At 47.9% G+C, this 240,553-nt stretch overlaps 2 protein-coding genes across 6 annotated transcripts; both read left to right on the top strand.

Moving 5' to 3' along the window:
* Nucleotides 1-15,527: 15,527 nt before the first annotated feature.
* sft2d2a (SFT2 domain containing 2a) lies at nt 15,528-22,036 on the top strand. Its single transcript, XM_021583490.2, has 8 exons — nt 15,528-15,947; nt 16,180-16,269; nt 17,694-17,779; nt 18,023-18,104; nt 18,260-18,295; nt 21,168-21,226; nt 21,343-21,372; nt 21,520-22,036. Exons 1-8 carry the CDS (start codon nt 15,882-15,884, stop codon nt 21,557-21,559), a joined length of 489 nt encoding a protein of 162 aa, XP_021439165.1. The 5' UTR covers nt 15,528-15,881; the 3' UTR covers nt 21,560-22,036.
* A 39,683-nt stretch (nt 22,037-61,719) lies between these two features.
* LOC110523811 (Nance-Horan syndrome protein) lies at nt 61,720-226,498 on the top strand. 5 transcript variants are annotated; one of them, XM_036976717.1, is made up of 10 exons: nt 61,720-62,203; nt 86,291-86,443; nt 91,408-91,544; nt 94,634-94,678; nt 95,025-95,093; nt 113,233-113,410; nt 121,970-122,101; nt 219,753-222,758; nt 223,463-223,583; nt 224,992-226,498. In XM_036976717.1, exons 1-10 carry the CDS (start codon nt 61,924-61,926, stop codon nt 225,530-225,532), a joined length of 4,662 nt encoding a protein of 1,553 aa, XP_036832612.1. In that variant the 5' UTR covers nt 61,720-61,923; the 3' UTR covers nt 225,533-226,498. The 5 variants fall into 5 exon arrangements, with proteins under 5 accessions (XP_036832612.1, XP_036832666.1, XP_036832705.1 ...); XM_036976771.1 differs by lacking the exon at nt 94,634-94,678; XM_036976810.1 differs by lacking the exon at nt 95,025-95,093.
* Nucleotides 226,499-240,553: the final 14,055 nt, after the last annotated feature.

Here is a 240,553-nt window from a genome sequence, read left to right as displayed (position 1 = left end):
GGGTTTGGGTGTAATATGCCATGTTATCTGAAGAGTTAAATTATATGACCAACCCATGTGGACCAGACAAACAAGGAGCTTTTGCCAAACAGTCTGTAAATCTCTGTGTAGCTACGCCATCCTGTGGTCAGATTGCACAACAACATGCATTGTACTGAATAATCATGAATACATCATTCACATAGATTAGTTTATGAAACATACTTGAAACAAACGTTCAGGTTAAGGAATGTTTTGGCAATATTTTGCCTTGAATCAGGTGTAATAGAATTTGTACTCTTGATAACACTTCATGGTGATGATCGTAGCCTCAGCTGTCAGGACCTAAATATATTAATAGTAATGCATCTCAGACAGCACAAGCCAACATCCCATCAGATGATCCCACTGCCTTAGTGTTTCCTCTGATCGTTCTGTACCTTCACCTTCAGTCTAGAGTTAGGCTGGATTGTGAACACGATAAACCAAATTGTCACTGAGAAAATAGGAAAAGGAAATCTGGAGTCTGTCATCTGCTCTGTGGGATTTAATTAGAATTTTAGCAGTATTAAATTCAATATATTTATGAAATATACTGTATATTACTTTGAGAGTTTTTGATTTCCATTTGCAGTTGAATCGAATACTGTTTTGTGAAACAGAATGTTGCATATGCATGTTTTTAAATTCAAATTGACATTAAATAAGCATTTTTAAAACACCTGTCTTATTGCCTGTCTCATTTCCAATGGTCACACACTTGATTCCAGTAGGCGTCACTATGGTGAGCGTCGTGACTATACCTGTCCACAGCCAATTGACAGGTGTACCCCATTTCATATCAGCCTAATTGTGCTCGGTTTTGGTTGCCTGTCTCTTTGGGCTAGGCTGAGATTTCTCTTTAGGTGTCATTCCATTGGTCATACATACACCTCCGCCCTCCTGGCATGCAGAGTGAGTTAAATCAAATGATCATGCGCGTATATAGGAATCCTGGTGACGTGTATACGCGTCCTCACAGATTGACGGAAATTGCCAAATTCGTTAGGTAGTAGTAGTATTTATTAGGATCCCCAATTAGCTGCTGCCAAGGCTACTCTTCCTGTGGTCCAAACAAGAAACAACACAACAAATAAAATACTTAATATACATACAGTACCAGTCAAAAGTTTGGACACCTCCTCATTCCAGGGTTGTTCTTTATTTTTACTATTTTTGACATTGTAGAATCATAGTGAAGACATCAAAAATATGAAATAACACACATGGAATCATAAAACAAAATATATTTTATATTTGAGAGTCTTCAAAGCAGCCACCCTTTGCTTTGATGACAGCTTTGCACACTCTTGACATTCTCTCAAACAGCTTCACCAGAAATGATTTTCCAACAGTCTTGAAGGAGTTCCCACATATGCTGAGCACTTGTTGGCTGTTTTTCCTTCATGGTCGAATTGCTGCAAAGAAACCACTACTAAAGGACACCCATAATAAGAAGAGACTTCACTTTAATAATGCCACTTTAATAATGTTTACATATCTTGCATTATTCATCTCATATGTATATACTGTATTTTATACCATCTATTGCATCTTGCCTATGCCGCTCTGTCATTGTTCATCCATATATTTAAATATTCTTATTCCATTCCTTTTCTTAAATTTGTGTGTATTAGGTAGTTGTTGTGGGATTGTTAGATTACTTAATAATGCTGCACTGTCGGAACTAGAAGCACAAGCATTTCGTAACACTCGCAATGACATCTGCTAACCATGTGTATGTGACCAGAACAATTTGATTTGAGACTTGCTTGGGACAAGAAACACGAGCAATGGTCTGATGAGTCCAGATTTGAGATGTTTGGTTCCAACCGCTGTCTCTTTGTGAGACGCAGAGTAGGTGAACGGATGATCTCTGCATGTGTGGTTCCCACCGTGAAGCATGGAGGAGGAGGTCTGATGGTGTGGGAATGCTTTACTGGTGACACTGTCAGTGATTTATTTAGAATTCAAGGCACACTTAACCAGCATGGGTACCACAGCATTCTGCAGTGATACGCCATCCCATCTGATTTGCGCTTAGTGGGACTATCATTTGTTTTTCAACAGGACAATGACCCAACATACCTCCAGGCTGTGTAAGGGCTATTTGACCAAGGAGAGTGATGGAGTGCTGCATCAGATGACATGGCCTCCAAAATCACCTGACCTCAACCCCATTGAGATGGTTTGGGATGAGTTAGACCGCAGAGTGAAGGAAAATCAGCCAACAAGTGCTCAGCATACGTGGGAACTCCTTCAAGACCATTAGAAAAGCATTCCTAATGAAGCTGGTTGAGGAAATGCCAAGAGTGTGGAAAGCTGTCAAGGCAAATGGTAGCTACTTTGAATAATATCTATTTTAATTTGTTTAACCCTTTTTTGGTTACTACATGATTCCATGTGTTATTTCATATTTTTGATGCCTTTACTAGTATTCTACAGTGTAGAAATTTTTGACTGGTACTTTATATGCACGAATTGAATGTGAGATAGTGTTGTGTGTTTCTTGGCCCAAGCAAGTCTCTTCTTATTTATGTCCTTCCGTAGTGTTTTCTTTGCAGCAATTCGACCATGAAGGCCTGATTCACGCAGTCTCCTCTGAACAGTTGATATTGAGATGTGTCTGTTACTTTAACTCTGGGAAGCATTTATTTGGGCTGCCATCTGGTGCAGGTAACTCTAGGTCTTCCTTTCCTGTGGCGGTCCTCATGAGAGCCAGTTTCATTATAGCGTTTGATTATTTTTGCAACTGCACTTGAAGAAACTTTCAAAGTTCTTGAAATGTTCTGGATTGACTGACCTTCATGTCTTAAAGTAATGATGGACTGTCATTTCTCTTTTCTTATTTGAGCTGTTCTTGCCATAATATGGACATGGTCTTTTACCAAATAGGGCTGTCTTCTGTATACCACCCCTACCTTTTCACAACACAACTGATTGGCGCAAACGCATTAAGAAGGAAAGAAATTCCACAAATCAACTTTGAAGAAGGCACACCTGTTAATTGAAATGCATTCCAGGTGACGACCTCAGGAAGCTGGTTGAGAGAATGCCCGTAATTTTGAGGGTGAGGCACATGGGCTGATAACAGCTTACTACACAACATCAAATCAAATGTTATTTGTCACATGCGCCTTAAAGTGAAATGCTTACTTACAAGGCATAACCAACAATGCAGTATAAAAACATATATATAATTACAATAAAATACCTTAAAAAAATAAGAATAAGAAATAAAAATAAATAATTAAAGAGCAGCAGTAAAATAACAATAGCGAGGCTATATACAGGGGGTAACGGTAAAGAGTCATTGTGCAGGGCACCGGTTAGTCGAGGTAATTGAGGTAATATGTACATTTAGGTTGAGTTATTAAAGTGACTGTGCATAGATAATAACAGAGTAGCAGCAGTGTAAAAGGGGGGGGGGGGAATTCAAATAGTCTGGGTAGCCATTTAGATATTCAAGAGTCTTATGGCTTGGGGGTAGAAGCTGTTTAGAAGCCTCTTGGACCTAGACTTGGTGCTCCAGTGCCGCTTGCCTTGCGGTAGCAGAGAGAACAGTCTATAAGTAGGGTGGCTGGAGTCTTTGACAATTGTAGAACCTTTTGAGGATCTGAGTACCCATACCAAATCTTTTCAGTCTCCTGAGGGGGAATAGGTTTTGTCGTGAACTCTTCACGACTGTCTTGGTGTGCTTGGACCATGTTAGATTGTTAGTGATGTGGACACCAAGGAACTTGAAGGAATCAACCTGCTCCACTACAGCCCCGTCGATGAGAATGGGGGTGAGCTCAGTCCTCCTTTTCCTGTAGTCCACAATCATCTCCTTTGTCTTGATCACGTTGAGGGAGAGGTTGTTGTCCTGGCACCACACAGCCAGGTCTCTGACCTCCTCCCTATAGCCTGTCTCAACGTTGTCGGTTGTGTCATCGGCAAACTTAATGATGATGTTGGAGTCGTGCCTGGGCGTGCAGTCATGAGTGAACATGGAGTACAGGAGGAGACTGAGCACGCAGCCATGAGGGGCCCCTGTGTTGAGGATCAGCGTGGCAGATGTGTTGCTACCTACCCTGACCACCTGGGGGTGGCCTGTCAGGAAGTCCAGGATCCAGTTGCAGAGGGAGGTGTTTAGTCACAGGGTCCTTAGCTTATGATGAGCTTTGAGGGCAGTATGGTGTTGAACGCTGAGCTGTAGTCAATGAATAGCATTCTCACATAGGTGTTCCTTTTGTTCAGGTGGGAAAGGGCAGCGTGGAGTGCAATGGAGATTGCATCATCTGTGGATCTGTTGGAGTGGTATGCAAATTGGAGTGGGTATAGGGTTTCTGGGATAATGGTGTTGATGTGAGCCATGACCAGCCTTTCAAAGCACTTCATGGCTACAGACGTGAGTTCTATGGGTCGGTAGTCATTGAGGCAGGATACCTTAGTGTTCTTGGAAAGAGGGACTATGGTAGTCTGCTTGAAACATGTTGGTATTACATACTCTATTACAGACGCTTTTACAGACTTTCAAACAGGGAGAGTTTGAAAATGTCATTGAAGACAGTTGCCAGTTTTTCAGGGCATGCTTGCAGTACACGTCCTGTTTATCCGTCTAGCCCTGCGGCCTTGTGAATGTTGACCTGTTTAAAGGTCTTACTCACATCGGCTACGGAGAGCGTGATCACACAGTCGTCCAGAACAGCTGATGCTCTCATGCATGTTTCAGTGTTACTTGCCTCGAAGTGAGCATAGAAGTAATTTAGCTTGTCGGGTAGGCTCGTGTCACTGGGCAGCTCTCGGCTGTGCTTCCCTTTGCAGTCTAATGGTTTGCAAGCCCTGCCACATCCGACGAGCGTCAGAGCCGGAGTATAACGATTCGATCTTAGTCCTTTATTGACGCTTTGCCTGTTTGATGGTTCGTCAGAGGGCATAGAGGGATTTCTTATAAGCTTCTGGGTTAGTCCCACTCCTTGAAAGCGGCTTGTAATCCATGGCTTCAGGTTGGGGTATGTACATACAGTCACTGTGGGGATGACATCATCGATGCACTTATTGATGAAGCCAGTGACTGATGTGGTGTACTCCTCAATGCCATAGGAAGAATTCCAGAACATATTCCAGTCTGTGTTAGCAAAACAGCCCTGTAGTTTAGCATCTGCTTTGTCTGACCACTTTTTTAAAGACAGAGTCACTGGTGCTTCCTGCTTTAATTTTTGCTTGTAAACTGGAATCAGGAGGATATAATTATGGTCAGATATGCCAAATGGAGGGCGAGGGAGAGCTCTGTATGCATCTCTGTGGGGGGGGGTAAATAGTTTAGAGTTTTTTCCCTCTGGTTGCACATTTAACATGCTGGTGAAAATTTGGTAAAACGGATTTAAGTTTGCCTGCATTAAAGTCCCCGGCCACTAGGAGCGCCGCCTCTGGATGAGCAGTTTATTGTTTGCTTATGATGGTATACAGCTCATTGAGTGCGTTCTTAGTGCCAGCATCGGTCTGTGGTCGTATGTAGACAGCTATGAAAAATACAGATGAGGCTGCTGTTCTATCCTGCCGATACAGTGTAAAACCCATCAGCTGTATGATGTTCATATCATCGTTCAGCCACGACTCAGTGAAACATAAGATATTACAGTTTTTTATGTCCTGTTGGTAGTTTAATCTTGCTCGTAGCTCATCAATTATATTTATTTTTGGTCATAAGAGACGGTAGCAGCAACATTATGTACAAAATAAGTTACAAACAACAACAAAAAACCGAACAAACACTTATTATTACTTTCTTAGCTACAGTATACGTATCTCCCTGGCATATTACATCACTTATGCAGCAGCATACAAGACATTTTTGGGCTCACCTTGTCGTGCTGTACCCACTTGGACAGAAAGGTGGCGCGGCGGCCCTTCCTGGGCACATTTTGTCATCAAAGTCTGGCAATCTCTTGATTTTGGTTGCATCTGTAAACAGCCCATCTATCTACCTACCTCATCCCCATACCGGTATTTATTTATTTATTTTGCTCCTTTGCACCCCAGTATCTCTCTTCTCGCACATTCATCTTCTGCCGATCTACCATTCCAGTGTTTAATTGCTATATTGTAATTACTTCGCCACCATGGCCTATTTATTTCCTTAACCTACCTCATTTGCACTCACTGTATATAGACTTTTTGTTTTCTTTTGTTCTACTGTATTATTGACTGTATGTTTTGTTTATTCGATGTGTAACTCTGTGTTGTTGTATGTGTCGAATTGCTACGCTTTATCTTGGCCAGGTCGCAGTTGTGAATGAGAACTTGTTGTCAACTAGCCTACCTGGTTAAATAAAGGTGTTCTCAACTAGCCTACCTGGTTAAATAAAGGTGTTCTCAACTAGCCTACCTGGTTAAATAAAGGTGTTCTCAACTAGCCTACCTGGTTAAATAAAGGTGTTCTCAACTAGCCTACCTGGTTAAATAAAGGTGTTCTCAACTGGCCTACCTGGTTAAATAAAGGTGTTCTCAACTAGCCTACCTGGTTAAATAAAGGTGTTCTCAACTAGCCTACCTGGTTAAATAAAGGTGTTCTCAACTAGCCTACCTGGTTAAATAAAGGTGATCTCAACTAGCCTACCTGGTTAAATAAAAGGTGAAATAAAAAATGTATTTAAAAAACTCACAGATTTCCCGGTTCAGAGTTAACAGTTGTTTTGAGCGCGGCAGAAAGCATGATGGATTGTTGAATGTTTATCATTTTAAGCTTGGAAAGAGACCCTTAAACCCAGACTTGGGACCACACAGCCACACCACTGAATAACAGGCTAGTGATTGCTTTGCAATGCTTGCAGTTAGCCACTATTTCCTTCCAAACCACTCATTGTTGAATTTGAGATTTCCCACTTGTTGTGTAATGTTTATATCCAATGGCCGATACATTTAATCTACAATTTCTCTTCATATGACAAGGATTAAAAAGCATTTCCCAGTAGATTGTCGACTTGATTCATGATGATGACTGCTAGCTTGCTAGCTAAGATTTTGAAAGTATGATGTTGACATGGTAAGTCCAATCAAAGCTACTGTAGATATAACGTGATTTGACAATTTTATCTGTGGCCAATGACCTTGAACCTTCTTAGATGAGCACTGTAACTCTATGGCAGCACCCAAGGAGCTTGAATTTTCAAGCTTAGATTTGGTGGTGAAGTAGTGTCCCCATGAGTGACAGACAGTGGTGTAAAATACCTAAGTAAAAATACTTTAAAGTACTACTTAAGTAGTTTTTGTGGGTGTCTGTACTTTACTTTACAATTTATATTTGTCCAACTTTTACTTTCACTTCACTACATTCCTAAAGAAAATAATGTACTTTTTACTCCATACATTTTCCCTGACACCCAAAAGTACTCGTTACATTTTGACAGGAAAATGGTCCAATTCACTTATCAAGAGAACTTCCCTGGTCATCCCTACTGCCTCTGATCTGGCGGACTCACTAAACACAAATGCTTAGTTTTTAAATTATGTCTGAGTGTGCCCCTGGCTATCCATAAAAAATGTACATATGTCACACCCTGACCATAGTTTGCTTGTATGTTTCTATGTTTTGTTTGGTCAGGGTGTGATCTGAGTGGGCATTCTATGTTGTGTGTCTAGTTTGTCTGTTTCTGTGTTTGGCCTGATATGGTTCTCAATCAGAGGCAGGTGTTAGTCATTGTCTCTGATTGGGAACCATATTTAGGTAGCCTGTTTGGTGTTGGGTTTTGTGGGTGATTGTTCCTGTCTCTGTGTTTGCACCAGATAGGGCTGTTTTGGTTTTTCACATTTCTTGGTTTTGTTAGTCTATTCATGTATAGTTTCTTTATTAAAGAACCATGAATAATAACCACGCTGCGTTTTGGTCCGCCTCTACTTACAATGTAATTGTCCCGTCTAGTTTGCTTAATAAGGAATTTGAAATGGCTTATACTTTTGATACTTAAGTACATTTTAGCAATTCCATTGACTTTTGATACTTAAGTATATTTAAAGGAAAAATAGTTTCTGATTTTTACTCAAGTAGTATTTTACTAGGTGACTTTACTTTTACTTGAGTCATTTTCTATTAACTTAAGGTTGTGTAACGACCCTGGGTTTATAAGCGCGGAAATCAACTCTGCCGCATGAGCATGCTTTTGCGGCACAGTCGATGTATGTAATAGCAGGGAGCAGGTCTCGAACCCTCGACTTTGGAGCCCGAGGTCTGGCGCGCTATCGGCAAAAGAATGCTCGTGCGGCAGAGCCGATTTCCGCGCTAATAAACCCAGGGTCGTTACACTATCTTTAATTTGAGTATGAAAATGTAGTACTTTTCCCACCACTTTTATGTAAGCATTCCACGGTAAAGTCTACCCTGTAGTATTTGGCGCATGTGACAAATACAATTTTATTTGGTGACAGAACACTGACCCAATCACGGCGCAACAAGAGAACAATACCAACCCCTTCACTCCATATTTTCCGCTGGCTGCCCCACCACCAGAGAAAGCACTGAGCTAGGCTGAAACACTTGCGAAAGCGATCAAATCAGTCGAATGAAGCACAGTGTAACGTTCTGAGTGTAGTGGGTGAGAAGTCAGGCGCAGGAAGCAGAGAGTTCAGGGGAGTGCTATTTTAATGCACCACAACGGCGAACATAAGCCAACCCCACGAAAACACAGGGCGTAATACAAAACAAACGCCCCAAACAGGGGGACTTAAACTGTCCAGAAAAGACCCACGAAATGGGAAAGCACGTAACTCACAGACGTGCCCACAAGTTTACACAACACAGAAGGTCACAATAATTAATCCCGCACAAGGAACCAGGCGGGCCGGCTGACTAAATAAAGCCTCACTAATTATACATAATTCAAAACAGGTGCACTCAATGAACACATAAGGAGGGGGAGGAAATAATCAGTGGCAGCTAGTAGGCCGGCGACGACGACCGCCGAGCGCCACCCGAACGGGAGCCACCTTCGGTCGGAGTCGTGACAGTACCCCCCCCTTGACGCGCGGCTCCCGCAGCGCGCCGACACCGGCCTCGAGGTCGACCCGGAGGACGAGGCGCAGGGCGCTCCGGATGGAGGCGATGGAAATCCCTCAACATTGACGGATCCAAAATGTCCCCCACCGGTACCCAGCACCTCTCCTCCGGACCGTACCCCTCCCAGTCCACGAGGTACTGCAGGCCCCTCACCCGGCGTCTCGAGTCCAGAATGGCCCGTATCGTATACGCCGGGGACCCCTCGATGTCCACAGCAAACCTCCCTCCTTTTTCCTCACAAAAAAGAAACTCGAGGAGACGGGTGAGATGGAGGACCGAATGTACCCCTGTCCCAGAGACTCCGTGATATATGTCGCCATAGCCAACGTCTCCTCTTGGGATAATGGGTACACGTGACTCTTGGGAAGCGCAGCGTCTACCTGGAGATCTATCGCACAATCCCTTCCCGGTCGATGTGGTGGTAATTTAGTCGCCTTCTTTTTACTGAAAGCGATTGCCAAATCGGCATACGCGGGGGGGAATGCACACCGTGGGACCCTGGTCTGGACTCTCCACCGACGTGGCACCGATGGAAACTCCCAGACACCTTCCAGAACACTCCTCTGACCACCCCTGGAGAACCCCCTGTCTCCACGAAATTTTAGGATTGTGCCGGGCCAGCCAGGGAATCCCTAGCACCACTGGAAACGCAGGCGCATCAATAATGTAGAGACTGATACGCTCCCTATGATTCCCCTGCGTTACCATGTCCAGTGGAACCGTGGTCTCCCTGACCACCCCTGACCCTAATGGCCGGCTATCTAGGGAGTGCACGGGAAAGGGAGAATCTATCGGCACAAGCGGAACACCTAATTTAGTAGCGAGTCCGCGATCCATAAAGTTCCCAGCTGCGCCTGAATCGACTAGCGCCCTATGCTGGGAAGAGGGGAAAAATTTAAGGAAAAAAATCAAGACAAACATGTGACCAACAGGGGGTTCTGGGTGAGTTTGGTGCTGACTCACCTGGGGTGATCGAGAAATGTTCCGCCTGCCATCTCGACTCCCAGACGGACCCCCCCAGCACTGATCGGCCGTGTGTCCTCTCCGACCACAGCTGGTGCAGAGGGAGCCTCCTCCTCCGGTACCCCTCGGCACAGTCCCTCCCAACTCCATCGGAACGGGAGAGGCGGTGCTGGGTGGTGGAACACACAGGACCCTCTCCGAACGCCCGCGGGCAGCCAGCAGATTGTCCAGTCGGATGGACATGTCAATTAGCTCATCCAGGGAAAGAGCGGTGTCTCGACACGCTAGCTCCCTGCGGACGTCCTCCCGGAGACTACACCGGTAGTGGTCGATAAGAGCCCTGTCGTTCCACCCAGATCCTGCTGCCAAGGTCCGGAACTCCAACGCGTAATCCTGGGCGCTCCTCTTCTCCTGCCGGAGATGGAATAGTCGCTCTCCCGCTGCTCGGCCATCTGGAGGGTGGTCAAACACTGCGCGGAAGCGGCGGGAAAACTCTGGGTAGTGCTCCTTCGCTGAGTCTGGGCCATTCCAGACTGTGTTCGCCCACTCCAGAGCACGACCCGTGAGACAGGAGATGAGGACACTCACCCTCTCCGTTCCCGAGGGAGTGGGTCTGACGGTGGCTAGGTACAGTTCCAGCTGGAGTAAGAACCCCTGGCACCCCGCCGCCGCTCCATCATAGACCCTCGGGAGCGTAAGACGGAGGGTGCTGGAGTCGGGAGATGGGGAGCCCTGAGGGGGGGGGAGCCGAAGGTGGAGAGAGGAGACCACTTCTCTCCCATCGGTCCATTCTCTCCATCACTTGATCCATAGCCGTTCCGATCCGATGGAGAACGGTGGTATGATGTAGAACCCTTTCCTCCATCGATGGGAGGGGATTGGCTGTTGCTCCTGCTGACTCCATTCCTCAGGGTGCGGGATTCTGTAACGTTCTGAGTGTAGTGGGTTAGAAGTCAGGCGCAGGAAGCAGAGAGTTCAGGGGAGTGCTATTTTAATGCACCACAACGGCGAACATAAGCCAACCCCACGAAAACACAGGGCGTAATAGAAAAAAAACGCCACCCGAACGGGAGCCACCTTCGGTCGGAGTCGTGACACACAGCAACTGGACGCAAACCATAGTTTTCAGTGCATCAGTACCCCTGTCATGAAGGACGTCAACTCAAGCACCGAAGTAACAACTGAGGAGTGGAACTCACCCAGCCTCCTAGACCTGCAGTCGAGAGGAGACTACCAGGGCACAGACCGTATGTGAAGTGGCCTGGCGCCAGTGACAAGAAGTTGTGGGAAACAGTGAATACTGACCTTACCTTGAGACTCGAGAAACTTCGAGGCACAGTGGAGAAGAAGTTGGAGAGGATGGGGGACATCATCTATGAGTACGCGGCAGAAAGCTTTGGAGTGCAAAAGGCAGGAGAAAGGTTCCAACCCCACCAGTTTCCAGGAGGCAACAAGAAATCAAGCGCCTCGTTCAAGAAAGGCGACAGCTTAAGAAACAGTGGAAGAAGGCCTCGGAAGGGGAAAAGGAGGGCATAGAGGCAGTTCAGGCTGACATCAAAACCCGGTTGGCATCCCTCCGTAGAGCAGAGAACCTACGGAAACGCAGAAGGAAGAAAGAACAAACTAGAACTTGATTCTATAAAGATCCCTTCAAGTTCCTTAAAAGTCTCTTCACAAAGGAAAAAAGTGGAGCTCTAAAAACAACAAAGAAAGACCTTACAGGAGCACCTGAGAACAACAAACTTTGACTCAAAGCGACATGAACATCTGGCCATCCCATCAGATATCCCACCCATTGAACCCCCGGAACATCATATTGAGACCAGCCCTCCGACATGGAAAGAGGTGGAAAACACAGTTCGACGGGCAAGAACAGCATCAGCCCCGGGGCCAAATGGAGTCCCGTACAAAGTGTATAAGAACGCACCAGACATCCTGAGGTTCCTCTGGAGGCTTATGAGAACCGCTTGGCAAAAGAAGATAATACCTAAAGTGTGGCGTAGGGCATCCCTAAGGAGAAGGATGCAGTGAACATCAGCCAATGCCGCCCAATCTCCTTACTGAATGTCCAGGGTAAAATTTTCTTTAGGGTCATTGCCCAGAGGATGGCCGAGTACCTGCAAAGGAATGCGTACGTCGATACATCTGTACAGAAGGCAGGAATATCAGGGTTCTCTGGCTGCTTGGAACATTCTAGCATGATCTGGCATCAGATCCAAATGGCCAAGGTGGAGAAAAGGGACCTCCATGTAGTCTTCCTCGACCTCGACCTGGCTCTGTGCCCCATGAACTCCTGTGGTCTGCCTTCAGATTTTTCCACATACCGGACACCATCACAACACTGGTGAAGTCGTACTTCCAGGATCTGCAGTTCTGCTTCACCACCTCAGAGTTCACCACCTAATGGCAGTGCCTGAATGTAGGTATAATGTCGGGATGTACCATTTCTCCGTTGGCATTCATAATGGCAATGGAGGTTATCATCAGATCCTCAAAATGGGTTGCTGGTGGACAGCGAGTCGACTCTGGTTTCCGCCTCCCTCCACTCAGAGCCTAAATGGACGATATTACAACATTGACCACCACTGTCCCATGCACCAGGAGACTGCTCAGAAAACTCGAGGAGAACATCAGCTGGGCCCGTATGAAGATTAAACCATCCAAGTCACGCAGCATCTCGATTGTGAAGGGAGTACTCTCTGACCTGAAGTTCTTCATCAGAGATGACCAAATCCCAACAGTATCTGAGCAGTCGGTAAACGCCTTGGAAGGTGGTATGATGCAAGCATGAAGGACAAAGACCAGGTGCAACAGCTGCGTAAAGACATCAGTAGTAGCCTACAGTCCATCGACAACACCCAGCTACCTGGAAAGTTAAAGGCCTGGTGTCTGCAGTTTGGTCTCCTACCCCGGGTGTTGTGGCCCCTAGCAGTGTATGAGGTTCCAATCTCAACAGTGGAGAAGATGGAAAGAGGAGTCACAGGCTACTTAAAGAAGTGGCTCGGAGTTCCACGATGCCTTACCACCATAGGCCTCTATGGAGATGGTGTCCTCAAGCTGCCCCTCACCAGTCTAACAGAGGAATTCAAGTGTGCAAAAACCAGGCTCCAGATGACACTGAATGAATCTCGAGACCCAGTGGTGAGCAACAACGCGCCGACCTTGGCAACTGGGCGCAAATGGAGGCCAGGAAAAGCAGTCCAGGAGGCAACAGCAGCCCTCAGACATGCTGACATTGTGGGTCTTGTTCAGCAAGGGAGAGGAGGCCTTGGGCTAACTAGCCGTGCTGCTTGGAATAAGGCCACTGCACCAGAGCGGCGGAAGATGGTAGTGCAGGAATTACGCCATCAGGAGGAGGCTGCAAGGTGGGCCAAGGCAGTCTCTCTTGCCAAACAGGGAAAGTGGACTCAATGGGACAGTGTGGAGAAGAGGAAGATCAGCTGGAAGGATCTGTGGGCCATGGAAGCGAGGCGGTTGAGCTTTTCCATCAGAGCAACATATGACGTCCTTCCAACACCAGTTAATCTTCACCAATGGTATGGTGAAGATCCGGACTGTGCCCTCTGTTACATGCCAGCCAACCTCAGGCACATTCTCACAGGGTGTAAAACAAGCCTCACCCAAGGACGCTACAGTTGGCGTCACAACCAAGTCCTTAAAAACCTTGCGTCCGCCCTGGAGGACAAGCGAGCTGTCACCAACTCCCTACCACCCCCAGCAGCATCACACCCCATACGGACAACCTTTGTCCGCGAAGGGGATAAACCATAGAAGAGCGGCTCTACACCATTAGAGTGAGACCAGCTGTGCTTGGCCCGCGACTGGAAAATGCTAGCTGACATTGGCCGGCAACTTGTGTTTCCTCCGGAGATCGCAACCACCACCCTAACACCTGACATGGTGCTCTGGTCCCGTTCGCTCAAGAAAGTCTTCATCATTGAGCTCACAATACCCTGGGAGGACTCAGTAGATGAGGCTTATGAGCGAAAACATCTGCGCTATGCCAATCTAGCTGCCGAAGCACGGCATCATGGCTGGAACACAGAAGTCCGACCAGTGGAGGTGGGCTTCAGAGGTTTTGTGGCAACATCTACAACCAGACTGCTTAGAGACCTGGGAATTTAGGGCCAGTGCCAGCGTTCGGCAATCAAAGCTGTATCGGAGGCGGCAGAAGGCAGCAGTCAATGGCTCTGGATGAAGAGGAAAGACCCCAGCTGGGCCCCGAAGTTAGAGGGCCAGGAGGTATGCGGTCAACAATGCTTGACTCAGGGAGGAGGACGCCCCTGCCATGCATAGTCCCATGGGATGTTGGCTATCAACAACAAGGCAACTCCTATGACTAATTGGGAATGGGACGCAAGCGTAGGATTGATCATCCTGTCGCTGGCCGCCTTTGGGGAGGGTGTATAGTGTGAAAGGCCGAAACACCCTAGGAACCAAAGGTACACTACTGAAGATGCGCTCCCCAAATTTCACCAGGCTCACTGTTCATGAACTCTTGGAAGTGCTTGCACAAAGGATAGTAACATCTCATCCTGTGTTCTTGGAATCTCACAGAATTAGCTATTCAAGTTAGCTAGTTAAGAGTCGATAGCTAGCTAGTTAGATACTGGCTAGCTAACTAGAGATGTTACAGCAACCCACAATCAGATTTATTTTCCTGTTGCACAAAATTTGCTTTTTGGTTGACATAAACAGCTTTTAACAGAATAGACAGCTTTTAAATTTAGCTAGGCCTTCAGACACTGTGGAAAACAGATAGCAAACTAGTTATCAGATTAGCTGGACAAAACATTCACATTGCCTAAAGTGAAATGTAGCCAGACCTTCATAGCAGTGATCCATGCAAGTTGTCCTGTTTCAACAAACCCTAACAAAACAGCAGTTGATCCTTAGCTTCCCCTAGTAGCTAAACATCTTCTTGCAGCGTTCCGGCAGACTAGAAGCTTAGTGGTTTGCAAAAATGAGCAGGTCCCAGAGCGCGTGAGTGATTTCCATTGTTTTTACTTCTGCGTGTGCATGTGACACAAGCTCGTCCATGTAACAGCATGAATATAAAACGTTAAGCACCTAGGCTGTGAGTGCTGGGGGAAAATAATCAGCCTCGAAGACAATTCATGGAAAAATCTTTTTTTTGGCACAAAGGTGATAACGAGGGTGTATTTTTAGCAAAGAATATGGACAACTCTACAGAGCCAGATCTTGCCCATTCAGATGTGTCAGGACACCATATTTAGTACGCTCCAAACCCATTAAATTGTTCCATGGTATATATACAAACACCCACACAGGACCTATTGAAGGTCAGAGCTGTCCATGTCTGAATTGAAAACAAAAAAGTAAAGGTGTATTATAATTGTTAATACTGTATGACTATTATTGTTGTTGTTCCACTTATAATAATGCATTCGTGCCTTAACCCCGATAGAGAAGTCAATTTTCCAAATGTGCTACAAAGACACTATTGGAATTGTCTTTCTGGGCTCGGCATCAGTTAAACTGCAGTACTGCAAGTCTCCTCTCGGTACATGGGATGGCGTGAAAACCGGAACCCTGGACCCTTGAAAGAATTCCTCAACTTCAAAACTTTGTTCTCTCCATAGCAAAGCTAGCTTAGTTTCTATGCTGTACTCACTACTGGCCTCGTTTGCTGTGATTGAACAGTAAAGACACACCCAATAAACACCCGCATCAAACCACACCCCCAAGACAACTCACTGTTTGCGTGGCTTTCGCTCTTTGAAATATGCTATCGAAACTTATTGTTTCTGCTTCGTGATTAAAATCATCACACCGGGAAGCAACATAAATCAAACATCCGATCATCACTCCTGACTTACTGCGCTCAACCAACGCGTTAAAAGTCATGGACAAACTTAAATCAGTTTTGAGCGGAACGGATGGACCCAATGAAAACGGCAACATCTTGCAGGTAAAAAAACGAATTGATCAAATGTAGTATAAATTGATATTATAGACTCATACTTAAACATTTAATCCACTGTCATTATTATATAAACATAATAATAATTTGATTTACCCAGTGTAAAATATGTGAAAGTAAACGAATCTAATTTAATGTAAGGTATATTCCTGAATCAATGCATCTTCTCTCTCATCATGTGAACCTGTGGATCCTCACTGAATGACTTGACTTGGTTCAGGCAGCGAATGAAGCATCTACTTTGGGTTGGGGTACACGAGTGAAGGGATTTATTATCTGTTTTGTGATTGGGGTCACCTGCTCAATCTTGGTAAGTGGATTTGAATATGTTGCTTTCCTATATACAATTATTTACAGTGTTACAATTTGTGCTTATTTGCGCACCACCCATTTCTGATCAGGAGACACCTGATCCAGAGAGATGTGGTGCTACAGGTTTATCCTGTGCTCAGGAATGTGCAACATCTCTTTTGTTTAATTGAGAGGCATTGTGTGCTCTTTTTTTCCAGGTGAAACTGGTCTCCTACGTGTGTCTGCCCCACATGACTTAAAGGGATACTTTTGCTTTTGGCAATTAAGCCCTTTATATCCCTTTATCTACCCCCCCCCCCCCCCCCCCATTTGTATGTCTCTGCATGCAGTTTGAAGGAAGTTGCTAACTAGTGTTAGCGCAATTGCTAACTAGTGTTAGCGCAATTGCTAACTAGTGTTAGCACAATTACTGGCAGTCTATGGGAACAGCTAGCATGCTAGTTGTTCCTGTAAACTTCCAGTCATTGTGCTTTCAGTTAGCTTTGGCTCAGGAAGCTACCTCTAACTTTCTTCATACTGGACACAGCGACATACAAATGGTATCCACAAGTTCATCTGACTCTGGGGAAGTAGGTAAAGGGCTTCGTTGCCAAAATCCCTTTAAAGGAAATGGTTCACTTGCAGCTTGTTTTACTGGGTACACCTGACAAACTGGCATTAGTCACTAATTTATGGTCTGGCATGAAATCTGGCATGGTTCTATAGGAGTCCTGTAGGAACTTGTCATGGCTCGTAGATACCTTACAGCCCCCATGCATCATCACTGTACGTCTAGATACCTTACAGCCCCCATGCATCATCACTGTACATCTAGATACCTTACAGCCCCCATACATCATCACTGTACGTCTAATAAATCACTGTTTATTTCATAAAAATAACTCCAAACATATTTTTTATCATTTATTTCCCTGAGCTTCCTTTTGCCATTGAAATTCTCAATCTGGGCATGTTGATACAAATTAAAATATATTTACATACACAGCCCTGCTTGGCAGATAGAATTATCTAGACCAGAGGTATTCAACCCTTACCCTACGAGGTCCGGTGCCTGTTGGTTTTCTGTTCTACCAGATAATGAATTCTACACACCTGGTGTCCCAGGTCTAAATCAGTCCCTGATTAGAGGGGAACAATGAAAAATGCAGTGGAACTGGCTTCGAGGTCCAGCGTTGAGTTTGAAGGGTCTAGACTCTCTAGAGCTTACTCTGCTTACCCCTTCATAGTAGGAGGATGCATGTGCAAATTAAACATGACTGGTCATTGGTCAGAATAATCTGATCAGATTGTGATGTCATGCTCTGGGACAAAAACTCCATTCCACATGAATCACATTTTTGACTGCACTGACCCTTTAAAAATGGTTATATTAATGACATCTTCAGTTTTGAGGTTGAAACTGATAAATGATCTGTCTTACAGGGAGTCTGTATGCTCTTCATCCCCAAAGTAGGAATCCTCCTCTTCATCATCTTTTATACCTTTGGAAACATCTGTTCACTCTGCAGGTGAGATTCAGCAGAATGCCCTCAACACCTGACGACTCAGGACCTTTTCAGTATGGCATTTCCTTCATGACACATATGATTCAGTTAACTGTCAATGCCCTGATATGTGATTCTGTCCTTAGAAACATGTCAACAATTTATAACAGAAGTTGATTGTGTCCTATGTGAGTGTTTCCTTAGCCGTCTCTAACTAAACCTAACCTGTCCTCAGCACCGTAGATAATAACAGTTCTGTCCTATCAGCACCATGTTCCTGATGGGACCAGTCAAACAGCTGAAGAGGATGTGTGACAAGACCAGAGCTCTGGCCACTACTATCATGTTGGTGAGTACCAGCTACTAATGTTAGGTTTAGAAAGGACTGCATTCCAATTGATGTAATTTTGTAGCACTATGTGAATATGAAAAGAATGAGAATCCTAGAAAGAAACCAAAGGTACATCAAGTTTGAATTAACTTATTTTCTGTTCTCTTTTCTAGACATGTCTTGTGTTGACTCTCTGTGCAGCCTTCTGGGTAAGCCTATAATTTGATGAATTTTGTGATGTCTTCAGCAAGTTTTTATTTGGCTGTTCGTGCGTACAAAAAAATATTCGGTAGCCGAAGCCTACACCCGCTAGTTAGTGATTGGTCAACAGTCCTACTCCTAGTAGGAGCAGGAACTATGGACAGGATTTCTTCAATTAAGTGTTTGTCATTCAATGAGAGATGACTAGTTTTAATGCACATTTTTTTACTTCAGAAATACTGCACAAAACATCTTAGCAAGACGTCTAAATGAATGATTTCTTGATTTATCTTAGATTAATTCTGATTTATTTTGAGGAAGTGTTATGGCAATGTTGCTACGGTGGATCACGAGGGACAAACAACAGTAATATTGCCAGGTCTTTAGGGAGTATGTGAGCATAGACCTTCACTTCGCCTAGCTGAGTTGTGCTAGGAGCAAATTGAACATATACACTACATGGCCAAAAGTACGTGCTCGTCGAACATCTCATTCCAAAAAACATGGGCATTAATATGGTGTTGATTTCCTACCCCTTTGCTGCTATAACAGCCTCCACTCTTCTGGGAAGGCTTTCCAATAGACGTTGAAACTCTGCTGCAGGGACTTGCTTCCATTCAGGCACAAGAGCATTAGTGACGTTATTTTTTTATTTATTTGACCTTTATTTAACTAGGCAAGTCAGTTAAGAACAAATTCTTATTTTCAATGATGGCCTAGGAACAGTGGGATAACTACCTGTTCAGCGGCAGAATGACAGGCTACCCTGCCGCCCCAGGGCATTGATGTTGGGCGATTAGGCCAGGCTCGCAATCAGCATTCCAATTCATGCCAAAGGTGTTTGATGGTTGAGTTTAGGGCACTGTGCAGGCCAGTCAAGTTCTTCCATAGCGATCTCAACAAAATATTTCTGTATGGACCTCGCTTTGTGCACGGGGGCATTGTCATGCTGAAACAGGAAAGGGCCTTCCCCATGCTGTTGCTATAAAGTTGGAAACACAGAATAGTATGCTGTAGTGTTAAGATTTCCCTTCACTGTAACTAAGGGGCCTAGCCCGAACCATGAAAAATAGCCCCAGACCATTATTCCTCCTCCACCAAACTTTACAGTTGTCACTATGCATTAGGGCAGGTAGCGTTCTCCTGGCATTCGCCAAACCGAGATTTGTCTGTCGGACTGCCTGATGGTGAAATGTGATTCATCACTCCAGATAACATGTTTCCAATGCTCCAGAGTCCAATGGTGGGGAGCTTTGCACCACTCCAGCCAACGCTTGGCATTACGCATGGTGATCTTAGGCTTGTGTGCGGCTGCTCTGCCATGGAAACCCATTTCATGAAGCTCCCGAGGAACAGTTATTGTTCTGACATTGCTTCTGTAACAGTATAACTTTAGACCGTCCCCTCGCCCATACCCGAGCGCGAACCAGGGACCCTCTGCACACATCAACAACAGTCACCCACGAAGCATCGTTACCCATCGCTCCACAAAAGCCACGGCCCTTGCAGAGCAAGGGGAACTACTACTTCAAGGTCTCAGAGCAAGTGACGTCACCGATTGAAACGCTATTTAGCGCGCACCGCTAACTAAGCTAGCCGTTTCACATCCGTTACACTTCCAGAGGCAGTTTGGAACTCGGTAGTGAGTGTTGCACCTGTAGTCAAAGATCAGCTCCTTTGTCTTGATCATGTTGAGGGAGAGGTTGTTGTTCTGGCACCACACTGTCAGGTCTCTGATCTCTTCCCTATAGGCTGTCTCATCGCTGTTGGTGATCAGGCCTACCACCGTTGTTGTCGGAAACTTAATTTTGGAGTAGTTTGGCCATGCAGTCGTGGGTGAACAGAGTACAGCAGGAGACGAAGCACCCCTGACGGGCCCCCGTGTTGAGGATCAGTGTGCCAGATGTGTTGTTGCCTACCCCATACCACCTGAGGTCGTCCCGTCTGGACGTCCAGGATCCAGTTGCAGAAGGTGTTTAATCCCTGGGTCCTTAGCTTAGTGATGAGCTTTGAGGGCACTATGGGGTGGGAAAGGGCAGTGTTGAGTGCAATAGATTGCGTCATCTGTGGATCTGTTGGTGCAGTATGCAAATTGGAGTTTGAGTGGGTCTAGGGTTTCTGGGATTATGGTGTTTGTGAGCCATGACCAGCCTTTCAAAGCACTTCATGGCTACTGGCGTAAATGCTACGGGTTGGTAGTCATTTAGGCAGGTTGCCTTGGTGTTCTTGGACACAGGGCTCGCAGCTCGTTGAGTCTTAGTGTCAGCATCTGTTTGTGGTGGTAAAATAGACAGCTACGAAAATATAGATTTTATTTTTCCTTTATTTAACTAGGCAAGTCAGTTAAGAACAAATTCTGATTTTCAATGATGGCCTAGTGGGTTAACTGCCTGTTAAGGGGCAGAATGACAGATTTGTACCTTGTCAGTTCAGGGATTTGAACTTGCAACCTTCCGGTTACTAGTCCAACGCTCTAACCACTAGGCTACCCTGCTACCCCAAAATAAACTATCTTGGTAAATAGTGTGGTAAATAGTGTGGTCTACAGATTCATATGAGATACTCTGCCTCAGGCGAGCAAAACCTTTATTCTTTAATATTAGATTTTGTTATATTAGATCACCAGCTGTTATTGACAAATCGACACATCCACTAATTTGAAGGGATGTCCACATACTTGTGTATATATAGTGTATGTTCTGATAGGAGCAAACTGAACATACAGTGCATTTGGAAAGTATTCAGACCCCTTTTTCCACATTTTGTGTTACAGCCTTATTCTAAAATTAATAAAATAAAATCCCCTCAATCTACACACAATACCCCATATGATAAATTTGATGATGATACATTTGATTTATTAACTGTGTTTTTTTCTAGTGGGTGAACTTTGGTCTCGCTTTGTTGTTTTGCATTTTGCAAGTCCTAGCATTTGCCTGGTGAGTTAGTTTTTGTTCCTATTATAATATGTGTTTTATATCTATGATAACAGTTTCAGGCTTTGATGGATGTGGAATGTGTTTTAATGGAATGATCTGTCTTCTCTTCTCTGCAGGTATGGCTTGTCATATATCCCTTTTATCAGGTTTGTTATCTTATCATTCATGAAGATAATTTTCTGTTTTAAAGACTACAGTTTTGGGTCTATGTTGGAATTTATCAGAACTGAACAGATATGTATTTTGACATTATACAGTAACACCTGGTTGTTCCCTTGTTGTTTTTACCCCAGAGATGCCATCCTGAAGATTATTACGATGTGTGTAAAGTGAAGACCCCAGACTGGCCTGTCAGCTTGAAGGAACAACTGTGCCTCGGTTACAAAGGATATCTTTCTGGTCTGAGCTTGATGGATATATGTTTGAAACGGAACGTTGTATTGTCCATAACTTTGACGCGCTGCTTGAGAAGGGGCCAACCATCTCCTTACAGTAAAATTGTACTACCTCTATACCCTTCCATTTAAAAAATGTTAATGGTATTTTTTTATCCTTTGTATTTCCACTATTAGGGAAGAATTGTGCTTTGGGTTTATTTAGATGTTTTGACCATTTCTAGTGGAAACATTTGTCTTTTTTACTATGTATATTTGTTTACTACTGTGGGGGAAATTGTTGGTGATGAGTAGTAAGAACATGTAATTATTTGATCCAATTGTTGAATTGTTTTTCATAAGGTCTCTGCATATGCTGTAAATATGTGAATGTATTATAAAGGTTTATAAATGAAGGACTTTATTCATTGGTAAATGGTTGTGATTCAGAAACCTTGATGTTTTGATTTATTCTTAGTATCTCCAGAGGTGGGTATACTTTAGCATAATGCGTTCCCATATCAAGCCAAAAACAGTAGAGGGAAGTCTACAAGGAAAGATGTTAGAAACACATTCACCACACCTAGGAAAGATGTTTTCCTAATGGAATGAAACCTGCGAGGAACCCACATTTAGGGATGGAAGAGGAAGCGAGACATCCCACTCCCAAATGTTTCTGTTTGAATAGGCTGGCTAGCTGAGAATGTCACACACGATGCGCATGCTTCAATGACAAGGAAGTTGTGTGCTGTGGTTTTGGATGGCCAGATAGCAACAATGACAAGAAACTGTCGCGGGGAATACTTTCAATTAGTTTCATATTGTTCTCGATACTGTGTTGTTTTGACTGTCATTGCTAATATGGCAATAATTCGCTAGCTAGCTAACCAACAACGGTAACAATGTTTTTGAAAGACAAGTGCTCATTGTGCAAATGTATGTTTTCAATAACCATTGTAGACAAAATCTAGTTTACATGTCAACAATCTAAACCAAGCCCGTCTGCTTTGCCACGTCGTTGCACATGCGTCGGTTTTGTTGCTAAACAACCATCTATGGCCGTGTTCGAGAGCATCAACACGACTGCAGGCGGCTGCCAACGGACAGATCTACAAATCACCTTGCATCATAAATAACGACTCATTATTATGTGTAGATCACTTTGCCCATGATACTTTGCGGGTTTGATCCTCTCGCACACGGCCAAAGAACAAAGAAGTCTCGTATCGCATGGAATAATGAGGAGGAGGAGCTCTGGACCCTTCGTGTCCGAAAGTAATTTAGTCATTCATTGTAGTCATGGCGCTTTGTAGAGTTGCTATTTTCTCATAATTTGTTGTCATTTAACTCGTTTCTGAATTCCTCATGATATTAGTAAAGTCTAATTTAACCAACAAATATGATAGTCAGTATAAAAAAAGGTTAAGTGTACAAGACTACATCACAGGAGGCTGCTGAGGGGAGGACGGCTCATAATAATGACTGGAACTTTGCTAATGGAATGGCTTCAAACACATGGAAACCATGTGTTGGATGTACACTATTTGATACCATTCCATTCTCCCCAAGGAAGGTGACACCAACAACCTGTTGTACACATATCTGGCTGTGTTGGTAAAATCACTACATATCCCATGGAGCCAAGCTGGGAGAGGATGCCCGTTGGCACAGTTCCAAGACCAGTCACAAATGACACTGGTGGTTCTTAAAACTGAACTTGGATCCGTGTTAAGTAGCAATGATAACCTTCCCCACTGTAGTCTTACACACACACACAACATGCACATACATTCCTACTGATGCCACACTTTTAACATTCACCACATACGCTGCTGCTACTGTTTATCTATCCTGTTGCCTAGTCACTTTACCTGCTCTCTGTGTACATAGCTACCTCATACCTGCAGTATTTATGAAGTTTGGCAATGAGGATGAAAACTAGCATAGTTCAGCTAGCCAGCTAGTTTAGCCAGGGAAAACGAGCTCGGACTTAGGCTAATTCAAATCAAATCAAATTGTATTTGTCACATGCGCCGAACACAACAGGTGTAGTAGACCTTATTGTGAAATGCTTAGTTACAAGCTCTTAACCAGCAATGCAGTTCAAGAAATAGATTAAAAAAGTTGTCGTTTTTAGGCCCTGATATCAGGAGGCTGTCAATAGTAAAACAAAGCTTAAAACAATGTTTGAGTGAGCCCTGAATCCACAAAATGCTTCCGAAAACACGGTAGACTCCTCCTCACCACTGGAGAGTACCAGTCTGTTCAGCTAACATTCCCCCTAACCTGAGTACCAGTCTGTTCAGCTAACATTCCCCCTAACCTGAGTACCAGTCTGTTCAGCTAACATTCCCCCTAACCTGAGTACCAGTCTGTTCAGCTAACATTCCCCCTAACCTGAGTACCAGTCTGTTCAGCTAACATTCCCCCTAACCTGAGTACCAGTCGGTTCAGCTAACATTCCCCCTAACCTGAGTACCAGTCTGTTCAGCTAACATTCCCCCTAACCTGAGTACCAGTCTGTTCAGCTAACATCCCCCCTAACCTGAGTACCAGTCTGTTCAGCTAACATTCCCCCTAACCTGAGTACCAGTCTGTTCAGCTAACATTCCCCCTAACCTGAGTACCAGTCTGTTCAGCTAACATTCCCCCTAACCTGAGGACCAGTCTGTTCAGCTAACATTCCCCCTAACCTGAGTACCAGTCTGTTCAGCTAACATTCCCCCTAACCTGAGGACCAGTCTGTTCAGCTAACATTCCCCCTAACCCGAGTACCAGTCTGTTCAGCTAACATTCCCCCTAACCTGAGTTCCAGTCTGTTCAGCTAACATTCCCCCTAACCTGAGTACCAGTCTGTTCAGCTAACATTCCCCCTAACCTGAGTACCAGTCTGTTCAGCTAACATTCCCCCTAACCTGAGGACCAGTCTGTTCAGCTAACATTCCCCCTAACCTGAGTACCAGTCTGTTCAGCTAACATTCCCCCTAACCTGAGGACCAGTCTGTTCAGCTAACATTCCCCCTAACCTGAGTACCAGTCTGTTCAGCTAACATTCCCCCTAACCTGAGTACCAGTCTGTTCAGCTAACATTCCCCCTAACCTGAGTTCCAGTCTGTTCAGCTAACATTCCCCCTAACCTGAGTACCAGTCTGTTCAGCTAACATTCCCCCTAACCTGAGTACCAGTCTGTTCAGCTAACATTCCCCCTAACCTGAGTACCAGTCTGTTCAGCTAACATTGCCCCTAACCTGAGTACCAGTCTGTTCAGCTAACATTCTCCCTAACCTGAGTACCAGTCTGTTCAGCTAACATTCCCCCTAACCTGAGTACCAGTCTGTTCAGCTAACATTCCCCCTAACCTGAGTTCCAGTCTGTTCAGCTAACATTCCCCCTAACCTGAGTTCCAGTCTGTTCAGCTAACATTTTTACAATGTTGGTATGCCTATTCCATTTATATTATTTGTCCCTCCTCTCTTATTAAGAGATGGAGTCTAGACGGGCTACTTCAGGAAACTATCTGAATGGACATAGAGAGAATTAGTGAACACACACACACACACACACACACACACACACACACACACACACACACACACACACACACACACACACACACACACACACACACACACACACACACACACACACACACACACACACACACACACCCTAAAAGGACCCATCAGTCAAAGCCACCAGCGCACCTTAGACACAAACAAATCACATTTATTCTTTCCTAAAACCGCAAGCTATTGAAAACCTCGGTTTACCTTCAATTATTGGCTCTAGTCCATCGGAAAGTAGGCCTAAGCTAAATTATAGCATAATTCTAAAATAATATTGCCTATAAAATTAATTGACAAGGAAAGTTTGAAGTGGGTAGAGAAAATTCATTTTTAACATATTTAAGTTATTTGTAAAATGTTTCCAACCAGACCATAACATTATCCTACCATAATTCTTATCATAACTGATATTTTAATAGCTTTAACATGTAAATACATTTTCAAACACACATACCTAAAGTATTGAAGCATTTATTGGTGATTCTGTAAAAGCATATTGTATAACTCAGCCTTCTTAACAACACTATCAACAAGGCAGGTCCTACAGGCCCTAGTTTCTACCTTCTTAATAACACTATCAACAAGGCAGGTCCTACAGGCCCTAGTTTCTACCTTCTTAATAACACTATCAACAAGGCAGGTCCTACAGGCCCTGGTTTCTACCTTCTTAATGACACTATCAACAAGGCAGGTCCTACAAGCCCTAGTTTCTACCTTCTTTACAGCACTATCAACAAGGCAGGTCCTACAAGCCCTAGTTTCTACCTTCTTAACAACACTATCAACAAGGCAGGTCCTACAGGCCCTAGTTTCTACCTTCTTAATAACACTATCAACAAGGAAGGTCCTACAGGCCCTAGTTTCTACCTTCTTAATAACACTATCAACAAGGCAGGTCCTACAGGCCCTAGTTTCTACCTTCTTAACAACACTATCAACAAGGCAGGTCCTACAGGCCCTGGTTTTGTCACACCTGGACTACTGTTCAGCCGGGTGGTCAGTTGCCACAAAGAGGGCCTTTACAATTGACTCAGAACAGTGCAGCACGGCTGGCCCATAAAAGTACACTGAAAGCTAACATTAATAATTTGCATGTCAATCTCTCCTGGCTCAAAGTGGAAGAGAGATTGACTACTTGTTTTTTAAGAAGTGTTTACATGCTGAATGCGCCGAGGTGTCTGTTTAAACTACTAGCACACAGCTCAGACACCCATGAATAACCAACAAGACATGCCACCAGAGGTCTCTTCACAGTCCCCAAGTCCAGAACAGACTATGGGAGGCGCACAGTACTACATAGAGCCATGACTACATGGAACTCTATTCCACAGTACTACATAGAGCCATGACTACATGGAACTCTATTCCACAGTACTACATAGAGCCATGACTACATGGAACTCTATTCCACAGTACTACATAGAGCCATGACTACATGGAACTCTATTCCACAGTACCACATAGAGCCATGACTACATGGAACTCTATTCCACAGTACTACATAGAGCCATGACTACATGGAACTCTATTCCACAGTACTACATAGAGCCATGACTACATGGAACTCTATTCCACATCAAGTAACTGATGCAAGCAGTAGAATCAGATTTTAAAAGCAGGTAAAACCACACCTTATGGAACAACAGGGACTGTGAAGAGACACACACACACCGGTACAGACACACATACGCACACAAACGCTAGCACACACACACACATTGTAATATTGTTGTATGGTGGTATTATACATTTTGTATTGTTGATATGTAGTGGTATAATAATATTATATGATGTACTCTTTTATCTTTTTTCATGTTTGATGTAAGTGCCTTAATGTGTTTGGATCCCAGGAAGAGTAGCTGCTGCTGTAACAGTATAACTTTAGACCGTCTCCTCGCCCATACCCGGGCGCAAACCAGGAACCCTCTGCACACATCAACAACAGTCACCCACGAAGCACCGTTACCCATCGCTCCACAAAAGCCACGGCCCTTGCAGAGCAAGGGGAACCACTACTTCAAGGTCTCAGAGCAAGTGACGTCACCGATTGAAACGCTATTTAGCGCGCACCACCGCTAACTAAGCTAGCCGTTTCACATCCGTTACACTGCCTTGACATCAACTAATGGGGATCCATAATAAACCCCAGGTAGTGTAGCTGCTGCCTTGGTGTCAACGAATGGGGATTCATAATAAACCCCAGTAAGACTAGCTGCTGCCTTGGTGTAACGGATGTGAAACGGCTAGGTTAGTTAGCGGTGGTGGCGCTAAATAGTGTTTCAATCGGTGACATCACTTGCTCTGAGACCTTGAAGTAGTCGCTGCAAGGGCCGCGGCATTTGTGGAGCGATGGGTAACAATGCTTTGTGGGTGTCAGTTGTTGATGTGTGCAGAGGCGCCCGGGTATGGGCGAGGGGACGGTCTAAAGTTATACTGTTACACTGGCATCAACTAATGGGGGTCCCTAATAAATACAAATACAAGCCAAGGTTATCTACTGACTCAAATTCTAAAGTAAAACATGAAAAACATTTATTGATTTCAAAATTTATTTAAATGTGTGTGCAAAGTGGTGTAATAAAACTGGGCAATGGTCACTAATGTCTTGGGCGAATACACCAGTAGAAACATACGTCTCTGGTGTCTTTGTTCAAATAAGATCAATCAGAGTTGACTTTGAAGGATCTTTAGGGTTGGGCCGTGTAGGCTTAGTCACCAGCTGGGTTAGGTTTAGATCATTACACATCTTATAGATCGTCTGAAGCCTGCATTTCTCAATCATAATTTAGGTCACCCAAGATAAGGACTTATGATTTGGTTAAAGAAGACAACAAACTAGTTAACTCCTCGAGTGCACAAAGGTTAGCCAAGGGAGGACGGTGGACTCTATAACAGTTATGGGTACATTTTTCCCCAGACAAAGGCTTAAAGATAGTAGCTAAAAATAATTGGCAAGGGAAATGGATTTCAGTAAAGAGACAGAAATGATCTTTAATAAGAATGTCCACTCCACCACCTCTACCATGTCGGTCAAGCAGAACGGGCCAATCAGACTATTGGTCGCATCTTACGCAGTCTTTCTTTTCGTAACCCTGCGTCTTGGTCAGAACAGCTCCCCTGGGCAGAATACGCCCACAACTCGCTTCCTTCGTCTGCGACCGGGCTATCTCCTTTTCAGAGTAGCCTCGGGTACCAGCCTCCGCTGTTCTCGTCTCAGTTCGCCGAGTCCAGCGTCCCCTCCGCTCAGGCTTTTGTCCAACGTTGCGAGCGCACCTGGAAGAGGGTCAGGTCTGCACTTTGCCTTTATAGGGCGCAGACTGTGAGAGCCGCTAATAAGCGTAGAACTAAGAGTCCTAGATATTGTCGCGGTCAGAGAGTTTGGCTTTCCACTCAGAACCTTCCCCTTAAGACAGCTTCTCGCAAGTTGACCCCGCGGTTCATTGGTCCGTTCCGTATTTCTCAGATCATTAATCCTGTCGCAGTGCGACTTCTTCTTCCGCGATATCTTCGTCGCGTCCACCCGGTCTTCCATGTCTCCTGTGTTAAGCCCATTCTTCGCGCCCCCGCTCGTCTCCCCCCCCCCCCCCATCCTTGTCGAGGGCGCACCTATCTACAGGGTCCGTAAGATTTTGGACATGCGTCCTCGGGGCCGTGGTCATCAGTACCTAGTGGATTGGGAGGGGTACGGTCCTGAGGAAAGGAGTTGGGTTCCCTCTCGGGACGTGCTGGACCGTTCGCTGATCGATGATTTCCTCCGTTGCCACCAGGTTTCCTCCTCGAGTGCGCCAGGAGGCGCTCGGTGAGTGGGGGGGTACTGTCATGTATTGTTCTGTTCTTTCTCTTCACTCCGTCTCCCTCTGCTGGTCGTATTAGGTTACCTTCTCTTCCTCTCCTTCCCCCAGCTGTTCCTCATCTTCTCTAACTACCTCGTTCACCCTTTTCCCACCTGTTCCCTTTTTCCCTCTGATTAGGTCTCTTTCTCTCTCTGTTCCTGCTTCTGTCTTTGTCAGATTCTCGTTTGAGTTTCTCATGCCAGAACCAAACTATCGTCTCGTTTGCTTCACCCTTGTCCTGTCCTGTCGGAATCTGCCTGTTCATCTGATGCTACGTGTGATCAGGTACCTCTGTCCTCTACGACCCGCGCCTACCCAGAGAGACCAGCAGTCTGTCGCCGCTAACCCAGCTATTCTCCTCTGCTGCTAAGAAGGGGACTCTAACCCAGCTATTCTCCTCTGCTGCTAAGAAGGGGGACTCTTCTGTAAATATCAGGACTTTATGATTCATTTGTCGCCCTCTCTGCGGGTTGTCTATTTTGCCATTATATACATCTGAAGAGGATCTATGTCTTCCCTGTGTTTTGACATTAAAGGACTCTGTTTTTGTTAAACCGCTTTTGGGTCCTCACTCACGTGCATAACACTGTTGGTCTGTGGTTTTTACTGAGGAGCCAAAAGACACTGCACTTAACACATTTATGAAATTGCTTATTCCAGTTGCTAATAAGCATGCACCCATTAAGAAAATTACTGTAAAAACTGTGAAATCCCTGTGGACTGATGAGGAATTAAAAAATGGTATTGTTGAGAGGGATGAGGCAAAAGGAATGGCAAATAAGTCTGGCTGCACAACTGACTGGCATAATTATTGCAATTGGAGAAATCATGTGACTAAACTGAATAAAAAGAAGAAGAAACTACACTATGAAACAAAGATAAAGAATGACAGTAAAAAGCTTTGGAGCACCTTAAATGAAATTCTGGGAAAAGCTCCATCATTTATTGAAACAGACATTCATCACAAAACCAACTACTTTAATGACTTTTTCATTGGCAAGATTAGCAAACTTCGGGATGACATCCCACAGCAACAAACGCTGACACTACACATCCAAGTATATCTGACCAAATTATGAAAGTCAAGCATTGTAATTTCTTAATTCCGTAAAGTTAGTGTGGAAGAGGTGAAATAATAATTGTTGTCAATTAACAATGAAAAGCCACAACTTGGATGGAAAATTACTGAGGATAATAGCGGACGAAATTGTCACTCCTATTTGCCATATCTTCAATTTAAGCCTAGTAGAAAGTGTGTGCCCTCAGGCTTGGAGGAAAGCAAAAGTCATTAAAGTGTTCTTTAATGGAAGCCTCTCCAACATAATCCAGGTAGTATCAGGAATTCCCCAGGGCAGCTGTCTAGGCCCCTTACTTTTTTCAATTTTTATTAAAATCATGCCACTGGCATTGAGGAAAGCCAGAGTGTCTATGTATGCGGATGACTCAACACTATACACGTCAGCTACTACAGTGACTGAAATTACTGCAACACTTAACAAAGAGTTGCAGTTAGTTTCAGAGTGGGTGGCAAGGATTAATTTAGTCCTAAATATGTATAAAACTAAAAGCATTGTATTTGGGACAAATCACTCACTAAACCCTAAACCTCAACTATTTGTTGTAATAAATTATGTGAAAATTGAGCAAGTTGAGGTGACTAAACTGCTTGGAGTTACCCTGGATTGTAAACTGGTCAAAACATATTGATGAAGTAGTAGCTCAGATGGGGAAAAGTCTGTCCATTATAAGGTGCTGTTCTACCTTCTTAACAACACTATCAACAAGGAAGGTCCTACAGGCCCTACTTTTGTTGCAAACTGGACTACTGTTCAGTCGTGTGGTCAGGCGGCATATCTAATACATAGTACTGCTCTCTGACATATCTACTATATAGTACTGTTCTCTGACATATCTAATACATAGCACTGTTCTCTGACATATCTAATACATAGTACTGCTCTCTGACATATCTAATACATAGTACTGCTCTCTGACATATCTAATACATAGTACTGCTCTCTGACATATCTAGTACATAGTACTGCTCTCTGATGTATCTAATACATAGTACTGCTCTCTGACATATCTAATACATAGTACTGCTCTCTGACATATCTAATACATAGTACTGCTCTCTGACATATCTAGTACATAGTACTGTTCTCTGACATATCTAATACATAGCACTCTTCTCTGACATATCTAATACATAGTACTGCTCTCTGACATATCTAGTACATAGTACTGTTCTCTGACATATCTAATACATAGTACTGTTCTCGGACGTATCTAGTACATAGTACTGCTCTCTGATGTATCTAATACATAGTACTGTTCTCTGACATATCTAATACATAGTACTGCTCTCTGACATATCTAGTACATAGTACTGCTCTCTGACATATCTAGTACATAGTACTGCTCTCTGACATATCTAGTACATAGTACTGCTCTCTGACATATCTAATACATAGTACTGCTCTCTGACATATCTAGTACATAGTACTGCTCTCTGACATATCTAATACATAGTACTGTTCTCGGACATATCTAGTACATTGTACTGTTCTCTGACATATCTAATACATAGTACTGCTCTCTGACATATCTAATACATAGTACTGCTCTCTGACATATCTAATACATAGTACTGCTCTCTGACATATCTAATACATAGTACTGCTCTCTGACATATCTAATACATAGTACTGCTCTCTGACATATCTAATACATAGTACTGCTCTCTGACATATCTAGTACATAGTACTGCTCTCTGACATATCTAGTACATAGTACTGCTCTCTGACATATCTAATACATAGTACTGCTCTCTGACATATCTGATACATAGTACTGTTCTCTGACATATCTAATACATAGTACTGTTCTCGGACATATCTAGTACATAGTACTGCTCTCTGATGTATCTAATACATAGTACTGCTCTCTGACGTATCTCACGCATACAGTAATACTGTTCTCACTAGCGTTAGGGCTAGACAGACAGACAGGGTTAGGGCAAGACAAACAGACAGACAGGGTTAGGGCAAGACAAACCGACAGACAGGGTTAGGGTTAGACAGACAGACAGGCAGGGTTAAGGTTAGACAGACAGACAGGGTTAGGGCCAGACAGACAGACAGACAGGCAGGGTTAGACAGACAGACAGACAGACAACTTGGTTATCTGCCAAACTTTTAGTTTTTTACTTTTAATAACCGTTTAATAAATCTGCATATAACACATAACCAATTTAACACATAACCAATTTAACACATAATCAATTTAACACATTTACCAACATCTTAATTTTGTCCTTGCTGGATTTTTTTCATTAAACTTTTTCACCTCGGACACTTTATCTGGACATGGTTCGTCAGGACCTCCAACAGCCGGAGCTAAGTAGTAACATTAACATGATGCCTTCTAATTGCAGTCGTTGTCCTCATAATATACAGGAGAACGATCGTTTACGGCGAGGATAGCTGTGCTGCAAGCCCAGCTTCAGACGCAATCGTTAGGGAACGGTAATTTCAGTGTAGGAAAGGATGAAACAGAGTCTGTGCCACCAGTAAGTACAGATAGCAGTATAACCCCCCCCCCCCCCCCCCCCCCCCCCCCTTCCCCCTCCCCGCACAGTCCCAGCAGCTGGACAATTTTCTCAGGCTTCTGGAAAGAAATGCTGTCGGCATACTCAACCGGTGTCAACTTTCAACCGGTTCTCCCCATTAATCAACGAGTCGGAGTCAAAGGCTGAGCCTTCTCAGGTCTCTCCACCCGTTATGGAGTCTGAGCTGCCAAAGGCTCCCACCATTAGCTCTGACAAATTGAAAACCCTAGTCATTGGCGACTCCATTAACCGCAGTATTAGACTTCAAATGAATCATCCAGCGATCATACACTGTTCACCAGGGGCAGAGCGACCGACGTTAAGGGTAATCTGAAGAGGGTACTGGCTAAGACTAAAACTGGCGAGTGTAGAGAGTATAGGGATATTGTTATTCACGTCGGCACCAACGATGTTAGGATGAAACAGTCAGGTCACCAAGCGCAACATAGCTTCAGCCTGTAAATCAGCTAGAAAGATGTGTTGGCATCAACTAATTGTCTTTGGCCTCCTCCCAGTTAGGGGGAGTGATGAGCTCTACAGCAAAGTCTCACAACTCAATAGCTGGTTGAAAACTGTTTCTGCCCCTCCCAAAAAAATAGAATTTGTAGACAATTGGCCCTCTTTCTGGGACTCACCCACAAACAGGACCAAGCCTGGCCTGTTGAAGAGTGATGGACTCCATCCTAGCTGGAGGGGTGCTCTCATCTTATCTACGAACATAGACAGGGTTCTAACTCCCCTAGCTCCTCAATGAAATAGGGTGCAGGCCAGGCAGCAGACTGTTAGCCAGCCTGCCAGCTTAGTGGAGTCTGCCACTAGCACAGTCGGTGTAGTCAGCTCAGCTATCCCCATTGTAACTGTGTCTGTGCCTCGTCGGGCAAAACTAAACATGGCAGTGTTCGCTTTAGCCATCTCACTGGAATAAAGGCCTCCTTCATTCCTGTCATTATTGAAAGAGATATTGATAACTCACATCTCAAAATAGGGTACTTAATGTTAGATCCCTCACTTCAAAGGCAGTTATAGTCAATGAACTAATCACTGATCATAATCTTGATGTGATTGGCCTGACTGAAACATGGCTCAAGCCTAATGAATTTACTGTGTTAAATGAGGCCTCACCTCCTGGTTACACTAGTGACCATATGCCCCGTGCATCCCGCAAAGGCGGAGGTGTTGATGATATCTATTAATTTTTTGTTTGAATTTACAACAACAACAACAAAAATTGCAATGTTTTTGTATTTTGAGCTTCTAGTCATTAAATCTATGCAGCCTACTCAATCACTTTTTATAGCTACTGTTAACAGACCTCCTGGGCCATATACAGTGTTCCTCACCGAATTCCCTGAATTTCTATCGGACCTTGTAGTCATGGCAGATAATATTGTAATTTTTGGTGACTTTAATATTCACACAGAAAATTCCACAGACCCACTCCAAAAGGCTTTTGGAGCCATCATCGACTCAGTGGGTTTTGTCCAACATGTCTCCGGACCTACTCACTGCCACAGTCACTGCCACAGTCATATCAGAGACAACGATACACAGCTGCCTCTGATTGGGAACCAATTCAGGCCACCATAGACCTACATTTACCTAGACATACATAAAAACCCATGGTTGTACAAAAGCCCTAGACAAGACAAAAAACACACATACCACCCTCGTCACACCCTGACCTAACCAAAATAATAAAGAAAACAAAGATAACTAAGGTCAGGGCATGACACCTATCCACCGGATGTGTACCAAACTCACTGAAAGTGGCAGTAATAAAGCCTCTCTTGAAAAAGCCAAAACCTTGACCCAGAAAATGTAAAAAACTATCGGCCTATATCGAATCTCAACAACAACAAAAAAAGCTGATGCACTGCCTCACTGCCTTCCTGAAGTCAAACAATATGAAACGCTCCAGTCTGGTTTTAGACCCCATCATAGCACTGAGACTGCACTTGTGAAGGTGGTAAATGGCCTTTTAAGCTCTGCATCTGTCCTCGTGCTCCTAGACCTTAGTGCTGCTTTTGACACCATTGATCACTACATTCTTTTGGAGAGATTGGAAACCCAAATTGGTCTACACAGACAAGTTCTGGCCTGGTTTAGATCTTATCTGTTGGAAAGATATCAGTTTGTCTCTGTAGATGGTTTGTCCTCTGACAAATCAATTGTAAGTTTTGGCATTTCTCAAGTTTCCGTTTTATGACAATTATTGTTTTCACTCTATATTCTTGGTGATGTCATTCGGAAACACAATGTCAACTTTCACTGCTATGCGGATGACACACAGCTGTACATTTCGATGAAACATGGTAAAGCCCCAAAATTGTCCTCCCTGGAAGCCTGTGTTTCAGACATAAGGAAGTGGATGGTGGCAAATGTTTTACTTTTAAACTCATACAAAACAGAGATGCTAGTTCTAGGTCCCAAGAAACGAAGAGACCTTCTGTTGGATCTGACAATTAATCTCGTCTCAAATAAAACTGTGAAGGACCTCGGCGTTACTTTGGACCCTGATCTCTCTTTTGACGAACATATCAATAATATTTCAAGTATAGCTTTTTTCCATCTTCGTAACATCGCAAAAATCCCCCCAAAATTTGCCCAAAAATGGTGCAGAAAAGCTCATCCATGCTTTTGTCACTTCTAGAATAGACTACTGCAATGATCTACTTTCCGGCTACCTGGATAAAGCACTAAATAAACAAGGTTTTACTGCTAACCTACAAAGCATTACATGGGCTTGCTCCTACCTATCTCTCTGATTTGGTCCTGCCGTACATACCTACACGTACACTACGGTCACAAGACGCAGGTCTCCTTTTGTCCCTAGAATTTCTAAGCAACTGGAGGAGGCAGGGCTTTCTCCTATAGAGCTCAATGTTTATGGGCAGGTCTGCCTATCCATATGAGAGACGCAATCTCTGTCTCAACATTTAAGTCTTTACTGAAGACTCATCTCTTCAGTAGGTCATATGATTGAGTGTAGTCTGGCCCATGAGTGTGAAGGTGAACTGCAAGGCACTGGAGCAACGAACCGCCCTTGCTGTCTCTGCCTGGTCGGCTCCCCTCTCTCCACTAGGATTCTCTGTCTCTGACCCTATTACGGGGGCTGAGTCACTGGCTTACTGGTGCTCTTTCATGCCGTCCCTGGGGCTTATTTTCCTGTCCGGTTTTGCATGCCCTCGGGCTCGTGCGATGGATGGATCTTCATGGGCTATACTCAGCCTTGTCTCAGGGTAGTAAGTTGGTAGTCTGTTGATTTCCCTCTAGTGGTGTGGGGGCTGTGCTTTGGCATAGTTGGTGGGGATATATCCTTCCTGGTTGTCCCTGTCCTCAAGCATTGTCAGATGGGGCTACAGTGTCTCCCAACCAACCCCTGTCTCCAGTATCTATGCTGCAATAGTCTATGTGCCGGGGGGCTAGGGTCAGTCTGTTTTATCTGGAGTACTTCTCCTGTCTTATCTGGTGTCCTGTGTGAATTTAAGTATGCTCCCTCTAATTCGGTCTTTCTCTCTCTCTCCCCTCCCGGAGGACCTGAGCCCTAGGATCATGCCTCAGGACTACCTGGCCTGATGACTCCTGGCTGTCCCCAGTCCACCTGGTCATGCTGCTGATCCTGTTTCAACTGTTCTGCCTGCGGCTAGGGAACCTTGACCTGTTCACCGGGCGTGCTACCTTGCCTGCTGGTCATCTATGAATGTTTGAACATCTTGAAGAACAATCTGGCCTTAAATGTCCATGCACTCTCATTATCTCCACCCGGCACAGCCGGAAGAGGACTGGCCACCCCTCGGAGCCTGGTTCCTCTCTAGGTTTTTCCTAGCTTCCTGCCTTTATACAAAGTTTTTCCTTGCCACCGTGCTTCTACACCTGCATTGCTTGCTGTTTGGGGTTTTAGGCTGAGTTTCTGTTCAGCACTTTGTGACATCTGCTTATGTAAAAAGGGCTTTATATAGGAATTAATTGGATTGACAGACAGGGTTGGGGTTAGACAGACAGACAGACAGACAGACAGACAGACAGACAGACAGACAGACAGAGTTAGGGCTAGACAGACAGAGTAAGAGTTAGTATGACAGAGAGATTAAGGCTTAGACAGTCAGACACACAGACAGCCCATACAGTGTAAACTATAGACAGACTGACAGACTGAAAGACTGACAGATGACAGACAGGGAGTTGTATTTCATTGAACTATAAATACCACATAACTCAGTTTGGTTAGCATTTCAACGTGGCAGGAGCACGTTATGAGGAAACTATATGTGTCGGTCTCCTCTAAATACACAGCAGTTTGAGGTAACTGCCATATTGCCAGTTATTATCATGTTCTACCTTGAGACATGCTATTATTATAATCTATCATATTATTATAAAGTGATTTGTCTAGCTGATAGTCAATCTCCATAGCTTCATGTCAAGGTAATATCACAAACATGGCATTACATTAGAATGGGACAAATGGCAATACTACAGGAAGAGAGGGTTAGGGTTAGGAGGGCAGGGACTATGAGAGAGTTAGGGTTAGGAGGACAGGGACTATGAGAGGGTTAGAAGGACAGGGACTATGAGAGAGCTAGGGTTAGGAGGACAGGGACTATGAGAGGGTTAGGAGGGCAGGGACTTTGAGAGAGTTAGGGTTAGGAGGACAGGGACTATGAGAGAGTTAGGGTTAGGAGGACAGGGACTATGAGAGAGTTAGGGTTAGGAGGACCGGGACTATGAGAGGGTTAAGGTTAGGAGGACAGGGACTATGAGAGGGTTAGGGTTAGCAGGGCAGGGACTATGAGAGAGTTAGGGTTAGGAGGGCAGGGACTATGAGAGGGTTAGGAGGACAGGGATTATGAGAGGGTTTTCAGGACAGGGACTATGAGAGGGTTAGGGTTAGGAGGGCAGGGACTATGAGAGAGCTAGGGTTAGGAGGACAGGGACTATGAGAGGGTTAGGAGGACAGGGACTATGAGAGAGCTAGGGTTAGGAGGACAGGGACTATGAGAGGGTTAGGAGGACAGGGACTATGAGAGAGCTAGGGTTAGGAGGGCAGAGACTATGAGGGGGTTAGGAGGACAGGGACTATGAGAGGGTTAGGAGGACAGGGACTATGAGGGGGTTAGGAGGACAGGGACTATGAGAGGGTTAGGAGGACAGGGACTATGAGAGGGTTAGGAGGACAGGGACTATGAGAGGGTTAGGAGGACAGGGACTATGAGAGGGTTAGGAGGACAGGGACTATGAGAGAGTTAGGGTTAGGAGGACCGGGACTATGAGAGGGTTAGGGTTAGGAGGACAGGGACTATGAGAGGGTTAGGGTTAGCAGGGCAGGGACTATGAGAGAGTTAGGGTTAGGAGGGCAGGGACTATGAGAGGGTTAGGAGGACAGGGACTATGAGAGGGTTACAGGAACTCAAATCCTTCTGTTCACCTGATTTAGAATTCCTCACAATCAAATGTAGACCGCATTATCTACCAAGAGAATTCTCTTCGATTATAATCACAGCCGTATATATCCCCCCCCAAGCAGACACATCGATGGCTCTGAACGAACTTTATTTAACTCTCTGCAAACTGGAAACAATTTATCCGGAGGCTGCATTCATTGTAGCTGGGGATTTTAACAAGGCTAATCTGAAAACAAGACTCCCCAAATTTTATCAGCATATCGATTGCGCAACCAGGGGAGGAAAGACCTTGGACCATTGTTACTCTAACTTCCGCGACGCATATAAGGCCCTGCCCCGCCCCCCTTTCGGAAAAGCTGACCACGACTCCATTTTGTTGATCCCTGCCTACAGACAGAAACTAAAACAAGAGGCTCCCACGCTGAGGTCTGTCCAACGCTGGTCCGACCAAGCTGACTCCACACTCCAAGACTGCTTCCATCACGTGGACTGGGAGATGTTTCGTATTGCGTCAGATAACAACATTGACGAATACGCTGATTCGGTGTGCGAGTTCATTAGAACGTGCGTTGAAGATGTCGTTCCCATAGCAACGATTAAAACATTCCCTAACCAGAAACCGTGGATTGATGGCAGCATTCGTGTGAAACTGAAAGCGCGAACCACTGCTTTTAATCAGGGCAAGGTGTCTGGTAACATGACCGAATACAAACAGTGCAGCTATTCCCTCCGCAAGGCTATCAAACAAGCTAAGCGCCAGTACAGAGACAAAGTAGAATCTCAATTCAACGGCTCAGACACAAGAGGCATGTGGCAGGGTCTACAGTCAATCACGGACTACAGGAAGAAACCCAGCCCAGTCACGGACCAGGATGTCTTGCTCCCAGGCAGACTAAATAACTTTTTTGCCCGCTTTGAGGACAATACAGTGCCACTGACACGGCCTGCAACGAAAACATGCGGTCTCTCCTTCACTGCAGCCGAGGTGAGTAAGACATTTAAACGTGTTAACCCTCGCAAGGCTGCAGGCCCAGATGGCATCCCCAGCCGCGCCCTCAGAGCATGCGCAGACCAGCTGGCCGGTGTGTTTACGGACATATTCAATCAATCCCTATACCAGTCTGCTGTTCCCACATGCTTCAAGAGGGCCACCATTGTTCCTGTTCCCAAGAAAGCTAAGGTAACTGAGCTAAATGACTACCGCCCCGTAGCACTCACATCCGTCATCATGAAGTGCTTTGAGAGACTAGTCAAGGACCATATCACCTCCACCCTACCTGACACCCTAGACCCACTCCAATTTGCTTACCGCCCAAATAGGTCCACAGACGATGCAATCTCAACCACACTGCACACTGCCCTAACCCATCTGGACAAGAGGAATACCTATGTGAGAATGCTGTTCATCGACTACAGCTCGGCATTCAACACCATAGTACCCTCCAAGCTCGTCATCAAGCTCGAGACCCTGGGTCTCGACCCCGCCCTGTGCAACTGGGTACTGGACTTCCTGACGGGCCGCCCCCAGGTGGTGAGGGTAGGCAACAACATCTCCTCCCCGCTGATACTCAACACTGGGGCCCCACAAGGTTGCGTTCTGAGCCCTCTCCTGTACTCCCTGTTCACCCACGACTGCGTGGCCACGCACGCCTCCAACTCAATCATCAAGTTTGCGGACGACACAACAGTGGTAGGCTTGATTACCAACAACGATGAGACGGCCTACAGGGAGGAGGTGAGGGCCCTCGGAGTGTGGTGTCAGGAAAACAACCTCACACTCAACGTCAACAAAACTAAGGAGATGATTGTGGACTTCAGGAAACAGCAGAGGGAACACCCCCCTATCCACATCGATGGAACAGTAGTGGAGAGGGTAGCAAGTTTTAAGTTCCTCGGCATACACATCACAGACAAACTGAATTGGTCCACTCACACAGACAGCATCGTGAAGAAGGCGCAGCAGCGCCTCTTCAACCTCAGGAGGCTGAAGAAATTCGGCTTGTCACCAAAAGCACTCACAAACTTCTACAGATGCACAATCGAGAGCATCCTGGCGGGCTGTATCACCGCCTGGTATGGCAACTGCACCGCCCTCAACCGTAAGGCTCTCCAGAGGGTAGTGAGGTCTGCACAACGCATCACCGGGGGCAAACTACCTGCCCTCCAGGACACCTACACCACCCGATGTCACAGGAAGGCCATAAAGATCATCAAGGACATCAACCACCCGAGCCACTGCCTGTTCACCCCGCTATCATCCAGAAGGCGAGGTCAGTACAGGTGCATCAAAGCTGGGACCGAGAGACTGAAAAACAGCTTCTATCTCAAGGCCATCAGACTGTTAAACAGCCACCACTAACACTGAGTGGCTGCTGCCAACACATTGACACTGACTCAACTCCAGCCACTTTAATAATGGGAATTGATGGGAAATGATGTAAATATATCACTAGCCACTTTAAACAATGCTACCTTATATAAATGTTACTTACCCTACATTATTCATCTCATATGCATACGTATATACTGTACTCTATATCATCGACGGTATCCTTATGTAATACATGTATCACTAGCCACTTTATACTATACTATGCCACTTTGTTTACATACTCATCTCATTTGTACATACTGTACCCGATACCATCTACTGTATCTTGCCTATACTGCTCTGTACCATCACTCATTCATATATCCTTATGTACATATTCTTTATCCCCTTACACTGTGTACAAGACAGTAGTTTTGGAATTGTTAGTTAGATTACTTGTTATTACTGCATTGTCGGAACTAGAAGCACAAGCATTTCGCTACACTCGCATTAACATCTGCTAACCATGTGTATGTGACAAATAAAATTTGATTTGATTTGATTTGGTTAGGAGGACAGGGACTATGAGAGAGTTAGGGTTAGGAGGACAGGGACTATGAGAGAGTTAGGGTTAGGAGGACCGGGACTATGAGAGGGTTAAGGTTAGGAGGACAGGGACTATGAGAGGGTTAGGGTTAGCAGGGCAGGGACTATGAGAGAGTTAGGGTTAGGAGGGCAGGGACTATGAGAGGGTTAGGAGGACAGGGATTATGAGAGGGTTTTCAGGACAGGGACTATGAGAGGGTTAGGGTTAGGAGGGCAGGGGCTATGAGAGAGCTAGGGTTAGGAGGACAGGGACTATGAGAGGGTTAGGAGGACAGGGACTATGAGAGAGCTAGGGTTAGGAGGACAGGGACTATGAGAGGGTTAGGAGGACAGGGACTATGAGAGAGCTAGGGTTAGGAGGGCAGAGACTATGAGAGGGTTAGGAGGACAGGGACTATGAGAGGGTTAGGGTTAGGAGGACAGGGACTATGAGAGGGTTAGGAGGACAGGGACTATGAGGGGGTTAGGAGGACAGGGACTATGAGAGGGTTAGGAGGACAGGGACTATGAGAGGGTTAGGAGGACAGGGACTATGAGAGGGTTAGGAGGACAGGGACTATGAGAGGGTTAGGGTTAGGAGGGCAGGGACTATGAGAGAGCTAGGGTTAGGAGGACAGGGAATATGAGAGGGTTAGGAGGACAGGGACTATGAGAGAGCTAGGGTTAGGAGGACAGGGACTATGAGAGGGTTAGGAGGGCAGGGACTGTGAGAGGGTTAGGAGGACAGGGACTATGAGAGGGTTAGGAGGACAGGGACTATGAGAGAGTTAGGGTTAGGAGGACAGGGACTATGAGAGGGTTAGGAGGGCAGGGACTATGAGAGAGCTAGGGTTAGGAGGGCAGGGACTATGAAAGAACTAGGGTTAGGAGGACAGGGACTATGAGAGAGTTGTGAGGACAGGGACTATGCGAGAGTTAGGAGGACAGGGACTATGAGAGGGTTAGGGTTAGGAGGGCAGGGACTATGAGAGAATTAGGGTTAGGACAGGAACTATGAGAGAGTTAGGAGGACAGGGACTATGAGAGGGTTAGGGTTAGGAGGACAGGGACTAAGAGAGTTAGGGTTAGGAGGACAGGGACTATGAGAGAGTTAGGAGGACAGGGACTATGAGAGAGTTAGGAGGACAGGGACTATGAGGGGGTTAGGGTTAGGAGGACAGGGACTATGAGAGGGTTAGGTGGACAGGGACTATGAGAGAGTTAGGGTTAGGAGGACAGGGACTATGAGAGAGTTAGGGTTAGGAGGACAGGGACTATAAGAGAGTTAGGAGGACAGGGACTATGAGGGGGTTAGGAGGACAGGGACTATGAGAGGGTTAGGAGGGCAAGGACTATGAGAGAGTTAGGGTTAGGAGGACAGGGACTATGAGAATGTTAGGAGGGCAGGGACTATGAGAGAGTTAGGAGGACAGGGACTATGAGAGGGTTAGGAGGGCAGGGACTATGAGAGGGTTAGGGTTAGGAGGACAGGGACTATGAGAGAGTTTGGAGGACAGGGACTATGAGAGAGTTAGGAGGACAGGGACTATGAGAGAGTTAGGAGGACAGGGACTATAAGAGAGTTAGGAGGACAGGGACTATGAGAGAGTTAGCAGGACAGGGACTATGAGAGGGTTAGGATTAGGAGGACAGGGACTATGAGAGAGTTAGGGTTATGAGGACAGGGATTATGAGAGAGTTAGGGTGAGGAGGGCAGGGACTATGAGAGAGTTAGGAGGTCAGGGACTATGAGAGGGTTAGGGTTAGGAGGGCAGGGACTATGAGAGAGTTAGGAGGACAGGGACTATGAGAGGATTAGGGTTAGGAGGACAGGGACTATGAGAGTTAGGAGGACAGGGACTATGAGAGGGTTAGGGTTAGGAGGGCAGGGACTATGAGAGAGTTAGGAGGTCAGGGACTATGAGAGGGTTAGGGTTAGGAGGGCAGGGACTATGAGAGAGTTAGGGTTAGGACAGGAACTATGAGAGAGTTAGGAGGACAGGGACTATGAGAGGGTTAGGGTTAGGAGGACAGGGACTAAGAGAGTTAGGGTTAGGAGGACAGGGACTATGAGAGAGTTAGGAGGACAGGGACTATGAGAGAGTTAGGAGGACAGGGACTATGAGGGGTTAGGGTTAGGAGGACAGGGACTATGAGAGGGTTAGGTGGACAGGGACTATGAGAGAGTTAGGGTTAGGAGGACAGGGACTATGAGAGAGTTAGGGTTAGGAGGACAGGGACTATAAGAGAGTTAGGAGGACAGGGACTATGAGGGGGTTAGGAGGACAGGGACTATGAGAGGGTTAGGAGGGCAAGGACTATGAGAGAGTTAGGGTTAGGAGGACAGGGACTATGAGAATGTTAGGAGGGCAGGGACTATGAGAGAGTTAGGAGGACAGGGACTATGAGAGGGTTAGGAGGGCAGGGACTATGAGAGGGTTAGGGTTAGGAGGACAGGGACTATGAGAGAGTTTGGAGGACAGGGACTATGAGAGAGTTAGGAGGACAGGGACTATGAGAGAGTTAGGAGGACAGGGACTATAAGAGAGTTAGGAGGACAGGGACTATGAGAGAGTTAGCAGGACAGGGACTATGAGAGGGTTAGGATTAGGAGGACAGGGACTATGAGAGAGTTAGGGTTACGAGGACAGGGATTATGAGAGAGTTAGGGTGAGGAGGGCAGGGACTATGAGAGAGTTAGGAGGTCAGGGACTATGAGAGGGTTAGGGTTAGGAGGGCAGGGACTATGAGAGAGTTAGGAGGACAGGGACTATGAGAGGATTAGGGTTAGGAGGACAGGGACTATGAGAGTTAGGAGGACAGGGACTATGAGAGGGTTAGGGTTAGGAGGGCAGGGACTATGAGAGAGTTAGGAGGTCAGGGACTATGAGAGGGTTAGGGTTAGGAGGGCAGGGACTATGAGAGAGTTAGGAGGACAGGGACTATGAGAGGATTAGGGTTAGGAGGACAGGGACTATGAGAGTTAGGAGGACAGGGACTATGTTAGGGTTAGGAGGGCAGGGACTATGAGAGAGTTAGGAGGACAGGGACTATGAGAGAGTTTTGAGGACAGGGGCTATGAGAGGATTAGGAGGACAGGGACTATGAGAGAGTTAGGAGGACAGGGACTATGAGAGGGTTAGGGTTAGGAGGACAGGGACTAAGAGCGAGTTAGGGTTAGGAGGACAGGGACTATGAGAGAGTTAGGAGGACAGGGACAATGAGAGAGTTAGGAGGGCAGGGACTATGAGAGAGGTAGGAGGACAGGGACTATGAGAGGATTAGGATGACAGGGACTATGAGAGAGTTAGGGTTAGGAGGACAGGGACTATGAGAGGTTTAGGAGGGCAGGGACTATGAGAGAGTTAGGGTTAGGAGGACAGGGACTATGAGAGAGTTAGGGTTAGGAGGACAGGGACTATAAGATAGTTAGGAGGACAGGGACTATGAGGGGGTTAGGGTTAGGAGGACAGGGACTATGAGAGAGTTAAGGTTAGGAGGACAGGGACTATGAGAGAGTTAGGGTTAGGATGACAGGGACTATGAGAGAGTTAGGAGGACAGGGACTTTGAGAGAGTTAGGAGGACAGGGACTATGAGACAGTTAGGAGGACAGGGACTATGAGAGAGTTAGGAGGACAGGGACTATGAGAGGGTTAGGAGGGCAAGGACTATGAGAGAGTTAGGGTTAGGAGGACAGGGACTATGAGAAGGTTAGGAGGGCAGGGACTATGAGAGAGTTAGGAGGACAGGGACTATGAGAGGGTTAGGAGGACAGGGACTATGAGAGGGTTAGGGTTAGGAGGACAGGGACTATGAGAGAGTTTGGAGGACAGGGACTATGAGAGAGTTAGGAGGACAGGGACTATGAGAGAGTTAGGGTTTGGAGGACAGGGACTATAAGAGAGTTAGGAGGACAGGGACTATGAGAGAGTTAGCAGGACAGGGACTATGAGAGGGTTAGGGTTAGGAGGACAGGGACTATGAGAGAGTTAGGGTTACGAGGACAGGGATTATGAGAGAGTTAGGGTGAGGAGGACAGGAACTATGAGACAGTAAGGAGGACAGGGACTATGAGAGAGTTAGGAGGGCAGGGACTATGAGAGAGTTAGGAGGTCAGGGACTATGAGAGGGTTAGTGTTAGGAGGGCAGGGACTATGAGAGAGTTAGGAGGACAGGGACTATGAGAGGATTAGGGTTAGGAGGACAGGGACTATGAGAGTTAGGAGGACAGGGACTATGAGAGAGTTTTGAGGACAGGGGCTATGAGAGGATTAGGAGGACAGGGACTATGAGAGAGTTAAGAGGACAGGGACTATGAGAGGGTTAGGGTTAGGCGGGCAGGGACTAAGAGCGAGTTAGGGTTAGGAGGACAGGGACTATGAGAGAGTTAGGAGGACAGGGACAATGAGAGAGTTAGGAGGGCAGGGACTATGAGAGAGGTAGGAGGACAGGGACTATGAGAGGGTTAGGATGACAGGGACTATGAGAGAGTTAGGGTTAGGAGGACAGGGACTATGAGAGGGTTAGGAGGGCAGGGACTATGAGAGAGTTAGGAGGACAGGGACTATGAGAGGGTTAGGGGAGGGTCTGAGTGGGCATCTACCCTCGGTGGCGGCTCTGGTTCTGGACGCCGACCCCCCCTCTTTATGCTGACCCCTCCGCCTTTGTAGAGCCGGACCGTGGATCATCGCCGGAGGCTCTGGACTGCGGATCATCATCATCGGATCATCATCGCCCCGGACTGGGAACCGTCTCTGTAGACCCCGGACTGGGGACCGTCGCTGGAGACCCCGGACTGGGGACCGTCGCTGGAGGTTCCGGACTGTGGCCCGTCGTTGGAGGTTCCGGACTGTGGCCCGTCGTTGGAGGGTCCCGGACTGTGAAATGTCGCCTGAGGTTCCGGACTGTGAAACGTCGCCGGAAGCTTCGGACTGTGAACTGTCACCGGAAGCTCCGGACTGTGAACTGTCGCCGGAAGCTCCGGACTGTGAACTGTCCCCGGAAGCTCCGGACTGTGAACTGTCGCCGGAAGCTCCGGAGTGTGAACTGTCGCCGGAAGCTCCTGACTGTGAACTGTCTCCGGAAGCTCCGGACTGGGAACTGTCGCCGGAAGCTTCGGACTGTGGAGGCGCACTGGAGGCCTGATGCTTGGGACCGGTACTGGTGGTACCGGGCTGGTGACACGCACCTCAGGGCGAGTGCGAGGAGCAGGAACAGGACGTACTGGACTGTGGAGGCGCACTGGAGATCTGATGCGTGGTGCCGGCACTGGTGGTACCGGGCTGGTGACATGCACCTCAGGACGAGTGCGGAGAGGAGGCATAGGACGTACTGGACTGTGGAGGCGCACTGGAGACCTGATGCATGGGGCCGGTAGAGGTGACTCCGGGCTGATGACACACCTCAGCACACCTGCTCTGCAGCGCTCTCAATGCTAGCACCTCTCTCCGGAATCTTGCGTCAAACTCCTCATCCGACTCCCTGACTGGCTCTGGTTCGCTCCTCGGCTCCACCGACTGCTCCATGTGCCTGCCCCCCCCCCCCCCAAAAAAAAAATTATTGGTGTTTCTGTGGCCTACCTCGTTGGTATAACTCCTCGTAACTTTGGCGTTCTGCTTTCACTGCCTCTATTTCCTCCTTTGGAAGGCGATAATCCCCAGCCTGCGTCCAGGGTCCTGCTCCATTCAGGATCTCCTCCCAGGTCCATTCCTCCTGAACACGCGGCTTGGTCCATTTTTGGTGGGATCTTCTGTCACGTTCGTTATACGAAGGAGATCAAGGTGCAGCGTGGTATACGTACATTTCTCTTTTATTAAAGAAAGAACACTGAACAAACTAACAAAACAACAAAACGAACGAAACGTGAAGCTGTACGAATGGTGCAGACAGGCAACTTAACATAGAATAAGATCCCACAAACACCAAAGGGAAATGGCTACCTAATTATGATCCCCAATCAGAGACAACGATAAACAGCTGCCTCTGATTGGGAACCATATCAGGCCACCATAAACATAAAAATCACCTAGACATACAAAAACCCTAGACAATACAAAACCCCTAGACAATATAAAAACTAGCGTAACCACCCTAGTCACGCCCTGACCTAACCAAAATATAAAGAAAACAGAGATATCTCAGCTCAGGGCGTGACAGTACTCTTTACTCCTTACATTTTCCCTGACCCCCAAAAGTACTCGTTACATTTTAAATGCTTAGTAGGACAGAAAAATGGTCTAATTCACACACTTATCAAGAGAACTTCCCTGGTCATCCCTACTGCCTCTGATCTGGCAGACTCACTAAACAGAAATGCTTCATTTGTAAATTATGTCTGAGTGTTGAAATGTGCCCCTGGCTTTCCGTAAATTTTAAAAACAAGAAAATCGTGTTGACTGATTTGCTTAATATAAGGAATTTTAAATGATTTATGCTTTTACTTTTGATACTTAAATACATTTAAAACCATATACTTTTACACTTTTACTCAAGTGGCATTTTACTGTGGGACTTTCACTTTTACTTAAGTCATTTTCTTTTAAGGTGTCTTTACTTTTACTCAAGTATGAAAATGGTGTATTTTTTCCACCACTGCTAATAAGTGCATCTGCCAGCAGTGGGGTTAGAGTTTAACCAGGGTGCTCAGAGCGTGTGACTAAACCTTCAGAAGGAACCAGATTAAACACTTATTCATGGACAGTTTCATTGTTTTAGTTTTGCGTTTTGGAATTGCTATTGAAATATACTGTATAATGTACGTACGTTGTAGTTCCGTCTCCCAGTAAAAGACATTACCGCAGGGGTTGGGGCTGGGGCTGTAGCACAACAGAAGACAAGCAAGTTGTCTCTTCATGGCACCACCAGTACTCCAGGGTGCCGCCATACAGACAGCATCTCTCTCCTCTCCTTTGTCACAGCCGGGCTTTGCAGTGGTTGCAGTTCTGCTGTGGATACTAGCTATAACACAGGAAGAGCTTAGAGTGTCAGCTCTTCTATCCCAGTCAGCTGGATATAAACTAAACACTCATTCAGCTGGGTGGGTCTGGGCTCTGGACTGGTCAGCCCTAACCCAGTCCAGCTTGGTGTGGAGGTGACAGCAGATTAAAGTACAGCCGTATGACGTAGCATCACAGGAATCTGCAACTCCGTCATTCATAAAGAACTGGCTGCTGTAAATGTCTCATGTATCTGTAGGCTGTATCTGATTAGAACCCTGTTAGATCATACTGTGTGACTCATTACCACAGGCTAGTTATAAAACTAATGCTGCTCCTGTCACGCCCTGACCATAGTTTTCTTTGTATGTTTCTATGTTTTGTTTGGTCAGGGTGTGATCTGAGTGGGCATTCTATGTTGTATGTCTAGTTTGTCTGTTTCTGTGTTTGGCCTGATATGGTTCTCAATCAGAGGCAGGTGTTAGTCATTGTCTCTGATTGGAAACCATATTTAGGTAGCCTGTTTTGTCATTGTGGGTTGTGGGTGATTGTCTATGTTAGTTGCTTGTGTCAGCACATTTCGTATATAGCTTCACCGTCGTTGTTCATTTATTGTTTTGTTCAGTTTACTTAGTGTTTTCGTCATCCATTAAAATGATGCATTCACACCACGCTGCGCTTTGGTCCGCTTCTTAGGACGATTGTGACAGTTCCATTGTTCTGTGATACTGTAGATTGTAGTATTTCGTTTTGCAGTATGTTTTAATTTACACTGTATCTGTCTGATAAATAAATAGCCACCACAATGGCATATTGTCAAATATAGTGTGTATGTCCACAGAGGTCTGTTATATGTTCTCCAGTAGCCTGTCACTGCACTGCATGTTTGGTTTATTACTTGTTACAACCAAGGACATACAGTAATACATTAATCAAGATTTTTCTTAAGGATGAATCATTGCCCTAAATCATTTTGTTCAGTCCAATCCATAATTGATCATTTTGAATTAACCATCACGCAACAGACGGCATCAGAGCGCGCAACAGATTAGTGTACTGTCTTCACTCGGTCTATTGTTTTATGAACTGGTTTTCATTAAATCATTTTTAATCAAGGCAACAACAACATCTTTAACCATTGGAAGTTCTGATAGCTAAGGATTCCGTGACAGGGTTATCTTTTTCAGCTGGGACCGCAAGTTTCTGTCCCGGATTCCTGCTAAAAAAACACAATAGTTAACGGCTAGCCATCGTGCTAACAGAGCAAGATAACACTAGCAGTGCTAGAGTCAAAACACCAGTGGTATTGTGTCTATGTCTGAGCTCAAATGCGTTAGGTGCGAGATATGTACGCAAGAGGAGGAAAATAAAAAATAAAAAATAAGGCGGAACTGATAAATTAACATAAATTCTTCTTCGGTTCCAATGTATCATTGTCAAGCAGCTTATAGGGAGGAGATTTTCCGGCTGCTAACTCATCTTTAGGAAAAACAAGATCTGGTTTCTAAGTACTATGATGAAGCCCAGGCACACAAAATTTCAGTCGATATGTCGGGCGGTACTGACCTGCTCCAATCTACTGGACAGATGGTTAGTTCAACTCCTTGGCCAGTGGGAGAATGGACACTGGCAAGGCGAACTAGGTCAGGCGGGAGGCAGGCTGGTCGGCCTCCAGATATCCTAGAAGATCAGATCAAGGGGCACCCTCTACAGCTCAGCTGGTCGCTGACCAAAGGAAACAAGGTCTTGGGGCTTCCTCCATCTCCCGAGGAATCCAACGCCATCCGCTGCTTCTGGTACTGGTGCAGTGAGTTGAAGCACACCTCATCCCCCCTGTCCAAGGCAGCCTGTTCCGTTCCCCCTCTTCCTTCCCCATAAGATTCCAACACGATCACGATCGTCGTGGGCAGCTCGATGGTGAGATATTTTGACCTGTCTACAGCCTGTGGGCAGACCATGGTCCACTGTTACCCAAGCACCCTTGTCTAAGACATGAACTCTCTCCTGACCACAATTCTAGCCAACTACTCTAATATTGGCACACCTCCATTTGGAAAATCTGACCAACATTATATCCTCCTGATTCCTGCTTACAAGCAAAAACTAAAGCAGGAAGCACCAGTGACTCTGTCAATAAAAAAGTGGGGATGAGGTAGTTGGATGGGCTGTTTACAGATGGGCTATGTACAGGTGCAGTGATCTGTGAGCTGCTCTGACAGCTGGTGCTTAAAGCTAGTGCGGGAGATATGGGTCTCCAGCTTCAGTAATTTTTGCCGTTTGTTCCAGTCATTGACAGCAGAGAACTGGAAGGAAAGGCAGCCAAATGAGGAATTGGCTTTGGGGGTGACCAGCGAGATATACCTGCTGGAGCGCGTGCTACGGGAGGGTGTTGTTGTCGTGACCAGTGAGCTGAGATAAGGCGGAGCTTTACCTAGCAGAGACTTGTAAGATGACCTGGAGCCAGTGGGTTTGGCGAGGAGTATGAAGCGATGGCCAGCCAACGAGAGCATACAGGTCGCAGTGGTAGGTAATACATGGGGCTTTGGTGACAAGATGGATGGCACTGTGATAGACTGCACCCAATTTGTTGAGTAGAGTGTTGAAGGCTATTTTATAGATGACATAGACGAAGTCAAGGATCGGTAGGATGGTCAGTTTTACGATTGTATGTTTGGCAGCATGAGTGAAGGATGCTTCGTTGCGATATAGGAAGCCGATTCTAGATTTAATTTTGGATTGGAGATACTTAATGTGAGTCTGGAAGGAGAGTTTACAGTCTAGCCAGACACCTAGGTATTTGCAGTTGTCCACATATTCTAAGTCAGAACCGTCCAGAGTAGTGATGCTGGACAGGCGGGCAGATGCGGGCAGCAATCGGTTGAAGAGCATGCATTTAGTTTTACTTGCATTTAAGAGCAGTTGGAGGCCACGGAAGGAGAGTTGTATGGCATTGAAGCTCGTCTGGAGGTTAGTTAACACAGTGTCCAAAGAAGGGCCAGAAGTATACAGAATGGTGTCGTCTGCGTAGAGGTGGATCAGAGACTCACCAGCAGCGAGAGCGACATTATTGATGTATACAGAGAAGAGAGTCGGCCCGAGAATTGAACCCTGTGGCACCCCCATAGAGACCACAAGAGGTCAGGACAACAGGCCCTCCGATTTGACACACTGAACTCTATCTGAGAAGTAGTTGGTGAACCAGGCGAGGCAATCATTTGAGAAACCAAGGCTGTTGAGTCTGCCAATAAGAATGTGGTGATTGACAGAGTCGAAAGCCTTGGCCAGGTTGATGAATACGGCTGCACAGTATTGTCTCTTATCGATGGCGGTTATGATATTGTTTAGGACCTTGAGCGTGGCTGAGGTGCACCCATGACGAGCTCTGAAACCAGATTGCATAATGGAGAAGGTACGGTGGGATTCAAAATGGTCGGTAATCTTTTTGTTGACTTGGCTTTCGAAGACCTTAGAAAGGCAGGGTAGGATAGATATAGGTCTGTAGCAGTTTGGGTCTAGAGTGTCACCCCCTTTGAAGAGGGGGATGATCGCGGCAGCTTTCCAGATTGTCTATCCCGGCTGATTTGTAGGGGTCCTGGTTTTGCAATTCTTTAAGAACATCAGCTATCTGAATTTGGGTGAAGGAGAAATGGGGGCGGCTTGGGTGAGTTACTGTGGGGAGTGCAGGGCTGTTGACCGGGGTAGGGGTAGCCAGGTGGAAAGCATGGCCAGCCGTAGAAAAATGCTTATTGAGATTCTCAATTATTGTGGAAAGTGGATTTATCGGTGTTTCCTAGCCTCAGTGCAGTGGGCAGCTGGGAGGAGGTGCTCTTATTCTCCATGGACTTTACAGTGTCCCAAAACCTTTTTGAGTTTGTGCTACAGGATGCACATTTCTGCTTGAAAAAGCTAGACTCAGCTTTCCTAACTGCCTGTGTATATTCGTTCCTAACTTCCTGAAAAGTTGCATATCATGGGGGCTATTAGATGCAAATGCAGAACGCCACAGGATGTTTTTGTGCAGGTCAAGGGTAGCCAGGTCTAGAGAGAACCAAGGGCTATATCTGTTCCTGGTTCTGAATCTTTTGAAAGGGGCATGTTTATTTAAGATGGTCAGGAAGGCACTTTTAAAGAATGGCCAGTCATCTTTGACTGACGGGATGAGGTCAATATCCTTTCAGGATACCCGGGCCAGGTTGATTAGGAGGGCCTGCTTGCTGAAGTGTTTTAGGGAGCATTTAATAGTGATGAGGGGTGGTTGTTTGACTGCAGACCTGTTACGGATGCAGGCAAGGAGGCAGTGATCGCTGAGATCTTGGTTGAAAATAGGAGAGGTATATTTGGAGGGCAAGTTGGTTAGGATGATATCTATGAGGGTGCCCGTGTTTAAGGCTTTGGGATTGTACCTGGTGGGTTCATTGATCATTTGTCAGAGATTGAGTGCATCAAGCTTAGATTGTAGGATGGCCGGGGTGTTAAGCATGTCCCAGTTTAGGTCACATAGCAGCATGAGCTCTGAAGATAGCTGGGGGGAAATCAGCTCACATATGGTGTCCAGGGCACAGCTGTGGGCAGAGGGTGGTCTATAGCAAGCGGCAATGGTGAGAGACTTGTTTCTGGAAAGGTTGATTTTTAAAAGTGGAAGCTCGAATTGTTTGGGTACAGACCTGGATAGTAAGACAGATCTCTGCAGGCTATCTCTGCAGTAGATTGCAACACCGCCCCCTTTGGCAGTTCTATCTTGTCTGAAAATGTTATAGTTAGGGATGGAAATTACAGGGTTTTTGGTGGTCTTCCTGAGCCAGGATTCAGACACGGCTAAGACATCATGGTTGGCAGTGTGCTAGGGCAGTGAATAAAACAAACTTAGGGAGAAGTCTTCTAATGTTAACATGTATGAAACCAATGCTTTTACAGTTACAGAAGTCAACAAATGAGAGCGCCTGGGGAATGGGAGTGGAGCTAGGCACTGCAGGGCCTGGATTAACCTCCACGTCACCAGAGGAACAGAGGAGGAGTAGGATAAGGGTATGGCTAAAGGATAAAAGAACTGGTCGTCTAGTACGTTCAGAACAGAGAGTAAAAGGAGCAGATTTCTGGGCACGGTAGAATAGATTCAAGGCATAATGTACAGACAAAGGTATGGTAGGATGTGGATACAGTGGGGGTAAAACTGCATAGAGTGACGATGAAAGAGATATTGTCCCAAGAAATATCATTTAAACCAGGTGATGTCACCGCATGTGTGTTCCGTGATTCTTCCTATGGCATTGAGGAGTTGTGACGACCCTCCCACTCTGTCTGCTGTATTCTGTCTTTGTTCTTGTTTCCTTATTAGGATGCCGGTGGGCGGAGTTGGGAGGGTCGTCAGCTTCATGGGAAACACCTGGGCCAGGTGTCTCCCAGGATAAATAGACCTCTTCCACATTCATGGAGGAGACTCTCTCCATGCAGACACCTTTGTAGATTGTGTTGTGGTTCTTGGTGGCCTTTTGTTTGTTTGCTTTGGCACCTTTCAACACCCTGCATTATCACATTCATGCACGCAAAACTCACTTACATTACTGATTACACACATCATTGTATATTTTCCTTAGTTGCTTTAGTTAATAAATATATATTTTGTTACTCCTTATCTCCACGTTGTCTCCCTTTGTTACGGGCTTTGAGCCGGTTCGTGACAAGTGGGGGCTCATCCGGGATATTTGAACTATTGGTTTGGGAGACTGTGGAGGTACGTGTTTGGTTTGCATATTGTGGTTGAGTTTAATAGGCCCAGTATTGGTTGCCTTTGTTGTTTGGATTGTGTGCTGCGTTGGAGAGAGTATAATGGATAGTTTCCAGGCCCTGCCTAGCCTGGAAACGTTTGTTCTACTTTCTGTTGGGACATCAGTCTGAGGAGGTGAGTAAATCGGCTGTGTACCTCGGTAGGAGATTTGTGTAGGGTAGTGGAACTTGCTACCTGGAGCTATAGCCTTTTCCCCTGATAGGCTTAGCGACGTGTTTCAATTTTGGACATGTTGGGCATGGTTAAATGTTTGTTATTTTTGTGTGGTGTCTGTGGACTGAGCAGTTGTCTCGGGGGCACATCCGTGGCTTGGTGGAATTTTCCAGCATGCCGGGAGTTCTATTTCCTTGCCAGCGGGCTACAGTGCGTAAATACCCACCGCAAATCTGCATGAAGACTAGGGTTGAGTTATTGTAGGTTTTGGGGAAGCTCCGTATCTCATCTCTCTTCTGTGGTGCTCAGTGTGATTGTCATTTCTCTGGTTGTGGTCTGATGTGCTCAGCAGAGGGGTTGAGCAAGATTATTTACTTATGACTATGGTGTCTCATGTAGACAAGTTCATTTGCTTTCATCAGAGGAACTGTTAGAATTAGGTACTAAAGAACAGCTGTTGAAGATCGCTGAACACTACAAGGTTAAATTATTGAAATTAGAGAAATTCTGTTTCGTTAGAAGTGACTATGAATCGTTGGAAGTGACTATGAATCGTTGGAAGTGACTATGAATCGTTGGAAGTGACTATGAATCGTTGGAAGTGACTATGAATCGTTGGAAGTGACTATGAATCGTTGGAAGTGACTATGAATCGTTGGACGTGACTAGGAATCGTTGGACGTGACTAGGAATCGTTGGACGTGACTAGGAATCGTTGGGAGTTGTAAAAAATTAAGAAGGACCCTGATGTTCTTTTCGTTGGAGTTTGTAGCTGTTGTGGTCTTTTGTACCATGTTCCTGAATGTTTACGTGACTGACCATTGGTTGGGGTTGTCATGTTCTATCTTTCCTCTGTTCCCTCCTGGTCTTGTGTTCTTCTTTCCTCTTAAATATTGCTTCCTATGCGCAAAGGTTGCTGAGGTCTGGGGAGGAGGAGGTTGGCTGGGGCAGGTGGAGGTGTGAACACATAACCCCTCACCAATTTGGGACGCAGAGGCTGTGTCAATTTGGGACGCGGAGGCTGTGTCAATTTGGGACGCGGAGGCTGTGTCAATTTGGGACGCGGAGGCTGTGTCAATTTGGGACGCGGAGGCTGTGTCAATTTGGGACGCAGAGGCTGTGTCAATTTGGGACGCAGAGGCTGTGTCAATTTGGGACGCAGAGGCTGTGTCAATTTGGGACGCAGAGGCTGGTATGTTGTTCCGGGGTCCTTGTTGGTCCCCGGTTTTATGGGGGGGAATGTGACGACCCTCCCACTCTGTCTGCTGTATTCTGTCTTTGTTCTTGTTTCCTTATTAGGATGCCGGTGGGCGGAGTTGGGAGGGTCGTCAGCTTCATGGGAAACACCTGGGCCAGGTGTCTCCCAGGATAAATAGACCTCTTCCACATTCATGGAGGAGACTCTCTCCATGCAGACACCTTTGTAGATTGTGTTGTGGTTCTTGGTGGCCTTTTGTTTGTTTGCTTTGGCACCTTTCAACACCCTGCATTATCACATTCATGCACGCAAAACTCACTTACATTACTGATTACACACATCATTGTATATTTTCCTTAGTTGCTTTAGTTAATAAATATATATTTTGTTACTCCTTATCTCCACGTTGTCTCCCTTTGTTACGGGCTTTGAGCCGGTTCGTGACAGAGTACACCACATCAGTCACTGGTGTCATGACGTTGGCCTGGGGGTAGGTTTATGACAGTCATAAATACCTCTTCCCCCCTTTTTCCCCTCTCTAACCTACTGATGTTACATTTGAAAACCCCTTGGTTAACATAGAGATTCTGGGAACATCAGAAGGTGGGGGGAAATGAACTATATTCTGGAAATCTGACCAATTGAACATATGCGGTGGTACTTAATGAATATGATGTCAGTTCGGATGTCAGTTCATCTGAGACATTCTCATCAATGATAAGATGACAAACTCTACAGTGGAAAGTCTACACATCAGAGTTATTGGAATCACATGGAATTGTTGTTCAATTTAAATGTTTGAATATGAAATGATTTGTGATGGGATGAAATGTAATTTTAGCTTCTAAGATGTGAGATTTGGGTTTTCATAAGGTTAGGGCTCTGCTCAATCAGTGGCCCGCCCTTGTGAAGGGACATGGGCTATAAAACTTTTCAAACACGCCCTCCTCTCCCTTCCTATATAAAGCATTGACGACAATATAACCTCCTGTTCCGAGGATGTGAGGACGACGGTCCAATGTCAGAATGGTTCAGATAATAACTACAGAACGAAGCCAACATCCGTGTGAGCTTTGGTTGCGAATGGTATGAACTTTGAACTCTTATTCACTACAGAAGTGATACCTCCTAGCCGTTGAGTTAGCAACAGCAGCTGCAAACGAGGGTTAGGAAGGAACAGACAGAGTATCCCGTCTGTCACACAACGACGTTACAACAACGTATCCAATTGACAAGCAGAGACATTCTTCAAAGGACAAAGGACTCGGTTTGGCAACACGGCCTTCCATCTACCACCAACCTACCAAAGCGCAGCTCAGAGTAAATATTTATTGCAATTTCCTTTTCCAAATGGGGGGTAATTTAGAATGCATAAGATACTGTATTTACGATAGCACAGCTTCTTCCTTTGTTACTTAGTCTTCCCGCTCTTTCACTCAAACCCAGCCCCTTTTCTTTTGTGTAACAAGCTGTCATATCTGTTCCGCCCGCTAGGGACATTTTCCTTTATGACGTAAATTGTAATCAAGTTATCATTAATTATGTGCATGTCTAATTCTGTGTGATTAGTTAGGTATTTAGTAAATAAATCGTTAAACCCAATTTTGTATTGCTGATTCAACTTGTTAGCCAGGGTTCGCGAAGATAACCAAGAATTTACAACTTTCAGATGAGACTGAATTAAGGTGACGATTAATATTGACTGCTGTTGCGATCTTAGGGGCAGTATTTTCATTTTTGGATAAAAAACGTTCCCGTTTTAGACAAGATATTTTGTCATGAAAAGATGCTCGACTATGCATATAATTGACAACTTTGGATAGAAAACACTCTGAAGTTTCCAAAACTGCAAAGATATTGTCTGTGAGTGCAACAGAACTGATGTTACAGGTGAAGCCCAGATAAAAATCCAATCAGGAAGTGCCGCATTTTTTGAAACCGCTTCATGCCAATGACTCCTTATATGGCTGTGGATGGGCTACGAATGAGCTTACGTTTTCTACGTATTCCCCAAGGTGTCTACAGCATTGTGAGGTCTTTTTACGCATTTATGTTGAAGAATAGCCATAAGGGACCACACTGAGCAAGTGGTCACATGATGGCTCCCGCAGAAAATTTCCAATCGCTTCTTATGAGAAACCAATTGTCTCGGTGGATATTTTATCGAATAGATATGTGAAAAACACCTTGAGGATTGATTCTAAACAACGTTTGCCATGTTTCTGTCGATATTATGGAGCTAATTTGGAAAAAAGTTTGGCGTTGTAGTGACTGCATTTTCCGGTCGATTTCTCAGCCAAACTTGAAGAACAAACGGAGCTATTTCGCCTACAAAAATAATATTTTTGGAAAAAAGGAACATTTGCTATCTAACTGGGAGTCTCCTGAGTGAAAGCATCTGAAGTTCTTCAAAGGTAAATTATTTAATTTGATTGCTTTTCTTATTTTCGTGAAAATGTTGCCTACTGGTAGCAGAGCCTAGCATAGCATTATGCCATGATAAACTTACACAAATGCTTGTCTAGCATTGGCTGTAAAGCATATTTTGAAAATCTGAGATGACAGTGTGATTAACAAAAGGCTAAGCTGTGTCTCAATATATTTCATTTGTGGTTTTCATGAATAGGAACATTTTCTAGGAAGATTTATGTCCGCTGCGTTATGCTAATTCGTTTGAGGCTATGGTTACGTTCCCGGATACGGGTTTGAGAGTCATGAGAAGTTAAGAGTTTATTCGGAAGAGCTCTATAAATATTATTTTGTGGTGCCCCGACTCTCTAGTTAATTACATTTACATGATTACCTCATTCAGGTAATATTAATTACGGAGAAAGGATTTTATAGAATAGCATGTCATATCACTTAATCCGGCATAGCTAAAGACACGACACTGGCTTCATCAATAAGTGCATCGATGACGTCGTCCCCACAGTGACTGTATGTGCATACCCCAACCAGAAGCAATGGATTACAAGAAACATCCGCACTGAGCTAAAGGGTAGAGCTGCAGCTTTCAAGGAGCGGGACTCTAACCCGGAAGCTTCTAAGAAATCCCTCTATGCCCTCCGACGAACCATCACGCAGGCAAAGCGTCAATACAGGACTAAGATGGAATCATACTACACCGGCTCCAACGCTCGTCAGATGTGGCAGGGCTTGCAGCTGTTACAGAGTACAAAGGGAAGCACAGCCATGAGCTGCCCAGTGACATGAGCCTACTAGACAAGGCAAGCAACACTGAAACATACATGATTGCATCAACTGTTCCGGATGACTATGTGATCACGCTCTCCGTAGCCTTTAAACAGATCAACATTTTCAAGGCAGCAGGGCCAGACGGATTACCTGGACGTGTACATGGAGCATGCGCTGACCAACTGGCAAGTGTCTTCACTGACATTTTCAACCTGTCCCTGACTGAGTCTTTAATACCAACATGTTTCAAGCAGACTACCATAGTCCCTGTGCCCAATAACACTAAGGTAATCTGTTTAAAAAAACTGAGAAATGGAGGCTATGTGTGACGTTTTAAATGTATGTATATCAGTCCTTGAATAATAATGTTCTGCACTATGTATTATATTATTTTGGGCTCCCAAGAGGTGCAGCAGTCTAAGGCACTCCCAGCTAGCACAGTGGATCTGGGGCGCAGCGGTCTAAGGCACTCCCAGCTAGCACAGTGGATCTGGGCCGATTCCGGCTGAGAGTCAGACTTGGCGATGTCATGTAGCCTGAGTCTGGGCCGCCTTCGGCAGTATTACTTATGGCTAAAACGTGGGGATTGAGCTAGATCCGATTCTGGTGTGAATTATCTGGCCCAAATGTATTACTTGGGGCTACTCTGGCAGATGATTACACAGGCTGCTTTATATAATTAACATTCCATTATTTATTTTAATCATATTTTCTCATTGTTTCTATGATGAAATTAACATACAATTAACATTTAAATGAAATTATTTTAGAGTCCTGTGCAGTATTTTAGTATTTTGATACTTGTTGCAAGGCATTTGATAAGCATTAAAAACTTTATGGCTGGAACCTCCTGAGTGGTGCAGCGGTCTAAGACGCTGCATCGCAGTGCAAACTGCGTTGCTACAGATTCCTTTTCGAGACCCATGCCAGCCGTGCCCGGGAGACCTACAGTGCCTTGCGAAAGTATTCGGCCCCCTTGAACTTTGCGACCTTTTGCCACATTTCAGGCTTCAAACATAAAGATATAAAACTGTATTTTTTTGTGAAGAATCAACAACAAGTGGGACACAATCATGAAGTGGAACGACATTTATTGGATATTTCAAACTTTTTTAACAAATCAAAAACTGAAAAATTGGCCGTGCAAAATTATTCAGCCCCCTTAAGTTAATACTTTGTAGCGCCAACTTTTGCTGCGATTACAGCTGTAAGTCGCTTGGGGTATGTCTCTATCAGTTTTGCACATCGAGAGACTGAAATTTTTTCCCATTCCGACTTGCAAAACAGCTCGAGCTCAGTGAGGTTGGATGGAGAGCATTTGTGAACAGCAGTTTTCAGTTCTTTCCACAGATTCTCGATTAGATTCAGGTCTGGACTTTGACTTGGCCATTCTAACACCTGGATATGTTTATTTTTGAACCATTCCATTGTAGATTTTGCTTTATGTTTTGGATCATTGTCTTGTTGGAAGACAAATCTCCGTCCCAGTCTCAGGTCTTTTGCAGACTCCATCAGGTTTTCTTCCAGAATGGTCCTGTATTTGGCTCCATCCATCTTCCCATCAATTTTAACCATCTTCCCTGTCCCTGCTGAAGAAAAGCAGGCCCAAACCATGATGCTGCCACCACCATGTTTGACAGTGGGGATGGTGTGTTCAGGGTGATGAGCTGTGTTGCTTTTACGCCAAACATAACGTTTTGCGTTGTTGCCAAAAAGTTCAATTTTGGTTTCATCTGACCAGAGCACCTTCTTCCACATGTTTGGTGTGTCTCCCAGGTGGCGTGTGGCAAACTTTAAACGACACTTTTTATGGATATCTTTAAGAAATGGCTTTCTTCTTGCCACTCTTCCATAAAGGCCAGATTTGTGCAATATACTACTGATTGTTGTCCTATGGACAGAGTCTCCCACCTCAGCTGTAGATCTCTGCAGTTCATCCAGAGTGATCATGGGCCTCTTGGCTGCATCTCTGATCAGTCTTCTCCTTGTATGAGCTGAAAGTTTAGAGGGACGGCCAGGTCTTGGTAGATTTGCAGTGGTCTGATACTCCTTCCATTTCAATATTATCGCTTGCACAGTGCTCCTTGGGATGTTTAAAGCTTGGGAAATCTTTTTGTATCCAAATCCGGCTTTAAACTTCTTCACAACAGTATCTCGGACCTGCATGGTGTGTTCCTTGTTCTTCATGATGCTCTCTGCGCTTTTAACGGACCTCTGAGACTATCACAGTGCAGGTGCATTTATACGGAGACTTGATTACACACAGGTGGATTGTATTTATCATCATTAGTCATTTAGGTCAACATTGGATCATTCAGAGATCCTCACTGAACTTCTGGAGAGAGTTTGCTGCACTGAAAGTAAAGGGGCTGAATAATTTTGCACGCTCAATTTTTCAGTTTTTAAATTTGTTAAAAAAGTTTGAAATATCCAATAAATGTCGTTCCACTTCATGATTGTGTCCCACTTGTTGTTGATTCTTCACAAAAAAATACAGTTTTATATCTTTATGTTTGAAGCCTGAAATGTGGCAAAAGGTCGCAAAGTTCAAGGGGGCCGAATACTTTCGCAAGGCACTGTATGAGGTGACGCACAATTTGCTCAGCGTAGTTTGAGTTAGAGGAGGGTTTGGCTGACCGGGATGTCCTTGTCCCATCGTGCTGTAGCGACTCCTGGGGTGTGTCAGGCGCATAAACACTGTGTATGGCGTTTCCTCCGACACAAAATGCTTTTTTTGTGGATGGGTATAATTTGTATGTATAAAATGTATAATAGTAATATTTAAAATGACTAAATCAGGTAATTCTGTATACATTTATATAAATTAGCATCGGGTCGCTTCTGGGGGGATTCTGGTAAGGTGCCGGCAAAGTCGGCTGAATTCTGGTAGACTGAAACGGCCCGATGTACTTGGGCTGACTCTGGGCAGTCATTCATTTTGATTCCGGGCTGAGTCCAACACCCGATTCCGGGCCGATTCAATTAGTTCCGTCCCCCCGCTTCTGGGCCGATTCCTCATTACTAGCTGGGCTGCATCTCAGTGCTAGAGGTGTCATTACAGACCCTGATTCGAATCCAGCTGTATCACAACTGGCCGTGATTGGGGTCACATAGGGTGTCGCACAACTGACCCAGCACCGTTATGGTTTGGCCGGGGTAGGCCTCATTAACTGACTTGCCTAGTTAAATAAATATATTGTTTCATGTCGGCCCCTGGAAGAGTAACTGATGCTTTTACACACAGAGAACAGTTTAATACACTCTAACACATAGGCTACAGTCATCTTATGACACTACAACTCTCTATGTATCAGTCTCTTATACAGCCGTTCAAAGTGATTATTATCATCGAGCAACTCTTCCACACCAAGAATCCTCTGTTGTGGTAATAGTGCAAGCGCTCAGTCTCGGCAGCGCGCTTGGAGGCTCCATGGACACAGACAGCTTCGCGCTTCGGTCCCAGTCCAGATCCGGGAAATGAGAGGATCCGCGCCAGGTTTTGGGGTGATCTTTTTTAAAAGCGCCTCACTTTTAAAGCTCTGAAAAACATAGGCTAGTACCTATGGATAGATAGGCAGCTGATGACCAGAGGAGCAGCGGGAGGCGACCACTCAGTCTGTAGAAAGTGAAATGATGCCTGAAGAACCGCTCAATCAGGGACAGTTGGATTAATGGGGGCAACTATTGTTTGGAAAATAATTTATTGGTTCAGATTTTTTTGTGGATTTCTAATCGGGTCCATGTCAAAATGCCATTTGCCAAACGGATCGTGGAACCCCAGTTACTGTGCAGGCATTCAGTTCCGAAAGAAGAGAGTTTGGTTTTCGAGGATCTGTGTACGGTCAACAATGTGGCTCTGTCCCGGACCCTACGACAGCTTTCCGACCTGGCCCGGCACGCCTGCTCTCTCTTCCAGGAGCTGGAGAGCGATATCGTGTTTACCAACCAACGGGTCCGGGGACTGCAGAGTAAAGTCGGTAAACTTCAGCAGTCTATCTCCGGGTTAGACGCCAAGCAGGAGGCAGTACGTGAGTACACCACTTTCTACTACAGCTCAACCTTTTCTCCTTTTAGCCACAGCGTGCCATGTGTTCTCTGCGGTTCTGCGTAGCCAGCACATGGTCTTCTAATAAAAGCTACAACTCAGTGGGAAACAGATTGGTGCTCCAAATATTGAATCTGTAGCATTGATACGGAATAGTAATCAATATGACACAGTTGGTTCCATCATGTTCATGTTGCGACTGTATTGGTTTATTAAAAGCTTGGGTCTACGATATGGTCTGTTTTTATGTGTTCATGTGTTTCAATTCTATTCTGAGCGCAATTGATCGCTAGATTGGCATGTTGACTGTTTCGCGGTGATCATCATTTTAGGCAATGGCACCAGTTTATTGATAGCTGGCGTGGTGTACTCGCCATTTCAATGTTTTCATAACCAGGCTCTATCCATACATACTATGCTTTCAATCTAAATACGACAATGAGGTTAGTTTGCTGTCCTGTATTGGGGTTAGGTCCATGGTAACATAATGAGGCCATGTGGAGGGTTAGAGGGCTGAATTAGGGTTAGGTCCATCGTAACATAATGAGGGTAAGAGGGCTGGAGCAGCAGATGGGTCTTTTTGTTTGTTGTGTCAGATGTATTTTTCAGTTTAATTAAAGATTAGATTAAATGTACATTACACTGTTTTGTCAGTAATTTCAGTCCCAATCTATTGCATTTTTTTTCAGACCTCATCAACATTTCAATGCAGGATGGAAAAGGGGTGTGAGGGAGTAACCAATCATTTCCTTGATACTGGCACAGCATGATGCTGTTGGCTTGTTAGTTTAATTTCTACACTCAAAAAAATCTGGGTTTGTTTGGATGACCCAACTGCTGGGATGTAGTAGGGTCATGCTTTCATTAAAAAGATCAAGGTTAGGGTGTTTTAATGCTGGGTTGTTCAGCTATGACGACTCCAACACCATTACGTCTGCAGATGACACAACAGTGGTAGGCCTGATCACAGACGACTACGAGAAAGCCTATAAGGAGGAGGTCGGAGACCTGGCCATGTGGTGCCAGAATAACAACCTATCCCTCAACACGATCAAGATGAGATTATTGTGGACTGCAGGAAAAGGAGGACCGAGCACGCCCCCATTCTCATCGATGGGGCTGTAGTGGAGCAGGTTGAGAGCTTCATGTTCCTTGGCGTCCACATCACCAACAAACTAACATCGTCCTTGCACACCAAGATAGTGGTGAAGAGGGCACAACAAAGCCTATCCCCCATCGGGAGACTGAAAAGATTCGGCATGGGTCCTCAGATCCTCAAAAAGTTCTACAGCTGCACCATCGAGAGCATGGTTGCATCACTGCCTGGTATGGCAACCGCTTGGCCTCCGACCGCAAGGCGCTACAGAGGGTAGTGTGTGCGACCCAGTACATCACTGGGGCCAAGCTTCCTGCCATCCAGGACCTCTATACCAGGCGATGTCAGAGGAAGGCCCTAAAAATGGTCAAAGACTCCAGCCACCCTAGTCATAGACTGTTCTCTCTGCTACTGCACGGCAAGCGGTACCGGAGTGCTAATTCTAGGTCCCAGACCTGAACAGCTTTTAAAATGGCTACCCAAACTATTTGCATAGTCACTTTAATAACTCTACCTACATGTACATATTACCTCAACTAACCGGTGCCCTGCACATTTACTCTGTACCGGTACCCCCTATATATATATATATATAGAGTACACAGAGGCAGAATACCTGACCACTGTGACGGACACAAAATTAAGGAAAGCTTTGACTATGTACATACCCCTCGAGCATGGACTATTGAGAGAAGCCGCCGTAGGTAGACCTGGCCTCACTGCCAATCCTGAAGTACACCATTAAAAGCTACAAAAGTGTCAGTGTTCAATCTTTACAAAACAACAGAACAGATTAACCGGAATGACATTTACTCATATATATATATATGAGTAAATGTCATTCCGGTTAATCTGTTCTGTTGTTTTGTAAAGATTGAACACTGACACTTTTGTAGCTTTTAATGGTGTACTTCAGGATTGGCAGTGAGGCCAGGTCTACCTACGGCGGCTTCTCTCAATAGTCCATGCTCGAGGGGTATGTACATAGTCAAAGCTTTCCTTAATTTTGTGTCCGTCACAGTGGTCAGGTATTCTGCCTCTGTGTACTCTCTGTTTAGGGCCAAATAGCATTCTAGTTTGCTCTGTTTCTTTGGTAAATTCTTTCCAATGTGTCAAAGTGATTATCGTTTTGTTTTCTCATGATTTGGTTGGGTCTAATTGTGTTGCTATCCTGGGGCTCTGTTTGTGAACAGAGCGTCAGGACCAGCTTGCTTAGGGGACTCTTCTCCAGGTTCATCTCTCTGTTGGTGATGGCTTTGTTATGGAAGGTTTGGGAATCACTTCCTTTTAGGTGGTTGTAGAATTTAACTGCTCTCTTCTGGATTTTGATAATTAGCGGGTATTGGCCTAAGTATGCTCTGCATTATTTGGTGTTTTACGTTGTACACGGAGGATATTTTTTCAGAATTCTGCATGCAGAGTCTCAATTTGGTGTTTCTCATTTGGTGAGCGGACCCCAGACCTCACAACCATAAAAGACAATGGGTTCTATAACTGATTCAAGTATTTTTTTTTTTTAGCCAGATCCTAATTGGTATGTTTAATTTTATGTTCGTTTTGATGGCATAGGAGGCCCTTCTTGCCTTGTCTCTCAGATGGTTCACAGCTTTGTGGAAGTTACCTGTGGCGCTGATGTTTAGGCCGAGGTATGTATAGTTTGTTGTGTGCTCCAGGGCAACGGTGTCCAGGTGGAATTTGTATTTGTTGTCTTGGCAGCTACCCTTTTATGGAACACCATTATTTTGTCTTAGAGATTTACTGTCAGGGCCCAGGTCTGTCAGGGCCCAGGTCTGTCAGGGCCCAGGTCTGTCAGGGCCCAGGTCTGTCAGGGCCCAGGTCTGACTGAATCTGTGCAGAAGATCTAGGTGCTGCTGTAGGCCCTCCTTGGTTGGTGACAGAAGCACCAGATCATCAGCAAGCAGTAGCCATTTGACTTCAGTAGGGTGAGGCTGGGTGCTGCAGACTTCTAGTGCCCTCGCCAATTCATTGATAAACAGTGCCGGAAAGTATTCAGACCCCTTGACTTTTTCTAAAATGTTGTTACATTACAGCCTCATTCTAAAAATGATTAAATCAGTCTACACACACACACACACACACAATACCCCGTGATGACAAGGCAAAATCAGCTTTTTAGAAATTTTAGCAAATGTCAAAAAAAAAAAGAAGCTGAAATACCACATTTACATTTAGTATTCAGACCCTTTAATCAGTACATTGTTGAAGAACCTTTTGGCAGCGATCACAGCCTTGAGTCTTCTTGGGTATGATGCTACAAGCCTAGCACACCTGTATTTGGGGAGTTTCTCCCATTCTTCTCTGCAGATGCTCTCAAGCTCTGTCAGGTTGGATCGGGAGCGTTGCTGTACAGCTATTTTCAGGTCTCTCCAGAGATGTTCGATCGGGTTCAAGTCTGGGCCCTGGCTGGGCCACTCAAGGACATTCAGAGACTTGTCCCGAAGCCACTCCTGCCTTGTTTAGGCTGTGTGCTTAGGGTCGGTGTCCCATTGGAAGGTCAACCTTCGCACTAGTCTGAGGTCCCGTGTGCTCTGGAGCCAAAATTGTATAATTTTCTCTACTTTATGCATATTGTTTTTATACTGAATTAGCAGATCTTCAACCAAAACCTAATTTTAGATGAAGGGAACTAGAAAATCGATCCAAGTCTGCTATCTTTAACTTGAAATATAAACATTATCTGGCTAATCTCTTGCATGTGGGCTTGAGCGATTGTTGAGACCTGTGTTCATGTTCTATAGCCTAATGCCTGCTACAGTAAGGTTGTCATTATTAGTGAATGTGCAGTATGCATGGTTCTAGTTAAATTTGTAACAAAGGTTATTTTCATAGGCTGTTCAGTGATTACTTCTCATGTTAAACTATTTTTATAAAATAATTAAGGTTAATGGTTGTTGAAGGCTTATATTTAGCCAAGGTATAATTTTACAAACTCGGAATTCATTAGATTATTGCTAACTGTTTGAAATGCAGTGTATTTGATCTTTTAATTGTACGAAGCTTATTTAGAGAGAACATAAACATTTTTTAGATATATTGTGAATCGCCCACAAGTAAAAAAAAAACAAACAAATGGAGATCTGATTTTAGACCATATCACCCAGCTGTACTGGGAGGCTTATTAGAGGTATACATGAAAGTGATTTTTATGTTTGAGCTGTTAGTGCAGGGTGAGCTGCACACAGCAGACTTCCTACTAGTGCACACCGCCTCAGTGCTAACAGTGTAACTCTGGTTCATAGGCACATGATTACTGCATACAATAGCTGTAGGATCAACAGAGGAATTCAGGGCAGCAGACGGGCAGTAGGGCCGGGGAGCAGGTGGGCAGGCAGCTAGGGGGGCAGGGGAGCAGGTGGGCAGGCAGCTAGGGGGGCAGAGTTAGGCAGGCAGTGTGGGTCAGGGTTAGGGAGGCAGGGGAACAGGATGGAGCAGGTAGGCTGCTCCCCTACCCCCCTAGCTGCCTGCCCACCTGCTCCCCTGCCTCCCTAACCCTGACCCACACTGCCTGCCTAACTCTGACCCATCCTGCCTCCCTAACCCTGCCTCCCTAACCCTGACCCATCCTGTTTCCCTGCCTCCCTGACCCTAACCGTTCCCCTGCTTCCCTGACCCATCCTGCCTCCCTATCCCTGACCCTAACCGTTCCCCTGCCTGCCTAACCCTGATCCACCCTGCCTGCCTAACTCTGACCCATCCTGCCTCCCTGACCCATCCTGCCTCCCTAACCCTGCCTCCCTAACCCTGACCCATCCTGTTTCCCTGCCTCCCTGACCCTAACCGTTCCCCTGCTTCCCTGACCCATCCTGCCTCCCTATCCCTGACCCTAACCGTTCCCCTGCCTGCCTAACCCTGATCCACCCTGCCTGCCTAACCCTGACCCATCCTGCCTCCCTGACCCATCCTGCCTCCCCATCCCTGCCTCCCTAACCCTGACCCTAACTGTTCCCCTGCCTCCCTGACCCTAACTGTTCCCCTGCCTCCCTAACCCTGACACTGCCTGCTCCTCTGGGATGATGCGGTACCCCACAGATACTCCCCACATGGGAGGGGAAGAGTAGAGAGGTCGGTGAGGTGGCAGGGCTTGTTTATGAAAGTGTTTAGTTTATATGTGTAAGGGTTTAGCTGGAGGACATGTTAGTCATTACTGCTACATTCCTGAGGCTCCTGGCAGACGGGTGAGCAGAGCAAGTGCTACTGCATGGTCCTCTCCTCCTAGAACCTGGTGTATATTTTCAGGACACAATCTGTAGCAAATAAATTATCAAATGAACATGTTTTGTCCAGCAGGTTATGGTACACCTCGTGTGTATATAACAGACATGACTGTTCCTAATGCATGTTGAAGACCTTCCAAACTATTACTTCATCTCTGTTTGTTCTGTCTCCATGGGGACTGGAACACCTATTTTGTTGTTGTTGATTGTTAGTTGGGGAGGGAGGGGCTGTTTGCGCTGATTTGAACTTCTTTGTCCATAATGTTTCCCCCATCGTTTCCTATGACTGAAAAGAGCTTCTGGACATCAGAACAGCGATCACTAACCATGATTTGGATGAGGAATTATACTTCAATGACTCAGCTGTGCAGGATATACTTCTCACCTGGGCCCTGATCCCGACACTCTGAAGAGACCGTGATATGGAGGCCGATGTGTGGGTACCCTGCTGAAACTACAGAGGAGAGTAAATAATCTACCCTCTGTTCAATTGGCCAATGTACTGGAGAACCAACTGGCCTTCTAGGCAGAGTTGCAAAGAAAGAGCCATATCTCAGACTGGACAATAAAAGATTAAGATGGGCAAAATAATACAGACACTGGACTTGAGGAGCTCTGCCTGGAAGGCCAGCATCCCAGGGTCGCATTTGTTCACTGTTGAGACTGGTGTTTTGCTGGTACTATTTAATGAAGCTGCAAGTTGAGGACTTGTGAAGCCTCTTTCTCAAACTAGACACTCTAATGTACTTGTCCTCATGCTCAGTTGTGCACCGGGGCCTCACACTACTCTTTCTATTCTGGTTAGAGCCAGTTTGCTCTGTTTTGTGAAGGGAGTAGTACACAGGGTTGTACGAGATCTTTAGTTTCTTGGCAATTTCTCGCATGGAATCGCCTTCATTTCTCAGAACAAGAATAGACTGACGAGTTTCAGGAGAAAGTTATTTGATTCTAGCAATTTTGAGCCTGTAATCGGACCCACAAATGCTGATGCTCCAGATACTCAACTAGTCTAAAGAAGGACAGTTTTATTGCTTCTTTAATCAGAACAACAGTTTTCAGCTGTGCTAGCATAATTGCAAAAGGGTTTTCTAATGATCAATTAGCCTTTCAAAATGATAAACTTGGATTAGCTAACACAACGTGCCATTGGAACACAGGAGTGATGGTTTCTGATAATGGGCCTCTGTACGCCTTTGTAGATATTCTATTTAAAAAAATCAGCTGTTTCCAGCAACAATAGTCATTTACAACATTAACAATGTCTACACTGTATTTCTGATCAATTTTATGATATTTTAATGGACAAAAAAATGTGCTTTTCTTTCAAAAACACTGACATTTTTAAGTGACCCTAAACTTTTGTGTGTGGAAAAAATATATTTTTACACACACACACCACTACATTGACACACTCACACACATTGACATACAATACATATTTTTTGTTTCACTTTTATTTAACCAGGTAGGCCAGTTGAACAAGTTCTCATTTACAACTGCGACCTGGCCAAGAATGGAAAGCACTGCGACAAAAACAACACAGTTACACTTGGGATAAACAAAAGTATAGTCAATAACACGATAGAAAATGTCTAAATACAGTGTGTGCAAATGTAGTAAGAGTAGGGAGGTAAGGCGATACATAGGCCATAGAGGCGAAATAATTACAATTTAGCATTAACACTGGAGTGATAGATGTGCACATGATGTGCAAGTAGAGATTCTGGGGAGCAAAAAATAAATAACAATATGGGGCTGAGGTAGTTGGGTGTGCCATTTACAGATGGGCTGTGTACAGGTACAGTGATCAGTGAGCTACTCTGACAGCTGACGCTTAAAGTTAGAGGGAGATTCAAGATGTAAATGTAAATTTTTAAAAATGTATTTTGCAATTCGTTTACATACACTCAATTAGTAATTGGTAGCATTGCCTTTAAACTGTTTAACTTGGGTCAAACATTTCAGGTAGCCTTCCACAAGCTTCCCACAATAAGTTGGGTGAATTTTGGCCCATTCCTCCTGACTAAGCTGGTGTAACTGAGTCAGGTTTGTAGGCCTCCTTGCTCGCACACGCCTTTTCAGTTTTGTCCCCACAAATTTTCTATAGGATTGAGGTCAGGGCTTTGTGATGGCCACTCCAATACCTTGACTTTGTTGTCCTTAAGCCATTTTGCCACAATTTTGGAAGTATGCTTTGGGTCATTGTCCATTTGGAAGAACCATTTACGACCAAGCTTTAACTTCCTGACTGATGTCTTCAGTTGTTGCTTCAATATATCCACATAATTTTCCTGCCTCATGATGCCATCTATTTTGTGAAGTGCACCAGTCCCTCCTGCCGCAAAGCACCCCCACAACATGATGCTGGCACCCCCGTGCTTCACGGTTGGGATGGTGTTATTCGGCTAGCAAGCCTCCCTCTTTTTCCTCCAAACATAACGATGGTCATTATGGCCAAACAGTTCTATTTGTGTTTCATCAGACCAGAGGACATTTCTCCAAAAAGTACGATCTTTGTCCCCATGTGCAGTTGCAAACCGTAGTCAGGCTTTTTTATGGCGGTTTTGGAGCAGTGGCATCTTCCTTGCTGAGCGGCCTTTTAGGTTATGTCGATATAGGACTCGTTTTACTGTGGATATAGATACTTTTGTACCTGTTTCCTCCAGCATCTTCACAAGGTCCTTTGCTGTTGTTCTGGGATTGATTTGCACTTTTCGCACCAAAATACGGTCATCTCTAGGATACAGAAGTCGTCTCCTTCCTGAGCGGTATAATTGCTGTGTGGTCCCATGGGGTTTATACTTGCGTGCTATTGTTTGTTCAAATGAACGTGGTACCTTCAGGCATTTGTAAATTGCTCCCAAGGATGAACCAGACTTGTGGCGGTTTACAATATTTTTTCTGAGGTCTTGGCTGATTTTCTTTTGATTTTCCCATGATGACAAGCAAAGAGGCACTGAGTTTGAAGGTAGGCCTTGAAATACATCCACAGGTACACCTCCAATTGACTCAAATCATGTAAATTAGCCTATCAGAAGCTGCTAAAGCCATGACACCATTTTCTGGCATTTTCCAAGCTGTTTAAAGGCACAGTCAACTTAGTGTATGTAATCTTCTGACCCACTGGAATTGTGATATAATTCACTGTAAGTGAAATAATCTGTCTGTAAACAATTGCTGGAAAATGACTTGTCATGCACAAAGTAGATGTCCTAACCGACTTGCCAAAACTATATTTTGTTAACAAGAAATTTGTGGAGTGGTTGATACACTTGGGTTGGCGTTATTAAAACTTGTTTATGTAAACTTCCGACTTCAACTGTAGGTCTGTAACAGTATGGGTATAATGTGTCTCCCCCTTTTAAGAGGGGGATGACCGCGGCAGCTTTCCAATCTTTGGGGATCTCAGACAATACAAAAGAGGTTGAACAGGCTATTAATAGGGGTTGCAACAATTTCGGCTGATAATTTTTAGAAAGAGAGGGTCCAGATTGTCGAGCCCAGCTGATTTGTAGGGATCCAGATTTTGTAGGGATCCAGATTTTGCATCTCTCTTTTAGAACATCAGCTGTCTGGATTTGGGTGAGGGGGGGGGGGGCTTGGGCCAGTTGCTGTGTGGGGGTGCAGAGCTGGGGATGGGGTAGCCAGGTGGAAAGCATGGCCAGCCGTAGAGAAATGCTTATTGAAATGCTAGATTATCGTAGATTTATCTGTGGTGACAGTGTTTCCTAGCCTCAGTGCAGTGGGCAGCTGGGAGGAGGTGCTCTTATTCTCCATGGACTTTAGTGTCCCAAAACTTTGTGGAATTAGTGCTACAGGAAGCAAATTTCTGTTTGAAAAAGCTAGCCTTTCCTAGCTGACTGTGTATATTGGTTCCTGCCTTCCTTGAAAAGTTGCATGTCACGAGGGCTATTCGATGCTAATGCAGAACGCCACAGGATATTTTTGTGCTGGTCAAGGGCAGTCAAGCCTGGGGTGAACCAAGGGCTATATCTGTTCTTAGTTCTACATTTTTTTGAATGGGGCATGCATATTTAAGATGGCGAGGAAAGCACTTTTGAAGAGCAACCAGGCATCCTCTACTTACGGGAAGAGGTCAGTATCCTTCCAGAATATCCGGGCCAGGTCGATTAGAAAGGCCTGCTCGCTGAAGTGTTTTAGGGAGCGTTTGACAGTGATGAGGGGTGGTCGTTTGATCACGGACGCAGGCAATGAGGCAGTGATCATGAGATCCTGGTTGAAGACAGCAGAAGTGTATTTAGAAGGCAAGTTGTTCAGGAGGATATCTGAGGGTGCCCATGGTTATGGATTTGGGTTGATGTTGCGCTGTGCAGACTGGCAGCTATTGACCGAGCTGAGGCTGGCTGGTGTCCCTCAGGAAGCCTATTCCCCCTCAGGACACTAAAGTTTTGGCAAGGGTCCTCAGATACTCAAAAGGTTCTACAGCTGCAACACAGAGAGCATCCTGACTTGTTTTTACCCCCAAGCCATAAGACTCCTGAACAGGTAATCAGATGGCATACTACCCCAATCAGCCTGAATAACTGGTGCCTGTACTTTATGTAGCCTCACTACTGTTGTTTTTTAATTCTTTACCTACCTACTGTTCACCTAATACCTTTTTTGCACTGTTGGTTACACCTGTTGTATTCGGCGCACGTGACAAATAAACATTGATTTGCTAGCCCCCCAGTTCCAACGCTGTGCCCTAGCCCCCCAGTCCCAACGCTGTGCCCTAGCCCCCCAGTCCCAACGCTGTGCCCTAGCCCCCCAGTCCCAACGCTGTGCCCTAGCCCCCCAGTCCCAACGCTGTGCCCTAGCCCCCCAGTCCCAAGTACCCTAGACTGTTAGGCCTGGGGCCATGAGCCCAGACTATAGCTGGATAAGCCTGGTTGTCCAGCCAACCTGACATCTTAGAGAGAGAGAGAGACCATTTTTAAAGTACAAGTTTTCAGTCATTAATATCACATTAGTACAACTGTTTTTTTTGTTCAATGAGCAAATAACTTAAGAGCCAAAACAATATTGCCTAAGACAGTGGTTGAGTTTACATCACTTAACAGCTGTACATAGTCTATCGGTTAACATCCCACCCATTTTTACCTACCTCATCCCCATACTGTTTTTATTTATTTACTTTTCTGCTCTTTTGCACACCAATATCTCTACCTGTACATGACCATCTGATCATTTATCACTCCAGTGTTAATCTGCAAAATTGTAATTATTCGCCTACCTCCTCATGCCTTTTGCACACAATGTATATAGACTCCCCTTTTTTTTCTACTGTGTTACTGACTTGTTAATTGTTTACTCCATGTGTAACTCTGTGTTGTCTGTTCACACTACTATGCTTTATCTTGGCCAGGTTGCAGTTGCAAATGAGAACTTGTTCTCAACTAGCCTACCTGGTTAAATAAAGGTGAAATAAAAAATAAAAAAAACATTATGTTACTAGTACTGTTTAGTAGAGACACAGTGGGACTAAGAAAAGTGGGACAATAAATGTTTGACTACAGGGTATTCTACCTGAGTGAACAGTACCTCAGTGATTCTTCTGTTACCTGATTCCTCTGTTGGAGGGACTGTTTCAAGATGGAGTGGCGATAGTCTGAGAACTTAGCGCTTGAAATTATGCCAGTATTGTACAGCTTATTCTCCAGAGTTATTTTGGCAAACAGTCAGACTTTGTGCACCAGTGAGTATCAGGGAAGAATGGTTAAATAACCCCGCTACTCAGCCTGGAGCTAGAACAGAGAACAGAGAAGAACAGAGGTGGGTTTTAATAGCCTGTGATGGCTCTGTCCTAGGTGGAGAACATAGCTGTATTGTTAAGATGAGCTGGACCTAAGACGGACCTTGATTGTTTTCATATACTTCGGGAAAAAATGATATGAACCAATGAGTGACTAGTTTTATAACAACTGATTTCCTGAATGTGTTGCTATATAATTTCTAACAGCAGTTCATATTGAGTTAGTGTGTTTTAGGTTTATTGCACATCAGAGAAGCATGAAATATAAAACTGAATGGAGACTGTATTTGCCTTCTAACCAGGACCATCTGTGAGGTGTAAGAGTTAAAGAACAGCCCTGATATTAGTCTTTTTGAACCACAGTCTTCTCTCAGTGCTTTTATAGAAAGCTTTCTACTATTCATTTCATGTTGTGAGATTTAGTGTTCTCTGGAGCTTTATTGGGGTTTCAGAGTCACCCAGGAGAATATGTTATTGGAAACGTTTGTTTCCTGATGTTGACTCATTTCTGGGAACTGTGGTACTGTTGACCTGTTGCGTCACAGGGCTGACAGAGGGGCCGGGCCAGGTCGGCTTTACTCTTATTCCAGAGAGAACTCCTGCAGTCAACCTCTGAAAAAGATGATAGTTGGATACAGGCTGCCTTGGAAAGTACCTGGGGGTGTGGTGTTGTGTAGTTAGAGCAACATGTTAGTTCCCCACGTGGGCCTCTGTGGAGAAACAGATAAACCTGGAAGATTTCCCAATATGGTGCTGTGTTCCACCAAAACAGAGCACTGAAATGCTAAAACACTGGGACTTTCATTTTGTTCCAGCCCTCCTTATTATCTCCACAATACCACTGAAGAAGAACGAGACCAGCCCTGTGTCTTTGTTATTATGGTCCTTATCCTCTGGCTACTGCTTGGCCAGACATCTTTATGATTTCATACTAGGTAAAAGGCCTGGATGTTTCAGCTATAGAGGTTGTGTCATGAAGATGACAATGGTTCCAAAATCTGCTCGCTGACTCAGACGTTTTTCGTTTTTCTCCATACATACTGTAGCAAACAAGTGTTAAATAGACTGAACAAAAATAGAAACACAACATGCAAACATTTCTAAGATTTACAGTTCATATAAGGACATCAGTCAATTGAAAGAAAATCATTAGGTCCTAATCTATGGATTCTCACGACTGGGAAAACATATCTATTTACTCACCAGCCTCAACCCATTTACTCACCAGCCTCAACCCATTTACTCACCAGCCTCAACCCATTTACTCACCAGCCTCAACCCATTTACTCACCAGCCTCAACCCATTTACTCACCAGCCTCAACCCATTTACTCACCAGCCTCAACCCATTTACTCACCAGCCTCAACCCATTTACTCACCAGCCTCAACCCATTTACTCACCAGCCTCAACCCATTTACTCACCAGCCTCAACCCATTTACTCACCAGCCTCAACCCATTTACTCACCAGCCTCAACCCATTTACTCACCAGCCTCAACCCATTTACTCACCAGCCTCAACCCATTTACTCACCAGCCTCAACCCATTTACTCACCAGCCTCAACCCATTTACTCACCAGCCTCAACCCATTTACTCACCAGCCTCAACCCATTTACTCACCATCCTCAACCCATTTACTCACCAGCCTCAACCCATTTACTCACCAGCCTCAACCCATTTACTCACCAGCCTCAACCCATTTACTCACCAGCCTCCTCAACCCATTTACTCACCAGCCTCCTCAACCCATTTACTCACCAGCCTCAACCCATTTACTCACCAGCCTCCTCAACCCATTTACTCACCAGCCTCCTCAACCCATTTACTCACCAGCCTCCTCAACCCATTTACTCACCAGCCTCCTCAACCCATTTACTCACCAGCCTCCTCAACCCATTTACTCACCAGCCTCCTCAACCCATTTACTCACCAGCCTCCTCAACCCATTTACTCACCAGCCTCCTCAACCCATTTACTCACCAGCCTCCTCAACCCATTTACTCACCAGCCTCCTCAACCCATTTACTCACCAGCCTCCTCAACCCATTTACTCACCAGCCTCCTCAACCCATTTACTCACCAGCCTCCTCAACCCATTTACTCACCAGCCTCCTCAACCCATTTACTCACCAGCCTCCTCAACCCATTTACTCACCAGCCTCCTCAACCCATTTACTCACCAGCCTCCTCAACCCATTTACTCACCAGCCTCCTCAACCCATTTACTCACCAGCCTCCTCAACCCATTTACTCACCAGCCTCCTCAACCCATTTACTCACCAGCCTCCTCAACCCATTTACTCACCAGCCTCCTCAACCCATTTACTCACCAGCCTCCTCAACCCATTTACTCACCAGCCTCCTCAACCCATTTACTCAAAAAGCATCCTCAACCCATTTACTCAAAAAGCATCCTCAACCCATTTACTCAAAAAGCATCCTCAACCCATTTACTCAAAAAGCATCCTCAACCCATTTACTCAAAAAGCATCCTCAACCTATTTATTTACCAGCCTCAACCCATTTAGCTTCACCAGGGAGAGATGGAGCCGACAGATGGGGCAGCTCTGCTTCTAGCTCTTAAGCAACTTTGCAGTGTTTTAATTAAATTTTTATTTCTTACATTATTAGCCCAGAAATGAGTTGTTATTTCATACAACTGGAAATAACTTTCGGATATCAGAGCAGCAGTAACTCACCAGAATTACAACCAGGAATACGACTTTCCCGAATTGGATCCTTTGTTCGTACCCTCCAGGGCATTTGAACTGATGCCAGAGGCTGATCCAAAACACTGCTGGAGGAGAAGAGGTATTCGGAGTGGACTCCTATTCCGACTCATGAGGCGCTCACTTCACCCACCGCTTCAGAGTATATTACTCGCTAATGTTCAGTCTATGGATAATAAAGTTGATGAACTCAGGGCGAGGATCTTCTTCCAGAGAGACATCAGGGATTATAACATGCTCTGTTTCACGGAAACATGGCTCTCTCGGGATATACTGTCCGTACAGCCAGTTGGGTTCTCAGTTTATCGCGCAGACAGGAATAAAGATCTCTCTGGGAAGAAGGGCCGGGGTGTATGCTTCATGATTTAACTACTCATGGTGTAACATACAGGAACTTAAGTCCCTTTGTTCACCCGACCTAGAATATCTCGCAATCAAGTGCTGACCGTATTACCTCCCAAGAGAATTATCTTCGGTTATAGTCACAGCCGTGTATATTCCCCCCTCAAGCCGATAGCATGACGGCCCTCAAGGAACTACACTTGACTATGCAAACCACACATCCTGAGGCAGCATTTATTGTAGCTGGGGATTTTAACAAAGCTAATCTGAGCAATACGCTACTGAAGTTCTACAAACACATTTACTTTAGCACTCGCTCTGAGCATGGGACCACTGCTACTCATCTTATTGAAATGCCTACAAGGCCCTCCCCTGCCCTCCCTTCAGAAAATTTGATCGACTCCATTTTGAAACCATGGATCCATCCATCCATTTTGAAACCATGGATCGATGTCAGCATTCACAAAACTGAAAGCACGAACCACTGCCATGGCTAAGGTGACTGGGAATATGGCCGAATACAAACGGTATAGTTATTCCCTCCGTACATCACAGGCAAAACGTCAGGACAAAGTGGAGTCGCAATTCAACGGCTCCGACACAAGACGTAGGTGCCAGGGACTTCAGATAATCACAACTACAAAGCGAAAACCAACCACGTTGCGGACAGTCTTGCTTCCGGATAAGCTAAACAACCTTTTGCCTGCTTTGAGGATAACACAATACCACCGACACGGCCAACTACAAAGGACCGTGGGCTCTCCTTATCTGTGGCCGACGCGAGTAAGACATTTTAAATGTGTTAACCCTCGCAAGGCTGCCCACCGAGACAGAATCCCTAGCCACATCCTCAGAGCACAGACCACCTGGCTGGAGTGTTTACGGATATATTCAATCTCTCCCTGTCCCAGTCTGCTGTCCCCACTTGTTTCAAGATGTCTACCATTGTTCCAGTACCCAAGAAAGCAAAGGTAACTGAACTAAATGACTATATCCCCGTAGCACTCACTTCTGTCATAAAGTGCTTTGAGAGACTAGTCAACAATCATATAACCTCCACCCTACCTGTCACCCTAGACCCACTTCAATTTGCTTACCACCCCAATAGATCCACAGACGGTGCCATCGCACTGCACACTACCCTATCACATCTGAACAAGAGGAATACATATGTTAGAATGCTGTTCATTGACTACAGCTCAGCATTCAACACCATAGTACCCTCCAAGCTCATCAAGCGGGAGGCCCTGGGTGTGAACCCCGCTCTGTGCAACTGGGTCCTGGACTTCTTGACGGGCCGCCCCCGGGGTGGAGGTAGGAAACAACACCTTTAGTGATCCTCAACACAAGGGCCCCACAAGGGTGTGTTCTGAGCCCTCTCCTGTCCTCCCTGTTCACCAATGACTGAGTGGCCATGCACGCCTCCAACTCAATCATCAAGTTTGCTGACGACACAATAGTAGTAGGCCTAATTACCAACAATGACGAGACAGCCTACAGGGAGGAGGTGAGGGCTCGGAGTGTGGTGCCAGGAAAATAATCTCTCACTCAACGTCAACAAAACAAAGGAGCTGATCATGGACTTCAGGAAACAGCAGAGGGAGCAACCCCCCTATCCACAGACGGGACCCCAGTGGAGAAGGTGGAAAGTTGGAAGTTCCTCAGCGTACACATCACTGACAAACACATAGTCCACCCACACAGACGGTATGGTGAAGGCGCAACAGCCCCTCTTCAACCTCAGGAGGCTGAAGAAATTTGGCTTGGCACCTAAAACTTTTACAGCTGCACAATAGTGAGCATCCTGTCGGGCTGTATCACCGCCTGGTACTGCACCGCTCGCAAATGCGGGGCTCTCCAGAGGGTGGTGCGGTCTGCCAAACGCTTCAACTACTTGCCCTCGAGGACACCTATAGCACCCGATGTCACAGGAAGGCCAAAAAGATCAAGGACAACAACCACCCGAATCATTGCCTGTTAACCCCGCTATCATCCATTAGGTGAGGTCAGTACAGGTAAATCAAAGCTGGGACCGAGAGACTGAAAAACAGCTTCTATCTCAAGGCCATCAGACTGTTAAATAGCCATCGCTAGCACCTTAGAGGCTTCTGCCCTATATACATAGACTTGAAATCACTGGCCACTTTAATAATATTTACATATGTTGCATTACTCAACTCGTGTATTTTGTATTCTGTTCTACTGTATTTTAGTCTATGCCGCTCCAACATTTCTCTTCCAAATATTTATATTCTTAATTAATTAAGAATGGGTTCTTAACTGACTTGTCTAGTTAAATGTAACATGTATTCCCTTACTTTGTATTTGTGTGTATTGTTAGATATTACTACACTGTTGGAGCCAGAAACAAGCATTTCGCTACACCATCCGCAACAACGTCTGCTGAACACGTGAACAATAACAATTTGATTTGACTAATCTCAACCTCAAGCCCTTTAGTTACAGACCCATTTAGTCAGCAGCCTCAACCTCCTCAACCCATTTAGCATGTATACAGTTGAGGTCGGACGTTTTACATACACCTTAGCCAAATACTTTTAAACTCAGTTCTTCACAATTCCTGACATTTAATCCTAGTAAGAATTCCCTGTTTTAGGTCAGTTAGGATCAACACTTTATTTTAAGGATGTGAAATGTCAGAATAATAGTAGAGAGAATTATTTATTTCAGCTTTCATTTCTTTCATCACATTCCCAGTGGGTCAAAAGTTTACATACACTCAATTAGTATTTGATAGCATTGCCTTTAAATGGTTTAACTTGGGTCAAACGTTTCGGGTATCCTTCCACAAGCTTCCCACAATAGGTTGGGTGAATTTTGGCCCATTCCTCCTGACAGAGCTGGTGTAACTGAGTCAGGTTTGTAGGCCTCTTTGCTCGCACACGCTTTTTCAGTTCTGCCCACAAATATTCTATAGGACTGAGGTCAGGGCTTTGTGATGGCCACTCCAATACCTTGACTTTGTTGTCCTTAACGTCTTAGTGACGGGGCAGTATTTTCACTTCCGGATGAAATGCATGCCCAAATTCAACTGCCTGCAACTCATCCCCAGAAGATAAGATATGCATATTATTAGTAGATTTGTATAGAAAACACTCGGAAGTTTCTAAAACTGATTGAATTATGCCTGTGAGTATAACAGAACTTATTTAGCAGGCGAAACCCAGAGGACAAACCATTGAGATTGACCTCAACAACAAAAACACTCAATGTGTTTTCAGTGGGAATCCAGATTTCTAAGGGACCTTCTTGCCGTTCCTATCGCTTCCACTGGATGTCAACAGTCTTTAGAAATTGGTTGTTTCTTCCGTTGTGTAATGAAGTATGGCAATCTTGAACGAGGGTCACTTGAAGTGTACTGTTAGATAGCGGCGCGTGACCAGAAAGCTAGCTACAGTTTTGTTTTCCTCCTGTATTGAACACAGATCATCCCGTCTTCAATTTATTGATTAATTACGTTAAATACCTACAGTTGTATTACAAAAGTAGTTTGAAATGTTTTGGCAAAATTTACAGGTAACTTTTGAGATATTTTGTTGTGCAAGTTGGAACCGGTGTTTTTCTGGATCAAACGCGCCAAATAAATGGAGATTTTATATATCGACGGAGTTAATCAAACAAATGGACCATTTGTGATGTTTATGGGACATATTGGAGTGCCAACAAAAGAAGCTCGTCAAAGGTAAGGCATGAATTGTATTTTTATTTCGGTGTTTTGTGTCGCTCCTGCAGGGTTGAACTATGCTTCTCTCTCTTTGTTTACTATGGTGTTATCCTCAGATAATAGCATTGTTTGCTTTCGCCGAAAAGCCTTTTTGTTTACTGGATTCACAACAAGTGTAGCTTTAATTTGCTATCTTGCATGTGTGATTTCATGAAAGTTTGATTTTTATAGGAATTATTTGCGTTTTCTCTGGCTTTTGGCGAGGTGGGACACTACCGTCCCACATATCCCAGAGATTAAGCCATTTTGCTACAGCTTTGGAAGTATACTTGGGGTCATTGTCCATTTTGAAGACATATAATTTTCCTCCCTCATGATGCCATCTATTTTCTGACTTGCACCAATCCCTCCTGCAGCAAAGCACCCCACAACATGATGCTGCCACCCCCGTGCTTCACGGTTGGGATGGTGTTCTTCGGCTTGCAAGCCTCCCCTTTGTCCTCCAAACATAACGATGGTCAAAAGGTTCTATTCATCAGACCAGAGGACATTTCTCCAAAAAAGTATGATCTTTGTCCCCATAAGCAGTTGCAAACTAATCTGACTTTTTTTATGGCGGTTTTGGAGCAGTGGCTTCTTCTTTGCTGGGTGGCCTTTCAGGCACTTTTCGCACCAAAATACGTTCATCTCTAGGAGACAGAATGCGTCTCCTTCCTGAGCGGTATCATGGCTGCGTGGTACCTTCAGGCATTTGGAAATTGCTTCCAAGGATGAACCAGACTTGTGGAGGTCAACAATTTTTTTTCCCTGAGGTCTTGTCTGATTTTTCTTTTGATTTTCCCATGACGTCAAGCAAAGAAGCATGGCGTTTGAAGGTAGGCCTTGAAATACATCCACAGGTACACCTCCAATTGACTCTAAAGCCTTGATATCATTTTCTGGAATTTTCCAAGTTGTTTAAAGGAACAGTCAATTTAGCGTATGTAAACTTCTGACCTACTGGAAATGTGATACAGTGAAATAATCTGTCTGTAAACAATTCTTGAAAAATTACTTGTCATGCACACAGATGTCTTAACCTACTTGCCAAAACTATAGTTTGTTAAAACCTCAAGGTATAGGGGGCAGCATTTTCACTTTTGGATAAATAGCGTGCCCAATTTCAACTTCCTGCTACTCATGCCAAGAATATAAGATATGCATATTATTCATAGATTTGGATAGAAAACTGAAGTTTCTAAAACTGTTTGAATCATGTCTGTGAGTATAACAGAACTTAGTCCTCGGTTTTGCCTGCTACATAAGTTATGTTATACTCAGACATGATTCAAACAGTTTTAGAAACTTCAGTTTTCTATCCAAATCTATGAATAATATGCATATCTTATATTCTTGGCATGAGTAGCAGGAAGTTGAAAGTGTGCTTGGTAACTTTCCCATGTTTTACTACAGTATTTATTGTAGACTACACAGTAGCCTAATAAACAAACACATTTCGTTAATAAAGTAATGATAAAAAAATATGCTTTCAAAATAGATGTTGATTTAGTTATGGATCCATAACGAATTACTATGGGAATAAATATCACTGATTTACAGAAATATTGGAACAAAGTTGTCTTAAGGCAAACAATTCAGAATCCTCCGATCCTGTAGCCTCCTCCCGACGTCACATTGTACAGCGCCATAGAAACTGTGAGTTTTGTTTTTCTCTGAATAGAAACACCATAATATTAATCAAATTTAATTAAGCTGAATTTATTGAAATCAATCTCAAACACTTATTACAAAAAGGTTTTCAATTCTCTGGTAATGCCAGTACAGAATACTATCAAATGCTTCTCAAAGATGCCCTCTGGCGGTCAAACTAGTAATAATGTGCAGTTACAGAAAGAATGGCTGAGAATTAAACAAAGTGCCACATAATGCCGAGGCAGCACGCAAGGTGTGCCGCAGTATGACACAATTTAAGGAGGGACCACTGTAGGCTCGCGTCTAGAGTCTGGGTTTCCCTTTCTAGTCCGTGATTGTTTTTAAGCCCTGCCACATCCGACGGGCGTCAGAGCCGGTGTAGTAGGATTAAATCTTAATCCTGTATTGACGCTTTGCTTGTTTGATGGTTCGTCTGAGGGCATAACACCATCAATATTGGATTTCTATTGGTCATATATTTTTCAACTGTGCTGTGATGTTTCACAGAAGTTATGAACTTTTTCTATTCTCATTTGTTTCTACAGTTTGTAAATGTAATACTTTTAGCCAAAAAGTTAATTTTATTATTCATCAATTTGAATTCAAATCACACAGTAGTGCTATTTGCAGAGTTGGCTCAAATAAAATAAAAATATTTAACCGATCACAATTTTCTTTAACCAATTCGTCTTTAATGCATGGCCGACAGACAAGTTCCTTACTTTCTTCCACTTGCCTCCCACTGAAGGCCTGTAGGTTCACCCCTGAAGGCCTGTAGGTTCACCCCTGAAGGCCTGTAGGTTCACCCCTGAAGGCCTGTAGGTTCACCCCTGAAGGCCTGTAGGTTCACCCCTGAAGGCCTGTAGGTTCACCCCTGAAGGCCTGTAGGTTCACCCCTGAAGGCCTGTAGGTTCTCCACTGTACTAACATGTCTATAATCGATCTAAAAGCTGTTAAGATACTGTATTCATGTTTCATGAAAGGAGTGTATATATGTGGTCTGGCGAAGCGGTTTAATGCACTGACTGAATGGACGCTGATCATTTTTTATTTTTTTACTCCGCTGGTCTAGGGATGAAATTACACCTAGGCAAGACCAAGTCCTCACTGTCCGACACCGAGTCAAGTCCGAGACGCTCAATTTGTAGGCTCCAGACCGGACTCGAGTACTACAACACCGGAATGGAGTCTAGCTCAGATGGATCTCTCTCCAGCTGGGCCAGCTCACCCTGTAGCCCACTCTGTCCTCTCAACCAGGGGAGTCATGCACCCATTCCTTTAGTGGAACAAAATATGTGCGGGTGGATGGCGAATTCAGTGTTCAGAAAAACAAACCCCTTTTCCTGCAATGTAGAGCCATAATCATTATGTACATTTAAAAAAATTATTTTCTACATAGGTTATCCAAGCACACTGTACCTTTCCTGTTCTATTGGCATTTTAATGAGGGTGTCATTCTGACTTCTCAATATACTGCACTAACATGCTTAGGACAATACATCCAAATTACAACACAGCACATGGGCTCATAACCAATGTTTTATATACACACTAGATTAAATTAAATGTAGGACTGCTTTTCTGAGGAGTGCCATTATGGCTGACCGGTGGCTTCCAAGCCTCCATGGGTAGAATATAGTATCGGCAATCCTGGGTTTCTAGTCGTACATCCTTGGATCATAACGCACATCATTGCAGGTCACTTCCAAAATAAAGGACACTCCAATATAAAGTGTCTTTAATAAAGTGTTGAGCCAGAACCGCTTCAATGCGCCTTGGCATAAATTCTACAAGGGTCTGGAACTCTATTGGAGGGATGCGACACGATTCTTCAACACGAAATTCCATCATTTGGTGTTTTGATGAAGGTGGTGGAAAATGCTGTCTCAGGCACCAGTCCAGAATCTCTCATAAGTTATTCAATTGGGTTGAGATATGGTGATTGACACCCTTTAAACTCCCTATGCTCCTTTTGAGACTCCTCTTTCAAAGTCACTGAGATCTGTTCTAGCCATGGAAGCCTAAATAATAGGCAACTGGGCATTTTTATACAGTACATGACCCTGAGCATGATGGGATGTTAATTGTTAAATTAACTTAGGAACCAAACCTGTGTGGAATCACCGGCTTTCAATATGATTTGTATCCCTCATTTACTCAAGTGTTTCCTTTATTTTGGCAATTACCTAAATAATAGCGCCATCACAAATATCCTGATATTATCATAAGGTGCCAGATTACATTTAAACCAATGGTTAGGGTTACATTGTAATATTTTTCTGCATATCTAAGCAGGACTCTTGCGCTGTCTGTATCATTGTGACTGGTTGGTTATTTTTTTTTAAATAAAATAAATATGCTTCTCTGCTAAAAGCCCAACCTGCCCTCTCCACCGCTAACCCTGCTAACCCTGCCCACCCTGTTTGTCCCGTAGCCCACCCTGTTTGTCCCGTAGCCCACCCTGTTTGTCCCGTAGCCCACCCTGTTTGTCCCGTAGCCCACCCTGTTTGTCCCGTAGCCCACCATGTTTGTCCCGTAGCCCACCCTGTTTGTCCCGTAGCCCACCCTGTTTGTCCCGTAGCCCACCCTGTTTGTCCCGTAGCCCACCCTGTTTGTCCCGTAGCCCACCCTGTTTGTCCCGTAGCCCACCCTGTTTGTCCCGTAGCCCACCCTGTTTGTCCCGTAGCCCACCCTGTTTGTCCCGTAGCCCACCCTGTTTGTCCCGTAGCCCACCCTGTTCCCTCTACTACTAATCTGCTGCTTTAGGGGATCTGCTGCTGGTGACACACTTCTGTCTATGGTGTCCCTTGGCTCTTCCCAGCCGGGGGGGGGTGGTGTATACGGTATTATTCAGTGTTAGCACCACCCCCAGTGCTTCTACATCTTTTGTATTCCAGGACAGTAACTGACCCTGGCCACCTGTCAAATTTGTTGTTATTCAAATATCTGCCTTGTCATGCCCGGCTACACTTAATAAGAAATATAGGTCATCTAAATTGAAGTAGAACCTCTTTCTAATTCTGTGAAATGCAGACTGTGGAGAAACGTCAATGATTCAGAGAAACAAAGCAAACAGCATGTTCTAGACATAAGGGCCAGTCATAATCTACATGGTCCCATTCTGGGTCAAATCCCTGGAATCAGAGGGGATTGAATTCAAACTGAAATCCCTGCCTGGCTTTAATCTGGCTGTGTATACAATAAAACAATAACACAATAGACAATACCTTGGACCAGTTACAATATGTGGTTGATTTCATGGCATCTTAATACCATGACTTTTTACAGATCCTATGTTTTGAAAGTCTTGTAACTGAACTTCATACTCCTGTAGGTGTATAATGTAACCTACTGTATCATCAATACCATAGCATGACCAGAATTATTACAGGAAGCTCAGTAACAGCACTGAGTAAGCATACATTATTCTTCTGGGCTTTTCTTGCTTGCTTAAGTGCGTGCATGACACACTTTTCATTTTATATTGTTGTACTTCCAAATCTCTGTAGCAGTAGCGTCAGGCTAGCCTGGTTATATACTGCTCTGTAGCTGTACCGTCAGGCTAGCCTGGTTATATACTGCTCTGTAGCAGTAGCGTCAGGCTAGCCTGGTTATATACCGCTCTGTAGCTGTAGTGTCAGGCTAGCCTGGTTATATACTGCTCTGTAGCAGTAGCGTCAGGCTAGCCTGGTTATATACTGCTCTGTAGCAGTAGCGTCAAGCTAGCCTGGTTATATACTGCTCTGTAGCAGTAGCGTCAAGCTAGCCTGGTTATATACCGCTCTGTAGCAGTAGCGTCAGGCTAGCCTGGTTATATACTGCTCTGTAGCAGTAGTGTCAGGCTAGCCTGGTTATATACTGCTCTGTAGCAGTAGCATCAGGCTAGCCTGGTTATATACTGCTCTGTAGCAGTAGCGTCAGGCTAGCCTGGTTATATACTGCTCTGTAGCAGTAGCGTCAGGCTAGCCTGGTTATATACTGCTCTGTAGCTGTAGCGTCAGGCTAGCCTGGTTATATACTGCTCTGTAGCTGTACCGTCAGGCTAGCCTGGTTATATACTGCTCTGTAGCGTCAGGCTAGCCTGGTTATATACTGCTCTGTAGCAGTCGCGTCAGGCTAGCCTGGTTATATACTGCTCTGTAGCAGTAGCATGGTTCTAAAGCCTAATAACTCCACTATTGTATGTAGGTTGAGATCGATTCGAGTTACTGTTGGAAACCAGTGGTAGACTAGGTCGTGTGGGTTAGCTGGTAGACTAGGTCGTGTGGGTTAGCTGGTAGACTAGGTCGTGTGGGTTAGCTGGTAGACTAGGTCGTGTGGGTGTGGATTAGCTGTTAGACCAGGTCGTGTCACGCAGAGTTCATTTTTTTTCTCTGGTAGTCCTTATGTTCACAGAACTCCATGGAGCGTTTCACCTCATTGGTTTCACACAGATCATTCGGAACCCTGCTCTGCCTAAACACCACCCATTCTCCTGTTCTCATGCGTCTCGCCTCCCCCACTCTGCCCCTCCACTCCCCCCCTCCACTCCACAGCGGTATCAGACCTGGATGTAGAGTGTAAGTTATCAGACCACTACGTGTCTCCATGGCTCCTCCAGAGGAATGTGTTCCTGCCCCCCACCAGACCACCATGTCTCCAGGAGCTGCATCGCACCGCACAGCAGGGCCTCAGGGCCAGCCACAGAGGTACACGCACGCACACACGATAACAGCAGTAGCACGCACCCGGGCACACGATAACAGCACTAGCACGCACACGATAACAGCACTAGCACGCACACGATAACAGCACTAGCACGCACCCGGGCACACGATAACAGCACTAGCGGGCACCCGGACACACGGTAACAGCACTAGCGGGCACCCGGACACACGGGAACAGCACTAGCGGGCACCCGGACACACGGGAACAGCACTAGCACGCACCCATTGCACAGAAGTTAGGTCTTAAGCAGCAAACATCGGTCAGTCAGTAGCAATTAACCAATCATCTAATATTACATGACATCTCTCTACACTCCTCCACTCTACATTTGTCTTTGCTTGTCTGTGAAATGTATTGTATTTTATTTTGAGTGTTTTCATGCGTGTCGTTTTGCGTCAGGCAGTAAAGGTCTGAATAATCCTGTTTGTAGGAAGTAACATACAAGTGCCATCTAGTGGATCAATAGAAACACCTCACTCCAGATAGATATAGTACAGTAGTATGGTGACAGTAGGTACAGTAGATGTAGTACAGTACAGTAGTATGGTGACAGTAGGTACAGTAGATGTAGTACAGTATTATGGTGACAGTAGATATAGTATGGTGACAGTAGATATAGTACAGTAGTGTGGTGACAGATACAGTATAGTACAGTAGTATGGTGACAGTAGGTATAGTACTATATATATATATATATATTACAGTAGTATGGTGACAGTAGAAATAGTACAGTATATGTAGTATGGTGACAGTAGATATAGTACAGTGTATATATAGTACAGTAGTATGGTGACAGTTGATATAGTACAGTATATGTAGTACAGTATGGTGACAGTTGATATAGTACAGTATATGTAGTACAGTAGTATGGTGACAGTTGATAGTACTTTTGTCTTTTGCTTGTCTGTGAAATGTATTGTATTTTATTTTGAGTGTTTTCATGCGTGTCGTTTTGCGTCAGGCAGTAAAGGTCTGAATCTCCTGTTTGTGGGAAGTAACTTACAAGTGCCATCTATTGGATCAATAGAAACACCTCACTCCAGATAGATATAGTACAGTAGATGTAGTACAGTAGATATAGTATGATGACATATAGTACAGTAGTATGGTGACAGATATGGTACAGTAGTGTGGTGACAGTAGATATAGTACAGTAATGTTATAGTAGATATAGTACAGTAGATGCAGTATGGTGACAGATTTAGTACAGTAGATTTAGTGCCGTAGTGTGGTGACAGTAGATATAGTACAGTAGATATAGTACAGTAGTATGGTGATGTTATAGTAGATATGGTACAGTAGTATGGTGAGTCGGTGTGGTGACAGTAGATATAGTACAGTAGTGTGGTGACAGTAGATATAGTACAGTAGTGTGGTGACAGTAGATATAGTACAGTAGTATGATGACAGTAGATATAGTACAGTAGTATGGTGACAGTAGATATAGCACAGTAGATAGTACAGTTATAGTAGTATGGTGATAGTAGATATAGTACAGCAGTACAGTAGTATGGTGATAGATATAGTATTGCAGTATGGTGACCGTTGATATAGCACAGTAGATATAGTATAGTTATAGTAGTATGGTGATAGTAGATATATTACAGTGTATATGGTACAGTAGTATGGTGACAGATATAGTACAGTAGTATGGTGACAGACAGTACAGATAGTACATTTGTCTTTGCTTGTCTGTGAAATGTATTGTATTTTATTTTGAGTGTTTTCATGCGTGTCGTTTTGCGTCAGGCAGTAAAGGTCTGAATCTCCTGTTTGTAGGAAGTAACATACAAGTGCCATCTAGTGGATCAATAGAAACACCTCACTCCAGATAGATATAGTACAGTAGTATGGTGACAGTAGGTACAGTAGATGTAGTATGGTGACAGATATAGTACAGTAGATGTAGTATGGTGATAGATATAGTACAGAGATATGGTGACAGTAGATATGGTACAGTAGTATGGTGACAGTAGATATAGTACAGTAGTCTGGTGACAGTAGATATAGTACAGTAGTCTGGTGACAGTAGATATAGTACAGTAGTATGGTGATGTTATAGTAGATATAGTACAGTAGATGCAGTATGGTGACAGTAGATTTAGTACAGTAGATTTAGTACAGTAGATTTAGTACAGTAGATTTAGTACAGTAGATTTAGTACAGTAGATTTAGTACAGTAGTATGGTGACAGATGTATTACAGTAGTATGGTGATGTTATAGTAGATATGGTGATAGTAGATATAGTACAGTAGATATAGTGCAGTAGTGTGGTGACAGTAGATATAGTACAGTAGATATAGCACAGTAGTATGGTGATGTTATAGTAGATATGGTGACAGTAGATATAGTATTGCAGTATGGTGACCGTAGATATAGTATAGTAGATATAGTATAGTAGATATAGTATAGTAGTATGGTGACAGGTATGGTGACAGATATAGTACAGTAGATATAGTATTGCAGTATGGTGACCGTAGATATAGTACAGTAGATATAGTATAGTTATAGTAGTATGGTTACAGTAGATATAGCACAGTAGTATGGTGACAGTATATATAGAACAGTAGATATAGTAGTATGGTGACAGTAGATATAGTACAGTAGATATAGTATGGTTACAGTAGATATAGTATAGTAGTATGGTTACAGTAGATATAGTACAGTAGATATAGTAGGTATAGTAGTATGGTGACAGTAGATATAGTACACTATGGTGAGATGTAGTACAGTAGATGTAGTACAGTAGATGTAGGTACAGTACAGTAGTGTGGTGACAGTAGATGTAGTATGGTGACAGTAGATATGGTGACAGATATAGTATAGTAGTATGGTGACAGATAGTATGGTGACAGTAGTATGGTGACAGTAGATATAGTACAGTAGTATGGTGACAGATATAGTACAGTAGTATGGTGACAGTAGATATAGTATAGTATGGTTGATATAGTATATAGTAGTATGGTGACAGATCTAGTACAGGAGATGTAGTATGGTGACAGATAGTAAAGTAGATATAGTATAGTAGTATGGTGACAGTAGATAAAGTACAGTAGATGTAGTATTATGGTGACAGTAGATATAGTATAGTAGTATGGTGACAGGTATGGTGACAGTAGATATAGTATTGCAGTATGGTGACCGTAGATATAGTACAGTAGATATAGTATTATGGTGACAGTAGATATAGTATAGTAGTATGGTGACAGGTATGGTGACAGTAGATATAGTATTGCAGTATGGTGACCGTAGATATAGTACAGTAGATATAGTATAGTTATAGTAGTATGGTTACAGTAGATATAGCACAGTAGTATGGTGACAGTATATATAGAACAGTAGATATAGTAGTATGGTGACAGTAGATATAGTACAGTAGATATAGTATAGTAGTATGGTTACAGTAGATATAGTATAGTAGTATGGTTACAGTAGATATAGTATAGTAGTATGGTTACAGTAGATATAGTACAGTAGATATAGTATAGTAGTATGGTGACAGTAGATATAGTACACTATGGTGAGATGTAGATGTAGTACAGTAGATGTAGGTACAGTACAGTAGTGTGGTGACAGTAGATGTAGTATGGTGACAGTAGATATGGTGACAGATATAGTATAGTAGTATGGTGACAGTAGATATAGTACAGTAGTATGGTGACAGATATAGTACAGTAGTATGGTGACAGTAGATATAGTATAGTAGTATGGTTGATATAGTATATAGTAGTATGGTGACAGATCTAGTATGGTGTCTACTTTACAGATAGTAAAGTAGATATAGTATAGTAGTATGGTGATATATATATATATATAGATAGATAGATAGATATAGTAGTATGGTGACAGTAGATAAAGTACAGTAGATATAGTATTATGGTGACAGTAGATAAAGTACAGTAGATATAGTATTGCAGTATGGTGACAGATATAGTACAGTAGATATAGTATTGCAGTATGGTGACAGATATAGTACAGTAGATATAGTATGGGGACAGTAGATATAGTAAGTAGTATGGTGACCGTAGATATAGTACAGTAGATGTAGTATGGTGACAGTAGATATAGTACAGTAGTGTGGTGACAGTAGATATTGTACAGTAGATATAGTATGGGGACAGTAGATATAGTAAGTAGTATGGTGACAGTATGGTGACCATAGATATAGTACAGTAGATATAGTATGGTGACAGTAGATATAGTACAGTAGTGTGGTGACAGTAGATATAGTACAGTAGATATAGTATGGGGACAGTAGATATAGTACAGTAGTGTGGTGACAGTAGATATAGTACAGTAGATATAGTATGGGGACAGTAGATATAGTAAGTAGTATGGTGACAGTATGGTGACCATAGATATAGTACAGTAGATATAGTATGGTGACAGTAGATATAGTACAGTAGTGTGGTGACAGTAGATATTGTTCAGTAGATATAGTATTGCAGTATGGTGACAGTATATATAGTAGATATAGTAGCATGGTGACAGTAGATATAGTATAGTAGCATGGTGACAGTAGATATAGTACAGTAGTATGGTGACAGTAGATATAGTATAGTAGCATGGTGACAGTAGATATAGTACAGTAGATATAGTACAGTATGGTGACAGTAGATATAGTATAGTAGCATGGTGACAGTAGATATAGTACAGTAGATATAGTATAGTACATAGTACAGTTGATAGTAGTACAGTTGATATAGTAGATATGGTACAGTAGATATGGTATGGTATAGTAGATCTAGTACAGTAGATCTAGTACAGTACATATAGTGCTATTTTACTTACACATGAAGGTACCTATAATTTCTGATGGGAAAAAAAACAAACTACCAAACACCAAACACCAAATATTGGTGGATATAGTGTTTTGGAAATTCTCTCCACATGTTTTGCTGTTTTCATTGTGTGTGTGTGTGTGTGTGTGTGTGTGTGTGTCAGATTACCAGCTGAGACAGCAAGCGAGCAGCAGAAGACGCAAAGTGACCATCGCTGTCTCTGTGGCACCCCCTATGCCCACGTACCCCTCACCACACTCTGCCAGGAGGAGACCGCAGAGGGGCTGGAGCCTGACTGCGGTAACACAACTTCCACTCATATCAACTACCAACTTATGGATAAGACATATACTTACAGACAATATCTATGATAAAGCCTCTAGGTGCCACAGCATTTTGAGTCATCTGTTTCCTAGTCTGATGACCAGGTTCCATCCTCACAGGGACTGCTGTCAAATCAAATTGTATTTGTCATAATGTGCCAAATGCAAAATTTCACCATACAGTGAAATACTTACAAGCCCATAACCAACAATGAAGGTGTTTGTGTGTGTGCGCATTGTACCCCCTCTTTCTCCCAAAATTTTGATCACGTCTCATTGCTGCAACTCCCCAACGGGCTCAGGAGAGGCAAATGTGGAGTCATTCCTTCCTCCTGGGCCAATTATGGGACTCCCTGGGAACAGCCTGGGAATGAACCCGGGTCTGTAGTAACATTCTATTGCACTGAGATGCAGTGCCTTAGACCTCTGAGCCACTTGGGAGGCCGCTGAGATGCAGTGCCTTAGACCTCTGAGCCACTTGGGAGGCCGCTGAGATGCAGTGCCTTAGACCTCTGAGCTACTTGGGAGGCCGCTGAGATGCAGTGCCTTAGACCTCTGAGCCACTTGGGAGGCCGCTGAGATGCAGTTCTAGGAAAAATAAGAGTTAAAATATATACACATTTTATGTAGTAACACAATAAAATAGTAATAACGACGCTATATACAGGGGGTGTCGGTACCGAGTCAATGTGCAGGGGTACAGGTCAGTCAAGGTAATATGTACATACATCACTTGAAGTTCTCTACTTTCTTTGGTTCTCCATCGACGTGTCTGTGGTAAGAACCTGTCAGTCTTGAGGTCACTTTCCAGTTTTATATTTTTTGTCGCTTTAAATTAAAAATGTTATATCGCGTTTACTTAAGTATTCAGACCCTTTACTCAGTACTATGTTGAAGCACCTTTGGCAGCGATTACAGCCTTGAGTCTTTTTGGGTATGACTCTACAGGCTTTGCACACCTGTAGATCCTCTCAAACTCCGTCAGGTTGGATGGAGAGCATCGTTGCACAGCTATTTTCAGGTCTCTCCAAAGATGTTCGATCAGGTTCAAGTCCGGCTTTGGCTGGGTGTTACGCACGCCTCTAGGAAGAGGGAACGCAACACCCTGCTACAACTCAACTCCCCGTGGAGTGAAAGCGGTATGGGACTGTAGGTGCGAGTAAGGATGACAAAAGGCAGAGAATTTACCGTTTACTAGGAATTTATTCCGTCACACGGTAATATGGGGAAAAGGGGCTGGACGGAACAAAAGCAAAGTAAGTATATATCAAAGCTGCTCCCATCTACAACTAACATAGTACATACCAACTGCCTGAGAAACAACCAACATATGCTATAACCATCCTCCATATGCTATAACCAGCCTCCTCTCTCAGCAATCATCTTTCTGCAATGACCTCCCAGCAGTGATCCCTCTCCTGAACAACAGAACACTGGCTTTTATAACTGGAGAAGGAGTCTAATGGGATACAGCTGTAACTTGACGAGTGGGCGGGGTCAGCTCCAATTAGCCGTGGAGTCGACCAATCAGCTGCTTGGGGGATGTCAGGAAGCCATCTCCTGAAACACACACTCAAATACACAAACTACAACACAGAAACTGGGGAACGTAACACTGGGCCACTCAAGGACATTCAATTACTTGTCCCGAAGCCACTCCTGCGTTGTCTTGGCTGTGTACTTAGGATTGTTGTCCTGTTGGAAGGTATACTTTCACCCCATTCTGAGGTCCTGAGTGCTCTGGACAAGTTATTTAAAAAAAATCAAGGATCTCTGTACTTTTCTCCATTCGTCTTTGCCTCGATCCTGACTAGTCTCCCAGTCCCTGCCGCTGAAAAACAGCATGATGCTGCCACCACCATGCTTCACTGTAGGGATGATGCTAGCATTCCTCCAGACGTGACGCTTGGCTTTCAGGCCAAAGAGTTCAATCTTGGTTTCATCAGACCAGATAATCTTGTTTGTCATGGTCTGAGAGTCCTTTAGGTGCCTTTTGGCAAACTCCAAGCGGACTGTCATGTGCCTTTTACTGAGGAGTTGCTTCCGTCTGACCGCTCTACCATGAAGGCCTGATTGGTGGAGTGCTGCAGAGATGTTTTTTATTCGGGAAGGTTCTCCCATCTCCACAGAAGAACTCTGGAGCTCCGTCAAGAGTTACCATCAAGTTCTTGGTCACCTCCTTGACCAAGGCCCTTCTCCCCGGATTGCTCATTTTGGCCGGGCGGCCAGCTCTAGGAAGAGTCTCGGTGGTGGAGGCCACTGTGCTCTTGGGGACCTATAACGCTGCAGAAATGTTTTGGTACCCTTCCCTAGATCTGTGCCTCGACACAATCCTGTCTTGGAGCTCTACGGACAATTACTTTGACCTGATGGCTTGGTTTTTGTTCTGACATGCATTGTCAACTGTAGGACCTTTTATATAGACGTATGTGAGCCTTTCCAAATAATGTCCAATCAATTGAATTTTACCACAGGTGGACTCCAATCAAGTTGTAGAAACATCTCAAGGATGATCAATGGAGACATGATGCACCTGAGTTCCATTTCGAGTCTCATAGCAAAGGGTCTGAATACTTGCGTAAATAAGGTATCTATTTTTTATTTTAAATAAATTTGCCAACATTTCTAAAAAAAAATATTTTTGCATTGTCATAATGGAGGAGTGGCTTCGGGACAAGTAATTGAATGTCCTTGAGTGGCCCAGTGTTACGTTCCCCAGTTTCTGTGTTGTAGTTAGATTGAGGGAAATGTTTGATTTAATCCATTTAGAATAAGGCTGTAACAAAACGTCGAAACAGTCAAGGGTGGAGAAATTTTCCGACTGCACTGTAATTGGGCGTTCCACTTTCATCAAGAAAATATATGTTTAACAAAACACAAAAAAGGTTGTGAATCAGTTTAATTTTTCCTTTCCAGATGCAGTGGTCTGCATGTGTGAAGTCACTATTTCATCCTGAAATGCAGCGCTTCTTTGTTCAGTTCTGTTGAGTGGATGCATGTGAATGACAACATATGAATGTATGTCTGTGCCATGCATATTTCTCCATGCATGTTTCTCCTCTCCAGCGGCAGGGGAAACCATTCGACGATCAGCAGCTAGAACAGACCCAGGTAACAGGAAAATAAGGGTTACTCATTTGTTCCATGGGTTTGAACTCTGCATCCTGTTCAGTTGCTCCTCAGTCATTCATGGGTCTGGGAAATGTCACAATCCTTCATCCTGATCAGAGGTTCTGGGTACCTGGGCGGTTCTGTAATGTAACTGATTTATTTAGCTCTCTTTCAGGACATAAACACCTGGTGACTGTCTCACCCTCTGTCTACATATCCGCTCCTCTCCGTCCTGAGATTTCCTTTGTCCCCAGTGTATTGTGGTTCAATAACCCTTCAAATGTCTGAGTCTGAATTCATTTATATTTCTTCATCATTCATTCACTTTGTCATCCTCATGTTGTAGTTTGACAGCCCCGCCCCCCGCTCCTCCTCCCTCACCGAATGTTGCCACTTCTCTCCCTGGAGCAGAAAGGTATTGGTCCATGTCTCCTCTCTCCTCCTTCTCTCCTCTCCTGTCTCCCTCTCTTCTCTGTGCCTGTTGTGATGTTCTAACTCTAGAATGCTTCTCAAACATTCTTTCAACATTCCTTTTCTATACTGTTTGTGTCCTCTAACCTGGTCAGAATCATAAACTGCCGTCTGTAAAAAATCAATCTCTGCTGAGTAATCCTTCTCTTTTACACAGTTGGACCAATTTAAATGTTCACAGAGCAGACTGTTGTTTTCCTAGTTCCTGTAAATTCAGATACAGGTTGTAGAATAATAGTCATTTGACATCTGAGCTGCAGTATGTTTGGAATGTGTGTGTCGCATACGAGGGTTCCAACCTGTTAGTCCCAGCAGCCTGGGGTTACATAATGACTGGGTTCCATAATGACTGCGTTCTCTCTGTGATTACCCATCATGCCTCAGTACTGCGGTTACCCAGAACCCCCCCCCCCCCCTACCAAAGAGTACCAAAGAAAACAAAACTTTTTCTTGTCTGCCTGTCTCTCGCTGTCTTGCGCTGTCTCACTGTCTCGCGCTGCCTCGCGCTGTCTCACTGTCTCGCGCTGTCTCACTGTCTCGCGCTGCCTCGCGCTGTCTCACTGTCTCGCGCTGCCTCGCGCTGTCTCACTGCCTCGCGCTGTCTCACTGTCTCGCGCTGCCTCGCGCTGTCTCACTGTCTCGCGCTGCCTCGCGCTGTCTCACTGCCTCGCGCTGTCTCACTGTCTCGCGCTGCCTCGCGCTGCCTCGCGCTGTCTCGCGCTGTCTCGCTGTCTCGCGCTCTCTCTCGCGCTGTCTCACTGTCTCTCGCTGTCTTCCGCTATCTCGCTCTCTAGCTCTGTCTCGCTGTGTCTCACTCGCTCTCTCTCTGCCCTTATTGTTGTAAAAACAAATCCACTGTAAATGTTCTCTTTGATTTGTTTTCCTATTTGGGGAATGTTTCCAAGGAGACGGTTCCTTTTGTGGCATTTTGTGGCCTCTTAAATCTGCTGGGAACTGACACCCAGAGGAGAGAGCTGCTTTAACTTGGACATGGGGGTAGTGGAGGGTAAGAATGAGAGGGTAGAGGAGGATGGGAACCAGTTGAACCCATGTGGACCTCTCTGTTAGGACCTGAAGGTAAGAGCTCTTTAACCAGATTAATTCATTCAGAAATAGTGTTTCTTTCAGCTTGGATGCCAGAAGAAAAGGGTTTGTTTTCAGCATTGCCAAGCTCCACGGAGAGAAGCAAAGAAAACATTTCTGACGTTTAGTTTAGTTACCATATTGAAGTTTGGGGAAGCAGAAAGCCAGAGAGTAGTCTGACCCAGAGAGTAGTCTGACCCAGAGAGTAGTCTGACCCAGAGAGTAGTCTGACCCAGAGAGTAGTCTGACCCAGAGAGTAGTCTGACCCAGAGAGTAGTCTGACCCAGAGAGTAGTCTGACCCAGAGAGTAGTCTGACCCAGTGTTTTTGGTCCAGCCCCAAACCTTTTGATGGTAAACATTTTTTATTCATTTACAAAAATGTAAAGTCTGTTTTGAGTTTCCATAACCACACTATGCAGTATTTAAAACAAATGTTTTACTGACACATTTGTATGACTAAAATAAACTAAAATAAACAATCCAATAAACTGTGCTAGGCAGTAGCAGGCACACTGCAAAATGCCCCTGGAGTGACATGGTACCTGATGTGATTGGAGGAGACGTCGTGGACCTCTCACGTCCCAGAAAGCTTTTCTGACTGAAGTGCCTCTCTTCTGACATCAGCACGGTGCCCCCTATGGAAGGAAGCTAGACTTTTCAACAACTTGATATTTAACCCTGTTTAAAATGGGCAGTGTTGAGGTGGTAGAACTGACTAAATGAATTGCCCCATAGAGGTCTTATAACCCGTTCTAGAGGTAAATATGCTTGGCTGTTATTTTCATAGGCTATGCAACTATTTGTCATTTAAAAAAAGCTGCCCATTATTAAATCTGTGAAATTAATTCATTGGGCTTTTATTTGCATTACTGTTTTTCACTCAGGTAAATATTTGTTATATTGTTGTTGCATTGTCAAGAGATTAATCTGCCAGTCAGCATTTCATTGCACTGTGTACATGACAAATTAACAAACTGGAACTTAGAAGGGAAGGTGAGGGCAGCCAGAAAGAGGGGAAACGAGTGGTATAGTATGGAGAGAGGAGAAGAGTGGTATAGTATGGAGAGTGGTATAGTATGGAGAGTGGTATAGTATGGAGAGTGGTATAGTATGGAGAGTGGTATAGTATGGAGAGTGGTATAGTATGGAGAGGGGAGGAGAGTGGTATAGTATGGCGAGGGGAGGAGAGTGGTATGGAGAGTGGTATGGAGAGGGGAGGAGAGTGGTATAGATAGGAGAGTGGTATAGTATGGAGAGGGGAGGAGAGTGGTATAGTATGGAGAGGGGAGGAGAGTGGTATAGAATGGGCAGGAGAGGAGAGTGGTATAGATTGGGGAGGGGAGGAGAGTGGTATGGGGAGGAGAGTGGTATAGTATGGAGAGGGGAGGAGAGTGGTATAGTATGGAGAGGGGAGGAGAAACCTAGAGAGGAACCAGGCTATGTGGGGTGGCCAGTCCTCTTCTGGCTGTGCCGGGTGGAGATTATAACAGAACATGGCCAAGATGTTCAAATGTTCATAAATGACCAGCATGGTCGAATAATATTAAGGCAGAACAGTTAACTGGAGCAGCAGCACGGTCAGGTGGACTGGGGACAGCAAGGAGTCATCATGTCAGGTAGTCCTGGGGCATGGTCCTAGGGCTCAGGTCAGTTGAAACTATAATTATAGTATGGAGAGGGGAGGAGAGTGGTATAGAATGGGGAGGAGAGGAGAGTGGTATAGAATGGGGAGGAGAGTGGTATAGTATGGAGAGGGGAGGAGAGTGGTATAGTATGGAGAGGGGAGGAGAGTGGTATAGTATGGAGAGGGGAGGAGAGTGGTATAGTATGGAGAGGGGAGGAGAGTGGTATAGTATGGGGAGGGGAGGAGAGTGGTATAGTATGGAGAGGGGAGGAGAGTGGTATAGTATGGAGAGGGGAGGAGAGTGGTATAGTATGGAGAGGGGAGGAGAGTGGTATAGTATGGAGAGGGGAGGAGAGTGGTATAGTATGGAGAGGGGAGGAGAGTGGTATAGTATGGAGAGGGGAGGAGAGTGGTATAGTATGGAGAGGGGAGGAGAGTGGTATAGTATGGAGAGGGGAGGAGAGTGGTATAGTATGGAGAGGGGAGGAGAGTGGTATAGTATGGAGAGGGGAGGAGAGTGGTATAGTATGGAGAGGGGAGGAGAGTGGTATAGTATGGAGAGGGGAGGAGAGTGGTATAGTATGGAGAGGGGAGGAGAGTGGTATAGTATGGAGAGGGGAGGAGAGTGGTATAGTATGGAGAGGGGAGGAGAGTGGTATAGTATGGAGAGGGGAGGAGAGTGGTATAGTATGGAGAGGGGAGGAGAGTGGTATAGTATGGAGAGGGGAGGAGAGTGGTATAGTATGGAGAGGGGAGGAGAGTGGTATAGTATGGAGAGGGGAGGAGAGTGGTATAGTATGGAGAGGGGAGGAGAGTGGTATAGTATGGAGAGGGGAGGAGAGTGGTATAGTATGGAGAGGGGAGGAGAGTGGTATAGTATGGAGAGGGGAGGAGAGTGGTATAGTATGGAGAGGGGAGGAGAGTGGTATAGTATGGAGAGGGGAGGAGAGTGGTATAGTATGGAGAGGGGAGGAGAGTGGTATAGTATGGAGAGGGGAGGAGAGTGGTATAGTATGGAGAGGGGAGGAGAGTGGTATAGTATGGAGAGGGGAGGAGAGTGGTATAGTATGGAGAGGGGAGGAGAGTGGTATAGTATGGAGAGGGGAGGAGAGTATGGAGAGTGGTATAGTATGGAGAGTGGTATAGTATGGAGAGTGGTATAGTATGGAGAGGGGAGGAGAGTGGTATAGTATGGAGAGGGGAGGAGAGTGGTATAGTATGGAGAGGGGAGGAGAGTGGTATAGTATGGAGAGGGGAGGAGAGTGGTATAGTATGGAGAGGGGAGGAGAGTGGTATAGTATGGAGAGGGGAGGAGAGTGGTATAGTATGGAGAGGGGAGGAGAGTATGGAGAGTGGTATAGTATGGAGAGTGGTATAGTATGGAGAGTGGTATAGTATGGAGAGGGGAGGAGAGTGGTATAGTATGGAGAGGGGAGGAGAGTGGTATAGTATGGAGAGGGGAGGAGAGTGGTATAGTATGGAGAGGGGAGGAGAGTGGTATAGTATGGAGAGGGGAGGAGAGTGGTATAGTTTGGAGAGGGGAGGAGAGTGGTATAGTATGGAGAGGGGAGGAGAGTGGTATAGTATGGAGAGTTTTATAGTATGGAGAGGGGAGGAGAGTGGTATAGAGAGGGGAGGCGAGTGGTATAGAGAGGGGAGGAGAGTGGTATAGTATGGAGAGGGGAGGAGAGTGGTATGGGGAGGAGAGTGGTATGGGGAGGAGAGTGGTATGGGGAGGAGAGTGGTATAGAGAGGGGAGGAGAGTGGTATGGGGAGGAGAGTGGTATAGAGAGGGGAGGAGAGTGGTATAGAGAGGGGAGGAGAGTGGTATAGAGAGGGGAGGAGAGTGGTATAGTATGGAGAGGGGAGGAGAGTGGTATAGTATGGAGAGGGGAGGAGAGTGGTATAGTATGGAGAGGGGTGGAGAGTGGTATAGTGTGGAGAGTGGTATAGTATGGAGAGGGGAGGAGAGTGGTATGGAGAGGGGAGGAGAGTGGTATGGAGAGGGGAGGAGAGTGGTATGGAGAGGGGAGGAGAGTGGTATGGAGAGGGGAGGAGAGTGGTATAGAGAGGGGAGGAGAGTGGTATGGGGAGGAGAGTGGTATAGAGAGGGGAGGAGAGTGGTATAGAGAGGGGAGGAGAGTGGTATAGAGAGGGGAGGAGAGTGGTATAGTATGGAGAGGGGAGGAGAGTGGTATAGTATGGAGAGGGGAGGAGAGTGGTATAGTATGGAGAGGGGTGGAGAGTGGTATAGTGTGGAGAGTGGTATAGTATGGAGAGGGGAGGAGAGTGGTATGGAGAGGGGAGGAGAGTGGTATGGAGAGGGGAGGAGAGTGGTATGGAGAGGGGAGGAGAGTGGTATGGAGAGGGGAGGAGAGTGGTATGGAGAGGGGAGGAGAGTGGTATGGAGAGGGGAGGAGAGTGGTATGGAGAGGGGAGGAGAGTGGTATAGTATGGAGAGGGGAGGAGAGTGGTATAGTATGGAGAGGGGAGGAGAGTGGTATAGTATGGAGAGGGGAGGAGAGTGGTATAGTATGGAGAGGGGAGGAGAGTGGTATAGTATGGAGAGGGGAGGAGAGTGGTATAGTATGGAGAGGGGAGGAGAGTGGTATAGTATGGAGAGGGGAGGAGAGTGGTATAGTATGGAGAGGGGAGGAGAGTGGTATAGTATGGAGAGTGGAGGAGAGTGGTATAGTATGGAGAGGGGAGGAGAGTGGTATAGAGAGGGGAGGAGAGTGGTATGGAGAGTGGTATGGAGAGGGGAGGAGAGTGGTATGGAGAGGGGAGGAGAGTGGTATGGAGAGGGGAGGAGAGTGGTATGGAGAGGGGAGGAGAGTGGTATGGAGAGGGGAGGAGAGTGGTATGGAGAGGGGAGGAGAGTGGTATGGAGAGGGGAGGAGAGTGGTATGGAGAGGGGAGGAGAGTGGTATGGAGAGGGGAGGAGAGTGGTATGGAGAGGGGAGGAGAGTGGTATGGAGAGGGGAGGAGAGTGGTATGGAGAGGGGAGGAGAGTGGTATGGAGAGGGGAGGAGAGTGGTATGGAGAGGGGAGGAGAGTGGTATGGAGAGGGGAGGAGAGTGGTATGGAGAGGGGAGGAGAGTGGTATGGAGAGGGGAGGAGAGTGGTATGGAGAGGGGAGGAGAGTGGTATGGAGAGGGGAGGAGAGTGGTATGGGGAGGAGAGTGGTATGGAGAGGAGAGTGGTATGGAGAGGAGAGTGGTATGGAGAGGAGAGTGGTATGGAGAGGAGAGTGGTATGGAGAGGAGAGTGGTATGGAGAGGAGAGTGGTATGGAGAGGAGAGTGGTATGGAGAGGAGAGTGGTATGGAGAGGAGAGTGGTATGGAGAGGAGAGTGGTATGGGGAGGAGAGTGGTATGGGGAGGAGAGTGGTATGGGGAGGAGAGTGGTATGGGGAGGAGAGTGGTATGGGGAGGAGAGTGGTATGGGGAGGAGAGTGGTATGGGGAGGAGAGTGGTATGGGGAGGAGAGTGGTATGGGGAGGAGAGTGGTATGGGGAGGAGAGTGGTATAGAGAGGGGAGGAGAGTGGTATAGAGCGGGGAGGAGAGTGGTATAGAGAGGGGAGGAGAGTGGTATAGAGAGGGGAGGAGAGTGGTATAGAGAGGGGAGGAGAGTGGTATAGTATGGAGAGGGGTGGAGAGTGGTATAGTATGGAGAGGGGTGGAGAGTGGTATAGTATGGAGAGGGGAGGAGAGTGGTATGGAGAGGGGAGGAGAGTGGTATGGAGAGGGGAGGAGAGTGGTATGGAGAGGGGAGGAGAGTGGTATGGAGAGGGGAGGAGAGTGGTATGGAGAGGGGAGGAGAGTGGTATGGAGAGGGGAGGAGAGTGGTATGGAGAGGGGAGGAGAGTGGTATGGGGAGGAGAGTGGTATAGTATGGAGAGGGGAGGAGAGTGGTATAGTATGGAGAGGGGAGGAGAGTGGTATAGTATGGAGAGGGGAGGAGAGTGGTATAGTATGGAGAGGGGAGGAGAGTGGTATAGTATGGAGAGTGGAGGAGAGTGGTATGGGGAGGAGAGTGGTATAGTATGGAGAGGGGAGGAGAGTGGTATAGAGAGGGAAGGAGAGTGGTATAGAGAGGGGAGGAGAGTGGTATAGAGAGGGGAGGAGAGTGGTATAGAGAGGGGAGGAGAGTGGTATGGAGAGGGGAGGAGAGTGGTATGGAGAGGGGAGGAGAGTGGTATGGAGAGGGGAGGAGAGTGGTATGGAGAGGGGAGGAGAGTGGTATGGAGAGGGGAGGAGAGTGGTATGGAGAGGGGAGGAGAGTGGTATGGAGAGGGGAGGAGAGTGGTATGGAGAGGGGAGGAGAGTGGTATGGAGAGGGGAGGAGAGTGGTATGGAGAGGGGAGGAGAGTGGTATGGAGAGGGGAGGAGAGTGGTATGGAGAGGGGAGGAGAGTGGTATGGAGAGGGGAGGAGAGTGGTATGGAGAGGGGAGGAGAGTGGTATGAGAGGGGAGGAGAGTGGTATGGAGAGGGGAGGAGAGTGGTATGGAGAGGGGAGGAGAGTGGTATGGAGAGGGGAGGAGAGTGGTATGGAGAGGGGAGGAGAGTGGTATGGAGAGGGGAGGAGAGTGGTATGGAGAGGGGAGGAGAGTGGTATGGAGAGGGGAGGAGAGGGGAGGAGAGTGGTATGGAGAGGGGAGGAGAGTGGTATGGAGAGGGGAGGTGAGGGGAGGAGAGTGGTATGGAGAGGGGAGGAGAGTGGTATGGGGAGGGGAGGAGAGTGGTATGGAGAGTGGTATGGAGAGTGGTATGGAGAGTGGTATGGAGAGTGGTATGGAGAGGGGAGGAGAGTGGTATGGAGAGTGGTATGGAGAGTGGTATGGAGAGGGGAGGAGAGTGGTATGGAGAGTGGTATGGAGAGGGGAGGAGAGTGGTATGGAGAGGGGAGGAGAGTGGAATGGAGAGGGGAGGAGAGTGGAATGGAGAGGGGAGGAGAGTGGAATGGAGAGGGGAGGAGAGTGGAATGGAGAGGGGAGGAGAGTGGAATGGAGAGGGGAGGAGAGTGGAATGGGGAGGAGAGTGGAATGGAGAGGGGTGGAGAGTGGAATGGAGAGGGGAGGAGAGTGGTATGGTATGGAGAGGGGAGGAGAGTGGTATGGTTTGGAGAGGGGAGGAGAGTGGTATGGTTTGGAGAGGGGAGGAGAGTGTTATGGAGAGGGGAGGAGAGTGGTATGGAGAGGGGAGGAGAGTGGTATGGAGAGGGGAGGAGAGTGGAATGGAGAGGGGAGCAGAGTGGAATGGAGAGGGGAGGAGAGTGGAATGGAGAGGGGAGGAGAGTGGAATGGAGAGGGGAGGAGAGTGGAATGGAGAGGGGAGGAGAGTGGAATGGAGAGGGGAGGAGAGTGGAATGGAGAGGGGAGGAGAGTGGAATGGAGAGGGGAGGAGAGTGGAATGGAGAGGGGAGGAGAGTGGAATGGAGAGGGGAGGAGAGTGGAATGGAGAGGGGAGGAGAGGGGAGGAGAGTGGTATGGTTTGGAGAGGGGAGGAGAGTGGTATGGTTTGGAGAGGGGAGGAGAGTGGTATGGAGAGGGGAGGTGAGGGGAGGAGAGTGGTATGGAGAGGGGAGGAGAGTGGTATGGGGAGGGGAGGAGAGTGGTATGGAGAGTGGTATGGAGAGTGGTATGGAGAGGGGAGGAGAGTGGTATGGAGAGTGGTATGGAGAGTGGTATGGAGAGGGGAGGAGAGTGGTATGGAGAGTGGTATGGAGAGGGGAGGAGAGTGGTATGGAGAGGGGAGGAGAGTGGTATGGAGAGGGGAGGAGAGTGGTATGGAGAGGGGAGGAGAGTGGAATGGAGAGGGGAGGAGAGTGGAATGGAGAGGGGAGGAGAGTGGAATGGAGAGGGGAGGAGAGTGGAATGGAGAGGGGAGGAGAGTGGAATGGAGAGGGGAGGAGAGTGGAATGGAGAGGGGAGGAGAGTGGAATGGAGAGGGGAGGAGAGTGGAATGGAGAGGGGAGGAGAGTGGAATGGAGAGGGGAGGAGAGTGGAATGGGGAGGAGAGTGGAATGGAGAGGGGAGGAGAGTGGAATGGAGAGGGGAGGAGAGTGGTATGGTATGGAGAGGGGAGGAGAGTGGTATGGTTTGGAGAGGGGAGGAGAGTGGTATGGTTTGGAGAGGGGAGGAGAGTGTTATGGAGAGGGGAGGAGAGTGGAATGGAGAGGGGAGCAGAGTGGAATGGAGAGGGGAGGAGAGTGGAATGGAGAGGGGAGGAGAGTGGAATGGAGAGGGGAGGAGAGTGGAATGGAGAGGGGAGGAGAGTGGAATGGAGAGGGGAGGAGAGTGGAATGGAGAGGGGAGGAGAGTGGAATGGAGAGGGGAGGAGAGTGGAATGGAGAGGGGAGGAGAGTGGAATGGAGAGGGGAGGAGAGTGGAATGGAGAGGGGAGGAGAGTGGAATGGAGAGGGGAGGAGAGTGGAATGGAGAGGGGAGGAGAGTGGAATGGAGAGGGGAGGAGAGGGGAGGAGAGTGGTATGGTTTGGAGAGGGGAGGAGAGTGGTTTGGAGAGGGGAGGAGAGTGGTTTGGAGAGGGGAGGAGAGTGGTATGGAGAGGGGAGGAGAGTGGAATGGAGAGGGGAGGAGAGTGGAATGGAGAGGGGAGGAGAGTGGAATGGAGAGGGGAGGAGAGTGGAATGGAGAGGGGAGGAGAGTGGAATGGAGAGGGGAGGAGAGTGGTATGGAGAGGGGAGGAGAGTGGTATGGAGAGGGGAGGAGAGTGGTATGGAGAGGGGAGGAGAGTGGTATGGAGAGGGGAGGAGAGTGGTATGGAGAGGGGAGGAGAGTGGTATGGGGAGGAGAGTGGTATGGAGAGTGGTATGGAGAGGGGAGGAGAGTGGTATGGAGAGGGGAGGAGAGTGGTGTGGTATGGAGAGGGGAGGAGAGTGGTGTGGTATGGAGAGGGGAGGAGAGTGGTATGGAGAGGGGAGGAGAGTGGTATGGAGAGGGGAGGAGAGTGGTATGGGGAGGAGAGTGGTATGGAGAGTGGTATGGAGAGGGGAGGAGAGTGGTATGGAGAGTGGTGTGGTATGGAGAGGGGAGGAGAGTGGTATGGAGAGGGGAGGAGAGTGGTATGGAGAGGGGAGGAGAGTGGTATGGAGAGGGGAGGAGAGTGGTATGGAGAGGGGAGGAGAGTGGTATGGAGAGGGGAGGAGAGTGGTTATAGTATGGAGAGGGGAGGAGAGTGGTATAGTATGGAGAGGGGAGGAGAGTGGTATGGAGAGGGGAGGGGAGGAGAGGAGAGTGGTATGGAGAGGGGAGGAGAGTAGAGTGGTATAGTATGGAGAGGAGAGGAGAGTGGTATAGTATGGAGAGGGGAGGAGAGTGGTATAGTATGGAGAGGGGAGGAGAGTGGTATAGTATGGAGAGGGGAGGAGAGTGGTATAGTATGGAGAGGGGAGGAGAGTGGTATAGTATGGAGAGGGGAGGAGAGTGGTATAGTATGGAGAGGGGAGGAGAGTGGTATAGTATGGAGAGGGGAGGAGAGTGGTATAGTATGGAGAGGGGAGGAGAGTGGTATAGTATGGAGAGGGGAGGAGAGTGGTATAGTATGTAGAGGGGAGGAGAGTGGTATAGTATGGAGAGGGGAGGAGAGTGGTATAGTATGGAGAGGGGAGGAGAGTGGTATAGTATGGAGAGGGGAGGAGAGTGGTATAGTATGGAGAGGGGAGGAGAGTGGTATGGAGAGGGGAGGACAGTGGTATGGAGAGGGGAGGAGAGTGGTATGGAGAGGGGAGGAGAGTGGTATGGAGAGGGGAGGAGAGGAGAGTGGTATAGTATGGAGAGGGGAGGTGAGTGGTATAGTATGGAGAGGGGAGGAGAGTGGTATAGTATGGAGAGGGGAGGAGAGTGGTATAGTATGGAGAGGGGAGGAGAGTGGTATAGTTTGGAGAGGGGAGGAGAGTGGTATAGTTTGGAGAGGGGAGGAGAGTGGTATAGTTTGGAGAGGGGAGGAGAGTGGTATAGTTTGGAGAGGGGAGGAGAGTGGTATAGTTTGGAGAGGGGAGGAGAGTGGTATAGTTTGGAGAGGGGAGGAGAGTGGTATAGTTTGGAGAGGGGAGGAGAGTGGTATAGTTTGGAGAGGGGAGGAGAGTGGTATAGAATGGGGAGGAGAGTGGTATAGAATGGGGAGGAGAGTGGTATGGAGAGGGGAGGAGAGTGGTATGGAGAGGGGAGGAGAGTGGTATGGAGAGGGGAGGTGAGGGGAGGAGAGTGGTATGGAGAGGGGAGGAGAGTGGTATGGAGAGGTGAGGAGAGTGGTATGGAGAGTTGTATGGAGAGGGGACGAGAGTGGTATGGAGAGTGGTATGGGGAGGAGAGTGGTATGGAGAGGGGAGGAGAGTGGTATGGAGAGGGGAGGAGAGTGGTATGGAGAGGGGAGGAGAGTGGTATGGAGAGGGGAGGAGAGTGGTATGGAGAGGGGAGGAGAGTGGTATGGAGAGGGGAGGAGAGTGGAATGGAGAGGGGAGGAGAGTGGAATGGAGAGGGGAGGAGAGTGGAATGGAGAGGGGAGGAGAGTGGAATGGAGAGGGGAGGAGAGTGGAATGGAGAGGGGAGGAGAGTGGAATGGAGAGTGGTATGGAGAGGGGAGGAGAGTGGTATAGAGAGGGGAGGAGAGTGGTATGGTTTGGAGAGGGGAGGAGAGTGGTATGGTTTGGAGAGGGGAGGAGAGTGTTATGGAGAGGGGAGGAGAGTGTTATGGAGAGGGGAGGAGAGTGGTATGGAGAGGGGAGGAGAGTGGAATGGAGAGGGGAGGAGAGTGGAATGGAGAGGGGAGGAGAGTGGAATGGAGAGGGGAGGAGAGTGGAATGGAGAGGGGAGGAGAGTGGAATGGGGAGGAGAGTGGAATGGAGAGGGGAGGAGAGTGGAATGGAGAGGGGAGGAGAGTGGAATGGAGAGGGGAGGAGAGTGGAATGGAGAGGGGAGGAGAGTGGAATGGAGAGGGGAGGAGAGTGGAATGGAGAGGGGAGGAGAGTGGAATGGAGAGGGGAGGAGAGTGGAATGGAGAGGGGAGGAGAGTGGTATGGAGAGGGGAGGAGAGGGGAGGAGAGTGGTATGGAGAGTGGTATAGTTTGGAGAGGGGAGGAGAGTGGTATGGTTTGTAGAGGGGAGGAGAGTGGTATGGTTTGGAGAGGGGAGGAGAGTGGTATGGAGAGGGGAGGAGAGTGGTATGGAGAGGGGAGGAGAGTGGAATGGAGAGGGGAGGAGAGTGGAATGGAGAGGGGAGGAGAGTGGAATGGAGAGGGGAGGAGAGTGGAATGGAGAGGGGAGGAGAGTGGAATGGAGAGGGGAGGAGAGTGGTATGGAGAGGGGAGGAGAGTGGTATGGAGAGGGGAGGAGAGTGGTATGGAGAGGGGAGGAGAGTGGTATGGAGAGGGGAGGAGAGTGGTGTGGTATGGAGAGGGGAGTAGAGTGGTGTGGTATGGAGAGGGGAGGAGAGTGGTATGGAGAGGGGAGGAGAGTGGTATGGAGAGGGGAGGAGAGTGGTGTGGTATGGAGAGGGGAGTAGAGTGGTGTGGTATGGAGAGGGGAGGAGAGTGGTATGGAGAGGGGAGGAGAGTGGTATGGAGAGGGGAGGAGAGTGGTATGGGGAGGAGAGTGGTATGGAGAGTGGTATGGAGAGGGGAGGAGAGTGGTATGGAGAGTGGTGTGGTATGGAGAGGGGAGGAGAGTGGTATGGAGAGGGGAGGAGAGTGGTATGGAGAGGGGAGGAGAGTGGTATGGAGAGGGGAGGAGAGTGGTATGGAGAGGGGAGGAGAGTGGTTATAGTATGGAGAGGGGAGGAGAGTGGTATAGTATGGAGAGGGGAGGAGAGTGGTATGGAGAGGGGAGGAGAGGAGAGTGGTATGGAGAGGGGAGGAGAGGAGAGTGGTATAGTATGGAGAGGAGAGGAGAGTGGTATAGTATGGAGAGGGGAGGAGATTGGTATAGTATGGAGAGGGGAGGAGAGTGGTATAGTTTGGAGAGGGGAGGAGAGTGGTATAGTTTGGAGAGGGGAGGAGAGTGGTATAGTTTGGAGAGGGGAGGAGAGTGGTATAGTATGGAGAGGGGAGGAGAGTGGTATAGTATGGAGAGGGGAGGAGAGTGGTATAGTATGGAGAGGGGAGGAGAGTGGTATAGTATGGAGAGGGGAGGAGAGTGGTATAGTATGGAGAGGGGAGGAGAGTGGTATAGTATGGAGAGGGGAGGAGAGTGGTATAGTATGGAGAGGGGAGGAGAGTGGTATAGTATGGAGAGGGGAGGAGAGTGGTATAGTATGGAGAGGGGAGGAGAGTGGTATAGTATGGAGAGGGGAGGAGAGTGGTATAGTATGGAGAGGGGAGGAGAGTGGTATAGTATGGAGAGGGGAGGAGAGTGGTATGGAGAGGGGAGGAGAGTGGTATGGAGAGGGGAGGAGAGTGGTATGGAGAGGGGAGGAGAGTGGTATGGAGAGGGGAGGAGAGGAGAGTGGTATAGTATGGAGAGGGGAGGTGAGTGGTATAGTATGGAGAGGGGAGGAGAGTGGTATAGTATGGAGAGGGGAGGAGAGTGGTATAGTATGGAGAGGGGAGGAGAGTGGTATAGTTTGGAGAGGGGAGGAGAGTGGTATAGTTTGGAGAGGGGAGGAGAGTGGTATAGTTTGGAGAGGGGAGGAGAGTGGTATAGTTTGGAGAGGGGAGGAGAGTGGTATAGTTTGGAGAGGGGAGGAGAGTGGTATAGTTTGGAGAGGGGAGGAGAGTGGTATAGTTTGGAGAGGGGAGGAGAGTGGTATAGAATGGGGAGGAGAGTGGTATGGAGAGGGGAGGAGAGTGGTATAGAATGGGGAGGAGAGGAGAGTGGTATGGAGAGTGGTATGGGGAGGAGAGGAGAGTGGTATAGAATGGGGAGGAGAGGAGAGTGGTATGGAGAGGGGAGGAGAGTGGTATAGTATGGAGAGGGGAAGAAAGTGGTTATAGTATGGAGAGGGGAGGAGAGTGGTATAGAATGGGGAGGAGAGGAGAGTGGTATAGAATGGAGAGTGTTATAGTATGGAGAGGGGAGGAGAGTGGTATAGAATGGAGAGGAGAGGAGAGTGGTATGGAGAGTGGTATGGGGAGGAGAGGAGAGTGGTATGGAGTGGGGAGGAGAGTGGTATAGTATGGAGAGGGGAGGAGAGTGGTATAGTATGGAGAGGGGAGGAGAGTGGTATAGAATGGGGAGGAGAGGAGAGTGGTATGGAGAGGGGAGGAGAGTGGTATAGTATGGAGAGGGGAGGAGAGTGGTTATAGTATGGAGAGTGGAAGAAAGTGGTTATAGTATGGAGAGGGGAGGAGAGTGGTATAGAATGGGGAGGAGAGGAGAGTGGTATAGAATGGAGAGTGTTATAGTATGGAGAGGGGAGGAGAGTGGTATAGTATGGAGAGGGGAGGAGAGTGGTATAGTATGGAGAGGAGAGGAGAGTGGTATGGAGAGGGGAGGAGAGTGGTATGGTATGGAGAGGGGAGGAGAGTGGTATGGTATGGAGAGGGGAGGAGAGTGGTATAGAATGGGGAGGAGAGGAGAGTGGTATGGAGAGTGGTATGGAGAGGGGAGGAGAGTGGTACGGTATGGAGAGGGGAGGAGAGTGGTATGGTATGGAAAGGGGAGGAGAGTGGTATAGTATGGAGAGGGGAGGAGAGTGGTATAGTATGGAGAGGGGAGGAGAGTGGTATAGTATGTAGAGGGGAGGAGAGTGGTTATAGTATGGAGATGGGAGGAGAGTGGTATAGTATGGAGAGGGGAGGAGATTGGTATAGTATGGAGAGGGGAGGAGAGTGGTATAGAATGGGGAGGAGAGGAGAGTGGTATGGAGAGGGGAGGAGAGTGGTATAGTATGGAGAGGGGAGGAGAGTGGTATAGAATGGGGAGGAGAGGAGAGTTGTATAGTATTGAGAGGGGAGGAGAGTGGTATAGAATGGGGAGGAGAGGAGAGTGGTATAGAGAGTGGTGTGGAGAGGGGAGGAAAGTGGTATAGTATGGAGAGGGGAGGAGAGTGGTATAGAATGGGGAGGAGAGTGGTATGGGGAGGAGAGTGGTTATAGTATGGAGATGGGAGGAGAGTGGTATAGTATGGAGAGGGGAGGAGAGTGGTATAGTATGGAGAGGGGAGGAGATTGGTATAGTATGGAGAGGGGAGGAGAGTGGTATAGAATGGGGAGGAGAGGAGAGTGGTATAGAATGGGGAGGAGAGTGGTATGGAGAGGGGAGGAGAGTGGTATAGAATGGGGAGGAGAGTGGTATGGAGAGGGGAGGAGAGTGGTATAGTATGGAGAGGGGAGGAGAGTGGTATAGAATGGGGAGGAGAGTGGTATAGAATGGGCAGGAGAGGAGAGTGGTATGGAGAGTGGTATGGAGTGGGGAGGAGAGTGGTATGGTATGGAGAGGGGAGGAGAGTGGTATGGTATGGAGAGGGGAGGAGAGTGGTATAGTATGGAGAGGGGAGGAGAGTGGTATAGTATGGAGAGGGGAGGAGAGTGGTATAGTATGTAGAGGGGAGGAGAGTGGTATAGAATGGGGAGGAGAGGAGAGTGGTATGGAGAGTGGTATGGAGAGAGGAGGAGAGTGGTATGGTATGGAGAGGGGAGGAGAGTGGTATGGTATGGAGAGGGGAGGAGAGTGGTATAGAATGGAGAGGAGAAGAGTGGTATAGTATGGAGAGGGGAGGAGAGTGGTATAGTATGGAGAGGGGAGGAGAGTGGTATAGTATGGAGAGGGGAGGAGAGTGGTATAGAATGGAGAGGAGAGTGGTATAGAATGGAGAGGAGAGTGGTATAGAATGGAGAGGGGAGGAGAGTGGTATAGTATGGAGAGGGGAGGAGAGTGGTATAGTATGGAGAGGGGAGGAGAGTGGTATAGAATGGGGAGGAGAGGAGAGTGGTATAGAATGGGGAGGAGAGGAGAGTGGTATAGAATGGGGAGGAGAGGAGAGTGGTATAGTATGGAGAGGGGAGGAGAGTGGTATGGAATGGGGAGAACGTAGTAGTGAGTGGGGCAGCACGTTACGGGGAGTGGAGCAGAGCGGGACGGAGTAGGGAGTAGTGGTACCAATTGGATGTCTCCATCCGCAACATTTCAAGCTAGCTGTGGCGTGACCTTACAAGACGTTCTTAACTCTGTTCCACTATTACATGATCACATATAAACATGTATGTCTGGGATTCCTCTGGTGACCCACCTACCCTCAGCACTACTCATTCATGTCTCCTCTCTCTCTCTCTTCGACCATGGTACTGTACTTGTACTTCAAATCAAAATAAAATTGTATTTGTCGCATACACATATTTAGCAGGTGTTATCGCAGGTGTAGCAAAATGCACCAACAGTGCAGTCATTTTTAAAAACTTTTTTTCTTTCTCATTATGGGGTGTTGTGTGTGGATTGTTGAGACATTTTTTTAAAATTAATTTTAGAATAATGCTGTAACGCAACAAAATGTGGAAAAAGTCTAGGTCTGAATACTTTCCGAGTGCACTGTATATACAGTACCAATCAAAAGTTTGGACACCTATTTATTTAAGTGTTTTTCTTTATTTTTACTGTTTCTACATTATAGAATACAAAACTGAAATAACACATAGTAACCAAAAAATGGTTAAACAAATCAAAATATATTTTAGATTGAAGAATCTACAAAGTTCGCCCTTTGCCTTGATGACAGTTTTGCATAGGCTTGGCATTCTCTCAACCAGCTTCACCTGGAATGCTTTTCCAACAATCTTGAAGTAGTTCCCACATATGCTAAGCACTTGTTGGCTGCTTTTCCTTCACTCTGCGGTCCAACTCATACAAACCATCTCATTTGGGTTGAGGTCAGGTGATTGGGGAGACCAGGTCATCTGATGCAGCACTCCATCACTCTCCTTCTTGGTCAAATAGCCCTTACACAGCCTGGAGGTGTGTTGGGGTCATTGTCCTGTTGAAAAACAATTGATAGTTCCTCTGAGTGCAAACCAGATGGGATGGAGTATCGCTGCAGAATGCTGTGGTAACCATGCTGGTTAAGTGTGCCTTGAATTCTAAATAAATCACAGCAAAGCACCATCACGCCACCCCCTCCATGCTTCACGGTGGGAACTACACATACGGAGATCATCCATTCAGCTACTCTGCTTCTCACAAAGACATGGCGGTTGGAACCAAACATCTCAAATTTGGACTCATCAGACCATCAGACAGATTTCCACCAGTCTAATGTCCATTGCTCGTGTTTCTTGGCCCAAGCATGTCTCTTCTTATTATTGGTGTCCTTTAGTAGTGGTTTCTTTGCAGCAATTCAACCATGAAGGCCTGATTTCATTCTCCTCTGAACAGTTGTTGAGATGTGTCTGTTACTTGAACTCTGAAGTATTTATTTGGGCTGCAATTTCTGAGGCTGGTAACTCTAATGAAGTTATCCTCTGCAGGAGAGGTAACTCTGGGTCTTCATTTCCTGTGGCAGTTGTTATGAGAGCGAGTTTCATCCTTGAGCTTGATGGTTTTTGTGACTGCACTTGAAGAAACGTTCTTTTACATTTTCCAGATTGACTGACCTTCATGTCTTAAAGTGATGATGGAATGTTGTTTCTCTTTTGCTTATTTGAGCTGTTCTTGCCATAATATGAACTTGGTCTTTTACCAAATAGGTCTATCTCTGTATACCACCCTTACCTTGCCATACCACCCCTACCTTGTCACAACACAACTGAATGCATTAAGAAGGAGAGAAATTCCACAAATATACACTTAAAAGCACACCTGTTTATTGAAATGCATTCCAGGTGACTACCTCATGAAGCTAGTTGAGAGAATGCCAAGAGTAAGCAGAGCTGTCATCAAGGCAAAGGGTGGCTACTTGGAAGTATCTAAAATATATTTTGATTTAACACTTTTTTGGTTACTAAATGATTCCATATGTGTAATTTCATAGTTTTGATGTCTAAACTATTATTTTACAATGTAGAAAATAGTAAAAAATAAAAACCCTTGAATGAGTAGGTGTGTCCAAACTTTTGACTGGTACTGCATATCAGTTACATACAGTACATGTCTCTCTATCTTCTATCCTATTGATTCTTGATCTGTAGTGTTCTGATTGTGGAAGAACTGTCTTCCAATGTGTTGTGATCAATAAATGTGTTTGTGTGTGATAGTTCTGTCTCAGGTTTTGGCCCTGCATGAAGTTTACTTTTTTTTTTATAGATAGTTTAAATGTTGTCTTTGTGCATGTTGTAGGATACTTCTAATTGTGATGTTTTTATTAAATCACGTATGGTTCAATGACAATAACCCTAACCATCTGCATGTAACTCTGCTGTAACCCAGCTCCATTAACCTGACCTTAACCATAACCCAACCCCTAACCTTTACCACCACTTACTGTTCCAGGCTGCTCCTCCCTCTGACAGTCTCGGCCAACGACCTCGGCACCCTGTTCCTAACGTTCCCTCCACGCTGGACAAGCAGACTAACTGGTCCAGAGTTCTCCCACTGCCCACACCTCAGGAGAGGATGAAGAGCGACTCACAAGTCATCACATCCTGCGTTATCCCAATTAACGTCACTGGTAAATACCATGCAGCTTCTTAACCCTTTGAATGCATCCAACATGGCACTCTATTGCTTATACACTACTTTTGACCATGGCCCACTTGACCAGTGTGTTTTCAGAGGTCTCCTCTGTCGCTGTACCACAGCAGCCCTCATTATTCTAACTGTCCGTCCCCACCTGTCCCTTATACTCGGGTGAAAGATGTTATTTATTTATTTATTTATTCCACCTTTGTTGGGTGGGGTGCTGAGCTGAGCTGTTGGCCGGGGTTTGGGTAGCCAGGAGGAAGGCATGGCCGTAGAGAAATGCTTATTGAAATTCTTATCAGTGGTGATGGTGTTTCCTAGCCTCAGTGCAGTGGACAGCTGGGAGGAGGTGCTCTTATTCTCCATGGACTTTACTGTCCCAAAACCTTTTAGAGTTAGAGCTACAGGATGCACATTTGTTTGAAAAAGCTAGCCTTTGCTTTCCTAACTGTCTGAGTATATTGGTTCCTGGCTTCCCTGAAAAGTTGCATGTTGCGAGGGCTATTCGATGCTAATGCAGAATGCCACAGGATGTTTTTGTGCTGGTCAAGGGCAGTCGGGTCTGGAGTGAACCAAGGTCTATATCTGTTCTTAGTTCTACATTTTTTGAATGGGGCATGCTTATTTAAGATGGTGAGGAAATTACTTTTTAAGAACGACCAGGCATCCTCGACTGACGGGAGGAGGTCAATATCCTTCCAGGATACCCAGGCCAGGTCGATTAGAAAGGCCTGCTTGCAGAAGTGTTTTAGGGAGCATTTGATAGTGATGAGGGGTGGTCGTTTGATTGCGGACCCATAGCGGATGAAAACAGCGGAGGTGTATTTGGAGGGCAAGTTGGGCAGGATAATATCTAAGAGTGTGCCCATGTTTACAGATTTGGGGTTGTACCTGTTGGGTTCCTTGATCATTTGTGTGAGATTGAGGGCATCTAGCTTAGATTGTAGGACTGCTGGGGTGTTAAGCATATCCCAGTGTAGGTCACCTAACAGAACAAACTCTGAAGATAGATGGGGGGCAATCAATTCAAATAACAGGCAGCAACAGTGAGGGACTTATTTCTGGAGAGATTCATTTTTAAAATTAGAAGCTCGAACTGTTTGGGCATAGACCTGGAAAGTATGACAGAACTCTGCAGGTGATCTCTGGAGTAGATTGCAACTCTTTCCCCTTTGGCAGTTATATCTTGACAGAAAATGTTGTAGTTGGGTATGGAAATCTCAGAATTTAGTGGACTTCCTAAGCCAGGATTCAGACACGGCAAGGACATCAGGGTTGGTGGAGTGTGCTAAAGCAGTGAGTAAAACAAAGGGAGGAGGCTTCTGATGTTAACATGCATGAAACCAAGGCTTTTTCGGTTACAGAAGTCAACAAATGAGAGTGCGTGGGGACACGCAGGTTAACCTCCACATCACCCGAGGAACAGAGGAGGAGTAGGATGAGGGTATGGCTGAAAGCTATCAGAACTGGTCATCTAGTGCGTTGGGGACAGAATAAAAGGAGCAGAATTCTGGGTGTGGTAGAATAGATTCAGGGCATAATGTACAGACGGGTATGGTAGGGTGCGGGTACAGTGGAGGTAAACCCAGGCACCGAGTGATGAGATTGCATCTCTGGACGGGCTACTTATGCTGGGTGAGGTCACTGCATGTGTGGGAGGTGGGACAAAGGAAGTATCTGAGGCATGTTGAGTGGGACTAGGGGCTCCGCAGTAAAATAAAACTATCCTAAACAACAGTGTACAAGGCATATTGGCATTTAAAAGAGACAGAAAGTGAGGCATAAAGCAATCACAGGTGTTGAGAGCTAGCTAAGACAACAACTGGTAAGATGGCGATGAATGGGCAGAGAGGGTCGGTTAACTACACACAGGGCCTGAGTTAGAGGCAGGGGCCAACAGATTAAAAAAATTGAGTACTGTGATTAGTGAACAGTCTAGCAGGCATCAGCTATGTAGCCAAGTGATTATAGGGTCCAGTGGACAGCAATAGATGGAACAGGGAAGCAGCTAGGTAGTCGTTACTATGCTAGCACGCAGGACACACAGTGTTTGAAGTTAGCAGTCCGGGGTAAGTAAAAGTGTCTGCGCCGACGTCCGTCAAAGGCCGGTTGAGGGCACAGCGGATGGAGTTACGTCGTCGGACCAGTCGTGGTGGTATGGCGGGGCGCCGTGTCAACAATGAGTCCAGGCCAGATGGCGAAAGAGGTGTTGTAGTAATTTCGTTTGCTAGCCGGGAGATGCACTTGGCTCGCGGCTAACTGGTGCTCGCTTCGGGGCAGGGGAGTTAGCCACTATAGCCACTCGGTAGCAGTTAGCTAGCAGCGATGATCCGATGCAAAGCTTACGGCAAGGATCCGGTGGAGTAGTGGATTCTAGCCGTGTTTGGGTGGAGTCCGGGAGGCATTGGCTGAGTTGCAGAGTGATCACAGAGTAGGCCAAGAGGTGGGCCTGGCTCAGGGCTAGCTTCGGTGCTGGGTCACTTAGTGGGAGCTGTGATGATCAGGAGTAATGGTCCAGGGTTTACGGCAGGAATCTGGCATTGTAGTGGAGAAAACAGTCCGATACTGGCAGGCTGGTATTATCCAGGCTAAAAAAACATCTGGTGTTTGTGCATTGCTAGCAGTGGCTAACAATGACTAACAATGACTAAATAGCTAATTAGCTGGTTAGCTTCTGATGGAGATTCTGGCTATAAGGTCTAAAAAATAGCAGATCCGTGTCACATTGTGTGAGGCGGGTTACCGGAAGGTATATTTAATTTAAAAATGGAAAAGAGATTGAAAATAAATTGCCGGGGGACGCCGTACCAGACGGTAATGCCTTATTTATATAAGGCATTTATTGTATATATACATACACACACACACACACACACACACACACACACACACACACACACACACACACACACACACAAAAATACTAAATACAAAAAGTAAACGAGAGGACGACAAACCACGTCTGCTCTGCTACGCCATCTTGGAAATAAGGCATTACCGTCTGGTACGGCGTCCCCCGGCAAAATAAATAGTGGGGGTACGCCGTACCAGTAAAACATGAGCCTATCACGATAATTAAAACAAAATGTAAAGAAATCTGTAGGCTATGTACACCGCTTTTTATTTATACCGCATGTCAGAGTCATGAATATGTAGCACATGGCAGGGCCTCCTGGCTGTCTGTTTAAGTTATGGTTAAAAGCTGGTCTGTTTGTGCCAGTGAGGGGAAGATACTGCTTCATGAATGCAAATTAGTCCCATTAGAATAGTTAAAAGGCCTGTTGAGATGTATTTACTGTGAGTTGCATAGAGTCTCAAAGATCTGGAGCCAACAGGGGCTGAGTCAGAAACTGAACATTGTGAGAAAAGAGCTGTAATAATGTGGAGCTGAAAGAAGTCTCTAGTCACATGATAGTAATGAAGTAGAGCGAGAAACACCACAACTAGAGACACGGAGGGAGACACAGAGACACGGAGAGAGACCCGGAGGTAGACTGGGAGACACGGAGAGAGACCCGGAGGTAGACTGGGAGACACGGAGAGAGACACGGAGGTAGACTGGGAGACACGGGGGGGGGGGGGGGGGGGGGGGGAGAGACACAGAGAGACCAAGATACGCAGAGAGCGGCAGCATAGTCAGTTAGGATCACAGATAGGATCACTAGGTACTGCATTCTATTCCAGAACTACTGCATTCTGTTCTGGAATTCTCTACATCAGTTTGTGTCCTCAGTTTGTAAACCTGCATGATACTGTAAAATGTGGATGGCAGCTTTGCTATAGATGGCAGTAACGTGAATCTTTTTTCAGGGTGACCTAAATATTGTCTAGCTTTCATCAAGCTGCCCACTCACGAAAAAGCTTCAAACTGTGACCACTACCTGCAACCTGGTTCAGGTTATCAGTCAACCTACCAGGGTAGTTAAAAAACAGCACAGGAATTAAATCATCAACATGTATTGATCACATCTTTACTAATGCTGCAGAACTCTGCTCTAAAGCAGTATCCAGATCCATCAGATGTAGTGATCACAATATAGTAGCCATAACCAGGAAAACCACAGTTCCAAAGGCTGGAACTAATATAGTGTATAAGAGGTCAGGCTGGAACTAATATAGTGTATAAGAGGTCAGGCTGGAACTAATATAGTGTATAAGAGGACAGGCTGGAACTAATATAGTGTATAAGAGGTCAGGCTGGAACTAATATAGTGTATAAGAGGTCAGGCTGGAACTAATATAGTGTATAAGAGGTCAGGCTGGAACTAATATAGTGTATAAGAGGTCAGGCTGGAACTAATATAGTGTATAAGAGGTCAGGCTGGAACTAATATAGTGTATAAGAGGTCAGGCTGGAACTAATATAGTGTATAAGAGGTCAGGCTGGAACTAATATAGTGTATAAGAGGTCAGGCTGGAACTAATATAGTGTATAAGAGGTCAGGCTGGAACTAATATAGTGTATAAGAGGTCAGGCTGGAACTAATATAGTGTATAAGAGGTCAGGCTGGAACTAATATAGTGTATAAGAGGTCAGGCTGGAACTAATATAGTGTATAAGAGGTCAGGCTGGAACTAATATAGTGTATAAGAGGTCAGGCTGGAACTAATATAGTGTATAAGAGGTCAGGCTGGAACTAATATAGTGTATAAGAGGTCAGGCTGGAACTAATATAGTGTATAAGAGGTCAGGCTGGAACTAATATAGTGTATAAGAGGTCAGGCTGGAACTAATATAGTGTATAAGAGGTCAGGCTGGAACTAATATAGTGTATAAGAGGTCAGGCTGGAACTAATATAGTGTATAAGAGGTCAGGCTGGAACTAATATAGTGTATAAGAGGTCAGGCTGGAACTAATATAGTGTATAAGAGGTCAGGCTGGAACTAATATAGTGTATAAGAGGTCAGGCTGGAACTAATATAGTGTATAAGAGGTCAGGCTGGAACTAATATAGTGTATAAGAGGTCAGGCTGGAACTAATATAGTGTATAAGAGGTCAGGCTGGAACTAATATAGTGTATAAGAGGTCAGGCTGGAACTAATATAGTGTATAAGAGGTCAGGCTGGAACTAATATAGTGTATAAGAGGTCAGGCTGGAACTAATATAGTGTATAAGAGGTCAGGCTGGAACTAATATAGTGTATAAGAGGTCAGGCTGGAACTAATATAGTGTATAAGAGGTCAGGCTGGAACTAATATAGTGTATAAGAGGTCAGGCTGGAACTAATATAGTGTATAAGAGGTCAGGCTGGAACTAATATAGTGTATAAGAGGTCAGGCTGGAACTAATATAGTGTATAAGAGGTCAGGCTGGAACTAATATAGTGTATAAGAGGTCAGGCTGGAACTAATATAGTGTATAAGAGGTCAGGCTGGAACTAATATAGTGTATAAGAGGTCAGGCTGGAACTAATATAGTGTATAAGAGGTCAGGCTGGAACTAATGTAGTGTATAAGAGGTCAGGCTGGAACTAATATAGTGTATAAGAGGTCAGGCTGGAACTAATATAGTGTATAAGAGGTCAGGCTGGAACTAATATAGTGTATAAGAGGTCAGGCTGGAACTAATATAGTGTATAAGAGGTCAGGCTGGAACTAATATAGTGTATAAGAGGTCAGGCTGGAACTAATATAGTGTATAAGAGGTCAGGCTGGAACTAATATAGTGTATAAGAGGTCAGGCTGGAACTAATATAGTGTATAAGAGGTCAGGCTGGAACTAATGTAGTGTATAAGAGGTCAGGCTGGAACTAATATAGTGTATAAGAGGTCAGGCTGGAACTAATATAGTGTATAAGAGGACAGGCTGGAACTAATATAGTGTATAAGAGGTCAGGCTGGAACTAATATAGTGTATAAGAGGTCAGGCTGGAACTAATGTAGTGTATAAGAGGTCATACAATACGTTTTGTAGTGATTCTTGTGTTGAAGATCTACAGTATTCTGACCACTTGACTTTTTCCCAATGTTGTTACGTTACAGGCTTATTCTAAAATTGATTGAATTGTTTTAAAGTTTTTGTTTTAAAGGGGAGTTTCTTCCGTTCTTCTCAGCAGATCTTCTCAAGCTCTGTCAGGTTGGATGGGAAGCGTTGCTGCACAGCTATTTTCTCCAGAGGTGTTCGATCGGGTTCAAGTCTGGGCTCTGGCTGGTCCACTCTGGCTGGTCCTGCGTCGTCTTGGCTGTGTGCTTAGGGTCATTGTCCTGTTGGAAGGTGAACCTTCGCCCCAGTCTGAGGTCCTGAAAATATAGATGGCAGGAGTGTGAATCTGGAGATGGCAGGAGCGTGAAACTTTGTGGATGGTGCTCTTGGGGTGATGAGAGGTGTTGGGTTTGCGCCAATCTGTAGATGGCAGGAGCGTGAATCTGGAGATGGCAGGAGCGTGAATCTGGAGATGGCAGGAGCGTGAAACTTTGTGGATGGTGCTCTCGGGGTGATGAGAGGTGTTGGGTTTGCGCCAATCTGTAGATGGCAGGAGCGTGAATCTGGAGATGGCAGGAGCGTGAAACTTTGTGGATGGTGCTCTCGGGGTGATGAGAGGTGTTGGGTTTGCGCCAGACATAGCGTTTTCCTTGATGGCCAAAAAGCTAAATTTTAGTCTCATCTGACCAGAGTACCTTCTTCCATATATTTGGGGAGTCACCCACCTGCCTTTTGGCGAACACCAAATGTGTTTGCTTATTTTTTCTTTAAGCAATGGCTTTTTTCTGGCCACTCTTCCATAAAGCCCAGCTCTGTGGAGTGTACGGCTTAAAGTGGTCCTATGGACAGATACTCCAATCTCCGCTGTGGAGCTTTGCAGCTCAGGGTTATCTTTGGTCTCTTTGTTGCCTCTCTGATTAATGCCCTCCTTGCCTGGTCTGTGAGTTTTGGTGGGCGGCCCTCTCTTGGCAGGTTTGTTAGCCCCATATTCTTTCCATCTTTTAATAATGGATTTAATGGTGCTCTGTGGGATGTTGAAAGTTTCAGATACTTCTTTATAACCCAACCCTGATCTGTACTTCTCCACAACTTTGTCCCTGACCTGTTTGGAGAGCTCCTTGGTATTCATGGTGCCACTTACTTGGTGGTTCCCCTTGCTTAGTGGTGTTGCAGACTCTGGCCTTTCAGAACAGGTATGCGTGTATATATAGTGAAATCATGTGACAGATCATGTGACACTTAGATTACACACAGGTGGACTTTATTTAAGTAATTATGTGACTTCTGAAGGTAATTGGTTGCCCCAGATCTTATTTAGGGGGTTCATAGCGAAGGGGGTGAATACATATGTACGCACCGTTTTACATTTTTAAATTTCACTTCACCAATTTGGACTATTTTGTGTTTGTCCTTTACATGAGATCCAAATAAAAATCTATTTAAATTACAAGTTGTAATTCAACAAAATGTAGCACGCGCTCCAGCAGGTATATCTCTCTGGTCACCCCCAAAACCAATTCTTTCTTTGGCCGCCTCTCCTTCCAGTTGCTGCCAATGACTGGAACGAACTACAAAAATCTCTGAAACTGGAAACACTTATCTCCCTCACTAGCTTTAAGCACCAGCTGTCAGAGCAGCTCACAGATTACTGCACCTGTACATAGCCCACCTATAATTTAGCCCAAACAACTACCTCTTTCCCAACTGTATTTATTTTATTTATTTATTTATTTTGCTCTTTTGCACCCCATTATTTTTATTTCTACTTTGCACATTCTTCCACTGCAAATCTACCATTCCAGTGTTTTACTTGCTATATTGTATTTACTTTGCCACCATGGCCTTTTTTTTGCCTTTACCTCCCTTATCTCACCTTATTTGCTCACATCGTATATAGACTTGTTTCTACTGTATTATTGACTGTATGTTTGTTTTACTCCATGTGTAACTCTGTGTTGTTGTATGTGTCGAACTGCTTTGCTTTATCTTGGCCAGGTCGCAATTGTAAATGAGAACTTGTTCGCAACTTGACTACCTGGTTAAATAAAGGTAAAATACATTTAAAAAATATATTTAAAAAAATAGGAAAAGCGCCAAGGGAGATGAATACTTTTGCAAGACACTGTAGATGGCAGTATCCTTAATCTATAGATGGCAGTAGTGTTAATCTATAGATGGCAGTAGCGTGAATCTGTATGTGGCAGTAGTGTGAATCTGTAGGTGGCAGTAGCGTGAATCTGTAGGTGGCAGTAGCGTGAATCTGTAGGTGGCAGTAGCGTGAATCTGTACGTGGCAGTAGCGTGAATCTGTACGTGGCAGTAGCGTGAATCTGTACGTGGCAGTAGTGTGAATCTGTACGTGGCAGTAACTTGAATCTATATTTTTCTGTTGATAGATACAGCTTGTATCCTCTGCTTGTCTGACCTTCCATCTTGTTCACTGTGGAAACATTAGTTAAGCTATAACTACTATAGCTTCTAGCTATAACTACTATAGCTTCTAGCTATAACTACAGCTGTTGATCTCTGCTTGCTTCAGTGTGAGAAAGAGAGGAGAGGGTTTTGCTGCTGTCACTAACATACAAAGGTTTCTCACACGTTTTGTGTCTGCACTGTTCTGCAGGGGTTCAGTTCCACAGAGACTCTAGTGTGCACTGCTCGCTGATCCACTCTCAGTCCGTACTTCAGAGGAGGAGGAAGCTGAGGAGACGGAAGACTGTCATCGGGATTCCTAGAAGTGTTCAGCAGGACCTAGGTATGTTTAACCTTAGACCTAACCTTGAACCCTATGACCTGTACTATTTATAGACCTAGATATGACTAATTGTAGTCCTAACCTTAAACCCAAACATTTGACATTTCAGTCATTTAGCAGATGCTGTTTTCCAGAACGACTTAGTACATTCATCTTAAGTAAGCTACATATCACAGTCATAGTAAGTACATTTTTCCTCAAAGTAGTTATCAGCAAAGTCTAGAAGGGCGGGGGGGTGTCAAGTGCGAGTGTTGGTTCAGGATTATTATTTTTTTTTATTTGGGGGGGTCGAGGTGAGGAGGGGAATTATTTCAGATACTGTTTGAAGAGATAGGGTTTCAGGTTCTTTAAGAAGATGGGCAGGGACTCTGCTGTCCTAGCTTCAGGGGGAAACTGGTTCCATCATTGGGGTTCCAGGACAGAGAAGAGCTTGGACTGGACTGAGCGGGAGCTGCCAAGAGGCCAGAGGTGGCAGAACGAAGTGCTCAGGTTGGGGTGTTGGGTTTGAGCATAGCCTGAAGGTAGGGAAGGGCAGGCCTTCCCCGGGAGGAAGAGCAGTTCCGTCTTGTTGAGCTTGAGGTGGTGGGCCGACATCAGAGCGGAGATACCTGCCAGGCACACAGAGATCCGTCAGAAGGAGAAAAGTAGTAGTACAAAATGAAATTCAGCCACATTACGGACACCGCCACACTTCCAGACAAACTAAACACCTTCTTTGCCCGCTTTAAGGATAATACAGCAACAACTTCTCCACTTCGCTGACCCACAACACTGGGGTCCCCCCCAAGGGTGTGTGCTCAGCCCCCTCCTGTATTCCCTGTTCACCCATGATTGCGTGGCCATGCACACCTCCAACTCAATCATCAAGTTTGCAGACGACGCACCAGTAGTGGGCTTGATCACCAACAACGACAAAACCGCCTACAAGGAGGAGGTGAGGGCACTCTGAGTGTGGCATCAGGAAAACAACCTCTCACTCAATGTCAACAAAACAAAGGAGATAATCGTGGACTTCAGGGAGCACCCCTCTATCCACATTGAAGGGACAGCAGTGGAGAAGGTGGAAAGTTGAAGTTCCTTGGCTTACACATCACAGACAAACTGAAATGGTCCACTCCCACAGACAGTGTGGTGAAGAAGGCACAACAGCGCCTCTTCAACCTCAGGAGGCTGAAGAAATTTGGCTTGTCACCCAAAACCCTCACAAGATTTCACAGATGCACAATCGAGAACATCCTGTCGGGCTGTAACAGCCTGGTACAGCAACTACACCGCCCTCAACCGCAAGGCTCTCCAGGGGGTGGTGTGGTCTGCAAAACTCCTCACGGGAAGCAAACTATCTGCCCTCCATGACACCTACACCACCCGATGTCACAGGAAGGCCAAAAAGATCATCAAAGGCATCAACCACCCGAGCCACTGCCTGTTCACACCGCTACCATCCAGAAGGCGAGGTCAGTACAGGTGCATCAAAGCTGCGACCGAGAGACTGAAAAACAGCTTCTAATCTCAAGGCCATCAGACTGCTAAACAGCAATCACTAACTCAGAGGCTGCTGCCTACATTGACACCCAATCACTGGCCACTTTAATAAATGGATCACAAGTTACTTTATACAATGCACTTTAATGCCACTTTAATAATGTTTATATATCTTACATTACCCATATCACATGTATATACTGTATTTTATACCATCTATTGCACCCACCATCGATTGCTGCTCGGCCATCGCTCATCCATAAATTTACATGCAAATATTCTCATTCATTCATTTTAGATTTGAGTGTATTAGGTAGTTGTTGGGGAATTGTTAGATATTACTGCGCTGTCGGAACTAGAAGCACAAGCATTTCGCTACACTCGCATAAACATCTGCTAACTATGTGTATGTGACAAATACAATTTTGATTTGAAGAAAGGAGTATCTGAGACTTTGCATATGGTTACCACCGTGTGCATTGAGGAGGAAGTGGTCATTAAGTTGATCTTGAAGAACATCAACCCTATACTAGCCAGTCAACTCCCCGCAAGATTCACCACTGTCGATGGACTGGTTCACCTGGGACAGCAGTTCGAGAAGGACAGAGAATTCCAACAGAAATATGAACAGAGAAAGAAACAGACACCCAAACAGTTACCCAAGCCAGACCATCAACAACAGCCAGAGTCACCAGCCAAGACCACTCCAATGTTCTGTTGAAGATGTAGCAAAAAGGGAACTTTTTCAGCTACATGTCCAAATCAGTATAAAGTAAACCCTTCCAGAAACTACAAATCACAAAAGGCCAACACCTAACTCTATTTGCAGGATTGACCATCCTACTCTGGATGTGGCCTCAGAGATGGGAAAGTCATTTTTGGGGGAGTCTCGACTACTAGACAGGACAGTAGCACATGTAAGATGAGGGCCAGCATTACCACCAGCAGGATCTCTGGATAAGGCATCTGGAACAGTGTTGTACTTTCCTCTTCTGTATTCTACTGCAAAGGTGAACTCTTGCAACCGTAGAGCCCATCTGATGAGTCTGGTGCTTGGATTGTTGGTCTTGAACACCCCCACAAGGGAGGAATGGTCAGTGACCACAGTGAAGTATCTTCCTTCCAGGTAGTACCTCCACTTTTCCAACGCTCAGACAACCGCAAGGCACTCTTGCTCGGTTGTGGAGTAGTTCCGTTCTGCTCCATTCAATGTCCGATTGGCGAATGCTAGCACTTCTTCAGTGCCAAGTCAAGTCTGTTGGACTAGGACAGCACCAAGTCAAACATCACTTGCATCAGTGTAAACAACAAAAGGGCCGTCAAAGTTGGGATGACCCAAAATGGGAGGTGTGACAAGGTGTCGTTTCAGGGTTTCAAAGGAGGTCTGGCACTCTGCCGTCCATTGGAATTTTGCTCCTTTTCGCTTCAATGTGTTGAGTGGTTCTGTCACTTGGGAGAAGTTTGACACAAACTGATGGTACCATCCCAAGGAACCGTTGAAGGGCCTTGAGGATGATTGGCACAGGGAAGTCTTGTACATCCTTGATCTTTTCAGGTTCCACATGAATGCTGTCAAAAGACAATATGGCCGAGGAACTTCAGGGAGGTTTGGCAAAAGTTGCTCTTCTTCATGACTAATGTCAGACAAGCTTCTTTTAGCTTATCCAACACTGCTTGAAGATCTTTAGTAGTGTTCTCTGGTGTGGGAGTAGATCATTATATTGTCCAGGTAGATAAAACGGAGCTTCCCTTTGAGCTCACCTAATGCAATCTCCATCAGTCTTTGGAAAGTGGCAGGTGCATTCTTTAATCCAAAAGGCATCACCTTAAAGGAAAACAAGCCCTCAGCACAGACAAAAGCAGTCTTGTCCTTGCTTTCCTGGTCCATCTCAACCTGCCAATAGCCACTATTGAGGTCAAGGGCAGTGAACACAACAGCGCCAGACAATGTCTCTAGGATCTCTTGAGTGTGTGAAGAGGATAGACATCAGTCTGGGAAACATTGTTGGTCTCCCTATAGTCCACACACAATCTAAGACTCCCAGTCATTTTTGGGACAAGGACAAGAGGAGCAGCCCAGGGAGAGGAGGAAAGTTAAATTATATCTTGTGTCAACATGTCATTAATGAGTCCCTTTTGGATGATTAGCTTCGCTGGGGACAAACGATATGGCTTCTGCTTGATTGGCATTTCCTGTGTAAGGAATATTTTGTGCTTTAGGAGCCCGGTGCGTCCTAGCTTTGAAGTACATACATCAGCATTATTCTGCAGCTGTTCCAACAGCCTTAACTCCTCTGGCTGTTCCAGCTGAGCTCTTCTTACAGCCTGTAAAATGAGATAATCAGAAGGATTACCAAGGGTTAGTGGTACTGGAGCAAAGGCAGAGGAGACTGCCACATTTGGACCCCAATCATGTAACTTTGTAGCTTCTGATTGGAAGAAATGCTTCTCGCTCTGATTGTGTGGAAACCAGTAGCAAAGTATTGAGAAACTTTTGTTATTGACCAAATACTTATTTTCCACCATAATTTGCAAATAAATTCATTAAAAATCCTACAATGTGATTCCCTCATTTTGTCTGTCATAGTTGAAGTGTACCTATGATGAAAATTCCATGCCTCTCATCTTTTTAAGTGGGAGAACTTGCACAATTGGTGGCTGACTAAATACTTTTTTGCCCGACTGCAGGAGCGGTTACACAGGTGGAACTCTACCTCACTCCATCCAAGTGGTCGTTTAGCCTCACCATCAGCCAGATGTAGTGGACCTTCTGTCCACGTCTTCAAGTTGTATTGTGGACTTTTAACCTCCTTCCATAGTTTCTCATTGAGCAGTGTGTAGGATGTCCCGGTGCCCAGGATGGTTCTTCCTGTCCAAGGGCCTATGGACAGGGGTAACACCAGTTGGTGTAGTATTGACTGAAAGGAAGGGGACGGCGATGGGAAAAGCAAACCATGCAATAATCTGAGACGGCGCTCAGAAAACACATTTTCCGCCATGTTGAAGTCAGAAATCAGAAATCACATTATAAATATTCCCTTACCTTTGATGATCTTCATCAGAATGCACTCCCAGGAATCACAATTCCACAATAAATGCTTGATTTGTTCGATAATGTCCATTATTTATGTCCAAGTAGCTATTTTTGTTAGGGTGTTAGGTACACATATCCAAACACTTGTGTAGGTCAGGCATAACGTCGGACAAAAACTTCAAAAAGTTATATTACAGGTCTTAGAAACATTTCAAACTAAGTATAGAATCAATATTTAGGATGTTTTTATCATAAATCTTCAATAAAGTTCCTACCAGAGAATTCCTTTGTGTGTAGAGGAGCCATGGAACTCAGGTCGATATCATGTGAAATGCGCGTGAACAGGAAATGGCTCTCTGCCAGTAACCTGACTCATTCCCCTCTCATTCAGCCCCACAACACAGTAGAAGCCTCATTCATGTTTCTAAAGATGGTTGACAATTTCATCCATATCCCACTGTGAATTCAATAGGGCCTGGGTTGAAAATCGACCAGCCTCAGATTTCTCACTTCCTGTTTGGATTTCTTCTCAGGTTTTTGCCTGCCATATGAGTTCTGTTATACTCACAGACATCATTCAAACTGTTTTAGAAACTTCAGTGTTTTCTATCAAATACTAATAATAATATGCATATATTAGCAACTGGGACTGAGGAACAGGCTGTTTACTCTGGGCACCTCTGGGCACATTTCATCCAAGCTACTCAATACTGCCCCTGCAGCCATAAGAAGTTAACTGGTATTTGGGCAGGTTCAAAACCTACAAGCGGTTGCAAGTATTACTTTACTGGCCACATCTGAGCATGGATGTGAAGTCACACATCTGAATCTGTCAGGTTTGTCAAAAGGCACAAACCAGAAGGCAGAAAGCCTGCTGGCAAGATGCAGCAAACTGTGGTTACCCGACCTTGGGAAATGTTAGTAGTGGATTTTGCGGGTCTATTTCCTAGAAGCTCTAATCAGAATGTGTACATGCTTGTTTTTGTTGAATACTATTCCAAGTGGGTGGAGCTGTTTGCGCTTCATCAGGCCACAGCGAGGACCGTCTCTTACATCCTCATGAAAGATATCCTGACTCGCTTGGGAGTGCCTGATTACATCCTGTCTGACTGAGGTTCCCAATTTGTCTCTGATCTCTTTGAGGAGACCTGCCAAAGATGGAACCTGAGACAGAAGTTGATCACGACCTATAACCTACAGACCAACTTCACCGAGAGGGTTAATCGAACAATGGTTGCTTCCTATGACCCAGCACAAACACTGGGACAAGCACCTTCATGAGTTTCGATTTGCCCTGAAATTCCGATTTGCCCTGAGTCGTCCCCTCCGAGGACCCTTGGATATGGTGCTACAAAACCGTCAGGTTACTCCAGACTTGGCATGCTATGACCAGGTAGTCCATTTCCACGACTTTAGAGCTCTTGTCTCAAAGAACATGATCCAGGCCCGACTCAAGCAGAAGAGAAATTATGATGAGAACAGACGAGACATGCAGTTCCAGCTTCGTGATCGGGTGTGGCTTCGCTCTCATCCTTACTCGAAAGCTGAACAATTCTTCTCGGCCAAGCCTAAATGGCAAGGACTATATAGGATTGTGGAGCAGATGGTCCCTCTGAACTACCAAGTGGTGAAAGAGGACACAGGTGAAGATATGCACGTTGTCCATGTCTCACGCCTTAAAACCTGTTTGGGCAAGGCGTTCCGCTAGCGACCCACCCCGACAACATCCGGTGAAATTGCAGAGCGCCAAATTCAAATGAGATAAATAGTAATAATAAACATTCAAGAAAATACAATTGTTATACATTGGTTAAAAGATTAACTTGTCAATCCAGCCGCTTTGTCAGATTTAAAAAAGGCTTTACGGTGAAAGCATAACAGCGCCCCACACACAAAAGCATACAAACATTTTCCAACCATGCAGAGGAGTCACGAAAGTCAGAAATGGCAATAAAATAATTAACTTAACTTTGAAGATCTTCACCTGGTTGCAATCACAAGGGTCCCAGCTATATAACAAATGGTCCTTTTGTACGATAAAGTCATTCTTTATATCCCAAAAACTCTGTTTTGTTGGCACATTTTGTTCAGTAATCCACTGGCTCAAAGGCGCTCAAAACATACATCCTAATAGTACCGGTAAAGTTCATTGAAACATGTCAAACGATGTTTATGACAAATCCTCAGGGTGTCAATTATCTAAATAATCTATATTTCAACCTGACAATTGCGTATTCAATAGAAAGGAAATAGACAGTCATGTGAACGTCACGCTCGCAAACCAGTACTGCATGATTCCATAGACCCCTGACCAAAAGGGATTTTTCTTCGTTGTTTTAGAAAACAAGCCTGAAACCATGTCTAAAGACTGACATCTAGTGGAAGCCATAGGAACTGTAATCTGGGCCCTAACCCATTACATAGTCAATAGGCTTTCAATAGAAAACCACTCGCATCACGCATCACTCGCATCAAAATAATCCCATTTCCTGGATGGATTTTCCTCAGGTTTTTGCCTGCCATATCAGTTCTGTTATACTCAGACATTATTTTAACAGTTTTTTAGAAACTTCAGAGTGTTTACTATTCAAATCCTAGCTTCTGGGCCTGAGTAACAGGCAGTTTACTTTGGGCACGCTTGTCATACAAACCTCAAAATACTGCCCCCTAGCAGGGGCCTGTTACCCCCCGGCTGAGGAATTGGAGGAGATTTAGCACCGCAACGTCCTGGATATCTTTGGAGTGATAAGACTTTTCTCGGATTCCCAGACCCAGAAGTCTAACGCCTTAAGGCCTGTTACCCCTCAGCTGAGGAGCGGAAGTGCCACAAAGTCCTGGCTTGGCCCTGAATCAATATTTTCTCTGGTAATGCAATTGAAGGCATCACACAGTGCATGTGGTGGACTATGTGAAGAGATGGGTGAAGTGACCTATCTGGCACCCCTAACAAACAATAACCTCAAAACCGTTACAGCTCCTTCGCTCAACCATTCCGATGGAGGGACACCGATCCCGTCCCGGTCATGCCTGCAGGCCTAGGCTACTAAGCGACTGCAAGTGAAGAGCAAAATAATCATTCTAACTTTTCTACAGCCTTTGGGTGTTTAATTAAACAATGTGATGCCTTCAATTGCATTAGCCTACTTTATTCCAATAGTAATTTGTTATGGATCCATCCAGATGTGGTTAGAAACCAGTGCATGTGGTGGGCTATGTGGAGCAATGGGTGAAGTGACATGCCTCGCAAACACCCATTAATACATTTAAAGTCCATAAACTAGGTGAAAGTCTATTGTCCTGCTGATAGCCCACCAAGGGTGGATGGCTTCTTTGTTGTATTCCAATTTATTGGAAAGGCTGCTAAAACAATCCACCTGGCCCACAGCCTTGTTACCTACTCAAATCAAATGTATTTATATAGACCTTCTTACATCAGGTGATATCTCAGTGCTGTACAGAGCCTAAAACCCCAAACAGCAAGCAATGCAGGTGTTGAAGCACCGACTTACAGAACAATGCACTTTCACTCCATTCTGCCTGACTCTCTGCCACTCCATTCTGTTACTCCATTCTGCCTGACTCTCTGCCACTCCATTCTGTTAATCCATTCTGCCTGACTCTCTGCCACTCCATTCTGCCTGACTCTCTGCCACTCCATTCTGCCTGACTCTCTGCCACTCCATTCTGTTACTCCATTCTGCCTGACTCTCTGCCACTCCATTCTGCCTGACTCTCTGCCACTCCATTCTGCCTGACTCTCTGCCACTCCATTCTGTTACTCCATTCTATCTGCCACTCCATTCTGTTACTCCTTTCTGCCTGACTCTCTGCCACTCCATTCTGTTACTCCATTCTGGCTGACTCTCTGCTACTCCATTCTGCCAGACTCTCTGCCACTCCATTCTGCCAGACTCTCTGCCACTCCATTCTGCCTGACTCTCTGCCACTCCATTCTGCCTGACTCTCTGCCACTCCATTCTGTTACTCCATTCTGCCTGACTCTCTGCCACTACATTCTGCCTGACTCTCTGCCACTCCATTCTGCCTGACTCTCTGCCACTCCATTCTGTTACTCCATTCTGTTACTCCATTCTGCCTGACTCTCTGCCACTCCATTCTGCCTGACTCTCTGCCACTCCATTCTGCCTGACTCTCTGCCACTACATTCTGCCTGACTCTCTGCCAATACATTCTGCCTGACTCTCTGCCACTACATTCTGCCTGACTCTCTGCCACTCCATTCTGCCTGACTCTCTGCCACTCCATTCTGCCTGACTCTCTGCCACTCCATTCTGCCTGACTCTCTGCCACTCCATTCTGCCTGACTCTCTGCCACTCCATTCTGCCTGACTCTCTGCCACTCCATTCTGTTACTCCATTCTGCCTGACTCTCTGCCACTCCATTCTGCCTGACTCTTTGCCGCTCCATTCTGCCTGACTCTCTGCCACTCCATTCTGTTACTCCATTCTGTTACTCCATTCTGCCTGACTCTCTGCCACTACATTCTGCCTGACTCTCTGCCACTCCATTCTGCCTGACTCTCTGCCACTCCATTCTGCCTGACTCTCTGCCACTCCATTCTGCCTGACTCTCTGCCACTCCATTCTGCCTGACTCTCTGCCACTCCATTCTGCCTGACTCTCTGCCACTCCATTCCGCCTGACTCTCTGCCACTCCATTCTGCCTGACTCTCTGCCACTACATTCTGCCTGACTCTCTGCCACTCCATTCTGCCTGACTCTCTACCACTCCACTCTGCCTGACTCTCTGCCACTCCATTCTGCCTGACTCTCTGCCACTACATTCTGCCTGACTCCCCGCCACTCCATTCTGTTACTCCATTCTGCCTGACTCTCTGCCACTCCATTCTGCCTGACTCTCTGCCACTCCATTCTGTTACTCCATTCAGCCTGCCACTCCATTCTGTTACTCCATTCTGCCTGACTCTCTGCCACTCAATTCTGCCTGACTCTCTGCCACTCCATTCTGTTACTCCATTCTGCCTGCCACTCCATTCTGTTACTCCTTTCTACCTGACTCTCTGCCACTCCATTCTGCCTGACTCTCTGCCACTCCATTCTGTTACTCCATTCTGCCTGACTCTCTGCTACTCCATTCTGCCAGACTCTCTGCCACTCCATTCTGCCAGACTCTCTGCCACTCCATTCTGCCTGACTCTCTGCCACTCCATTCTTTTACTCCATTCTGCCTGACTCTCTGCCACTCCATTCTGTTACTCCATTCTGCCTGACTCTCTGCCTCTCCATTCTGCCTGACTCTCTGCCACTACTTTCTGCCTGACTCTCTGCCACTCCATTCTGCCTGACTCTCTGCCACTCCATTCTGCCTGACTCTCTGCCACTCCATTCTGTTACTCCATTCTGTTACTCCATTCTGCCTGACTCTCTGCCACTCCATTCTGTTACTCCATTCTGCCTGACTCTCTGCCACTCCATTCTGCCTGACTCTCTGCCACTACTTTCTGCCTGACTCTCTGCCACTCCATTCTGCCTGACTCTCTGCCACTCCATTCTGCCTGACTCTCTGCCACTACATTCTGCCTGACTCTCTGCCACTCCATTCTGCCTGACTCTCTGCCACTACATTCTGCCTGACTCTCTGCCACTCCATTCTGCCTGACTCTCTGCCATTACATTCTGCCTGACTCTCTGCCATTACATTCTGCCTGACTCTCTGCCACTCCATTCTGCCTGACTCTCTGCCACTCCATTCTGCCTGACTCTCTGCCACTCCATTCTGCCTGACTCTCTGCCACTACAGTCTGCCTGACTCTCTGCCACTCCATTCTGTTACTCCATTCTGCCTGACTCTCTGCCACTCCATTCTGCCTGACTCTCTGCCACTCCATTCTGTTACTCCATTCTATCTGCCACTCCATTCTGTTACTCCTTTCTGCCTGACTCTCTGCCACTCCATTCTGTTACTCCATTCTGGCTGACTCTCTGCTACTCCATTCTGCCAGACTCTCTGCCACTCCATTCTGCCAGACTCTCTGCCACTCCATTCTGCCAGACTCTCTGCCACTCCATTCTGCCTGACTCTCTGCCACTCCATTCTGCCAGACTCTCTGCCACTCCATTCTGCCTGACTCTCTGCCACTCCATTCTGCCTGACTCTCTGCCACTCCATTCTGTTACTCCATTCTGTTACTCCATTCTGCCTGACTCTCTGCCACTCCATTCTGCCTGACTCTCTGCCACTACATTCTGCCTGACTCTCTGCCACTACATTCTGCCTGACTCTCTGCTACTCCATTCTGCCTGACTCTCTGCCACTCCATTCTGCCTGACTCTCTGCCACTCCATTCTGCCTGACTCTCTGCCACTCCATTCTGCCTGACTCTCTGCCACTCAATTCTGCCTGACTCTCTGCCACTCCATTCTGCCTGACTCTCTGCCACTCAATTCTGCCTGACTCTCTGCCACTCCATTCTGCCTGACTCTCTGCCACTCCATTCTGTTACTCCATTCTGTTACTCCATTCTGCCTGACTCTCTGCCACTACATTCTGCCTGACTCTCTGCCACTCCATTCTGCCTGACTCTCTGCCACTCCATTCTGCCTGACTCTCTGCCACTACATTCTGCCTGACTCTCTGCCACTCCATTCTGCCTGACTCTCTGCCACTCCATTCTGCCTGACTCTCTGCCACTCCATTCTGCCTGACTCTCTGCCACTCCATTCTGCCTGACTCTCTGCCACTCCATTCTGCCTGACTCTCTGCCACTCCATTCTGCCTGACTCTCTGCCACTCCACTCTGCCTGACTCTCTGCCACTCCATTCTGCCTGACTCTCTGCCACTACATTCTGCCTGACTCCCTGCCACTCCATTCTGTTACTCCATTCTGCCTGACTCTCTGCCACTCCATTCTGCCTGACTCTCTGCCACTCCATTCTGCCTGACTCTCTGCCACTCCATTCTGTTACTCCATTCAGCCTGCCACTCCATTCTGTTACTCCATTCTGCCTGACTCTCTGCCACTCAATTCTGCCTGACTCTCTGCCACTCCATTCTGTTACTCCATTCTGCCTGCCACTCCATTCTGTTACTCCTTTCTACCTGACTCTCTGCCACTCCATTCTGCCTGACTCTCTGCCACTCCATTCTGTTACTCCATTCTGCCTGACTCTCTGCTACTCCATTCTGCCAGACTCTCTGCCACTCCATTCTGCCTGACTCTCTGCCACTCCATTCTGTTACTCCATTCTGCCTGACTCTCTGCCACTCCATTCTGCCTGACTCTCTGCCACTACTTTCTGCCTGACTCTCTGCCACTCCATTCTGCCTGACTCTCTGCCACTCCATTCTGTTACTCCATTCTGTTACTCCATTCTGCCTGACTCTCTGCCACTCCATTCTGTTACTCCATTCTGCCTGACTCTCTGCCACTACATTCTGCCTGACTCTCTGCCACTACATTCTGCCTGACTCTCTGCCACTCCATTCTGCCTGACTCTCTGCCACTCCATTCTGCCTGACTCTCTGCCACTACATTCTGCCTGACTCTCTGCCACTACATTCTGCCTGACTCTCTGCCACTACATTCTGCCTGACTCTCTGCCACTCCATTCTGCCTGACTCTCTGCCACTCCATTCTGCCTGACTCTCTGCCACTCCATTCTGCCTGACTCTCTGCCACTCCATTCTGCCTGACTCTCTGCCACTCCATTCTGCCTGACTCTCTGCCACTCCACTCTGCCTGACTCTCTGCCACTCCATTCTGCCTGACTCTCTGCCACTACATTCTGCCTGACTCCCTGCCACTCCATTCTGTTACTCCATTCTGCCTGACTCTCTGCCACTCCATTCTGCCTGACTCTCTGCCACTCCATTCTGCCTGACTCTCTGCCACTCCATTCTGTTACTCCATTCAGCCTGCCACTCCATTCTGTTACTCCATTCTGCCTGACTCTCTGCCACTCAATTCTGCCTGACTCTCTGCCACTCCATTCTGTTACTCCATTCTGCCTGCCACTCCATTCTGTTACTCCTTTCTACCTGACTCTCTGCCACTCCATTCTGCCTGACTCTCTGCCACTCCATTCTGTTACTCCATTCTGCCTGACTCTCTGCTACTCCATTCTGCCAGACTCTCTGCCACTCCATTCTGCCAGACTCTCTGCCACTCCATTCTGCCTGACTCTCTGCCACTCCATTCTGTTACTCCATTCTGCCTGACTCTCTGCCACTCCATTCTGCCTGACTCTCTGCCACTACTTTCTGCCTGACTCTCTGCCACTCCATTCTGCCTGACTCTCTGCCACTCCATTCTGTTACTCCATTCTGTTACTCCATTCTGCCTGACTCTCTGCCACTCCATTCTGTTACTCCATTCTGCCTGACTCTCTGCCACTCCATTCTGCCTGACTCTCTGCCACTACTTTCTGCCTGACTCTCTGCCACTACTTTCTGCCTGACTCTCTGCCACTCCATTCTGCCTGACTCTCTGCCACTCCATTCTGCCTGACTCTCTGCCACTCCATTCTGCCTGACTCTCTGCCACTCCATTCTGCCTGACTCTCTGCCACTACATTCTGCCTGACTCTCTGCCACTACATTCTGCCTGACTCTCTGCCACTCCATTCTGCCTGACTCTCTGCCACTCCATTCTGCCTGACTCTCTGCCACTCCATTCTGCCTGACTCTCTGCCACTCCATTCTGCCTGACTCTCTGCCACTACAGTCTGCCTGACTCTCTGCCACTCCATTCTGTTACTCCATTCTGCCTGACTCTCTGCCACTCCATTCTGCCTGACTCTCTGCCACTCCATTCTGTTACTCCTTTCTGCCTGACTCTCTGCCACTCCATTCTGCCTGACTCTCTGCCACTACATTCTGCCTGACTCTCTGCCACTACATTCTGCCTGACTCTCTGCCACTCCATTCTGTTACTCCATTCTGCCTGACTCTCTGCCACTCCATTCTGCCTGACTCTCTGCCACTCCATTCTGCCTGACTCTCTGCCACTCCATTCTGCCTGACTCTCTGCCACTACATTCTGCCTGACTCTCTGCCACTCCATTCTGCCTGACTCTCTGCCACTCCATTCTGCCTGACTCTCTGCTACTCCATTCTGCCAGACTCTCTGCTACTCCATTCTGCCAGACTCTCTGCCACTCCTCCTTTCTGCCTGACTCTCTGCCACTCCATTCGGCCTGACTCTCTGCCACTCCATTCTGTTACTCCATTCTGCCTGACTTTCTGCCACTCCATTATTTTACTCCATTCTGCCTGACTCTCTGCCACTCCATTCTGTTACTCCATTCTGCTTGACTCTCTGCCACTCCATTCTGTTACCCCATTCTGCCTGACTCTCTGCCACTCCATTCAGCCTGACTCTCTGCCACTCCATTCTGTTACTCCATTCTGCCTGACCCTCTGCCACTCCATTCTGCCTGACTCTCTGCCACTCCATTCTGTTACTCCATTCTGCCTGACTCTCTGCCACTCCAGTCTGCCTGACTCTCTGCCACTCCATTCTGTTACTCCATTCTGCCTGACTCTCTGCCACTCCATTCTGTTACTCCATTCTGCCTGACTCTCTGCCACTCTATTCTGTTACGCCATTCTGCCTGACTCTCTGCCACTCCATTTTGTTACTCCATTCTGCCTGACTCTCTGCCACTCCAGTCTGCCTGACTCTCTGCCACTCCATTCTGTTACTCCATTCTGCCTGACTCTCTGCCACTCCATTCTGTTACTCCATTCTGCCTGACTCTCTGCCACTCCATTCTGCCAGACTCTCTGCTTCTCCATTCTGCCAGACTCTCTGCTTCTCCATTCTGCCAGACTCTTTGCTTCTCCATTCTGCCAGACTCTCTGCTTCTCCATTCTGCCAGACTCTCTGCTTCTCCATTCTGCCAGACTCTCTGCTTCTCCATTCTGCCAGACTCTCTGCTTCTCCATTCTGCCAGACTCTCTGCTTCTCCATTCTGCCAGACTCTCTGCTTCTCCATTCTGCCAGACTCTCTGCTTCTTCATTCTGCCAGACTCTCTGCTTCTCCATTCTGCCAGACTCACTGCTTCTCCATTCTGCCAGACTCTCTGCCACTCCATTCTGCCTGACTCTCTGCTTCTCCATTCTGCCAGACTCTCTGCCACTCCATTCTGTTACTCCATTCTGCCTGACTCTTTGCCTCTCCATTCTGTTACTCCATTCTGCCAGACTCTCTGCCACTCCATTCTGTAACTCCATTCTGCCAGACTCTCTGCCACTCCATTCTGCCAGACTCTCTGCCATTCGATTCTGCATGACTCTCTGCTACTCCATTCTGCCTGACTCTCTGCCACTCCATTCTGTTACTCCATTCTGCCAGACTCTCTGCCACTCCATTCTGCAAGACTCTCTGCCACTCCATTCTGCCAGACTCTCTGCCACTCCATTCTGCCTGACTCTCTGCCACTCCATTCTGCCTGACTCTCTGCCACTCCATTCTGCCTGACTCTCTGCTACTCCATTCTGCCAGACTCTCTGCTACTCCATTCTGCCAGACTCTCTGCCACTCCTCCATTCTGCCAGACTCTCTGCCACTCCTCCATTCTGCCAGACTCTCTGCCACTCCTCCATTCTGCCTGACTCTCTGCCACTCCATTCTGCCTGACTCTCTGCCACTCCATTCGGCCTGACTCTCTGCCACTCCATTCTGTTACTCCATTCTGCCTGACTCTCTGCCACTCCATTCTGTTACTCCATTCTGCTTGACTCTCTGCCACTCCATTCTGTTACCCCATTCTGCCTGACTCTCTGCCACTCCATTCTGCCTGACTCTCTGCCACTCCATTCTGTTACTCCATTCTGCCTGACTCTCTGCCACTCCATTCTGCCTGACTCTCTGCCACTACATTCTGCCTGACTCTCTGCCACTACATTCTGTTACTCCATTCTGCCTGACTCTCTGCCACTCCAGTCTGCCTGACTCTCTGCCACTCCATTCTGTTACTCCATTCTGCCTGACTCTCTGCCACTCCATTCTGCCTGACTCTCTGCCACTCCATTTTGTTACTCCATTCTGCCTGACTCTCTGCCACTCCAGTCTGCCTGACTCTTTGCCACTCCATTCTGTTACTCCATTCTGCCTGACTCTCTGCCACTCCATTCTGTTACTCCATTCTGCCTGACTCTCTGCCACTCCATTCTGCCAGACTCTCTGCTTCTCCATTCTGCCAGACTCTCTGCTTCTCCATTCTGCCAGACTCTTTGCTTCTCCATTCTGCCAGACTCTCTGCTTCTCCATTCTGCCAGACTCTGCTTCTCCATTCTGCCAGACTCTCTGCTTCTCCATTCTGCCAGACTCTCTGCTACTCCATTCTGCCAGACTCTCTGCCACTCCATTCTGCCTGACTCTCTGCCACTCCATTCTGGCAGACTCTCTGCCACTCCATTCTGTTACTCCATTCTGCCTGACTCTTTGCCACTCCATTCTGTTACTCCATTCTGCCTGACTCTCTGCCACTCTATTCTGTTACGCCATTCTGCCTGACTCTCTGCCACTCCAGTCTGCCTGACTCGCTGCCACTCCATTCTGTTACTCCATTCTGCCTGACTCTCTGCCACTCCATTCTGCCAGACTCTCTGCTTCTCCATTCTGCCAGACTCTCTGCTTCTCCATTCTGCCAGACTCTTTGCTTCTCCATTCTGCCAGACTCTCTGCTTCTCCATTCTGCCAGACTCTCTGCTTCTCCATTCTGCCAGACTCTCTGCTTCTCCATTCTGCCAGACTCTCTGCTTCTCCATTCTGCCAGACTCTCTGCTACTCAATTCTGCCAGACTCTCTGCCACTCCATTCTGCCCGACTCTCTGCCACTCCATTCTGCCAGACTCTCTGCCACTCCATTCTGTTACTCCATTCTGCCTGACTCTTTGCCACTCCATTCTGTTACTCCATTCTGCCTGACTCTCTGCCACTCCATTCTGTTACTCCATTCTGCCTGACTCTCTGCCATTCGATTCTGCATGACTCTCTGCCACTCCATTCTGCCTGACTCTCTGCCACTCCATTCTGCCTGACTCTCTGCCACTCCATTCTGCCAGACTCTCTGCTTCTCCATTCTGCCAGACTCTCTGCTTCTCCATTCTGCCAGACTCTCTGCTTCTCCATTCTGCCAGACTCTCTGCTTCTCCATTCTGCCAGACTCTCTGCTTCTCCATTCTGCCAGACTCTCTGCTTCTCCATTCTGCCAGACTCTCTGCTTCTCCATTCTGCCAGACTCTCTGCTTCTCCATTCTGCCAGACTCTCTGCTTCTCCATTCTGCCAGACTCTCTGCTTCTCCATTCTGCCAGACTCTCTGCTTCTCCATTCTGCCAGACTCTCTGCTTCTCCATTCTGCCAGACTCTCTGCTACTCCATTCTGCCAGACTCTCTGCCACTCCATTCTGCCAGACTCTCTGCCACTCCATTCTGCCTGACTCTCTGCCACTCCATTCTGCCAGACTCTCTGCCACTCCATTCTGTTGCTCCATTCTGCCTGACTCTTTGCCACTCCATTCTGTTACTCCATTCTGCCAGACTCTCTGCCACTCCATTCTGTTACTCCATTCTGCCAGACTCTCTGCCACTCCATTCTGCCAGACTCTCTGCCATTTGATTCTGCATGACTCTCTGCTACTCCATTCTGCCTGACTCTCTGCCACTCCATTCTGTTACTCCATTCTGCCAGACTCTCTGCCACTCCATTCTGCCAGACTCTCTGCCACTCCATTCTGCCAGACTCTCTGCCACTCCATTCTGCCTGACTCTCTGCCACTCCATTCTGCCTGACTCTCTGCCACTCCATTCTGCCTGACTCTCTGCTACTCCATTCTGCCAGACTCTCTGCTACTCCATTCTGCCAGACTCTCTGCCACTCCTCCATTCTGCCTGACTCTCTGCCACTCCATTCTGCCTGACTCTCTGCCACTCCATTCGGCCTGACTCTCTGCCACTCCATTCTGTTACTCCATTCTGCCTGACTCTCTGCCACTCCATTCTGTTACTCCATTCTGCTTGACTCTCTGCCACTCCATTCTGCCTGACTCTCTGCCACTCCATTCTGTTACTCCATTCTGCCTGACTCTCTGCCACTCCATTCTGCCTGACTCTCTGCCACTCCAGTCTGCCTGACTCTCTGCCACTCCATTCTGTTACTCCATTCGGCCTGACTCTCTGCCACTCCATACTGTTACTCCATTCTGCCTGACTCTCTGCCACTCCATTCTGCCTGACTCTCTGCCACTACATTCTGCCTGACTCTCTGCCACTACATTCTGTTACTCCATTCTGCCTGACTCTCTGCCACTCCATTCTGCCTGACTCTCTGCCACTACATTCTGCCTGACTCTCTGCCACTACATTCTGTTACTCCATTCTGCCTGACTCTCTGCCACTCCAGTCTGCCTGACTCTCTGCCACTCCATTCTGTTACTCCATTCTGCCTGACTCTCTGCCACTCCATTCTGTTACTCCATTCTGCCTGACTCTCTGCCACTCTATTCTGTTACTCCATTCTGCCTGACTCTCTGCCACTCCATTCTGTTACCCCATTCTGCCTGACTCTCTGCCACTCCATTCTGCCTGACTCTCTGCCACTCCATTCTGTTACTCCATTCTGCCTGACCCTCTGCCACTCCATTCTGCCTGACTCTCTGCCACTCCATTCTGTTACTCCATTCTGCCTGACTCTCTGCCACTCCAGTCTGCCTGACTCTCTGCCACTCCATTCTGTTACTCCATTCTGTTACTCCATTCTGCCTGACTCTCTGCCACTCCATTCGGCCTGACTCTCTGCCACTCCATTCTGTTACTCCATTCTGCCTGACTCTCTGCCACTCCATTCTGTTACTCCATTCTGCTTGACTCTCTGCCACTCCATTCTGTTACCCCATTCTGCCTGACTCTCTGCCACTCCATTCTGCCTGACTCTCTGCCACTCCATTCTGTTACTCCATTCTGCCTGACTCTCTGCCACTCCATTCTGCCTGACTCTCTGCCACTCCAGTCTGCCTGACTCTCTGCCACTCCATTCTGTTACTCCATTCTGCCTGACTCTCTGCCACTCCATTCGGCCTGACACTCTGCCACTCCATACTGTTACTCCATTCTTACTGACTCTCTGCCACGCCATTCTGCCTGACTCTCTGCCACTCCATTCGGCCTGACTCTCTGCCACTCCATTCTGTTACTCCATTCTGCCTGACTCTCTGCCACTCCATTCTGCCTGACTCTCTGCCACTACATTCTGCCTGACTCTCTGCCACTACATTCTGTTACTCCATTCTGCCTGACTCTCTGCCACTCCATTCTGCCTGACTCTCTGCCACTCCATTCTGTTACTCCATTCTGCCTGACTCTCTGCCACTCCAGTCTGCCTGACTCTCTGCCACTCCATTCTGTTACTCCATTCTGCCTGACTCTCTGCCACTCCATTCGGCCTGACTCTCTGCCACTCCATTCTGTTACTCCATTCTGCCTGACTCTCTGCCACTCCATTCTGTTACTCCATTCTGCTTGACTCTCTGCCACTCCATTCTGTTACCCCATTCTGCCTGACTCTCTGCCACTCCATTCTGCCTGACTCTCTGCCACTCCATTCTGTTACTCCATTCTGCCTGACTCTCTGCCACTCCATTCTGCCTGACTCTGCCACTCCAGTCTGCCTGACTCTCTGCCACTCCATTCTGTTACTCCATTCTGCCTGACTCTCTGCCACTCCATTCGGCCTGACACTCTGCCACTCCATACTGTTACTCCATTCTTACTGACTCTCTGCCACGCCATTCTGCCTGACTCTCTGCCACTCCATTCGGCCTGACTCTCTGCCACTCCATTCTGTTACTCCATTCTGCCTGACTCTCTGCCACTCCATTCTGCCTGACTCTCTGCCACTACATTCTGCCTGACTCTCTGCCACTACATTCTGTTACTCCATTCTGCCTGACTCTCTGCCACTCCAGTCTGCCTGACTCTCTGCCACTCCATTCTGTTACTCCATTCTGCCTGACTCTCTGCCACTCCATTCTGTTACTCCATTCTGCCTGACTCTCTGCCACTCTATTCTGTTACTCCATTCTGCCTGACTCTCTGCCACTCCATTCTGTTACCCCATTCTGCCTGACTCTCTGCCACTCCATTCTGCCTGACTCTCTGCCACTCCATTCTGTTACTCCATTCTGCCTGACCCTCTGCCACTCCATTCTGCCTGACTCTCTGCCACTCCATTCTGTTACTCCATTCTGCCTGACTCTCTGCCACTCCAGTCTGCCTGACTCTCTGCCACTCCATTCTGTTACTCCATTCTGCCTGACTCTCTGCCACTCCATTCTGTTACTCCATTCTGCCTGACTCTTTGCCACTCCATTCTGTTACTCCATTCTGCCTGACTCTCTGCCACTCCATTCTGTTACTCCATTCTGCCTGACTCTCTGCCACTCCATTCTGCCTGACTCTCTGCCACTCCATTCTGCCAGACTCTCTGCTTCTCCATTCTGCCAGACTCTCTGCTTCTCCATTCTGCCAGACTCTCTGCTTCTCCATTCTGCCAGACTCTCTGCTTCTCCATTCTGCCAGACTCTCTGCTTCTCCATTCTGCCAGACTCTCTGCTTCTCCATTCTGCCAGACTCTCTGCTTCTCCATTCTGCCAGACTCTCTGCTTCTCCATTCTGCCAGACTCTCTGCTTCTCCATTCTGCCAGACTCTCTGCTTCTCCATTCTGCCAGACTCTCTGCTTCTCCATTCTGCCAGACTCTCTGCTTCTCCATTCTGCCAGACTCTCTGCTTCTCCATTCTGCCAGACTCTCTGCTTCTCCATTCTGCCAGACTCTCTGCCACTCCATTCTGCCTGACTCTCTGCCACTACATTCTGCCTGACTCTCTGCCACTACATTCTGTTACTCCATTCTGCCTGACTCTCTGCCACTCCAGTCTGCCTGACTCTCTGCCACTCTATTCTGTTACTCCATTCTGCCTGACTCTCTGCCACTCCATTCTGTTACCCCATTCTGCCTGACTCTCTGCCACTCCATTCTGCCTGACTCTCTGCCACTCCATTCTGTTACTCCATTCTGCCTGACCCTCTGCCACTCCATTCTGCCTGACTCTCTGCCACTCCATTCTGTTACTCCATTCTGCCTGACTCTCTGCCACTCCAGTCTGCCTGACTCTCTGCCACTCCATTCTGTTACTCCATTCTGCCTGACTCTCTGCCACTCCATTCTGTTACTCCATTCTGCCTGACTCTTTGCCACTCCATTCTGTTACTCCATTCTGCCTGACTCTCTGCCACTCCATTCTGTTACTCCATTCTGCCTGACTCTCTGCGACTCCATTCTGTTACTCCATTCTGCCTGACTCTCTGCCATTCGATTCTGCATGACTTTCTGCTACTCCATTCTGCCTGACTCTCTGCCACTCCATTCTGCCTGACTCTCTGCCACTCCATTCTGCCAGACTCTCTGCTTCTCCATTCTGCCAGACTCTCTGCTTCTCCATTCTGCCAGACTCTCTGCTTCTCCATTCTGCCAGACTCTCTGCTTCTCCATTCTGCCAGACTCTCTGCTTCTCCATTCTGCCAGACTCTCTGCTTTTCCATTCTGCCAGACTCTCTGCTTTTCCATTCTGCCAGACTCTCTGCTTTTCCATTCTGCCAGACTCTCTGCTACTCCATTCTGCCAGACTCTCTGCTACTCCATTCTGCCAGACTCTCTGCCACTCCATTCTGCCAGACTCTCTGCCACTCCATTCTGCCAGACTCTCTGCCACTCCATTATGTTACTCCATTCTGCCAGACTCTCTGCCACTCCATTCTGTTACTCCATTCTGCCAGACTCTCTGCCACTCCATTCTGCCAGACTCTCTGCCATTCGATTCTGCATGACTCTCTGCTACTCCATTCTGCCTGACTCTCTGCCACTCCATTCTGCCTGACTCTCTGCCACTCCATTCTGCCAGACTCTCTGCTTCTCCATTCTGCCAGACTCTCTGCTTCTCCATTCTGCCAGACTCTCTGCTTCTCCATTCTGCCAGACTCTCTGCTTCTCCATTCTGCCAGACTCTCTGCTTCTCCATTCTGCCAGACTCTCTGCTTCTCCATTCTGCCAGACTCTCTGCTTCTCCATTCTGCCAGACTCTCTGCTTCTCCATTCTGCCAGACTCTCTGCTTCTCCATTCTGCCAGACTCTCTGCTTCTCCATTCTGCCAGACTCTCTGCTTCTCCATTCTGCCAGACTCTCTGCTTCTCCATTCTGCCAGACTCTCTGCTTCTCCATTCTGCCAGACTCTCTGCTTCTCCATTCTGCCAGACTCTCTGCTTCTCCATTCTGCCAGACTCTCTGCTTCTCCATTCTGCCAGACTCTCTGCTTCTCCATTCTGCCAGACTCTCTGCTTCTCCATTCTGCCAGACTCTCTGCCACTCCATTCTGCCTGACTCTCTGCCACTACATTCTGCCTGACTCTCTGCCACTACATTCTGTTACTCCATTCTGCCTGACTCTCTGCCACTCCATTCTGTTACCCCATTCTGCCTGACTCTCTGCCACTCCATTCTGCTTGACTCTCTGCCACTCCATTCTGTTACTCCATTCTGCCTGACCCTCTGCCACTCCATTCTGCCTGACTCTCTGCCACTCCATTCTGTTACTCCATTCTGCCTGACTCTCTGCCACTCCAGTCTGCCTGACTCTCTGCCACTCCATTCTGTTACTCCATTCTGCCTGACTCTCTGCCACTCCATTCTGTTACTCCATTCTGCCTGACTCTTTGCCACTCCATTCTGTTACTCCATTCTGCCTGACTCTCTGCCACTCCATTCTGTTACTCCATTCTGCCTGACTCTCTGCCATTCGATTCTGCATGACTTTCTGCTACTCCATTCTGCCTGACTCTCTGCCACTCCATTCTGCCTGACTCTCTGCCACTCCATTCTGCCAGACTCTCTGCTTCTCCATTCTGCCAGACTCTCTGCTTCTCCATTCTGCCAGACTCTCTGCTTCTCCATTCTGCCAGACTCTCTGCTTCTCCATTCTGCCAGACTCTCTGCTTTTCCATTCTGCCAGACTCTCTGCTACTCCATTCTGCCAGACTCTCTGCCACTCCATTCTGCCAGACTCTCTGCCACTCCATTCTGCCTGACTCTCTGCCACTCCATTCTGCCAGACTCTCTGCCACTCCATTCTGTTACTCCATTCTGCCTGACTCTTTGCCACTCCATTATGTTACTCCATTCTGCCAGACTCTCTGCCACTCCATTCTGTTACTCCATTCTGCCAGACTCTCTGCCACTCCATTCTGCCAGACTCTCTGCCATTCGATTCTGCATGACTCTCTGCTACTCCATTCTGCCTGACTCTCTGCCACTCCATTCTGTTACTCCATTCTGCCTGACTCTCTGCCACTCCAGTCTGCCTGACTCTCTGCCACTCCATTCTGTTACTCCATTCTGCCTGACTCTCTGCCACTCCATTCTGTTACTCCATTCTGCCTGACTCTTTGCCACTCCATTCTGTTACTCCATTCTGCCTGACTCTCTGCCACTCCATTCTGTTACTCCATTCTGCCTGACTCTCTGCCATTCGATTCTGCATGACTTTCTGCTACTCCATTCTGCCTGACTCTCTGCCACTCCATTCTGCCTGACTCTCTGCCACTCCATTCTGCCAGACTATCTGCTTCTCCATTCTGCCAGACTCTCTGCTTCTCCATTCTGCCAGACTCTCTGCTTCTCCATTCTGCCAGACTCTCTGCTTCTCCATTCTGCCAGACTCTCTGCTTTTCCATTCTGCCAGACTCTCTGCTACTCCATTCTGCCAGACTCTCTGCCACTCCATTCTGCCAGACTCTCTGCCACTCCATTCTGCCTGACTCTCTGCCACTCCATTCTGCCAGACTCTCTGCCACTCCATTCTGTTACTCCATTCTGCCTGACTCTTTGCCACTCCATTATGTTACTCCATTCTGCCAGAATCTCTGCCACTCCATTCTGTTACTCCATTCTGCCAGACTCTCTGCCACTCCATTCTGCCAGACTCTCTGCCATTCGATTCTGCATGACTCTCTGCTACTCCATTCTGCCTGACTCTCTGCCACTCCATTCTGTTACTCCATTCTGCCAGACTCTCTGCCACTCCATTCTGCCAGACTCTCTGCCACTCCATTCTGCCAGACTCTCTGCCACTCCATTCTGCCAGACTCTCTGCCACTCCATTCTGCCTGACTCTCTGCCACTCCATTCTGCCTGACTCTCTGCTACTCCATTCTGCCAGACTCTCTGCTACTCCATTCTGCCAGACTCTCTGCCACTCCTCCATTCTGCCTGACTCTCTGCCACTCCATTCTGCCTGACTCTCTGCCACTCCATTCGGCCTGACTCTCTGCCACTCCATTCGGCCTGACTCTCTGCCACTCCATTCGGCCTGACTCTCTGCCACTCCATTCTGTTACTCCATTCTGCTTTACTCTCTGCCACTCCATTCTGTTACCCCATTCTGCCTGACTCTCTGCCACTCCATTCTGCTTGACTCTCTGCCACTCCATTCTGTTACTCCATTCTGCCTGACTCTCTGCCACTCCATTCTGCCTGACTCTCTGCCACTCCATTCTGCCAGACTCTCTGCTTCTCCATTCTGCCAGACTCTCTGCTTCTCCATTCTGCCAGACTCTCTGCTTCTCCATTCTGCCAGACTCTCTGCTTCTCCATTCTGCCAGACTCTCTGCTTCTCCATTCTGCCAGACTCTCTGCTTCTCCATTCTGCCAGACTCTCTGCTTCTCCATTCTGCCAGACTCTATGCTTCTCCATTCTGCCAGACTCTCTGCTTCTCCATTCTGCCAGACTCTCTGCTTCTCCATTCTGCCAGACTCTCTGCTTCTCCATTCTGCCAGACTCTCTGCTTTTCCATTCTGCCAGACTCTCTGCTACTCCATTCTGCCAGACTCTCTGCCACTCCATTCTGCCAGACTCTCTGCTTTTCCATTCTGCCAGACTCTCTGCTACTCCATTCTGCCAGACTCTCTGCCACTCCATTCTGCCTGACTCTCTGCCACTCCATTCTGCCAGACTCTCTGCCACTCCATTCTGTTACTCCATTCTGCCTGACTCTTTGCCACTCCATTATGTTACTCCATTCTGCCAGACTCTCTGCCACTCCATTCTGTTACTCCATTCTGTCAGACTCTCTGCCACTCCATTCTGCCAGACTCTCTGCCATTCGATTCTGCATGACTCTCTGCTACTCCATTCTGCCTGACTCTCTGCCACTCCATTCTGTTACTCCATTCTGCCAGACTCTCTGCCACTCCATTCTGCCAGACTCTCTGCCACTCCATTCTGCCAGACTCTCTGCCACTCCATTCTGCCTGACTCTCTGCCACTCCATTCTGCCTGACTCTCTGCTACTCCATTCTGCCAGACTCTCTGCTACTCCATTCTGCCAGACTCTCTGCCACTCCTCCATTCTGCCTGACTCTCTGCCACTCCATTCTGCCTGACTCTCTGCCACTCCATTCGGCCTGACTCTCTGCCACTCCATTCGGCCTGACTCTCTGCCACTCCATTCTGTTACTCCATTCTGCCTGACTCTCTGCCACTCCATTCTGTTACTCCATTCTGCTTTACTCTCTGCCACTCCATTCTGTTACCCCATTCTGCCTGACTCTCTGCCACTCCATTCTGCTTGACTCTCTGCCACTCCATTCTGTTACTCCATTCTGCCTGACTCTCTGCCACTCCATTCTGCCTGACTCTCTGCCACTCCATTCTGCCAGACTCTCTGCTTCTCCATTCTGCCAGACTCTCTGCTTCTCCATTCTGCCAGACTCTCTGCTTCTCCATTCTGCCAGAGTCTCTGCTTCTCCATTCTGCCAGACTCTCTTCTTCTCCATTCTGCCAGACTCTCTGCTTCTCCATTCTGCCAGACTCTCTGCTTTTCCATTCTGCCAGACTCTCTGCTACTCCATTCTGCCAGACTCTCTGCCACTCCATTCTGCCAGACTCTCTGCCACTCCATTCTGCCAGACTCTCTGCCACTCCATTCTGTTACTCCATTCTGCCTGACTCTTTGCTACTCCATTCTGCCAGACTCTCTGCCACTCCATTCTGTTACTCCATTCTGCCAGACTCTCTGCTTCTCCATTCTGCCAGACTCTCTGCTTCTCCATTCTGCCAGACTCTCTGCTTCTCCATTCTGCCAGACTCTCTGCTTTTCCATTCTGCCAGACTCTCTGCTACTCCATTCTGCCAGACTCTCTGCCACTCCATTCTGCCAGACTCTCTGCCACTCCATTCTGCCTGACTCTCTGCCACTCCATTCTGCCAGACTCTCTGCCACTCCATTCTGTTACTCCATTCTGCCAGACTCTCTGCCACTCCATTCTGTTACTCCATTCTGCCAGACTCTCTGCCACTCCATTCTGCCAGACTCTCTGCCATTCGATTCTGCATGACTCTCTGCTACTCCATTCTGCCTGACTCTCTGCCACTCCATTCTGCCTGACTCTCTGCCACTCCATTCTGCCAGACTCTCTGCTTCTCCATTCTGCCAGACTCTCTGCTTCTCCATTCTGCCAGACTCTCTGCTTCTCCATTCTGCCAGACTCTCTGCTTCTCCATTCTGCCAGACTCTCTGCTTCTCCATTCTGCCAGACTCTCTGCTTCTCCATTCTGCCAGACTCTCTGCTTCTCCATTCTGCCAGACTCTCTGCTTCTCCATTCTGCCAGACTCTCTGCTTCTCCATTCTGCCAGACTCTCTGCTTCTCCATTCTGCCAGACTCTCTGCTTCTCCATTCTGCCAGACTCTCTGCTTCTCCATTCTGCCAGACTCTCTGCTTCTCCATTCTGCCAGACTCTCTGCTTCTCCATTCTGCCAGACTCTCTGCTTCTCCATTCTGCCAGACTCTCTGCTTCTCCATTCTGCCAGACTCTCTGCTTCTCCATTCTGCCAGACTCTCTGCCTCTCCATTCTGCCAGACTCTCTGCTTCTCCATTCTGCCAGACTCTCTGCTTCTCCATTCTGCCAGACTCTCTGCCACTCCATTCTGCCTGACTCTCTGCCACTACATTCTGCCTGACTCTCTGCCACTACATTCTGTTACTCCATTCTGCCTGACTCTCTGCCACTCCATTCTGTTACCCCATTCTGCCTGACTCTCTGCCACTCCATTCTGCTTGACTCTCTGCCACTCCATTCTGTTACTCCATTCTGCCTGACTCTCTGCCACTCCATTCTGTTACCCCATTCTGCCTGACTCTCTGCCACTCCATTCGGCCTGACTCTCTGCCACTACATTCTGTTACTCCATTCTGCCAGACTCTCTGCTTCTCCATTCTGCCAGACTCTCTGCTTCTCCATTCTGCCAGACTCTCTGCTTCTCCATTCTGCCAGACTCTCTGCTTTTCCATTCTGCCAGACTCTCTGCTACTCCATTCTGCCAGACTCTCTGCCACTCCATTCTGCCAGACTCTCTGCCACTCCATTCTGCCTGACTCTCTGCCACTACATTCTGCCTGACTCTCTGCCACTACATTCTGTTACTCCATTCTGCCTGACTCTCTGCCACTCCATTCTGTTACCCCATTCTGCCTGACTCTCTGCCACTCCATTCGGCCTGACTCTCTGCCACTCCATTCGGCCTGACTCTCTGCCACTCCATTCTGTTACTCCATTCTGCCTGACTCTCTGCCACTCCATTCTGTTACTCCATTCTGCTTTACTCTCTGCCACTCCATTCTGTTACCCCATTCTGCCTGACTCTCTGCCACTCCATTCTGCTTGACTCTCTGCCACTCCATTCTGTTACTCCATTCTGCCTGACTCTCTGCCACTCCATTCTGCCTGACTCTCTGCCACTCCATTCTGCCAGACTCTCTGCTTCTCCATTCTGCCAGACTCTCTGCTTCTCCATTCTGCCAGACTCTCTGCTTCTCCATTCTGCCAGAGTCTCTGCTTCTCCATTCTGCCAGACTCTCTTCTTCTCCATTCTGCCAGACTCTCTGCTTCTCCATTCTGCCAGACTCTCTGCTTTTCCATTCTGCCAGACTCTCTGCTACTCCATTCTGCCAGACTCTCTGCCACTCCATTCTGCCAGACTCTCTGCCACTCCATTCTGCCTGACTCTCTGCCACTCCATTCTGCCAGACTCTCTGCCACTCCATTCTGTTACTCCATTCTGCCTGACTCTTTGCTACTCCATTCTGCCAGACTCTCTGCCACTCCATTCTGTTACTCCATTCTGCCAGACTCTCTGCTTCTCCATTCTGCCAGACTCTCTGCTTCTCCATTCTGCCAGACTCTCTGCTTCTCCATTCTGCCAGACTCTCTGCTTTTCCATTCTGCCAGACTCTCTGCTACTCCATTCTGCCAGACTCTCTGCCACTCCATTCTGCCAGACTCTCTGCCACTCCATTCTGCCTGACTCTCTGCCACTCCATTCTGCCAGACTCTCTGCCACTCCATTCTGTTACTCCATTCTGCCAGACTCTCTGCCACTCCATTCTGTTACTCCATTCTGCCAGACTCTCTGCCACTCCATTCTGCCAGACTCTCTGCCATTCGATTCTGCATGACTCTCTGCTACTCCATTCTGCCTGACTCTCTGCCACTCCATTCTGCCTGACTCTCTGCTTCTCCATTCTGCCAGACTCTCTGCTTCTCCATTCTGCCAGACTCTCTGCTTCTCCATTCTGCCAGACTCTCTGCTTCTCCATTCTGCCAGACTCTCTGCTTCTCCATTCTGCCAGACTCTCTGCTTCTCCATTCTGCCAGACTCTCTGCTTCTCCATTCTGCCAGACTCTCTGCTTCTCCATTCTGCCAGACTCTCTGCTTCTCCATTCTGCCAGACTCTCTGCTTCTCCATTCTGCCAGACTCTCTGCTTCTCCATTCTGCCAGACTCTCTGCTTCTCCATTCTGCCAGACTCTCTGCCTCTCCATTCTGCCAGACTCTCTGCTTCTCCATTCTGCCAGACTCTCTGCTTCTCCATTCTGCCAGACTCTCTGCCACTCCATTCTGCCTGACTCTCTGCCACTACATTCTGCCTGACTCTCTGCCACTACATTCTGTTACTCCATTCTGCCTGACTCTCTGCCACTCCATTCTGTTACCCCATTCTGCCTGACTCTCTGCCACTCCATTCTGCTTGACTCTCTGCCACTCCATTCTGTTACTCCATTCTGCCTGACCCTCTGCCACTCCATTCTGCCTGACTCTCTGCCACTCCATTCTGTTACTCCATTCTGCCTGACTCTCTGCCACTCCAGTCTGCCTGACTCTCTGCCACTCCATTCTGTTACTCCATTCTGCCTGACTCTCTGCCACTCCATTCTGTTACTCCATTCTGCCTGACTCTCTGCCACTCCATTCTGCCAGACTCTCTGCTTCTCCATTCTGCCACCTTCTCCATTCTGCCAGACTCTCTGCTTCACCATTCTGCCAGACTCTCTGCTTCTCCATTCTGCCAGACTCTCTGCTTCTCCATTCTGCCAGACTCTCTGCTTCTCCATTCTGCCAGACTCTCTGCTTCTCCATTCTGCCAGACTCTCTGCTTCTCCATTCTGCCAGACTCTCTGCTTCTCCATTCTGCCAGACTCTCTGCTTCTCCATTCTGCCAGACTCTCTGCTTCTCCATTCTGCCAGACTCTCTGCTTCTCCATTCTGCCAGACTCTCTGCTTCTCCATTCTGCCAGACTCTCTGCTTCTCCATTCTGCCAGACTCTCTGCCTCTCCATTCTGCCAGACTCTCTGCTTCTCCATTCTGCCAGACTCTCTGCTTCTCCATTCTGCCAGACTCTCTGCCACTCCATTCTGCCTGACTCTCTGCCACTACATTCTGCCTGACTCTCTGCCACTACATTCTGTTACTCCATTCTGCCTGACTCTCTGCCACTCCATTCTGTTACCCCATTCTGCCTGACTCTCTGCCACTCCATTCTGCTTGACTCTCTGCCACTCCATTCTGTTACTCCATTCTGCCTGACTCTCTGCCACTCCATTCTGTTACCCCATTCTGCCTGACTCTCTGCCACTCCATTCGGCCTGACTCTCTGCCACTACATTCTGTTACTCCATTCTGCCAGACTCTCTGCTTCTCCATTCTGCCAGACTCTCTGCTTCTCCATTCTGCCAGACTCTCTGCTTCTCCATTCTGCCAGACTCTCTGCTTTTCCATTCTGCCAGACTCTCTGCTACTCCATTCTGCCAGACTCTCTGCCACTCCATTCTGCCAGACTCTCTGCCACTCCATTCTGCCTGACTCTCTGCCACTACATTCTGCCTGACTCTCTGCCACTACATTCTGTTACTCCATTCTGCCTGACTCTCTGCCACTCCATTCTGTTACCCCATTCTGCCTGACTCTCTGCCACTCCATTCGGCCTGACTCTCTGCCACTCCATTCGGCCTGACTCTCTGCCACTCCATTCTGTTACTCCATTCTGCCTGACTCTCTGCCACTCCATTCTGTTACTCCATTCTGCTTTACTCTCTGCCACTCCATTCTGTTACCCCATTCTGCCTGACTCTCTGCCACTCCATTCTGCTTGACTCTCTGCCACTCCATTCTGTTACTCCATTCTGCCTGACTCTCTGCCACTCCATTCTGCCTGACTCTCTGCCACTCCATTCTGCCAGACTCTCTGCTTCTCCATTCTGCCAGACTCTCTGCTTCTCCATTCTGCCAGACTCTCTGCTTCTCCATTCTGCCAGACTCTCTGCTTCTCCATTCTGCCAGACTCTCTTCTTCTCCATTCTGCCAGACTCTCTGCTTCTCCATTCTGCCAGACTCTCTGCTTTTCCATTCTGCCAGACTCTCTGCTACTCCATTCTGCCAGACTCTCTGCCACTCCATTCTGCCAGACTCTCTGCTACTCCATTCTGCCAGACTCTCTGCCACTCCATTCTGCCAGACTCTCTGCCACTCCATTCTGCCTGACTCTCTGCCACTCCATTCTGCCAGACTCTCTGCCACTCCATTCTGTTACTCCATTCTGCCAGACTCTCTGCCACTCCATTCTGTTACTCCATTCTGCCTGACTCTTTGCTACTCCATTCTGCCAGACTCTCTGCCACTCCATTCTGTTACTCCATTCTGCCAGACTCTCTGCTTCTCCATTCTGCCAGACTCTCTGCTTCTCCATTCTGCCAGACTCTCTGCTTCTCCATTCTGCCAGACTCTCTGCTTTTCCATTCTGCCAGACTCTCTGCTACTCCATTCTGCCAGACTCTCTGCCACTCCATTCTGCCAGACTCTCTGCCACTCCATTCTGCCTGACTCTCTGCCACTCCATTCTGCCAGACTCTCTGCCACTCCATTCTGTTACTCCATTCTGCCAGACTCTCTGCCACTCCATTCTGTTACTCCATTCTGCCAGACTCTCTGCCACTCCATTCTGCCAGACTCTCTGCCATTCGATTCTGCATGACTCTCTGCTACTCCATTCTGCCTGACTCTCTGCCACTCCATTCTGCCTGACTCTCTGCCACTCCATTCTGCCAGACTCTCTGCTTCTCCATTCTGCCAGACTCTCTGCTTCTCCATTCTGCCAGACTCTCTGCTTCTCCATTCTGCCAGACTCTCTGCTTCTCCATTCTGCCAGACTCTCTGCTTCTCCATTCTGCCAGACTCTCTGCTTCTCCATTCTGCCAGACTCTCTGCTTCTCCATTCTGCCAGACTCTCTGCTTCTCCATTCTGCCAGACTCTCTGCTTCTCCATTCTGCCAGACTCTCTGCTTCTCCATTCTGCCAGACTCTCTGCTTCTCCATTCTGCCAGACTCTCTGCTTCTCCATTCTGCCAGACTCTCTGCTTCTCCATTCTGCCAGACTCTCTGCCACTCCATTCTGCCTGACTCTCTGCCACTACATTCTGCCTGACTCTCTGCCACTACATTCTGTTACTCCATTCTGCCTGACTCTCTGCCACTCCATTCTGTTACCCCATTCTGCCTGACTCTCTGCCACTCCATTCTGCTTGACTCTCTGCCACTCCATTCTGTTACTCCATTCTGCCTGACCCTCTGCCACTCCATTCTGCCTGACTCTCTGCCACTCCATTCTGTTACTCCATTCTGCCTGACTCTCTGCCACTCCAGTCTGCCTGACTCTCTGCCACTCCATTCTGTTACTCCATTCTGCCTGACTCTCTGCCACTCCATTCTGTTACTCCATTCTGCCTGACTCTCTGCCACTCCATTCTGTTACTCCATTCTGCCTGACTCTCTGCCATTCGATTCTGCATGACTTTCTGCTACTCCATTCTGCCTGACTCTCTGCCACTCCATTCTGCCAGACTCTCTGCCACTCCATTCTGCCAGACTCTCTGCTTCTCCATTCTGCCAGACTCTCTGCTTCTCCATTCTGCCAGACTCTCTGCTTCTCCATTCTGCCAGACTCTCTGCTTCTCCATTCTGCCAGACTCTCTGCTTTTCCATTCTGCCAGACTCTCTGCTACTCCATTCTGCCAGACTCTCTGCCACTCCATTCTGCCAGACTCTCTGCCACTCCATTCTGCCTGACTCTCTGCCACTCCATTCTGCCAGACTCTCTGCCACTCCATTCTGTTACTCCATTCTGCCTGACTCTTTGCCACTCCATTATGTTACTCCATTCTGCCAGACTCTCTGCCACTCCATTCTGTTACTCCATTCTGCCAGACTCTCTGCCACTCCATTCTGCCAGACTCTCTGCCATTCGATTCTGCATGACTCTCTGCTACTCCATTCTGCCTGACTCTCTGCCACTCCATTCTGTTACTCCATTCTGCCAGACTCTCTGCCACTCCATTCTGCCAGACTCTCTGCCACTCCATTCTGCCAGACTCTCTGCCACTCCATTCTGCCAGACTCTCTGCCACTCCATTCTGCCTGACTCTCTGCCACTCCATTCTGCCTGACTCTCTGCTACTCCATTCTGCCAGACTCTCTGCTACTCCATTCTGCCAGACTCTCTGCCACTCCTCCATTCTGCCTGACTCTCTGCCACTCCATTCTGCCTGACTCTCTGCCACTCCATTCGGCCTGACTCTCTGCCACTCCATTCGGCCTGACTCTCTGCCACTCCATTCTGTTACTCCATTCTGCCTGACTCTCTGCCACTCCATTCTGTTACTCCATTCTGCTTTACTCTCTGCCACTCCATTCTGTTACCCCATTCTGCCTGACTCTCTGCCACTCCATTCTGCTTGACTCTCTGCCACTCCATTCTGTTACTCCATTCTGCCTGACTCTCTGCCACTCCATTCTGCCTGACTCTCTGCCACTCCATTCTGCCAGACTCTCTGCTTCTCCATTCTGCCAGACTCTCTGCTTCTCCATTCTGCCAGACTCTCTGCTTCTCCATTCTGCCAGACTCTCTGCTTCTCCATTCTGCCAGACTCTCTGCTTCTCCATTCTGCCAGACTCTCTGCTTCTCCATTCTGCCAGACTCTCTGCTTCTCCATTCTGCCAGACTCTATGCTTCTCCATTCTGCCAGACTCTCTGCTTCTCCATTCTGCCAGACTCTCTGCTTCTCCATTCTGCCAGACTCTCTGCTTCTCCATTCTGCCAGACTCTCTGCTTTTCCATTCTGCCAGACTCTCTGCTACTCCATTCTGCCAGACTCTCTGCCACTCCATTCTGCCAGACTCTCTGCTTTTCCATTCTGCCAGACTCTCTGCTACTCCATTCTGCCTGACTCTCTGCCACTCCATTCTGCCAGACTCTCTGCCACTCCATTCTGTTACTCCATTCTGCCTGACTCTTTGCAACTCCATTATGTTACTCCATTCTGCCAGACTCTCTGCCACTCCATTCTGTTACTCCATTCTGTCAGACTCTCTGCCACTCCATTCTGCCAGACTCTCTGCCATTCGATTCTGCATGACTCTCTGCTACTCCATTCTGCCTGACTCTCTGCCACTCCATTCTGTTACTCCATTCTGCCAGACTCTCTGCCACTCCATTCTGCCAGACTCTCTGCCACTCCATTCTGCCAGACTCTCTGCCACTCCATTCTGCCTGACTCTCTGCCACTCCTCCATTCTGCCTGACTCTCTGCCACTCCATTCTGCCTGACTCTCTGCCACTCCATTCGGCCTGACTCTCTGCCACTCCATTCGGCCTGACTCTCTGCCACTCCATTCTGTTACTCCATTCTGCCTGACTCTCTGCCACTCCATTCTGTTACTCCATTCTGCTTTACTCTCTGCCACTCCATTCTGTTACCCCATTCTGCCTGACTCTCTGCCACTCCATTCTGCTTGACTCTCTGCCACTCCATTCTGTTACTCCATTCTGCCTGACTCTCTGCCACTCCATTCTGCCTGACTCTCTGCCACTCCATTCTGCCAGACTCTCTGCTTCTCCATTCTGCCAGACTCTCTGCTTCTCCATTCTGCCAGACTCTCTGCTTCTCCATTCTGCCAGAGTCTCTGCTTCTCCATTCTGCCAGACTCTCTTCTTCTCCATTCTGCCAGACTCTCTGCTTCTCCATTCTGCCAGACTCTCTGCTTTTCCATTCTGCCAGACTCTCTGCTACTCCATTCCGCCAGACTCTCTGCCACTCCATTCTGCCAGACTCTCTGCCACTCCATTCTGCCTGACTCTCTGCCACTCCATTCTGCCAGACTCTCTGCCACTCCATTCTGTTACTCCATTCTGCCTGACTCTTTGCTACTCCATTCTGCCAGACTCTCTGCCACTCCATTCTGTTACTCCATTCTGCCAGACTCTCTGCTTCTCCATTCTGCCAGACTCTCTGCTTCTCCATTCTGCCAGACTCTCTGCTTCTCCATTCTGCCAGACTCTCTGCTTTTCCATTCTGCCAGACTCTCTGCTACTCCATTCTGCCAGACTCTCTGCCACTCCATTCTGCCAGACTCTCTGCCACTCCATTCTGCCTGACTCTCTGCCACTCCATTCTGTTACTCCATTCTGCCTGACTCTTTGCTACTCCATTCTGCCAGACTCTCTGCCACTCCATTCTGTTACTCCATTCTGCCAGACTCTCTGCTACTCCATTCTGCCAGACTCTCTGCCACTCCATTCTGCCAGACTCTCTGCCACTCCATTCTGCCTGACTCTCTGCCACTCCATTCTGCCTGACTCTCTGCCACTCCATTCGGCCTGACTCTCTGCCACTCCATTCGGCCTGACTCTCTGCCACTCCATTCTGTTACTCCATTCTGCCTGACTCTCTGCCACTCCATTCTGTTACTCCATTCTGCTTTACTCTCTGCCACTCCATTCTGTTACCCCATTCTGCCTGACTCTCTGCCACTCCATTCTGCTTGACTCTCTGCCACTCCATTCTGTTACTCCATTCTGCCTGACTCTCTGCCACTCCATTCTGCCTGACTCTCTGCCACTCCATTCTGCCAGACTCTCTGCTTCTCCATTCTGCCAGACTCTCTGCTTCTCCATTCTGCCAGACTCTCTGCTTCTCCATTCTGCCAGACTCTCTGCTTCTCCATTCTGCCAGACTCTCTGCTTCTCCATTCTGCCAGACTCTCTGCTTCTCCATTCTGCCAGACTCTCTGCTTCTCCATTCTGCCAGACTCTCTGCTTCTCCATTCTGCCAGACTCTATGCTTCTCCATTCTGCCAGACTCTCTGCTTCTCCATTCTGCCAGACTCTCTGCTTCTCCATTCTGCCAGACTCTCTGCTTTTCCATTCTGCCAGACTCTCTGCTACTCCATTCTGCCAGACTCTCTGCCACTCCATTCTGCCAGACTCTCTGCCACTCCATTCTGCCTGACTCTCTGCCACTCCATTCTGCCAGACTCTCTGCCACTCCATTCTGTTACTCCATTCTGCCTGACTCTTTGCCACTCCATTATGTTACTCCATTCTGCCAGACTCTCTGCCACTCCATTCTGTTACTCCATTCTGCCAGACTCTCTGTCACTCCATTCTGCCAGACTCTCTGCCATTCGATTCTGCATGACTCTCTGCTACTCCATTCTGCCTGACTCTCTGCCACTCCATTCTGTTACTCCATTCTGCCAGACTCTCTGCCACTCCATTCTGCCAGACTCTCTGCCACTCCATTCTGCCAGACTCTCTGCCACTCCATTCTGCCTGACTCTCTGCCACTCCATTCTGCCTGACTCTCTGCTACTCCATTCTGCCAGACTCTCTGCTACTCCATTCTGCCAGACTCTCTGCCACTCCTCCATTCTGCCTGACTCTCTGCCACTCCTCCATTCTGCCTGACTCTCTGCCACTCCATTCGGCCTGACTCTCTGCCACTCCATTCGGCCTGACTCTCTGCCACTCCATTCTGTTACTCCATTCTGCCTGACTCTCTGCCACTCCATTCTGTTACTCCATTCTGCTTTACTCTCTGCCACTCCATTCTGTTACCCCATTCTGCCTGACTCTCTGCCACTCCATTCTGCTTGACTCTCTGCCACTCCATTCTGTTACTCCATTCTGCCTGACTCTCTGCCACTCCATTCTGCCTGACTCTCTGCCACTCCATTCTGCCAGACTCTCTGCTTCTCCATTCTGCCAGACTCTCTGCTTCTCCATTCTGCCAGACTCTCTGCTTCTCCATTCTGCCAGACTCTCTGCTTCTCCATTCTGCCAGACTCTCTGCTTCTCCATTCTGCCAGACTCTCTGCTTCTCCATTCTGCCAGACTCTCTGCTTTTCCATTCTGCCAGACTCTCTGCTACTCCATTCTGCCAGACTCTCTGCCACTCCATTCTGCCAGACTCTCTGCCACTCCATTCTGCCTGACTCTCTGCCACTCCATTCTGCCAGACTCTCTGCCACTCCATTCTGTTACTCCATTCTGCCTGACTCTTTGCTACTCCATTCTGCCAGACTCTCTGCCACTCCATTCTGTTACTCCATTCTGCCAGACTCTCTGCTACTCCATTCTGCCAGACTCTCTGCCACTCCATTCTGCCAGACTCTCTGCCACTCCATTCTGCCTGACTCTCTGCCACTCCATTCTGCCTGACTCTCTGCCACTCCATTCGGCCTGACTCTCTGCCACTCCATTCGGCCTGACTCTCTGCCACTCCATTCTGTTACTCCATTCTGCCTGACTCTCTGCCACTCCATTCTGTTACTCCATTCTGCTTGACTCTCTGCCACTCCATTCTGTTACCCCATTCTGCCTGACTCTCTGCCACTCCATTCTGCTTGACTCTCTGCCACTCCATTCTGTTACTCCATTCTGCCTGACTCTCTGCCACTCCATTCTGCCTGACTCTCTGCCACTCCAGTCTGCCTGACTCTCTGCCACTCCATTCTGTTACTCCATTCGGCCTGACTCTCTGCCACTCCATTCGGCCTGACTCTCTGCCACTCCATACTGTTACTCCATTCTTCCTGACTCTCTGCCACGCCATTCTGCCTGACTCTCTGCCACTCCATTCGGCCTGACTCTCTGCCACTCCATTCTGTTACTCCATTCTGCCTGACTCTCTGCCACTCCATTCTGCCTGACTCTCTGCCACTACATTCTGCCTGACTCTCTGCCACTCCATTCTGTTACTCCATTCTGCCTGACTCTCTGCCACTCCATTCTGTTACTCCATTCTGCCCGACTCTCTGCCACTCTATTCTGTTACTCCATTCTGCCTGACTCTCTGCCACTCCATTCTGTTACCCCATTCTGCCTGACTCTCTGCCACTCCATTCTGCCTGACTCTCTGCCACTCCATTCTGTTACTCCATTCTGCCTGACTCTCTGCCACTCCAGTCTGCCTGACTCTCTGCCACTCCATTCTGTTACTCCATTCTGCCTGACTCTCTGCCACTCCATTCTGTTACTCCATTCTGCCTGACTCTCTGCCACTCTATTCTGTTACTCCATTCTGCCTGACTCTCTGCCACTCCATTCTGTTACTCCATTCTGCCTGACTCTCTGCCACTCCAGTCTGCCTGACTCTCTGCCACTCCATTCTGTTACTCCATTCTGCCTGACTCTCTGCCACTCCATTCTGTTACTCCATTCTGCCTGACTCTCTGCCACTCTATTCTGTTACGCCATTCTGCCTGACTCTCTGCCACTCCATTTTGTTACTCCATTCTGCCTGACTCTCTGCCACTCCAGTCTGCCTGACTCTCTGCCACTCCATTCTGTTACTCCATTCTGCCTGACTCTCTGCCACTCCATTCTGTTACTCCATTCTGCCTGACTCTCTGCCACTCCATTCTGCCAGACTCTCTGCTTCTCCATTCTGCCAGACTCTTTGCTTCTCCATTCTGCCAGACTCTCTGCTTCTCCATTCTGCCAGACTCTCTGCTTCTCCATTCTGCCAGACTCTCTGCTTCTCCATTCTGCCAGACTCTCTGCTACTCCATTCTGCCAGACTCTCTGCCACTCCATTCTGCCTGACTCTCTGCCACTCCATTCTGTTACTCCATTCTGCCTGACTCTTTGCCACTCCATTCTGTTACTCCATTCTGCCTGACTCTCTGCCACTCCATTCTGTTACTCCATTCTGCCTGACTCTCTGCCATTCGATTCTGCATGACTCTCTGCCACTCCATTCTGCCTGACTCTCTGCCACTCCATTCTGCCAGACTCTCTGCCACTCCATTCTGCCAGACTCTCTGCTTCTCCATTCTGCCAGACTCTCTGCTTCTCCATTCTGCCAGACTCTCTGCTTCTCCATTCTGCCAGACTCTCTGCTTCTCCATTCTGCCAGACTCTCTGCTTCTCCATTCTGCCAGACTCTCTGCTTCTCCATTCTGCCAGACTCTCTGCTTCTCCATTCTGCCAGACTCTCTGCTTCTCCATTCTGCCAGACTCTCTGCTTCTCCATTCTGCCAGACTCTCTGCTTCTCCATTCTGCCAGACTCTCTGCCACTCCATTCTGCCTGACTCTCTGCCACTCCATTCTGTTACTCCATTCTGCCTGACTCTTTGCCACTCCATTCTGTTACTCCATTCTGCCAGACTCTCTGCCACTCCATTCTGTTACTCCATTCTGCCAGACTCTGCCACTCCATTCTGCCAGACTCTCTGCCATTCGATTCTGCCTGACTCTCTGCCACTCCATTCTGTTACTCCATTCTGCCAGACTCTCTGCCACTCCATTCTGCCAGACTCTCTGCCACTCCATTCTGCCAGACTCTCTGCCACTCCATTCTGCCTGACTCTCTGCCACTCCATTCTGCCTGACTCTCTGCTACTCCATTCTGCCAGACTCTCTGCTACTCCATTCTGCCAGACTCTCTGCCACTCCTCCATTCTGCCTGACTCTCTGCCACTCCATTCTGCCTGACTCTCTGCCACTCCATTCGGCCTGACTCTCTGCCACTCCATTCGGCCTGACTCTCTGCCACTCCATTCTGTTACTCCATTCTGCCTGACTCTCTGCCACTCCATTCTGTTACACCATTCTGCTTGACTCTCTGCCACTCCATTCTGTTACCCCATTCTGCCTGACTCTCTGCCACTCCATTCTGCCTGACTCTCTGCCACTCCATTCTGTTACTCCATTCTGCCTGACTCTCTGCCACTCCATTCTGCCTGACTCTCTGCCACTCCAGTCTGCCTGACTCTCTGCCACTCCATTCTGTTACTCCATTCGGCCTGACTCTCTGCCACTCCATTCGGCCTGACTCTCTGCCACTCCATTCGGCCTGACTCTCTGCCACTCCATTCTGTTACTCCATTCTGCCTGACTCTCTGCCACTCCATTCTGCCTGACTCTCTGCCACTACATTCTGCCTGACTCTCTGCCACTACATTCTGTTACTCCATTCTGCCTGACTCTCTGCCACTCCAGTCTGCCTGACTCTCTGCCACTCCAGTCTGCCTGACTCTCTGCCACTCCATTCTGTTACTCCATTCTGCCTGACTCTCTGCTTCTCCATTCTGCCAGACTCTCTGCTTCTCCATTCTGCCAGACTCTCTGCTTCTCCATTCTGCCAGACTCTTTGCTTCTCCATTCTGCCAGACTCTCTGCTTCTCCATTCTGTCAGACTCTCTGCTTCTCCATTCTGCCAGACTCTCTGCTACTCCATTCTGCCAGACTCTCTGCCACTCCATTCTGCCTGACTCTCTGCCACTCCATTCTGTTACTCCATTCTGCCTGACTCTTTGCCACTCCATTCTGTTACTCCATTCTGCCTGACTCTCTGCCACTCCATTCTGTTACTCCATTCTGCCTGACTCTCTGCCATTCGATTCTGCATGACTCTCTGCTACTCCATTCTGCCTGACTCTCTGCCACTCCATTCTGCCAGACTCTCTGCTTCTCCATTCTGCCAGACTCTCTGCTTCTCCATTCTGCCAGACTCTCTGCTTCTCCATTCTGCCAGACTCTCTGCTTCTCCATTCTGCCAGACTCTCTGCTTCTCCATTCTGCCAGACTCTCTGCTTCTCCATTCTGCCAGACTCTCTGCTTCTCCATTCTGCCAGACTCTCTGCTTCTCCATTCTGCCAGACTCTCTGCTTCTCCATTCTGCCAGACTCTCTGCTACTCCATTCTGCCAGACTCTCTGCTACTCCATTCTGCCAGACTCTCTGCCACTCCATTCTGCCAGACTCTCTGCCACTCCATTCTGCCAGACTCTCTGCCACTCCATTCTGTTACTCCATTCTGCCTGACTCTTTGCCACTCCATTCTGTTACTCCATTCTGCCAGACTCTCTGCCACTCTATTCTGTTACTCCATTCTGCCAGACTCTCTGCCACTCCATTCTGCCAGACTCTCTGCCATTCGATTCTGCATGACTCTCTGTTACTCCATTCTGTTACTCCATTCTGCCTGACTCTTTGCCACTCCATTCTGTTACTCCATTCTGCCAGACTCTCTGCCACTCTATTCTGTTACTCCATTCTGCCAGACTCTCTGCCACTCCATTCTGCCAGACTCTCTGCCATTCGATTCTGCATGACTCTCTGTTACTCCATTCTGCCTGACTCTCTGCCACTCCATTCTGTTACTCCATTCTGCCAGACTCTTTGCCACTCCATTCTGTTACTCCATTCTGCCAGACTCTCTGCCACTCTATTCTGTTACTCCATTCTGCCAGACTCTCTGCCACTCCATTCTGCCAGACTCTCTGCCATTCGATTCTGCATGACTCTCTGTTACTCCATTCTGCCTGACTCTCTGCCACTCCATTCTGTTACTCCATTCTGCCAGACTCTCTGCTTCTCCATTCTGCCAGACTCTCTGCTTCTCCATTCTGCCAGACTCTCTGCCTCTCCATTCTGCCAGACTCTCTGCTTCTCCATTCTGCCAGACTCTCTGCTTCTCCATTCTGCCAGACTCTCTGCCACTCCATTCTGCCTGACTCTCTGCCACTACATTCTGCCTGACTCTCTGCCACTACATTCTGTTACTCCATTCTGCCTGACTCTCTGCCACTCCATTCTGTTACCCCATTCTGCCTGACTCTCTGCCACTCCATTCTGCTTGACTCTCTGCCACTCCATTCTGTTACTCCATTCTGCCTGACCCTCTGCCACTCCATTCTGCCTGACTCTCTGCCACTCCATTCTGTTACTCCATTCTGCCTGACTCTCTGCCACTCCAGTCTGCCTGACTCTCTGCCACTCCATTCTGTTACTCCATTCTGCCTGACTCTCTGCCACTCCATTCTGTTACTCCATTCTGCCTGACTCTCTGCCACTCCATTCTGCCAGACTCTCTGCTTCTCCATTCTGCCACCTTCTCCATTCTGCCAGACTCTCTGCTTCACCATTCTGCCAGACTCTCTGCTTCTCCATTCTGCCAGACTCTCTGCTTCTCCATTCTGCCAGACTCTCTGCTTCTCCATTCTGCCAGACTCTCTGCTTCTCCATTCTGCCAGACTCTCTGCTTCTCCATTCTGCCAGACTCTCTGCTTCTCCATTCTGCCAGACTCTCTGCTTCTCCATTCTGCCAGACTCTCTGCTTCTCCATTCTGCCAGACTCTCTGCTTCTCCATTCTGCCAGACTCTCTGCTTCTCCATTCTGCCAGACTCTCTGCCTCTCCATTCTGCCAGACTCTCTGCTTCTCCATTCTGCCAGACTCTCTGCTTCTCCATTCTGCCAGACTCTCTGCCACTCCATTCTGCCTGACTCTCTGCCACTACATTCTGCCTGACTCTCTGCCACTACATTCTGTTACTCCATTCTGCCTGACTCTCTGCCACTCCATTCTGTTACCCCATTCTGCCTGACTCTCTGCCACTCCATTCTGCTTGACTCTCTGCCACTCCATTCTGTTACTCCATTCTGCCTGACTCTCTGCCACTCCATTCTGTTACCCCATTCTGCCTGACTCTCTGCCACTCCATTCGGCCTGACTCTCTGCCACTACATTCTGTTACTCCATTCTGCCAGACTCTCTGCTTCTCCATTCTGCCAGACTCTCTGCTTCTCCATTCTGCCAGACTCTCTGCTTCTCCATTCTGCCAGACTCTCTGCTTTTCCATTCTGCCAGACTCTCTGCTACTCCATTCTGCCAGACTCTCTGCCACTCCATTCTGCCAGACTCTCTGCCACTCCATTCTGCCTGACTCTCTGCCACTACATTCTGCCTGACTCTCTGCCACTACATTCTGTTACTCCATTCTGCCTGACTCTCTGCCACTCCATTCTGTTACCCCATTCTGCCTGACTCTCTGCCACTCCATTCGGCCTGACTCTCTGCCACTCCATTCGGCCTGACTCTCTGCCACTCCATTCTGTTACTCCATTCTGCCTGACTCTCTGCCACTCCATTCTGTTACTCCATTCTGCTTTACTCTCTGCCACTCCATTCTGTTACCCCATTCTGCCTGACTCTCTGCCACTCCATTCTGCTTGACTCTCTGCCACTCCATTCTGTTACTCCATTCTGCCTGACTCTCTGCCACTCCATTCTGCCTGACTCTCTGCCACTCCATTCTGCCAGACTCTCTGCTTCTCCATTCTGCCAGACTCTCTGCTTCTCCATTCTGCCAGACTCTCTGCTTCTCCATTCTGCCAGACTCTCTGCTTCTCCATTCTGCCAGACTCTCTTCTTCTCCATTCTGCCAGACTCTCTGCTTCTCCATTCTGCCAGACTCTCTGCTTTTCCATTCTGCCAGACTCTCTGCTACTCCATTCTGCCAGACTCTCTGCCACTCCATTCTGCCAGACTCTCTGCCACTCCATTCTGCCTGACTCTCTGCCACTCCATTCTGCCAGACTCTCTGCCACTCCATTCTGTTACTCCATTCTGCCTGACTCTTTGCTACTCCATTCTGCCAGACTCTCTGCCACTCCATTCTGTTACTCCATTCTGCCAGACTCTCTGCTTCTCCATTCTGCCAGACTCTCTGCTTCTCCATTCTGCCAGACTCTCTGCTTCTCCATTCTGCCAGACTCTCTGCTTTTCCATTCTGCCAGACTCTCTGCTACTCCATTCTGCCAGACTCTCTGCCACTCCATTCTGCCAGACTCTCTGCCACTCCATTCTGCCTGACTCTCTGCCACTCCATTCTGCCAGACTCTCTGCCACTCCATTCTGTTACTCCATTCTGCCTGACTCTCTGCCACTCCATTCTGCCAGACTCTCTGCCACTCCATTCTGTTACTCCATTCTGCCAGACTCTCTGCCACTCCATTCTGTTACTCCATTCTGCCAGACTCTCTGCCACTCCATTCTGCCAGACTCTCTGCCATTCGATTCTGCATGACTCTCTGCTACTCCATTCTGCCTGACTCTCTGCCACTCCATTCTGCCTGACTCTCTGCCACTCCATTCTGCCAGACTCTCTGCTTCTCCATTCTGCCAGACTCTCTGCTTCTCCATTCTGCCAGACTCTCTGCTTCTCCATTCTGCCAGACTCTCTGCTTCTCCATTCTGCCAGACTCTCTGCTTCTCCATTCTGCCAGACTCTCTGCTTCTCCATTCTGCCAGACTCTCTGCTTCTCCATTCTGCCAGACTCTCTGCTTCTCCATTCTGCCAGACTCTCTGCTTCTCTATTCTGCCAGACTCTCTGCTTCTCCATTCTGCCAGACTCTCTGCTTCTCCATTCTGCCAGACTCTCTGCTTCTCCATTCTGCCAGACTCTCTGCTTCTCCATTCTGCCAGACTCTCTGCTTCTCCATTCTGCCAGACTCTCTGCCACTCCATTCTGCCTGACTCTCTGCCACTACATTCTGCCTGACTCTCTGCCACTACATTCTGTTACTCCATTCTGCCTGACTCTCTGCCACTCCATTCTGTTACCCCATTCTGCCTGACTCTCTGCCACTCCATTCTGCTTGACTCTCTGCCACTCCATTCTGTTACTCCATTCTGCCTGACCCTCTGCCACTCCATTCTGCCTGACTCTCTGCCACTCCATTCTGTTACTCCATTCTGCCTGACTCTCTGCCACTCCAGTCTGCCTGACTCTCTGCCACTCCATTCTGTTACTCCATTCTGCCTGACTCTCTGCCACTCCATTCTGTTACTCCATTCTGCCTGACTCTCTGCCACTCCATTCTGTTACTCCATTCTGCCTGACTCTCTGCCATTCGATTCTGCATGACTTTCTGCTACTCCATTCTGCCTGACTCTCTGCCACTCCATTCTGCCAGACTCTCTGCCACTCCATTCTGCCAGACTCTCTGCTTCTCCATTCTGCCAGACTCTCTGCTTCTCCATTCTGCCAGACTCTCTGCTTCTCCATTCTGCCAGACTCTCTGCTTCTCCATTCTGCCAGACTCTCTGCTTTTCCATTCTGCCAGACTCTCTGCTACTCCATTCTGCCAGACTCTCTGCCACTCCATTCTGCCAGACTCTCTGCCACTCCATTCTGTTACTCCATTCTGCCTGACTCTTTGCCACTCCATTATGTTACTCCATTCTGCCAGACTCTCTGCCACTCCATTCTGCCAGACTCTCTGCCATTCGATTCTGCATGACTCTCTGCTACTCCATTCTGCCTGACTCTCTGCCACTCCATTCTGTTACTCCATTCTGCCAGACTCTCTGCCACTCCATTCTGCCAGACTCTCTGCCACTCCATTCTGCCAGACTCTCTGCCACTCCATTCTGCCAGACTCTCTGCCACTCCATTCTGCCTGACTCTCTGCCACTCCATTCTGCCTGACTCTCTGCTACTCCATTCTGCCAGACTCTCTGCTACTCCATTCTGCCAGACTCTCTGCCACTCCTCCATTCTGCCTGACTCTCTGCCACTCCATTCTGCCTGACTCTCTGCCACTCCATTCGGCCTGACTCTCTGCCACTCCATTCGGCCTGACTCTCTGCCACTCCATTCTGTTACTCCATTCTGCCTGACTCTCTGCCACTCCATTCTGTTACTCCATTCTGCTTTACTCTCTGCCACTCCATTCTGTTACCCCATTCTGCCTGACTCTCTGCCACTCCATTCTGCTTGACTCTCTGCCACTCCATTCTGTTACTCCATTCTGCCTGACTCTCTGCCACTCCATTCTGCCTGACTCTCTGCCACTCCATTCTGCCAGACTCTCTGCTTCTCCATTCTGCCAGACTCTCTGCTTCTCCATTCTGCCAGACTCTCTGCTTCTCCATTCTGCCAGACTCTCTGCTTCTCCATTCTGCCAGACTCTCTGCTTCTCCATTCTGCCAGACTCTCTGCTTCTCCATTCTGCCAGACTCTCTGCTTCTCCATTCTGCCAGACTCTATGCTTCTCCATTCTGCCAGACTCTCTGCTTCTCCATTCTGCCAGACTCTCTGCTTCTCCATTCTGCCAGACTCTCTGCTTCTCCATTCTGCCAGACTCTCTGCTTTTCCATTCTGCCAGACTCTCTGCTACTCCATTCTGCCAGACTCTCTGCCACTCCATTCTGCCAGACTCTCTGCTTTTCCATTCTGCCAGACTCTCTGCTACTCCATTCTGCCTGACTCTCTGCCACTCCATTCTGCCAGACTCTCTGCCACTCCATTCTGTTACTCCATTCTGCCTGACTCTTTGCCACTCCATTATGTTACTCCATTCTGCCAGACTCTCTGCCACTCCATTCTGTTACTCCATTCTGTCAGACTCTCTGCCACTCCATTCTGCCAGACTCTCTGCCATTCGATTCTGCATGACTCTCTGCTACTCCATTCTGCCTGACTCTCTGCCACTCCATTCTGTTACTCCATTCTGCCAGACTCTCTGCCACTCCATTCTGCCAGACTCTCTGCCACTCCATTCTGCCAGACTCTCTGCCACTCCATTCTGCCTGACTCTCTGCCACTCCTCCATTCTGCCTGACTCTCTGCCACTCCATTCTGCCTGACTCTCTGCCACTCCATTCGGCCTGACTCTCTGCCACTCCATTCGGCCTGACTCTCTGCCACTCCATTCTGTTACTCCATTCTGCCTGACTCTCTGCCACTCCATTCTGTTACTCCATTCTGCTTTACTCTCTGCCACTCCATTCTGTTACCCCATTCTGCCTGACTCTCTGCCACTCCATTCTGCTTGACTCTCTGCCACTCCATTCTGTTACTCCATTCTGCCTGACTCTCTGCCACTCCATTCTGCCTGACTCTCTGCCACTCCATTCTGCCAGACTCTCTGCTTCTCCATTCTGCCAGACTCTCTGCTTCTCCATTCTGCCAGACTCTCTGCTTCTCCATTCTGCCAGAGTCTCTGCTTCTCCATTCTGCCAGACTCTCTTCTTCTCCATTCTGCCAGACTCTCTGCTTCTCCATTCTGCCAGACTCTCTGCTTTTCCATTCTGCCAGACTCTCTGCTACTCCATTCTGCCAGACTCTCTGCCACTCCATTCTGCCAGACTCTCTGCCACTCCATTCTGCCTGACTCTCTGCCACTCCATTCTGCCAGACTCTCTGCCACTCCATTCTGTTACTCCATTCTGCCTGACTCTTTGCTACTCCATTCTGCCAGACTCTCTGCCACTCCATTCTGTTACTCCATTCTGCCAGACTCTCTGCTTCTCCATTCTGCCAGACTCTCTGCTTCTCCATTCTGCCAGACTCTCTGCTTCTCCATTCTGCCAGACTCTCTGCTTCTCCATTCTGCCAGACTCTCTGCTTTTCCATTCTGCCAGACTCTCTGCTACTCCATTCTGCCAGACTCTCTGCCACTCCATTCTGCCAGACTCTCTGCCACTCCATTCTGCCTGACTCTCTGCCACTCCATTCTGCCAGACTCTCTGCCACTCCATTCTGTTACTCCATTCTGCCTGACTCTTTGCTACTCCATTCTGCCAGACTCTCTGCCACTCCATTCTGTTACTCCATTCTGCCAGACTCTCTGCTACTCCATTCTGCCAGACTCTCTGCCACTCCATTCTGCCAGACTCTCTGCCACTCCATTCTGCCTGACTCTCTGCCACTCCATTCTGCCTGACTCTCTGCCACTCCATTCGGCCTGACTCTCTGCCACTCCATTCGGCCTGACTCTCTGCCACTCCATTCTGTTACTCCATTCTGCCTGACTCTCTGCCACTCCATTCTGTTACTCCATTCTGCTTTACTCTCTGCCACTCCATTCTGTTACCCCATTCTGCCTGACTCTCTGCCACTCCATTCTGCTTGACTCTCTGCCACTCCATTCTGTTACTCCATTCTGCCTGACTCTCTGCCACTCCATTCTGCCTGACTCTCTGCCACTCCATTCTGCCAGACTCTCTGCTTCTCCATTCTGCCAGACTCTCTGCTTCTCCATTCTGCCAGACTCTCTGCTTCTCCATTCTGCCAGACTCTCTGCTTCTCCATTCTGCCAGACTCTCTGCTTCTCCATTCTGCCAGACTCTCTGCTTCTCCATTCTGCCAGACTCTCTGCTTCTCCATTCTGCCAGACTCTCTGCTTCTCCATTCTGCCAGACTCTATGCTTCTCCATTCTGCCAGACTCTCTGCTTCTCCATTCTGCCAGACTCTCTGCTTCTCCATTCTGCCAGACTCTCTGCTTTTCCATTCTGCCAGACTCTCTGCTACTCCATTCTGCCAGACTCTCTGCCACTCCATTCTGCCAGACTCTCTGCCACTCCATTCTGCCTGACTCTCTGCCACTCCATTCTGCCAGACTCTCTGCCACTCCATTCTGTTACTCCATTCTGCCTGACTCTTTGCCACTCCATTATGTTACTCCATTCTGCCAGACTCTCTGCCACTCCATTCTGTTACTCCATTCTGCCAGACTCTCTGCCACTCCATTCTGCCAGACTCTCTGCCATTCGATTCTGCATGACTCTCTGCTACTCCATTCTGCCTGACTCTCTGCCACTCCATTCTGTTACTCCATTCTGCCAGACTCTCTGCCACTCCATTCTGCCAGACTCTCTGCCACTCCATTCTGCCAGACTCTCTGCCACTCCATTCTGCCTGACTCTCTGCCACTCCATTCTGCCTGACTCTCTGCTACTCCATTCTGCCAGACTCTCTGCTACTCCATTCTGCCAGACTCTCTGCCACTCCTCCATTCTGCCTGACTCTCTGCCACTCCATTCTGCCTGACTCTCTGCCACTCCATTCGGCCTGACTCTCTGCCACTCCATTCGGCCTGACTCTCTGCCACTCCATTCTGTTACTCCATTCTGCCTGACTCTCTGCCACTCCATTCTGTTACTCCATTCTGCTTTACTCTCTGCCACTCCATTCTGTTACCCCATTCTGCCTGACTCTCTGCCACGCCATTCTGCTTGACTCTCTGCCACTCCATTCTGTTACTCCATTCTGCCTGACTCTCTGCCACTCCATTCTGCCTGACTCTCTGCCACTCCATTCTGCCAGACTCTCTGCTTCTCCATTCTGCCAGACTCTCTGCTTCTCCATTCTGCCAGACTCTCTGCTTCTCCATTCTGCCAGACTCTCTGCTTCTCCATTCTGCCAGACTCTCTGCTTCTCCATTCTGCCAGACTCTCTGCTTCTCCATTCTGCCAGACTCTCTGCTTTTCCATTCTGCCAGACTCTCTGCTACTCCATTCTGCCAGACTCTCTGCCACTCCATTCTGCCAGACTCTCTGCCACTCCATTCTGCCTGACTCTCTGCCACTCCATTCTGCCAGACTCTCTGCCACTCCATTCTGTTACTCCATTCTGCCTGACTCTTTGCTACTCCATTCTGCCAGACTCTCTGCTTCTCCATTCTGCCAGACTCTCTGCTTCTCCATTCTGCCAGACTCTCTGCTTTTCCATTCTGCCAGACTCTCTGCTACTCCATTCTGCCAGACTCTCTGCCACTCCATTCTGCCAGACTCTCTGCCACTCCATTCTGCCTGACTCTCTGCCACTCCATTCTGCCAGACTCTCTGCCACTCCATTCTGTTACTCCATTCTGCCTGACTCTTTGCTACTCCATTCTGCCAGACTCTCTGCCACTCCATTCTGTTACTCCATTCTGCCAGACTCTCTGCTACTCCATTCTGCCAGACTCTCTGCCACTCCATTCTGCCAGACTCTCTGCCACTCCATTCTGCCTGACTCTCTGCCACTCCATTCTGCCTGACTCTCTGCCACTCCATTCGGCCTGACTCTCTGCCACTCCATTCGGCCTGACTCTCTGCCACTCCATTCTGTTACTCCATTCTGCCTGACTCTCTGCCACTCCATTCTGTTACTCCATTCTGCTTGACTCTCTGCCACTCCATTCTGTTACCCCATTCTGCCTGACTCTCTGCCACTCCATTCTGCTTGACTCTCTGCCACTCCATTCTGTTACTCCATTCTGCCTGACTCTCTGCCACTCCATTCTGCCTGACTCTCTGCCACTCCAGTCTGCCTGACTCTCTGCCACTCCATTCTGTTACTCCATTCGGCCTGACTCTCTGCCACTCCATTCGGCCTGACTCTCTGCCACTCCATACTGTTACTCCATTCTTCCTGACTCTCTGCCACGCCATTCTGCCTGACTCTCTGCCACTCCATTCGGCCTGACTCTCTGCCACTCCATTCTGTTACTCCATTCTGCCTGACTCTCTGCCACTCCATTCTGCCTGACTCTCTGCCACTACATTCTGCCTGACTCTCTGCCACTCCATTCTGTTACTCCATTCTGCCTGACTCTCTGCCACTCCATTCTGTTACTCCATTCTGCCCGACTCTCTGCCACTCTATTCTGTTACTCCATTCTGCCTGACTCTCTGCCACTCCATTCTGTTACCCCATTCTGCCTGACTCTCTGCCACTCCATTCTGCCTGACTCTCTGCCACTCCATTCTGTTACTCCATTCTGCCTGACTCTCTGCCACTCCAGTCTGCCTGACTCTCTGCCACTCCATTCTGTTACTCCATTCTGCCTGACTCTCTGCCACTCCATTCTGTTACTCCATTCTGCCTGACTCTCTGCCACTCTATTCTGTTACTCCATTCTGCCTGACTCTCTGCCACTCCATTCTGTTACTCCATTCTGCCTGACTCTCTGCCACTCCAGTCTGCCTGACTCTCTGCCACTCCATTCTGTTACTCCATTCTGCCTGACTCTCTGCCACTCCATTCTGTTACTCCATTCTGCCTGACTCTCTGCCACTCTATTCTGTTACGCCATTCTGCCTGACTCTCTGCCACTCCATTTTGTTACTCCATTCTGCCTGACTCTCTGCCACTCCAGTCTGCCTGACTCTCTGCCACTCCATTCTGTTACTCCATTCTGCCTGACTCTCTGCCACTCCATTCTGTTACTCCATTCTGCCTGACTCTCTGCCACTCCATTCTGCCAGACTCTCTGCTTCTCCATTCTGCCAGACTCTTTGCTTCTCCATTCTGCCAGACTCTCTGCTTCTCCATTCTGCCAGACTCTCTGCTTCTCCATTCTGCCAGACTCTCTGCTTCTCCATTCTGCCAGACTCTCTGCTACTCCATTCTGCCAGACTCTCTGCCACTCCATTCTGCCTGACTCTCTGCCACTCCATTCTGTTACTCCATTCTGCCTGACTCTTTGCCACTCCATTCTGTTACTCCATTCTGCCTGACTCTCTGCCACTCCATTCTGTTACTCCATTCTGCCTGACTCTCTGCCATTCGATTCTGCATGACTCTCTGCCACTCCATTCTGCCTGACTCTCTGCCACTCCATTCTGCCAGACTCTCTGCCACTCCATTCTGCCAGACTCTCTGCTTCTCCATTCTGCCAGACTCTCTGCTTCTCCATTCTGCCAGACTCTCTGCTTCTCCATTCTGCCAGACTCTCTGCTTCTCCATTCTGCCAGACTCTCTGCTTCTCCATTCTGCCAGACTCTCTGCTTCTCCATTCTGCCAGACTCTCTGCTTCTCCATTCTGCCAGACTCTCTGCTTCTCCATTCTGCCAGACTCTCTGCTTCTCCATTCTGCCAGACTCTCTGCTTCTCCATTCTGCCAGACTCTCTGCCACTCCATTCTGCCTGACTCTCTGCCACTCCATTCTGTTACTCCATTCTGCCTGACTCTTTGCCACTCCATTCTGTTACTCCATTCTGCCAGACTCTCTGCCACTCCATTCTGTTACTCCATTCTGCCAGACTCTGCCACTCCATTCTGCCAGACTCTCTGCCATTCGATTCTGCCTGACTCTCTGCCACTCCATTCTGTTACTCCATTCTGCCAGACTCTCTGCCACTCCATTCTGCCAGACTCTCTGCCACTCCATTCTGCCAGACTCTCTGCCACTCCATTCTGCCTGACTCTCTGCCACTCCATTCTGCCTGACTCTCTGCTACTCCATTCTGCCAGACTCTCTGCTACTCCATTCTGCCAGACTCTCTGCCACTCCTCCATTCTGCCTGACTCTCTGCCACTCCATTCTGCCTGACTCTCTGCCACTCCATTCGGCCTGACTCTCTGCCACTCCATTCGGCCTGACTCTCTGCCACTCCATTCTGTTACTCCATTCTGCCTGACTCTCTGCCACTCCATTCTGTTACACCATTCTGCTTGACTCTCTGCCACTCCATTCTGTTACCCCATTCTGCCTGACTCTCTGCCACTCCATTCTGCCTGACTCTCTGCCACTCCATTCTGTTACTCCATTCTGCCTGACTCTCTGCCACTCCATTCTGCCTGACTCTCTGCCACTCCAGTCTGCCTGACTCTCTGCCACTCCATTCTGTTACTCCATTCGGCCTGACTCTCTGCCACTCCATTCGGCCTGACTCTCTGCCACTCCATTCGGCCTGACTCTCTGCCACTCCATTCTGTTACTCCATTCTGCCTGACTCTCTGCCACTCCATTCTGCCTGACTCTCTGCCACTACATTCTGCCTGACTCTCTGCCACTACATTCTGTTACTCCATTCTGCCTGACTCTCTGCCACTCCAGTCTGCCTGACTCTCTGCCACTCCAGTCTGCCTGACTCTCTGCCACTCCATTCTGTTACTCCATTCTGCCTGACTCTCTGCTTCTCCATTCTGCCAGACTCTCTGCTTCTCCATTCTGCCAGACTCTCTGCTTCTCCATTCTGCCAGACTCTTTGCTTCTCCATTCTGCCAGACTCTCTGCTTCTCCATTCTGTCAGACTCTCTGCTTCTCCATTCTGCCAGACTCTCTGCTACTCCATTCTGCCAGACTCTCTGCCACTCCATTCTGCCTGACTCTCTGCCACTCCATTCTGTTACTCCATTCTGCCTGACTCTTTGCCACTCCATTCTGTTACTCCATTCTGCCTGACTCTCTGCCACTCCATTCTGTTACTCCATTCTGCCTGACTCTCTGCCATTCGATTCTGCATGACTCTCTGCTACTCCATTCTGCCTGACTCTCTGCCACTCCATTCTGCCAGACTCTCTGCTTCTCCATTCTGCCAGACTCTCTGCTTCTCCATTCTGCCAGACTCTCTGCTTCTCCATTCTGCCAGACTCTCTGCTTCTCCATTCTGCCAGACTCTCTGCTTCTCCATTCTGCCAGACTCTCTGCTTCTCCATTCTGCCAGACTCTCTGCTTCTCCATTCTGCCAGACTCTCTGCTTCTCCATTCTGCCAGACTCTCTGCTTCTCCATTCTGCCAGACTCTCTGCTACTCCATTCTGCCAGACTCTCTGCTACTCCATTCTGCCAGACTCTCTGCCACTCCATTCTGCCAGACTCTCTGCCACTCCATTCTGCCAGACTCTCTGCCACTCCATTCTGTTACTCCATTCTGCCTGACTCTTTGCCACTCCATTCTGTTACTCCATTCTGCCAGACTCTCTGCCACTCTATTCTGTTACTCCATTCTGCCAGACTCTCTGCCACTCCATTCTGCCAGACTCTCTGCCATTCGATTCTGCATGACTCTCTGTTACTCCATTCTGCCTGACTCTCTGCCACTCCATTCTGTTACTCCATTCTGCCAGACTCTTTGCCACTCCATTCTGTTACTCCATTCTGCCAGACTCTCTGCCACTCTATTCTGTTACTCCATTCTGCCAGACTCTCTGCCACTCCATTCTGCCAGACTCTCTGCCATTCGATTCTGCATGACTCTCTGTTACTCCATTCTGCCTGACTCTCTGCCACTCCATTCTGTTACTCCATTCTGCCAGACTCTCTGCCACTCCATTCTGCCAGACTCTCTGCCACTCCATTCTGCCAGACTCTCTGCCACTCCATTCTGCCAGACTCTCTGCTTCTCCATTCTGCCAGACTCTCTGCTTTTCCATTCTGCCAGACTCTCTGCTACTCCATTCTGCCAGACTCTCTGCCACTCCATTCTGCCAGACTCTCTGCCAATCCATTCTGCCTGACTCTCTGCCACTCCATTCTGCCAGACTCTCTGCCACTCCATTCTGTTACTCCATTCTGCCTGACTCTTTGCTACTCCATTCTGCCAGACTCTCTGCTTCTCCATTCTGCCAGACTCTCTGCTTCTCCATTCTGCCAGACTCTCTGCTTTTCCATTCTGCCAGACTCTCTGCTACTCCATTCTGCCAGACTCTCTGCCACTCCATTCTGCCAGACTCTCTGCCACTCCATTCTGCCTGACTCTCTGCCACTCCATTCTGCCAGACTCTCTGCCACTCCATTCTGTTACTCCATTCTGCCTGACTCTTTGCTACTCCATTCTGCCAGACTCTCTGCCACTCCATTCTGTTACTCCATTCTGCCAGACTCTCTGCTACTCCATTCTGCCAGACTCTCTGCCACTCCATTCTGCCAGACTCTCTGCCACTCCATTCTGCCTGACTCTCTGCCACTCCATTCTGCCTGACTCTCTGCCACTCCATTCGGCCTGACTCTCTGCCACTCCATTCGGCCTGACTCTCTGCCACTCCATTCTGTTACTCCATTCTGCCTGACTCTCTGCCACTCCATTCTGTTACTCCATTCTGCTTGACTCTCTGCCACTCCATTCTGTTACCCCATTCTGCCTGACTCTCTGCCACTCCATTCTGCTTGACTCTCTGCCACTCCATTCTGTTACTCCATTCTGCCTGACTCTCTGCCACTCCATTCTGCCTGACTCTCTGCCACTCCAGTCTGCCTGACTCTCTGCCACTCCATTCTGTTACTCCATTCGGCCTGACTCTCTGCCACTCCATTCGGCCTGACTCTCTGCCACTCCATACTGTTACTCCATTCTTCCTGACTCTCTGCCACGCCATTCTGCCTGACTCTCTGCCACTCCATTCGGCCTGACTCTCTGCCACTCCATTCTGTTACTCCATTCTGCCTGACTCTCTGCCACTCCATTCTGCCTGACTCTCTGCCACTACATTCTGCCTGACTCTCTGCCACTCCATTCTGTTACTCCATTCTGCCTGACTCTCTGCCACTCCATTCTGTTACTCCATTCTGCCCGACTCTCTGCCACTCTATTCTGTTACTCCATTCTGCCTGACTCTCTGCCACTCCATTCTGTTACCCCATTCTGCCTGACTCTCTGCCACTCCATTCTGCCTGACTCTCTGCCACTCCATTCTGTTACTCCATTCTGCCTGACTCTCTGCCACTCCAGTCTGCCTGACTCTCTGCCACTCCATTCTGTTACTCCATTCTGCCTGACTCTCTGCCACTCCATTCTGTTACTCCATTCTGCCTGACTCTCTGCCACTCTATTCTGTTACTCCATTCTGCCTGACTCTCTGCCACTCCATTCTGTTACTCCATTCTGCCTGACTCTCTGCCACTCCAGTCTGCCTGACTCTCTGCCACTCCATTCTGTTACTCCATTCTGCCTGACTCTCTGCCACTCTATTCTGTTACGCCATTCTGCCTGACTCTCTGCCACTCCATTTTGTTACTCCATTCTGCCTGACTCTCTGCCACTCCAGTCTGCCTGACTCTCTGCCACTCCATTCTGTTACTCCATTCTGCCTGACTCTCTGCCACTCCATTCTGTTACTCCATTCTGCCTGACTCTCTGCCACTCCATTCTGCCAGACTCTCTGCTTCTCCATTCTGCCAGACTCTTTGCTTCTCCATTCTGCCAGACTCTCTGCTTCTCCATTCTGCCAGACTCTCTGCTTCTCCATTCTGCCAGACTCTCTGCTTCTCCATTCTGCCAGACTCTCTGCTACTCCATTCTGCCAGACTCTCTGCCACTCCATTCTGCCTGACTCTCTGCCACTCCATTCTGTTACTCCATTCTGCCTGACTCTTTGCCACTCCATTCTGTTACTCCATTCTGCCTGACTCTCTGCCACTCCATTCTGTTACTCCATTCTGCCTGACTCTCTGCCATTCGATTCTGCATGACTCTCTGCCACTCCATTCTGCCTGACTCTCTGCCACTCCATTCTGCCAGACTCTCTGCCACTCCATTCTGCCAGACTCTCTGCTTCTCCATTCTGCCAGACTCTCTGCTTCTCCATTCTGCCAGACTCTCTGCTTCTCCATTCTGCCAGACTCTCTGCTTCTCCATTCTGCCAGACTCTCTGCTTCTCCATTCTGCCAGACTCTCTGCTTCTCCATTCTGCCAGACTCTCTGCTTCTCCATTCTGCCAGACTCTCTGCTTCTCCATTCTGCCAGACTCTCTGCTTCTCCATTCTGCCAGACTCTCTGCCACTCCATTCTGCCTGACTCTCTGCCACTCCATTCTGTTACTCCATTCTGCCTGACTCTTTGCCACTCCATTCTGTTACTCCATTCTGCCAGACTCTCTGCCACTCCATTCTGTTACTCCATTCTGCCAGACTCTGCCACTCCATTCTGCCAGACTCTCTGCCATTCGATTCTGCCTGACTCTCTGCCACTCCATTCTGTTACTCCATTCTGCCAGACTCTCTGCCACTCCATTCTGCCAGACTCTCTGCCACTCCATTCTGCCAGACTCTCTGCCACTCCATTCTGCCTGACTCTCTGCCACTCCATTCTGCCTGACTCTCTGCTACTCCATTCTGCCAGACTCTCTGCTACTCCATTCTGCCAGACTCTCTGCCACTCCTCCATTCTGCCTGACTCTCTGCCACTCCATTCTGCCTGACTCTCTGCCACTCCATTCGGCCTGACTCTCTGCCACTCCATTCGGCCTGACTCTCTGCCACTCCATTCTGTTACTCCATTCTGCCTGACTCTCTGCCACTCCATTCTGTTACACCATTCTGCTTGACTCTCTGCCACTCCATTCTGTTACCCCATTCTGCCTGACTCTCTGCCACTCCATTCTGCCTGACTCTCTGCCACTCCATTCTGTTACTCCATTCTGCCTGACTCTCTGCCACTCCATTCTGCCTGACTCTCTGCCACTCCAGTCTGCCTGACTCTCTGCCACTCCATTCTGTTACTCCATTCGGCCTGACTCTCTGCCACTCCATTCGGCCTGACTCTCTGCCACTCCATTCGGCCTGACTCTCTGCCACTCCATTCTGTTACTCCATTCTGCCTGACTCTCTGCCACTCCATTCTGCCTGACTCTCTGCCACTACATTCTGCCTGACTCTCTGCCACTACATTCTGTTACTCCATTCTGCCTGACTCTCTGCCACTCCAGTCTGCCTGACTCTCTGCCACTCCAGTCTGCCTGACTCTCTGCCACTCCATTCTGTTACTCCATTCTGCCTGACTCTCTGCTTCTCCATTCTGCCAGACTCTCTGCTTCTCCATTCTGCCAGACTCTCTGCTTCTCCATTCTGCCAGACTCTTTGCTTCTCCATTCTGCCAGACTCTCTGCTTCTCCATTCTGTCAGACTCTCTGCTTCTCCATTCTGCCAGACTCTCTGCTACTCCATTCTGCCAGACTCTCTGCCACTCCATTCTGCCTGACTCTCTGCCACTCCATTCTGTTACTCCATTCTGCCTGACTCTTTGCCACTCCATTCTGTTACTCCATTCTGCCTGACTCTCTGCCACTCCATTCTGTTACTCCATTCTGCCTGACTCTCTGCCATTCGATTCTGCATGACTCTCTGCTACTCCATTCTGCCTGACTCTCTGCCACTCCATTCTGCCAGACTCTCTGCTTCTCCATTCTGCCAGACTCTCTGCTTCTCCATTCTGCCAGACTCTCTGCTTCTCCATTCTGCCAGACTCTCTGCTTCTCCATTCTGCCAGACTCTCTGCTTCTCCATTCTGCCAGACTCTCTGCTTCTCCATTCTGCCAGACTCTCTGCTTCTCCATTCTGCCAGACTCTCTGCTTCTCCATTCTGCCAGACTCTCTGCTTCTCCATTCTGCCAGACTCTCTGCTACTCCATTCTGCCAGACTCTCTGCTACTCCATTCTGCCAGACTCTCTGCCACTCCATTCTGCCAGACTCTCTGCCACTCCATTCTGCCAGACTCTCTGCCACTCTATTCTGTTACTCCATTCTGCCAGACTCTCTGCCACTCCATTCTGCCAGACTCTCTGCCATTCGATTCTGCATGACTCTCTGTTACTCCATTCTGCCTGACTCTCTGCCACTCCATTCTGTTACTCCATTCTGCCAGACTCTCTGCCACTCCATTCTGCCAGACTCTCTGCCACTCCATTCTGCCAGACTCTCTGCCACTCCATTCTGCCTGACTCTCTGCCACTCCATTCTGCCTGACTCTCTGCCACTCCATTCTGCTTGACTCTCTGCCACTCCATTCTGCCTGACTCTCTGCCACTCCATTCTGCCTGACTCTCTGCCACTCCATTCTGCCTGACTCTCTGCTACTCCATTCTGCCAGACTCTCTGCTACTCCATTCTGCCAGACTCTCTGCCACTCCTCCATTCTGCCTGACTCTCTGCCACTCCATTCGGCCTGACTCTCTGCCACTCCATTCTGTTACTCCATTCTGCCTGACTCTCTGCCACTCCATTCTGTTACTCCATTCTGCCTGACTCTCTGCCACTCCATTCTGTTACTCCATTCTGCCTGACTCTCTGCCACTCCATTCTGTTACTCCATTCTGCCTGACTCTCTGCCACTCCATTCTGCCAGACTCTCTGCTTCTCCATTCTGCCACCTTCTCCATTCTGCCAGACTCTCTGCTTCTCCATTCTGCCAGACTCTCTGCTTCTCCATTCTGCCAGACTCTCTGCTTCTCCATTCTGCCAGACTCTCTGCTTCTCCATTCTGCCAGACTCTCTGCTTCTCCATTCTGCCAGACTCTCTGCTTCTCCATTCTGCCAGACTCTCTGCTTCTCCATTCTGCCAGACTCTCTGCTTCTCCATTCTGCCAGACTCTCTGCTACTCCATTCTGCCAGACTCTCTGCCACTCCATTCTGCCTGACTCTCTGCCACTCCATTCTGCCAGACTCTCTGCCACTCCATTCTGTTACTCCATTCTGCCTGACTCTCTGCCACTCTATTCTGTTACGCCATTCTGCCTGACTCTCTGCCACTCCATTTTGTTACTCCATTCTGCCTGACTCTCTGCCACTCCAGTCTGCCTGACTATCTGCCACTCCATTCTGTTACTCCATTCTGCCTGACTCTCTGCCACTCCATTCTGTTACTCCATTCTGCCTGACTCTCTGCCACTCCATTCTGCCAGACTCTCTGCTTCTCCATTCTGCCAGACTCTCTGCTTCTCCATTCTGCCAGACTCTCTGCTTCTCCATTCTGCCAGACTCTCTGCTACTCCATTCTGCCAGACTCTCTGCCACGCCATTCTGCCTGACTCTCTGCCACTCTATTCTGTTACGCCATTCTGCCTGACTCTCTGCCACTCCATTTTGTTACTCCATTCTGCCTGACTCTCTGCCACTCCAGTCTGCCTGACTATCTGCCACTCCATTCTGTTACTCCATTCTGCCTGACTCTCTGCCACTCCATTCTGTCACTCCATTCTGCCAGACTCTCTGCTTCTCCATTCTGCCTGACTCTCTGCCACTCCATTCTGCCTGACTCTCTGCCACTCCATTCGGCCTGACTCTCTGCCACTCCATTCGGCCTGACTCTCTGCCACTCCATTCTGTTACTCCATTCTGCCTGACTCTCTGCCACTCCATTCTGTTACTCCATTCTGCTTGACTCTCTGCCACTCCATTCTGTTACCCCATTCTGCCTGACTCTCTGCCACTCCATTCTGCCTGACTCTCTGCCACTCCATTCTGTTACTCCATTCTGCCTGACTCTCTGCCACTCCATTCTGCCTGACTCTCTGCCAATCCAGTCTGCCTGACTCTCTGCCACTCCATTCTGTTACTCCATTCGGCCTGACTCTCTGCCACTCCATTCGGCCTGACTCTCTGCCACTCCATTCGGCCTGACTCTCTGCCACTCCATTCTGTTACTCCATTCTGCCTGACTCTCTGCCACTCCATTCGGCCTGACTCTCTGCCACTCCATTCGGCCTGACTCTCTGCCACTCCATTCTGTTACTCCATTCTGCCTGACTCTCTGCCACTCCATTCTGCCTGACTCTCTGCCACTACATTCTGCCTGACTCTCTGTTACTCCATTCTGCCTGACTCTCTGCCACTCCAGTCTGCCTGACTCTCTGCCACTCCTTTCTGTTACTCCATTCTGCCTGACTCTCTGCTTCTCCATTCTGCCAGACTCTCTGCTTCTCCATTCTGCCAGACTCTTTGCTTCTCCATTCTGCCAGACTCTTTGCTTCTCCATTCTGCCAGACTCTCTGCTTCTCCATTCTGCCAGACTCTCTGCTTCTCCATTCTGCCAGACTCTCTGCTTCTCCATTCTGCCAGACTCTCTGCTTCTCCATTCTGCCAGACTCTCTGCTACTCCATTCTGCCAGACTCTCTGCCACTCCATTCTGCCTGACTCTCTGCCACTCCATTCTGTTACTCCATTCTGCCTGACTCTTTGCCACTCCATTCTGTTACTCCATTCTGCCTGACTCTCTGCCACTCCATTCTGTTACTCCATTCTGCCTGACTCTCTGCCATTCGATTCTGCATGACTCTCTGCTACTCCATTCTGCCTGACTCTCTGCCACTCCATTCTGCCTGACTCTCTGCCACTCCATTCTGCCAGACTCTCTGCTTCTCCATTCTGCCAGACTCTCTGCTTCTCCATTCTGCCAGACTCTCTGCTTCTCCATTCTGCCAGACTCTCTGCTTCTCCATTCTGCCAGACTCTCTGCTTCTCCATTCTGCCAGACTCTCTGCTTCTCCATTCTGCCAGACTCTCTGCTTCTCCATTCTGCCAGACTCTCTGCTTCTCCATTCTGCCAGACTCTCTGCTTCTCCATTCTGCCAGACTCTCTGCTTCTCCATTCTGCCAGACTCTCTGCCACTCCATTCTGCCAGACTCTCTGCCACTCCATTCTGCCAGACTCTCTGCCACTCCATTCTGTTACTCCATTCTGCCTGACTCTTTGCCACTCCATTCTGTTACTCCATTCTGCCAGACTCTCTGCCACTCCATTCTGTTACTCCATTTTGCCAGACTCTCTGCCACTCCATTCTGCCAGACTCTCTGCCATTCGATTCTGCATGACTCTCTGTTACTCCATTCTGCCTGACTCTCTGCCACTCCATTCTGTTACTCCATTCTGCCAGACTTTCTGCCACTCCATTCTGCCAGACTCTCTGCCACTCCATTCTGCCAGACTCTCTGCCACTCCATTCTGCCAGACTCTCTGCCACTCCATTCTGCCTGACTCTCTGCCATTCCATTCTGCCTGACTCTCTGCCACTCCATTCTGCCTGACTCTCTGCCACTCCATTCTGCCTGACTCTCTGCTACTCCATTCTGCCAGACTCTCTGCTACTCCATTCTGCCAGACTCTCTGCCACTCCTCCATTCTGCCTGACTCTCTGCCACTCCATTCGGCCTGACTCTCTGCCACTCCATTCTGTTACTCCATTCTGCCTGACTCTCTGCCACTCCATTCTGTTACTCCATTCTGCTTGACTCTCTGCCACTCCATTCTGTTACCCCATTCTGCCTGACTCTCTGCCACTCCATTCTGCCTGACTCTCTGCCACTCCATTCTGTTACTCCATTCTGCCTGACTCTCTGCCACTCCATTCGGCCTGACTCTCTGCCACTCCATTCGGCCTGACTCTCTGCCACTCCATTCTGTTACTCCATTCTGCCTGACTCTCTGCCACTCCATTCTGCCTGACTCTCTGCCACTACATTCTGCCTGACTCTCTGCCACTACATTCTGTTACTCCATTCTGCCTAACTCTCTGCCACTCCAGTCTGCCTGACTCTCTGCCACTCCATTCTGTTACTCCATTCTGCCTGACTCTCTGCCACTCCATTCTGTTACTCCATTCTGCCTGACTCTCTGCCACTCCAGTCTGCCTGACTCTCTGCCACTCCATTCTGTTACTCCATTCTGCCTGACTCTCTGCCACTCCATTCTGTTACTCCATTCTGCCTGACTCTCTGCCACTCTATTCTGTTACCCCATTCTGCCTGACTCTCTGCCACTCCATTTTGTTACTCCATTCTGCCTGACTCTCTGCCACTCCAGTCTGCCTGACTATCTGCCACTCCATTCTGTTACTCCATTCTGCCTGACTCTCTGCCACTCCATTCTGTTACTCCATTCTGCCTGACTCTCTTCCACTCCATTCTGTTACTCCATTCTGCCTGACTCTCTGCCACTCCATTCTGTTACGCCATTCTGCCTGACTCTCTGCCACTCCATTTTGTTACTCCATTCTGCCTGACTCTCTGCCACTCCAGTCTGCCTGACTATCTGCCACTCCATTCTGTTACTCCATTCTGCCTGACTCTCTGCCACTCCATTCTGTTACTCCATTCTGCCTGACTCTCTGCCACTCCATTCTGTTACTCCATTCTGCCTGACTCTCTGCCACTCCATTCTGCCAGACTCTCTGCTTCTCCATTCTGCCACCTTCTCCATTCTGCCAGACTCTCTGCTTCTCCATTCTGCCAGACTCTCTGCTTCTCCATTCTGCCAGACTCTGCTTCTCCATTCTGCCAGACTCTCTGCTTCTCCATTCTGCCAGACTCTCTGCTTCTCCATTCTGCCAGACTCTCTGCTTCTCCATTCTGCCAGACTCTCTGCTACTCCATTCTGCCAGACTCTCTGCCACTCCATTCTGCCTGACTCTCTGCCACTCCATTCTGCCAGACTCTCTGCCACTCCATTCTGTTACTCCATTCTGCCTGACTCTCTGCCACTCTATTCTGTTACGCCATTCTGCCTGACTCTCTGCCACTCCATTTTGTTACTCCATTCTGCCTGACTCTCTGCCACTCCAGTCTGCCTGACTATCTGCCACTCCATTCTGTTACTCCATTCTGCCTGACTCTCTGCCACTCCATTCTGTTACTCCATTCTGCCTGACTCTCTGCCACTCCATTCTGCCAGACTCTCTGCTTCTCCATTCTGCCAGACTCTCTGCTTCTCCATTCTGCCAGACTCTCTGCTTCTCCATTCTGCCAGACTCTCTGCTTCTCCATTCTGCCAGACTCTCTGCTTCTCCATTCTGCCAGGCTCTCTGCTTCTCCATTCTGACAGGCTCTCTGCTACTCCATTCTGCCAGACTCTCTGCCACTCCATTCTGCCTGACTCTCTGCCACTCCATTCTGTTACTCCTTTCTGCCTGACTCTCTGCCACTCTATTCTGTTACGCCTTTCTGCCTGACTCTCTGCCACTCTATTCTGTTACGCCTTTCTGCCTGACTCTCTGCCACTCCATTTTGTTACTCCATTCTGCCTGACTCTCTGCCACTCCATTCTGTCACTCCATTCTGCCTGACTCTCTGCCACTCCATTCTGCCAGACTCTCTGCTTCTCCATTCTGCCAGACTCTCTGCTTCTCCATTCTGCCAGACTCTCTGCTTCTCCATTCTGCCAGACTCTCTGCTTCTCCATTCTGCTTGACTCTCTGCCACTCCATTTTGTTACTCCATTCTGCCTGACTCTCTGCCACTCCAGTCTGCCTGACTATCTGCCACTCCATTCTGTTACTCCATTCTGCCTGACTCTCTGCCACTCCATTCTGTTACTCCATTCTGCCTGACTCTCTGCCACTCCATTCCGCCAGACTCTCTGCTTCTCCATTCTGCCAGACTCTCTGCTTCTCCATTCTGCCAGACTCTCTGCTTCTCCATTCTGCCAGACTCTCTGCCATTCGATTCTGCCTGACTCTCTGCCACTCCATTCTGCCTGACTCTCTGCCACTCCATTCTGCCTGACTCTCTGCCACTCCATTCTGCCAGACTCTCTGCTACTCCATTCTGCCAGACTCTCTGCCACTCCTCCATTCTGCCTGACTCTCTGCCACTCCATTCTGCCTGACTCTCTGCCACTCCATTCGGCCTGACTCTCTGCCACTCCATTCGGCCTGACTCTCTGCCACTCCATTCTGTTACTCCATTCTGCCTGACTCTCTGCCACTCCATTCTGTTACTCCATTCTGCCTGACTCTCTGCCACTCCATTCTGCCAGACTCTCTGCCACTCCATTCTGCCAGACTCTCTGCTTCTCCATTCTGCCAGACTCTCTGCTTCTCCATTCTGCCAGACTCTCTGCTTCTCCATTCTGCCAGTCTCTCTGCTACTCCATTCTGCCAGACTCTCTGCCACGCCATTCTGCCTGACTCTCTGCCACTCCATTCTGTTACTCCATTCTGCCTGACTCTCTGCCACTCTATTCTGTTACGCCATTCTGCCTGACTCTCTGCCACTCCATTTTGTTACTCCATTCTGCCTGACTCTCTGCCACTCCATTCTGTTACTCCATTCTGCCTGACTCTCTGCCACTCCATTCTGTTACTCCATTCTGCCAGACTCTCTGCCACTCCATTCTGTTACTCCATTCTGCCTGACTCTCTGCCACTCCATTCTGTTACTCCATTCTGCCTGACTCTCTGCCACTCCATTCTGTTACTCCATTCTGCCTGACTCTCTGCCACTCTATTCTGTTACGCCATTCTGCCTGACTCTCTGCCACTCCATTTTGTTACTCCATTCTGCCTGACTCTCTGCCACTCCAGTCTGCCTGACTATCTGCCACTCCATTCTGTTACTCCATTCTGCCTGACTCTCTGCCACTCCATTCTGTTACTCCATTCTGCCTGACTCTCTGCCACTCCATTCTGCCAGACTCTCTGCTTCTCCATTCTGCCAGACTCTCTGCTTCTCCATTCTGCCAGACTCTCTGCTTCTCCATTCTGCCAGACTCTCTGCCATTCGATTCTGCCTGACTCTCTGCCACTCCATTCTGCCTGACTCTCTGCCACTCCATTCTGCCTGACTCTCTGCCACTCCATTCTGCCAGACTCTCTGCTACTCCATTCTGCCAGACTCTCTGCCACTCCTCCATTCTGCCTGACTCTCTGCCACTCCATTCTGCCTGACTCTCTGCCACTCCATTCGGCCTGACTCTCTGCCACTCCATTCGGCCTGACTCTCTGCCACTCCATTCTGTTACTCCATTCTGCCTGACTCTCTGCCACTCCATTCTGTTACTCCATTCTGCCTGACTCTCTGCCACTCCATTCTGCCAGACTCTCTGCTTCTCCATTCTGCCAGACTCTCTGCTTCTCCATTCTGCCAGACTCTCTGCTTCTCCATTCTGCCAGACTCTCTGCTTCTCCATTCTGCCAGTCTCTCTGCTACTCCATTCTGCCAGACTCTCTGCCACGCCATTCTGCCTGACTCTCTGCCACTCCATTCTGTTACTCCATTCTGCCTGACTCTCTGCCACTCTATTCTGTTACGCCATTCTGCCTGACTCTCTGCCACTCCATTTTGTTACTCCATTCTGCCTGACTCTCTGCCACTCCAGTCTGCCTGACTATCTGCCACTCCATTCTGTCACTCCATTCTGCCTGACTCTCTGCCACTCCATTCTGTCACTCCATTCTGCCAGACTCTCTGCTTCTCCATTCTGCCTGACTCTCTGCCACTCCATTCTGCCTGACTCTCTGCCACTCCATTCGGCCTGACTCTCTGCCACTCCATTCGGCCTGACTCTCTGCCACTCCATTCTGTTACTCCATTCTGCCTGACTCTCTGCCACTCCATTCTGTTACTCCATTCTGCTTGACTCTCTGCCACTCCATTCTGTTACCCCATTCTGCCTGACTCTCTGCCACTCCATTCTGCCTGACTCTCTGCCACTCCATTCTGTTACTCCATTCTGCCTGACTCTCTGCCACTCCATTCTGCCTGACTCTCTGCCAATCCAGTCTGCCTGACTCTCTGCCACTCCATTCTGTTACTCCATTCGGCCTGACTCTCTGCCACTCCATTCGGCCTGACTCTCTGCCACTCCATTCGGCCTGACTCTCTGCCACTCCATTCTGTTACTCCATTCTGCCTGACTCTCTGCCACTCCATTCGGCCTGACTCTCTGCCACTCCATTCGGCCTGACTCTCTGCCACTCCATTCTGGTACTCCATTCTGCCTGACTCTCTGCCACTCCATTCTGCCTGACTCTCTGCCACTACATTCTGCCTGACTCTCTGCCACTACATTCTGTTACTCCATTCTGCCTGACTCTCTGCCACTCCAGTCTGCCTGACTCTCTGCCACTCCATTCTGTTACTCCATTCTGCCTGACTCTCTGCTTCTCCATTCTGCCAGACTCTCTGCTTCTCCATTCTGCCAGACTCTTTGCTTCTCCATTCTGCCAGACTCTTTGCTTCTCCATTCTGCCAGACTCTCTGCTTCTCCATTCTGCCAGACTCTCTGCTTCTCCATTCTGCCAGACTCTCTGCTTCTCCATTCTGCCAGACTCTCTGCTTCTCCATTCTGCCAGACTCTCTGCTTCTCCATTCTGCCAGACTCTCTGCTACTCCATTCTGCCAGACTCTCTGCCACTCCATTCTGCCTGACTCTCTGCCACTCCATTCTGTTACTCCATTCTGCCTGACTCTTTGCCACTCCATTCTGTTACTCCATTCTGCCTGACTCTCTGCTTCTCCATTCTGCCAGGCTCTCTGCTTCTCCATTCTGACAGGCTCTCTGCTACTCCATTCTGCCAGACTCTCTGCCACTCCATTCTGCCTGACTCTCTGCCACTCCATTCTGTTACTCCTTTCTGCCTGACTCTCTGCCACTCTATTCTGTTACGCCTTTCTGCCTGACTCTCTGCCACTCTATTCTGTTACGCCTTTCTGCCTGACTCTCTGCCACTCCATTTTGTTACTCCATTCTGCCTGACTCTCTGCCACTCCATTCTGTCACTCCATTCTGCCTGACTCTCTGCCACTCCATTCTGCCAGACTCTCTGCTTCTCCATTCTGCCAGACTCTCTGCTTCTCCATTCTGCCAGACTCTCTGCTTCTCCATTCTGCCAGACTCTCTGCTTCTCCATTCTGCTTGACTCTCTGCCACTCCATTTTGTTACTCCATTCTGCCTGACTCTCTGCCACTCCAGTCTGCCTGACTATCTGCCACTCCATTCTGTTACTCCATTCTGCCTGACTCTCTGCCACTCCATTCTGTTACTCCATTCTGCCTGACTCTCTGCCACTCCATTCCGCCAGACTCTCTGCTTCTCCATTCTGCCAGACTCTCTGCTTCTCCATTCTGCCAGACTCTCTGCTTCTCCATTCTGCCAGACTCTCTGCCATTCGATTCTGCCTGACTCTCTGCCACTCCATTCTGCCTGACTCTCTGCCACTCCATTCTGCCTGACTCTCTGCCACTCCATTCTGCCAGACTCTCTGCTACTCCATTCTGCCAGACTCTCTGCCACTCCTCCATTCTGCCTGACTCTCTGCCACTCCATTCTGCCTGACTCTCTGCCACTCCATTCGGCCTGACTCTCTGCCACTCCATTCGGCCTGACTCTCTGCCACTCCATTCTGTTACTCCATTCTGCCTGACTCTCTGCCACTCCATTCTGTTACTCCATTCTGCCTGACTCTCTGCCACTCCATTCTGCCAGACTCTCTGCCACTCCATTCTGCCAGACTCTCTGCTTCTCCATTCTGCCAGACTCTCTGCTTCTCCATTCTGCCAGACTCTCTGCTTCTCCATTCTGCCAGTCTCTCTGCTACTCCATTCTGCCAGACTCTCTGCCACGCCATTCTGCCTGACTCTCTGCCACTCCATTCTGTTACTCCATTCTGCCTGACTCTCTGCCACTCTATTCTGTTACGCCATTCTGCCTGACTCTCTGCCACTCCATTTTGTTACTCCATTCTGCCTGACTCTCTGCCACTCCATTCTGTTACTCCATTCTGCCTGACTCTCTGCCACTCCATTCTGTTACTCCATTCTGCCAGACTCTCTGCCACTCCATTCTGTTACTCCATTCTGCCTGACTCTCTGCCACTCCATTCTGTTACTCCATTCTGCCTGACTCTCTGCCACTCCATTCTGTTACTCCATTCTGCCTGACTCTCTGCCACTCTATTCTGTTACGCCATTCTGCCTGACTCTCTGCCACTCCATTTTGTTACTCCATTCTGCCTGACTCTCTGCCACTCCAGTCTGCCTGACTATCTGCCACTCCATTCTGTTACTCCATTCTGCCTGACTCTCTGCCACTCCATTCTGTTACTCCATTCTGCCTGACTCTCTGCCACTCCATTCTGCCAGACTCTCTGCTTCTCCATTCTGCCAGACTCTCTGCTTCTCCATTCTGCCAGACTCTCTGCTTCTCCATTCTGCCAGACTCTCTGCCATTCGATTCTGCCTGACTCTCTGCCACTCCATTCTGCCTGACTCTCTGCCACTCCATTCTGCCTGACTCTCTGCCACTCCATTCTGCCAGACTCTCTGCTACTCCATTCTGCCAGACTCTCTGCCACTCCTCCATTCTGCCTGACTCTCTGCCACTCCATTCTGCCTGACTCTCTGCCACTCCATTCGGCCTGACTCTCTGCCACTCCATTCGGCCTGACTCTCTGCCACTCCATTCTGTTACTCCATTCTGCCTGACTCTCTGCCACTCCATTCTGTTACTCCATTCTGCCTGACTCTCTGCCACTCCATTCTGCCAGACTCTCTGCTTCTCCATTCTGCCAGACTCTCTGCTTCTCCATTCTGCCAGACTCTCTGCTTCTCCATTCTGCCAGACTCTCTGCTTCTCCATTCTGCCAGTCTCTCTGCTACTCCATTCTGCCAGACTCTCTGCCACGCCATTCTGCCTGACTCTCTGCCACTCCATTCTGTTACTCCATTCTGCCTGACTCTCTGCCACTCTATTCTGTTACGCCATTCTGCCTGACTCTCTGCCACTCCATTTTGTTACTCCATTCTGCCTGACTCTCTGCCACTCCAGTCTGCCTGACTATCTGCCACTCCATTCTGTCACTCCATTCTGCCTGACTCTCTGCCACTCCATTCTGTCACTCCATTCTGCCAGACTCTCTGCTTCTCCATTCTGCCTGACTCTCTGCCACTCCATTCTGCCTGACTCTCTGCCACTCCATTCGGCCTGACTCTCTGCCACTCCATTCGGCCTGACTCTCTGCCACTCCATTCTGTTACTCCATTCTGCCTGACTCTCTGCCACTCCATTCTGTTACTCCATTCTGCTTGACTCTCTGCCACTCCATTCTGTTACCCCATTCTGCCTGACTCTCTGCCACTCCATTCTGCCTGACTCTCTGCCACTCCATTCTGTTACTCCATTCTGCCTGACTCTCTGCCACTCCATTCTGCCTGACTCTCTGCCAATCCAGTCTGCCTGACTCTCTGCCACTCCATTCTGTTACTCCATTCGGCCTGACTCTCTGCCACTCCATTCGGCCTGACTCTCTGCCACTCCATTCGGCCTGACTCTCTGCCACTCCATTCTGTTACTCCATTCTGCCTGACTCTCTGCCACTCCATTCGGCCTGACTCTCTGCCACTCCATTCGGCCTGACTCTCTGCCACTCCATTCTGGTACTCCATTCTGCCTGACTCTCTGCCACTCCATTCTGCCTGACTCTCTGCCACTACATTCTGCCTGACTCTCTGCCACTACATTCTGTTACTCCATTCTGCCTGACTCTCTGCCACTCCAGTCTGCCTGACTCTCTGCCACTCCATTCTGTTACTCCATTCTGCCTGACTCTCTGCTTCTCCATTCTGCCAGACTCTCTGCTTCTCCATTCTGCCAGACTCTTTGCTTCTCCATTCTGCCAGACTCTTTGCTTCTCCATTCTGCCAGACTCTCTGCTTCTCCATTCTGCCAGACTCTCTGCTTCTCCATTCTGCCAGACTCTCTGCTTCTCCATTCTGCCAGACTCTCTGCTTCTCCATTCTGCCAGACTCTCTGCTTCTCCATTCTGCCAGACTCTCTGCTACTCCATTCTGCCAGACTCTCTGCCACTCCATTCTGCCTGACTCTCTGCCACTCCATTCTGTTACTCCATTCTGCCTGACTCTTTGCCACTCCATTCTGTTACTCCATTCTGCCTGACTCTCTGCCACTCCATTCTGTTACTCCATTCTGCCTGACTCTCTGCCATTCGATTCTGCATGACTCTCTGCTACTCCATTCTGCCTGACTCTCTGCCACTCCATTCTGCCTGACTCTCTGCCACTCCATTCTGCCAGACTCTCTGCTTCTCCATTCTGCCAGACTCTCTGCTTCTCCATTCTGCCAGACTCTCTGCTTCTCCATTCTGCCAGACTCTCTGCTTCTCCATTCTGCCAGACTCTCTGCTTCTCCATTCTGCCAGACTCTCTGCTTCTCCATTCTGCCAGACTCTCTGCTTCTCCATTCTGCCAGACTCTCTGCTTCTCCATTCTGCCTGACTCTCTGCCACTCCATTCTGCCTGACTCTCTGCCACTACATTCTGCCTGACTCTCTGCCACTACATTCTGTTACTCCATTCTGCCTAACTCTCTGCCACTCCAGTCTGCCTGACTCTCTGCCACTCCATTCTGTTACTCCATTCTGCCTGACTCTCTGCCACTCCATTCTGTTACTCCATTCTGCCTGACTCTCTGCCACTCCAGTCTGCCTGACTCTCTGCCACTCCATTCTGTTACTCCATTCTGCCTGACTCTCTGCCACTCCATTCTGTTACTCCATTCTGCCTGACTCTCTGCCACTCTATTCTGTTACGCCATTCTGCCTGACTCTCTGCCACTCCATTTTGTTACTCCATTCTGCCTGGCTCTCTGCCACTCCAGTCTGCCTGACTATCTGCCACTCCATTCTGTTACTCCATTCTGCCTGACTCTCTGCCACTCCATTCTGTTACTCCATTCTGCCTGACTCTCTTCCACTCCATTCTGTTACTCCATTCTGCCTGACTCTCTGCCACTCCATTCTGTTACGCCATTCTGCCTGACTCTCTGCCACTCCATTTTGTTACTCCATTCTGCCTGACTCTCTGCCACTCCAGTCTGCCTGACTATCTGCCACTCCATTCTGTTACTCCATTCTGCCTGACTCTCTGCCACTCCATTCTGTTACTCCATTCTGCCTGACTCTCTGCCACTCCATTCTGTTACTCCATTCTGCCTGACTCTCTGCCACTCCATTCTGCCAGACTCTCTGCTTCTCCATTCTGCCACCTTCTCCATTCTGCCAGACTCTCTGCTTCTCCATTCTGCCAGACTCTCTGCTTCTCCATTCTGCCAGACTCTCTGCTTCTCCATTCTGCCAGACTCTCTGCTTCTCCATTCTGCCAGACTCTCTGCTTCTCCATTCTGCCAGACTCTCTGCTTCTCCATTCTGCCAGACTCTCTGCTACTCCATTCTGCCAGACTCTCTGCCACTCCATTCTGCCTGACTCTCTGCCACTCCATTCTGCCAGACTCTCTGCCACTCCATTCTGTTACTCCATTCTGCCTGACTCTCTGCCACTCTATTCTGTTACGTCATTCTGCCTGACTCTCTGCCACTCCATTTTGTTACTCCATTCTGCCTGACTCTCTGCCACTCCAGTCTGCCTGACTATCTGCCACTCCATTTTGTTACTCCATTCTGCCTGACTCTCTGCCACTCCAGTCTGCCTGACTATCTGCCACTCCATTATGTTACTCCATTCTGCCTGACTCTCTGCCACTCCATTCTGTTACTCCATTCTGCCTGACTCTCTGCCACTCCATTCTGCCAGACTCTCTGCTTCTCCATTCTGCCAGACTCTCTGCTTCTCCATTCTGCCAGACTCTCTGCTTCTCCATTCTGCCAGACTCTCTGCTTCTCCATTCTGCCAGACTCTCTGCTTCTCCATTCTGCCAGACTCTCTGCTTCTCCATTCTGCCAGACTCTCTGCTACTCCATTCTGCCAGACTCTCTGCCACTCCATTCTGCCTGACTCTCTGCCACTCCATTCTGTTACTCCTTTCTGCCTGACTCTCTGCCACTCTATTCTGTTACGCCTTTCTGCCTGACTCTCTGCCACTCTATTCTGTTACGCCTTTCTGCCTGACTCTCTGCCACTCCATTTTGTTACTCCATTCTGCCTGACTCTCTGCCACTCCATTCTGTTACTCCATTCTGCCTGACTCTCTGCCACTCCATTCTGTCACTCCATTCTGCCTGACTCTCTGCCACTCCATTCTGCCAGACTCTCTGCTTCTCCATTCTGCCAGACTCTCTGCTTCTCCATTCTGCCAGACTCTCTGCTTCTCCATTCTGCCAGACTCTCTGCTTCTCCATTCTGCCAGACTCTTTGCTTCTCCATTCTGCCAGACTCTCTGCTTCTCCATTCTGCCAGACTCTCTGCTTCTCCATTCTGCCAGACTCTCTGCTTCTCCATTCTGCCAGACTCTCTGCTTCTCCATTCTGCCAGACTCTCTGCTTCTCCATTCTGCCAGAATCTCTGCTTCTCCATTCTGCCAGAATCTCTGCTACTCCATTCTGCCTGACTCTCTGCCACTCCATTCTGCCAGACTCTCTGCCACTCCATTCTGTTACTCCATTCTGCCTGACTCTCTGCCACTCCATTCTGTTACTCCATTCTGCCTGACTCTCTGCCACTCCATTCTGTTACTCCATTCTGCCAGACTCTCTGCCACTCCATTCTGTTACTCCATTCTGCCTGACTCTCTGCCACTCCATTCTGTTACTCCATTCTGCCTGACTCTCTGCCACTCCATTCTGTTACTCCATTCTGCCTGACTCTCTGCCACTCTATTCTGTTACGCCATTCTGCCTGACTCTCTGCCACTCCATTTTGTTACTCCATTCTGCCTGACTCTCTGCCACTCCAGTCTGCCTGACTATCTGCCACTCCATTCTGTTACTCCATTCTGCCTGACTCTCTGCCACTCCATTCTGTTACTCCATTCTGCCTGACTCTCTGCCACTCCATTCTGCCAGACTCTCTGCTTCTCCATTCTGCCAGACTCTCTGCTTCTCCATTCTGCCAGACTCTCTGCTTCTCCATTCTGCCAGACTCTCTGCCATTCGATTCTGCCTGACTCTCTGCCACTCCATTCTGCCTGACTCTCTGCCACTCCATTCTGCCTGACTCTCTGCCACTCCATTCTGCCAGACTCTCTGCTACTCCATTCTGCCAGACTCTCTGCCACTCCTCCATTCTGCCTGACTCTCTGCCACTCCATTCTGCCTGACTCTCTGCCACTCCATTCGGCCTGACTCTCTGCCACTCCATTCGGCCTGACTCTCTGCCACTCCATTCTGTTACTCCATTCTGCCTGACTCTCTGCCACTCCATTCTGTTACTCCATTCTGCCTGACTCTCTGCCACTCCATTCTGCCAGACTCTCTGCTTCTCCATTCTGCCAGACTCTCTGCTTCTCCATTCTGCCAGACTCTCTGCTTCTCCATTCTGCCAGACTCTCTGCTTCTCCATTCTGCCAGTCTCTCTGCTACTCCATTCTGCCAGACTCTCTGCCACGCCATTCTGCCTGACTCTCTGCCACTCCATTCTGTTACTCCATTCTGCCTGACTCTCTGCCACTCTATTCTGTTACGCCATTCTGCCTGACTCTCTGCCACTCCATTTTGTTACTCCATTCTGCCTGACTCTCTGCCACTCCAGTCTGCCTGACTATCTGCCACTCCATTCTGTTACTCCATTCTGCCTGACTCTCTGCCACTCCATTCTGTCACTCCATTCTGCCAGACTCTCTGCTTCTCCATTCTGCCTGACTCTCTGCCACTCCATTCTGCCTGACTCTCTGCCACTCCATTCGGCCTGACTCTCTGCCACTCCATTCGGCCTGACTCTCTGCCACTCCATTCTGTTACTCCATTCTGCCTGACTCTCTGCCACTCCATTCTGTTACTCCATTCTGCTTGACTCTCTGCCACTCCATTCTGTTACCCCATTCTGCCTGACTCTCTGCCACTCCATTCTGCCTGACTCTCTGCCACTCCATTCTGTTACTCCATTCTGCCTGACTCTCTGCCACTCCATTCTGCCTGACTCTCTGCCAATCCAGTCTGCCTGACTCTCTGCCACTCCATTCTGTTACTCCATTCGGCCTGACTCTCTGCCACTCCATTCGGCCTGACTCTCTGCCACTCCATTCGGCCTGACTCTCTGCCACTCCATTCTGTTACTCCATTCTGCCTGACTCTCTGCCACTCCATTCGGCCTGACTCTCTGCCACTCCATTCGGCCTGACTCTCTGCCACTCCATTCTGTTACTCCATTCTGCCTGACTCTCTGCCACTCCATTCTGCCTGACTCTCTGCCACTACATTCTGCCTGACTCTCTGCCACTACATTCTGTTACTCCATTCTGCCTGACTCTCTGCCACTCCAGTCTGCCTGACTCTCTGCCACTCCATTCTGTTACTCCATTCTGCCTGACTCTCTGCTTCTCCATTCTGCCAGACTCTCTGCTTCTCCATTCTGCCAGACTCTTTGCTTCTCCATTCTGCCAGACTCTTTGCTTCTCCATTCTGCCAGACTCTTTGCTTCTCCATTCTGCCAGACTCTCTGCTTCTCCATTCTGCCAGACTCTCTGCTTCTCCATTCTGCCAGACTCTCTGCTTCTCCATTCTGCCAGACTCTCTGCCACTCCATTCTGCCTGACTCTCTGCCACTCCATTCTGTTACTCCATTCTGCCTGACTCTTTGCCACTCCATTCTGTTACTCCATTCTGCCTGACTCTCTGCCACTCCATTCTGTTACTCCATTCTGCCTGACTCTCTGCCATTCGATTCTGCATGACTCTCTGCTACTCCATTCTGCCTGACTCTCTGCCACTCCATTCTGCCTGACTCTCTGCTTCTCCATTCTGCCAGACTCTCTGCTTCTCCATTCTGCCAGACTCTCTGCTTCTCCATTCTGCCAGACTCTCTGCTTCTCCATTCTGCCAGACTCTCTGCTTCTCCATTCTGCCAGACTCTCTGCTTCTCCATTCTGCCAGACTCTCTGCTTCTCCATTCTGCCAGACTCTCTGCTTCTCCATTCTGCCAGACTCTCTGCTTCTCCATTCTGCCAGACTCTCTGCTTCTCCATTCTGCCAGACTCTCTGCTTCTCCATTCTGCCAGACTCTCTGCCACTCCATTCTGCCAGACTCTCTGCCACTCCATTCTGCCAGACTCTCTGCCACTCCATTCTGTTACTCCATTCTGCCTGACTCTTTGCCACTCCATTCTGTTACTCCATTCTGCCAGACTCTCTGCCACTCCATTCTGTTACTCCATTCTGCCAGACTCTCTGCCACTCCATTCTGCCAGACTCTCTGCCATTCGATTCTGCATGACTCTCTGTTACTCCATTCTGCCTGACTCTCTGCCACTCCATTCTGTTACTCCATTCTGCCAGACTTTCTGCCACTCCATTCTGCCAGACTCTCTGCCACTCCATTCTGCCAGACTCTCTGCCACTCCATTCTGCCAGACTCTCTGCCACTCCATTCTGCCTGACTCTCTGCCATTCCATTCTGCCTGACTCTCTGCCACTCCATTCTGCCTGACTCTCTGCCACTCCATTCTGCCTGACTCTCTGCTACTCCATTCTGCCAGACTCTCTGCTACTCCATTCTGCCAGACTCTCTGCCACTCCTCCATTCTGCCTGACTCTCTGCCACTCCATTCGGCCTGACTCTCTGCCACTCCATTCTGTTACTCCATTCTGCCTGACTCTCTGCCACTCCATTCTGTTACTCCATTCTGCTTGACTCTCTGCCACTCCATTCTGTTACCCCATTCTGCCTGACTCTCTGCCACTCCATTCTGCCTGACTCTCTGCCACTCCATTCTGTTACTCCATTCTGCCTGACTCTCTGCCACTCCATTCGGCCTGACTCTCTGCCACTCCATTCGGCCTGACTCTCTGCCACTCCATTCTGTTACTCCATTCTGCCTGACTCTCTGCCACTCCATTCTGCCTGACTCTCTGCCACTACATTCTGCCTGACTCTCTGCCACTACATTCTGTTACTCCATTCTGCCTAACTCTCTGCCACTCCAGTCTGCCTGACTCTCTGCCACTCCATTCTGTTACTCCATTCTGCCTGACTCTCTGCCACTCCATTCTGTTACTCCATTCTGCCTGACTCTCTGCCACTCCAGTCTGCCTGACTCTCTGCCACTCCATTCTGTTACTCCATTCTGCCTGACTCTCTGCCACTCCATTCTGTTACTCCATTCTGCCTGACTCTCTGCCACTCTATTCTGTTACGCCATTCTGCCTGACTCTCTGCCACTCCATTTTGTTACTCCATTCTGCCTGACTCTCTGCCACTCCAGTCTGCCTGACTATCTGCCACTCCATTCTGTTACTCCATTCTGCCTGACTCTCTGCCACTCCATTCTGTTACTCCATTCTGCCTGACTCTCTTCCACTCCATTCTGTTACTCCATTCTGCCTGACTCTCTGCCACTCCATTCTGTTACTCCATTCTGCCTGACTCTCTGCCACTCCATTCTGTTACTCCATTCTGCCTGACTCTCTGCCACTCCATTCTGCCAGACTCTCTGCTTCTCCATTCTGCCACCTTCTCCATTCTGCCAGACTCTCTGCTTCTCCATTCTGCCAGACTCTCTGCTTCTCCATTCTGCCAGACTCTCTGCTTCTCCATTCTGCCAGACTCTCTGCTTCTCCATTCTGCCAGACTCTCTGCTTCTCCATTCTGCCAGACTCTCTGCTTCTCCATTCTGCCAGACTCTCTGCTACTCCATTCTGCCAGACTCTCTGCCACTCCATTCTGCCTGACTCTCTGCCACTCCATTCTGCCAGACTCTCTGCCACTCCATTCTGTTACTCCATTCTGCCTGACTCTCTGCCACTCTATTCTGTTACGCCATTCTGCCTGACTCTCTGCCACTCCATTTTGTTACTCCATTCTGCCTGACTCTCTGCCACTCCAGTCTGCCTGACTATCTGCCACTCCATTCTGTTACTCCATTCTGCCTGACTCTCTGCCACTCCATTCTGTTACTCCATTCTGCCTGACTCTCTGCCACTCCATTCTGCCAGACTCTCTGCTTCTCCATTCTGCCAGACTCTCTGCTTCTCCATTCTGCCAGACTCTCTGCTTCTCCATTCTGCCAGACTCTCTGCTTCTCCATTCTGCCAGACTCTCTGCTTCTCCATTCTGCCAGACTCTCTGCTACTCCATTCTGCCAGACTCTCTGCCACTCCATTCTGCCTGACTCTCTGCCACTCCATTCTGTTACTCCTTTCTGCCTGACTCTCTGCCACTCTATTCTGTTACGCCTTTCTGCCTGACTCTCTGCCACTCTATTCTGTTACGCCTTTCTGCCTGACTCTCTGCCACTCCATTTTGTTACTCCATTCTGCCTGACTCTCTGCCACTCCATTCTGTTACTCCATTCTGCCTGACTCTCTGCCACTCCATTCTGTCACTCCATTCTGCCTGACTCTCTGCCACTCCATTCTGCCAGACTCTCTGCTTCTCCATTCTGCCAGACTCTCTGCTTCTCCATTCTGCCAGACTCTCTGCTTCTCCATTCTGCCAGACTCTTTGCTTCTCCATTCTGCCAGACTCTCTGCTTCTCCATTCTGCCAGACTCTCTGCTTCTCAATTCTGCCAGACTCTCTGCTTCTCCATTCTGCCAGACTCTCTGCCACTCCATTCTGCCAGACTCTCTGCCACTCCATTCTGCCAGACTCTCTGCCACTCCATTCTGTTACTCCATTCTGCCTGACTCTTTGCCACTCCATTCTGTTACTCCATTCTGCCAGACTCTCTGCCACTCCATTCTGTTACTCCATTCTGCCAGACTCTCTGCCACTCCATTCTGCCAGACTCTCTGCCATTCGATTCTGCATGACTCTCTGTTACTCCATTCTGCCTGACTCTCTGCCACTCCATTCTGTTACTCCATTCTGCCAGACTTTCTGCCACTCCATTCTGCCAGACTCTCTGCCACTCCATTCTGCCAGACTCTCTGCCACTCCATTCTGCCAGACTCTCTGCCACTCCATTCTGCCTGACTCTCTGCCATTCCATTCTGCCTGACTCTCTGCCACTCCATTCTGCCTGACTCTCTGCCACTCCATTCTGCCTGACTCTCTGCCACTCCATTCTGCCTGACTCTCTGCTACTCCATTCTGCCAGACTCTCTGCTACTCCATTCTGCCAGACTCTCTGCCACTCCTCCATTCTGCCTGACTCTCTGCCACTCCATTCGGCCTGACTCTCTGCCACTCCATTCTGTTACTCCATTCTGCCTGACTCTCTGCCACTCCATTCTGTTACTCCATTCTGCTTGACTCTCTGCCACTCCATTCTGTTACCCCATTCTGCCTGACTCTCTGCCACTCCATTCTGCCTGACTCTCTGCCACTCCATTTTGTTACTCCATTCTGCCTGACTCTCTGCCACTCCATTCGGCCTGACTCTCTGCCACTCCATTCGGCCTGACTCTCTGCCACTCCATTCTGTTACTCCATTCTGCCTGACTCTCTGCCACTCCATTCTGCCTGACTCTCTGCCACTACATTCTGCCTGACTCTCTGCCACTACATTCTGTTACTCCATTCTGCCTAACTCTCTGCCACTCCAGTCTGCCTGACTCTCTGCCACTCCATTCTGTTACTCCATTCTGCCTGACTCTCTGCCACTCCATTCTGTTACTCCATTCTGCCTGACTCTCTGCCACTCCAGTCTGCCTGACTCTCTGCCACTCCATTCTGTTACTCCATTCTGCCTGACTCTCTGCCACTCCATTCTGTTACTCCATTCTGCCTGACTCTCTGCCACTCTATTCTGTTACGCCATTCTGCCTGACTCTCTGCCACTCCATTTTGTTACTCCATTCTGCCTGACTCTCTGCCACTCCAGTCTGCCTGACTATCTGCCACTCCATTCTGTTACTCCATTCTGCCTGACTCTCTGCCACTCCATTCTGTTACTCCATTCTGCCTGACTCTCTTCCACTCCATTCTGTTACTCCATTCTGCCTGACTCTCTGCCACTCCATTCTGTTACTCCATTCTGCCTGACTCTCTGCCACTCCATTCTGTTACTCCATTCTGCCTGACTCTCTGCCACTCCATTCTGCCAGACTCTCTGCTTCTCCATTCTGCCACCTTCTCCATTCTGCCAGACTCTCTGCTTCTCCATTCTGCCAGACTCTCTGCTTCTCCATTCTGCCAGACTCTCTGCTTCTCCATTCTGCCAGACTCTCTGCTTCTCCATTCTGCCAGACTCTCTGCTTCTCCATTCTGCCAGACTCTCTGCTTCTCCATTCTGCCAGACTCTCTGCTACTCCATTCTGCCAGACTCTCTGCCACTCCATTCTGCCTGACTCTCTGCCACTCCATTCTGCCAGACTCTCTGCCACTCCATTCTGTTACTCCATTCTGCCTGACTCTCTGCCACTCTATTCTGTTACGCCATTCTGCCTGACTCTCTGCCACTCCATTTTGTTACTCCATTCTGCCTGACTCTCTGCCACTCCAGTCTGCCTGACTATCTGCCACTCCATTCTGTTACTCCATTCTGCCTGACTCTCTGCCACTCCATTCTGTTACTCCATTCTGCCTGACTCTCTGCCACTCCATTCTGCCAGACTCTCTGCTTCTCCATTCTGCCTGACTCTCTGCCACTCCATTCTGTTACTCCTTTCTGCCTGACTCTCTGCCACTCTATTCTGTTACGCCTTTCTGCCTGACTCTCTGCCACTCTATTCTGTTACGCCTTTCTGCCTGACTCTCTGCCACTCCATTTTGTTACTCCATTCTGCCTGACTCTCTGCCACTCCATTCTGTTACTCCATTCTGCCTGACTCTCTGCCACTCCATTCTGTCACTCCATTCTGCCTGACTCTCTGCCACTCCATTCTGCCAGACTCTCTGCTTCTCCATTCTGCCAGACTCTCTGCTTCTCCATTCTGCCAGACTCTCTGCTTCTCCATTCTGCCAGACTCTTTGCTTCTCCATTCTGCCAGACTCTCTGCTTCTCCATTCTGCCAGACTCTCTGCTTCTCCATTCTGCCAGACTCTCTGCTTCTCCATTCTGCCAGACTCTCTGCTTCTCCATTCTGCCAGACTCTCTGCTTCTCCATTCTGCCAGACTCTCTGCTTCTCCATTCTGCCAGACTCTCTGCTTCTCCATTCTGCCAGACTCTCTGCTTCTCCATTCTGCCAGACTCTCTGCTACTCCATTCTGCCTGACTCTCTGCCACTCCATTCTGCCAGACTCTCTGCCACTCCATTCTGTTACTCCATTCTGCCTGACTCTCTGCCACTCCATTCTGTTACTCCATTCTGCCTGACTCTCTGCCACTCCATTCTGTTACTCCATTCTGCCAGACTCTCTGCCACTCCATTCTGTTACTCCATTCTGCCTGACTCTCTGCCACTCCATTCTGTTACTCCATTCTGCCTGACTCTCTGCCACTCCATTCTGTTACTCCATTCTGCCTGACTCTCTGCCACTCTATTCTGTTACGCCATTCTGCCTGACTCTCTGCCACTCCATTTTGTTACTCCATTCTCCCTGACTCTCTGCCACTCCAGTCTGCCTGACTATCTGCCACTCCATTCTGTTACTCCATTCTGCTTGACTCTCTGCCACTCCATTCTGTTACCCCATTCTGCCTGACTCTCTGCCACTCCATTCTGCCAGACTCTCTGCTTCTCCATTCTGCCAGACTCTCTGCTTCTCCATTCTGCCAGACTCTCTGCTTCTCCATTCTGCCAGACTCTCTGCCATTCGATTCTGCCTGACTCTCTGCCACTCCATTCTGCCTGACTCTCTGCCACTCCATTCTGCCTGACTCTCTGCCACTCCATTCTGCCAGACTCTCTGCTACTCCATTCTGCCAGACTCTCTGCCACTCCTCCATTCTGCCTGACTCTCTGCCACTCCATTCTGCCTGACTCTCTGCCACTCCATTCGGCCTGACTCTCTGCCACTCCATTCGGCCTGACTCTCTGCCACTCCATTCTGTTACTCCATTCTGCCTGACTCTCTGCCACTCCATTCTGTTACTCCATTCTGCTTGACTCTCTGCCACTCCATTCTGTTACCCCATTCTGCCTGACTCTCTGCCACTCCATTCTGCCTGACTCTCTGCCACTCCATTCTGTTACTCCATTCTGCCTGACTCTCTGCCACTCCATTCTGCCTGACTCTCTGCCACTCCAGTCTGCCTGACTCTCTGCCACTCCATTCTGTTACTCCATTCGGCCTGACTCTCTGCCACTCCATTCGGCCTGACTCTCTGCCACTCCATTCGGCCTGACTCTCTGCCACTCCATTCTGTTACTCCATTCTGCCTGACTCTCTGCCACTCCATTCGGCCTGACTCTCTGCCACTCCATTCGGCCTGACTCTCTGCCACTCCATTCTGTTACTCCATTCTGCCTGACTCTCTGCCACTCCATTCTGCCTGACTCTCTGCCACTCCATTCTGTTACTCCATTCTGCCTGACTCTCTGCCACTCCAGTCTGCCTGACTCTCTGCCACTCCATTCTGTTACTCCATTCTGCCTGACTCTCTGCTTCTCCATTCTGCCAGACTCTCTGCTTCTCCATTCTGCCAGACTCTTTGCTTCTCCATTCTGCCAGACTCTCTGCTTCTCCATTCTGCCAGACTCTCTGCTTCTCCATTCTGCCAGACTCTCTGCTTCTCCATTCTGCCAGACTCTCTGCTACTCCATTCTGCCAGACTCTCTGCCACTCCATTCTGCCTGACTCTCTGCCACTCCATTCTGTTACTCCATTCTGCTTGACTCTCTGCCACTCCATTCTGTTACCCCATTCTGCCTGACTCTCTGCCACTCCATTCTGCCTGACTCTCTGCCACTCCATTCTGTTACTCCATTCTGCCTGACTCTCTGCCACTCCATTCTGCCTGACTCTCTGCCACTCCAGTCTGCCTGACTCTCTGCCACTCCATTCTGTTACTCCATTCGGCCTGACTCTCTGCCACTCCATTCGGCCTGACTCTCTGCCACTCCATTCGGCCTGACTCTCTGCCACTCCATTCTGCCTGACTCTCTGCCATTCCATTCGGCCTGACTCTCTGCCACTCCATTCGGCCTGACTCTCTGCCACTCCATTCTGTTACTCCATTCTGCCTGACTCTCTGCCACTCCATTCTGCCTGACTCTCTGCCACTACATTCTGCCTGACTCTCTGCCACTACATTCTGTTACTCCATTCTGCCTGACTCTCTGCCACTCCATTCTGTTACTCCATTCTGCCTGACTCTCTGCCACTCCATTCTGTTACTCCATTCTGCCTGACTCTCTGCCACTCCAGTCTGCCTGACTCTCTGCCACTCCATTCTGTTACTCCATTCTGCCTGACTCTCTGCCACTCCATTCTGTTACTCCATTCTGCCTGACTCTCTGCCACTCTATTCTGTTACGCCATTCTGCCTGACTCTCTGCCACTCCATTTTGTTACTCCATTCTGCCTGACTCTCTGCCACTCCAGTCTGCCTGACTATCTGCCACTCCATTCTGTTACTCCATTCTGCCTGACTCTCTGCCACTCCATTCTGTTACTCCATTCTGCCTGACTCTCTGCCACTCCATTCTGTTACTCCATTCTGCCTGACTCTCTGCCACTCCATTCTGTTACACCAGTCTGCCTGACTATCTGCCACTCCATTCTGTTACTCCATTCTGCCTGACTCTCTGCCACTCCATTCTGTTACTCCATTCTGCCTGACTCTCTGCCACTCCATTCTGTTACTCCATTCTGCCTGACTCTCTGCCACTCAATTCTGCCAGACTCTCTGCTTCTCCATTCTGCCACCTTCTCCATTCTGCCAGACTCTCTGCTTCTCCATTCTGCCAGACTCTCTGCTTCTCCATTCTGCCAGACTCTCTGCTTCTCCATTCTGCCAGACTCTCTGCTTCTCCATTCTGCCAGACTCTCTGCTTCTCCATTCTGCCAGACTCTCTGCTTCTCCATTCTGCCAGACTCTCTGCTTCTCCATTCTGCCAGACTCTCTGCTTCTCCATTCTGCCAGACTCTCTGCTTCTCCATTCTGCCAGACTCTCTGCTTCTCCATTCTGCCAGACTCTCTGCTTCTCCATTCTGCCAGACTCTCTGCTTCTCCATTCTGCCAGACTCTCTGCTACTCCATTCTGCCAGACTCTCTGCCACTCCATTCTGCCTGACTCTCTGCCACTCCATTCTGCCAGACTCTCTGCCACTCCATTCTGTTACTCCATTCTGCCTGACTCTCTGCCACTCCATTCTGTTACTCCATTCTGCCTGACTCTCTGCCACTCTATTCTGTTACGCCATTCTGCCTGACTCTCTGCCACTCCATTTTGTTACTCCATTCTGCCTGACTCTCTGCCACTCCAGTCTGCCTGACTATCTGCCACTCCATTCTGTTACTCCATTCTGCCTGACTCTCTGCCACTCCATTCTGTTACTCCATTCTGCCTGACTCTCTGCCACTCCATTCTGCCAGACTCTCTGCTTCTCCATTCTGCCAGACTCTCTGCTTCTCCATTCTGCCAGACTCTCTGCTTCTCCATTCTGCCAGACTCTCTGCTTCTCCATTCTGCCAGACTCTCTGCTTCTCCATTCTGCCAGACTCTCTGCTTCTCCATTCTGCCAGACTCTCTGCCACTCCATTCTGCCTGACTCTCTGCCACTCCATTCTGTTACTCCATTCTGCCTGACTCTCTGCCACTCTATTCTGTTACGCCATTCTGCCTGACTCTCTGCCACTCCATTTTGTTACTCCATTCTGCCTGACTCTCTGCCACTCCAGTCTGCCTGACTATCTGCCACTCCATTCTGTTACTCCATTCTGCCTGACTCTCTGCCACTCCATTCTGTCACTCCATTCTGCCTGACTCTCTGCCACTCCATTCTGCCAGACTCTCTGCTTCTCCATTCTGCCTGACTCTCTGCCACTCCATTCTGCCTGACTCTCTGCCACTCCATTCGGCCTGACTCTCTGCCACTCCATTCGGCCTGACTCTCTGCCACTCCATTCTGTTACTCCATTCTGCCTGACTCTCTGCCACTCCATTCTGTTACTCCATTCTGCTTGACTCTCTGCCACTCCATTCTGTTAGCCCATTCTGCCTGACTCTCTGCCACTCCATTCTGCCTGACTCTCTGCCACTCCATTCTGTTACTCCATTCTGCCTGACTCTCTGCCACTCCATTCTGCCTGACTCTCTGCCACTCCAGTCTGCCTGACTCTCTGCCACTCCATTCTGTTACTCCATTCGGCCTGACTCTCTGCCACTCCATTCGGCCTGACTCTCTGCCACTCCATTCGGCCTGATTCTCTGCCACTCCATTCTGTTACTCCATTCTGCCTGACTCTCTGCCACTCCATTCGGCCTGACTCTCTGCCACTCCATTCGGCCTGACTCTCTGCCACTCCATTCTGTTACTCCATTCTGCCTGACTCTCTGCCACTCCATTCTGCCTGACTCTCTGCCACTACATTCTGCCTGACTCTCTGCCACTACATTCTGTTACTCCATTCTGCCTGACTCTCTGCCACTCCAGTCTGCCTGACTCTCTGCCACTCCATTCTGTTACTCCATTCTGCCTGACTCTCTGCTTCTCCATTCTGCCAGACTCTCTGCTTCTCCATTCTGCCAGACTCTTTGCTTCTCCATTCTGCCAGACTCTCTGCTTCTCCATTCTGCCAGACTCTCTGCTTCTCCATTCTGCCAGACTCTCTGCTACTCCATTCTGCCAGACTCTCTGCTACTCCATTCTGCCAGACTCTCTGCCACTCCATTCTGCCTGACTCTCTGCCACTCCATTCTGTTACTCCATTCTGCCTGACTCTTTGCCACTCCATTCTGTTACTCCATTCTGCCTGACTCTCTGCCACTCCATTCTGTTACTCCATTCTGCCTGACTCTCTGCCATTCGATTCTGCATGACTCTCTGCTACTCCATTCTGCCTGACTCTCTGCCACTCCATTCTGCCTGACTCTCTGCCACTCCATTCTGCCAGACTCTCTGCTTCTCCATTCTGCCAGACTCTCTGCTTCTCCATTCTGCCAGACTCTCTGCTTCTCCATTCTGCCAGACTCTCTGCTTCTTCATTCTGCCAGACTCTCTGCTTCTCCATTCTGCCAGACTCTCTGCTTCTCCATTCTGCCAGACTCTCTGCTTCTCCATTCTGCCAGACTCTCTGCTTCTCCATTCTGCCAGATTCTCTGCTTCTCCATTCTGCCAGACTCTCTGCTACTCCATTCTGCCTGACTCTCTGCCACTCCATTCTGCCAGACTCTCTGCCACTCCATTCTGTTACTCCATTCTGCCTGACTCTCTGCCACTCCATTCTGTTACTCCATTCTGCCAGACTCTCTGCCACTCCATTCTGTTACTCCATTCTGCCTGACTCTCTGCCACTCCATTCTGTTACTCCATTCTGCCTGACTCTCTGCCACTCCATTCTGTTACTCCATTCTGCCTGACTCTCTGCCACTCTATTCTGTTACGCCATTCTGCCTGACTCTCTGCCACTCCATTTTGTTACTCCATTCTGCCTGACTCTCTGCCACTCCAGTCTGCCTGACTATCTGCCACTCCATTCTGTTACTCCATTCTGCCTGACTCTCTGCCACTCCATTCTGTTACTCCATTCTGCCTGACTCTCTGCCACTCCATTCTGCCAGACTCTCTGCTTCTCAATTCTGCCAGACTCTCTGCTTCTCCATTCTTCCAGACTCTCTGCTTCTCCATTCTGCCAGACTCTCTGCTTCTCCATTCTGCCAGACTCTCTGCTACTCCATTCTGCCAGACTCTCTGCCACTCCATTCTGCCTGACTCTCTGCCACTCCATTCTGTTACTCCATTCTGCCTGACTCTCTGCCACTCTATTCTGTTACGCCATTCTGCCTGACTCTCTGCTACTCCATTCTGCCAGACTCTCTGCCACTCCATTCTGCCTGACTCTCTGCCACTCCATTTTGTTACTCCATTCTGCCTGACTCTCTGCCACTCTATTCTGTTACTCCATTCTGCCTGACTCTCTGCCACTCCATTCTGCCAGACTCTCTGCTTCTCCATTCTGCCAGACTCTCTGCTTCTCCATTCTGCCAGACTCTCTGCTTCTCCATTCTGCCAGACTCTTTGCTTCTCCATTCTGCCAGACTCTCTGCTTCTCCATTCTGCCAGACTCTCTGCTTCTCCATTCTGCCAGACTCTCTGCTTCTCCATTCTGCCAGACTCTCTGCTTCTCCATTCTGCCAGACTCTCTGCTACTCCATTCTGCCAGACTCTCTGCTTCTCCATTCTGCCAGACTCTCTGCTACTCCATTCTGCCTGACTCTCTGCCACTCCATTCTGCCAGACTCTCTGCCACTCCATTCTGTTACTCCATTCTGCCTGACTCTTTGCCACTCCATTCTGTTACTCCATTCTGCCTGACTCTCTGCCACTCCATTCTGTTACGCCATTCTGCCAGACTCTCTGCTTCTCCATTCTGCCAGACTCTCTGCTTCTCCATTCTGCCAGACTCTCTGCTTCTCCATTCTGCCAGACTCTCTGCTTCTCCATTCTGCCAGACTCTCTGCTTCTCCATTCTGCCAGACTCTCTGCTTCTCCATTCTGCCAGACTCTCTGCTTCTCCATTCTGCCAGACTCTCTGCCACTCCATTCTGCCAGACTCTCTGCCACTCCATTCTGTTACTCCATTCTGCCTGACTCTTTGCCACTCCATTCTGTTACTCCATTCTGCCTGACTCTCTGCCACTCCATTCTGTTACTCCATTCTGCCTGACTCTCTGCCACTCCATTCTGCCAGACTCTCTGCTTCTCCATTCTGCCAGACTCTCTGCTTCTCCATTCTGCCAGACTCTCTGCTTCTCCATTCTGCCAGACTCTCTGCTTCTCCATTCTGCCAGACTCTCTGCTTCTCCATTCTGCCAGACTCTCTGCTACTCCATTCTGCCAGACTCTCTGCCACTCCATTCTGCCTGACTCTCTGCCACTCCATTATGTTACTCCATTCTGCCTGACTCTCTGCCACTCCATTCTGCCAGACTCTCTGCTTCTCCATTCTGCCAGACTCTCTGCTTCGCCATTCTGCCAGACTCTCTGCTTCTCCATTCTGCCAGACTCTCTGCTTCTCCATTCTGCCAGACTCTCTGCTTCTCCATTCTGCCAGACTCTCTGCTACTCCATTCTGCCAGACTCTCTGCCACTCCATTCTGCCTGACTCTCTGCCACTCCATTCTGTTACTCCATTCTGCCTGACTCTCTGCCACTCTATTCTGTTACGCCATTCTGCCTGACTCTCTGCCACTCCATTTTGTTACTCCATTCTGCCTGACTCTCTGCCACTCTATTCTGTTACTCCATTCTGCCTGACTCTCTGCCACTCCATTCTGCCAGACTCTCTGCTTCTCCATTCTGCCAGACTCTCTGCTTCTCCATTCTGCCAGACTCTCTGCTTCTCCATTCTGCCAGACTCTTTGCTTCTCCATTCTGCCAGACTCTCTGCTTCTCCATTCTGCCAGACTCTCTGCTTCTCCATTCTGCCAGACTCTCTGCTTCTCCATTCTGCCAGACTCTCTGCTTCTCCATTCTGCCAGACTCTCTGCTTCTCCATTCTGCCAGACTCTCTGCTTCTCCATTCTGCCAGACTCTCTGCTTCTCCATTCTGCCAGACTCTCTGCTACTCCATTCTGCCTGACTCTCTGCCACTCCATTCTGCCAGACTCTCTGCCACTCCATTCTGTTACTCCATTCTGCCTGACTCTTTGCCACTCCATTCTGTTACTCCATTCTGCCTGACTCTCTGCCACTCCATTCTGTTACTCCATTCTGCCTGACTCTCTGCCACTCCATTCTGCCAGACTCTCTGCTTCTCCATTCTGCCAGACTCTCTGCTTCGCCATTCTGCCAGACTCTCTGCTTCTCCATTCTGCCAGACTCTCTGCTTCTCCATTCTGCCAGACTCTTTGCTTCTCCATTCTGCCAGACTCTCTGCTTCTCCATTCTGCCAGACTCTCTGCTTCTCCATTCTGCCAGACTCTCTGCTTCTCCATTCTGCCAGACTCTCTGCTTCTCCATTCTGCCAGACTCTCTGCTTCTCCATTCTGCCAGACTCTCTGCTTCTCCATTCTGCCAGACTCTCTGCTTCTCCATTCTGCCAGACTCTCTGCTACTCCATTCTGCCAGACTCTCTGCCACTCCATTCTGCCTGACTCTCTGCCACTCTATTCTGTTACGCCATTCTGCCTGACTCTCTGCCACTCCATTTTGTTACTCCATTCTGCCTGACTCTCTGCCACTCCATTCTGTTACTCCATTCTGCCTGACTCTCTGCCACTCCATTCTGTTACTCCATTCTGCCTGACTCTCTGCCATTCGATTCTGCATGACTCTCTGCTACTCCATTCTGCCTGACTCTATGCCACTCCATTCTGTTACTCCATTCTGCCTGACTCTCTGCCACTCCATTCTGTTACTCCATTCTGCCAGACTCTCTGCCATTCGATTCTGCATGACTCTCTGCTACTCCATTCTGCCTGACTCTCTGCCACTCCATTCTGTTACTCCATTCTGCCAGACTCTCTGCCACTCCATTCTGCCAGACTCTCTGCCACTCCATTCTGCCAGACTCTCTGCCACTCCATTCTGCCAGACTCTCTGCCACTCCATTCTGCCAGACTCTCTGCCACTCCATTCTGCCTGACTCTCTGCCACTCCATTCTGCCAGACTCTCTGCTTCTCCATTCTGCCAGACTCTCTGCTACTCCATTCTGCCAGACTCTCTGCCACTCCATTCTGCCTGACTCTCTGCCACTCCATTCTGTTACTCCATTCTGCCTGACTCTCTGCCACTCCATTTTGTTAGTCCATTCTGCCTGACTCTCTGCCACTCCAGTCTGCCTGACTATCTGCCACTCCATTCTGTTACTCCATTCTGCCTGACTCTCTGCCACTCCATTCTGTTACTCCATTCTGCCTGACTCTCTGCCACTCCATTCTGTTACTCCATTCTGCCTGAGTCTCTGCCACTCCATTCTGCCAGACTCTCTGCTTCTCCATTCTGCCAGACTCTCTGCTTCTCCATTCTGCCAGACTCTCTGCTTCTCCATTCTGCCAGACTCTCTGCTTCTCCATTCTGCCAGACTCTCTGCTTCTCCATTCTGCCAGACTCTCTGCTTCTCCATTCTGCCAGACTCTCTGCTTCTCCATTCTGCCAGACTCTCTGCTACTCCATTCTGCCAGACTCTCTGCCACTCCATTCTGCCTGACTCTCTGCCACTCCATTCTGTTACTCCATTCTGCCTGACTCTCTGCCACTCCATTTTGTTAGTCCATTCTGCCTGACTCTCTGCCACTCCAGTCTGCCTGACTATCTGCCACTCCATTCTGTTACTCCATTCTGCCTGACTCTCTGCCACTCCATTCTGTTACTCCATTCTGCCTGACTCTCTGCCACTCCATTCTGCCAGACTCTCTGCTTCTCCATTCTGCCAGACTCTCTGCTTCTCCATTCTGCCAGACTCTCTGCATCTCCATTCTGCCAGACTCTCTGCTTCTCCATTCTGCCAGACTCTCTGCTTCTCCATTCTGCCAGACTCTCTGCTTCTCCATTCTGCCAGACTCTCTGCTTCTCCATTCTGCCAGACTCTCTGCTTCTCCATTCTGCCAGACTCTCTGCTTCTCCATTCTGCCAGACTCTCTGCTTCTCCATTCTGCCAGACTCTCTGCTTCTCCATTCTGCCAGACTCTCTGCTTCTCCATTCTGCCAGACTCTCTGCTTCTCCATTCTGCCAGACTCTCTGCTTCTCCATTCTGCCAGACTCTCTGCTTCTCCATTCTGCCAGACTCTCTGCTACTCATTCTGCCTGACTCTCTGCCACTCCATTCTGTTACTCCATTCTGCCTGACTCTCTGCCACTCTATTCTGTTACGCCATTCTGCCTGACTCTCTGCCACTCCATTTTGTTACTCCATTCTGCCTGACTCTCTGCCACTCCAGTCTGCCTGACTATCTGCCACTCCATTCTGTTACTCCATTCTGCCTGACTCTCTGCCACTCCATTCTGTTACTCCATTCTGCCTGACTCTCTGCCACTCCATTCTGTCAGACTCTCTGCTTCTCCATTCTGCCAGACTCTCTGCTTCTCCATTCTGCCAGACTCTCTGCTTCTCCATTCTGCCAGACTCTCTGCTTCTCCATTCTGCCAGACTCTTTGCTTCTCCATTCTGCCAGACTCTCTGCTTCTCCATTCTGCCAGACTCTCTGCTTCTCCATTCTGCCAGACTCTCTGCTTCTCCATTCTGCCAGACTCTCTGCCACTCCAGTCTGCCTGACTCTCTGCCACTCCATTCTGTTACTCCATTCTGCCTGACTCTTTGCCACTCCATTCTGTTACTCCATTCTGCCTGACTCTCTGCCACTCCAGTCTGCCAGACTCTCTGCCACTCCACTCTGTTACTCCATTCTGCCTGACTCTCTGCCACTCCATTCTGTTACTCCATTCTGCCTGACTCTCTGCCACTCCATTCTGTTACTCCATTCTGCCAGACTCTCTGCTTCTCCATTCTGCCAGACTCTCTGCTTCTCCATTCTGCCAGACTCTCTGCCACTCCATTCTGCCAGACTCTCTGCTACTCCATTCTGCCAGACTCTCTGCTTCTCCATTCTGCCAGACTCTCTGCTTCTCCATTCTGCCAGACTCTCTGCCACTCCATTCTGTTACTCCATTCTGCCTGACTCTTTGCCACTCCATTCTGTTACTCCATTCTGCCAGACTCTCTGCCACTCCATTCTGTTACTCCATTCTGCCAGACTCTCTGCCACTCCATTCTGCCAGACTCTCTGCCATTCGATTCTGCATGACTCTCTGCTACTCCATTCTGCCTGACTCTCTGCCACTCCATTCTGTTACTCCATTCTGCCAGACTCTCTGCCACTCCATTCTGCCAGACTCTCTGCCACTCAATTCTGCCTGACTCTCTGCCACTCCATTCTGCCTGACTCTCTGCCACTCCATTCTGCCTGACTCTCTGCCACTCCATTCTGCCAGACTCTCTGCTACTCCATTCTGCCAGACTCTCTGCTACTCCATTCTGCCAGACTCTCTGCCACTCCATTCTGCCTGACTCTCTGCCACTCCATTCTGCCTGACTCTCTGCCACTCCATTCGGCCTGACTCTCTGCCACTCCATTCGGCCTGACTCTCTTCCACTCCATTCTGTTACTCCATTCTGCTTGACTCTCTGCCACTCCATTCTGTTACCCCATTCTGCCTGACTCTCTGCCACTCCATTCTGCCTGACTCTCTGCCACTCCATTCTGTTACTCCATTCTGCCTGACTCTCTGCCACTCCATTCTGCCTGACTCTCTGCCACTCCAGTCTACCTGACTCTCTGCCACTCCATTCTGTTACTCCATTCGGCCTGACTCTCTGCCACTCCATTCGGCCTGACTCTCTGCCACTCCATACTGTTACTCCATTCTTCCTGACTCTCTGCCACGCCATTCTGCCTGACTCTCTGCCACTCCATTCGGCCTGACTCTCTGCCACTCCATTCTGTTACTCCATTCTGCCTGACTCTCTGCCACTCCATTCTGCCTGACTCTCTGCCACTACATTCTGCCTGACTCTCTGCCACTACATTCTGTTACTCCATTCTGCCTGACTCTCTGCCACTCCATTCTGCCTGACTCTCTGCCACTCCATTCTGTTACTCCATTCTGCCTGACTCTCTGCCACTCCATTCTGTTACTCCATTCTGCCTGACTCTCTGCCACTCTATTCTGTTACGCCATTCTGCCTGACTCTCTGCCACTTCATTTTGTTACTCCATTCTGCCTGACTCTATGCCACTCCAGTCTGCCTGACTATCTGCCACTCCATTCTGTTACTCCATTCTGCCTGACTCTCTGCCACTCCATTCTGTTACTCCATTCTGCCTGACTCTCTGCCACTCCATTCTGTTACTCCATTCTGCCTGACTCTCTGCCACTCCATTCTGCCAGACTCTCTGCTTCTCCATTCTGCCACTCTCTGCTTCTCCATTCTGCCAGACACTCTGCTTCTCCATTCTGCCAGACTCTTTGCTTCTCCATTCTGCCAGACTCTCTGCTTCTCCATTCTGCCAGACTCTCTGCTTCTCCATTCTGCCAGACTCTCTGCTTCTCCATTCTGCCAGACTCTCTGCTTCTCCATTCTGCCAGACTCTCTGCTTCTCCATTCTGCCAGACTCTCTGCTTCTCCATTCTGCCAGACTCTCTGCTACTCCATTCTGACAGACTCTCTGCCACTCCATTCTGCCTGACTCTCTGCCACTCCATTCTGCCAGACTCTCTGCCACTCCATTCTGTTACTCCATTCTGCCTGACTCTCTGCCACTCCATTCTGTTACTCCATTCTGCCTGACTCTCTGCCACTCTATTCTGTTATGCCATTCTGCCTGACTCTCTGCCACTCCATTTTGTTACTCCATTCTGCCTGACTCTCTGCCACTCCAGTCTGCCTGACTCTCTGCCACTCCATTCTGTTACTCCATTCTGCCTGAGTCTCTGCCACTCCATTCTGCCAGACTCTCTGCTTCTCCATTCTGCCAGACTCTCTGCTTCTCCATTCTGCCAGACTCTCTGCTTCTCCATTCTGCCAGACTCTCTGCTTCTCCATTCTGCCAGACTCTCTGCTTCTCCATTCTGCCAGACTCTCTGCTTCTCCATTCTGCCAGACTCTCTGCTTCTCCATTCTGCCAGACTCTCTGCTACTCCATTCTGCCAGACTCTCTGCCACTCCATTCTGCCTGACTCTCTGCCACTCCATTCTGTTACTCCATTCTGCCTGACTCTCTGCCACTCCATTTTGTTAGTCCATTCTGCCTGACTCTCTGCCACTCCAGTCTGCCTGACTATCTGCCACTCCATTCTGTTACTCCATTCTGCCTGACTCTCTGCCACTCCATTCTGTTACTCCATTCTGCCTGACTCTCTGCCACTCCATTCTGTTACTCCATTCTGCCTGAGTCTCTGCCACTCCATTCTGCCAGACTCTCTGCTTCTCCATTCTGCCAGACTCTCTGCTTCTCCATTCTGCCAGACTCTCTGCTTCTCCATTCTGCCAGACTCTCTGCTTCTCCATTCTGCCAGACTCTCTGCTTCTCCATTCTGCCAGACTCTCTGCTTCTCCATTCTGCCAGACTCTCTGCTTCTCCATTCTGCCAGACTCTCTGCTACTCCATTCTGCCAGACTCTCTGCCACTCCATTCTGCCTGACTCTCTGCCACTCCATTCTGTTACTCCATTCTGCCTGACTCTCTGCCACTCCATTTTGTTAGTCCATTCTGCCTGACTCTCTGCCACTCCAGTCTGCCTGACTATCTGCCACTCCATTCTGTTACTCCATTCTGCCTGACTCTCTGCCACTCCATTCTGTTACTCCATTCTGCCTGACTCTCTGCCACTCCATTCTGCCAGACTCTCTGCTTCTCCATTCTGCCAGACTCTCTGCTTCTCCATTCTGCCAGACTCTCTGCTTCTCCATTCTGCCAGACTCTCTGCTTCTCCATTCTGCCAGACTCTCTGCTTCTCCATTCTGCCAGACTCTCTGCTTCTCCATTCTGCCAGACTCTCTGCTTCTCCATTCTGCCAGACTCTCTGCTTCTCCATTCTGCCAGACTCTCTGCTTCTCCATTCTGCCAGACTCTCTGCTTCTCCATTCTGCCAGACTCTCTGCTTCTCCATTCTGCCAGACTCTCTGCTTCTCCATTCTGCCAGACTCTCTGCTTCTCCATTCTGCCAGACTCTCTGCTTCTCCATTCTGCCAGACTCTCTGCTTCTCCATTCTGCCAGACTCTCTGCTTCTCCATTCTGCCAGACTCTCTGCTACTCATTCTGCCTGACTCTCTGCCACTCCATTCTGTTACTCCATTCTGCCTGACTCTCTGCCACTCTATTCTGTTACGCCATTCTGCCTGACTCTCTGCCACTCCATTTTGTTACTCCATTCTGCCTGACTCTCTGCCACTCCAGTCTGCCTGACTATCTGCCACTCCATTCTGTTACTCCATTCTGCCTGACTCTCTGCCACTCCATTCTGTTACTCCATTCTGCCTGACTCTCTGCCACTCCATTCTGTCAGACTCTCTGCTTCTCCATTCTGCCAGACTCTCTGCTTCTCCATTCTGCCAGACTCTCTGCTTCTCCATTCTGCCAGACTCTCTGCTTCTCCATTCTGCCAGACTCTTTGCTTCTCCATTCTGCCAGACTCTCTGCTTCTCCATTCTGCCAGACTCTCTGCTTCTCCATTCTGCCAGACTCTCTGCTTCTCCATTCTGCCAGACTCTCTGCCACTCCAGTCTGCCTGACTCTCTGCCACTCCATTCTGTTACTCCATTCTGCCTGACTCTTTGCCACTCCATTCTGTTACTCCATTCTGCCTGACTCTCTGCCACTCCAGTCTGCCAGACTCTCTGCCACTCCACTCTGTTACTCCATTCTGCCTGACTCTCTGCCACTCCATTCTGTTACTCCATTCTGCCTGACTCTCTGCCACTCCATTCTGTTACTCCATTCTGCCAGACTCTCTGCTTCTCCATTCTGCCAGACTCTCTGCTTCTCCATTCTGCCAGACTCTCTGCTTCTCCATTCTGCCAGACTCTCTGCTACTCATTCTGCCTGACTCTCTGCCACTCCATTCTGTTACTCCATTCTGCCTGACTCTTTGCCACTCCATTCTGTTACTCCATTCTGCCTGACTCTCTGCCACTCTATTCTGTTACGCCATTCTGCCTGACTCTCTGCCACTCCATTTTGTTACTCCATTCTGCCTGACTCTCTGCCACTCCAGTCTGCCTGACTATCTGCCACTCCATTCTGTTACTCCATTCTGCCTGACTCTCTGCCACTCCATTCTGCCTGACTCTCTGCCACTCCATTCTGCCAGACTCTCTGCTTCTCCATTCTGCCAGACTCTCTGCTTCTCCATTCTGCCAGACTCTTTGCTTCTCCATTCTGCCAGACTCTCTGCTTCTCCATTCTGCCAGACTCTCTGCTTCTCCATTCTGCCAGACTCTCTGCTTCTCCATTCTGCCAGACTCTCTGCCACTCCAGTCTGCCTGACTCTCTGCCACTCCATTCTGTTACTCCATTCTGCCTGACTCTTTGCCACTCCATTCTGTTACTCCATTCTGCCTGACTCTCTGCCACTCCAGTCTGCCAGACTCTCTGCCACTCCACTCTGTTACTCCATTCTGCCTGACTCTCTGCCACTCCATTCTGTTACTCCATTCTGCCTGACTCTCTGCCACTCCATTCTGTTACTCCATTCTGCCTGACTCTCTGCCACTCCATTCTGCCAGACTCTCTGCTTCTCCATTCTGCCAGACTCTCTGCTTCTCCATTCTGCCAGACTCTCTGCTACTCCATTCTGCCAGACTCTCTGCCACTCCATTCTGCCTGACTCTCTGCCACTCCATTCTGCCAGACTCTCTGCCACTCCATTCTGCCAGACTCTCTGCCACTCCATTCTGCCTGACTCTCTGCAACTCCATTCGGCCTGACTCTCTGCCACTCCATTCTGTTACTCCATTCTGCCTGACTCTTTGCCACTCCATTCTGTTACTCCATTCTGCCTGACTCTCTGCCACTCCATTCTGTTATTCCATTCTGCCTGACTCTCTGCCACTCCATTCTGTTACTCCATTCTGCCTGACTCTCTGCCATTCCATTCTGCCTGACTCTCTGCCACTCCATTCTGCCTGACTCTCTGCCACTCCATTCTGTTACTCCATTCTGCCTGACTCTCTGCCACTCCATTCTGCCAGACTCTCTGCCACTCCATTCTGCCAGACTCTCTGCCACTCCATTCTGCCTGACTCTCTGCCACTCCATTCTGCCTGACTCTCTGCCACTCCATTCTGCCAGACTCTCTGCTACTCCATTCTGCCAGACTCTCTGCCACTCCATTCTGCCTGACTCTCTGCCACTCCATTCGGCCTGACTCTCTGCCACTCCATTCGGCCTGACTCTCTGCCACTCCATTCTGTTACTCCATTCTGCCTGACTCTCTGCCACTCCATTCTGCCTGACTCTCTGCCACTCCATTCTGCCTGACTCTGTGCCACTCCATTCTGTTACTCCATTCTGCCTGACTCTCTGCCACTCCATTCTGCCTCACTCTCTGCCACTCCATTCTGCCTGACTCTCTGCCACTCCATTCTGCCTGACTCTCTGCCACCCCATTCTGTTACTCCATTCTGTCAGACTCTCTGCCACCAGATACTTCTTTCTGTTGTTATCTATTCTGTAACATTCCACAAGGAAATGTAATACATAAACACATACATTAAATAGCTCTGGTCTGGGAAATATGTGAAACCTTTTTTATTTACCTGTGCTTAGTAGCCAAGGTTATATAGCTGCGCCATTAACTTGTTATTTTAGCAGACATGTATTTTAAGAATACAATGGAATATAACAGACCATTTTAGTTTCTCTTAGAATAAAAACCTTACTAAAACTGTTCAACCTTAGTGTAACATCAGTTTTAGTAAGTAATAAGCTACGGACCAGTTACAGCTTCTTCTGAAAAAGTAGAAACAAAAGTAGATTTTTCTGAGTGTGCACACGGGACAGAGCAATTCTTACACTATTGTTCTAAATTCAATCACCTTCATCCTCATCATTGAATTATAATACATTTTGTCACCTCTGTTCAACAACTCCAAATCGCTTTTGCATGTGCTCCAAAGGGATAACCTAAAATAACATAATATAGGTTAATTAAATAATTGAAAGGAAAATGTTGATTTATTTATTAGTCTAGTGGATATAAGTATTTTAGACACACAGTGCCTTCAGAAAGTATTCAGACCCTTTTTCCACATTTTGTTTCGTCACAGCCTTATTCTAAAATGGATTATGTATTTTTTTTTTACTGAGCAAACACACAATACCCCACAATGACATCACAATACCCCACAATGACATCACAATACCCCATAATGACAAAGTGAAAACATGTGTTTAGAATCTTTTTGCTGATTTACAGTATTCAGACCCTTTGATATGAGACTTGTATTTGGAGCCCACCTGTGGTAAATTCAATTGATTGGACATGATTTGGAAAGGCACACACCTGTTTATATATAGGCCCCACAGTTGACAATACATGTCAGACAAATACCAAGCCATGAGGTTGAAGGAATTGTCCGTAGAGTTCCGAGACAGGATTGTGTCGAGGCACAGATCTGGGGAAGAGTACCAAAACATTTCGGCAGCATTGAAGGTCCCCAAGAACACAGTGGCCTCCATCATTCTTAAATGGAAGAAGTTTGGAACCACCAAGACTCTTCCTAGAGCTGGCCGTCCGGCCAAATTGAGCAATCGTGAGGAGAAGGGCCTTGGTCAGGTAGGTGAACAAGAACCTGATGGTCACTCTGACAGACCTCCAGAGTTCATCTGTGAAGATGGGAAAACCTTCCAGTAGGACAACCATCTCTGCAGCACTCCACCAATCAGGCCTTTATGGTAGAGTGGCCAGACGGAAGCCACTCCTCAGTAAAAGTACAGAGATCTTTGATGAAAACCTGCTCCAGAGTGCTCAGGACCTCAGACTGTGGCAAAGGTTAACCTTCCAACAGGACAACAACACTAAGCACACAGCCAAGACAACGCAGGAGTGATCTCGGGACAAGTCTCTGAATGTCCTGAGTGGCCCCGCCAGAGCCCGGACTTGAACCAGATCGAACATATCTGGACACAACTGAAAATAGCTGTGCAGCAACGCTCCCATCCAACCTGACAGAGCTTGAGAGGATCTGCAGAGAAGAATGGGAGAAACTCCCCAAATACAGATGTGCCAACCTTGTAGCGTCATACCCAAGAAGACTGATGGCTGTAATCGCTCCCAAAGATGCTTCAACAAAATACTGAGTAAAGGGTATGAATACTTATGTAAATGTGATATTTCATTATATATATTTTAGCAAAAATGTCTAAACCTGTTTTTACAGGTTAGGCTGTAACTTAACAAAATGTGAAAAAAGTCGTCTGAATACTTTCTGAATGCAATGTGTCATGTCACCCTCATGTTAGGCCTCATGTAAAATCCTTGTCGAAAGTGCAAGAGAGACTGTTGCATGACAAACAGGTGCTGTTAAATGATATTGTAATCTATCTGCCTGTTTGGAACAGTGTAAACAACACTACACAAATGAGAAGTAATACCAGTCTGTTCTAATGAAACAAAATTGTAAAGCCTTTACTATAGAAAAGTTTAACAGACGGATTTGTCCAATTGCTTTATCTGACGTTTTGCTGTTGACTTTATAATGCAGGGTTAAAGATGGAGAAAACACCTGTCTCCGGATTACATCTTCAAACTTAAGGGCGACCATGGCATCCATTCCATGAATGATGTATACGGTTAAGATAGTCAAGCTAGCTACATTTTCAGATGTTGGTTAGCTACCTGCTACGTCATGAGTTGGGATTATGGTTCATCTTTTTAGCTAGCTACATGTCTTAACAAAAGACTCCACTATGCAGCTAACCATTTTTGGTGTGTTTTGTAAATTCAGTCTGGCCTCCTGTCTCACTCTGACCCTCTCCTCCTGTCTAATTCTGACCCTAACCCACTCCTCCTGTGTCTAACCCTGACCCACTCCTCCTGTCTAACTCTGACCCACTCCTCCTGTCTAACTCTGACCCACTCTTCCTGTGTCTAACTCTGACCCACTCTTCCTGTGTCTCTGACCTGGTGTCTCCTCCTGCGTCGGACCCTGACCCCTACTCCTGTGTCTAACTCTGACCCTCTCCTCCTCCAGATTCTGATGAGTCTACGGGCGCCAGAGAGCGGACAGTGGTTGTCCGATGCAACGCTGCGCTCTGTAGCGAGGACCTGTGCAGTCGTCTGAACACCAAGAAGGACTCTGGCTGCCAGACTGAAGACTTCCTGGTCTGCGCGCCGTCCCACTGGAGGGTCCAGTACCAGCGTGGTCAGCAGGGGGTCAGTTCCGCCCTCGTCCCGCTGTCCCTCTCCACTGGGAACATCTCATCTCTACTGGACACTTCGGAGCACAACAACGCCATGTTCTCCTCTTTGCTGGGGGTACGCCTGCGGTCACGCAGCCAGCCAAGGGAGGGGAGGAGACTGATTGAGGTTCACCACCACAGTGAGGAGGAGGAGGAAGAGGAGCTGTCTCCTTCCGAGACTGATGACTTCCTGTATGGGTTGGGGGAGCTGAAGGAGAAGGGGGGGGGGGGTGCAGATGACCAGTCCCAGCCGGACCACCCTCTGGCCAGTCTGAAGTACCAGCAGCGCACTGGCAGCCCCTGGCTTGAGAGGGGCCAATCCCGCCTTCCCCGGAAGGTTGACATGGGGAGCTGTGAGATGTCCTCCAGCTCAGATACCTTCTCCAGTCCGCTCCACTCTACATCCACCAGGCGGGTTGTTGGGTGTCAGATGGACCATAAAGACGACCACCAATCTTCTAGTGGGAACTGGAGCGGCAGCAGCTCAACATGCCCTTCCCACACCTCTGAGACACTCCCCCCGGCTGCCTCCCCCCGGCTCACTGGCTCCTCCCATTGTGACTCGGAGCTGTCGCTGAACACCGGCCCCCACGCTACAGATGACCCCGCCCCCATCCTCATCCTGGACCCATACCAGACCGACCGGCAGCTGGACGATGCAGGGGTCAGCATGGCTAGTGATGGGGAGTGGAGTTACCCCCACCCTGACTCCAGGCTCCATGACTTCAGCCCTGAGCGCTCCAGAGAGGGGGAGGGGAGTCTGGGGTACCCCAGCTTTACCAGCATGGCTACCTGTGAGAGCTTCATTACAGACAAGCCTCCTTCTGAGAAGGCTGACACTGTATCATACTACTCCATAGACAATGAAGGATACTACACCTCCATGCACTTTGACTGTGGTCTGAAAGGGAGCAAGAGCTTAATGTATAACTACTCTGACTGTGGACAGGAGCACATGACTCTGGGGAGACGCTGTCTGACATTGAGGAAACCTAAGGCCAAGCCCTCTGCCCCCAGACGCAGCTCCTCACTAAGGAAGATCAGCGGGGGGGGGGATTCTCCTGATGACACCGAACCAAAGAACCGCAGCGGGCAGCAAAGAAAGTCATGTTCCAGAGAGAGAAGGTTACAGCTGGACCTAGAGGGCTCCCTGGGCCACCCTAACCTCCCTGACCCCCACCCTGCTCTGGGCCACCTGGAGGATCCTGTTCTGGGAGGGGAGGTGGGCTTGGGGGGGTTAGGGTTGGAGCAAGACCCTCTGGAACCCCTATTGGCCCTCGAGACCTGGCGGAGGGAGGACACCGAGGAGATGCCGGGCTCCGGCCTGTTTGGTTCCTCTGACAGAGGCTCCTATAAAGATGAGGGAGCTGTCCAGTCAGACTATGCAGATCTCTGGCTTGTGAATGACTTGAAGTCAAACACTGACCCCTATCGCTCTCTGTCTAACTCCTCCACTGCTACCGGTACTACTGTTATAGAATGCATAAAGTCTCAGGAGAGTTCAGAGTCCCAGACCTCCCAGTCAGGATCCACCCCCTCACTGCCATCAGTAGAAGACTTCAAGATGTCCTCCCTGCCCTCAGTAGAAGGGGACTTCAAGATGTCCTCTCCAGAGAGGCTGGCTGGCTTAGTGTCACCATCTAGTGGCTACTCCAGCCAATCCGAGACCCCCACCTCTTCCTTTCCCTGCGCCTTCTTCCCCAGTCCCCTGTCACCCACCAATCAGAAGAGGAAGCCCAAGATTCCAGAGAGGAAGTCATCTCTGTCCATCACCTCCACCAGAGATCTGGAGCTGCCAGTCATCCCCCCCAGCCACCAGAACCTCAGTGCCCTTTACAGCCCTAACCCTACCAGCCCTCCTCCAGTCTCTACCAAGCCCCCAGGCCACAGGAACCAGCTCTACCTCCTGCAGCAAAGCAAGCAGACGGCAGCAGCATCGGCCAGGGCTGAGGCCAGAGTGGCAACCGAGACCTCCAGCAGTCTTCCCATGACCATCACCCCCACCGTGCTGCACTCAGTCCAGCTGAGGTCTGTGGGGAAGCAAGGAGAGGGGAGCCCTGCCCGGCCCGGCCCAGATGTTGCCACCAGACCCAAGTGTCCCACTGTGAACATCAGCCCCCCTTCCAGCAGCAGGTCCCCTGAGTCTACAACCAGGAATCCTCCAGCCTACAACTCCCAGGTTCCCCCCTCTCAACAGTACTGTGAGTCACTGTTGGCCCCCAGTGAAGGCCCTGTCCCTAGGGACCCAGCAGGTCACAGTAGTGTGAGGTACAGGCAGGACAGACACCCTGCGGAAGCCCAGTGGCGTACCACCTCCTTCAGACAGCCTGTAGACCAAACACTGGCAGACCAGGAGAGACTACCAGACCAGGAGAGACTACCAGACCAGGAGAGACTGGCAGAAGAGGACCATACCATCAGAAACCAACACCAGCCCCTCCTAGACCAACACCAGCCCCTCCTAGACCAACACCAGCCGCTTACGGACCAGCAGTCCCTGCTAGACCAGGAGGTCTGCCAGAGGGGGGCTCAGTCCACAGGGGTGACCCCAGGTCAGGAGGTAGAGGAACAGAAAGCTCTATTCCCTGGGAGTAGCAGCAGTCTGGAGGCAGAACAGTACCGACCACTACCACCTCAGCCATCTGAACTACAGAGACCTGAAGACCTTTCAGTGTTTCCTGGTCAGCACAGCTTAGCCACAATATCAGAGAGTCGAGACGAAGTGCCTGTTAAAAGTGATCAGTCGGAAACATTGCAAGCTTATCCAATCAGCGATGTGGCTGGCAGACAAGAGGAGTGTAAGTCTTCAGGAGTTCCAACCATTAGTGCCTCTCAGGATAGCAGCAGGGAGGAGTAGAGGAAGGATCTACCTCCACACCAGGGTCACCCCAGACACACACACTGCCCCAGACACACACACTGCCCCACACCCCCCCCCCGTACACAGAGACTACCCCAGACACCCCGTACACAGAGACTACCCCAGGCTCGGAGACTACCCCAGGCTCGGAGACTACCCCAGGCTCGGAGACTACCCCAGGCTCGGAGACTACCCCAGACGCAGAGACTACCCCAGACGCAGAGACTACCCCAGACACCCCAGGCACAGAGACTACCCCAGGCACAGAGACTACCCCTGGCCCAGAGACTACCCCAGACACCCCAGGCACAGAGACTACCCCAGGCACAGAGACTACCCCAGGCACAGAGACTACCCCAGGCACAGAGACTACCCCAGGCACAGAGACTACCCCAGGCACAGAGACTACCCCAGGCACAGAGACTACCCCAAACACAGAGACTACCCCAGACACCCCAAACACAGAGCAGGGCTACTGCAGTAAAGTTGAAACATCAGACAGCCGTTCAACTGTTGCTGTCATTGACTAGAAGAGCGTCCAGAAGAGCGTCCAGACGCTCTCTTATATTCAGGATTGTGAGGTGCCTTTAAACCAATCAAGCTTTGTCTTGTACATTAATCCAGCCCAACCCTGTTTTCCAGATTCCAGACCCAGTGACAACTCTATCTTTTCTCTGAGTGAGGAGACCAAGGCTGAGGGTGATGTCTTCCTGTCATCCACCAAGGCTTGCACTACAGAGGAGCTGTTTGCCATGATACACAGGTGGGTTTCTGGTGACAGTTTGATTTGTCACTAAGCTAAAACCTTGTTTTGCCAGAAAGAAACACAGGTGCTCTAACTGTTACAAATGTAACTCTGTTATCTATAACCCTAACCCCTGTTCTGTTATCTATAACCCCTGTTCTGTTATCCATAACCCCTGTTCTGTTATCCATAACCCCTGTTCTGTTATCCATAACCCCTGTTCTGTTAACCATAACCCTAACCCCTGTTCTGTTATCCATAACCCCTGTTCTGTTATCCATAACCCCTGTTCTGTTATCCATAACCCCTGTTCTGTTATCCATAAACCCTGTTCTGTTATCCATAAACCCTGTTCTGTTATTCATAACCCCTGTTCTGTTATCCATAACCCTAACCCCTGTTATGTTATCCATAACCCTAACCCCTGTTCTGTTAACCATAACCCTAACCCCTGTTCTGTTATCCATAACCCCTGTTCTGTTATCCATAACCCCTGTTCTGTTATCCATAACCCCTGTTCTGTTATCCATAACCCCTGTTCTGTTATCCATAAACCCTGTTCTGTTATCCATAACCCTAACCCCTGTTCTGTTATCCATAACCCTAACCCCTGTTCTGTTAACCATAACCCTAACCCCTGTTATGTTATCCATAACCCTAACCCCTGTTCTGTTAACCACAACCCCTGTTCTGTTATCCATAACCATAACCCAAGGTTCTGTTACACCCCGTCCTAACTACTGTTCTGTTACACCCCGTCCTAACTACTGTTCTGTTACACCCCGTCCTAACTACTGTTCTGTTACACCCCGTCCTAACTACTGTTCTGTTACACCCCGTCCTAACTACTGTTCTGTTACACCCCGTCCTAACTACTGTTCTGTTACACCCAGTCCTAACTACTGTTCTGTTACACCCAGTCCTAACTACTGTTCTGTTACACCCTAACTACTGTTCTGTTACACCCCGTCCTAACTACTGTTCTGTTACACCCAGTCCTAACTACTGTTCTGTTACACCCCGTCCTAACTACTGTTCTGTTACACCCAGTCCTAACTACTGTTCTGTTACACCCTAACTACTGTTCTGTTACACCCCGTCCTAACTACTGTTCTGTTACACCCCGTCCTAACTACTGTTCTGTTACACCCAGTCCTAACTACTGTTCTGTTACACCCCGTCCTAACTACTGTTCTGTTACACCCCGTCCTAACTACTGTTCTGTTACACCCCGTCCTAACTACTGTTCTGTTACACCCAGTCCTAACTACTGTTCTGTTACACCCCGTCCTAACTACTGTTCTGTTACACCCCGTCCTAACTACTGTTCTGTTACACCCCGTCCTAACTACTGTTCTGTTACACCCCGTCCTAACTACTGTTCTGTTACACCCAGTCCTAACCACTATTCCACTCTCCTTCATAGATCCAGGAGAAAAGTTCTAGGTAGGAAGGACTCTGGAGAGTTAAGTGCCCGGAGCAGTCTGTGTGCCCCAGTCACCCCACCTGGCAACACTATGACTTCTCTGGTGAACCCCAGCACCCCAACCACCCCCACTGGCTCCCAGAAGGCCCCGGGGCCCATCTACCGCAGCCTGAAGAAGTCCAGCACCTCCCACGAGGAGTTTAAACTTTTACTCCTGAAGAAAGGCAGCCGGTCAGATTCCAGCTATCGCATGTCAGCCACAGAGATCCTGAAGAGCCCCATCAGCCCCAATGCCCCTGGAGACCCCCTTGCTGAGAAGCCCCTCTCCCCTCCGCCAGGCACGGAGAAGCTCCCCAGCCCCTTCACAGAGGGCTTCTCTCCTAAAGGCCTGTCCACTGCAGCCTGTCCCAGACAGAGCCGATCCCGCATCCCTCCTCCACCCACCAGCAGCCGCTACAGCATCCGCAGCAGGCAGCACCCAGCCCCCATGCAGGCCATCTCAGAGGGCGAGACGGAGAACTCAGACAGGAGCCCTTCCTAACATACAGCACCTTCCACCTTTCAGAAATGTAAAACAGAGGAACATCTTAAGGTTTTAGAACACATAGTAGAGAACAACTGGACCAGAATGACTTAGAACATTTGAACTGTGTCTAACTATTTATAATACAGTATGTATTTCTGCTTTTAGATTTTGGTATTGAAGGAAAACCGAGACTTAAGAACAGAATTGAGAGAGAGAAACTTCTGTAGATATGTTCTATTGAAAAAAGAATGCTTTTTAAAATGTTAGGAAAGTAAACCGGAATATGTACTGTGCTATATGAAGGCTGTTTTTATATCAAGGCAACCTTTTGTTGTCGCTCTACAGAAAATACATGGGTATCTTCCATTGTAACCCTTAACCGTAACCCTTAATCCTTAACCCTTTTATGATATTGCTGGAAAATTCCACATGTATAGAATATATCGGTAAAATGAGATTTACAGTATAATATATTCACTTTTCACTAATGGTGTAAAAGTTGTGAAATACCTTAGAGTAACACAGTATGAGTCATAATACCCATAAAGGATGGCAGTCAAACAGGTAAATGGTTCGTTTTTCCATCATTCATTTTTCCCATGGAAACATGTAAAATAAGGGCTGTCTTTCGTGGCCTTATTTCTATTGCAGCATGTTGGATGACTGTCATTCATATTCCATTCACCGAGTTCAATGTTACTTCAATAGGTTTAGGATACTACATGATACTCTGATTTTCCCTATACCCATTATGAGGTTGCTACAACCTAGCCTATGTATTAAAGTTTTCAACGTAGGTGTACACAGGCCGAGAGAGAACTTTGAGATGACAGTGACCCATGGACAGACAGTGATGCATTCAATACCACCTTGCACACTCCTGCCTGCATCTGGCTGATCTAGGGTGTAATCATTAGTCCAACATTTGCAAACAAGAGTTTCTATTGGACAAATTCATGTATTTTATCCCCGTTTTGTTTACATCCGTTTTAAAGAAACATTTTTCAACAGAATGAATACATCCCTGATCACACATAAACACAGTTCACTTTCATAGCAGCCACGTTGTATTCATTCTAGCCTCTATGCACTCTCCTCCTCTCACCTTTTCCCTTCGCTTGTGGACTTCAAATGAACAACACATCAGCTGTATTTGACCAAGCAAAAAAACCTTTCCAAGCCATACCATGTCATAACCGCTACACACAGCCTACATCGTTGTCCCCATATTAACTTAGCTTAGCTCATATAACTAATGTGTTAGCAAACCAGCTACAATCATGCAGTAACGTTAGTGTTTAGTCAGTAAGCAGTTAGACCGTCGGGGCCCCGGTGGCAATACATTACTAATACCAAAAGCTTACCTTGACTTGAGTTCCAGTGTTGTGTTGGATATTCATAGCCAGCTAGCCAACATAGCATCCCTCTGTTTGAGCTGGGTGTTTGAGTAACTAAACTAGCCAGCTACATTTACTAGCTAAGTGAAACTAAAAACAAATGTATTTCTTGAAAACTGTTCAACTATTGTCTCTCTCTCGGAGACAACTACTCACCACATTTTATGCACTGCAGCGCTAACTAGCTGTAGCTTATGCTTTCAGTACTAGATTCATTCTCTGATCCTTTGATTGGGTGGACAACTTGTCAGTTCATGCTGCATGAGCTCTGATAGGTTGAAGGATGTTCTCTGGAAGTTGTCATAACTGTAAGTCTATGGAAGGGGGTGAGAACTAAGAGCCTCCTAGGTTTTGTATTGAAGTCAATGTACCAAGAGTAGGACCAACGCTAGCTGTCCTCCGGCTACACCATGGTGCTACCCTACAGAGTGCTATTGAGGCTACTGTAGACCATTGCAAAACTGTGTTTTAATCAATTATTTTTCTTGATGGGAATATATTTAGAATAGTTTTATCTAAAAAGGAGAACTTTTTCTATGTTTTACAATTTAATATATAATTCACTGAAGGCTGTACTGGCGTGATGTTTTGATAACCGTGTAAATCTCTTTAGGACAAGGTGACTTTTGTCAATATATTTGCTTGTATTTACCCCCCCAAAATGAAATGCTAATTACAATAGCTGCTAATGTGGCTATCATAAAGAACAACAAATGCCTTGATGATCTGGACGAGACAACCGAATCGAGGCAGAGAATCTCTGGATTAACTATTTAATGTTAGCTAAATGTAGTAATGAATACATTGGCTAAATTTGAACTGTCTTGTGCAAGTTTTACATTGACACAATACCTGTTAGCGAAGGTGTCAGCTAGCGGTGATGTGCAGGGATTTGTAGTTTTGCAGGGATTTCTACTTTGATGCTGATTAGCATTTTCTAATCTGAGAGTAAATAAATGTGAATATTGATGAGTATTGATAAGTCACCCTGTCCTAGGGAGATTTACATGGTAATCAAAACGGCACGCCATGGTAAGCCTACACCAAACACAGCCCTTGTTTTAAGCGTTTCTAAAATCCCCTATGGGAAAAATGTATGGTAGAAAAACGATTGGAACCATTTCCCTGTTTGACCACTAGGATGTATGGGTATTATGACACTGCCACTGTGGGACTCTAAGTCAATGGCATATGTCTTGCTTTTTAATAAATATTATTCCTCTACTATAAATCTAATAAATAGTAGCCTAGTCCACATTTCCTCTGGTTCAGCAGAATACAGTACTACTGTAGTACAATATATATATATAATATGTGTATGTATTTATATATATCACACACGTGTGTGTATATATATATATATATGTGTGTATATATATATATCACACACGTGTATATATATATATATATGTGTGTATATATATGTGTGTGTGTGTATATATACACACATGTGTGTATGTGTGTGTATATATATATATATATATATATATATATATATATATACATATACATGTGTGTGTATATATAAACATATGTATATATATACACACACGTGTGTATATATATATATATATATATATACGTGTGTGTGTATGTATATGTATATATATATATATATATATATATGTATGTATACACGTATGTGTATGTGTATATATATATATATATGTATATGTGTGTATATATACATACATATATACATACATATATAAATAAATCAAATTGATTTATATAGCCCTTCGTACATCAGCTGATATCTCAAAGTGCTGTGCAGAAACCCAGCATAAAACCCCAAACAGCAAGCAATGCAGGTGTAGAAGCACGGTGGCTAGGAAAAACTCCCTAGAAAGGCCAAAACCTAGGAAGAAACCTAGAGAGGAACCAGGCTATGTGGGGTGGCCAGTCCTCTTCTGGCTGGGCCGGGTGGAGATTATAACAGAACATGGCCAAGATGTTCAAATGTTCATAAATGACCAGCATGGTCAAATAATAATAAGGCAGAACAGTTGAAACTGGAGCAGCAGCACGGTCAGGTGGACTGGGGACAGCAAGGAGTCATCATGTCAGGTAGTCCTGGGGCATGGTCCTAGGGCTCAGGTCCTCTGAGAGAGAGAAAGAAAGAGAGAAGGAGAGAATTAGAGAACGCACACTTAGATTCACACAGGACACCGAATAGGGCAGGAGAAGTACTCCAGATATAACAAACTGACCCTAGCCCCCCGACACATAAACTACTGCAGCATAAATACTGGAGGCTGAGACAGGAGGGGTCAGGAGACACTGTGGCCCCATCCGAGGACACCCCCGGACAGGGCCAAACAGGAAGGATATAACCCCATCCACTTTGCAAAAGCACAGCCCCCACACCACTAGAGGGATATCTTCAACCACCAATTTACCATCCTGAGACAAGGCCGAGTATAGCCCACAAAGATCTCCGCCATGGCACAACCCAAGGGGGGGCGCCAACCCAGACAGGATGACCACATCAGTGAATCAACCCACTCAGGTGACGCACCCCTTCCAGGGACGGCATGAGAGAGCACCAGTAAGCCAGTGACTCAGCCCCTGTAATAGGGTTAGAGACAGAGAATCCCAGTGGAAAGAGGGGAACCGGCCAGGCAGAGACGGCAAGGGCGGTTCGTTGCTCCAGAGCCTTTCCGTTCACCTTCACACTCCTGGGCCAGACTACACTCAAATGATATATATATATGACCCACTGAAGAGATGAGTCTTCAGTAGAGACTTAAAGGTTGAGACCGAGTTTGCGTCTCTGACATGGGTAGGCAGACCGTTCCATAAAAATGGAGCTCTATAGGAGAAAGCCCTGCCTCCAGCTGTTTGCTTAGAAATTATAGGGACAATTAGGAGGCCTGCGTCTTGTGACCGTAGCGTACGTGTAGGTATGTACGGCAGGACCAAATCAGAGAGATAGGTAGGAGCAAGCCCATGTAATGCTTTGTAGGTTAGCAGTACAACCTTGAAATCAGCCCTTGCTTTGACAGGAAGCCAGTGTAGGGAGGCTAGCACTGGAGTAAAATGATCAAATTTTTTGGTTCTAGTCAGGATTCTAGCAGCCGTATTTAGCACTAACTGAAGTTTATTTAGTGCTTTATCCGGGTAGCCGGAAAGTAGAGCATTGCAGTAGTCTAACCTAGAAGTGACAAAAGCATGGATTAATTTTTCTGCATCATTTTTGGACAGCAGATGGAAAAAAGCTGTCCTTCAAATGGTCTTGATATGTTCTTCAAAAGAGAGATCAGGGTCCAGAGTAACGCCGAGGTCCTTCACAGTGTTATTTGAGACGACTGTACAACCATTAACATTAATTGTCAGATTCAACAGAAGATCTCTTTGTTTCTTGGGACCTAGAACAAGCATCTCTGTTTTGTCCGAGTTTAAAAGTAGAAAGTTTGCAGCCATCCACTTCCTTATGTCTGAAACACATGCTTCTAGCAAGGGCAATTTTGGGGCTTCACCATGTTTCATTGAAATATACAGTTGTGTGTCATCCGCATAGCAGTGAAAGTTAACATTATGTTTTCGAATAACATCCCCAAGAGGTAAAATATATAGTGAAAACAATAGTGGTCCTAAAACGGAACCTTGAGGAACACCGAAATTTACAGTTGATTTGTCAGCGGACAGACCATTCACAGAGACAAACTGATATCTTTCCGACAGATAAGATCTAAACCAGGCCAGAACTTGTCCGTGTAGACCAATTTGGGTTTCCAATCTCTCCAAAAGAATGTGGCGATCGATGGTATCAAAAGCAGCACTAAGGTCTAGGAGCACGAGGACAGATGCAGAGCCTCGGTCCGATGCCATTAAAATGTCATTTACCACCTTCACAAGTGCCGTCTCAGTGCTATGATGGGGTCTAAAACCAGACTGAAGCATTTCGTACACATTGTTTGTCTTCAGGAAGGCAGTGAGTTGCTGCGCAACAGCCTTTTCTAAAAATTTTGAGAGGATTGGAAGATTCGATATAGGCCGATAGTTTTTTATATTTTCTGGGTCAAGGTTTGGCTTTTTCAAGATAGGCTTTATTACTGCCACTTTTAGTGAGTTTGGTACACATCCGGTGGATAGAGAGCCGTTTATTATGTTCAACATAGGAGGGCCAAGCACAGGAAGCAGCTCTTTCAGTAGTTTAGTTGGAATAGGGTCCAGTATGCAGCTTGAAGGTTTAGAGGCCATGATTATTTTCATCATTGTGTCAAGAGATATAGTACTAAAACACTTGAGTGTCTCTCTTGATCCTAGGTCCTGGCAGAGTTGTGCAGACTCAGGACAACTGAGCTTTGAAGGAATACGCAGATTTAAAGAGGAGTCCGTAATTTGCTTTCTAATAATCATAATTTTTTCCTCAAAGAAGTTCATGAATTTATCACCGCTAAAGTGAAAGTCATTCTCTCTCGGGGAATGCTGCTTTTTAGTTAGCTTTGCGACAGTATCAAAAAGGAATTTCGGATTGTTCTTATTTTCCTCAATTAAGTTAGAAAAATAGGATGATCGAGCAGCAGTAAGGGCTCTTCGGTACTGCACGGCACTGTCTTTCCAAGCTAGTCGGAAGACTTCCAGTTTGGTGTGGCGCCATTTCCGTTCCAATTTTCTGGAAGCTTGCTTCAGAGCTCGGGTATTTTCTGTGTACCAGGGAGCTAGTTTCTTATGAGAAATGTTTTTAGTTTTTAGGGGTGCAACTGCATCTAGGGTATTGAGCAAGGTTAAATTGAGTTCCTCAGTTAGGTGGTTAACTGATTTTTGTCCTCTGGCGTCCTTGGGTAGACAGAGGGAATCTGGAAGGACATCAAGGAATCTTTGTGTTGTCTGTGAATTTATAGCACGACTTTTGATGATCCTTGGTTGGGGTCTGAGCAGATTATTTGTTGCAATTGCAAACGTAATAAAATGGTGGTCCGATAGTCCAGGATTATGAGGAAAAACATTAAGATCCACAACATTTATTCCATGGGACAAAACTAGGTCCAGCGTATGACTGTGACAGTGAGTGGGTCCAGAGACATGTTGGACAAAACCCACTGAGTCGATGATGGCTCCGAAAGCCTTTTGGAGTGGGTCTGTGGACTTTTCCATGTGAATATTAAAGTAACCAAAGATTAGAATATTATCTGCTATGACTACAAGGTCCGATAGGAATTCAGGGAACTCAGTGAGGAACGCTGTATATGGCCCAGGAGGCCTGTAAACAGTAGCTATAAAAAGTGATTGAGTAGGCTGCATAGATTTCATGACTAGAAAACGTCATTTTTTTTTGTTGTAAATTTAAATTTGCTATCGTAAATGTTAGCAACACCTCCGTCTTTGCGGGATGCACAGGGGATATGGTCACTAGTGTAGCCAGGAGGTGAGGCCTCATTTAACACAGTAAATTCATCAGGCTTAAGCCATGTTTCAGTCAGGCCAATCACATCAAGATTATGATCAGTGATTAGTTCATTGACTATAATTACCTTTGAAGTAAGGGATCTAACATTAAGTAGCCCTATTTTGAGATGTGAGGTATCATGATCTCTTTCAATAATGACAGGAATGGAGGTGGTCTTTATCCTAGTGAGATTGCTAAGGCGAACACCGCCATGTTTAGTTTTGCCCAACCTAGGTCGAGGCACAGACACGGTCTCAATGGTGATAGCTGAGCTGACTACACTGACTGTGCTAGTGGCAGACTCCACTATGCTGGCAGGCTGGCTATACATACATATACATATATACATACATACATACATATATATACACACACATATATATATATATATACATACAGTGCCTTGCGAAAGTATTCGGCCCCCTTGAACTTTGCGACATTTTGCCACATTTCAGGCTTCAAACATAAAGATATAAAATTGTATTTTTTTGTGAAGAATCAACAAGTGGGACACAATCATGAAGTGGAACGACATTTATTGGATATTTCAAACTTTTTTAACAAATCAAAAACTGAAAAATTGTGCGTGCAAAATTATTCAGCCCCTTTACTTTCAGTGCAGCAAACTCTCTCCAGAAGTTCAGTGAGGATCTCTGAATGATCCAATGTTGACCTAAATGACTAATGATGATAAATACAATCCACCTGTGTGTAATCAAGTCTCCGTATAAATGCACCTGCACTGTGATAGTCTCAGAGGTCCGTTAAAAGCGCAGAGAGCATCATGAAGAACAAGGAACACACCAGGCAGGTCCGAGATACTGTTGTGAAGAAGTTTAAAGCCGAATTTGGATACAAAAAGATTTCCCAAGCTTTAAACATCCCAAGGAGCACTGTGCAAGCGATAATATTGAAATGGAAGGAGTATCAGACCACTGCAAATCTACCAAGACCTGGCCGTCCCTCTAAACTTTCAGCTCATACAAGGAGAAGACTGATCAGAGATGCAGCCAAGAGGCCCATGATCACTGGATGAACTGCAGAGATCTACAGCTGAGGTGGGAGACTCTGTCCATAGGACAACAATCAGTCGTATATTCCACAAATCTGGCCATTATGGAAGAGTGGCAAGAAGAAAGCCATTTCTTAAAGATATCCATAAAAAGTGTTGTTTAAAGTTTGCCACAAGCCACCTGGGAGACACACCAAACATGTGGAAGAAGGTGCTCTGGTCAGATGAAACCAAAATTGAACTTTTTGGCAAAAATGCAAAACGTTATGTTTGGCGTAAAAGCAACACAGCTCATCACTCTGAACACACCATCCCCACTGTCAAACATGGTGGTGGCAGCAGCATGGTTTGGGCCTGCTTTTCTTCAGCAGGGACAGGGAAGATGGATAAAATTGATGGGAAGATGGATGGAGCCAAATACAGGACCATTCTGGAAGAAAACCTGATGGAGTCTGCAAAAGACCTGAGACTGGGACGGAGATTTGTCTTCCAACAAGACAATTATCCAAAACATAAAGCAAAATCTACAATGGAATGGTTCAAAAATAAACATATCCAGGTGTTAGAATGGCCAAGTCAAAGTCCAGACCTGAATCCAATCGAGAATCTGTGGAAAGAACTGAAAACTGCTGTTCACAAATGCTCTCCATCCAACCTCACTGAGCTCGAGCTGTTTTGCAAGGAGGAATGGGAAAAAATGTCAGTCTCTCGATGTGCAAAACTGATAGAGACATACCCCAAGCGACTTACAGCTGTAATCGCAGCAAAGGGTGGTGCTACAAAGTATTAACTTAAGGGGGCTGAATAATTTTGCACGGCCAATTTTTCAGTTTTTGATTTGTTAAAAAAAGTTTGAAATATCCAATAAATGTCGTTCCACTTCATGATTGTGTCCCACTTGTTGTTGATTCTTCACAAAAAAATAAATTTTTCTATCTTTATGTTTGAAGCCTGAAATGTGGCAAAAGGTCGCAAAGTTCAAGGGGGCCGAATACTTTCGCAAGGCACTGTATACATACATATATACATATATGTGTATATATATGTATATATATGTATGTATATATATGTATATGTATGTATAAACGCATATATATATGCATATATATATATATATATACATACATACATACATACATATTCACATCAGAACAGTCTCAATTTGTCAGGGCATGGACTCTACAAGGTGTTGAAAACGTTCCACAGGGATACATGTCCATGTTGACTACAATGCTTCGCGTAGTTAAGTTGACTGGATGTCCATTGGACCATTCTTGATACACACAGGAGACTGTTGAGTGTGAAAAACCCACCAGCGTTGCAGTTCTTGACACACTCAAACTGGTGAACCTGGCACCAACTGCCAAACCTCGTTCAAAGGCACTTAAACATTTAGTCTTGCCCATTCACCATCTGAATGGCACACAATCCATGTCTCAATTGTCTCAGACTAAAGAAGGATTCCCCTTCAACTACATTGAGGTGAATGTGACATCAATACGTTTTTTTTAACCTGGATTCAGCTAGTCAGTGTCATGGGAAGAGCAGGTGTTTCTAATGTTTTGTACACTCCGTTTATATTTTTAGTTACATTAATACAGTGCCTTAAGTATTCAGACTCCTTGACTTTTTCCACATAATTGTTAGGTTACAGCCTTATTCTAAAATGTATTAAATTGTTTTTTTCTCAATCTACACACAATACTCCATAATGACATCACAATACTCCATAATGACATCACAATACTCCATAATGACATCACAATACTCCATAATGACATCACAATACTCCATAATGACATCACAATACTCCATAATGACAAAGAAATATTTGCTAATTTATATACACTGAGTGCACAATTATTAGGCAAATTGTATTCCTCAGGAAAAGTTTTATTGTTGAACAAACACAATGCTATCAGTCAATACAAAATGTTATTAAACCTCAAACCTGAATGTTTAACAATGGAAAAGTGAGTTTTGTCTGTCTCTGGAATATATGTGTGCCAAATTATTAGGCAACTAAATTACAAAAACAATTTCTCCCAAATTACTTGTTTGTCAATTTTTTGAGTAAGTGTAACAAATATGTAACACAAAATGACAAATAACATTTTTGGCCTTTCAGAATTATTCAGTGACCAATATAGCCACCCTTCTTTTCAATAACTCCCAAATGCTGTTCAAAGAGGTGTCTTCCCTCACTGTAAATCTCACGTTTGAGAAGGGCCCACAAGTTCTCAATAGGATTTAAGTCAGGTGAGGAAGGGGGCCATGTCATTTTTCGGTCATCTTTGAGGCCCTTGCTGGCTAGCCAAGCAGTGGAGTACTTGGATGCATGTGATGGAGCATTGTCCTGCAAAAAGATCATGGCCTTCTTGAATGCTGAGGACTTCTTCCTGTACCACTGCTTGAAGGTATCTTCCAGAAACTGGCAGTAGGTTTGGAAGTTGAGTTTCAATCTGTCTTCAACCCAAAATGGTCCAACTACCTCATCCTTAATGATGGCACCCCATACCAGTACCCCTCCTCCACCTTGCTGGCGCCTGACTCGAAGTGATGCCCTGTGCCCATTACTGATGCAGCCAGCACCCATCCATCTGGTCCATCAAGAGTCACTCTCAATTGATCTGTCCATAAAACCTTTGAAAAAATCTGTCTTCATGTAATTCTTTGCCCAATCTTGACACTTTAACTTGTGAATCTTTTGGTCAGTAATTGTGGTCAGCTGATGTACAGTGATCAGTAAGCTGCTCTGACAGCTGATGCTTAAAGTTAGAGAGGGAGATACAAGTCTCAAACATTTTGCAGTTCATTCCAATCATTGGGAGCAGAGAACTGGAAGAAAAAGCCGGCCAAAGGCTTTGGGGATGTCCAGTGGAATATACCTGCTGGAGTGCGTGCTACGGGTGGGTGTTGCCATGGTGACCAGTGAGCTGAGATAAGGCGGGGCTTTACCTAGCATAGACTTATAGATGACCTGGAGCCAGTGGGTTAGGCGATGAATATGTAGTGAGGGGCAGCCAACTGGAGCATACAGGTCACAGTGGTGGGTAGTATACGGGGATTTGGTGACAAAACGGATGGCACTGTGATAGACTACATCTGAGTAGAGTGTTGGAGGCTATTTTGTAAATTACATCGCCGAATTCAAGGATCTGTAGGATGGTCAGTTTTACGAGGGTATGTTTGGCAGCATGAGTGAATGAGGCTTTGTTGCAAAATAGGAAGCCGATTCTAGATTTAATTTTGGATTGGAAATGCTTAGTCTGGAAGGAGAGTTTACAGTCTAACCAGACAGCTAGGTATTTGTAGTTGTCCACATATTCTAAGTCAGAACCACATATTCTAAGTCAGAGTAGTGATGCTAGTCGGTCGGGCGGGTGTGGGCAACGATCGTTTGAAGTGCATGCATTTAGTTTTACTAGCATTTAAGAGCAGTTGGAGGCCACGGAAGGAGAGTTGTATGGCATTGAAGCTCGTTTGGAGGTTTGTTAACACAGTGTACAAAGAAGGGCCAGATGAATACAGAATGGTGTCGTCTGCGTAGAGGTGGATCAGAGAATCACCAGCAGCAAGAACGACGTCATTGATATATACAGAGAAAAGAGTCAGCCCAAGAATTGAACCCTGTGGCATCCCTATAGAGACTGCCAGAGGTCCGGACAACAGGCCCTCCGATTTGACACACTGAATATCTGAGAAGTAGTTGGTGAACCAGGTGAGGCAGTCATTTGAGAAACCAAGGCTATTGAGTCTGCCGATAACTATGCGATGATTGACAGAGTCAAAAGCCTTGGTCAGGTCGATGAAGACTGCTGCACAGTACTATCTTATCGATGGCGGTTATGATATCGTTTAGGACCTTGAGCGTGGCTGAGGTGCACCCATGACCAGCTCGGAAACCAGATTGCATAGTGGAGAAGGTACTGTGGGATTCGAAATGTTCAGTGATCTGTTTAACTTGACTTTTGAAGATTTTAGAAAGGCAGGACAGGATGGATATAGGTCTATAACAGTTTGGGTCTAGAGTGTCTCCCCCTTTTAAGAGGGGGATGACCGCAGCAGCTTTCCAATCTTTGGGGATCTCAGACGATACGAAAGAGAGGTTAAGAACAGGCTAGTAATAGGGGTTGCAACAATTTCGGTGGATCATTTTAGAAAGAGAGGGTCCATATTGTCTAGTCCAGCTGATTTGTAGGGATCCAGATTTTGCCTCTCTTTCAGAACATCAGCTGTCTGGATTTGGGTGAAGGAGAAGCGAGGGGGGATTTGGGCAAGTTGCTGCAGGGGGTGCTGAGCTGTTGGCCAGGGTAGAGGTAGCCAGGTGGAAAGCATGGCCAGCCGTAGAAAAATGCTTACTGAAATTATCATAGATTTATCGGTGGTGACAGTGTTTCCTAGCCTCGGTGCAGTGGGCAGATGGGAGGAGGGGCTCTTGTTCTCGATGGACTTTACAGTGTCCCAAAACGTTTTGGAATTAGTGCTACAAGATTCAAGTTTATGTTTGAAAAGGCTAGCCTTTGCTTTCCTAACTGACTGAGTATATTGGTTCCTGACTTCCCTGAAAAGTTGCACATTGCCGGGACTATTCAATGCTAATGCAGTACGCCACAGGATGTTTTTGTGCTGGTCAAGGGCAGTCAAGTCTGGGGTGAACCAAGGGCTATATCTGTTCTTAGTTCAATTTTTTTTGAATGGGGCATGCTTATTTAAGACGGCGAGGAAAGCACTTTTGAAGAGCAAACAGGCATTCTCTACTGACGGGATGAGGTCAATATCCTTCCAGGATACCTGGGCCAGGTCGATTAGAAAGGCCTGCACGCTGAAGAGTTTTAGGGAGCGTTTGACAGTGATGAGGGGTGGTCGTTTGACAGCGGACCCATCACACACGCAGGCAATGAGGCAGTGATCGCTGAGATCCTGGTTGAAGACAGCAGAGGTGCATTTAAAGGGCAAGTTGGTCAGGATGATATTTAAGAGTGTGCCCATGGTTACGGATTTGGGGGTTTTACCTGGTAGGTTCCTTGATCATTTGTGTAAGATTGCGGGCATTTAGCTTAGAATGTAGGACAGCCGGGGTGTTAAGCATATCCCAGTTTAGGTCACCTAACAGTACGAACTCTGAAGCTAGATGGGTGCAATCAATTCACATATGGTGTCCAGGGCACAGCTGGGGGCTGAAGGGGGTCTATAACAAGCGGCAACGGTGAGATACTTGTTCTGGAAAGGTGGATGTTTAAAATTAGAAGCTCTAATTTTTGGGGCATAGACCTGGATTGTATGACAGAACTCTGCAGGCTATCTCTGCCGTAGATTGCAACTCCGCCCCTTTGGCAGTTCTATCTTGTTGGAAGATGTTATAGTTAGGGATGGACATTTCAAGGTTTTTGGTGGCCTTCCTAAGCCATGATTCAGACATGGCTAGGACATCAGGGTTGGTGGATTGTGCTAAAGCAGTGAATAAAACAAACTTAGGGAGGAGGCTTCTAATGTTTACATGAATGAAACCAAGGTTTTCACGGTTACAAAAGTCAACAAATGAAAGCGCCAGGGGATTGGCAGTGGTGCTGGGTGCTACAGGGCCTGGGTTAACCTCTACATCACCAGAGGAACAGAGGAGGAGTATGATAAGGGTACAGCTAAAGGCTATAAGAACTGGTCGTCTAGTGCGTTAGGAAAAGAGAGTAAAAGGAGCAGGTTTCTGGGTGCGGAAGAATAGATTCAAGGCATAATGTACAGACAAGGGTATGGTAGGATGTGAGTACAGTGGAGGTAAACCTAGGCATTGAGTGACGAGGAGAGAGGTTTTGTCTCTAGTGGCACCAGTTAAGCCAGGTGAGGTCACCGCGTGTGTGAGGGGTGGAACAACAGGGCTATCTAAGGCATATTGGGCAGTGCTAGGGGCTTGAAGGTGAAATAAGACAATAATCACTAACCAAAACACTAACCAAAACAGCCAATCTATCTACCTCATCCCCATAATGTATTTATTTATCTTGCTCCTTTGCACCCCAGTATCTCCACTTGCACATTCATCTTCTGCACATCTACCGTTCCAGTGTTTAATTGCTATATTGTAATTACTTCGCCACCATGGCCTATTTATTGCCTTAACTCCCTTATCTTCCCTCATTTGCACTCACTGTATATATACTTTTTTGTTTTCTTTTTTCTACTGTATTATTGACTGTATGTTTGTTTATTCCATGTGTAACTCTGTGTTGTTGTGTGTGTCGAATTGCTTTGCTTTAACTTGGCCAGGTCGCAGTTGCAAATGAGAACTTGTTCTCAACTAGTTAAATAAAGGTGAAATAAAAACATATTGACATTAGGGAGAGGAATGTGTAGCCGAGTGATCATAGGGTCCAATGGGTAGCAGTAGATGAGTCAGGGAGCCAAATTCAGTAGTCGCTGCTACGCTAGGTGAGCTGGAGACACGGCGATTCAAACAGCTAGCAGGCCAGGGCTAGCAGATGGGCATCCGGCGACGTCGCAACGGAAGAGCCTGTTGAGACCACCTCGGACGGTTTCGTCGGGAAACCAGTGGTGATGGATCGGCGTGGATCCGTGTCAGCAGTAAAGGGTCTGGGCCAATTGCCAAAAGAGGTATTGTAGCCCAATAATTGGCTGGTGGACCTCTTTGGCTAGCCGGAATATGGGCCTAGCTCCAGGCTAACTGGTGCTTGCTTCAGGATGGAGACGTTAGCCAGGAGTAGCCACTCAGATAGCAGCTAGCCAGCTGCGATTATCCGGTGTAAAGGTTCAGAGCTTGCGGTAGGAATCTGGAGATGTGGTAGAGAAAAAGCAGTCCGATATGCTCTGGGTTGATACCGCGCTGTGCAGACTGGCAGGAATTGACCGGGTTGAGGCTGGCTGATGTCTGAGTTAACAGTGAGGACCGCTAGCAGTGGCTTACTGACTAGTAGCTCGTTTGAACCTAGCCAGCTGAATGGGGTTCCGGTTCTAAAGTATAAAAAGAGCAGAGCCGTACCACATCGGGTGAGGCAGGTTGCAGGAGAGTACATTCAGTCCGTAGATGGAAAGTGAGATTAAAATATACACTAAATACAGTGGGGCAAAAAAGTATTTAGTCAGCCACCAATTGTGCAAGTTTTCCCACTTAAAAAGATCATAGGTACACTTCAACTATGATAGACAAAATAAGAAAAAAAATCCAGAAAATCACATTGTAGGATTTTTAATGAATTTATTTGCAAATTATGGTGGAAAAT

The sequence above is a fragment of the Oncorhynchus mykiss genome, chromosome 1 (assembly GCF_013265735.2).
Source record: "Oncorhynchus mykiss isolate Arlee chromosome 1, USDA_OmykA_1.1, whole genome shotgun sequence".
Classification (NCBI taxonomy): Eukaryota; Metazoa; Chordata; class Actinopteri; order Salmoniformes; family Salmonidae; genus Oncorhynchus; species Oncorhynchus mykiss.
The sequence above is the reverse complement of the archived record's forward strand: the minus strand, read 5'-3'. Positions and strand labels throughout refer to the sequence as shown.

What these genes read in the sequence shown, in the direction of transcription:
- sft2d2a (XM_021583490.2), top strand. Translation starts at nt 15,882, where the DNA reads ATGGACAAACTTAAATCAGTTTTGAGCGGAACGGATGGACCCAATGAA. An exon ending in GGGTCACCTGCTCAATCTTG is followed by an intron (nt 16,270 to 17,693) that starts GTAAGTGGATTT and finishes TCTGTCTTACAG; the next exon opens with GGAGTCTGTATGCTCTTCAT. An exon ending in CTCTCTGTGCAGCCTTCTGG is followed by an intron (nt 18,296 to 21,167) that starts GTAAGCCTATAA and finishes GTTTTTTTCTAG; the next exon opens with TGGGTGAACTTTGGTCTCGC.
- LOC110523811 (XM_036976717.1), top strand. Translation starts at nt 61,924, where the DNA reads ATGCCATTTGCCAAACGGATCGTGGAACCCCAGTTACTGTGCAGGCAT. An exon ending in TATCCCAATTAACGTCACTG is followed by an intron (nt 113,411 to 121,969) that starts GTAAATACCATG and finishes ACTGTTCTGCAG; the next exon opens with GGGTTCAGTTCCACAGAGAC. An exon ending in AAGTGTTCAGCAGGACCTAG is followed by an intron (nt 122,102 to 219,752) that starts GTATGTTTAACC and finishes CTCCTCCTCCAG; the next exon opens with ATTCTGATGAGTCTACGGGC.